The sequence below is a fragment of the Geotrypetes seraphini genome, chromosome 8 (assembly GCF_902459505.1).
Source record: "Geotrypetes seraphini chromosome 8, aGeoSer1.1, whole genome shotgun sequence".
Taxonomy (NCBI): Eukaryota; Metazoa; Chordata; class Amphibia; order Gymnophiona; family Dermophiidae; genus Geotrypetes; species Geotrypetes seraphini.
In genome coordinates this window covers 3,109,839-3,398,196 of record NC_047091.1, presented here as the reverse complement: position 1 = coordinate 3,398,196, position 288,358 = coordinate 3,109,839, and the positions used below count along the sequence as shown (strand labels likewise).

General features: G+C 42.9%; 2 protein-coding genes across 4 annotated transcripts; both read left to right on the top strand.

Annotated features, from left to right (window-relative positions):
* The first annotated feature begins 3,350 nt into the window (after positions 1-3,350).
* Positions 3,351-73,293, top strand: EXOC3L2 (exocyst complex component 3 like 2). The gene is made up of 12 exons (XM_033956093.1): positions 3,351-3,503; positions 12,094-12,797; positions 20,360-20,996; positions 24,093-24,207; positions 39,802-39,909; positions 45,619-45,719; positions 49,428-49,538; positions 49,647-49,782; positions 57,681-57,803; positions 58,344-58,499; positions 64,413-64,534; positions 72,105-73,293. The coding sequence occupies exons 2-12, from the start codon at positions 12,107-12,109 to the stop codon at positions 72,409-72,411; spliced, it is 2,607 nt and encodes an 868-aa protein (XP_033811984.1). The 5' UTR covers positions 3,351-3,503; positions 12,094-12,106; the 3' UTR covers positions 72,412-73,293.
* Positions 73,294-138,869: 65,576 nt separating this feature from the next.
* Positions 138,870-287,892, top strand: MARK4 (microtubule affinity regulating kinase 4). Of its 3 annotated transcripts, XM_033956551.1 has the most exons (19): positions 138,870-140,019; positions 167,763-167,824; positions 169,608-169,805; positions 174,884-174,937; positions 203,477-203,525; positions 209,439-209,504; positions 216,176-216,246; positions 220,547-220,603; positions 222,429-222,665; positions 229,684-229,803; positions 254,668-254,767; positions 259,229-259,338; positions 265,873-266,050; positions 267,728-267,942; positions 269,010-269,113; positions 272,989-273,255; positions 275,364-275,443; positions 277,648-277,692; positions 286,110-286,319. In XM_033956551.1, the coding sequence occupies exons 2-19, from the start codon at positions 167,768-167,770 to the stop codon at positions 286,172-286,174; spliced, it is 2,073 nt and encodes a 690-aa protein (XP_033812442.1). In that variant the 5' UTR covers positions 138,870-140,019; positions 167,763-167,767; the 3' UTR covers positions 286,175-286,319. The 3 variants fall into 3 exon arrangements, with proteins under 3 accessions (XP_033812442.1, XP_033812440.1, XP_033812441.1); XM_033956549.1 differs by lacking the exon at positions 275,364-275,443 and having other exon boundaries at positions 138,872-140,019; positions 286,110-287,892; XM_033956550.1 differs by lacking the exons at positions 167,763-167,824; positions 275,364-275,443 and having other exon boundaries at positions 138,873-140,019; positions 286,110-287,892.
* Positions 287,893-288,358: the final 466 nt, after the last annotated feature.

Here is a 288,358-nt window from a genome sequence, read left to right as displayed (position 1 = left end):
CTACAGAAAATTCAAAGATAGGGCCTGGATATGGCATTAATTCAGATAATGACTGCCACTATACGAATAAGTGCTTTTTAATATGTGGCCCAAAGGGTTTAAGGAATCTCTGAGGCTGCAAGAGGGACGTAAAGAAAGCTGAAAGTCTAAGCACTGCAGGGCTATGAAAAAAAAACTGGAGAGATTACAACATAGATCAGTGTTCTTCAACCTTTTTACATCCGTGGACTGACAGTAATAAAAGAATTATTTTGTGGACCAGCAAACTACTAGGACTAAAATTTAAAAACCCTGTTTACGCCCCATCTCCGCGAGCTCGGTCCCCGCAAACCATCTGATCCCATCTGCACAAGCCGCAATTATGATTTTACATTGAACATATTTTATTAAAGTATAAAAAGAAACGATATTCTGTACAATTGTCATTTTATAAATACAAATATACAGAGCACGGACCAACAAAACCCCTGTCTCCCCTCCCCGTCACATATATCCCCTCTACTATCAAGAAAACTGAACAAGCCGAGTTATTATAGAATGCTACATAGAAATATCATGCTAACAGAATACTGCAGTCCCCAGTTATGTCTCTAGCAGGATATATATTTCAAATCTGATATATTCTAATGACAAAATAGAAATAAAATTATTTTTTTCTACCTTTTGTTGTCTCTGGTTTCTGCTTTCATCTTCTTTTCACTCTTTTCCTTCCAGCATCTGCCCGTTCCATCCAATGTCTGCCCTCTCCCCCTTCCATATGTATCTGACTTCTTTCTATGCCCCTTTTCCCTGCCCATCCAGCCTGTTCCTCCTTTTTACATCATTCATTCCAGCTTCACTGCCTTCTTCATTTTTATCTCTCCTACACCAGATCTAGCATCTTTATCCCTCTCTCATTTCTCTGCTGACCCCCTTTCCAGCATCAATGTCTCTCTACTTTCTCATTCCTCTCTCTCCCCTTTCCCTCATCTGATCTCTCCATTCCACCCTGACCCCCTTCCCCTCCTGTAATCTCCCTGCCAGCTGTTTCCTTCCTTTTTTCTTTCTCCCTTCCCTCCTCCCTCTATCCAACATTAACTCTCTTCCCATCCCTTTCCCTCCTCCTCTTCCAGCAGCATCTCTCCTTCTTCTCCCTTCCCTCCTCCCTCTATCCAACATTAACTCCTCTTCCCATCCCTTTCCCTCCTCCCTTCCCAGCAGCATCTCTCCTTCTAACTCTCTCCAAGTCCAGAAACAGCTCTTCTCCCTTTATCCAGCAGCTTCCCTGCCTCCTATAATGGCTGTCTCCCCTTCCAGCAGCTCTCAGTACTTGCCTGCAGGAAGTTGCCGGTAAATCACTGCCCTGGCAAGTAGGAGAGCTGGTGGGAGGGGAGGAAGTCACTGTGAAGGCTCCCCAGGATCTTGCTTGCACACGCTGACCATCTCCCTCCACCTGCACCAGTATCTGCAGCTCTCTCCATTCTACTTGTAACTTCCCCGCGGCCCTCTTCAGCAACTTGGCAGGGGCGGCGATCAAGACAGGCTGCCGACGTCGGGACCTTCACTCTCTGAGTCCCGCCTATTTTGTTTCAACTTCCTGTTTCCGAACAGGCGAGACTCAGAGAGGGAAGGCCCCGACATCGGCAGCCTGTCTTAATCACCTGAGGCTGGGAGGAACATTAATGAGCAGGAACCGCAGTCGGCAGGAAATTTAACTGCCGACTTGATCTCGCCGGCCCTGCGCGGACCGGCAGAAATTTTCTGTGGACCGGCACTGATCCGCGGACCGGCGGTTGAAGAACTGTGACATAGATAGACAATGACAACACAGCAGATAAGAACTATAGATACATGCACCTATTATCTGATTTCCTATAGCGTGCATACTGTATTTAGCTGCAATAGTAAACCTAGTATTACATGTGTATATACATAGGACAATTAATTTGGTATAAACATGTCCATATAAGTAGAACTATTTGAATATTGGGCTCTTTTATTATTTGGGCCAAGTAATTTTGCTCTCTTTTGAGTGTCCAACTCAGTCCGACCCAGCTTTTTTTTTTTAAGTATCTAATTCAGAACCACATCTTGAGAGCCTTTATTCCTAACTGCTCAAAGTTCTCCCAAGTGAATCCAACTCCTTCAATGTTAATGTTTAGCTAAGGATAACAAATTGCTGTGTCAGCATTGGTCCCCCCCCCCACCCCCTCCCACTTCTAGAAGGGCTGTCAATGCAAACATTACCTATGCAGCATTCCCACTCTCAGCCAGACAGGAATGTAAGACCTGGTGGATCTTGAAAATACTTGACAATAGATCTAATAAATGTTGGAACTGTAATCTAGAAGCAGGGACTTTGGAGCATCTAATTTTTTATTGTCCTTGTTTTAATGCCTTTTGGAAGTCAATTTGGTCTCAAATTAATTCTTTATTAGAAAATCCAGTTGCCTTGTCCTATGATACAATTTTGTTTGGAACATCGATGAGAGCAAAGAGCCAAATTTCAGCAAATAATAATAAATTGCTAATTATTATGACAGGGGTTGCCATTCAGAATATAACTAGAAATTGGAAAGATCATACAAGACTTAACTATACATTTTGGTGGAATTCTATATGATATATATATAAGATGGAACGAGTTCTTGCTATACAAAAAGGAAATTATAATAAGTTTAAAAAAATTTGGGGACCATTGATTGTATATTCGAATGATTAGACACCTTTTAATAAAAAGAATAATATGATATGGGATTGGGAGGGTATAATATATGATTCAAATAAAGTGTTAATATATGTGGAATGGGTGGGGGGAGGGGGGATAATATAGGATTTATTGTATGAGTTATACAAGTGATTTGTATGAATATTGATTATTTATTGTATACTTGTTATGAGATATAAAAATGAATAAAGAATTGGAAAAAAAAAAAGAAAATACTTGACAAGAGCTGCCATGACATCAAGGAGACAGGAAACACATCCTAGCCCAGAAGCTCATACTGAGAATTTGTATCTTCCTTTAATTTAACCCCCCCTCCCCCCCCCCCCAATTCCTTTCTGATCATGTCGTTCCTTTTCTTAAGTTCGGGTCATAGATATGATGCAATGACAGCCACCAAATGCAAGCAGAAGGAAGAAAAGGAGTAGATTCAGGGAGGACTAATCTCACACTGCCCCGAGATGGAAATTGCAAAACAGGACTGGGGGGGAGGGGGGGATGCTGCTCCTTTCCCATCACAAGGAAATCCTTTATCTAAATTTCCCTGGGGTCGTGTACTCGCCTTAGTGTCCCCCCCCCCCCCCCTCCTCTTCCGTAGATGCATTTCCTTTCTCCAACTTAGGGGGGTTTCAGGACAAACAGTTAACCCTCCCCGTCCCACCTTTGGGCGGGGTTTCCCAGCAGGACCCGCCCCCTTTCCTTTCTAAAAGTGGGATGTAGGAGACGGAAGGCTAGTGCAAGGTGTGAGACACGGTGGAGCTGCGGCATGGATTAGCTTCCCTGCGCCTTCTCTCGGGAGGTGGGTAATGCGGACTGGGAGAGGGAGAGAGATCCGAATCCGGGAAGGGAGGAGGGGAAGAAAGGGGGGGGGGAGGAGGGGTGTACAGGCTACTTTCAGGTTGTCGCTGAAGTTTGTTGTTCATCCCTAAGAAAACTCTGTCTAGAGCAGGGATCTCAAAGTCCTTCCTTGAGGGCTGAATCCAGCCGGGTTTTCAGGATTTCCCCAATGAATATGCATTGAAAGCAGTGCATGCACATAGATCTCATGCATATTCATTGGGGAAATCCTGAAAACCCGGCTGGATTCAGCCCTCAAGGAGGGACTTTGAGACCCCTGAAGTAAGCAGACTCACAAATCTAGAAGTGCAGGAATAGTCTAATACTTAAGCTGTGGTCTGCGAACCAAGTAAGCCTAGGCTGCACCCTGTGACCTTGGGCAAGTCGCTTAACTCTTCCTTTGCACCTATTGTTTCTAAATCTAACTCGCCTTGAATTACTGAGAAAGGTATTAGCTAAATCCTAAAGGACACGTGTAGCTCATGTTTTTATCCCTTGATTTGATTAACACCTGAAACAAATGCAGATCCTTAGCTCGATAGTTGCCAGAGTTGAGGAATGGGATGTTTGCCCTTAATTAAGGTGGTGTTGAATGATGACCCTGAACCCAGGAGCTAGTCTCTGGAAAAGAAACGTTGCTTATGTAGTTTTTGCCCTATATTTGGATAGAATAACAATGTCTGTGTGAAAATGATAGAAAGAACATAAAATGGGCATTATGAAGTTGTACTGCAATCTATGGGCAACAAAACCCGCTATGGAGGGGGTCATGATAGAAAGTCTTTGCATCTCCAGGGCTGGTGTACTTTCTGTGGTTGTGGTAATGGGTCATAAGCACAGAAAGTTTGATAAGGATTCCTGGTTACAGGGTAATAAGCAAAACTTTGAGAGGAAAATCTCCTTTGGAACAAATGTTCAAACTTATTTCTCTACAGAAAGGGTGGTGAACACATGAAACTGCTTCCCAGTGAACTCGGAGGAGAGAAACATCAGTCATGTAATAGGTTTCAAGAAAGGATAAGTGGCCAGAGAATAACATAGAGGAGGAGGAGCAGCCAGAAAGTATCTCAGATACTATCAGAGTGGTGGTAATAGAGATGGTGCAGAGAAGGAAAACAGAGCTAAAATGATACCATAACACAGGCCAGATTGTATTACATGATGATTTTGTCCTTAAACTGTATTTTTATATTTTATTTTACAGTAGTAACCTTGGACAGGCTTTTCAGCTAGATAAAATATGAAATGAAATTGGAACAGTGCCCCAGAAATAATAGTTGGTAGCAGCAGGTTTTATGGCTGGTTCCTTCCAGAAAGGCAGAGGGACCTGATGACTGGGTAACAACAATCTGTCTAATTTTGGCACTTTTTCGGATATAAGACTTGTATGATAGTTGGAATCTGGTCGTACTCATCCACCCAGGGAGGAAGTAGCCAAAATAGCCAAACTTGGAATCAGCCTACGAGCAGTTCAGCTTCTGCAGCTCAGATCTGCGCTATATCCTTTGCAGTGCAGGCTGAAAGGGCTAATTGATCTTTTTCTGCCATCACTTTATTATTTTAGTGAGGTGAAACCTCAGAGTCTGGAGGGTTACATTATTGGGACTTATGGGGAGGTTTATCTGGCAGACACAAATGCATGGAAAACATCTTCCTGTTGTGATCAATTCTTCATGCCTGTCTCGGATCTCACCTCTACAGCTGAAGATCCTCCATTCCTGTCCCATACTTTAACCTTCATGTCCCCGCTGCAGTCTTTGCCCCCCCCCCCCCCAATTCTTTTACTTCCTGTTCCATTTTTGCCTCTCATGTTGCCTGAGAGGCTATTTGTGCACTCACCACTCTTGTGAAAAAGCATATCTCCGTGCTGTTCCTTTGCCTGACCCCTTTTAACCAACATCTCAATATCTGTTGACTTTGCTATCCTGGAGCTTCCTTTAAAAAAAATTTTTTCTGCGTTATCTATACCATTTTGGACATATTTGAAAGCCTGTTAGAACCCCTCCCTGCTTTTAGAGGGGGGCATGAATGGAACTAGGCACTAGCGTGTGTGGTGGAGGGTTGTGTCTTGAATGTTGCTGGTAGGTCAGTGGGATGCTGCTGGATGAGAAAAATCCAGATCTTTGAGGAGCCCCTCTCCCCTGCTCCCTATGTTCCAAATCCATCCAGAATCCAGTAACACTTCTGCTGTTGGGTATACAGAGCAAAGCACAGCCTTGCCATGCCATGCAAGGTCTAGGTTAGACTGTATTCACCTTCTGAAACAAAATCAATCTCAGATACAACCAGAATGACATTTGATGTTATCCTAACTACATGCGGCCCATCAGGTCCTATTTTGAGGCCCTCGGTCTGTTTATCATAATCACAAAAGTAAAATAAAACAGTGTCTTGATCATACGTCTCTTTAGCTATAAATGACAATATTATTAAGATTTAGCCAAAAGGAAAGATTTATAAACTATAAAGACCTCATGTAAAATTGTCATGAACTATTTTTTCTGAGGCCCTCCATGGACCTACAAATCCAAAATGTGGCCCTGCGAAGTCTACAGCTGGTCACCACCTGAGGTGGTGGTGGGGTGTTTTTTTTATGTTTAAAGCAGAAAAGTTGTTAGGAGATTGTTAGAACATAAGAGTTGCCTCCGCTGAGGCAGACCATAGGTCCATCTTGGCCAGCGGTCCGCTCCCGCAGCAGCCCATCAGGCCTATTGTCTGAACAGTGGTCCCCGACTAATTTTATAACTTACCTCTAATCCTGTCCCTATAATCTACCTCTACTCTTATCTGTACCCCTCAATCCCTTTGTCTTCCAAGTACCTATCCTGATTTCTGTCTCTTTACACCCAACCAGAGAACAGGGAGCGTCTGTAGAATTTTTTTTTTTCCTGTTATTTATTAGCCAGCAGCTGCTGTACGGGAAATTCACTCTTCTCTGAGGTGATTTGTTAAACTGAAACTAAGAATGGTTGAGAGCAAAGTGTTAAATCCGGGCTCCAGGGTTCACAGATCCAGTGATGGCGGAGGAGCCTCTGCCATGGAGCTCTGCAGGTGTTGGCTTAGGCATTTCCAGGTGGGATTTCTACCAGTTTTACTTTGTTATGTCATGTGACTCGCCTTCTTTTTTGAGGCAAACGACAGGTAAGGTTAATGGAGCTCTCTTCTTTTCCTGTGAGGTATGCTAGAACTTATTTCATCTTTCCTATATAACGTTTGCTTATGCCCACTGGGAAAACTGATTCAAAGCTCTTGAGACCGGATATTTGCCACATGTGGATGACCTTCAGTCGAATGACGCATTAGGAAAGATGTGGCTGGAGGTGATGTTGAACTGACCATTACACCTAAAAGCTGGAAATTTGGTGAAGTTTTGAACTTTAGGTGTTTTGGTTCCTTTGTTTATTCTGTATTTATGATGGGGACATGTTCTGAGAGGGCTAGATGCACTAAAGTCAGCGATGATCGCTAAACCTGTTTTCACAACTTTAGCGACAATTGCTGTTACCGATCTGATACACAAAATGACCCTCAATCGCCCATTTTCCGATCCAGCCATGCAAATTAGCAAAAACCCTATGCAAAATAGCCAACCAATTGATGCACTAACATCGCACGGCTATTCCAAATGGCGTATTAATAACTGTCCCATTTTAAAAAGAAAAAAAAGTCTCGCACCACCAAAGACGGCACTCCACGATGACAGATTGTGCTTGTAACACACACACAACATCTGTGCCATTTAAAAAAAAAAAAAAAAGCCCTAACAGCAGTGACAGGAGGCTACTTCCCCTGTCACTTCTGTTAGGGCACTGCACATGTATCAATCGCTCACTGAGTTATCAGTCGCGCTTTCGTGCAAATGATTTGCACCTCATGCAAATCATTTACGTGCAAACTTGCTAGCACATCAATCGCTGTTGGAGAATCGGCCAGCAGTGATCGAGTTGGTATGTTTAATGCATGTAGCCCTTAGAGCAATGGTCTCAAAACTTGCGGCCTGGGGGCCACATGCGGCCCGTCAGGTACTATTTTGAGGCCCTCGGTATGTTTATCATAATCACAAAAGTAAAATAAAACAGTTTCTTGATCATATGTCTCTTTAGGTATAAATAACAATATTATTATTAAGACTTAGCCAAAAGGAAAGATTTATAAACTATATAAAGAGTTTTACCTTATGCAAAATTGTCATTTCTTTAATAAGACATTAACTGTTTTTTTCTGAGGCCCTCCAAGTACCTACAAATCCCAAATGTGGCCCTGCAAAGGGTTTGAGTTTGAGTCCACTGCCTTAGAGCATTTTTTGTCTGCTGCCCCAGATTTCACAAGTACAGTGGCATACCTGGGGTATGTGTTGTAAACAACTCAGATGTAGCCTGTCGGTGAAACGCTGGCCTCCGTTGGTGTGCCGATCAGCCTCAAGATAAGTGGGACATTTTTCCTCTATTAGAAATTTTGTATATGTGAAGCATAGTTTTTGCTCAAAAGTTTGTAATGCTCACTTTTAAACGAAGGCTTTGCCTGTGAGGTTACCGTTCAACCACCTTTATATCCACCTTTGTGGTGGTGGGAGGGCCCTTTCTGAGGCTTTTTCCTTCTTTTTGAGCAAACTTAGAGCTTTACTGGCTTCTCATCACTTCTGCAAAACTTTACTACTATAACATCTTTTGACCACACTAGTCTCCAATTGAAAGAGTTGTTGTCACATACCTGGGGTATGTGACACCTGGGGGCCGATTAACACTCCCCTAAATAAATAAAAAACATTTGTAGTAATTTTATTTATTTAGTTTTATATCCTGTCCTCCCCAGGGAGTTCAGAACGGGTTATAGTTTAACATTCACAGTGTTACAATATAACATCACATAGGGTTTACAACCTCTTCAACCCCATGCAGGCACTGAGGTGTAAACAAAAAAGACTTTTCCTCTCTCTTTTAGGTCATAGCTCATGCTTGCTGTCTACCAACAGCTCTGGCAGGATACACATTTCAAATCTGACATATAGTAATCACAAAATAGAAAATAAAATTATTTTTTTTCTACTTTCTGTTGTCTGGTCATTTAAATCGTGTTGATTCCAGGCTCTAGTTTCTGTTTATCTTCTGTTAATTCGCTCGCCAGGGCCTCCTACCCATTTGACATTTTCTTCTTTCTCCATGCTCGCCATCCATCTTCCATCTCTGGACCTTTCTTTCCACTGTCATAACCAACATTTCTTTTCCACTGTCTACCATCTCTTATCGCTCTCTCTTTTCCCCTCCATGCCGTATCTCTCCCTTCCTCCCCTCCATGTGCAACACTCCACATGCACCATCTCTCTCTGCCCTCCACCCTATGTCCAACATTTTTCCTTCTCTTTTCTCCATGCATGTCTCCCTCCCCTCCACCATATGCAGGATTTTTCTCTCTCACTCCTTTCTACCTCTTTGTTGCACTCCCTTCTGCTCCTCCACCCCATGTCCAAGAATTCTCCCTCCTATCCCCTGTGTTGCAGTTTCCCATCCCTTCCATCCCCATGTACAGCATCTTTGCACCCAACTGACTCCCACCATGAGATTTTTTTGTGGTTTGTTTCACCAGGGCTTCTCTCTGCTCCATTGTCAGTGATGTCATCAGTGACGTGGCCGAGGGAAGACCCCGCTGGGCCACAAGAAGTCTGTTCAGAGCATTCTCTCATTGTTGGCAGCCTTAACTCGCTGCTCTGCTGGCATCGAGCCTTCCTTCTGCTATCGCAAAGATAGCACCTGGCAGAGAAGAAGGCTTGACACTGACATAGTAGTGGTGTTCCCGGACCATGAAGCTGACGCTGACTCCAGAAGCACCCCCTTATGGTCTGCACCAAGGGTGGACCGAACCCCCCCCCCCCTTGGTATGCCACTGGATAAGTACAGGCTTATTTTTATTAGTATAAACAAATTTTAGTTGTGTTGTTCATTTAATTTATTTCTTGACATACTGCCCTTCAAGCCCTCCATATTGTGTATCCAAGTTTTATTAAAATTTGTTGAAACGCCTATCATAAATTCTAAGCATTTTACAATGTTAAAAACAAGGGGGAGACTTACAAGGGCATATCGACAAGACAAATTAGGGACTAGACATGAAAACATTGGGTAAGGTAATTATTGTATTTCATCATTAAAGAAAAGCATAAATAGAGGGGAGGAGAAGGTCCTCTTTGTTAAAGAGAAGATCCTTTTTTTTATTTTTTTGAAAGAAAAAAAAATGTAAGAGTGGAGAGGAAGAGGTTATTACTCAAAAGCGTCTTTGAAAAGGAAACAATTTAGTCGCATTTTAATTTATTTACGGTTTTTTTTTGGCCCTCAGGGTATTTGGTAGGGAATTCCAGATTGTGGGTGTTGTAACCGAGAAGGATATGAAGAAGATGTTGGGAAGTTGATCTCAAGGCTCTGGGGGATCATAGGGGATGAGGGCTCTATCAATGAAAGCAGGTTCGTTGGATTGTAGGGTTTTGAATGCGAGGATAGCTATTTTGTAGGTTATTCTGTGGGGAATTGGAAGCCAATGGGCTTTTTTTCAGTAAAAGGGTAACATGGTCGTATTTCTTGGAATTAGTTATGACTTTTATGGCAATGTTTTGGATTAGTTGGAGGCGGCAAAGTCAAAACGGTAGAACAGGCATGGTCCCTTCTGAAAAATACTATCACGGAAGCACAAAGCCTCTACATTTCGCGGATGTCCAAAGAAAACAAATGGCAAAAGAGAGCCAGCGTGGCTTACTAAAGAGGTTAAGGAAGCCATAAAAGACAAAAAGGACTCCTTTAAAGCATGGAAACGCATGAAAACAACTGAAACTTGGAACAAACACTAGGATGATCAGAAGAAGTGTCACAGAGCGGTGAGGGATGCCAAAAAAGACTATGAGGAGAAAATAGTGCAGGAGGCCAAAAACTTCACGCCCTTCTTCAGTTATGTGAAAGGGAGAAAAACCTTCAAGATCATGAAGGGCATAGAAAGAGTAGACAGGGACAGATTTTTCAAATTATGGGGAACCACAAGTACAAGGGGGCACTCGGAGAAATTGAAAGGGGGAAGGTTTAGAACAAACGCCAGGAAGTTCTTTTTCACCCAGAGGGTGGTGGATACATGGAACGCGCTACCGGAGGATGTGATAAGCAGGAGCACGCTACAGGGCACAGGAAGCCTCTTGCTATGCTACGACCTATTCAGGAGTCTTTATTTTATTTTGAGTTCCATGGTGATTTTAGACAGCTGCATTTAGGCCTCTCTTGCAAATTGGCACCCCTCCTCCTCCTCTCCTTTCTGTGCGCACCCGCCTGCCCCTTGCCTTCCTCTGTACCTTTATTACTTTTCCGACCTGCATTGGCATTGGCACTCTCTCTGATATCACTTCTGGGACAAACCGATACTGCTCATGCCGGAGAAGTTTGAAAGGGAAGGGTACGGGCGCACAGCGGGAAGGCAGGGGATGGGTGTCACCGCCCCGGGCGCCATGCACCTTGCTACGCCACTGAGTGCTCATTTTAATACTAATGATCTCCTTGTATTGCATTTGCATAGGATTCTTGGTATCTGCTACTGCAATTGTTAAAAGCCACCAAGAACTCTTTTGTGCATCAGAGGCAGAGTTAATTTGCAAGCCAAACTGGCTACAACCAGTCTTACATGCACGGAAAACTTTTGAGCATCTTCTGATTCAGGCAGGGTATCCCTGAAATGGTATGTAGTTCTTCAGTATTAATGCTCAGTTTTGTACAGATTGTCAAAGAGAATTCAAGTGCTTTATCTGAAAAGCTAAGTACTGTGTAGCCCGGGTCTTGATAGTTTTTCTCTGAATCTAAGAGTCAACGTTTGAGACCTTTTTCATGTCCCCCACCCCATCTCCCAACTATCCAAAGTTTGAAGAGCAAGGAGAAAGGGGAAGAAAGCTTAGTAAATCATTTATTTACTCTTCAAAAAGTTCATATAGTGCACAAACTAAATAATTTACAGCTCAACATAAACTAAATGTTTCCTCTGTTTTTTTCATGAGACTAAAATCATGCCCAAGACACCTAGGCAATCATAAACATCCTTTTTCTTCAGCCCAAATCAGCTCACTGGATAAACAAAAACTGTTTGCCTTCAAGAAGGGGCAGAAAGTGCTAATTTAAAGTTTTTTACTACTAAAGCGCTACCAGACCTATATTCTTTGTACAGAGTCACAAAGAAGACAGTCCCTGCTCGAAAGAGCTTACAATATAAACAGACAAGACAGACAAACAGGATGTCATGGATACAGTTAAGGGGAACGGGTAATCTGCTGGCTGGGTTGGTGGGCAGTGGGAAGTAGAGTTATGGATTGAAGGCTATATCGAAAATGGCTTATCCTATGTGTCCATTTCCCATGAGGGAAGAGAGTGTATGAATGTGTCTCATTTTTAAGGTATTGTGTCCTGTGGGGGGGGGGGAGGGGTCTCCCTTCTAGGGAAGTGAGCCCTGTGTCATTGGTGGCTGGGAAGCAAGGAGAAGATAAGGGGAGCATTCAGTAGCTTTTGATTTCTGACGAAAATCTCTTCTGGTTTCAGGTTCTGTTAACCAATGAGAACGATGCCTGTTTTTAAGAGCCCCGATCCAATTAAGATGGCAAATGGGAACATGAGCCAAAACAGTGGGAAGTTAATCCTGGAAGAGATGAGCTTCAACACTAGTCCTTTTAAGAGTGACCTGGAGGAGTGCAAGATTCTCTCCCCAGGGGGTGGGAACCCCTTTGAAGAAGAGGAAGAACAGGAGATCAGTGACCTCAATGGAGATCTACTCAACAGCAGTTTCCAGGCTAATAGCACCAAGCGCCGGGGTACTCTGGAGAGACTTGTAGGTTTGTCTCCTTTCAAGATGGGCAAAGTTCAAAAAGGGGTAGCCAAGGACAAGCAGCAGAATGAAGAGAGAGGGCTTGAGAGGAAATCCTTCTTGGGCAATATGATGAATCCATTGAACAAGGGAGACCAATACTTAAAAGTTCCAGAGAAAAGAAAGCCACGTAGATCCTCTGAGGACTTCAGCATCCTGCAAATGTTTAATGGGAAGCGGAAGGAGAGTCTTACCAATCAGGACTTAAGCTCCCAAGAGTGGAATAATGGGGCTGACACCATGAAGCGCCTTCTGAAGCTTGGGCGTGGAACCAGACTTCGTCGGGAATCCTTGGTGGACAAGGTACTCTTGCCAGAGTCCACAGAGCCTATCACGGTGCCAGAGGAGGTGAAGATTGAAAAAGTCCAACAACCACTGTCAGGTTAGTCTGGCCAGCATTAGCCATTTACACCCAGATTCTCTAATCAGTGCCCATGTCGGCAGCCGCTGATCACGTCAATCATGCGACAGCTCCAGTTAGAGAATCGTACCTCAAGCGTCTACTTAGGCACAATTCATGCAAAGATGGGTGTCAAGAAATGTAATCCCAGAAAACCCGGGCCTACATTTCTGGCATCTATTTTTGCTGCAGTATATTGAAAATAGTCCATAGCTTGCCATTATCTAATCGTGGCAGGGGATTGCCTGATCATCTGAGCCAGCAGGATTTCCCAAAACTGGCTTTGGGGAGTCCTGCTGGTTCAGCTGATTGGAAATTCCCCTGCCACGATTAGCTGAACTCTGGCACAGGTGCCTAAAACCCCTCCCATGGAAGGGACCTTGGTGCTTGGCAAATCAGAGTCTTAGGCCCCTCCCAGTACATCCCAGGGTGCACTGGGAAGGGGAAGGCCTGCCATTTTGAATAGGTGGGCCTGCTGGTAGCAGGGAATAGGCATCCATCCTACTGGTTTTCCATCCAAAAGTAGAAGGGAGTGGGTGGGGTGTCCTTCTCAGCAGAAGGGGGATCTCTTTTGGAGAGGTGCTGGTGGGATCGGTGGGTGGGTAGGAGGGAGGGAGAGGTATCTGGGTTCTCCCTGCTGGTTCAGCTACTCGTGATAGGGAAATCCCTAATCAGCTGAGCCAGCAGGAGCCACTGTTTTGGGTAGTCCTGCCAGCTCATCTAATCGGAGATTCCCCTGCCATGATTAGCTAATGGTAAGCAGTGGACGATCTTCAGGATCCCCCAGCAAAAATAGGCACTGGAAATGTAGGCCTGGGTTTCCCGGGCCTACATTTCTGGTGCCTATCTTAGCATAGGTGTTTTAGGCCACCTAATGCTACTTCTGGTGTTGGCCATGCCTACTTTGGCATTCAGTGGCCTAAAGCGCCTATTTAGGCATCAATAGGCACTTCAACATTGCTGTTTCTAACAGCGTCCTTCAGTTAACTTAGGCACTGTTAGTATATACTATACATTTAGTATATTGGGAAGAAAAACATCTGTGTTAAAGGAAATTTTTCTATAACACCTTAAATATCCCTCTCGCAGACCTTGGCGGTGTTGCTGTGTGAAATACAAGTTTCACACACACAGATTATTAACACCAACTTTGTCATCGGTCTATTTTTTATGTATGTACTGTATCCTCTATAATAAAATCCTAAGCGCGCAGGCGCACTTAGGACGGCGTGTCCCTCTGTGCCAAATTCCATTTTTGAACACGGAGGCAGGAAACACACCGGCGACTCCCCCCTCCCATCCTCACTCACCACCAGAGAAACCTCCATAGTCGTCGGAACGGGGGAGGTATATATAAATAGACCGATGACGAAGTTGGTGCTAATAATCTGTGTGTGTGAAACTTGTATTACACACAGCAACACCGCCGTGGTCTGCGAGAGGGATATTTAAGGTCCTGACCTTAAATAAGGTTTCTATAAAGTCTAAAGCTTTTGACTATTTGTGATAAAGGAAAGCCACTTACTGTGTTTTCCCAATACACTCCTTTCTGATCCAATATAATTCAGTTCTCCAGGATACTCCAGCCCCTGCTATTCTGCTGCTGTGTTTATGTAATATGTTTTGGAGACTTGCTGAGTTTCCTGAGTTTTATAATTACCTCCTCTTCCCATTTCATCTCTAGCTCCCATCCTTTCAGGATTTGAAGGAATGGCTGGAGATGAATTTTAGCTACCATAGGTCATGCATGAGGATATTATTTGTGCACTAAGGATGATTTTCGCTTGCATCCTGTTGATGAATCTTTGAGCCTCTGGCAGCCACATGACACTCAGAGATGGCAGGAATAATAAAGTAGTGCTGCCCCTGTACACACTGTAGAAACATTTTAATTTATTACTTCCCTAAACTGAGGGAATATTTTTAAAAAATAGCTTGGGAGAGGGAGAGGCAAGGCTTCCCTACTTACAAATTTCCTTTTTTTATATGCTTGGGTGCTGAAGTGCAACAGCAGTAGATTATAATATGAATTGGCGACAGCACTGGACATTCTCTAACCTGTTGTCTGCTGGCTTCACCTATGGAAAGATTTTCTAAGCCTTCTGATGCGCTTTCTCATAAGAACATAAGCAGTGCCTCCACTGGGTCAGACCTGAGGTCCATCGTGCCCAGCAGTCCAACAGGTCCAGGACCTGTGCAGTAATTCTCTATTTATACCAGTGGTCTCAAACTCAAACCCTTAGTGGGGCCACATTTTGGATTTTTAGGTACTTGAAGGGCCGCAGAAAAAACAGTTAATGTCTTATTAAAGAAATGACAACTTTGCATGAGGTAAAACTCTTTATAGTTTATAAATCTTTCCTTTAACAGTTAAAGGAAAGATTTATAAACTATAAAGAGTTTTACTTTATGCAAAATTGTCATTAACTATTTTTTCTGCAGCCCTCACATTTAAAGTTTAATATCTTTCCTTTCTCAAAACTGACACATTTCAATCACTATATTGAAAATAAAATCATTTTCCCTATCTTTGTTGTCTGGTGACTTTATTTTTCTGTGCATTTAACTCTGTTTCCAGGGTCTTCTTGTCCTTTGACTGGTTTTCTCTCTGTCTTCACTTTCTGCCTTGCATCCATCTTTGGCATTAACTGCTTTCTTTTCAAAATCTACGTTTCCATGTCTTACCTTCCCTTCTTTCTCTCTCTTCTTTTGTCCCTATTTCCATGGTATGATATCTTTCTTTCCTTTCTCTCCTTCCTTCCTTTCCCCTGGTCTGGCATCTGTCTCCGTCCCTCCCCCAACTTTTTATTTCTTTCACCCTGCCCCCTTCTTTCTCTCTCTCTCCATGCCCCCTTTCTTTCTGTCTTTCTCTCTCCATGCCCCTTTCTGTCTGTATCCCGTCTCCCTTCTTTCTTTCTGTCTCCCTGTCCCCCCTTTCTTTCTTTACTTCTCCCTGCCCTCCCCCAAGCCACTACCATTGGGGAACAGGCCGCCACCGCCGCAATCGGGAAACAGGCCGCACTGAGGTCTTAACTCTCCCTGCTTATCTTCCCCAGCGCGGGGCTGACCAATTCTCGCCACCCAACGTCAATTCTAAAGTTGGGGAGGGACTTCCGGGCCAGCCAGGCAGCGATTCTATCCCTTTTTAAAGCAGGAAATTGTCCAATCCTTTCTTAAACCCCAGTACTGTACTCTGCCCTATTACTTCCTCTGGAAGCGCATTCCAGGTGTCCACCACACGATGGGTAAAGAAGAACTTCCTGGCATTTGTTTTGAATTTGTCTCCTTTCAACTTTTCCGAATTCCCTCTTGTTCTTTCATTTTTTGAAAGTTTGAAGAATCTGTCCCTCTCTCCTCTCTCTATGCCCTTCATGATCTTATAAGTCTCTATCATATCTCCTCTAAGTCTCCTCTTCTCCAGGGAAAAGAGACCCAGTTTCTCCAATCTTTCTCTCTCTCTGTCTCCCTTTCTCTCTCTCTATTTCTCTGTCTCCCTTTCTCTCTTTCTGTCCCTCTCTACTCTCTCTATGCCCTTCATGATCTTGTAAGTCTCTATCATATCCCCTCTAAGTCTCCTCTTCTCCAGGGAAAAGAGACCCAGTTTCTCCAATCTCTCAGGGTATGAAAGGTTTTCCATCCCTTTTATCAGACGTGTCGCTCTCCTCTGAACCCTCTTGAGTAACACCATATCCTTCTTAAGGTACAGTGACCAATATTGGACGCAGTACTCCAGATGCGGGCGCACCATCGCCCGATACAATGGCAGGATAACTTCTTTCGTTCTAGTTGTAATACCCTTCTTGATAATATCTAGGATTCTGTTCGCCTTCTTAGAGGCCGCTGTGCACTGTGCCGACGGCTTCATTGTCATGTCCACCAGTACCCCAAAGTTCTTTTCTAGGCTACTTTCACCCATTACCAGCCCTCCCATTGTATAGCTGTACATCGGGTTTCTGTTTCCTACATACAAGACTTTACATTTCTCTACATTAAACTTCATCTGCCATCTTTTCACCCACTCTCCCAGTTTGTTCAGGTCCCTTTGTAAATCACAGTCTTCTTTAGTCCTAACCCCACTAAATAGTTTTGTGTCGTCTGCGAATTTTATAACTTCGCACTTCATCCCTGTTTCTAGATCATTTATAAATACATTGAACAGCAGTGGTCTGAGTTCCGACCCCTGCGGAAGACCACTTGTGACCCTCCTCCAGTCAGAATAGTGGCCCTTCACTCCCACCCTTTGCCTCCTACCTGCCAACCAATTTCCGATCCATCTATGTACGTCTCCTTCCAGCCTGTGGTTCTTCAGTTTCTGTAGTAGGCGTTTATGGGGTACCTTGTCAAAAGGTTTTCGGAAATCTAAGTATACGATGTCTATGGGGTCCCCCTTGTCCATCCGTTTGTTAATTCCTTCGAAGAAGTGCTATAAGTTCGTTTGGCACGATCTTCCCATGCAGAAGCCATGTTGCCTTGTTTTCATCAGCATCAGCTCATCGATGCTGTCTTTTTATCAGCGCTTCCGCCAACTTCCCCGGAACCGAAGACAAACTTACCGGTCTGCAGTTCCCTGGGTCGCCTCTCGATCCTTTTTTGAAGATGGGCGTAACATTAGCTATCTTCCAATCCTCTGGGATCACGCCTGTTTTCAGGGATAGATTGCAAACCTGCTGTAGTAGTTCTGCTATTTCCTCCTTTAGTTGTTTCAGTACCCTAGGGTGGATTCCGTCCGGGCCTGGGGATTTGTCAGTTTTTAATCTATCTATCTGCTTGTCTTCAAGGCTTACCTCCAAAAGAAAAAAAAATTAAAAGAATGAAATCGAAAATATCTAACTAAGGGCTCCTTTTACAAAGGTGCGTTAGGGCCTTAACGCACGGAATAGCACGCTAGCCGCTACCAAGTTTCCAAGTTTATTAGAAAAATTTGATTAATCGCCTATCACATTTCCTAGGCGATGTACAATCTCATAAAAAATCAGTTAAGGTGACAAATATGACAAACAGTATAATTACAGACATCTTTGAATAAGAAGCTTTTCAGAAATCCTTTAAAAATTTTTCTAAATTTTTTTCTTCTCTTAAGTGGGTTGGCAGAGAATATAATAATAATAATAATAATAACTTTATTTTTCTATACCGCCATAGTCAGGTGACTTCTAGGCGGTTCACACTGTAAGAAGGCTGGACATTCAGCGAATAACAAGGTCACAATACAATACAATAAGTCAACATACAATACAAGACAAAACAATACAATACAGTACGATACAATACAATGAGTGTATTAAAGGTGCTGTGACAGAGAATTTGGTAGACCATCTTATATTGATGACTCTCTGTGAAGGAATGGGCAGTAAGTTTTGGTTTGTAGATCTGAGTGATCTGATGGTGTATGGGGGTATTAGAATTCTGTCAATGAATAACAGGGCTTTCGCGATTTGAGCTTTATAAGTTGATAGTGCTATTTTATAGGTTATCCTATGTGTAATTGGAAGCCAATGTGTTTTCTTCAGAAAGGGTGTAACATGATCGAATTTTCTAGATTTGGTGATAACTTTGATTGCTGTATTTTGAATTATTTGAAGACGTCTTAGCTCCTTTTGTAAGGCGCCCTTGTAAAGTGAATTACAATAGTCCAGCTTGGAACTATTGTAATTCACTTTACAAGGGAATGAATTAGTGTATTCAAGGAGGATGGTTCAAGGAAGTTCGCTAATGATCTAATCATGTGTAGTCTATGGAAACTAGCTTTTACCATGGCACTAATTTGTTCGTGGTAATTCAGTTTTTGATCGATTATAACTCTTAGGATTTTGACAGAAGTGACCATTTGAAGCAGGGTATCATCGATGCATAATGGAAAGGATATATGAATACCATCTTTCCATGGGAAAAGTATGAATTTGGTCTTTGGGATGTTGAGTGATAGCATGTTCTCTCTTTGTCAGTGACTGATTTTTCCTAACTTCTGATTTAATATTGTATATTTCATTGGTGTTTGATGGGTCTAGAGAATGAAGGAGCTAAATGTCATCAATGTAAGCATATGCCGTAAATTCAATGGATTGGCACAACGTAAGTAAGGGTGCAAGAAAAATGTTAAACGTAAGTAAGGGTGCAAGTAAGGGAGCTTCAGGCAATTCGGCTGGCTCTCCTCCACTTTGAGCGTCTTCTCCAGAATCAGGTTGTGCATGTCATCTCGGACAACGCCACAGCAGTGGCTTATGTCAATTGCTAGGGGGGTACCAGGAGCACCTCTTTGCACACTGAAGCTTTACAGGATTGATGTGGCAGCCAAGCAGGATGCTGCTTTTGGCTCCTCCATTTTGGCAATAGGCTCATAAGTCCCACCCTGACTACGGGACTGCTCTGTTATATCCCACTTGTCCGGGAATAGAGCAGGATTGTACAAGAATGAAAGATTTAGCTTTGTACCTTTTGCTAATCTTCTTTCTTGTAAATCTATTATTCCTGGAACCCGCCCTGGGAATTGCTGAGTTTCCAGATGCCTGCCTTAACAAGTACAGGTAAGCTGAACTTCTAGTTTCCTGACCAGCCTTTCTAAGAGTACTACCTGAATATGTTTTGCACTTTGCATTGGAAGGTCCCTAGTTGTAGTGCCCCCTTACATAGTAACATAGTAGATGACGGCAGATAAAGACCCGAATGATCCATCAGTCTGCCCAACCTGATTCAATCTAAAAATTTGTTTGTTTGTTTTTTCTTAGCTATTTCTGGGCAAGAATCCAAAGCTTTGCCCTATACTGTTCTTAGGTTCCAACTACTCAAGTCTCTGTCAAAGCTCTGTTAGTGCAGGCTGTGTCTCCTTATAGCACGGTTTTAGTTTTTCAGGTTTATGCTGTTTAATAACCTGTGTTAATTATTTATGATTATTATGATATTTCATGTTATGAGCAGATTAGACTGATTTGTCAGGGAGTTTTTCCATACTCCTCCCTTTTGTCTGTGTCCTCTACAAGTGACCCTCTGCCTTTCTACCAACTGAATCCCTGAGGTAAGAGGGGATGGTCTGAAAAAATTATGTAAATGAATTCCTACAAGTGGGGATGCATAACCCACTTGTTCAGGAATAGAGTGTGGATTTACAAGAAAGAAAATTAGCAAAGGTAAGAATTTAATCTTTCGTTTGTCCTGTTTGTTTTGAATAGTACTACTTGTATGTCTAATAACAATGTGGTAATTTTAATAATAAGGGATGGATAGATATAGGGTAGCTACTACACAAAAGATCTCTTGGGGGAAGGGTTGCTTTCAGTGCTTCTTTTTTTTTAAGGGTTCATGTGTTCACAGACTGATTTAAAAAGGCACCATGGCATTCCCAGGCTTGACGTTCTCTTTGCCTAGCTCTGCAACAGCTCTGAATGAATAGATAATAATTGTTGCCTAAATGCCAGAGTGCCCCTAGATAATGAAGCCTGCGTTTATTCACAGTTTTTTTTCTCACTTTTACACTCTTTATTGGTACATTTTGGTTGCCACTAATGTGTTACCTTGATGCTTTTCTCTTTTCTTCTGATATATTTTAGTTTTGGAAATCTTCAGTTTGATCCAAAATCGGCAGTTGGAAATAGCCGATGAGTACATCATTGACCTGGAGGCTGAGTGTGATTGGGGTAGCAATGAGGAGATGGATGGAAACAAGGACTGTAGCCGCAAGGCCAGGGATGTGGCCTTACTTTACGAAGCCCTCTTGAAAGAGCTGTGGGACCTAGTAGCAGAATCCCTGACTGTCAAAAGCATCTATGCACCATTGGAGAGCCTCATCCAAGTGATCTACCAAGAAGAGGCTGCAGATAGGAAGTGGTTGGAAGGCAGGGGTGATTCTGTCAAACCTGATGCTAGTGGTCGGCCCAGGGAGCTCAAGAAGAGGTGGGCAGAAGCAGTAAAGAAGTCAACTAATAAGAGGCTCTGCCAGTGCTTGGATGGCAAGAGTGGATCTATACCAATACAGACAGAGAAGCTAAAGAAGTGTGTGGTAGAGGACCTGTACACAGTAAAGAATCACTTGGTGTGTGTTTATCCCAAGGAGTTCCAGGTCTTCAGGGTATACATGAGGAGCTACCACGAAGCCATTGCCAGCTGGCTGGGTCAAGTCATCTTGGGGGAACTGGACATTGCAGACCTCTATTTTGTGCTGGACTGGAATTGTAATGCTTACAGGAGGTGAGGAATAAGCCAATACACTTTCTGTCTTTCTGGTAATTGTTTATTTATATCCAACAATGTACACAAACAGAAATACTCAAGAGCCAACAGAGAGGCCCAGATCATAAACAAACAGAATATCCAATAATGCTGTCTTTTCTAATACTAAGACTTTATAAAAACTTTCTCAGTGCACCTCACTTCTGCCCTGCAATATTCATGGTTAATCTAATACAGAGATCCACAGTGTACATTTCTTTCAGCAATTCCACTACACTCACAGTACTGCCATGCATCTTGCAAATGCCTCACATGAAACATCACCTCCCCTCCCCATGCACACACATATACAGTGGAACCTTGGTTTATGAGCATAATTCATTCCAGAAGCATGCTTGTAAACCAAATTGCTCATATATCAAAGCAAGTTTCCCCATAGGAAGTAAGGGAAACCGCTTTGATTGGTTCCACCTCCTCCCCCCCCCTCCACGAGGCTACCGGCGCTGCTCCATTCTCCCCCCCCCTTGAGGAATCCGACGCTGTTCCAAACCCCTCCCCGCGATCCAGCTTCCCCCCCCCCCTGCGAACCAGCATCCCTCCCCGCTCGCGTTGCCCCCCTCCTTCTTCTGGGCTGGGTTGAGATTGAGAGCGAGACCAGAAGGCTTTGAGCATGCGCAAATGCTCAAAGCCAGTCCAGCCCAGCCCAGGCCAGAAGAGGGAGGATCTTCGGGCACCGGCACTGGTGCCAAGTCGGGTAAAGGGTGTCATTGACTGCTCGGGGGGGGGGGGAAGTAGGATCGCGGTGGGGGGGGGGCAATGCAAGCGGGGGGGATGCCGGATCGCTGGGGGGGATGCCGGATCGCTGGGAGGGCGCTCGTACAGCGAGGCAAGCTCGGTTTACGAGGCACCAGGTTTGCGAATGTTTTGCTCGTCTTGCAAAACACTCGCAAACTGCTGCACTCGTAAACCGAGGTACCACTGTATATGCACTCACAGCTCTGTCCTGCATCTTATTTCAATCCTGCAGCATAATGTTTCCTGCCCTCTCTCCCCCCAGCTTTGTCCATGTACCTTGTTTGTCTTACAGCTTCCCCCCCTCCAAATACACATAAACTCCCAGCTCTGTCGGTGCCCTGCAGTACTGAGACCCCTCATACACAGCTCTGCTAATGGACTGCCGGGTCATCAAGACCACCAAGAGCTAAATCTGATTTTGCCCAGGATTTCCCAGACCTGACCCCACACCCAAATGAGTTTCCAGGATATCTATATGCTTGAGATAATATGCACATGTTGGTCCCTCAGTATATGCAAAAGGGTCACATAGATGTTGATTGTGGTTCTTCTTAAAACCCAATGGCTTATGGGGCCACTGAAGCAATTTTCAAATCATCATGTCTCAGTTTTTAATATGCCTCCCATTCACATACTGCCTAATGGTCAGCGCTATTTAACCAGCTGGGAGCCATTCCCGACTGGTTAAATCGGTGTCTCGCAAACTTTTTCGAGCTGGGGCACACTAAACGTAGTGTCCCTGGCTCGAGACACCTGGAAGTGCGCTGGTGTCGGCTTGATGATGTCACGCGCATGCGCGCACAAGTCCTTCAAACGGGCCTTGCTCCGAGAGAAGTGCCGGCAGAGAGAAGAGGTGTCGATGTCGGGAGATTGCGAGAGGCACATCCTGTAGACAGTCAGCTGGCTCCTCTTCCTCAGTGTATCGCGGCACACTAGAAATCTCAGGAGGCACACAAGTTTGCGATACACTGGGAGGATTCAACAAAGGGCGTTGAGGGCGTTAGCCATGTGCCAAAAGCTAAAGACACCTATTATATTTCTATGGGCATCTTTAGCACCCTTTGCTGGTTTAGGTGGGATTCAACAAACATAAGAATGGCCTTACTGGGTCAGACCAATGGTCCTTTCAAGCCCTGTAGCCTGTTCTCATGGTGGTCAATCCAGGTCACTAATATCTGGCCAAAACCCAAGGAGTAGCAATATTCCATGCTACCGATCCAGGGCAAAAAGTGGCTCCCTCCATGTCTTTCTCAATAACAGACTATGGACTTTTCCTCCAGGAACTTGTCCAAACCTTTCTTAAAACCAGCTACGCTATTCCCTCTTACCACAATCTCTGGCAATGCGTTCCAGAGCTTAACTATTCTCTGAGTGAAAATAATTTCCTCCTATTGGTTTTAAAAATATTTTCCTGTAACTTCATCGAGTGTCCCCTAGTCTTTGTAATTTTTGACGGAGTGGAAAAATTGATCCACTTGTACCTGTTCGACTCCACTCAGGATTTTGTAGACTGCAATCATATCTCCCCTCAGCCGTCTCTTTTCCAAGCTGAAGAGCCATAACCTCTTTAGTCTTTCCTCTTACAAGAGGAGTTCCATCACCATTATCATTTTGGTCACTCTTCTTTGAACCTTTTCTAGCGCCACTATATCTTTCTCCCACTGAATATCCCAGTCACCGGCTATGTTGCGCCAATATTCATTGGCTATCCAGCTAAGTCTAGCAACCAGATATACCTTTTTTTTTTAGGCAGGTCAGTCTTTTGCCACTATATCGTAGCTGGCCAGTCAATGAATATCAGCTTGGCTATGTCTATGGTGGCAGCACTTAACCTAGAAATTCAATGCTGTTGGCCAGAAATGACCTTGACATTGAATATCTGGGCTTGCTGCCGACTGCGGGAGGTAGCCAGGCTGGCTCCTGCGGTCTGAATATCAGTCTCGTAATGTTTATCTGGACAACCTGAAGTCTGGCCAGAAGTTACCTGGTTGCTTGTGTGGGAATTTGGAATGCTCTCCCTGAGGATGGTGTGACAGAGATTTCTGTTCTGGGATTCAAGCGCAAGTTGGATGCACACCTTCTTGCAAATCATATTGAGGGCTACGGCATATCTGGGTCTCCAATCAGGAGTACCTAAATGGACCGCCACGTGTGTGGATCACCAGACTGGATGGACCTCGGTCTGATCCGGTGAAGGCTTTTCTTATGTTCTTATGAATGTTGGGCCCCAGGTTAACAATTCTGATAATTCTGTTTGAGTTCCTAATTTTGTGGTCTTGCTGCTATTATTTTTTCTGATGACTGGTCTCTCTCTACCAGAGAAGTGCTAGAGCGAACAGAGATTGCATCCCTGGTCCATGCTGAGGAACTGGGCTCCCTGCTATCCACTGAGACACAATTATTCCTGGAGGAGGCATGCATCAGTGCTGTGGAGGTACTGCATAAATCATTGTACTGCACTTGGAGTGGGGGTGGGGGATTGCCATACTTCATCACACAACTCATCACACAAAAAGCTGCAGCCAGTAGTAATGAAAGCAAGAAAGCAGCTAGTGTGTACTTATAGGGTTTGTTCCTGCTTGGTAGCCAGGAGGAATTACCGCTCATTACCCACTGGTACCACTACCACTAAGCTCAGAACCAGTACCAACAACTTCCCTGATTAGGAGCCATGGGGAAGTGTGTTGAGAAGTTCTGTGGAACATGCATGTGTCTGTACAGTGCTGTGTACATTGAGGCATTTTCTGCAAATTATACATGTACATGCATCATGCACAGGCACTCCTGGAGCATATTTTTGGTGAAGCAGGGACAGGATTGTACTGTAAGCACATATTTTATAAAATATGCAAGTTCATGCATAGAGTACACATACACAATTTATACCACCTTCAAAGCAGGTGTACACCAGCAATTACATGCTACAGGGACTCATTTTGGGAATCTATTTAATAAAGGCACATTGGTGCTTATGTTAGCTTTAAAAAACTGATATTCTCCTGACTGCCACAGCCGGAACTTAACCTAAATATTCAATGTGTGGCCTAATCTGGACGCTGACTCGGCCGTCAGAAGTTATTGGGGTGTCAGCCTTTATTCAAATGGTGCTTAGATAGCAAACGGATAAAACTAGGTTATCAAAAAGACTGTCCTATCTTTATCCGCTTTATTATCCGGATAAAAGTTTGAGGCCCAGATGCGCAAAAGCTTGCTGTGCAAGTTACTTGCAAGGCAGCTCAAAAGGGCTCTCGGGGGGCTTTTACCAATCACAGTAGCAGCCACTGAGACCCCTATACAAATACATTACAAAGATCGCATTAGTATTTAAATGAGCACTTCTTGGATTGCTCAAAAGGGAACACCCATCTCTTACTGAGGAAACATTTATCCACAGGTCTGGAGTTGCCGGTAGCCGTTTCTGTTCATGTTGTGTCCCGTGAACACTCGCAACAACTGCACCCATATCCAGCCTTAAACAAAAAAAACAACAACCCAGAGCCACGATCAGCTGATCAAGCAGGACTCACCGGAGCTGCAATCGGCTGAGCCAGTTGGATTCACCAGAGCCACGATCAGCTGATCGTGGCTCCAGTGAGGAAAGGAAAGGTGGCAGCTGGCAAAGGACACTGGGGGGATGGGAACTACTGGGCCTGCTCAGAAGAGATGTGCCTAATGCTTAGCTCTTCTGAGCAGGCACCAGGCACAGTTCCTTCCCTCTTCTTACTGGGCTCAGCATAAATAGCATGCAATTTAAATTCTATTTGTGCTGAGCATGGCCTGCTAAAGAAAAATCGCTCCCAACTTCAAATTTTTTTACCAGGCTACCGAAGCATTGAGCCTGAATATGATCATTAATCTGATAAACTCTGGTTCCACCCTTACTCTACCCATTGATCACCCCAGCACACATCCTGCAGAATTCTCCCTTAATTTTCAGTGGCACTATGCAATTGTCACTAGGGCTAGATTCACTAAACTTTCCGATCCTGTAACGATGGTTGCAAAACCGGTTTTACTGGTTTTGTGATTGTTCCTGTTCCCCGGCCCGATTCACTAAACTGCTGTCCGATTAATCTCTGATCCGATCTACCCATGCAAATGAGTAAAACCCCCATGCAAAATAGCCAAGCGATTGATTCACTAACAATTGTATGGCTATTGTGCATTCGGTTTTACAATTGTAAAACCCGACTGCTGTAGACCTGTCGGTAATTTTGTTACCGACAGGTCTGCCTGGTTTTTGGGGGTTTTTTTTCCATTTTTTGTTAATGGCCTTATATTGTGCATGTATTACACATGCAAAATATCTGGCCAATAAAATTTTTTTTATAAAAAAGCCCCCCCCCCCAACAAAGCACTCCCTCCCTTCCCCCCATGTCAGTAACACAAATTTTATACACGAATACAGGATGTCCGGTGCAGTACTCAGACTTAGGAGTACTGGTAGACAAGTCAGTGAAACAGTCCGCACAATGTGCAGTGGCGGTGAAAAGGGCGAACAGAATGCTAGGAATGATTAAAAAAGGGATCACAAACAGATCAGAGAAGGTTATCATGCCGCTGTACCAGGCCGTGGTACGCCTCCACGTAGAATACTGCGTCCAACACTGGTCGCCGTACATGAAAAAGGACGTAGTACTGCTCGAAAGGGTCCAGAGAAGAGCGACAAAAATGGTTAAGGGACTGGAGGAGTTTGCAATACAGTGGGAGGCTAGAGAAACGGCCTCTTCTCCCTTGAAAAGAGGAGATTGAGAAGGGACATGATCAAAACATTCAAGATAATGAAGGGAATAGACTTAGTAGAGAAAGAGAAATTGTTCACCCTCTCCAAGGTAGAGAGAACGAAAGGGCACTCTCTAAAGTTAAAAGGGGATAGATTCTGTAAGGAAGTTCTTCTTCACCCAGAGAGTGGTAGAAATCTGGAACGTTCTTCCGGAGGCTGTTATAGGGGAAAACACCCTCCAGGGATTCAAGACAAGGTTAGACAAGTTGCTGCTGAACCAGAACATATGCAGGTAAGGCTAGATTCAAGTAGGGCACTGGTGTTTGACCTAAGGGCCGCCGCATGAGCGGACTGCTGGGCACGATGGACCACTGGTCTGACCCAGCAGCAGCAGTTCTTATGTTCTTATGAAAAAATTGCAGGAGGGATGCCCACTCCCTCCTGCCATTGGCACTCCCTCCACCACACTCCAAAATATGGCAGGAGGGATGCTGACTCCCTCCTGTCATCGAGCCAACTCCTTCCTTCCCCCCTGCCAAAACAAATGGTAGGATGGATGCCCACTCCCTACTGGCCACCGGACGCGGATGCCCCCTCTCCATACCTGTAAAAGTTAGGAGCAAGAGTGATATTAATTCTCACCTGCTCCGGAGGCCTCTAGCGATGCATGTGATGCATGGGGAGGGGCCTAAGGTCCTGATTGGCTCAGGTGCCTCGGGCTCCTCCCTTGGGTGGGGCCTGAGGTGCCTGAGCCAATCAGGGACTTCCTTAGGTAGTAGCCTAAGGAAGTCCATGATTGGATCAGGCGCCTCAGGCCCCTTCCAAGGGATGAGCCCGAGGCGCCTGAGCCAATCAGGGCTTTAGGCCCCTCCCCTTGCATCACATGGTGCACCGGGGCGGGGCCGAAGGCCTGCAGTTCATCGCAGGAGGGACTGAGCACCCCTCCTGCTCCCAACTTTTAAAGGGATGGGACGGATAGAGGACATCCGCGTCCGGTTGCAGGAGGGAGTGGGCATCTCTCCTGCTGTTTGTTTTGGTAGGGGGGATGGAAGGAGTCGGCCTGATGGCAGGAGGGAATTGGCATCCCTCCTTCCATATTTTGGAGCGTGGTGGGGGGAGCGCCGATAGCAGGAAGGAGTGGGCATCCCTCCTGCTATTTTATGTGTATATATATATATGTATATATATGTATGTATGTGTGTGTATATATATGTATGTATATATATATTGTTCTACGTTAATATATATATACGTTAATATATATATAGATAGATATTAACGTAGAACAATATACATATACATACACATATACATCTATATCTATAGATAGATATAGATATAGACATATATGTTTTAACGTAGAACAAATCTATTCCAGAGAAAGGAAAAACCAGAGGACATAATTTGAGGTTGAGGGGTGGTAGATTGAAGAGTAATGTTAGGAAATTCTTCTTTATGGAGAGGGTGGTTGATGCGTGGAATGCACTCCCGAGGGAGGTGGTAGAGAAGAAAATGGTGACGGAGTTCAAACAAGCATGGGACGAACACAGAGGATCTCTAATCAGAAAATAATGGGTATACATTGAAGGAACTAAGGCCAGTACTGGGCTGGCTTGCACAGCCTGTGTCCGTGTATGGACATTCAGTTGAGGACGGGCTGGGATGGTTAAGATGGGCTGGAGTGAGCGTTGATGGAGACTTCAGTAGATGGAACCTAAGCACACTACTGGGCAGGGCTCTGTGTTTCTGGCCCAGAAATATCTCAGAAAAAGGACCATTTAAACTAAATTAATTTATGGAGCATGTATAGTTGGGCAGACTGGATGGACCACTTGGGTTTTTATCAGCCGTCATTTACTATGTTACTATGTATGTTACTATATGAGTGTCACTGAATCAAACAAATATAAAAGTTAAATAACCCTTAATAGTTCAAACACTTCTAATTGCCTTATATTCAAAATACAAAAGTTTAGGCATGGCTGAACAGTGCTCAAAAGCCATGCCACTATCATACAGCTGATAAGTAATAGGGCTCACCCACCTTATGTATATTCCTTCTTTTAATATCTGAAATGCCGAAAAAGAAAATACGTCAAACAACATCATAATGCCAGAAAGTGTGCAGACTCTCAGACAACTTTTATACATTCCATACAAAGACAGAGGCGATAAGTGGAGTGCCACAAGGCTCCGTCCTGGGCCCGATGTTGTTCAACATCTATATAAGAGACTTGACAGAAGGGCTCCGAGGTAGAATAACATTATTCGCCGATGATGCCAAACTAAGCAATGTAGTGAGCAAAAGCACAACAGACAAAAATGCAATGGCAGACGATATGATGCATGACCTACTTCTACTGGAGCGCTGGTCTAGGTCCTGGCAACTCAGTTTCAATGCCAAAAAATGCAAAGTCATGCACCTGGGAAGCCAAAATCCATGCAAGATTTATACCCTAAATGGTGAGATCCTGACAAGAACTGAAGCAGAAAGAGACTTAGGGGTGATTGTCAGGGAAGACATGAAGTCTGCAAATCAAGTGGAGCAAGCTTCATCCAAAGCAAGGCAAATCATAGGTTGCATACGCAGGAGTTTCATCAGCCATAAACCTGAAGTCATTATGCCACTATATAGATCCATGGTGAGACCGCACCTGGAGTACTGTGTGCAATTCTGGAGGCCGCATTACCGCAAGGATGTGCTGAGACTGGAATCGGTCCAGAGAATGGCCACCAGGATGGTCTCGGGACTCAAGGAGCTCCCGTACGAGGAGCGGTTAGGGAAATTGCAGCTCTACTCACTTGAACGTAGAGAGAGGGGAGATATGATCGAGACATTCAAGTATCTCACGGGCCACATCGAGGTGGAAGAAGACATCTTCTTCAAGGGTCCCGCGGCAACAAGGGGGCATTTGTGGAAAATCAGGGGCGGGAAACTGCACAGTGACACTAGGAAGTTCTTCTTCACTAAAAGGGTGGTTGATCGCTGGAATAGTCTTCCACTTCAGGTTATTGAGGCCAGTAGTGTGCCAGATTTTAAGGCCAGATGGGATAGACATGTGGGATCTATCCGCAAAGATAGATAGGGAGGGTCACTGGAGTGGGCAGACTTGATGGGCCGTGGCCCTTATCTGCTGTGTATTTCTATGTTTCTATGATAAAAGCAAAAAATAATGCAGAATTAGAATGGAATGCTAAATTTAGGGGAGTGTCCATTTTGACCAAGAAACAATGTCAGTCCTTAAAGAAATTGAATAATTTAACAGATAGTTTAATTCACTCTGTTGACAAAGGAGGAGCTATAGTGGCATGGGGCAAACCTCAACATTTATTTTAGAGGATGTTAATAAATACCTTTCTGATACTCATTTTTTACATCAGCCTACTTATAATAATAATAATAATAATAACTTTATTTTTGTATACCGCCATACCCCGAAGAGTTCTAGGCGGTTCACATTAGTTAGACAGAGATTACAAGTGGTTACATATCAAATTGATCATAGAGTTGCAAACAGCAAGGAGAGAAGTAGAGGGGGTAGGGGAGTAGATCAGAAGGGGGGAGGAGGAGGATTGAAAAGGGGCATTAAGGGTCTTGGTCTCGGAATGGTGAGTTTTGAGTAATTTTCTAAAGTCGAGGTAGTTGTAGGCCTTGAGGACCATTTGGGCTAGCAATTCAAAATGTGGTCAATAAAGGATTCCATTATGGACACCTCACCAAGGCCAAGAGTAAAATTCCTCATGTTGAATCATCCCCAAACCCCTATCTTGTATTTGATTCCTAAGATTCATAAATTTCATTACGAGGGACTGTTTTAGAACCTTTGTCTAAATTTGTTGACAATTTTTTTTTGAAACCTTTTATGTGCCACGCTAGATCTTATATACAAGGCACAGCTCTTTTTTTTGTTAAAATTCCAAACTTTTCTACAAGTTTCTCAGGCTGATTAGCTTATTACCTTGTATTTAGAAGCATTATCTACAAATATACCTCAACAAGCTGTCTTTCGAATTGTTCATCAAACTTTTGATAGAGGTGCCTTTCAACACATTTCTACCGAATGTTTGATGGCTTTAGTGCATCTCACATTGTCCTTGCCATAGACTATATAAAGTGTTTTGATTTGTTTTTTTTCTTGGAACTGTTAAAACTTTAAGAAAGTTTAGCTGTCGGGTAAGAACGTGGGAGGGCCTGACTATCACAGAAGTTTAGGTGATGTTGTTCCCTTCCCTTGATGGGATGAGTGGATAAAGTTAAAGGCAGCACAAACACTTTTCATGCAGTAGTGCAATATGATTTTGTTTTGTTTTGGTTATTTTGCTGTGGGGAAAAATAAAAGCTTGCCTTTTATAGAACAGAAGCGAAGGCTCAAGGAATGGCCAGCGTAAGAGCCTACATGAAGAGGAAGCTGTAAAGAGTTTGCTTGAGGAACTGGGAAACAAAGGAAGCTAATGAGTTTAACTGGAAGTGAGTTAAACTTAAAAGCAGTATGAACTCTGGCACGTTTCAAGAGCTGACTTTTGGAAACAACTGATAAAATGAAACTCCAGTGCTTAAAGGAATTTTGTTCTTGTTTTGAAAGGGATTTTTTTTATATAACAAAATTACATTTTTTTTCCTCATTGACTGGGATGTAATAAAGTTTTGTTTTGGCCAGTAATTAGCCTGATGGACTCCCTATATTGGGGTGATTGGGGAGAGGGATAGAAGGTTCCCTTCATAAGCAGCAGTTAGCTGAGATCGTCTGGAACCAAACGTGGTGTTGCACTCCATGCTAGGCACCTGCCTAACCCAAGGGTTGAACGAACACACTCACACACATACTCTTTGTCTTTGTGTAGGAAGTATAAAGCTCTTTGGGGATAACAGGGTACAGATAGAGGTTTACCTTACAGGACATTGAGCGAATAGGGTATGGACATTTTAGGTTAGATTGGGAAAACTTTCAGGTCATGGACCTGGAGGGCCGCCGCGGGAGCGGACTGCCGGGCGCGATGGACTCCTGGTCTGACCCGGCAGAGGCAATGCTTATGTTCTTATGTTTGAAAGAGATGGTACACTTTGTGATGTCATGATGTTTGACGTCTTTTCTTTTTTGGTGATTCAGACATAAAAAGAAGGAACATCCACAAGGTAGGTAAGCCCTATAACTTATTATCCCAGGACAAGCAGGCAGCATATTCTCACGCATGGGTAAGGTGACCATATGTTCCGTTTTCAATGGGACCGTCCCGTTATTGGAGCAACCATCCCGTTGTCCTGACCCACCGCTTTGGGAAGCCGAAATGTCCCGTTTTCAGGGACAGCGTCCTGAAGCTGTGCACAGGGACAATGGACTGGCGATTGCTTCCCCTCCCTGCCGCGCTAAAGCCTCCCTCGAGTGCCGATTCAAACCCCCACCCCACTCCCGCCCGCCGCAGCCTCTGCTTCTTGACGTCCAGAAGCCTTCTTCCTGACGTCAATTCTGACGTCGGAAAAGAAGTTCCGGGTGATTGGCTGGTTTGTTGAGTTGATATGTGGAGCGCGTTTGGGGGTTCTGGCCCTGGTCTTCAGTTTTGGGTTTGATTTAGGAAGCGAGCTGCTATGCAGTTTAAGGGTGGTATTTTTTTGATGTGTGTAGTGGATTTGGTGGGGAAGCTTTGGATTATGGGGGGGGGGGGGGTTGATGGCGTTCTCTATTCGGCTGTGCACCGTGTGACGTGTCCCGAACGTGTTTTGGAGAAGGTGAACAGAAAAATTGAGTGGGAGGAGGATGGAAAGTAAAAATGAAAAGGTTAGTTACTAAGAGTATGAGCGCAGTTTTGGGTGTGTTTGGAGTGGATTTCAACTCCATTGTTTGTGTGTTTCAAAGGAATGCGGATTGTCCTGTGGGCCCTTGCGGGAGGCTGCCTTGTGGTGGGGCGGGTCCCGTTGGGCTCGTTGGGGGTTAGGCCAGGACAAGCAGGCAGGTATTCTCACATGTGGGTGACGTCATCCAACGGAGCCCGGATGCGGACGCCTCACAAGCAGACTTGCTTGAAGAAACTCAAAAGTTTCGAGTCGCCCGCACCACGCATGCGCGAGTGCCTTCCCGCCCAGCACAGGACGCGTCTCCTCAGTTCTCAGTTTTCTGCGGAGCCGAGAAGTCCGTCTTTGACTCTCTGCGTTCAACTTCGTTCACTTTTTGCATTCTCTCAACCGCGGTTGGTGTTTTTTCTTCACGAATCGCTGTTTTATTTTATTTTGTTTCTTTTCTTTTACTATAAAAAAAAAATTTTTGTCTTCTTCCGTTCGTTTTCCGGGACGGGCTGCTCAGCCGCAGCCCGCGAGCTTCGACTTTGCGGCAGCTATTTTTCTGCCTATGTCCCGGCCTGCTACAGGCTTTAAGAGATGTAGGAAGTGTCAGCGCGCGATCTCTCTCACGGACCCTCACAGATGCTGCCTCAAGTGCCTTGGGCCGAAACATCATCCTAGGTCGTGCCTGCCTTGCCAAACACTTCAGCCTCGTGCCTTCAAACGTCGTTGCATTCTGGTGGACAAGCTTTTCGAGATGGAGTCTCCGACTGATCCTTCGACTTCGAAGGCGTCTTCGGCCTCGACTTCCATCGAGCCTCCTTCGGCGCCTACTGCTTCCACCTCGAGCCTCATCAGACCTTCGTCGTTTGCAGCGGCTGTTGCTTCGACGTCATCTACTGTATCTTCCCCTGTTTCCTCAGAAAGCTCAGCAGTCGGTTCCACCGGTGGTGATTAAAGTGTCCAAGACTATTAAGTTGAAGCACACTCACACTACCTCGAAGGAACCTCCAGCCAAGGCAGGTGGTCCGGTTTCAGACGCGGGTCCATCCTTGCCGGCTTCTTTCCAGACCATATTAGAGAAGCAGTTTCTTCAGTACCTTACTATTATGGGACCTAAACTGCTTCCTCTTATCCAGCCTGGGCATTCTGAAGACTCCTGTGAGGTCGAGCTGCTTCCTATGTCCCAGTCTGAGCAGGATCTCTGCGAGTGTCTGGTCTGCCATCCAAGCACAAAAAGCAAGGAGCAGATTCTTTGCGAGTGCATTGACAAGAATCCTCACACTCTAAACAACGAGCAGAGTCTTTGAGAGTGCATCGAGGTTCCTCCACCAACCCTCTGGAGCTTCGATCGACAGCCTCTAGCCCTATTCATACATGGACATTGGCTGCTTTCGTCTCCGAGGCGAAATCTCCTCGATCCTCGAGATCTGGTTCCAGACACAGTTCTCACCACCGTTTGAGGCCTTCATCGAGGCATTCTTCCAGGCATCGTTCTTCGTAGGATAAACCATCTGCCTCGAAGCCTGTTTGAACAAATCTTCTGAGCAATATAAGATACCCACCAACCCTGAAATTTAAAAAAAAAAATTTGAAGGAGGCGAGAGTGAGGGGACAACCAGTTCCAAGAACAAATAGCAACACTCAATTAGATATTGAGAACATTACTATGCACATAAGCTGATAATGAAGGCCAAAAGGGCTCCCAGACTGTCTGAAGCTGAGGCCCTTTACAGAGTCCATATCATTAATGTCCATGTGTTCCATCTTTAGTTGGTGAAGCATCAATGTACACCATTCAGAAACAGTGGGGGGAGCAGAATCTAGCCAGTGGAGCAGTATCGGTTTCTTGGTAAGCGTTCCAGGAAATCTTAACGTGCACTCTAATATGAAGTGCCAACTACCTGGATGGAGAGTAGTCCAATTCCTCCACAGGATATCATGTTGGGTGGCCATGTGGTCATCCTTGCATTCCTTGGATGTGCAAGTAAATGGAATGTGGGTTTCAGGTCTTTGGTGGTAATCTTCTGGTCTCATGGGGTTCCGCCCTTGAGATTACTGCTTTGGTACTTCCAAAGAGTCTTGACCAATCTGGTGGGTCACCAAAGAAGATGAATTTTGACCTTATATGCTAATTTTCTTTCCTCTAGACAAGGGGTAGGCAATTCTGGTCCTCGAACCACAGGCAGGTCAGGTTTTCAGAATATCCACAATGAACATATATGAGATGGATTTGCATGCACTGCCTCCTTGAGATGCAAATCTATCTCATGCATATTTATTGTGGATATCTTCAAAACCTGACCTGCCTGTGGCTCTCGAAGACTGGAATTGTCTACCCCTGCTGTAGACTATCCAGACCGATTGAGCCTGCCCTGAGAAGAGGAGATTGGGAGATGTAGAAGAGTTTGGTGCTTTGCAGGCAGAGTTTGTGCTGTGTTCTCCCCAGGGCCTTTTAGCCGGGTGCTGCGCCCGGCTAATTTAGATGACCGCCCGGCTGTCATTTAATGCGAATCTCGCTGCTGCCATTGCCGCCGCTCAACATAGAAAAACAAACCAAAAAAACCCACCTCTCACCAGCTTGGAGAGCGAACTCATGCTTCGAGGCTCTAAGGTGTGCGTGCCGGCTTCCCTTCTCTTCCCTCCGAAACCGGAAGTTATGTCCCGGGGGTTGGGGGGAAGAAAAGGGAAGCCGGCACGCACACCTTAGGGCCCAAAAGCATGAGTTCGCTACGGGCTAAGGCAAGACACAGGCAGGAGACTGGTCAACGACGGAGGGAAGCTTACAACTTGCTTCGGGCCTTCCTTGCTGCCGGGTCCTTCCTACTTTCTGTTTCTGTGAAGGCAGGACCCGGCAGGACCTGAAGCAAGGAAGAGCAGCAAGTTGTAAGCTTCCCTCCGTTGCTGAAGATAGGTCAGCGATGGAGGGAAGCTTACAACTTGCCTAGCGACTCTGCCAGGTGTGTGAGCTGGGAGGGATAGAAAGAGAAATGCTGCTGCACCACTGAATGGGGGAGGGGGAAAGAGAAATGTTCTGCTGATGCATCCATTTTTGGGAGGGGGAAGAGTAGTGTTCTGCTGCAGCACCCATTTTTGGGGGGAGAGGGAAGAGAAATGTTCTGGCTGCTGCACCCAATATTTTTTTGGGGAAGGGGAAGAGAAGTGCTGCTGCTGCACCCAATTGGGGAGGGGGGAGGGGAAGAGAAGTGCTGCAGCAGCAGCACCCAATTGGGGGGAGAGAGAGGGGAGAAGGAAGACCAGGGAAGGGAGAGGAGAGGAAAGAGATGCCAAGACCATGGGAGGGAGGGAAAGGAAAGGAGCTAACAGACCATGGAGGGAGGGGGGGGAGGAAGAGATGCTGGGGCATATTGGGGGACGGGGAAAGGAGGCAGATGCCAGACCAGATGGAAGGAAGGAGAAGAGATGTCAGATAATGGAGTGGGAGGGGGAGATGAGAGGAGAGAGAGCCAGGGCATTGGAGGAAGGAAGGGAAACTAAAGGAGACAAAATGCCAGACCAGAGGGAAAGTAAGGAGAGGAGGTGCCAGAGAAGGAGGGATAGGGAGAGAGAGGAGGGAGATGCCAGGGCATGGGGAAGAGAAGGGAAGGAGATAGAGATGCCAGACCATGGGGTGGAGTGGTAAGGAAGGAAGGAAAGGAGAAGAGATAGATGCCAGAGCATAGGGGAGGGGGTGACGCTGAAATGAATCGTGCACAAAGGAGAGAAAGGGCACAGGATATACAGTTTATTAAAGGGACATAGAAAGAGGAAAGATGCCATATGGAACAGAGAGAGGGCGGACACTGGATGGAAAGGGCATAGACAGGGTGGATAGTGGATGCAAGGGGCAAAGAGAGGGTGGACAGTAGATGGAAGGGGTAGAGAGACAGAGAGGGCAGAAGCTGGGTGGAAGGGGCAAAGAGAAAGGACAGATGTTGCATGGAAGGGAGCGAGGACAAATGCTGAATAGAAAGAAGAGAGCGAAGAGAAGATGATTAAAGCAGAAACGACAAAAGGTAGAGAGAATTTTTTTGTTGCTTTATGTAGAATCAAGTAGTATTGTAACTGTATTGATTAAAGTTTATAAATAGGAAATGGAAATAAGGCAATTTTTTTGGGACTAAACTTCTTTCCTCAGGTCAGGACAGGATACCATAACAGCAGTATACTGTACTGCAGGGGTGCCCAAATGATCAATCGCAATTGACCAGTAGATCGCAAAGGCAATGTGAGTTGATTGCATTGCCTTTGCGATCTTTTTCTTCCTGCCTCCCCGAGCCAGGCCAGGCGCGTACAAGTGTCAGACTCGCAAGACTTAACCTCCGACATCAATTCTGATGTCGGAGAGGAAGTTCTGGGCCAGCCAATCGCTGCCTGGCTGGCCTGGAACTTCCTCTCCGACGTCAGAATTGACGTCGGAGGTGAAGTCTTGTGAGTCTGATGCTTGTACGTGCTTGGCCTGGCTCGGGGAAGCAGCAGGGAAAAATCATTGTGGTGGCTTGGGGGGTAGGGAAATAATCGGGAAGTGGAGAAATCGGCACGATGGCTTGGGGGGGCAGGGGGAGAGAGAGAAAGAAAGGCAGAAATAAAGAGGGGGCAGGGGGAGAGAGAAAGAAAGAGACAGAAAGAAAAGGGGAGGGGCAGAAAGAAAGAAATATTGGATTTACAGTGAGAAGAAGGAAGTGTAACCAGAAGGAAAAAGGTAGGAAAAATGATTTTATTTTCAATTTAGTTATCAAAATGTGTCCGTTTTGAGAATTTATATCTGCCGTCTATATTTTGTACTATGGCCCACTTTTACTAAACTGCGATAGTGGTTTTTAGTGCAGGGAGCCTATGAGTGTCGAGAGCAGTACGAGGACATTCACCACAGCTCCCTGCGCTAAAAACCGCTATCACAGTTTAGTAAAAGGGGAGAGGGGTATATTTGTCTATTTTTGTATAGTTGTTACTGAGGTAACATTGCATATTTTAAAGTCATCTGCCTTGACCTCTGAAAAAAAAACCCAACGAATTCAAATGATAATTAACATTTTCTCTGCGTACAGTGTACTTTGTGTTTTTAAAAATTTTATTGTTGGTAGATCATTTTGACTTGGCCATTTTAAAAAGTTGCTCGCAAGCTAAAAAAAAGTGTGGGCACCCCTGCTGTACTGTCTTGAAGAAAGATTTGGCCTCTCAAAGCTAATTGAAAAATCGATTAGTCAAAAAAATGATATTTTCTTATTTCTCATTATTTGTTTTATTTCTGTTTGTTAATTTGTAAAGTGGTGATGGTTATGTAGCTGGTTTTTTTTTTTTTTTCAAATTTACATCTACTGTCTTTATATTTTGCACAGTATTAGGGGACATGTGTCACTGTTTCTGTGGTGTTGCATTGTATGTAGAGTCTGGTTTCTTAGTTCAGTTTAACTTTTGTCTACATAGTTCTATTTTTAGTTTGTGATTATTCCATATTAGGCGAGAGTGTATCTGTCTGTGTGTATGACTGTGCAGGATCTGGTTTGTTTAGTTTTACATTGCGTGTATTGGTGTTCTAGTGCTCACTGCAGTGTTTAAGATGCTGCCTTTTCCTAGGTGCACCCTTGTTGTGTAACTCATGGATTATTAGTAAAAACATCTTTTTTTTATATAGAGGAGGGGGTTGTTAAAAAATGATCAGCACTGGCTGTCATATATACGCCACTGGATTTAATGACCCTATTCTAACTTTACTGTTGATGTAGGTGTTGTCCCACCCCCCCACCCCCACACACTATAAAGAATTAAATTAAAGTTGAATTAACATCAAGCAGCTTTCAAATGGCATTATAAGCAAATAAAAATAAAATATTTTTAATACATTGCTAATTATTACCTGCTTCTTTACCTAAACTGTTTTGCCCTAGCTCTCACTTTGCACTACACTTCCCCCTCCGTATCTACGGATTCGCTTATTCACGGTTTTAAACCAAAAAATGCATTTTCATTTTCAGGCTATTTTAAGCCCTGTAAGTACCCCCTTAAGCCTTACCTGGTGGTCTAGTGGGTTTTCGGAGCAGGAACGATCTTCCCACGCTCCTGCTCCGTACAGATCGTTCACAGGAAATGGCTTGAGAGACTACAGGAGCTCAAGGCAGCCATTACCTGTGAGCGATCTGCACAGGGCAGGAGCGTGGGAAGATCGCTCCTGCTTGAAAACCCACTAGACCACCAGGTAAGGATTAAGGGGGGGCTTTCAGGGCTTAAAATAGCTGGGGGAAGCGGGGGTTAGGGGCAGAACTGGTCCGAATATTATTCATGGTTTTTTAATATTCGCAGGCCGGCTCTGCCCCTAAACCTTGCGAATACGGAGGGGGAAGTGTACAGCAAAAAAAGTAGCAGATAAAGATCAATCACACAGGTCTCCTTCAAGGCTCAGTAACATCTCTCCATAAATTATGTGGAAGAGGTCTGGAAGTGGGGATCGCATCTATTTCATATCCTCAGTGAGACCTCAGGAAGGAACCTAGTGATCAAAACATTATTAGAGGTGCTGTAGAGACATTTCTTGTATGACTGGATGAGCTATATTTATCTTTTTTTTTTTTTTTTTTTTTTAAGTTGTTTAAATTCATGCAAAAATAAATGGCTAGATTGAACCTAATGACTTCATTAACGCATTTCCCTTTTTTTAAACCTCTATACCATTTGAAAGAGGGCAAATATCTAATTATTCCCTTCTAGAATTGGACACTTCTTAAATTTAGTAAAAATATTCTGGCACAAGTGTCAAACCTTAAAAAAAGGAAGTCATGTTGAGCATTGGAAAATAATAATAATTAACTAATAAAAATAGTACACATTTAGGGCTCTTTTTACTAAGCTGCGATAGCGGTTTTAGTGTGCGCTTAGCGTGTGCAGAATTGCCGTGCGCGCTAGACGCTAATGCCAGCATTGAGCTGGCGTTAGTTTTCCTGCATAGTGCGGGGGTTTGTGTGCGCTTAAAACGCTAGCGCACCTTAGTAAAAGAGGGGGGTTAATTTTCCCTACCACCAAATTTCCCCATCCTGCCCCACCCGGCTACTTTTTCATGGGGAGAACACTGTTGTGTTTTACTGCTCATTATGGAGCTTCTTTGATAGAATAAACTTTATTTAGTTTTCTATACCGTTCATCAATGGGAGCTCAGAATGGTGCACCTGAATTTATTCAGCTACTCAAGCATTTTTCTCTGTCTGTCTTGGCGGGCTCACAATCTATCTAATGTACCTGGGGCAATAGGAGGATTAAGTGACTTGCCCAGGGTTACAAGGAGCAGCGTGATTTGAACCCACAACTCCAGGGTGCTGAGGCTGTAGCTTTAACCACTGCACCACACACTTCTTCCTGTTAATATGTCCTTGCAGATTAGGATAAGAATTGATTTTGAACTTGATTGCTGTGGTTTTTATGCTGCAATATGGGGATTGTGACAAAAGGTACAGCCTCTGCTTGGTTATAGACATACTGAGTGACTGGGAACTGCGCAGGGGATTTGTTCATTTGTTTGATAAATTATCTGTATGTTTCAGGAGAAAATTAAAGCCGGGATGACTCGGGCACTGCAGGCAGAATGGGAGAAGTGGGCCCAGGAAACGAAAGCCGAAGACCAGTCTGTTCTGACCAGCAAAGTGATCTCTGTATGAGTTTTTCATGATCACTACTGTGTATGTCCTTTGTCAGCATGATTGTATACATATAAACCTCCACCTGATTGCTCACGTTCAGTGTGTGGTTCATGTATAATTAAAAACATATAACATAAATACAATTTTTAAGATTATACCTACTCGTTTTTTTCATGTTTGCATGTAGAGGGTAGATTTTACTTGCACATATTTTGTATATAGATGAAAAAAGCTTTTATCAAATTTCCTCTTTGCCTTTTTCTTGTACAATCTCTCTGGAGGCTGAACTGACGGGATCTTGCATCTCTGATAGTTTCAGCTGCAGGTCAACTAAAAGATCCCTTTCAGGTTTGGCATCGGCAACCAGAACTGGCTGATTAGAGCTCCTTCGTGGAAGCAGGGTCGCTTGGCGGTCCGCCAAGTGGTATCGTGGCTGGAAATTCTTGGATGGGTGCCTGGGGATCTGGGTCAACATGGGTTTGAACCGGGTGTTTCTTTCAGGATCCAGAAGACTGAATCTTAGGAGTGTGATTCGGGACATGTTAGCGGTCCCAGCACCAACGGCCTGGCAGTGCCTGCAGGTGTTGGGTTTCATGGTAGCGACCATAGATGTACTCCCGTGGGCAACAGCTTGCCTGCGTCCTCTTCAGTTTTCACTTCTGGAGCGGTGGAGTCCCCAGAGAGATGCGCTGGGGGTGCTGCTGCCTTGGTTGGTGGCGGCACACTGCAGTATGATGTGATGGTTGAACTCTGTCCACAGGGCTCCTTCTGAAGGTCTTGGATTGGGTGACACTGTCTACAGAAATACGTCTCTCTGGTTGGGGAGTGGTTTGCATGTCTGTCCCGGTCCAGGGTGCTGGACTCCAAGAGTGAGCCGATGGTCGATCAATCAGCTGGAGCTATGAGCGATCCGGTTAGCTCTGCTACGATTTCAAGAGAGTCTCCGCCTGAAGACGGTTCATGTGTTCTCAGACAATGCGATGGCTGTTGCCTATGTCAACCGTCAAGGGGGCACGAGGAGTCCCCGGCTGGAATTTGAGGCTCCGATGATCTTTACTTGGGCAGAGCATCATCTCTTGGCTTTATCCGCAGCTCATGTGGTCGGCGTCGGCAACTTTCAGGTAGACTTCCTCAGTCATCAGACTCTGGTCCAGGAAGAATGGTCTCTGTCAGGGCTGGCGTTCGAGGCCATAGTGCGCCGCAGGGGTCGTCCCCCTTTGATTTACTGACGTCATCAGTGACCAGGACGGCAGCCAGATGATTTAGCCACCGACGAGAGGTCGGCAGTGTTGGACTCGACGCTCTGGTTCATCCTTGGCCCACAAGGTGCGTTTTTTTGCGCCAGGTGTTCTCGCACAGAGATATGGTGCTCCTTGCAGCTCCGGACTGATCCAAAAGACCTTGGTAGGCGGACCCGGTGAGGTTGAGCTCTGGGTGCAGTCTGCATCTTTCTTGGCATCGGCAGTTGCTCACTCAGAGACCGTTTGCACTTCAAGATCCAGACCGCGTTGGTTTTGTGGCCTGGTGCTTGAACGGGCAGCCTAGACGGCCAGGGGTGGTTCCTCTGCGGTTATCACCATGGTCCTCAGAGCAAGTGGAAATTGACGGTATCGGCCTATGCGACAGCCTGGAGGTGTTTTCAGGCTTGGTGGGCTGGGCTTCAGATGGTCCCTTTGGTACTGTTAGTGGCTAATGTTCTGGACTTCCAGTAGGATGGCCTCAGGCAGAGTCTGGCGGTCTCTTCTCTGCGTGTTCAGCTTACGGGCCTCTCTTGTTTGGGTCCCTCTTCGTTCAGGGGTTCTCTGGCTTCTCTTCCGGATTTTATCCGGTTCTTGCGGGGGGCTGGGAAGCTGCGGCCTCCCTTGCGACTGCCTTGGCCGTCGTGGAACCTGAATTTGGTCCTATGCTCCCTGACTCGTCCGCCCTCTGAATCCCTGGATGAGATCTTTCTGAGAGATCTTACTATTATGACTGTCTTCCTGGTGGTGGTCCCATTGGCACGGCGATTGTCAGCACTTCAGGCTTTGTCGTGCAGAGATCCTTTTCTTCGCATCACGGAGTCTGTGGTGGGGTTTTTTGTTTTTGTTTTTTTGAGAACTGCCTTCATTGCTTCCAAAAGTGGTTTCCTCTTCCCATGTCAGAAAGTTTATTTACAAGCCTTTGTTCCTTCGGGTTCCTTGTCTCAGGACAGTGTTTTGCGGTATTTGTATGTACATACATACATATTCCCCTTTGTAAGGTTTAAGAGTTGGTGGGGGGTTCCCCGGGGGGTGCCTCTTCTGCTCTTAAGGCTGTGTCCATGTTCCAGGATTTTTCTGGGTTTTGAAGTTTATAATGTTTGCATTATGTGTTGATTCCAGTTGACCATTTTTGGCTGTAGTTTTTAGTATAATACGATATTGAGCAGAATTAACTGGTAGTGGGAGTTCCTGCGTCCTCTCTTTCTTTCTTTCCTGTTGTCATAGGTCTCCATGGCTTTTGTACTAACTGAGCAGGTCAGGAAGCTCCCAGGCAGGTAGCCCAAAGGGGAGGGATCTTTTAGTTGCCCTGCAGCTGAAGCTATCAGAGATGCAAGATCCCGTCAGTTCAGCCTCCAGAGAAGATCTACAAGAAGGAAGATTAGCAGAGATAAGAAACCTAATCTTTCATTACCAACGCCAGAATGCCTTACATTCCTGCCCCTCTTTATAGACATAATTTTGAACCTTTTAACAATTTCCGTTGTCTGCACTTATACAGTTGGTGCAGCCACCACCATCACTTGCAAATATGCTTTTGAATATCAGGCCCCTGGGTCTGTCTGAATGTTTTTTTTGTCTTGTCGTACAGTTTCTCATTCTGTGCTGCTGTTGTGTGAGGCAGTGTCTGGCTATAAATGTCTATAAAACAATCTGAGGTTTTTTGGTGTAGAAAGGTAGATGGTAAGGTTGTGTGCGGTAGTGTAAACTTCATTGTACTGTAAGTTGTTAACACCTATACTTTTAAAAAAAAAAAAATAATGAAACATTGTTATGAATACTTTTCCAAATAATCACAGTAAAGGGGAAACAAAAAGTGCAAAAAGCACCAAAGACGTACAACAAAAAATGCACAGTTGGCCTTGAGACCTGAACTATAGGACACTTTATTTATTTATTTATTTATTTTATTCCGTCATCCCCAGAGAGCTCAGGACGGGTTACAGGTTAAAATACATAATAAACAGTTAACAGGTTACAATTTCCCATAGCTAGAGAACAAGTTTTTTGTTTTTTTTCTGGTATAAGATTTTGTCCTAACGTGACACATATCGAGGATCTTATATCAATATACATTTCTTTGTAATCTATTGGTTGGGGGTGGGGGGTGTTAGGTGAACAGGTATGTTTGTATTGCTTTCCTAAAGTTGAGGAGTCCTTCAAGGGGTCTTATCCTCAAGGGGTAGTTGATTCCAGAGGGTCGGTATGAAGTAGGGATAGGAACGTCATTTAGTGGTTTGCAGTAGAAGAGCACGACCAAGAGGGGTTTTGAGGCGTGTTTCATCCTGGGAGTGGAGGGACCTGTTCAGCACGTACAGAGGAAGCTTGGCCATCACGTAGGACTTGAACGCTAACATCAAGACACAAAGTTTGGATACGGGCAGCCAGTGAGCCGATGATAGGGCCTGAGAGACCAAGTCGCGGGGATAGAGGTTCTTTAGAAATCTGATCACCGCGTTTTGTACATGCTGGAGACATCGTATGTTCTTCGCCATGCGGGAGAGGACTAAGGCATAGAGTAGCTGGGTAAAGTCAAACTCAGAAAAGTAGTTTCTTATTTTTCGGAGTTGTCACAAGTAGCAAAATGAGGACGAGTACTATCTAGTATTTCAGTGAATTCATTGAGGGAGACAGTTTCAAAGTGAGTTAGGTTCCCCAATGTAGTTTTAATTATCTTGTCTGAGTTGTGCAGGGACGATGTCTAGCTCGGTGGAGTCGAGGTGAGACAGTATATTATATACTTCGTCAGCAAAGTAATCTGAGAGCATTTCACTGTCGAGTTTCATGTAAACGCATTGGTTGTCTCCTTGTGATGTTGTGAGTATCTTTTTGTTCAATTGGGAGTCTTTAATAGTTGTTGGAGTAGAATATCTTTTTAGTCTCTAGAGTGGCTTTTTTATATTCTTCATGCAGTTCCTTCCATTTGGACCTATCACTGTTAAGCCTGAATTTGTACCATTTCCTTTCCACTTTCCTTAATTCTCTTTTCTCAGTTCTTAAGTCTTCAGTAAACCAGGGGGAGGAGTATTATTTGCGGATATAGCACTTGATTTTTGACTGGCGCTAGCCTTTCGTATAGTGTTTTTACCTCAGTGTGCCAGTCCATGGCAGCCTTGTCAACAAATTCAGATTTGGGTTTTAATGTTTCCACTAGGTTGGAAAGGCCTGTGGAGAGATCCTCTTAAGTTGGTGGCGTCATTGTTGTATATTTTCTTATGTTGGGTTTGCTTCTTGGTTGACTGTTGAGTAGTTGTGTAGGTGTTGTTGAATGTAATCAATGGTGATCAGACCAGGGTACTGTTTTGGCAGTGCAACCAAGAAATTCCAGTGGTGAGTTGAGTATCTTTTTGAAAAAAAGATTAAGTCTAGGATGTATCCCACAGAGTGAGTCAGTGAGAGGACCATTTGCTGAATGCCTAGGTCCGATAGTGAAGTGATAAACTCTGCAGGGGATCCAGTCACATTTGGGTAGCTTGTGAAGTTAGTCTCCAAGTATTATGACCCAGTTGTATGTGATGACAGTTTGCTAAGGACGGATAGCAGATCATCTAAGACAGCCATTAGAGAATGAGGTGCTCTGAATATCAAAGCGAAGGTTAGGTCTCTGTTGTGACCCACCGAGAAAGTGAGGAACTCTAGCGTATCTAATGTGACAGCGTCTATCAGTCTTGGGTTGAGGCAGGACTTAACAACACAACTTAACATGGCCCTTGTTTTGGCTGAAAGCCTGTGTTAGGGGTCAGATTGGAAATTTCTGTCCTATTTCTGGTGCGCAAGATCAACAAAGTCTCATGAAAGTGAAAAAATAATTTTAAGCTGTCTCAGAAATGCACACTTATTATGCTAAATCTTCCAGTCTCCCAATCATGTTTTAAACTTCTTAATCAGTGTTCAGTGACTAAGGTTTAAAGCACATTTGGTAGACTGGATGATTTAGCATTACAAGTGCTGAATAGTGGGATAGTGGGAAGCAACTATTTGTTTTGTTTTACTATCATGAGACTTTGTTGATTTTGCGCACTGGAAGTAGGGCAGAGATAACATTTCCAATTTGACCTCTGACGCAAGCTTTTAGCCGAATCACAGGCGCTATCAGGTTGGGTTAAGTGTCCTACATTCCAATTCTCAGTGTGTTTTTTTGTTGTTATGAACAGGGGTGAGGTGTGCAGAAAAGGTTGTTACATGTAGGAATATGATACACAAAATATGCACCTACCCTTGTATATGTATCTGTGTTGGAAAGCGGGATGGTATTTATATATAATCTGCTTCCCAGAGAACATAAATCTAAGTACACTTTGAAACTGGCCAACTTCCAGGTATACTACTTTTAGGTACTTTAAAGGAAAGTGCTTCAAAAAAATCAGTTACTTTATTTAGAAGGTAAATAAATTAAAAAGATCAAGTTGTGTATTGGATGGTCTTTAGAAAGCAATTTTTATCCTGTCCACCTAACTTTATTTTTGTATTTCTTTCTTTGTAGTTGTTGAAAGTTCATGTTGATCGAGCCCCTGGCATCACGCAAGATTTTGGTGCAAGGATTGGGCACTGCTGCCTCTGTGCTCTGGAGGACTTTGTACAGAGGTACAGTGGTCCCCCCCATGTACATCAGGGAGGGGAGGAAAGGAGTGCAACAGACTTCCAGCTCAGAGCTCTACAATATAGAGAACATTTTCCTGGGAGATTAAATTTTAAGAGGCCAAGTCCCTTTTTTTAAACACTCCCATTTATAAATCGAACTGGATTAGTGAGGCCCGAAACCCAGGACAGGTCTGGAGGCTCCTTTCTAGTTCCTTAAGAAAATATAGAAAAACATCAGGTTCCAGGCAAAAGGGTAAGATTGTTTCTTGAAGTGGCCTCAGCACCGGCTCCCACCATTTCAGGATACTAGTGTCCAACGTAGCCCCTTTCACTGCCTAAGAAGCCATTTTCCTTCCCCTTGTCCATCATTTCGTCTGCCCCTGCCGTGTGTTACTGCGCTTCTTTACTTGCACCACAGCTTTTTGTTGGAGGGTGGAGAGTGTGTGGCCATCCAACAGTCTGCGCATTGGAGTCTGTGAGTGCTCGAGCAGCCCTAATACTGAGCAAACTCCTTAACTGTGTCCACCGAGGGCTAATTTCACTGGGTTTATCATCACCAATCATTTTGCAGTTTGCGCTCCCTCAAGTACCTGAGGTCTGAGTTAAGCTCTGTTTTCTGCATGTACTTCTGACACACAGAGCAGATAAGAACATAAGAATTGCCACTGCTGGGCCATCGTTCCCGGTGGTTCATCGTTCCCAGCAGTCCGCTCACACGGCGGCCCTCTGGTCAAAGATCAGTGCCCTAACTGTGAGACTAGCCCTACCTGCGTACATTCTGGTTCAGCAGGAACTTGTCTAACTTTGTCTTGAATACCTGGAGGGTGTTCTCCCTTTTGACAGACTCCGGAAGAGCGTTCCAGTTTTCTACCACTCTCTGGGTGAAAAAGAACTTTCTTATGTTCGGATGGAATCTATCCCCTTTCAGTTTTAGAGAGTGCCCTCTCATTCTCCCTACCTTGGAGAGGGTGAAAAACTTGTTCTTATCTATCAAGTCTATTCCCTTCAGTACCTTAAATGTTTTGATCATATCCCCTCTCAATCTACTCTGTTCGAGGGAGAAGCCCAGTGTACTTGTGTGCCTAGGGACCCTTGCAGAATTAATCCTACCCTGCTTACCACCACTGTCCCAGAGTCAGACACATGCTCTTCCATTTGAAACCCTTCTACACAGGCCTTTCAAAACTGATGCAGAAATATGCATTAAACTTGTTAGTAGATAACTGGCAGCACCACTGCCGCAAATACTAATGAAACAATTCTTTATAATGAGTTGGAAAAACAAGGGCTTCCTTTTGAAGGAAGATAAGAGTAGCTGCTGTCCTCAGGGACAAATACTTTGATTATCAACTCAAAAACAGCTCTGTTCTCCCCCCTCCCCCACCAGCCATAATTCCCCACATCACTCCCAGGAGTCCTAAGGAAACCCAACAGCGGAGGTAAAAATAAACTAATAACCAGACATCAGCGAGTCCAGAGGAAGGCGGCGCTGGAATTTTGAGTCATTTAAATCGCGGCAGCCGTGTCTGGGAGCCCTAGCCAGGTTAAATTTAGACTGTTTTGTCTTATTTTTATGCAAGGAAAGAGAAGATGGAACATAACATTTCCTTGAAATATTTGGCTAAAGTAAAACGTAGCACTGAAAGAATATGATGGGGAGGAGGAAGGGGCGCTATAATGGTATCGCATGACGTGATTGCACATTTTCAGATGGCATTTTTCTTGCCCAGAAATAGCTAAGAAGAAAAAAAAAAAAAAAAAAATTTTAGTTGAATCAGGTTGGGCGGACTGGATGGACCATTCGGGTCTTTATCTGCCGTCATCTACTATGTTACTTAAAATGCAGAAACATCTACTATTTTAGAACACAAGCATACCAATTTAATAGAAAATCTTAAGTGGTTTTCCAGTCCTTAGAAGAAAAGATATGCCACATAGGGTCAGACAAGGCATGTGTTGCTCTCTAACTTCTACTATACAGATACAGCTCTCTGCATATTCTTCAGGTTTTTGTAATCTTAATCCTCTTATTTTTCTCTTCTTTTAAAAGGTCATTAATATTAATCTGGGTCTTCTTACATTCTTCATGTTAAAAACCATTTACTTTTAAACTGATTAATCATTCTTAACATTACCTCTTTCCTTGAATTATTTTAAATAATTAAAGCTTTTTCTATCGATTAATTTTTTTTTTTAATATTCTTTCTTAATCAACCCTATCCCTGTGTACAAACCTTAAATGTTCCTTTTTCTTTTTTTTTTATTTTATTTTATAAATTGTATTTCTCCCCTTTACCTACTTGTTCCAGTTTGTATTAATAGAACATAATAATTAGTCTGTATAATTTTGTCTTATTTGTGTTTGTCATCCCTGGCTTTTATTGTATATTATAATTATGTAATACGCATTGAAATATTGGATATTGCGTAAAATCAAAATCTATTAAACTTGAAACTACTGAAGCAAGGACTTCTCTAAGTTACTGGCCACTGTAAGAGTTTCCTGTTCAGCCAACCCCTAATTCCTTAATCTTGATGTCACCAGTCAGACTCTGAATCAATTGAATGGTTCTTTAATAACGAAGCAAACAACTTACAGTCAGATGATAGTTCAATGTAGTTCAAGCCTGGACATTCCTTCTCACACCACTAACATATCACGTCTATGCTAGGAGTGTCCACACTGTGGAGATGACACCGTTTTTCAGACTTAGAAGTAATCTAAGCTGTATTTGATTGTCCGAATTAAAGGGGTGAAACACCTGGTGCGAGAACACCATTCTCACTCTAGCATGTGCTCAGCAAATATGGCCACTTCTCTCCTCTCACTGAAGAAGAAGGTGGGCTCATGCTCTGTGGAAGCAGCCCAGACTACTGGAAAGCAAAGCCCTGTGGGAAGTTGAGTCCACAGAGCACCCATAGCTACTGCACATTCAAACAAACATCAACTGAGTAAATGCCCACATAACATGGGGGCATGACAGCATGTCTAGAACTCGGCATCACTAGGAAATATCCAGCAAATTCCAAAGAGTAGGTCCATTTCTTGTTTCTGACTCCCAGGGATAAAAGAAGGCTTTTCCAATTTGACCCAACTCATAGTTGTTCATAGATTTTTCTCCAGGAAATTTTTCAAATCTCTTTCCAAGCCCAATGTTAACTGTCTTAACCCCTTCATACAGCGATAAATTTCAATACTCAGTTGTGTCTTAGAACCTATCAACTCGGTTATGTCTTTTAGAACTTACCAAAAAGCAGTTGCAGAACAGAGTTTTCCTTAGTAATAGGCCCAGAGCAACAGTTGACTTTGTGGACTGTTTTGAAAAATATTTGATATATTTTCACTGGTTGGTGATCCATTTAAATTGCAGGAGGGGGCTTTGAAGGGACTTAGGGGGCAGAATTAAAATGTCTGTTTTTGTAATCGTACTAAATGATTCTCCAGCACAGCCTCAGTCAGCCATTCACTCTTCTTACTCAAGTGTAATTTGATAATAGGCCATATTTCTGAATCCCAGAGTGGGGAAAGTCGGGAGGACCTTAGTGACTGCAGCTAGTCTAAACCAGACCCTGGACTGCCAAATTCAGGAGATGTGTTCTTGGGGAAACTGTAGCCTAATCATTAGAAGAATATGCTTAGTGAGTGTGGATGGGGAGGAAGGATGTCTACCCCTTATAATCCCTTTTCTTGTCTGTCTTGTCTTTTCTTAGTTTTCAGAAGAAAGTAGAGATTTTCCACAAGAAACAAAGCGAGAACAGGCTTCCTACTGAAGTCTATATTGCCAAAACCATTGCCATAGGGAACTGTTACCCATCTTTCAGGTAAGGAAAACGCACCATAAATAAACAGGAAGCCCCTCTGGGCTTCTAGGTGACATGCCCAATTTCCAGTGTAACTGATCAATACCTAATTTCTCTGCATTGGTGTAGGGAATATGCAACTTGCTTGATGCAGCTCGACCAAGCAAAGAGTGAAGAGGTGGGACAAAGGGTGACGGCAGTTCTTGACCGGGTCATAAGCCTCTGCAACAAAGTCCTGACTGAGCTGATCTTTGATGACCTGAAGGTAAGTATGTTCTTTATAGTGTAGAGCAAGGGGGATCTTGATGAAAGGGGAAAAGCATGGGTGGCAAATACAGGCACTCCCCTCACATATTGGGAGCAGTGCTGGCATGACATAGTTTTTTCCCTCTACTCTAGACCTCGCAAGATTTTCTTAGGGTTTAAAGTGTAGTGAGCAGTTTATGCCTCTTAGTAGTGTCCCTATAGCAGCAGAGCCACTAGAAGCTGACAGGATTCTGTCCCCTCCTTTAAACTAGAGGGATGACGGGAATCCCGTGGAACCCACAGGTTCCCCCTTTGGGTCACGGGGATCCCGTGGGGGACTCCCCTTATGGTCGTGAGGATGTCACTCATGGTCTTGGGGATCCCGCAGGGTTGGGAGGCAGCCCAAGCCAAGTGGCTTGTCTTTTTTCATGCTCTCCTGCAACGTGCAGCGCTCCTAGCATATCACATGTAGCCGACCCAGAAGTCTTCCCCCCGACATCAGAGCTGACGTTGGAGGCAAGGCTTTGCGTCAGCCACGTGGAACGTGCAGGGCCCGCTGCCCTGCGATGAAGTGCAGCACTCAGGAGAGGTACAGTTTTGCGGGAGGGGGGCAGAAAAGGAGGGCGGGATTGTTTGTGGAGCTGTAATATATTATGCCATGAGCCTGATTTGTGTGATTATAAATGTGTGTAGCATTTTTGTTGGGTTTGTTCTTTAGTATTATTATTAAGTTTCATTTTCACCAAGAGGTAGGTGTCTTGTCTTGAGGGACTACTACGTAGGAATGAGGCACTGGGTTCTGACTCGACTGTCTCTGCCTGAGCTATCAGCAAACTTGTTTATCCTTTGGACTATAAGGTGTTCTGTAATAACCAACCTCTTGAATTAAGACAATGTGAAACCTCATTTACTACCAATTCTTTATTTCTTTTTTTTCTTATTTTAAAGTTTCCAGCTACCCACTAAAATGTCAGGAAAAATCTGTGATTGTTTTATCTAGAACTGTATTAGGTATTAATGAAACTGAGCAGGTACGGGTCAAATAGTACAGTAGACTCTGTTAAGCCAAAATAATGAGGACAAAGATATGAGGGTTTATTTTATAGTACTGTATATCAGAGTTTGGAAACTGTCTAACCCAATATATTCTGAGGGTGCCTGTTGAATTAGAGCAGCTTGTTAATGTGCAAGATATAGATATATATTTTTTTGTTGTTGTTACATTTAAATAGTTCAGCTTGGGAGGGGGGCAGAAAAGGAAGGTGCGAGCGGGCACGCATGTGTTGTAATTAGGAGGAAGTGAGTTGGGAGGGGCCTAAACACGAGACATTTAAATTGAATAAGGTTGGGCAGACTGGATGGACTATTCGGGTCTTTATCTGCCGTCATCTACTATGTTACTATGTTACACAGGAGTGGAGGGAGTGCATATTTGCTTTTTGGACACAGAAGGCATAAACTTGGGAGAGAGGACGGAGGAAGGGAGGGAAAGAGATGCCGAGGTGGGGGAGGGAATAGAAAGGGAGAATTGGGCATGAGTCTGTGAGTGAGAGGGAGAGATGGTGTACAAGAGGAATTATAATAATAATAATTTTATTCTTATATACCGCCAAAGCCATAGTATTTTGAGGAGGTTTACAATAAGAAGAGCTGGACAATCAGTGAAATAATTACAATGAAAGTCGTCGAATACATGTAGGTAATCGGAGAAAGGGAGAAAGTCAGAGTATTAGACACAAAGTAGGGTCATCGAGTACATGTAGGTAGAATACAGAGATAAGACTATACGAATGGAAGAAAGAGGTCATAGGGAGGGAGGTACAGATGATAGGGAAGAAAAAGATGAGAGGGAGAAATGTTGTGGTGGAGAGGGAACAGTGGGACAGATTGAAAGGGATGCAAGAGGGAGGAATGCTGGACATAGTGGTGAAAGGAATGGAGAGGGGTGATAGGAGAAGTGTTTGGCATTGGGCTAGTGGGCAGGAGTGAAAAATGAGAAATGGACCATGGTAGGTGGAACCAATAGACAGCAACAGAAGAATTTGCAGGAGACGGGAAAGTGGAAAAAAGAAACTGGGACCAACTTGATGGAAAATAAGTCTCCAGACAACAAAGGTAAAAAATGGACTAAAATATGTTAGCTTTGGGAAATGTATATAGCAGATGTCTTTGTATTGTGTTCAAAAGAAAAGGAAATGCATTTCTGGTTTTATTTCTACAGTGTTGAAGTACTTGATGACCCTTGCTGTGGCTGGTGGGGATCCCCAAGCACCACCAGCAGAGGACCTCCTCTAGAGACAGCCAGAACTCCCCTCCACCAAGTGCAGCAGTCACTGGCAGCATCCATGAGCCACTGAGGTGCCAGCATCTGTGACTCAGGGATGTTACTGCTGCCTGTCAAGCTTGGCAAAAGGGATCCCCGGCCATCTGCAGAGGAAGTCCTCAGCTGACAGCTTGGGGGTCCTCATCAGTTGAGCTATATTTTATATTTACATTAGAGGCTCTGGTAGAAACCCGTTTACAAAGTATGTATGTCTCTTTGCTTATTTGTAAATAGGTCTCTACCAGAGCCTTTAATTCAGTAGCATAATTAAACAACTATTTCTAAAGTTTATAGGGACGGGCGGGGACGGATTTGATTCCAGCAGGGATGGGTTTGACTCTTAGTTTGGACGGGCGGGGATGGGTTTGATTTCTGTCCCCGCGCAACTCTCTACTTTAAACCCCAATATTCTTGAGTTTGATGCTGTTCTCTTCAACAACACTAGAGGGAGCAGGACTGCACAGTTGCCTGTAGCACACAATTCCCAGCACACACAATGTCCCACAGGAACTATACCCTTAATCAATAGGCAGGGAGTAGTTGGAGAAGCTTCCGCACCTGGAGCTTGGGGACATGGCTGCAGGTTCTTAAGTGCGAAAGCTAAATTGCTAGAGAAGAGAGCAGGATAGTTGCAAGCACGTAGGCTGCAGCAGGACAAAGAACTCTTAGGACTGAGAGATCAGGCTGATAGTGAACAGCCTATGGCTGTGGAGCTTGAAGAGGCTGGTTTAGAGTCTACAGTTTTTAGAGAGCCTGCCAAGCCAGCCAATGGAAGTTAAACTCTCCTCACTGCCAGACCAACAGCAGCAGGACATGTATATTAAGGCAAGTGAAAAATTATTGACTTACCGGAAACCAAAGTTAAAGCTGGGTTTGGAAATGAAGAAAACTTTTGGTTTTGTTTTGTTTACCTGCTGGTAATCCATGTGTGGAAACTGAGTGTCATAAATAACTGTTTATGCTACCAAAGTAGTTTTGTCAGAATTTATTTGAAAGCTATTTTTGTTTCACTACAGACTTTTGGTTTTCCCCTTGAAGTGCATGTGGGGGAGATGCAGACCAAAGCACAGTGAGAGAATGACCAGGGGAGCTCTGTATTTTAATTCTGTGGTGGGAAAGTGGGTTCCTGTTCAGGAAAATTTCTAGCATACAAAGCACGTCTCTCCAGCCAGCAGTTAGAAACTCTGGTGTCAACTATGCCAACAAGCACACCAAGTTGAGCACATTTGTGAAAAGTTTTTATTTTTGCTGGTTGATGAACTGAGCTTTTTGTGCTGTGCCAGAGGTACTGTGAATCCAGGACTTCTGATAAACTATTTTGAGTTTTTGTTGCATGCTTTGCCTTTGTTGTGCAGAAGCCAGGCGGAGCGCTACAACAATTATTTAGGGCTTGGAAGAAGTCCACAGAGTCTATTAACTTTTGTTTGCTTTATAATAAACACTATGGAAGCCATTCTGATAAAGTGATTTTGGACATTAAGAACTGTGTTTTATTTTCTGCCTTTATTTTTGATGCATTCATTATTGGCTACTTGGAACGCTAGTTTCCTTTTTTGAGTTTGAATCAACCTATAATAAATTCTTGTACAATCCGACTTTATTCCGGGACCAGTTGGTTATGCATCTCTAACCGCCAGGCACTGTAGAATGCTTAAAATGATTGAAGCCATAACCCCTCCCCTCTGCTAGCATATCCTAGAGCATGCTCAGTAGAATCCAGTTTTTGCTTTCTACAAGCCAAGCCTGATTTCTTCTGCTCATGTTTCCTTTGGATAGTTTCAGTAATGTTTGCGGTATTTCCCTCATGGTTTGGCCATCATATTGTGGAGGTTCCCTGTGGGGACATCCTTGTGGCGGGAGATCGCAGACGGTTGGAGAATGTCTGCTTCTGAGAGGTTCCCTGCAAGGCAGTAAGCCCCCTGGACATCCTGCTGGACAGATCAGGGCTCGGGAGCCAGCTCACCCCAGGCTCTTCCACTAGTGGGTGCAGTGCAGGCTGAGCGGTTCTGTGAAGCGTGCCTCCACCAGGTGGTGGCGCAACATATCTGAGGGTGGCAGAGGTCACTGGCCCTGATGGTTGGATCAGTGGGACAGTCAGAAGACTTGAAATCCAGTTTTACAGCTTCCTGAGGCATTTGATCTCCCTAAGTGCCTATACAGCATTGCCTGCATTTCTCCCATATAGCACAAAATGTAACAGTGAATAAACTGTGTGACGGACTGTTATGGCGATTTTGGGGGGTCTTAAAAATGGGGTTTGGGGGATTTCCCTGCATGCCCTACCCTTCCCCACCTTTTAAAATCCTAAAATTGTCATTTTCTGGGGATTCATGTTCCTTTCCCAGGCGATTTTATTGCAAAATCGGCACCCAGTGGCCATCTTGGATTTTCCCGATTTGAATAAATCATTATTTTTTTATAGTTAGGAGCTTCGTTTTTGCTCCAAACTTCACAGATGACCTTCTCAGGTTGGGATGAGTTGATTTCATGCCTCATTTGCGGTGGATGGCTATTGGTTGCGCAGCCGCATTCCGGATGCGCTGCAGCCCACAAGGGGGCTAAATTTGCATGGAAGTGGTGCTATTTGCCTCAGGGGGTGACTCTCCTTGAGCCTATTGCCCTAATTTCCATGAAAAATGCATTTGGGGACTCTCGGGTGAGCATTGGCAGCATTTTGGCGTAATGAATGTGCGTTTCTGGAGAAAATCTTGTTAAGTCCGAGGCACACACATTGGCTTTTACTACAGGAGTCCTTCTTTCCCACGGGAATTGTACATAGGCTCTCTCAGGCTTATCTTGCACAGAAGTCCATGTCTGTGATCATCCCACCGGTGTCTAGGCTGCAGTGGGAAATGTCGCTGCTGCCCGGCCCGAATCTTTCGCTTGGTTCCCAGGCAGGAACTCTGGAGTGAAAAAGGGCAATGCCTGCGATGGCATCGGGTGCTCTCCCAATCTCCCTGCTGTCGCAGGGACGTTCGGCAGCAGTCGATGATGTGAAATGTTTGGCAGAGCTCTGCATTCAGGCTCCTTGTGGGTCTCGGGACCTAGGTGATGATCTCGCAGCACACAGGTTCCTATTGCAGAAGCACTGCAGGACTGGTCCCTGCTACAGGCTCAGCCGGTCCAACAGGAATGTTCTGTCAGGCATGATTAAGAAGCTGCTACCTGTCTCCTTCCCTTGATGCCCCGATGTGGGCTATATCCTGTCAGAGACTGGGGTAACCCAGAGGGTCCTCTCTTTGTGCTCGGACCATGACAAGGATTTGTCCCCTAGTGGGGCAGTTTTTACTAAGCGCTTTTCTTCTCTGAAGGTGGATTCAGCTGTGACTCAGATCACCATGTACACTTCTTTCCCTCATGATGGAGGTGTGGTTCTAAAGGATGTTCAGGACAGGCGTATGGATTTCATCCTTTCACGGCCCTTTTTGAATCGCCAGCATCGTCCTTCGTTGATAGGTATACCTATCCACAATTCATATTGCCTTGTCTCTATGGTCCTGCATGATTTGGAATTTCTCATCTCCGGGGTGGATTGTATGGCTGTTGCCTCATCTGGCATTCTGAAAGTTTGCTTTAAGTTGGGCGCTTATTTCAGTGTCTGCCCGGAAGATGCCGCAGATCAGGCAGCGGTATAGAGACTCCTTCTCTGAGGCCACCCTGCATACATTTCCCTTTTGGGGACAACATCGATTCGGCCAGGATCTTCTGGCAAGTGTACAAACCCACAAGCCGATGGCTTTGCCTGGGAACAGGACGTGCCCCCACCAGGGGTGTGGAGTGTTATGCTTTTTGTCTATTTGGATGCCCTCACCAGTATGCTGATCCTCCCTCAGGGCAGAGATGCCCTGCATTCCCCAGACCCCATTTCAGGAGGTCTGGTTGGCAGCAGTCCTCAAAGGGATGTCCAGCAGCCCCCCCCCCCCCACCAAAAGCCACAGTTTTGGCGTCTGGCCTTTGACTCTCTTCCACGCATTGGGAGGGCGGCTGTCTGCTTTCTTGGCGGAATGGGAGACTTTCACATCAGACCGCTAGGTCTTGGGCTCACTTTGGAATTTTCATGTCTTCTCTCTATATACTTTCTACGGTCCACAGATGTTGGATCTTGCTGCCCTTGAACCCATGCCAAAGGATGACTTGGAGTCAGGGAAGATACTCAATATGCTTCATCGTCCCAATGAAAGTCTCTGAAGTTGGAGAACAAGCGTGATTCTCAAGGTAGTCAATGCGACACTGAAGGCGCCCCGCTTACACATGGAGATGGTGCGTTCCGGTATTGATTTTCTAAAGGAGGGGGAGTTCTGACCTCCCTGGATTTCATGGAGATGTATCTGTTCATCTCCATTTTTCCAGCCCACAGGAAGTCTTTTTTTTATTTATTTATTTTTAATATTCTTTATTCATTTTTGAAATTTCAATTATGCACAACAAATGATGCATTTACATACATTATTATCATTACAGCACAATATACTTAATAAAAGAAAGATAAGACTTATTTTCTCAGTCTTCTACTATGCAGTGCTTGGTTATAGGCAACACCAAGGCACAGACCTCTTGCTTTTCCTCACATCAAGACATTACAAATACGCTTACGGATCATTGGGTAGTTCCGGAGGGACCACTTCAGGTGACCAAAGCTTTGTCAAAGCTCTTCCAATGGATGCCACATTTAACCAGCTTTTTGTTCCACCAAAGGTGAATTCACTGGTAACACAGGTTACCAAATGCTCTTGTATGTGCTTTGGCATTTGGCTTCTTGGCTTGATTGCAGTTATTTTAATATGATTCTGTTTAAAATTATTTCTGTATTGATTTATGTAATATGTTGTACCGCACCTTCAGAGTTTGTTACACATGTAATAAATGTTAAAATACGATGGGGTGCTGAAAAGTTCTTAACCAAGAAGGGAATGACATGGAGCCATGAAACTTACATGTTGTTCCACATATTCCCCCCTAAGTTCAACACACTTGCCAGATCTTATCTGAAGTTTCTGTTACCCTTCCGAAAAATACTCTGATGTCTGATCACTGAAATGCTGCTCTGCTGCTGCAGTCACCTCTGAATCAATTGAACATTGTCACCTTTTCAAACTGTTTTAAGGTTTTGAAATAGAAAATAGTCATATGGAGCAAGATCTGGTGAAGAGGGTAGATAGTTTATGCTCTGAAACCTCAACATCCATCGTTTTGCCAGCCTGGTGAGCAGTTGCATTGTCTTGCAAAAAGAGAACTCCATTCTGCAGCTTCCGTCTCCCTTTTTTCTTTCAGTGCCTCCTTTAATCAGCCCCTTGGAAGATAATTGGTAATTACAACACCTTTCTGATCCCAAAATACTTTGGCCATGACCTTTGCTGCTGCCTTTTGGGTCTTGAATTGCCTTGGAGATCCTGAGTGCCGCCATTGCACGGACTGGCATTTTTTCAAAATAAAATAAAACTCTTTTCAGCTACAGTGGCAAAATATTGCTTAGAATTTAGGAAGTTAGCTGAGAACTTTTCAACATCCCCTCATAAGTGGTATGTTCTACAGGTTCCCCTCACTTCAATGTGCATTTTAGTGTATAACTTTCTCTGGTCTCGTACTTTTTCCAGCCCTACTTCAGTAAGCTGATGAAGAGGAGGTGGCTGAATAGCTCAGAGGCTTTTGAGAACATCATGGCAATCCTAAGAGAATACTCTGAGAAGCTGTGTCGAATGTGCTTTCAGCCATACCAGGTATTGTACGATAGAGGGATTCAGGAAGAGAGGGGATAGGTACCAGCATGTTGGGCCTTCTCAGTCTCTCATTCTAAGATTTCTCCTTGTCTCCCTTCACTTTTTCATAGGAATAACAGATGGCAGGAGGAGGAGGACAGGTGCTTTTCAGGTTTTAAGCGAAATAAAAAAATATATATATTCTCTCCTCCTTTGCTATAGTTTACCTATTTTATTTATGAGTCAACTAGGTGATAAGCTCCATGGAGCATGGACACTTATGTACGAAGTGCCATACCTCTAGTAAATAAAACTATAGAAATAAAGAGTAATAGTAGATGATGTATTCAGCTCTCATCACTTCCTTCTTTGGATTTTTTGACTTTCTTTATTCAAGACATTCTTCTATCGACCCTTATCCTTTCTTTAGTTATTTTCTCTGTTGCTTTCTTCTCTTTCTTTTGTTCTTTCTTTCCGTCTTCAAGCCAATTCCAGCTTCTTTAAGCCAATTAAAGCATGCTTGTGGCCATTGCTGACACTCTGCTTCTTCCCTCGCCATAGGCCCTTGTGCAGGAGCTGCACCGGCAGGTATTGCTGGAGTATGTGCGGCCACTGCTGCAGGCAAAGATGGTGTGCAACTCTGCAAAGACCCGGAACAAGATGGCAGCCAAACTCAAGCATGAGGCACAGCAGCTGCAGGAGCTCTTCCAACAACTGGTGAGCATACAGACCACCACTAGACAGTCAAATTATCTTAATTGGAGATGTGGAAAATATTGCACTTTCTAGTACAATAGATGTATCGTTTTGGACAGTAGGGCATTCTCCCCATGCCTACAAGCCATTCAGAAGGAATTTACTCCAGGTTTTCAACTCCTCCTCCTTCTCCAGAGGACTCTGCTATGCCTTTCAGTTTTTCCTTGTGCAATCAAGCTGGAAGGTGTCTTTCTGATCAGCTCTATATAGGTCTTTATTATTTTCGGTGGTTTTTTTGGCAGTATTTGTGAATTTCGCTACACCAGATCTCACTAGTGTGGGGGTAAGCTCTGCCTGCATGGAGAAGAAGCAGACTTGGGTCTACAGCAGGCAGGTTAATCCCTTGGGGTCCTTGTTTGACCAGCTTGCAGAAAACTTTGTGGAGCTTGGAGTCCGTATCACCTACTGAATCGCAGAGGCTTGTGCACAGGTTGTTAGGTACCCACAGGGGGCTCAGCAGGGCTCTTCAGGGTGCCGGCTGAGATTTTGCCTCCCCCACCCCCTTTCACATGCACAGTTCTGTACGAGGTTGAGTATCAGTCCGACTAGCAGCCCAAAGATCTCAGTGTTTGGAGATGGGGCAGTGTTTCTTCTCCCAAATCCAGCTACTTGTTAGAGCTGAGGCAGGCTGCAGCACCTTCAGAGAACATTTATTTATTTTAAAACATTTATAATCCGCTTTTCTCCAAAGCGACTCACAACTTAACATACATAGTATTAAACACATGTCAGTGAGTAAGGCCATTACAGCCTATGGACAAAATCTGTGGTGATGGAGAGACTGAAAGAGCTGTTTTAAAGGTTTCTACTCTTCCTTTAGGGTCCCCCCATCTCTAAAATCCAGTTTTCCAGAGTTTAAGTTAAAGTATTTTTTAGTCATTTTTTGGCACCAAAATGCTGTGGCGGTGTCCATCTTGGATTTTCCGATTATTTTTTTGCCAAGTTCTCCATACCCTTCTAAACTCCTTGTTTTGCCTTAAAACTGGCAGGGATGGAGTCTTCAGGCTCTTGTACCCCTAATTCATGCCAAATTTGCGCTAGATGGACAACAGAAGAGCATTCTTGTGCCAAGTGCAGCACAGTGCATAAAGTGGGGCGGAAGCTTTGGGCTTAGCCTCCCCTTGAGTCTCTAGGGCTGAGAAGACACTGGGGGGTCTGGATGCCAGGAGAAAATCTCTTCCAGAGTCCTGGAACAGCAGCTTACCCAAGCATACGAGAGTGGAAGTTGTGGAGCTCAATAGTTCTTGTAAACCATGCCGAGCTCCACAACATCCGTGGAGATGATGCGGTATATAAACTTAAGGTTTAGTTTAGTTTACCTAAAGGGGACTCAGTACTATCTAGTAAAGCTTTTTCTCCTGAATTTATAAATTTGGAGAGTTTATTTTGATAGCCAAGATCCTCATAGGAGGTCTGACAGCAATCCAGGGGCTGCGCGGTGGGTGTGTGGGAGAATACTCCCAGGGTACATTCTTCCCAATTACAGAGGCTGGCCAGGATCTCGCGCACCTTTCTGACAGGGACTCTGATGACGAGAGGTCAGACTGTATGCCCTTGCTCTCACAGTCTTCCCTGCTGGGAGGTACAGGATCACAAATTGGTTTAGAGTATGCTAGAAATGGTGGTGACCCTTGACCAAGGGAAAGATCACCACAGTATACCTTTTCTTCAAGTCTGTGAGACTGTTAAAGCTTATTACTGACTCTCTGTCAGCAGGCACCATACGCTCAATGCTATATCCTGAATGGAGTAAGAACACAGCGTATTGCATTTCCCTGGCATCCTGATATGAATGTTTTAGTCACAGAGCACTGGCATGGTCCTAAGGGCACTTTAAAGGTAGCCAAAACAATGGCAAAGCTGTATCCTATGGCAAAGGAGTGTCAGCAGTTGTTCACTCAGCCTAAGGTGGCTTTCTAGGTGGCCCAGGTGACCAAGCCCTGTAAAGGAGATGTAATATTAAAGGACACGCAGGATCGCAGAGTGGATATGGTCCTGAAAAGGCAGTTCAAGGCATTGGCTTTAGGAATTAAAGCAGCTATGGTGGCCTCTTTTGTGGCATGTGCGTGTCGTACCAAGATGCATGGGATTACTCTGGCGAAGGGAGAACCTTTGCCTCAGTTTATGCTAGCAGGGGTGGATTATGTGACTGCTGCTCTCTACGACATAATTGGGGTCATGTACTGAGGAGGAGCCTCATTTCAGGAAAATGGGAAAACCAGAGGGCATAATTTTGAGGCTGAGGGGTGGACAACTCAAGAGCAATGTAAGGAAATTCTTCTTTACGGAGAGGGTAGTGGATGCCTCGAATGCGCTCCCAAGAGAGGTGGTGGAGAAGAAAATGGTGACTGAGTTCAAAAAAGCATGGGATGAACACACAGGATCTAGAATCAGAAAATAATAGTAAATATAATAAGGCCAGTACTAGTCAGACTTGCACGATCTGTGTCTCTATATGACCGTTTGATTGAGGATGGACTGGGAAGGGCTTTGATGGTGTAGATTGCCTGGAGTGAGCTTTGATGGAGACTTCAGTAGTTGGAACCTAAGCACAGTACTGGGCAGAGCTTTGGATTCTTGCCCAGAAATAGCTAAGAAGAAGAAATAAAATTTAAATTGAATCAGGTTGGGCAGACTGGATGGACAAATCGGGTCTTTATCTGCCATCATCTACTATGTTACTATGTAAGACAGAGATTTACAGAACCAAGATTAAACCAAGCTTCCAGATCTTGTCCTGCTCCATCATCCAAGAAAGCACAATGGCACCAGGACTGCAGCCTTTCCCCTAAGGATAAGAGGAAGGCTCTCAGAGTATGCAGCCTGGGCGCAGATCTTGTCAGACCATTGGGTCCTAGAGATCATTCAGGGAGGTTACAAGTTCGAGTTTGCCCATCCTTTAACAGACTGGATGACAAGAAAAGGCAAGCAAAGACTTAGCAACAAGGCAGAGACTGGTAGAACTTCAGGTTGTAGAGTCTGTGCCGCCCGAAGGCTCAGGCATATATTCCATATACTTTATAGTGCCCAAGAAAGGCTTAGAAGATTGAAGACCCATTCTGGATCTCGCCCAAGTCAACACGGCTTTGAAAGTTACACGTTTTTGCATGGAACATGGCAGGAAGGTACCCAACCCCTCCTGCCGGACTCCCCCAACGACCATCCCCCCAAACAAAATGCCCTAACTGCCCTCCCCGGAACCCACCCCCAACAGCCTCCCCAAAGATCGCCGGCAAAAGGGTGCCCAACCCCTCCTGCCGGATCCCCCACCCCGGAACCCCCCTGAAGCTTACCGCCAAGTTGGTGGATGGGTCTTCGCACCGTCCGGCCAGCAGGCCCGTCTCTGTCCAAATAAGGCGGGCCAACCCCTCCCCTACCCAACCCACAGGATCCTAGGGCCTGATTGGCCCAAGCGCCTAAAGCCCCTCCTATAGCGGGGGCCCCTCCAGGGTGGGGGGTTCATTGGGGGGTCTGGCAGGAGGGGTTGGACGCCCTCCTGCCGGCGATCTATGGGGGGGCATTGAGGGGTCGGGCAGGAAGGGTTGGGCACCCTCCTGCTGGCGATCTTAGGGGAGGCGTTGGGGGGGTCCGGGGAGGGCGGTTAGGGCATTTTGTTTGGGGGGGGTCATTGGGGGGTCTGGCAGGAGGGTTTAGGTAGTGACAACCATTGTTGGCAGGACTTATGAGTCAAAGTATAGTTCCAAGTAGTCACTAAAACCCAGGCCCTATACCTATGCCTGGCATAGTTAATCCCCTGATGCCACATACTTTCACAACTCCAGTGGTGGTCATTGCACCTCATGCAGTTGAAAAAATCCTCATTAATCAGTAATCTCCAACTTGGCCAAAAAGGCTTTTGCTTTAGTGATTTTTTTATTTTTTTTTTTAGAATTATCTTTATTAGCAATTGCAAAGGGCACATACAGCCAGTATGAAGATAATGCAGAAAATACAACAGCCAGAGAAAACAACAAGTGAAAACCAGAACAGCATGTGATTCATAGCACAGAAACCCTTTGGCTAGATGCCCATCACAATTAACAGTTTTAAATAGCAAAAACCCCCAAGCAAACGCACACAAACCCCATACACCTGGCTCCAAGTCTCAACAGTCATACCACAAACATCCCACATTCATACCCCCAAACAATCGAACACACAAGTGTAACCACACAATTGCAACCACCCAGGTGCAGCCCCTGCAGGGGGGCAAAAAGAGAAGAAGAAGAAGAGAACGTCATCCCCTCCAAGAAGAGTCAAAGCATGGGTTCCACGGTCTCCGTCTCCGAGCTGGGACATAAAGTTAAGGCCTGCTTCCATAGAGCTTGATAGCACCGGTGGGCAAGGTTCCCAGACTGAGTTCATAATGCTCAACCTCTGCAAAACGAGCAATCCACTGTGGGAAAGAGGCCCCGGATTCAGCCACCCAATGTTGCAACAAGAGCTTTTTTGCCACCAAGACAGCCATGTAAAGAACCCTGCGCTGGGGTAACGTAAGCCCTCCCTCAATCAAATCGCGTTGATCCCCCAAGAGCAGGAAACCATAGCTCCAGGGCACAACTCGCCACACAAGGTGCTTTAGTGATAATCAAATAACTGTGATGTGTCTTCATGAGAGACCCAAATTCAGTCCAGGTATAGCAGTGCAAATTTTATTTTTTTGGGCACATGTAGAACATAATAGCATAAGTTCTCTGCACTGTGCAGAACAGCCTTGAGTGTTTTCATATTGCAAAGATTTCATAGGGCCTACAATATTGCTGCCTTTTACATACAAAGTTTAAAAAACTTTTAAAATGACCACTAAAGGGCAAGATCTTTTCAGGCCTTTACGGCCTAACCCGTGAGCCCTCTCAACATGGAATGGTCCATAATGCATTCCCAACTGCATTTTTGTAGTATCCATGCTTCTAAGAAGCCTATTGGCTATCCTTCAAGAATTGTTTCTGTCAGCCCTACTAAATGGAAATTGTTCTTGTAGCTCTGTTCTCAAGATCATCAACCTTCAGAACCAAGGCCTAAAGCTGTTTTATCAGATTTAACTTGTTTAGTCACCAAGGGCTGCAGTTGATCCTCTAGGGTACTTTTTTGATACATGTAGTATCATCAATATCCAGCCACATACTATCGAGTCATTCATGGGCTGAATCAATCTTATCAAAGAATTGTTGGAGTTTTTTTTATCAATTGCTGCTTCAATAATGATCTTCGTTGCCCAAGCTGAACTTATTGAAGGGCTTGGAGGCCTCAGAAGGTTTCCCATGATCCCAATCTAGTCTAGTTTCACAGGTAAATGAAACAACCGACTACAAGGAAAATTCTTGGTCAGTGTATGTAGCTATAAAAAGTACAGTATTTACAGAGTGGGAAGAGAAGCAGAGCCATTCAGCATTTGCTCAGTTCCATGGTGTCACCAGAAGTCCCTTTTCATTTTTAATTATGCTTTTTTTTTTCTCTTCCCTTTTGCTTTATTTCAAGTACATGCTGATGTTCTCGTATACAACAATGGACTAATAGTGGTTTGCTATGTGGCAGCACTTGTGGACTTCTGGCAACCTACTCTATTTTATTTTTTCTTTATATTTATGTATGTAATAACACTTTTTTGGGATTGATTTGCTGGATTGTTACATGTAGTTGCTTGATATTTATGCTATATTTTCCTAGTTCTTGGTATTTTATGTTTGCATGATGTAATTGGGTACCCTTTCTTTGTGTTTGGTATGTTACAACTGAGCCAAGAGGATGAATCAGGTGATTTTTCTGTTGAGAACTGGGTGGGAAGATATTTGCTTCTGCTTTGATTTTATTAAGATGTCAATGTGTGATGCCCATTGTAGGGCTAATGCAAGTCTGTCCTTTCTCTGCCTGCAGAGATCTGATGCCTCATGGCTAAATAACGTTGTTCCATATATTGCTGAAATAATTGTGCAGGAAGATACCCCATCTGTACAGATGGAAGTCGGGGCGCTAGCGACAGAATTTCCTGATATACGGTAAGCAAATAAAGCAAAGAACAGAAGATAGAACATCCTCTGCATTCTATGGCTGATTCAAATACAACCTAAACATGTCGCATGAAATGCAATCTAAACATGCAGCTAGCATAGGTACTCACTATACAAGGCTAAGCCTCTCAGCTGCAATTCTTCAGCTTTCAACAGGCCACTTCAGGTGCCTGCATAACTGCCTGGGTTGAGCACCTTTCACCCTCCTTCCCAGTTCCAGCGTCTCTCTCCTTTAATTCCCATACACATACTGGTCTGGCTTTGCTACTGAGGGGGGGGGGGAGAGAGTAGAAGGGAGGGAAAGAGAAACTGAGACTGGAGGAGAGGAAAAGGGGGGAAGACACTGGATCCAAGAGGGAGATACAGTGGGCTGGTGGGAGGGTGGGGGTAAGATGCAGGGAAAAAAGAGAGGAGGGACAGGAAAACCGAAGAGAGATTGGTGAAGGAGGGAGCATAGATACGGGGATATGGAAGAGCAATGCCGGACAGAGAAGAAATAGGGACACACAAATGTTGGACACAGGCTGGGGGAGTGCTGATCACAGGGATATGCACTCAGGATGGAAATTGCAGGACAGGCCAAGATAGGGACAGATGCTGCAAATAGAGGAAGATAAGGTCACATGGAGGGAGGAATAGGGACAAGAATACAGAGGGGAAATGATGGACATTATAGATGGAGATGTAGAGAGAAGATACAGGTGGACGTGGAAAGAGAATAGAAATGGATGGGAGATCTGTAAAGCTAGGAAAATCAGAAGAGACATTGAGACCAAAGTGAATAGAAAAGTAAAATTTTCAAAAAACCGAGTTAGGATAAAGTATTTTATTTTGAATTTATTAATTGGAAATTGTCAGCTTTTAAAAATGCACGTCTCTAGTATTTTACATTATCCCAGGTCAAGCAGGCAGGTATTCTCACTAGTGGGTGACGTCATCCAACGGAGCCCCGATGCGGACATCTCATAAGCATACTTGCTTGTAGAAACTTTTAGAAGTTTCGAGTTGCCCACACCGCGCATGCGCGAGTGCCTTCCCACCCGAGGCACCGGGCGTGTCTCCTCAGTTCTTTCTCTTCCGCGGAGCTGAGAAGTTTGCCTTTGAAACTCTCTGCGCGAAGTTCCTTTTTTGTGCCTTCTGTGCCCGCGGGTTTGGATTTTTTGTTGTGCTCATTCCTGTTGGCTCACGTTACGTTTTGTTGTTTTAAAAAAAAAAAAAAAAAAAAATTTAGTTCGATTGTTCGACCGGGCAGGTCGCGTGGCTGTGGCCCCGCGGCTTCGACCTTGCGGCGGAGCTTTTTCGGCCTATGTCCCGGCCTGTTACCGGTTTTAAAAAGTGTGTCAAATGCCAGCGCGCGATTTCGTTGACGGACCCGCATCAACGCTGTCTTCAGTGTCTCGGGCCTCAACATCTTCCGAAATCGTGCCGGCCTTGCTCCACGCAACAGCTGAAAAATCACATCCCGGACCCCCAGACGATGAGCTCTCTCGATACGTAAGGGCCCTGCCTCACCCGGCAGATCCAATTCTTTGGCAAGCCACTTTTCCAAAAATCCGCACAGGTCCCGGTAAGACACTGAAGTTGGGAGGCCAATCAGGTGCAGATTATTGCTTCTGCTCTGATTTTCTAAATCGTCCACTTGTTCCTCCAATTGATGGCAGAGCTTGCTGAGCCTCTGATTTTCTGCCCGAAGCTGCCCTGTATCTGACTCCCACATATCAATGTGCTGTCCTATGGCCACAACATCTTTGCTAAGGTCCGTGACCTGCTCACCCACCTCCGATAACTTGTTCAAAACCGACTGAAGTTTGCAATCTAGCATCCCATCCAAAGCAGTTGAAATTTCGGCCATGATCTCAGCCATCCAAGCAATTCCTGCCGAGGGAGACGCAGGCTCTTTGCCATCCGCCATCTTGGAGTCACTGCCACGCTGCCACTCACGATCTTTCTTCAGCAATTTTGAGGCCATACCCACTCGCCAAGGCCGGATAGTACATCCACCACTTACTGTGTGTGCAGCGGAAGGTAATAGACCAAGTTTAGCTCTCATCGGTAAGCTGGGGAGGTCGGAAGGACTTGGGCAGATGAGGAGCAGAACAATCAGCGACCACTCAGCGCCACAGCGTCACGTGACCCCCCCCCCCCCCCCAAATATGTTTTTAAATATCAAATTGATTCCGGCACTGCCATGGCATCTTCCCTAATCTAGGTATTGTAACTTGATATCTGTCGGCTTTCTGTATGCAGGAAATCCTATTTATATAAAGGGTGTGGGGAAGTGATTATAAAATAGATTTATAAAGAGGGTGGAACACCACCTTCCTGCTCTCTTGCGCCTTGTATTTTGCCAGTAGTGTCAAGTTTTCAGTTCATATAAGGGGTGGAAATATTTCTTCAGGCATGCTTTGGTTTGCCACTCACTGTTTGCGTCAGTCAGGGAGGGCCAGTAGCTTCTTATCAGGACAACTTTATTTGTTTTCCTTTTGCCTTTTCCTGCTTATTGCATCCTGAAGTATTGTTTCCAGAAAGGACAGTGTACCTCTTAAGTGTGGCTGGCAGATACTTCCTGTGTTATCTGGGCTTTTCTGTGACTGAGCAGGGTTTTGGTAGAGTAACAGCTAAGGAAAAAAAATAACGTGCAGCCAGTCTTCAGCAGGAAGTAGAAGGATGGATGACTTCTTGTCTAAGGGTGCCTATATTGGAAGCAGACAGAAAACTGACACACTTATTTTAAGATACTAGTGATGAAAAGTCTGTAATGTTTAAGAGGTCAAAAAATAATTTTCTGCTGATCAGAACAGGGTCCAAGGTATATTTATCAGTACACCTCACTCCTGCCTTGCGCATCCTTTACTATTCCGTCCTATACTGACGACCCTCCACCACCAACACACAGTTCAGTCTATGCATTTGAGTCCTTGCTATAAGTTAGTTGAGAACCAAGTCGACAAATACTGTGAGGGAAATCTGGAACTCTACTCAGGAAACAAAGCTCTGAATATAATGTGTGAGCTGAAAATGTGTCGAGTATGAAATCTCAAGATCCAGACATGACACACTCGATTGTTCTTTATGGAGGTCCTGGCTGGGGAAAGATGGGGTTCTTCTGTGTAAATAGTGTGCAATAACCCAGGCTAAAGCCTTGGGGGGCTTGTGTAGATTTCAGAGAAGCCATAGCCTGTGCCTTTGTTCCTGATCCTACGCATCCTGCTAACATCCTGCAATCAATGCAAATCCAAGTCCCTCAAGGCGGAGAGGTACCTTCAAAGAAAGGAAATGCTTTTCCTCATTACTTCACTTGGCTTCAAGGCACTCTGGTCTCCTGCTTATAAACATAGAGCAAGGAGTTTGCACTTCTGACTGATCCATTAATGTGTCGCCTCTCTTAGTCACCTACTGAAATGGCAGCAAACTTGTGAGGCTCCTTTCAGGAAGCAAGCTGCACATAAATTGGAAAATTTACCGATGCTTCTATTTGGTGGGACCTAGACTTCTATAGGCAAAAATTATCTTTTTCATATACATTGATACTGCAAAGAGATATAGGATGGGAAGCTCAAACTGTGTTCTTGTTGAAATGAATTTTTAAGACCCCAAATGCTCTGTTTATTTCTGACCACAGAGTCAAATTTTATTCTAGTTTTGTAATGATCACATGATTTATATAGAGGGTAGTTCTATAAAGGGGCACCAAGAAGTGACACCGTTCTATAAAGGCAAGGCAAGTAGGTAACAGGGCAAAGGCACTCATTTACATTAAGTGGAATAGTGTAAGTAGAAATGCTTGCATCTGGATTGCTAAAAGATGTGTGCAAATTATAATAATCTATAATTTATGTATGCAACTGAACTCCACTAGACTCCACCCAAGCTATATGCAATTGCTTTAAAGTGCTATTTTATCAATAGCACATAGCTGGGATACAAGTATTTGTGCATGCAAGTGCATATATACACGTGTTAATGCCAGTATTTTTGTAATTTATGTACATTCTTGGTGTCTAAGTATTGGTACTCATTATAGAACTGCCCCTTTAGGGGGGCAATTCTATAACAGGCACTTGGCAGGCATATGTTAGGAACCTATTTCACCCAATCAGCATACATAAACCACTTTAGAAGGTGCAACAAAATGACATCTACATTTTCTGAGGATGAATCGCTAGTGGATAAATTAAACCCCACTTTCGTAATATTGTTGTTTCTACGTTGTCGCTTAGTTTTAGAATTACGATTCATCCAGGGATACACAAAACCTTTTATAAAGTCATTCTCATCCCTGCGGAACTTTTTAATTTTAAATTGTCTTTGTTCCATCTTGTATTTTTCCATAACCAACAAGTGTTCTTGATATGCTACTTTAAATGCTTCCTCCGATTCCTGTTGTTTCATCACGTCCAGTTTGTTGTTCAATTCTGAATGTTGTGCCTTAATTACAGGATCCAATGCATCGATGGTTAAAAGCATGAGATCAATTGAGCATCTTGTCAAAGTTTCATTCCAATTCCTAATATAATCTGCATTATCTTGAAATCTGAGTTCTTTATACAGCCTCAGGCCCCGTGGGACCCATCTGGTATGGCAATATTCTACCAGCGTTGCTGAATGGAGCTGGGTTCTAATAAGTCCTTTATGGCAATATTTGATCTCTTCCCATGTATTGCCTAAATCTGGATCTTCTGTCCCAAACAGTCGCTCGCTAGCCATTAATGAGGAAATGCGGTCCTCAGAGAGCCCTGATTTCGATGGCCACCCAAGATCTGCTATGACTCCCCTAAGTACCTGATTACACAAACTACCACCATTTTACCCAGCACTAAAGTCAGGCTTTCCAGTCTGTAATTTCCCGGATCTCCCCTAGAACCTTTTTTAAAATTTGGCGTAACATTGGCTACTCTCCAATCTCCCTATGCACTCGAGATTCTTCTAACTTTCACCGTCATCTTTTCAATCTGTTCGGCCACCTTAAGATCATCACATATTATCACACCCAAGTCCTGCTCCTCTTTCATGCACCAAAGTTGTTCACTCCCTAAACTGTACTATTCCCTCAAGTTTCTGCAACCCAAATGCATTTCTTAACATTAAATCTTAGCTGCCAAATTTCACAGCATTCCTCAAGCTTCACTAGGTCCTTCCTCATGGTATCCACACCATCAGGGGTATCTACTCTATTGCAGATCTTAGTATCATCCGGCAGGCTTTTCCTCAGTGGTGTGAAAGAGACCAAGTGGAACCACTGCAGGCTCCCATTCCAGTTATTCTTGCCTTTTCTGCAATTTGGTCTGGAAAAAGGACTTACAGTAGCTTCCCTCAAGGTGCAAGTGGTAGGCCTTTCATTCTTCCAGGTGCAAAGTGGTAAAGTTTAATTGACAACTCTTCCAGATGTCACCAGATTCCTAAGAGGTGAACTCCAGTTTAGACCTCCACTAAGGCATCCTTTCCCGTCAAGGAATCTTAACACCGTTCTAAAAGGCCTCACTAAAGCCTCATATGATCCACTCAAAGATGCATCCCCTTTGAACCTCACAGTCAAGGCAGTGCTCCTGGTGGCAATTGCCTCAGCAAGACATCTTGGAATTGCAAGCTCTCTCTTGTAGAGGGCCCTTTCTCAGGATCATGGAGGCAGGCGTAGCTCACTGCTGTTCCTTCCTTATCTCCAAAAGTTGCATCAGATTTTCATGCAACCAGGAGGTTTGTCTGCCTGCTTTTCAACCCACAGGCTCGGACAAGCAGGACAGGATATTGCAGAAACTTGATGTGCAGAGTTTTACTTCACTACTTAGAAAAGACCAATGACTTTTGTCTTTCTGACCATCTGTTTGTTATAATCAGCTAGTCCAGGAGTGGCAGACTGGCATCCAAGGCTTCTGTAGCCAGATGGATTCGCATAGCTATTTCGGTGGCATACGTCGCCTGTGGCAAGCAGCTAACAGTTTCTCTCAAGGCGCACTCAACTAGGAGTGTTGTATCTTCATGGGCTGTCTCGGACAGTCGCTCCCACAGAGATTTGTAGAGCAGTTACTTGGTTTACTCTTCATACCTTTACAAGGTTTTATAGAGTGGACATGGTGGCTCGAGAGGATACCAATTTTGGCGCTGTCCCATTGCTTTGGTATGTCACCTAATGTACGGGACTCCTGAGTAAAAGTAACAGAATGAAAAATTAGGTTCTTACCTGGATAATATTTTTTTTCTGTTAATCTTCTCAGGAGTTTGTACGTCCTTCCCTCAGTATATCCTGTTTCACCTGCTTTCTGCCTCATATATTTCTAGATTACAGGCCTGAAGGAGTTCTCCTGTCAACCAGATGACTAAGCATAAAGAAATACTGTACAAGTAAATTGCTCAGCCTCTGGCTCCTTTGATGTTGGTGCTTGTTGTACACAGCAGGTTGGTTCACTATTGCTACTACATTATAAATTCCTGTTGATAATTGTTCTTCTTTTTCTAAGTTTCAGAGCAGAACAGAATTGTATGATGTCTGTAGAGAAGTTCCCCGTACCTCTCCTTCTTTGTATTTTATTCCAGTGGAGGTTGATTGCGTTGGAACGAACTGAAGGGGGCATTACACTCCACTGGCAGCATGGGAGGTTCTGAAAATTGTGACGGACACACTTCTGCAAAATCCAGTTCACGGGAATGGATTGAATACCTAACGTATGGACTACTGAGAAGATTAACATAAAAAAAAATTATCAAGGTAAGAACCTAATCTTTCATTATGGCTTGTGGGGTCATAACATATCCAGAAAGGCCTTAGATTTCATTTACTTCCATTTTGCATGATGGGCAGGAAAGCAGAGATGTTTGTGAGAGTTCGGATAGGCTTTGTTACAGAGTGATTTGTGTGGTTCTTGGACCACATATTTTGGAGAGTGTGAGTCAGATAATTGTGGAAGTTGGGAGGAGCTGCTGAAGTGGTTGGTAGTCTTTGCAATGGAGCATTGAAGATAGATTTGCACGTCTGAATGTCCGTGCCCTGGATAGGAGCTAGGATAAGCAAAATATGGTGTAGATATTATTTTAATATCTTAAGGATGTATGCACAGGAAGTGGGCATCTTTTGTTCAAAGGATGGAGGAGGGATTTCTGGAGCAAGGTGTCATGGGGTGGACTAAGCAATAATGGTCTTTGTAGTGGCTGGGATGATCCTTTTAAGAAAGGGCAGTGGATACATGGAATGGCTTCATGGTAAAAAAAAGGGATAGTATTGGATTTCCAAAAACATGGAGGACTTCTCGGAGAGAGAGGGAATTATGAAATAGGCAGTTGGTATGGATAGAAGGACTGGATAGGCCATTTGGGTTTTTATCTGCTGGCAAGTTCTACACATCTAGGTTATTGTAGGATTCTTGTTTTATCTGACATTGATTTCTGTCTGTTACACATATTGTGATATATTTATTTAATCACAACATTCTCTATACAGTGTCCAATTCTAGGTTATCCAGTTCTAGTTTTACTTCATTGCATCTGTGGATTTTCAGTTCTATGTTTTTTTGAGGGGATCATGTTCACCTCCATCTGTGCTCTGATGGTTCTTTATCTTTCACAGGAAGGGTCACCTAGTGGCCATCTTGGATGTACGAGGCATGTGGAACCAGGCAGTGCGACAGGATATCCTGGCTATCATTGAGGATTTGGACAGTAGCAGCAGCCATGCACAATTATCCCGAGATAGGGCTTTCTTCTCAGAGATTGCAGTCACCACAGAGGCCCGCTGCGTCCATGTGAATCTCAATCGTGCTTCACGACTCAGCCTATCATGCCTCTCTAGGCTGCGATCAATGGGCTCAGGTTGCACTGGTATGAGGTCACAGCAGATAAATAGAGAGGAGGACCAGATGGAATCTAAGGTATAGCACTGAACTCCAGAAGGAATTATATAATCTTGGAGCAAATGATACATCCATTCAATCAGCCTCAGAGTCTGTGATAAGTTGGTCGATGCTCAAGCTTACCCCTAGTTCACTTCTTCATCTCTCTGGAGCCTACACTAGAGTTCCCTGATTCCTGCTCTGTGCCTCTGGATAAAGAAAATATGGTGTCTGTATCAGATACTAGTCTGGTACAGATAGATCTTAGTTTGAGGAAATCAGCTGATCCCTACTAGAACTTTGGCAGCAGTGAAAGAACTTCCAGGTCCTGCAGAGGCCTCAAACAAATCAGGAAAACCACACAAGATTTGAACACCTTTGAAAGAGCTGAGCCACTGTTTGCTTATTCTTCCACAAAATATGTAAGAGCTTATTGTATGATTCCATGTTCATGGGACTAAAATAGCAGACCAGGCAAGAATGGTCTGTAAACAATTCATTAGGTACCTACAACATGTGGAAGAATTAAAAACAAATGCCTGACAAGGCCATGTTTTGCCCTCCACTAGGGTTGTGTCAGGGGCAAATAAAATTGTTAGAACAAGTTAATAAAATCATAATAACTAATGAACAAACATACTGATCTCAAACAATCATAGGTACAGGCACCATAGAAATAATTGGCACAATACTCTTTAAATATAAATAAATAATTGTATAGAATTCAGCTATGTATAACATGCACATAAAAGGGTTAAAAATTAATTTAAAATAAGACTGTCCTGTATCTGGGTTTGTTTGGTGGGTTTTTTTCCAAAAAATTTCAGTGTACAACCGATGGAAGTATACATGAAGCATATATGAAGAAATGAAAGAAAAAATTAGAAATCTAATACATCTTTATTAGACCTTAATAATTTGAAAAAAGGGTGGGTGGGAGGGAGGACTACAAATAGCAGTACAAAAAGAATAAGAAAACAAAGAAAAGGCACATGACAGAATACCCAGATAATATAAAACTCTCAACATTCCATAATAACCTTGGTTGACAATTTCTTAGAATCCAAGAAGACTTAGGGCTCCTTTTACAAAGCTATGGTAGCGGCGGCTTCGACGCCCATAGGGATTTAATGGGCATCGGAGTATTTGCCCTGCAACAGCCGCTACCCTGGCTTTGTTAAAAAAAAAAAAAAAAAAAGGGGGGGGTAGTAATTGTTCTGGAAGAAAAAGATATACGTTATTTATTTCTAGAGTATTGGCTGTTGCATTTGAATGGATATCTTAATTGAAACTTGGTTCCTAAAGTCAGTCTCTTCTCGATTTGTGAAAAAGCTTCTAATCTTTCTTGTGTGATCCTTGCCACATCAGGGTAAATCCAAAGCTGCTGTCCATAAAAAAGGAACTGGGAATTTCTAAATTAAAATCATAAGATACTATTTAGATCTTGTTCATATATAAATGAGACTAACAAAGTAGCTCTTGAATCCTCTTTGTGGTAATACTTTCCAAAATATTAATCAATTTTTCCAGATGCAAGCACTGCTGAACATTCATGGGAGCACTCTCCTGAGATCTTATAGGCAAATAAATCTTATTTATAGGAGAAATATTTTCAGGCTGGAAACTGGAGAGTGTCTACTAAATATTTCTTAAATCATTTGCATAGAGTCATAGTTGCAGATTTTGGAAAATTTAAGATCCTCAGATTTAAATGCCTACTGAAATTTTCCAGCTGTTCTGTTTATTGATGAATTAAAGTTTTATCCTGGATTATTAATATACTGTACAAAACTCTAAAACTTAGAGAAATATATAGTATTAGAGTCTGCTTGTTTTAGGCAATGTTATCTACCTTCTCTACTAAAGCTTCTGTATGGGCAGATTTATCAACAGCCCTGTCGAACTTGGTTAACATTGTCCAGACTGATTCTAATATCACCACTGTATAGGGTCACAACATTATCTCTTCTTACTAGAACTGGCTGGGAGTTCCTGAATCAAACACAGATCTCTGTCTTTAATCGGGTCTGTTCCAAATACTCTCACCTCCGAAACAGATATTTCCATGACACAAAGAAGGTCTTAATTTCTGTCTTATCTATTATGTTTTTATGAACTGTGGTTTTTGAATATTAACTTTTTATCTATAGCTTTTATATATGCTACTGGATCATGTGATCTTTGGGCTATAAACATGATGGTTTGGTTTACCTACAACCATCATTGTTAATTAAGAAAAAGTGTGTCTAGTGCAGGGGTCTCAAAGTCCCTCCTTGAGGGCCGCAATCCAGTTGGGTTTTCAGGATTTCCCCAATGAATATGCATGAGATCTATGTGCATGCACTGCTTTCATTGGGGAAATCCTGAAAACCCGACTTGATTGCGGCCCTCAAGGAGGGACTTTGAGATCCCTGGTCTAGTAAGTCTGCTGATGGTATCTATTTTAAGAAACAATATTTTCTAGTGCAATTGGTGTGTCATTCTGGACAGCAGAGTATTCTCCCCATGCTCGTGAGCCATGCAGAAAGAATCCATTCCAGGTTTTCTTCTCCAGAGAGCTCTGCTGCCCCCCTCAGTTTTTCTTTCTGCAAACAAGCTGGAAGATGTCTTTCTGATCTACTCCTTCTTTATTCTTTTCAACTTTTTTCATTGGTTGGGTGTTTGTTTGTTTTTTGCGCCTGTCGATGCACCAGAGCTCCCCAGTGCGGGGACAACTTTGCCTGCATGGAAAAGAAGCAGACTTGGGTCTGTAGCCAGCAGGTTAATCCCTTGGGGACCTGATTGGTCAACCTGCAAAAACTATTGAGGCACTCTGAGTCCATATCCTAGTAGCTTAGCTCACCTACTGAATTGCAGGGGTTTGATCTCAGGCTGTTAGGCATCTGCAGGTGGCTCAGCTGCGATTTCGCCTCCCCCTAGAGCAGTGGTACCCAACCCTGTTCTAGAGGACCACCAGGCCAGTCAGGTTGTCAGGATATCCCTAATGAATATGCATGAGAGAGATCTGCATATAATGGAGATGGCAGGCATGCAAATCTGCTCCATGCATATTCATTAGGGCTCTCCTGAAAGCCTGACTACCCTGGTGGTCCTCCAGGACGGGATTGGGAACCAATCAAGGATCAAGACAGAGATTCACAGGACCTAAGTGAAGCCAAGCTTCCGATACTCATCCCTCTTCGACCTCCATGAAGGCACAGTGACGCCAGGTTAAATGTCTTCCCCCTGAGCATAGGAGGAAGGCTCTCAATGTATGCAGAGGTCTGGGAGCAGATCTCATCGGACCGTTGGGTGCTGGAGATCATTCGGGGAGGATAAAAGCTTGAGTTTGCCCATCTGCTAAAAGGCTGGTTTGTAGACTCCCCGGAGGGACACACAGAAAAGTCATGCAGAGTCTTAGCAGCAGTACAGAGACTTGTAGAAATTCAGACCACAGAACCAGTCCCACCAGAAGAATCGGGTTCCAGCAGATACTCCCTATACTTCATAGTCCTCAAGAAAGGCTCTGAGGACTGGAGAATATTCTGGATTATACATGTCAATGAGGTCCTGAAGGTTTCACGCTTTCGCATGGAAATCGTGCAGTCAGTCCTCACAGTGGTTGCTCCAGGGGAATTGCTAGCTTCGGCTAGACTTGTAAGCTATTTACTAAATACACTAAATCTAACTGCCATCTGGACAACTGCCCTTCTAATGTAATGAAGAATGCTTCTTTCACTTTGAAATCCAATCTTTTTAAATGGATTGCTTCTTTATTGAAAGAAGGGTTGTTTATGAAGGAAATAGGCCAAATCCTGGTTACTCCTATTGTAAAAAATCCTAAAGAGTCCATTACCTGTAATTCAAACTTTAGACCTATTGCCACTATCCCGCTTTTTACATAGCTTAGGGAAGGATTAGTGAATGTTGAATTAGTAAATTATCTAGATAAATTTAAAGTCCTCCATAGTTTTCAATCAGGTTTCCGTTCAGGATTTAGTACAGAAACTGTATTGGCCTCACTGATTGATTGTCACGCCCAAATGTCACACCCATCTTTAAGAAGGGATCAAGGGGTGACCTGGGAAACTACAGGCCGGTGAGCTTGACCTCGGTTCCGGGAAAGATGATGGAAGCACTGGTTAAGGACACAATCTGCGAACACATAGAAAACAATGGACAACTGAAGGCGAGCCAGCACGGCTTCTGCAAGGGAAGGTCGTGCCTCACGAACTTGCTGTACTTTTTTGAGGGAATAAACAGCCAGATGGATAAAGGGGAATCCATAGACATCATTTACCTTGACTTCCAAAAAGCCTTTGTCAAGGTACCTCACAAACGACTACTCAAGAAGCTGTGGAGCCACAGGGTGCAGGGGGATGTCCACCGATGGATCAAACACTGGCTGGCAGGCAGGAAACAGAGGGTTGGAGTAAAGGGCCATTACTCAGACTGGCAATAGGTCACGAGCGGAGTTCCACAGGGGTCGGTGCTGGGACCACTCCTATTCAATATATTTATTAACGACCTGGAGATGGGGACGAAATGTGAAGTTATTAAATTTGCTGATGACACCAAACTCTGCAGCAGAGTTAGAACCACGGAAGACTATGAAGACCTGCAAAGGGACCTAACGAGACTGGAAGAGTGGGCAAAAAAATGGCAAATGAGTTTTAACATAGAGAAATGCAAGGTCATGCATGTAGGGGAAAAGAACCTGATGTTCAGCTACAGAATGGGGGGATCATTGCTAGGGGTGAGCAACCTTGAAAGGGACCTGGGGGTGATGGTGGACACATCATTGAAAGCATCAGCACAGTGTGCGACAGCCTCAAAGAAAGCAAACAGAATGTTGGGTATCATTAAAAAGGGTATCACAACCAGGACGAAGGAAGTCATCATGCCGCTGTATCGTGCAATGGTGTGCCCACATCTGGAGTACTGTGTCCAGTACTGGTTGCTGTACTTCAAGAAGGACATGGCAGTACTTGAGGGGGTCCAGAGAAGAGCGACTAAACTGATAAAAGGTATGGAAAACTTTTTATACACTGACAGGTTGAAAATGCTGGGGCTGTTCTCCCTGGAAAAGCGTAGACCTAGAGGAGACATGATAGAAACCTTCAAAATCCTGACGGGAATAGAGAAGGTAGACAGGGACAGATTCTTCAGACTGTGGGGAACCACAAGTACAAGGGGTCACTCGGAGAAATTGAGAGGGGACAGGTTTAGAACAAATGCTAGGAAGTTCTTTTTTACCCAGAGGGTGGTTGACACATGGAACGCACTTCCGGAGGTTGTGATAGGCCAGAGCACATTACAGGGGTTCAAGGAAGGTTTAGATAGGTTTCTAAAAGATAAGGGGATTGAGGGGTACAGATAGAAGTAGAGGTAGATTATAGAAATGGTCAGGAACCACTTTACAGGTCATAGACCTGATGAGCCGCTGCGGGAGCGGACCGCTGGGCGCAATGGACCTCTGGTCTGACCCAGTGGAGGCAACTTCTTATGTTCTTACCTTCATGGCCTATTTAGGTTGGGGACCAGTGCATTGATTCTTCAGATGGATTTAAGTAGTGCTTTTGACTTAGTAGACCATGAGATTTTATTAAATTGCCTGGATTCAATTGGAATCTCAGGAAACGTGTGAAAATGGTTCCAAGGTTTTTGGATAAATAGATCTTATCAAGTATTTAGTGCTGGTAAATATTCATCTTTGTGGTGTAACCCATGTGATGTTCCACAAGGTTCGCCACTTTCGCCAACACTATTTAATATCTATCTAGTGTCATTGGGAAATCTATTTATATCAGGGGTGCCCTATACGTCGATCGCTCAGGCAACCCGAGTTTCCCTTCTCTTTTTCTCCTCCTGACCAGCATGTAATTAATCTGCCTCTTGAAGTACGCCGGCCAATCAGAGTGCTGGCAGGGCGGGGTTAGAAGGTTGGCGGGGGATGGAGCTTAACACCCTACTACAGGCGACAGAAGCAGTGTACCGCCTGTTGTGGTAAGAGCCGAGATTGGGAATAGTGCTGCCCGATTCACTTTGGGTGAATTGATACAGTTTAAACCCCCCCCCAAAAAAAAAATCAGCCTCCCGATTCAGTGACTGACCCTCCCCCCTCGCCCCCTAAAGCTGGATCAGCAGCGCTGCCTCTTGCTAGCCGGCCGCTGTCGCTCCTGCTTTAGAGGGCGAGGGGGGAGGGTCAGTCGGGAAGTGCTGTGATGTCCAGCTTTCTCCCTGTACTGAAGGCCTGTCCTCCCTTAAAGGTCTGCATCCCACCCCTGAAGGTCTGTCCCCCACTTGAAAGCCTGCATCCCCCCTGTTGGGCTGTCCCCCCCCTTGAAGGCCTGCATCCCTCCTGGAAGCCTGTCCTCCCCTTGAAGGCCTGTCTCCCCCCCCCTTGAAGGCCTGTCCCCCCCTTTGAAGGCCTGCATCCCCCCTGAAGGCCTGCTCACCCACCCTGGCCTCCCTGCACCGGTGTTTACCTTAATGAAGCAGCCTGCAGCAAGATCGCGATGCCAGCGATCTTAAGTTTGCACTGCTTCGGAGCTTCTTGTTTCCTGATGTCAGAGGAGGGGCAGGACCGCAGCAGAGGAAACAGCTCTGAAGCAGTGCAAAGATTGCTGGCATTGCAAACTTGCTGCAGGCTGCTTCGTTAAGGTAAACGCCGGTGCGGGGAGGCCAGGGGGGGAAGCAAGATGCCGGGGAGGCTAGAGGGGGAAGCGAGATGCGGGTGGGGGGAATCAGACTGCAGCACTAGCCGGCTGAGGCTTCCCCCTTGCCTTCTAAAGCAGGTGTGGCAGCGAACAGCCAGCAAGAGCAGCTGCTTTAGGGGGCGAGGAGGGAGGGTCAGCCGAATTGGGAAGCTGATTTTTTGTTTTGAATCGATTTACCTGAAGTGAATCAGTGAACCGATTCGAATCATGACTTGAGCAGCACTAGTTCTGAGGTCTTACCTTAAGAGGAGACACTTAGCAGCAGAGCATGTTAAAAAGTCATTGACAAAATTGAAAAAGAAATTGGAATGGAATGGTTTTGATCAAATGTTGTATAAAGTATATCAAAAAAGGTTGGTCATCTTGGATCATGGAACTACTGAAAAAGTAACAATATCTAGTGTCAGAATGCTGATTGCAAGGCTATTCCCAAGCAGACCACTTCATATAGTTGGATTTTCAGGATAAATTATCCTGAATTATCCAGTTCAGGATAATTTATCCAATTAGTTATGTTGGCTGGTGCTTGTGGAACTAGGAAATGATATAATGAGGTGGTTTTGCAGGTGTGAAATGTGCTATCCTTAACACAAGGTATCTCCTTCCCTTTGCAACATTTGGTTCAAAAATGGCTGACATTAATGCCATCGCTGTAGTGTGACCCATTTTCTTTCTTTCTTTTTAAAAAGGGTCCTAATGTGGGATGCCCATAAACAAGGCACTGGGACATCTGTCTGGTAGCATTACTAATAAAACAACCAGAGGGGGCTGTCTAGTGGTCAATGAAGTGGATGTCAAATGGTGGGACTCAGGCACATATTCCACCTTAAATTCCTTTTTATTTTATTATGAACTCTTCAGGAACAGACAAAAACTTACTGTACCTAAGAGTACACCATTACAATAGCCCTCAAGTTTGTAGGTGTCTTAGAAACATAGAAAAAAGCGGCAGAAAAGGGCTATAGCCCACCAAGTCTGACCATTCCAAGTATCCCCCCCCCTGAATTTACTCCCTTAAAGATCCCACGTGAGTATCCCATTTTTTCTTAAAATCCGTCACGCTGCTGGCCTTTATCACCTGGAGTGGGAGTCTGTTCCAATGATGCACCACTTATAGGAACAGTAGGTATTTTCTGTGTTTCAGTGGGGGAGGGGCCCACATACTGTATTTGTATAGAAATAAAGGGATTAAAATGGGAGTTAAACCTGGGTTTTGTTCAAAGTCCACTGTACTGATCACTGGCTACTTCTTATACTTGCAGCTGTATTCGCTTCATGTATTTTGGTCTTTCCTATTATAGAGCTACTTTCACTTCTTAGGAGGTGGAAGGAGGGTCAGTAACCACTGGGGGATTAAGGAGGGGTCATGTGTCTCTCCATGGACAGCAGGATGAGTCAACCATGCATTGGTGAAGTCATCCAATGAGCCCCTATGCTTGGATTTGCCCTCCTAGAGCTCAGAGTGAGGCTTTGGAAAAACCTCTCTGAGCATGCATGAGTGGCTTTATATAGGCCTGTGCTGGCCCTCTCTGTTCAGTTTAAGCCAGTGGTCTCAAACTCGCGGCCCGGGGGCCACACGCGGCCCGCCAGGTACTATTTTGAGGCCCTTGGCATGTTTATCATAATCACAAAAGTAAAATAAAACAGTTTCTTGATCTCTTGATTTCTTGGTCTCTTTAGCTATAAATGACAATATTGTTATTAAGACTTAGCCAAAAAGAAAGATTTATAAACTAAAAAGAGTTTTACCTCATGCAAAATTGTCATTTCTTTAATAAGACATTAACTATTTTTTTCTGAGGCCCTCCAAGTACCTACAAATCCAAAATGTGGCCCTGCAAAGGGTTTTGAGTTTGAGACCACTGGTTTAAGCTGTCCGCCCTTCCCAACAGTCAGATACTTCCTGCTCTCTAAAAAAAATAAAATGTCCAACCACGAAAAAGCAGAGCCTGCAAAGGCAAACCTTCAGAAGACAGCAAAACCAGGACTCAAGAAGAACCCAAGCTGCAACAAAAAAATGAACTTCAGCGACCCTCATGAAGCCTGCGTTTGTTGCCTTGATGAAGCCTACCTCATGGCCATCTGCCCCCAGTGCCTATAAATGTCCCCAAAACACACAAGAAGCGGCTACACTCCCTAAAGAGCACTCTCACCAAACAGTTGAACGTGCAACAAGAACTGTAAAACAGAAATCCTTCAATGGTGAGACTCCCAAACCAGCAGCCCCCCACATGGCACTGTCAGTCAAAGACCCCCCCCCCCTCCTGACAAGCCCAAACTAACCCAGCTTGCCTGGTCCTCCTAGGTCAGCAACGGATGCTGATGAAGTTTATCTTGCAGCTCCCCAGCTCCAACAGCACCCTTCCAGTTGCATCCCACAGACCGGGTCTTGGCACTAACTGCTGCAGCCGAGGGTCTACTACCTCCTCCTCTGCCCATCCCAGCAGAAAACCGTGCCGATACAGCACCAGCCTCAAGAGAATCCACAGCCACTGGGCTTGAATCAGCTGCTTGCTCCAATAACATTACCACTCCCCACTTAAAAGGCCAGCACCAAGAAAGCCTATTACTGCGAGATTCAGAGGCAGCACCTCTGGCTCTGCCTCCTTAAAATGCCATCACCCCCAAAATAAAACCCTGCACAAAAAAAGACCACTACAGACGACACACTCCAAAGGAATGGAAAGGCATAAGCACTACTGAACACCTTCCTCCCCACAAAAGCACAAGAAAAGAAGATTGCTTCACCACTGTTCCACGCACAGGGAGGAATAACAGCCCCTGCCACTTGCTAGCTACACCACACATCAATAGCTCCTATATCTTTTCAACCAGTTCATCACTCAACTGATCTTGATTCCAGCAGTACAGCTAAAAAAAACCAACAATCGGTACAGGTAACCATCGGTGTCCTCAGGACTACACATAGAGACAACTCCACCACAATCCCCATCTCTGAGGTGTCCTCCTCAGATCAGGACAGTGAACCTCACTACTCAGAGAACCACAACTCGTCCATAGAGGAACCCTCACTCCAGCACCCCCAGAGCCATATCATGCATGGGTGCAGGCTTCCCACCAGACAAAGCCCAACCAAACCCCTCTCCAAAGTTACACAAAGTTCCTCCAGAAAGTGGCCACCAGACTATCACTCACCCCTGTGCAGACCTCAGATAAATACAGCAAAACATCTGGCTGCTTAAGTACCTAAACAAAATTCTCACATGCCATGCCAGTCCACAAACTACTCTTGGTCTGCCGAAAAAAGATCTGATCAACTCCATTATCTGGATCTGCTGTCTCAAGTGCCAGGTCATCAACACACTGGGCTTTGACAAGCCACAACTCCCACACCAATCCATTATTGTGGAATCATCCCTCAAAAAGGCCAAGAGCTCCCATTCCCATGCTAATGACCCACTGGGAAAGAAGCTCAGGACCTTGGACACCACAGCCAAGAATGTCTACCATGGGTCCATTCTAAATGCCAGAACTGACTCCCACCTCTTCCACTTCATACTGTACAATGATGCTCTTTAAGGTAGCCGAGAAAACCCTAACCTCTATCCAAAAGGAAAAGCTGTTTCTCTATCGATATTTATATGGTTTGCTCTGCTTCTCACAGTCAGCTGACAGTTTTAACGCACAATTCAATGAATATTTGCAATGTTTTCATTAGTTTTCGTTACAGCTGCCCTGACCTTTCTTCATCAGTGACGCTTTCTCTCCCCTCAGAAAAATATTTAATCCATTTGTACATTGTCATTCTCTTCATGGCATTATCCCCATAAACTTGGACTAACATATCCCTGATTTCATTTCCACTCTTGCAAAGTTTAACAAGAAATGTAATGTTTGTTCATTGGAATGCCACTCAGCAAGACACTGCCACACATCAACATGAACACAGCTGTGAGACACTGATATACCACGGTTATGAAACATAAGAACATAAGCAATGCCTCTGCTGGGTCAGACCTGAGGTCCATCGTGCCCAGCAGTCCGCTCACACGGCAGCTCAACAGGTCCAGGACCTGTGCAGTAATCCTCTATCTATACCCCTCTATCCCCTTTTCCAACAGGAAATTGTCCAATCCTTTCTTGAACCCCAGTACCGTACTCTGCCCTATTACGCCCTCTGGAAGCGCATTCCAGGTGTCCACCACACGTTGGGTAAAGAAAAACTTCCTAGCATTCATTTTGAATCTGTCCCCTTTCAACTTTTCCGAATGCCCTCACCTTTAGTATCTGATGTTTGCTCTCAAGGAACCTGTCATCAGCCTCTTTTCCGGCCTAAACAAACCTAGATCCTTTATGCTGTCCCCCAGGTCATATGATCCCTGCTTATGATTTTCTTACTCTTGTAGGACCTTTGTGATTTCAGTATTGACATCCTTGCCTGAATTCCCAGTGTCTCTACTTTGACCTAATACTTCTGCTCTGATAACATATAACATAACATAAAATTTTATTTGTATACCGCTATACATCTGGAAGTTCGATGTGGTTTACAGTTATCTAAAGGCTGAACATAACCAACGCTTGATATAGTATAGGTGAAGAACAATTATAATGCTCTGATGGATGAGCAGGGTCAGCAGGATGAGAGGATAGACAGGTAAATGCTCAATCAAACATATTGTATAAATGGGTTTTCAAGTTGCATCTGAAGTGCATATAGAAGGGGGAAGCTAGAAGAATTGGCAGCAGCTCTCGGCTCAGATGGGCTGCCTAAAAGAATAGAGGTTTAGTAACAGAGGATTTCATCTGTAGATAGGCAAGTTATGACTCAACAAGTACATCTGGCTTTATAGATAGATAGATAGATAGATAGATAGATAGATAGATAGATAGATAGATAGATAGATATAGAATGGGACAGAATCTGCAAGAAAGTAGTAGAATATAGGAGTGCCTAAGACAATCAGTTGGAAGAACTAGTGACAGAAGGAATCCTCCTGAATATGAAACAGGAACTCAACCCTGCTTCTCTCTCTTAAATTGCATTCATTCAATTCACTTCTTTCTGTGAAAAAGCCTTAGCTCTTCATCCCAGACAATCTGGATTTAGAACACAATTTAGCATGAAAATCTTGCTAACTTCACTCATGAGTGAGATTTACTCTCACCTTGACAAACATATTGCTCTAGCAATCTCTCAACTTGAGTGCAGCTTTCAATTTGATGGACTATCATCACCTTCTCCAATATTTACAATCTTTAAGTTTATCAGGTACAATTTTTTCCTGATTCAAATTCTTTCTAGCTCAAAGAGTTTTTCAAGTTCATACGCCACACTCGCATTGTAAAAACACGAACATAAGAAGCGCCATCTCCGGAACAGACCCTAGGTCCATCAAGTCTGGCGATCCGCACATGCGGAGGCCCCGCCAGGTGTATCCTGGCATAGTTTTGGTCCCCATATCGCTCCAAGCTTCTCGTAAAGAGAAGTGCATCTAGCCTACCCCTACCCATGTCACTTCATGCCACTCATAAGGAGATGTACATCTAACTTACCCTTAAATCCTAGAATGGGATAGACGGTTCCAGTCTCTTGCCACTATTATTCAATGTTTTCTTAAATCCACTAGCCTCATTAATTCAAACTAAAGGAATTTCTGCTTATCTTATGCAGGTGATATTCTCTTGATTTTCCCAATGTATTCTTCTGCTCCCTCTATGTCATCATTGCCTGTCTAGATGCAGTCACCAATTGATTGTTTCAAAATAGATTGGTTTTAACTAAGGGCAAAAGTGTCGCCTGTTGGCTTACAGGTGCTCTTCCAAAACTTCCGAGTCTCTTATATTATTTGGAACAAGATTACCCTGGTTGACAACTTTCAGTATCTGGGGGTAATTTTAGACTCTTATCTCTGCAAAAGGTTTTGACCTGAACCAGATTCAGCTTCTTTATTTTTTGTCAATTGCAGTTAATCTGTCACTTCTTTGATCACAACACCCTCCACTTCTTAATCCTTTCATTTTTTGTCTCTAGATAGATTATTGTAACACCATTTTCACAGGTTTACCGGGTTGTACTGTAAACTAGCCACAAACACTCCAAGGTATGGCCATTAGATTCCATTACAAGGCAGGCTGATATGATAAAGTCTCCAACTTATTGGAATTACTCCACTGGCGCCCAGTCAAATAATCTATAAAACACTCCTTTTGACTTTCAAATCCTACCGTTTTGGAGAACAGTATCATCTATTTTCATTAACCATTCCATATTGCCCAGCCTGCCTTCTGTGTACCCTTAATAACTCTCAGCTTGTCCTCTTAGGACCCAGGCAGGCCCAACTTGAATCCACAAGGCATAGGGCCTTTTATTTTGTAGTCTTTTACCTGGAATTCACTCCCACTTTCCACTTGTAGCACATTCTTGCTCAAAGAATTTAAAGTAGCAATTAAGACATGGCTGTTTTCACAAACTTTCTGCCCTGAATAACAGAGTTGTTGTTCTGTTCGGTTTGTATGCTCCTGCAAAGATATTGTCTTTTTGTTTTTCTTCAAGTGTTCTACTGGTTGCAGGAGTGCTCTAAAGCGCAAGCTACACAATCTTCTCTTTCCTATATCAAATTGTAGTTCTTCCCCAATTTACCTATGAAATGCACATCTGTCTATCCCTATAATGTATGTCTCCCTCTTTAAAAAAAATTTTTTTTTGTTCATCGCTTTGTAATCTTTGAAAAAAGCGATTTAATCAAATACGAAATATACTTGACTTGAAACTTGAACCCTTCATGTAGATAAACCATGTCTTACCATAGACAACCCTATTACACCTCCAGATGTCAATACATTCAACCTTCCTCCTCCCCATGTCCAATCAACCAAAGACGCTCTCTTAAAGAAACCCAACAAAAATCCCAATCGCTTCATCTTTCAAAATCTCAACAATCCCTTTTACTGTCTCATAGAGAGCTTTGTTAATGTTCCTCTCTCTCCCCCAACAAATCTGCCAGTAAGAGGTCAAATCCACCATTTTTATCAATGCTGGATGCTGACTATATCAGACAGTTGGGTTCTTCAGATAGTCTCAAGGATATGCCCTCCATCTACTGAAGGCACCCATCCCACCCTCCAAGAGAGTCTTATTTCAACTCCCTCCAGAAATCTCTCCATCAAGAGCTCTCAGCTCAATGCAATACAACCAGTACCACTGAGACAAAGAGACAGAGGGTTCTATTCCAAATACTTCCTCAATCCCAAAAATACAGGAGATCTTTGACCCATCCTAGACCTCAAAAAATATTTAGTGAAAGAAAAGTTTCACATGCTTTCACTAGGAACACTGTTACTCTTACTAGAGAAAAATGATTGGCTTTTCTCTCTAAATTTGAAAGAAGCTTATACTCACATTCCATTTTACCAGCTCACAGGAAATATCTTCATTTCAGAGTGGAGTCTCAGCATTTCCAATACAGAGTACAGTACTTCCCTTTAGTCTAGTCTCTGCTCTGAGAATCTTCACCAAGTGTCTAGTCATGGTAGCTGTTATTTTACGCACCTATGGTTATCATGTTTTCCCATACTTTTATATTTAAATTATTTTTTATTAAATAAATACAGTGTACAATATATAAATGAATAACTACAATCATGTATAACATACAAGTTTAAATTCAAAATTAAACAATTCATAAATTAATGGTTTAAACTTTGTTTCAAATACAATTATAATAAAAGAAAGATTATTCAACTATTACCCTTTCCCCAACCCCCCCCCCCCACCCATTCCCCTTCTTAAGACTGCATATTAAATAAATAAATAAATTTATGATCTACACATTAAAACACAACTTCATGCAGTAGGTGTCAATGTATTTAAAAAAGGTTGCCAAATCATAAGAAATAATCTTCCCTGCTTCATCTCCCAATCAGAAATAGACATAGCTTCCATATATATAAGATGCAACATACAAGCTCTCCATTGACCATAAGTCAGACCCACAGGTTTTATCTATAAATAAAGAATAGTTTTTAAACCCATAAAAATAGCTCTTTTCAAAAAATCTTTATAACCTTTAGGTATTGGATGTTGAATATCAAAAATCCAAAATAGATTATAATTATTACAGTACCATGGTACTTGCCACATATTGCTGACTTTAGAAAAAACCTCTGCCCAAAACCTTCGAACCAAAGGACATTCCCAAAACATATGGGATAATGTCGCTTTTGGGTGATTACATTTCAAACAAGAGCCCATAGATATAATAGTTGCTTTAAAGGCTCTCCAAGGTGCTATATACAATCGACAAATAAATTTGTAACCCATTTCAAAAAATGAAATGTCAGGTAATAAACCATATAATAACTGCAAAAAATGCTTAATATGAGCATTTTGTAAATTGAATTGTAACTCAATATTCCAATCAGAAGCTACTTTATCTTAATCCATGGATTGAGAAGATTCTAACATTGAATGCCTAAAATATTTTAAAGGTACTATCATTTGAGCCTCTAACCAAAGTACCTCTGATAGAATCTCAAATATTGTAGAACATAAAAATTTAGAATTTAGTGAAGATGCATAAAATCATAATTGAAGATATGAAAAAGTATTCAAATGAGACCACCTATATTTAGCACTTAGCTGAAAACAAGTTGGCAGAGTACCATCATCTTTAAGAATCTGATACAAGTAAGTAAGAATCCCTCTCTTTTCTGCTCTAAAACCAGCTGATGACATACTAGGTTGAAATGATCCATTGTCCCTTATAGGTAGCAAGGGAGTGATTTGAAAATTAATTGACAATTTATTACAAATTTGACGCCAAGTAACTATTACATGGGCCAACAAAAAGTAATAAGGGTTCTTCAGGACAGCAGATTCCAATCTAGAAGAAACATAGAAACATAGAAATTGACGGCAGAAAAGGGCCATAGCCCATCGAGTCTGCCCATACCAATGACCCACTCCCTGATTCTTACTCCCCTATAGATCCCACATGAATATCCCATTTTCTCTTAAAATCTGACACGCTGTTGGCCTCAATCACCTGCTGAGGCAGCTCGTTCCAATGATCGACCACCCTTTCGGTGAAGAAGTACTTCCTAGCATCACCTTGAAATTTCCCTCCCCTGATTTTCAGCGAGTGTCCTCTGGTTACCGTGGGCCCTGTAAGACTGAAGATATCATCTTTCACCTCTATACGCCCCGTGATATATTTAAAGGTCTCAATCATGTCCCCCCTCTCTCTTCGCTCCTCCAGTGAGTACATCCGCAGTTTTTTTTAACCTTTCTTCATACGTGAGATCCCTGAGCCACAAGACCATCCTGGTAGCCATTCGTTGAACCGACTCAACTCTCAACACATCTTTCCGGTAGTGTGGTCTCCAGAATTGAACACAATGCAAAAGGTAACTAAGGGCTCCTTTTACTAAAGTGCGCTAGTGTTTTTAACGCACGCTGCAGATTAACATGCGCTAATCCTGCGCTACACGGCTAGAACTAACACCAGCTCAATGCTGGCATTAGTGTCTAGTGCACATGGCACTGTAGCGTGCGCTATTCTGCACATTAATGCCCTAACGCAGCTTAGTAAAAGGAGCCCTAAAATGAAAAGGCTTCCAAAAACAAATTTCCACTGGAGTCCAAGAAAAATAAGATGTAGTGAGAAACCAATCATGTATATGCCTTAAATGACAAGACTCCACAAATTGGCGTAAAGATAGTAAACCAAGGCCACCCTTATTTATTGATAGAGCTACCATATTCAAAGGAAGATGAGACCGACCCCCTTGCCAAATAAATCCACAAATAAATCTCAATCATGCACCTTCCTCTCAGAACATTACGATGGATTTTCTCCTTCCAATAGCTTTAAGCCACAGACTCAGTACAGATTCAAGTAACTCTGTAACTTCGCCAGTCGCTTCAATGGTGACTTACCCCATCCAACCTTTCCCAACATCCTCCACATCAAAAAATACTTACAATAGATGAATCACTTCTTTTCTGCGGAGCTCACCTCAATGGCCTTGGTACACAGGGAATTTGGTCTTCTCACGAGAAAACTCTACAAATCATGTACTGGTGATCCACAATGCTCTTTCCATTTTTCAAAACCATTTATAATAATAATTTAATAATAATAATTTATTTTTTTGTATACCGCTATACCAAAAGTTCAAAGCAGTTCACAACAGAAAAAAAGCATACAATCAATATATGTAAGATACATAATAAAACAACCAATAAGAGAATACATCTGTTAAAAAAACAAGGAGAAGCTAAAAACAGTAACACAACTAAGATGTAAACATGTCAAACAGGCGTGTCTTTAAAGATTTTCTAAAATCAAAATAAGAAGTGGCCTCAAGTATAAGTTTTCCAAGCCATGCATTCAGTTTGGCGGCCTGGAATGACAAAATTTTCTTGAAAAACTTCTTGTATTGACATGATTTATGAAATCACGTAGTCCTCATACACACTGAAAATCAAGTTGACATGTACTAAGTAAACAAACAAGGAGACACCGGTTCTCTACCTTTTTGTCAAGAAGCCATTCAAATCTGGACATGGGCAACAATTCACAATATTTTCCTCAAAGCAGTATATCTAGTGTGGAAACAAAACTTAGGAGATAAGTTGAACAGGTTTCTTCGACCTCACAAATGGTCACTCTATTCCACAGTTGTATGCCAGATTTTTCCAGATGTGGATCTCTTCACTTCCCCCATCAACCACAAGCTTTACTGCTCTAGGATATTCCATCCCAGCCATCTCGAATCATATGCCTTTCTCCTCAACTGGTGAGGACGCTTTCTCTATGCATTCCCTCCACTGCCATTAATCAGGAAAACTACCATCATTTTCATAGCACCATGCTGGCCACGTCAACCTTGGTTTCACCTACTCCTGCTACTCACAACAAGGAAATCCATCACCCTACAAATATTTTCAACCTTTCCTAATAAGAATGAAGGATCCCTCCTCCACCTCAACTTATGCTCACTAGCTTTCACAGCCTGGCATCTATCTTCCAAGATGTATATGCTGGCTCACTTTTGACTCCAGTCTTGAACATCCAGGAACCTTGTTGTTATCATTTTAAATGGACCCATTTTACTAACTGGTTTAATCTCTATTCATTGAATCCAAGCACCTATCCTCTTCCATCTGTTCTAGACTACCTCCTTCATCTTTCCAATTCTGGACTTCAAACTTCTTCAGTATGTATGCACCTCAATGCCATTAGTGTATTTCATATCCAGTTGGACAGAAACCCTATTTCTGTACATCCAGTAGTCTCCAGATTCATGAAAGGACTTTATCATACTAAGCCTCCACTCAAACCGCCATTGCTTCTTTGGGATTTGAATGTTGTCCTTTCCAGATAGATGAAACCTCCCTTTGAACCACTCGTCTCTGCTTCACTTAAACTTCTAACCTGGAAAGTAACCTTCATTGCTCTTACTTCTGCACGTTGAGTCAGTGAGTTGTAAGAACTAGTTTCAAATCCTCCCTATACAAGGATTTATCATGACAGTTATAGAGATATGAAAGAAACAGTACATTCCAGCCTGTATAACAACTCCAGACAGGCACACAGAAAGATATGAGCAGAGCAGAGAGGCAATCTAGGGGGTACTGAAATGAATGTCACTTTAAAAAGTCCCAGGTACAGATCTTACTTATATTGTATGATGAGCCCTCCAAACCCCACCCAAAAACCTACTATACCTACATAGTAGGCATAAGGACTATTGTGATGTATAGGTCGGAACAGTAAGTTTTGGGTGGATTTTGGAAGGCTTATCATCTGTACCTTGGACTTTTTAAAGTGATGTTCACTGCAGTACCACCTAGAGTTCCCCTCTGCTCTGCTCTACTCAGATGTCTGTGTGACCAGTTTGCTAAGAATGCTGGCAGCTTGTACATTCCAATAGCTTGTCCTTGTGCATTTTTTATTTGGATGTTTTTGTATTCGAAGATGACCAAAAGAGATAGACATACTAAGGGCCACAATGTCTAGATAGGTCATTTTTGGAAAAAAAAAGATAAGACATCTTGCAGTTTTGAAAATGGACATTTTCTCTGCTGGATTTCTGGACATCTTTCCTAGAACATCCAAGCTCAGACTTTGATGTCTTATTGAAAATGCCCTTCTTTTTTTTTTTTTAGTTCAAAAATTTTTATTGGTTTTAATGTACAAATACAGTGAAAAGCGAAATGATAACACGGCATGGTACAAGCAAGTTGCACTAGAATAAATGGATAGCCAGAGGATGATACATGTACAATACAACTGGCTGGCACACGCCTATCTATAGGGAGGAATATCAACATAAATAACAATAGAATATCTAGAGCACAGTGAGACACCAGACCAGAGGTCAAATAGTTACATCGAGAACTGAGCCAAAAGATGAAATAACTAGTTCTGTTGCAGACAATATTATTAGAACTTGATAACTGAATGCCATCACTCTATGGTGCAGAAGGAATTACCCGGGCTCCAAGTTTTAAGATATGAGCTCATGGACTTCTGTTTTACCACTATAACGCTTTCATATTTAGCTGTAAGGCACCTGTTCCACCAAGTGGTATAGTCAGTGGTATAGGTCTTTGCAGCAAAGGAGAATGTTTTTTAAAGCCAAAAATAACATGATATTGAGCAGTCTTGCATTATGGACAGACAAAGTGGGCAATAGTCCCTGATGGCCTAGTATGATAATGCGTAAATTTAATGGTTCTTGTAAGCTCAAGACAGAAGAGATGGTTTCCCAAAGTCTACTCCAATGCCCTTCTTTATCCTCCTGGCTGTCTCACAGCAGGAGTGGAGTTATAGAGAACTGTATTTAACCCTTATCATTCCCTGTGGTAGGAAATAGGGGTTAAGTAAACTGCAGCATTACTGCTAAACAGGAGTGAAGTACTGGAAAGATACTGTAAATATTTTTGCAACGTTATATGCCTTTATAAGTGATTTTAAATACTTTAGTAAAATCTTTGGTTCAGAACAACACATTCAGATTCAACTGAGTTATGGAGTGGAGTTGGATAAAAGTCTAAACTCTTTATTTGGTTTCCTGAATCGTTTTATTCCCAACCTTAGTCCCACTAATCAATAAATTTGTTTGTATACCCAGTTCCCACCACTCAAGGCGCACACACTAGGTAGCTACCTAGGTGATCACTAGAACCTTGGGCTAATCTCAAGTTTCAAGTTTATTAAAATTTTGATATAAACGCAATATCAAATATTTTCAATACATATAACAATAAAAAAATTTGGGGGGAGGACAAAATAAAAACAATTTAAATAGGCAAACATACAATCAATGTACACAATTAATAAATGTACATAAGGAAAAAGGAGTGAAGTACAATTATTAAAGAAAGTAAGAGAACATTTAAGGAAAAACAACATCAGGAGGGTAATTAAAAATGTTTTACAATAAAACAAGGTCTAAAAATGAAAGGGAAAAGTTGTGACCTATATATAGATCTGGTTAGATATAAATATTTGAACCTGAGATGATTGTTGATAAAAGAGTTATCCTGTTTATGACTCGAATGCATCTTTGTATAGGTGGCTTTTTAATGTGCTTTTAAATTTTTCTAAAGAAGTTTCACCATGCAGATAAATTGGTAATTTGTTCCATAGCTGGGGTGCTAGGATTGAAAAAGTTGTAGCTCTTCTGGTGCCTATTATTTTCAGAGACGGGATGGTCAGCAAATGCTGATCTATTGATCTGGCTGGAGAATATGGTATCAAATAACGATGTAAAAATATTGGTGTGTTGTTTTTTTGAGTTTTGAAGGTTAACAGTGCAATTTTATAGATCATTCTATGTGAAATTGGTAGCCAGTGTGCTTTTTGTAACAGGGGAGTGGCATGATCGTATTTTTTGGAGTTAGTAATAATTTTTATTGCAGTATTTTGTATAATTTGTAACCTTCTTATTTCTTTCTGAGATATGCCATGGTATAATGTATTGCAGTAATCCAGCCTGGAAATAACCAAGGAATGAATCAGAACATTAAGAGCTTTTGGTTCTAAGACTTTGGCTAAGGATCTGAGACGTAGTTTGTAAAAACAGTTTTTAACTATGGAGCTAATCTGATCATGGAAGGATAATTCATGGTCCAATAATACTCCCAGTATTTTTGTCGTTGTTACTTTTTGTAGTGGGAAATTATCCAAGAGTATTTGTGATAAAAATGTAAGATCCTTTTTCCATGGGAAAAACATTATTGAAGATTTAGATGGATTCAGGGCCAGCATGTTGTCTTTTAGCCACTGACTAATTTGTTTTAACTTATTGTTTATATTTGTTACCTCATTAGAGTCCGCAGTATTTAATGGATATAAAAGCTGGATGTCATCTGCATAGGCAAAAGTGGAGAATCCAATCGATTGACTTAAAGTGAGAAGTGGTGCTAAAAAGATATTGAATAGAAGAGGGGACAGAATTGAGTTTCAAGTTTCAAGTTTATTTATTCTTGATGAATCGCCTATTTAAATTACTAGGCGATGTACAATAATAATAACATATATTAATACAATGTTAATGTTGACACAAAAACAAATTTGTTGTTAGTTAAAATTTAACACATTTAACAAACTGAGTGTAAGCATAATTTTAAAATAATTTTGTGGGTAAGACATACAAGACATGTGTGGTTAAGAGGGGGAATAGTTACAATTTTTGATAGAAGAGAAGAAAAAACAAAAAAGGGAAGAACAAGAAGGGGGATTGAGCCTTGAGGGATACCATAAGAGTTTGTATAGCTATTTGATGATGAATTGTTGAAGATAACTTTATTTGACCTATCTTGAAAGTATATTTTAAACCAATTTAGAACTTGGTCAGAAATGCCAATGGAAGACAGTCTCTTAATAAGTAAATGATGGTCGATGGAGTCAAATGCTGCTGATAAATCAAGTGAAATAAAAAGTAGAGATTTGTGGTGATCTAAGTGATATTGAATGTTAGTTGCAAGACCTATCATAGAGTGTTCTGTTGAATGATTGGATCTGAAACCAGTCTGATTGGGATGAAGTGTATGAGTTTTTTTCAATACAGTTGATTACATGATTGAAAACAACTTTTTCTATTAGTTTAGTGATAAATGGTAAATTGGCGATAGGTCGGTAATTTTATTCAATTGAAATTGAATCTTTAGGATTTTTTATTATTGGACGGATAATTGCTTCTTTCCATTCTTTTGGTATAAATCCTGTGGTTAAACTATTTTCAATCATTATCTGAATGAAAGGACCAAAGAAGGAAAAGAAACGTTTTATAAAAAAGTGAGGAATTGAGTTAGAGCCTGCGCCTTTGACGTTGATACTTTGTAACAATTGTTTAAGGACCTCTAGGGTAGGTATTTGAAAATTGGTACATTTTGAAATAGATAAAGTTTGTGTTGATTCCGTGTCTATATCAGAATTGCTTTTTGAACCAATGCTATCTCTAATTTTATTAACTTTGTCTACAAAATAATTTGTTAGATTTTGTGCTGCTGGTTTATCTTCTAGTTCAGGGCTTTCAATTATTTTGGGGGCTGTAAGATTTTTTAAAATAGCAAAGAGGGCAGAAGAGTTTTTAGCACTTTAAATTTTTTTAGAATAATATGTTGTTTTTGCTAAGTTTATTTTAGTTTTATAAATAGCTGTTGTTCTTTATATTTATTTAAATTCTCTATAGATTTAGTTCGTCTCCATTTCCGTTCTAAAGCCCTAAGTTGTTTTTTAATTAGAGTGAGTTCTTCTGTAAACCAAGGGTTTCTTATTTTCTTTTGTGCATAATGGAGCTAAATTTTCCATTAGTTTTTCTGTTGCAATGGACCAAGCTTTGATTTGTTCATTTATTGGTAAAAGGTAAAAATCTTCTATTTTTAGGTCAAATGAAGCGATAAGGAAAGTTCAATTTTATTGTAATCTCGATAGGTGATTGTTTTTGGGCGATAGTTGTTCCTAATAGATTTAGAAAGAAAACTCAGGGTAATCAGAGAGTGGTCTGACCATGGAACAGAGGTAATTTTAAGATTTGAAAAAGCTTCTTTAAGAGATGCAGAAGTAAGAATCATATCTAATGTGTGACCAGTGGAATGAGTTGGTTCTTTGATTAAAGTGGTAAGATTTAGATTTGAGATTAATTCTAAAAATTCTTCTGTAAAAGGATTACATATGTCGTCTAAGTGCATGTTAAAATCACCAAGTAGTATGACATTATTTGATAATGAATTAAAATCAAATAATGGTGCTTATAATGAATCAAAGGTGTCACGTCTCATTGGTGGAGGAATATATAAAAGCAAAAAGTCAGTTGGTGGGGAAGTATTAATTTTAAAATGTTGAAATTCGATAAGTGCTCCTGCTGGAGATTGGTCTACTTTAAATAATAAGGAATGTTTAAAAATGACGGCTAATCCACCTCCCTTTTTTCCTATTCTATGATTATAAATGTAAGAAAATCCTGAGGGACACGTGAAAGAAAGATAAACCTCTTCTCCAGTAGAGAGCCAAGTCTCTACTATGCAAAGAATATCCAAATTGGATTGAAGTATTAAATCTTTAATTATGCGGCAGCAGTTCTAGGGATGGATTAAGGTAATCGGAAGTCAGCTGGGATTGAAGACCTGATAAGAGGGTCTTTTGCATGTGGTGCTTTCATCTGTTCAAGGCCAGCCTTGAATAGCTCACTCTGTGGTAATGTATTAAACCCTGTAAAAGCATTATAGCACAGGCAGCAGAATAGGGTGGTCCACTAGGGCACTGATCTGACCAATATTGTGTCCAACAAATCATTAGCAACTAGAGAGCTTAGGGCATGGCTGGAGATTGGTTTGTTGACTCTCCAACTGAAAAGATGTTCCACTGCCCCTAGAGACTTTGGATTTTAATATTTTCTGGATATGAAAGTCCCATTTGAACAGGATGTATGAAAATCAGGATGAAGTAGCCCTTCAAGGTGACAAATGTCTTATTGAATTCTGTCTTCCTTACAGGTTGTCACACAGCTTCATATCTCTGCCTGGGATAGATAGATATCTTGTCATGGGGGTGATCCTGGACAATCAGAGCTGGCAGCTTCCCACAGAATATTCTTTGTCTGGGTCTGGAGCATAACACATTGTCTCAGTGGATTTGTGATTCAAGTTGTCCTGTTGATGCTAGGACAGAAAGTGTGTTCTGGACAGGATGTGCTGTATTTGGAAAGAGCATATCTTCACTACAGGGTATAAGCAATGATTTGTCATCTCCTGCCTCAGGAAATAATAACAGGTCAAATTTAAAACATGAAGGGTTTTAACACGCAAGGAAGTCTGACTGACCTGCGGTAGGCACAGAATCAAGAAGCTTGTAACCTGGAGGCCGGGTGATAGACACACAGTCACCTCTAAGACTGGAAGGATCAGAGGATGGGCACAGGGATATAAAACTTGTCATCTCTAGGCCTAGGGAATTCAGGGGATGGGCACAGGGATACAGAACTTGTCATAGGACCACAACTCTTATAGAACCTGAAAGTTCAGGGGATGGGGATGAGGATACAGAGTTTGTCACTGAGAGGATGGGTGCAGATCAGAGGGCTCAGGGAATGGGTATAGTGATACAAAGCTTGTCACTTCTAGGCAGGTCTGTCCCAAGGATATCTGGTGCCTTAGGTGAACCTCTAACTGTGCTTCTCCCTCTAACAAACACCACCAAACACACACACACATCCCATGGTCTCCAGTATGTCTCTTTTACCCCTCCCCATGTCTTCATCATCTTTGTCTTCCATCCTTGATGTCTTTGTTTAGATGTACAAGCGGATAGAGCAACACTTCTTCCTCTTGCAGTAAAGGTGCAATAACTGGGGAAGCTGAGCAAAAAATAAGTCTGCACTCATTGAGCTTGGTGTTTATACCAATGTCATTTCCCTACAAAGGGTATCTCCTACTACTGTCAATCACAACCAGGATAGCCAGGAGCTGTGATAGTATTCTAACCTGGTAAAGTCTACTACTATTACTACTTATCATATTTATAGCGCTGCTAGATGTACACAGTACTGTACATTAAAACATTCAAGAGATTGTTCCTACCCAGTAGAGATTACAATCTAAATCAAACAGACAAACAGGACAAGTAGGTGGTTAGGGAGTTTCTCAGGCATGGGTGCTTTACAAGCGAGTGGGGTTTAGAAGTTAAAAGCAAGCACAAAAAGTGGGCTTGTAGCCTGGATTTGAATGCTGCCAGGGATGGAGCTTGATCTACCAACTCAGGCAGTCTGTTCCGGGTGCAGCAAGAGAGAAAAATTATAGTCTGGTGCTGACGGTAGAGGAGAAGGTGCTATGACTGGGGAAGCTGGAGCAAAGGGAAACTTGTCCGATGAATGAAGTTCCCGGGGAGGAGTATAGGGAGAGATAAGACAGGAAAGAAATTGAGGAGCTACAGAGTGAATGCAATTGTAAGTCAATAAGAGAAGTTTGAACTGTTTATGGAAATGGAGCCAAGGAAGTGACCTGAGAAAAGGCATGAAGTGAGCATAATGGTTCTGGGGGAATATCAGTTGTGCAGCAGAATAAGAACATAAGAATAGCCTTAATGTCCATCAAGCCCAGTAGCCTGCTCTCACGGTGGCCAATCCAGGTCACTAGTACCTGGCCAAAACCCAATATTCCATGCTACCAATATAGGGCAGGCAGTGGCTTCCCCCATGTCTTTCTCAATAACAGACTATGGACTTTTCCTCCAGGAACTTGTCCAAACATTTCTTAAAACCAGCTACGCTGTCCGCTCTTACCACATCCTCTAGAAGTGGAAAAAGGTGGTTATGTGGAAGACATGTGAAAAGCAAGTTGAAGTAGTCTAGGTGAGGTAATAAGGGTGTGGATAAGGGTTTTGGTAGTGTACTCAGCGAGGGTCAGATTTTGGTGATATTATAGAGCAGGGGTGCCCACACTTTTTTGGCTTGCGAGCTATTTTTAAAATGGCCAATTCAAAATGATCTACCCAAAATAAAATTTTTAAAAACACAAAGTGCACTGTACACAGAGAAAATGTTAATTATCATTTATACTGGGGTATAAATTCGCTCAATCGCCAAATTTCTTAGTTCTACTTCAATAAAAATACTTATTCACTCTTTAATAATATCAAAAATTGATTACTGCAATGCTCTATTTATTAATATCACGCAGAAAGAAAAAAGAAGACTGCAGTTAATACAGAATACGGCCATAAAATTAATTTATAACGCGAAAAAATACGACCATGTTTCCCCATTACTAAAAGATGCTCACTGGCTACCAATCAGCCATAGGATAACGTTTAAAATAATGCTTCTCATTTTTAAAACTTTAGCAACTAATGAACCACAATTTATTTCTAGATCATTAATCCCTTACAAAACCCAACGCTCACTTCGATCATCTGATCAAAATCTACTTTCCATACCCTCCTTGAAAATTATAGGGACTAGGAGAGCAGACATGTTCACAGTAATGGGACCACAATGGTGGAACGCGCTTCCTCAGTATATTAGAATTGAACACGACATCGTAAAATTTAAAAAAACTGTTAAAAACCTATTTATTCAATGACGCTTTTAGCACTTGAAATTTATTTGTTTTAGGGACTCTTCTTAAATTGTGCTTTGGATTTTAAACCCCTTACCTTTTGTTTTTACCTTTTTTTACCAAACCCAAGATTGTAACTTTTTAATTCCTTTCCTCCCATCTCAAGTATGTACTTTATGTAATTTTTGGTTAATATGTTAGTTTCTTTGTTTCTTTACCTGGATTATGTACATCGCCTAGCAATTTTAATAGGCGATCCATCAAATGTTTAATAAACTTGAAACTTGAACTTGTATTTTTTCAAAGAGGTCAAGGCAGATGACTTTAAAATATGCAATGTCACCGGAGTAACAACTATACAAAAATAGACAAATATACCCCCTCCCTTTTTACTAAAAAGCGATAGCGGTTTTTAGCGCTGAATGCCCCACGCTGCTCTCAATGCTCATAGGCTCCCTGCGCTAATATTCGCTACTGCGGTTTAATAAAAGGGAGCCATAGTGCAAAATATAGACAGCAGATATAAATTCTCAAAACGGACACATTTTGATCACTAAATTGAAAATAAAATCATTTTTCCTACCTTTATTGTCTGGTGATTTCATGAGTCTCTGGTTGCACTTTCTTCTTCTGACTGTGCATCCAATATTTCTTCCCTTCTTTCTGCCTTTCTGCCTCCTGCTTTGTCTCCTCCAGACCTCATTTCATTCCTCAACCAACATCTCTGTCCTTCCATGAGTCCAACTTTTTCTTCTTCTCTCCTTGCCTCCCCCCTGCCACCTGACACACTCCATTCCCTCCCCCAACTTTTTCTTCCTCTCTCCCTGCCCCTCCGCTTTCTTTATTTTTCTCTCTGTCTGTCTTTCTGTCTCCCTGCCCCTTTTCTTACTTTCTTTCTCTCTGTCTTTCTTTCTATCTCCCTGCCCCCTTTCTTACTTTCTTTCTGTTTTTCTTTCTGTCTCCATGCCCCCCTTTCTTTCTTTCTGTCTCCCTGTTCTGCCTTCCTGTCTCCCCAAGCCACCACCAGGGCTGTTATCTGGAAACAGGCCCCCAAGCCACCGCCAGCATCTCAGAACAGACCCCCAAGCCACTGCCCAGTGGCGTACCAAGGGGGGGAGCGGTCCGCCCCGGGTGCACGCCTTGGGGGGTGCACAGCCGGCCAGGTCCGGGTCCTCCTGCCCTACTGTGTAACTGGACTAGCACCTCTTTCCTTTCCCCCGGTCTGTGCCGCTGCAGTCTTACTGCCCCGCTGCTGCTGCTAATCGCCAACAAGAAGTCTTCTTTCCGACGTCAATTCTGATGTCAGAGAGGAAGTTCTGGGCCAGCCAATCACTGCCTGGCTGGCGCGGAATGTCCTCTCCTATGTCAGAATTGACGTCGGAAAGAAGACTTCTTGTTGGCAATTAGCAGCAGCAGCGGGGCAGTAAGACTGCAGCAGCACAGACCGGGGAAAGGAAGGAGAGAGGCTTTTTTTCCCGCAGCAGGGAGGGAAGAATGTAGGTAGGCAGGATATTACCCTTAAAGATGTATGGTTAGGTATTTCTAGAGTTGAAGGGTTTCTCAAGACAACGATGAAACAAATGGGGGACTTTTCTCAGTCAGTTTCTCATAAATTAGAAAATGTGGACTCCAATTTAAATTCTTTGGATAAACGATTAAATGTTATGGAAACTCAATGTAATACACTTCAAGCTGTCTCGGTATCGGCTGTTAAAGATTCCACAGTGATACATTCTAAAATAGAATCTATGGAGAATATGAATAGAGCGAAAAATCTCCGCTTAGTCAATTTCCCAGTAACTCATTTATTGTCATCTGAAATTTTATTAAGGAAGTTTTTTAAAGAAGTACTGGGATTGGCAAATGCGGAAAATTTTCCAATAAATAACTATTATTATATTCCTCAAAAAAAAAATAGAATCTGCCCAGGAGGTGGACCAGTTGGTCACGACAGAAGTAAATTTGACTGAATTTTTGGAAGATACTCAGGACGTGATCCAGAGTCGGTCCACCCTGGTGATAACATGTATGAGTGAGATAGATAAGATGTTAATAATGAAACTTTATTTTAAAAACAGGTTAATGAAATTTTGTGGAGATCTGGTTAGGATTTTTCCAGATGTCTCTAGAGCCACTCAGTTAAGAAGGAAAGAGTTTCTGAAGTTAAAGATTAGAGTTTTGGCTCTAGAGGCATCTTTCTACCTGAAATTTCCTTGTAAATGTTTGGTAAAGCTGCAGGATATTGAGTATGTTTTTTGGGACCCCATTCCATTATAACAATTTTTAGTTATGAGAGAACAAAAATGATTTGTTTCATTAGTTGAGAAAATAGAGGAGAAAAATTTGTATCTCAATTAAGTAAGGAATGGTTCAAGGTTCGTTGAGATGAACTGAGAACTATTGTCCTTTATCTTTTCTTGAAAATTTGTTTTGTTTAGAAATTGTAACAAGTTTCCCCATAATGTGGGCTTGAAAAGGAATTATGTATGTATGAATGATTATGTATTGATTGAGAGATTTCCTTTTGAATTATTGGATATTGTAAGTATTCAAAATTATAATAAAAAAAAAAGCACTGGTCCCAAGACAGACCCCTGCGGCACTCCACTGTTTACTTTCATGCAATGAAAAAAATGACCAGTTAATCCTACCCTCTGTTTTCTATCCAATAACCAATTCCTAATCCACAACTGAACTTTGCCACCTATCCCATGACTCTTTAATTTTCTCAGGAGCCTCTCACGAGGAGCTTTATCAAAAGCTTTCTGAATATCTAGTTACACTACATCAACCGGTTCACCTATATCCACATGTTTATTCACAAGCAATGGTTATAGAGATGCACTAGTGTTAACATAATATTTGTTGGAACCGGTGAAACAGAGAGTTACATATGAAGGAACACCTGCTTCAGTGTACAGTGAAGTGAAATTGTTTTCAACTTCATTGCCATTATTAAGAACAGTAGGAGCGGTCAAGAACTGATAACGATGGTCCCTTGTACAACCTCTGCTTAATATCACTATTAGAACACTTAGGTTGTGGGTCTGAGCATTTATCACTATAACTGATGCATTTTTAATTGTTTATGTGAGGAAGGTGACTATGAGATCAAGTACTCAGTGAATGTATCCTGTATTGGTTGAGCACTATTAACACCTTCAAACATGTGGATAAAGGTGAGTCGGTTGATGTAGTGAATCTAGATTTTCAGAAAGCTTTTGATACAAACTATATCGCCATGATAGGGTGAATCGAATTGGTGGAGGCCTATGTTAATGAGGGTCTTGAATCGAATGGACTGAAAATTCTACAGGAGCAGAATAGGATTCCCTATGGGTAGAAATTCCGGGATAGGAGTGTACCTGACCAGGATAAACAGACAAATGCTGAAATTACTGAGGCTACAAAATTGGGTAATATAATAATAATGGCTGATTTCAACTACTTTGACATTGAATGGGTAAATATAACATCAGGGCATGCTAGGAATTAACTGGTCTTCTAGGGTAAGATAGGACTCCAAAATAATGGCTAGAATCACAAATTGAAGTTTGGTTAGAAGAGCAGCAACATCTCCATGCATGCAAGGGAAGGGGAGAATCAAAAGGTCAGACTGGCTAGCCTGTCCCAGGTGAAATGGAATCACAATACAATTTACTCTAATCCAGTCACTTAACTTTCCAGAACCAAAACATACAAGTAAACCCTTTGAGAAGGGGTTTTATAGCTATTAATTCCCACTCCATACGCAGACAGCCCTGTATAAATAACCATAATAATAATATTATTGTATCAGAACATGAACAAAACTTACATCTCCTTTTATTCAGGAAACTCTCACTGTATCACAGAGAATGGTGTTTATTTAACAGCAGGAGGCTTGCTATTTCGAGTCATAAATTTGTCGCCAAGACAGAAAGGCACAAAGCAAAACAAAACAAAAATTGATCTCTTATTTTTCCTCCTCCTCAATCTGGTATGCCAGTGAAGGGAAGAAGGGCGTGGAAAAAAACAGATTTATAAAATAAATGTTACTGTAACAAAGTCAGAGGTGAAAAAGGAAGGAGAAGGCATAAAAATAACTTTATTCTCTCAGTCCTGCCAAGAAAATGGTGGGAGGGGAAGAGAGGTTTGGCCCATGCAAATACTCTTTGCACGTGTGGATGGACGGCTAGAAGGACAGAGACTTCCTCTGTATTGCTGCAGTGGATTTGTACTGGAGCACTTTCAGCCAATAGAATTAGCTAACTGGTTTACTTTGCAGGCATATATGTTCTTTTTGCTCAGCTTGTGAAAACAAAATTTATGAATCAGCTCTGTCTCAAGTTGTGTCATCTCACATAGGAACATAGCTCAACGGGACTTCAGTAACATAGGTCATTCTGTCTCACCAGTTAATCTTGTCCATACTGCCAGGATACATCCCAATTTCCTTCTATAGAAGCCTGACCACTTGTAGAATATAATTTCTTAATCAAGCACTCCGTTATCTGAGTATATGCCTACAAATTTAAAACAAGTCTCTATGATATTTGGAGTATGGAAATTCAATATGTCATCCCAGTGTCTCAGTGGTCCAGAATATGGAATCGTAGAGTGAAATGCACAGCCTCTGCTGCAATGAGGCAGACTCTGTACTTTTTGCTGTACAGAGTGATCTAGACTCCAGTGAGGTTACAAAAAGTAGATAAAAATTGCTCCAATAAATGCTAGCATTGTCAGCTTGAGCCAAGGACATTAGATCATTTGTTATTTCATTACCCGTTAATTAAGGCCTTTTGGAAATCCATATGGGGCAAAATTATTTCAGTCCTTGGTGTTCCTATCCATTATCAAATACTTGAGTGAAATGTAATGCATTTTAAGAGGTTATCTAATGAATGGGAATACTGCTTGTGGGCTCAGATGAATGTGGGGATGAGAGCTGAGCAGAGCTGAATCAGAATAACAGAAGTGGATATCTGCTCCCCACAGGTTCAAAAGAGAGAAGAAATGTTGATGGTAACAGCAATAATCAAATATAGTCGGGGCTGGATAAATTCCTCTTATATCCTCAATATTACTTGATTTTATAGGAAGCCTCAGCCCCACCACTCCACCGCTGTATTATCTTGTAACTTCGGGAAAAATTATGTGGTGCCTCATCTTTGGCTGTCTCTTCAAGTATTTATAAAGTGTCGTTGTACCAGTTTTGATCCCATATGAAATAAATACAGGGTAAATATCGTATCTGTATATATATATAAAGTGCTTAAATACTTAGCTCTATATCAGCCAAAAACCTGGGAGTCTGACCCGACATGTTTCGCTCACAAAGAGTTGTATCAAGGGTCTCCCTAAACAATAAACAAGTGTAAAGAGAAGAAAGTTGTAAACACAAATGTTTCTGTCCAACTAACCCCCCTATATGTAAACTCAACCTCTATTATCTCGTATCTCAGACTCACCGAGGTTGCTGCCGTCATCCGACTCCACTTATCTTCAGTTGTAAGAGAAAGATGGCGGCGGCCTTCTTCCCTGGATTTAAATACCTCCCACCAACTTAATGAACATACACGCCCCCTGGGTCCCATTCGCTCGAAAATCAGCCAATCATAGTCGTCCATTCGTTCTCACAGTTCAAGCCCTTAGGTTCTACTGTGTCAAGGGTAAAAATATAGCATTGTTCACATTCATTCAATTTTTTCTGATCTTTCCCACCATCCCGCCCAATGACCTTATCAATGACGCGCCAGCGTATCTCCTCCACTGTATGATTGTGCAGAAGCCAATGATCTACTAGGGGGGGCTAGAGCTACTTTATTAATAATACGTGATTTATGTTCCGTTAATCTAGTTCGTATCTTCCTACTAGTGCGACCTATATATATCAGGTCGCAGGGGCAGATTATCGCATAGATGACATTTAAGCACTTTATATATATATACAGATACGATATTTACCCTGTATTTATTTCATATGGGATCAAAAGTGGCACAACGACACTTTATTAAATGTATACTATTTTTATTAGTTAATTATTATTATTTTCCAATGCTCAATATGACTTCCTTTTTTAAGGTTTGACACTTGTGCCAGAATATTTTTACTAAATTTAAGAAGTATCCAATTCTACAAGTGAATAATTAGATATTCACCCTCTTTCAAATGGTATAGAGGTTTAAAAAAGGGAAATGCGTTAATGAAGTCATTAGGTTCAATCTAACCATTTATTTCTGCATGCATTTAAACAACTAAAAAAAAAAGATAAATATAGCTCATCCAGTCATACAAGAAATGGCTGTACAACACCTCTAATAATGTTTTGATCACTAGGTTCCTTCCTGAGGTCTCACTGAGGATATGAAATAGATGCTATCCCCACTTCCAGACCTCTTCCACATAATTTATGGCGAGGTGTTACTGAGCCTTGAAGGGCACCTGTGTGATTCATCTTTATTTGCTTCTTTTTTATTTTGCTATAGTGCAAAGTAAGAGCTAGGACAAAACAGTATAGGTAAAGATGCAGGTAATATTTTATTTTTATTTGCTTATAATGTCATTTGAAAGCTGCTTGATGATAATACAACTTTAATTGAATTCTTTATAATGTGTGTGTCTGTGTGTTGGGGGGGACAACACCTACGTCAACAGTAAAGTTAGAATAGGGTCATTAAATCCAGTGTGTACCTAGTATATATGACAGCCAGTGCTAATCATTTTTAACAACCCCCTCCTCTATATAAAAACAGATATTTTTAGTAATAATCCATGAGTCACACAATAAGGGTGCATCTAGGAAAAGGCAGCATCTTAAACACGGCAGTGAGCACTAGAACACCAACACACGCATTGTAAAACTAAACAAACCAGATCCTACACAGTCAATTGATCCTGTAGTTGATGCTAACAGAAAGCCATGTCCTTTTCATACACACAGAACACAGATTCACCCTCGCCCAATATGGAATAATCACAAACTAAAAATAGAACTATGTAGACAAAAGTTAAACTGAACCAAGAAACCAGACTCTGCATACAGTGCAACACCACAGAAACAGTGACACATGTCCCCTAATACTGTGCAAAATATAAAGACAGTAGATGTAAATTTGAAAAAAAACCTTCTACATAACAGTCACCACTTTACAAATTAACAAATAGAAATAAAATAATGAGAAATATGAAAATACCATTTTATTGGACTAATCCATTTTTCAATTAGCTTTCAGAGGCCAAATCTTTCTTCAAAACAGTACAGTATACAGCTGTTATGGTATCCTGTCCTGACCTGAGGAAAGGGGTTTAGTCCCCCCCCAAATTGCCTTATTTCCATTTCCTATTGATAAATTTTAATCAATACAGTTACAATACTACTTGATTCGACGTAAAGCAACAAAAATATTTTTTTTTCTACCTTTTGTCATTTCTGCTTTAGTCATCTTCTTTTCACTCTCTTCTTTCTATTCAGCATTTGTCCTCGCTCCCTTCCATGCAACATCTGTCCTCTCTCTTTGCCCCTTCCACCCAGCCTCTGCCCTCTCTCTACCCCTTCCATCTACTGTCCACCCTATCTCTGCCCCTTGCATCCACTGTCCACCCTTTCTGCCTTTTCCATCCAGTGTCTAACCTCTCTCTGTTCCATATGGTATCTTCCATCTTTCTATATCCCTTCAATAAACTCTATATCCTGTGCCCTTTCTCTCCTTTGTACATGATTTATTTCAGCTTCACCCCCTCTCCATTTTTTGTCTCCACCCCTCCCCTATGCTCTGGCATCTCTTTCTTCTCCTTTCCTTCCTTCCTTCCCACTCCACCCCATGGTCTGACATCTCTATCTCCTTCCCTTCTCTCCCCCCTCTCCAGTATCTGCCTCCTGTCTTTCCCCTTTGATCCAGGCCTCTCTCTTTCTCTCCGTCTTTCTTCTGTAAGGAGATCATGTTGATCTTGAACACTGAATAATTCTTCCACATTCTCCATATCACTGTACTGTAGTCTGGTCCAGCAGACTGCTTTGGCACTATTACATGGGTAATAGTAAATTCATTATGCATCAGCTTTCCACACAGATTGCCACAAGTCTCTATTTCTCGTGCTGTGTTTACATCTGCCAGCAGCAGAAACTTGTGAGACAGATCCCTTGGTAATACTACACTTCAGAGCCCTTTGACCATCTGGTTCTGTATGGCTGCAGGCTTTAAAGCTCTGTTTACTGGAGGAGACTGTCCAGCATACATAGCTGCATCACTCTTAAAGATCTGATCAGAGATTACATTAGACAAGGTGGTATTTTTAGGCATGGAAAAACAGGACATGTTCTCCTCAATCTGCTCAGATGTCTTCAAATGCCCTTAATGTTCATCTGATCTCGGGCTAAATCTTGCCTCCTGAGCTGATCTTCAAAGGAGAGCGGAGTGAGAGCCATATCGGGTGCGGGCCGCAGTGAGAACCGTTTTGGGCCGCATGTTGTGCAGGGCTGGACTAAGGCAAGTTGTAAGCTTCCTTCCATCGCTGACCTATCTTCCATAAGTCAGCAACGGAGGGAAGCTTACAACTTGCTGCTCTTGCTTGCTTCGGGCCTTCCTCGTTGCCAGGTCCTGCCTTCACGGAAACAGAAAGTAGGCAGGACCCGACAGCGAGGAAAGCCCGAAGAAAGCAAGAGCAAGTTGTAAGCTGACCTGTCTCCTATAGCGAACCCATGCTCCAGGACGTGTGCATGCCGACTTTCCTTCTCTTCCCCCCTCGGGACATGACTTCCGGTTTCAGAGGGAAGAGAAGGGAAGCGGCATGCACATGTTAGAGCCCCGGAGCATGGGTTCAAGTCGCTTGCTGGCGTTAAAAACTAAAAAAAAAAAAGTCAGGCTCCTGCGATTCAGGCTGTGCCGAGTCAGCCCGGTAAATCTCCAAGCTGGTGAGAAGGTTTTTTTAAAAAATGTTGAGCAGAAGGCGGCAGCAGCAGCAGGACTACGATTGAGATTACAGCCGGGCGGTCATCTAAATTAGCTGGGCGGAGCGCCCGGCTGAAAGGTCCTGGGGAGAACACTGTGGCATCATAGTTCTCTTTCTTGAAGTTAAACACTGTTGCATTGGTTTTCATCCCTTTGAGTAATCCCATTTCTACCTTAAACCGGATCATGTTGTGGTCACTGGTTCCTAGTGGTCCCACGACCTCCACACCCTTTGCGAGTCCCTTCAATCCATTGAGGATTAGATCCAGAATCGCTGACCCTCTCGTTGGTTCCCTGACAAGTTGTTCCATGAAGCAGTCCCGTACAGCCTCCAGGAACTCCGTTTCCTTAGTACATTTTGAGTTTCCAAGACTCCAGTCTATCCCTGGATAGTTGAAGTCCCCCAAAACTATGGTATTAGTATGCTTGCATTCCCGCCTCAACTCGGCTTCCATTTCTGTATCAGTTGCTTCTTTTTGCCCAGATGGACAGTAGTACAGCCCCATCTTTATCTCGGATCCATTTCTACCTGATATTTTAACCCATAGTGACTCCAGTTGGACATTTGTCGCTGCTATTGCATCCACTCCGGCCGAGTGAATGGTGTCCTTTATGTATAGTGCTATTCCTCCTCCTTTCTGATACATCCTGTCTCTTCGGTAGATCTTGTACCCTGGCAGTACTGTGTCCCATTTGTTCTCCTCGTTCCACCATGTTTCCGTGATCCCTATGATGTCCAGGCTTTTATTTTTGGCCATGACTTCCAATTCCCCCATTTTGTCTTTTAGGCTCCTTGCATTAATTTCATGCAGTTCAGGTCCTGGTGTTTTCTCTTCCTTGTTATGCTTCCTTCCTTTCCGCCCCCTTCCTGACTTGCCAACTCTTGATTTATGTCTCTTTTGTCTCCCCCTTGTTGTATGTTCCTATTGTCCTCCTCGTGTTCCCTCTCTTTGTCCAATTTCATTTTGACTTCCCCCATGTAGTAAGTTCCTCGTGTCCTCCTCTCCTTTGTCTTCCCCTTGTGTTATGTTTCTACTGTTCTCCTCTTGTTCCTTCCCAATGTCCAGTTCTACTTTGACTTCCCCTTGCAGTATGTTCCTTCTGACCTCTTCTTGCTTCTTCCGTTTCACTTGTTTATTCTGCTCCTGTTGTTTGCCATTTGCATCATCCCAGAGCTGTCATCTGTGAACACAGTGACCCCTGATGCTGGCATTCCTCAGACGCCGAAACACAGTGCTGTGTCGGGTCCACAGCTTCTGTTTGGTTCCTTTTCTGAAATAAACAAGTTGGTTTTACATCAGTAATCTTCAGTGGAGTGTTCATTGTCCGTTCCCACTTCATAAGCCAAAGAACCAGAAGCAATCAATTTAGAGACTACAGAAAATAGCTCCCTAGTTTTGTCTGAAACAGATTCAATTTTATAGCTAGAACAATCCTTTTTGGCAGCAATAGTCGCTTGTTGGTAGGATTCCAAGGCTATTCGATAAACCTCTTTGGAATCACAATCTAGATATTTTCGCCATTTTCTCTCTAAGTACATACTTTGGATTTTTGTATATGCAATACAATCAGTGATCCATGGTACATTCTTAGAACATATTCAATAACTTTAGTAGGAGCAATTAAGTCAAGAGTATGAGACAGAGAGGAAATTCCATAATTCCACAGCTTCCGGAGCATTAAAAAGTTCAAGAGGATTCAACTTTATATGGTTCATATACATTTTTAACTGTGCTCACTCTAGCTACTTTCTGAAAACAAGAAACATTCATTTTGTTTGTTTATTCATTTATTTTATTTCTAACACTCATTATCTGCTTAGCATCTAAGCAGTTTACAATAAAGTATGATCAAGCCTCCATTGGAGGCTCTGAGCACACACATGAACCAGGAGCATTGCACAGGCCCCCAGTTATCCAGCCTGCCCTGCGCACACATGACCTAGGAGTAGGGTTTCCATATGGCTCCAGAAAAAGGAGGTAACCCTAAGCAGAAGTGTCAGGAGTGCCCTCTGTCAACCCAGACTGTCTTGGGTACATGCAGAAATATCATGCAATCCATCACCAGCTCAGCACTCCCTCTCTCTTGGGAGGGGCCATTAACATATTCCATTTCTCTTGGGAGGTGGGTGGAGTCATTGTCACACACCTTCCCTCTCCCCCTCCCCAGCCCAGGATGTCATCCATTCAAAAGCCAGGCCTGCATTTGGAGAATTCAGGCCTCAATGCTGGAATTATAGGTGTTGCTGTAGTGCAGGAGTGAAATGCATAGGCAGAGCAGTAGGGGGGGTCTCAGTATTGGAATATTAGAGATTGTTAATTGCTTAACTCCCAAGCTGTTAAAGGAGCAGTAGAAAGCAGTAGGATCCAGCCAGAGGCCATAGAAATATACTGTGACAAATGCTAAATGAGAAATGGATTCCTGCCTGAAATCTTTCTCTCAAACAATAAGGAACTCAATTACCCCGACCCCTCTTGGAGACATTTCTGGTACAGCAACTGCTCTTAGACTGCCTGTTTTCCCAAGGAAGTGCAGGGTCTGTGAGAAGGGTCAGAGCTTCTCCATAGTGATAAATTAATTTAATTTTAATTGTGTTTCATGCTTAATCATTTCAGAAACTGGCCTCGTGTCCAGCCAGGAGGTCGTCAGTCTGATTAATGAGTCTCTGGATCATAAATATGGAGCACTTTCCTGTGGCAGGAACTTTGAGAAATTATTATTGTTTAAGGGCATTTAAATATATAATTTGCGTGTGTGCTTTGAGCAGATGAAGTGAAGATGAGGCCAGAGGTCACTTTCCATAGAAAGAGCTTCAAGGTTCATTTTGTTTTGGGAATAGAGAGTTGCTTAGGACAGAGATGGAGAAAAGCAAGGTGAGACAGCCTTCTCAGTCAGTGGAGGATCCTTTCAACTCCTAGGGTTTCCATGTCAGGTAAAGTACCCTATTCATGGTCAGTGAGAAAATACTCTGTTTCTTCCTTCCCACCATCTCATTGTCCACCATCTCTCTCCTGACTTCCCGGTCTCACCTACAAAGCAGCCTTCAGAGGATCGCCGGTCAGCTGTAGTGATCCTAGCAGGCTGCCGTAGCATCCACAGCACATTCCCTATGCCGCAGTCCTGCCCCCTCCTCTGACGTACGGGACTGCAACAGAGGGAATGTGCTGCGGATGCTACGGCAGCCTGCTAAGATCGCTACAGCTGACCAGCGATCCTCTGCAGGCTGCTTTGAAGGTGAAACCGGAAAGCCGGAGGATGCTAGAAAGAAGGAGAAAAACATTCAGGCATTCAGGAGGCAGGCCCTGGTATAGAAGTACACGGAGGGAGGGAAGGAGGGGTCCAAAGAGACGTGCATATGCCGGACTGAGGATGGGGGGAGGGGAAGAAATACTGGGTCTAAAAACAGAGGTGAGGGAGAGAGATGGTGGACAATGGGATGGAGGGAGGGAACGAACAGAAAAGGAGAGAAGTTGGACACAAGGGATGGTGTGGAAGGGGGATAGAGATACTGGATAGGAGGGTAATTGGGAAGAGAAAGGGAGAGACGGTGGACCCTGGGGTGGTGGGGAAGGTGGGAGAGATACTGGATGAAAGTTTCAAGTTTCAAGTTTCAAGTTTATTCAATCTTTTGATGGATCGCCTATAACAATTACTAAGCGATGTACATATAATAATAAAAAGAGATAAGAAACTTAACATAATAATTAATTACATGACATAAAATAAAAACATTTAAAACATACTTGAGGGGCATGGGAAAATTAAAAAGTTACAATTTCGGGTAATAAGAAAAAAAGGGAAAGTACAAAAGGTAGGGTAAAAAGATAGAACAAAATGGCTCAAGCAAACTTCGTTAGCTTCTATAAGAATAAAACCAGTTCGTAAATCGTTTAAAAGAATAAAAAAAAAAAGAAAAACTACTAAAGGTCGAAGGCATCATTAAATAGGTATGTTTTTAAAAGTTTTTTAAATGTTGAAATATTTAAAAAACTTTTAAAAACATACCTATTTAATGATGCCTTCGACCTTTAGTAGTTTTTCTTTTTTTTTTTATTCTTTTAAACGATTTACGAACTGGTTTTATTCTTATAGAAGCTAACGAAGTTTGCTTGAGCCATTTTGTTCTATCTTTTTACCCTACCTTTTGTACTTTCCCTTTTTTTCTTATTACCCGAAATTGTAACTTTTTAATTTTCCCATGCCCCTCAAGTATGTTTTAAATGTTTTTATTTTATGTCATGTAATTAATTATTATGTTAAGTTTCTTATCTCTTTTTATTATTATATGTACATCGCTTAGTAATTGTTATAGGCGATCCATCAAAAGATTGAATAAACTTGAAACTTGAAACTTGAAACTTTCATCCAGTATCTCTCCCACCTTCCCCACCACCCCAGGGTCCACCGTCTCTCCCTTTCTCTTCCCAATTACCCTCCTATCCAGTATCTCTATGAAAGGGTAGTTGAGACAAGGAGAGATGGTGGATCTGGGGATAGTGGGGTCCATCGCTGCATCTGCGGGGATGGAGACGAAAAAAAAAGGAAAAATGGAAGGGGAGGCCAGAGATGGAAGATGGATGGTTAGCACAGAGAAAAAATGCAAGTTTCAAACGCAAGTTGGATGCACACCTTCTTGCAAAACATATTGAGGGATATGGGAAATCCGGGTCTCCAACAAGGAGCGTGTACGGATCGCCGGACTAGATGGACCTTGGTCTGTTCCGGTGAAGGCGTTTCTTATGTTCTTATGTTCTTAAAATGGGCAGGAGACCCTGGCAAGCAAGTTATCAGAAGACAACCAGAGCCTGGGACCAACATGATTTGAATAATGACCAAGCAAAAGGTAGAAAAAAATAATTTTATTTTCTGTTTTGTGATTACAATATGTCAGATTTGAAATGTGTATCCTGCCAGAGCTGATGTTAGATCACGAATGTGAGCTAGGATGTAAAGAGAGAGGAAAAGTCTTTTAAAAAAAATATGTTTATATCACAGAGCTGGCATGGGGTTGGAGAGGTTATAACCCTATACTTCTACTAAGACTAAGGGGTCCTTTTATTAAGGTGCACATTTAGCGTGTGTTAATCTTTAGCGCGTGCTAAATTGGTTAGCGTACCTCAATTAAAAGACCCCTAAGAACATAAGAATTGCCACTGCTGGGTCAGACCACTGGTCTATCGTGTCCAGCAGTCCGTTCACGTGGAAGCCTTTAGGTCAAAGACCAGTGCTCTAAATGAGTCCAGCCTCACCTGCAAACGTTCCAGTTTAGCAGGAAATTGTCCAACTTTGTCTTGAATCCCTGGAAGGTGTTTTCCCCCTATAAAAGACTCTGGAAGAGCGTTCCAGTTTTCTACCACTCTCTGGGTGAAGAAGAACTTCCTTACGTTTATGTGGAAGGGAGTGACATGGTTGAATTTCTTGGCCTTAAATATGATTTTAACGGCAGTATTCTGGACTATCTGTAAATGTCTGCTCTCTTTTTTAGTAATTCCATTATATAAGGCATTACCATAGTCCAGGCAAGAGATGACCAGGGAATGAATAAGAATATTTGAAACAGAGTAGTCAAGGAAGTTAGCAAGAGAACGGATTATCCGGAGGCGGTGAAAACATTTACGAACTACTGTGCTTATATGGTCATCAAAAGTAATTCCTAAGAGCTTGATTGAATTGACTGACTGAACCGGGATAGACTTGAATTTGATTGGAGAGAGTAGAGAAGAACCGTTCTTAATTGGAAAAATCATTGCTTTGGTTTTATTAACGTTAAGTGATAACATATTAGAGTTGAACCAGTCACCTATTTTTTCCAGCTTTTGATTGATATTGGAGATGTCTTCAAGGTTATCCAAGTTGATAGGATGAATTAGTTGGATATCATCGACATAGGCATAGATGGTAAAGCCAATTGATTGTCCAAGGGTAATCAGAGGAGCCAGGAAAATATTAAAGAGGAGGGGAGAGAGGATTGATCCCTGAGGAATACCGAAGTCGTTTGAGTATGATTCAGATAAGGAACCGTTAAATGATACTTTTGAAGAATGATCTTTGAAATATGAAATAAACCAGTTTAGTATTTGGTCTGATATTCCTATTTCCTGTAATCGATGAATGAGTAAATGATGATCATTTGTATCGAAGGCTGAGGACAAGTCTAGAGAAATGAGAATGACTGAGTTATAACGGTCCAAGTGATAAGTGATATTAGTAAGAAGACCAATAAGGGAAAGTTTGGTAGAATGATGTTTTCTGAATCCAGTTTGATTTAGGTGCAAGGCATTGGTGTTTTCCACAAAATCGGAAATTTGGTTAAAGATCACCTTCTCAGTAATCTTAGCTAGGAAGGGGCAATTGGAGATTGGGCAATAATTTGAATTATCAGCGGCACTGACTTTAAAGTTTTTGATGGTCGAGTGAATAATGGCTTCTTTCCAAGATATAGTTGATATAGAACTTGTGATAAGACTAGCGGAAACTAAGCCTAATATGTATGGTCCATAAGTGGCGAAATATCATTTGAGAATAAATGGAGGGATGAAATCTGTATTGGTACCTTTTATATTCATCAAATTAATGATTCGCTGAATCTCAGATAGTGTGGGAATTCTGAAATGAGAACATTTTGAAAGAGATTAATAAAAAGGTTGAGAATCCAAGTTATAATAGGTAGAAGGAATTGGTTGAGGAGATGGTTGAAATGAGGCTCAGATTTTCTGAATTTTGTTTCAAGTTTCAAGTTTATTCATGTTTTTGATTAAACGCTTATCTAGAGGTACTAATGATAATGGTGAGGTCATCAGCATAGCTGTAGTGAGAGATATTAAAATTCCTGAGCTGGACCCCTAAAGATGAAAGGTAAACATTGAAGAGCAAGGGAGATAGCGGAGAGCCCCGCTATTTCATGGGGTGGATAATGTGTCTTCAATCTTAACTTGGTGGCTTCGGGACTTTAAGAAGCCTTTAAACCAGTCAAGCCTGTCTAGTACTGGCCTTAGTATTTCCATTTATACCAATCACATTCTAATTAGAGATCCTCTGTGTTCATCCCATGCTTTCTTGAATTCTGTCACCTTTTTCCTCTCTACCACCTCCCTCGGGAAAGTATTCCAGGCATCCACCACCCTCTACATGAAAAAGAATTTCCTACATCTACTACCCCACAACCTCAATTTATGCCCTCTAGTTTTACCAGTTTCCCTTCTCTGGAAAAGATTTGGTTCTATATTAATACCTATCAAGTATTTAAATATCTGTGTCATATCAACCCTGTCCCTTCTTGTACATCTTATGATACAACCCCCCCCCCCACTACCCCCACCACCACCAATTTTTTTGCCTTCCTTTGGACTACTTCAAGTCTTCTTATATCCCTAGCCAGATACAGGCTCCAAAACTAAATACAATACTCTAAGTGGAGCCTCACCAATGACCCTTACAGGGGCATCAACACCTCCTTTCTTCTGCTGGTTACAGGTAACCCTTCTTCAGATCAGAAATGATTTGAAAAAGAAGGGTTACCTTTGAAAGCTAATTTTAAAAAATCAAGTTAGTACAATAAAAATGGTATCACCTTTCCTTTATGTTTTGTTTTATGTCCATATATTACCTTTAAAAGTGGACTAACACAGTTACCACACCATTTTGCTCAAGCAATTCAGAAATACAAACAGTAAAAATGACTACTGCAGGGTGACCTCTAACCCTCACACAGTTTAGATGATTCCTACAGCAGCAAAACTACTTCTATTTGAGAGAGGAAAATACATGTTAAAGTACTGCTGCCAGGTCTAATTGAAGGTTGTTACCACCATTGTCCACCAGATGGTGGCAAAGAATAATACTTTTGTTGCTGGTCCTTGCCTATGTGAATTTCATTTTAGCCTGTTTACATCACATATAAAGAGCCGAGAGAGAGATTTTAGACTAGTTGGATTTCTGATAATCCAATAGTGATGGGATCCGCAATTGAATTCTTGCTTCAATTTGCTACATTTTTTTTTTTAAAAAGACATGAATAAACAAGTGGATCAAAGACAGCAAATTGATGCTTCGGTGTAGTAAGGGAAGGAGGTACCTGGGGCAGTGGCGCTTAGCATCACTGTGCCATTTGTCCCCCATACCCTTCCCTGCTGCAGCTGTCTCCCATATTCCTTCCCTGCAGTGTGTTCCCCCTCCACTCCCCCAGTGTACCTCAAATGATTGCTAGCAGCGAGCAGCATTTCTAACCTGCTTCTTGTGCCAGCCTCAGTTCTCCCTTTGATATCTAATCTACTCTTCTATTTCTGCGTCGTGCATACCTAAGCAGGCTCAAGGCGACTTACAAAGAGAAGTGAGAGGCAGGGAGAGAAGGGGAGGAGAAATGGGGGGAACATTTGAACAGGGGAAGATCTGAGATGTTCAAGTGTCAAAGAGGTAGGTTTTCAGGTTTGTTTTCCAGACTGTGGTGTAGTTGGGTTCCGTTCTGGTCGTATCAGTGAGATCTTTCCAGGTTTTCACTCCTAGGAAGGTAAGCATGGAGTGAAAATTTTGCTTGTATTGGAGATTCTTTGTTAAAGGAAGGTTTAGTAGTAGTCTGTTAAGGGTTCTGTGGGAGGTAGACCATGCTTTTGAGAAAAGCTGGATGAGTGGAGCTGCTGAGTTTCTGTGAATTATTTGGTATATGATGCATGAAGTTTTAAATTTTATTCATGATGGGATGGACAGGGCAGGATTAATTCATCGAGGGCCCCTAGGCACACAAGTACACTGGGCCCCCTGCCCCACCCCACCCCACCATGTGCCCAGGCGGAAACAGGAAGCTGTATCAGAGGGAAGCTTCGGACAAGCAGCACCACTTGCACAATTACAGTTCCCGTTGCCTTTCTTACCCGCATTGCTTGCTTGTCTTACTTTCCGTTGATGGGGGGGAGCGCATTCCGTTGATGGGGGGCCTGCATTTCCGATTGATGCTGGAGGGGCCCATCGCCGTTTGGAAAAAACAATGTTGATGCCCTCCTTCATCGGGCCCCCCTGACCATTACGGGCCCTAGGCACGTGCCTACTTGGCTTATTGGTTAATCCTGCCCTGGGGATGGATAACCAGTGTAGTTGCTTGATGAAGGCTGATATCGAGTCATATTTTTTTCAGGTTGAAAATTAGTCTTACAGCTGTGTTTTGTATGAGTTGCATTTTATGGATCAGTGCGGTGTTGATTTCCATGTAGGCAGAGTTACAGTAGTCCAGCTGTGGTAGGATCATCGACTGTACAATCAGAGCAAAATGATGCTGATGAAAGTATGGTCTGATGAGTCTTAGTTGCCTCATAGTGAAGAGGATATTAGAGATTTGAGCTTCCATGGTTAATGTGGAATCAAGAATGCAGCCTAGGATTTTGGAGGTTTTACGATAGCGAGAGTGTGGCCCGATTGGAGAGTGATGCTTGTCGGTGCTGTCTGTTGGGCTGTGTGGAAGTATAAGATTTTGGTTTGGTTTAATTTTAGCTTGTTGATTGTTGCCCAATTTTGAATTATTTCAATATTGATTAAGACTTTATTGGAAACATCTGATTGGTTGTTGGTTGTTGGTTGTGGGGATGAGAAGCAGAATGTCATCTGAGTAGGACATTATGCTTCATCATCAAATTTGATGTTTCCGAGGGAACTCATGAAAAAGTTAAACAGGATGGGGGAAAGTGGAGAGCCTTGAGGCACCCCAAGAAGGCCTACCAGGGATTGGAGATCTCTTCATTCTTTTTGACGATGTATTCTCTGTTTTGTAGGAAGTCAGAGAACCGTTTTAGCACTGTTCCAGTTATACCAATTTCTGACAGTTTTTTTAATAGAAGGTGATGAACCACGGAGTCAAAGGCAGCTGAAATGTCAAATTGCAGGAGTATTGCTTGACGTCCCGTACTGAGTAGTTGATTGGTTTTTGTGATTATAGTGAGGATGAGAAGTTCAGTGCTGTGTTGTTGACGGAATCCGAATTGGGTCGGGTTGAGACATGAATGTAACTCCTGATGAAATAACAAGCCATGGAATAGGAGACATTGTCCAGTTGTGAACTGGTTAAAGATAAAACACTAAGAGTAGTGTTAAAAATCAAATTCTTTTAAAGGAGGAAGATGACTAGTGGAGTACCAAAGGGCTCTGTATTGAGACGGTGTTTTTAGCATATTTATAAATGTGACTGACTTGTCCCAGAGGAACCCAGACAACCTGTAGCCATTAATGTTTTCAGGCCAGACTTCGTAGTTCCATGGACAAAGGACTAGATTCACTAACCTCATGGATCCGATCTGATCCGTTAACGTTCCAATCCGTGAGGTTCCCGGCCGCCCAATTCACGAGACGTCCTCATGCAAATGGGGGTGATCAGAGTCACACTCCCAACCGACCGCACGGATCACTGAAGAGCGATCCTGACGCATGCGCAGACCATCTTCTTTGCCTGTATATGGTCTGCGCATGCTTACAGAGCTTGAAACTTTTTTTTTTTACTTTTTTACTTTGCGAGCCCATGGTTAAAACCGCGGGCTCGCACTGCGGGGAAGGGCAGGAGAGTCAGGGCAGAGAGCAGGGTGGTGAGTCGGGGCAGAGACCAGGGTGGCATGAAGAGAGTCGGGGCAGAGAGCAGGGCAGTCGGAAAGGACGTGAGCGACTAGTCCTCAGCAGTCGTTTATTTTTTTGATCAGCCAGCCCAGTCGGTGTTCCTGAAATTTTTTCATAAATCGCTGCCTTCCTACATTTGCATGCCATTTCCCCTCACTTGCATACGTGGATCGGATCGGGAGTAAGCTTAGTGAATCAGGTCGGGGTCACAAAGTGGTTAGGACATGATCAGTATCCTTAGTGAATCTAGTCCTTAGATCTTTAATATATTGGTAAAACAAAGAAATAACTAAACTCACAGTTCAGTTGTTCTCAAGGGATTTCTTCTATTGAATCTACTTTCGACCAGCACCAAGCCAAGAGTGTGTATCACAGATTCTCTGCGCAGAATAACACTGTGCTCGAGATTTAGGGCTAGATTCACTAAGCAAACCGATCGTGTACTGATCGGTTTGCGACCTGAGTTCCCTCCGACCCGTTTCACTAACCTTTGTCCCAATCATCCTCCGATCCACGCCTGCAAATGAGGGGGAATGGCATTAAAATGTGGGCAGGCAGCGATTCACTAACCAAAAACTGCAACACCGATCAGCAAACAAGCGACTGCATCTCCTGCTCTCTGCTCCGACTTTCCTGCTGTCTGCCCTGACTTTTCAGCTCTCTTCTCCTGCTCTCTGTCTCGAGCGCTGCCCTACTTCTGCCGTGACTCTCCTGCGCTCTCTGCTCCCGACTCCCCTGCTCTCTCTGTCCTCAGCGCTGCTCTGCTTCTGCCGCGACTCTCCTGTGCTCTCTGCCCCCAACTCTCCTCTCTCTGCCCCCAGCGCTGGCTGCCCTGGCCTTCCCTTGCAGTGCGAGTCCGTGGTTTTAACCCGCAGGTTAAAACCACAGGCTCGCTGGGCTCACAAGTTATAAAAGAGTAAAAAAATAAAATAAAAGGTTCCTGCTCTTTAAGCATCTACAGATGGTCTGCGCATGCGTCGGGATCACTATAGAGCGATCCGGGCGCTTGGTTGGGGGCGTGATTCCGATCGCCCTCATGTGCATAAGGACGATTTGTGACACAGATCCGATATGATCTGAATCTTAGTGAGTCTAGGCCAAAGTTGACTAAGCTGTAATTAGTCTGGCAAATGTAAAGATGTAATCTAGATGAGTAACAAAGCCTTTTCTATGTCCATGTGCTAGCTATGTTGGAGACTGCTTTCTGCCCACAAGAAAAACAAGCAGAAGGGAGGGGCCTCAGCCCACCGGGGATACAACAAGGCATCTGGGAGTTGGAGTTAAATAAACACTTTCACTGTTTCATAGCCTTCATACAAGAATCTGCTAACATGAATATGGAGGCAGAACAATAAATAATATATTACATAAGAACATAAGCAGTGCCTCTGCCGGGTCAGACCACAGGTCCATCCTGCCCAGCAGTCCGCTCCCGCGGACTTATTATTATTATTATTATTATGTTCTTGTATACCGCCATACCCAAAGAGTTCTAGGCGGTTCACATCAATTAAATTAGGATCCGATCTGAACACGGATTTACAACATTTTGTCGGGATTACAAGCAACGAGGAAGGAAATGTTGGAGTTTTAGCAGAAATTTATCAGAGTTGGAATGGAAGGAAAGAGGGAGGGAGAAGAGAAACCAAAGGAAGGGAGGGGGAGAGAAAGGAGGGAACAATAGATAAAGTGATTAAATTTGTAGATGGATTGTAAGAAATTGCAGAAGGAGCTTGTGAGACTGGAAGACTGGGCATAAGAACATAAGAGTCGCCATACTTGTAGAGACTGATGGTCCATCAAGCCCAGTATCCTGTTCCAACAATGACCAGTCCAGGTTACAAGTATCAGGCAAGATCCCAAAGAGTAGAACAGATTTTATGCTCCTTATCCTAGGAATAAGCAGTGGATTTATGTATATAGTTGGTCATTTTACTATTTTTACATTGAACTTAAAAAAATTGTAAGTTCTATGTAAAAATGTACCTGTTGTACGTTGCCTTGGATGAATCTCTTCATAAAGACACTTAATAAGTCCCAATAAGTAAATAAACCAGCCAAGCAATTTAGGCCTCCTTTTATCAAGCCATGTTAGGTTTTTTCATCGGAGCTTTTACCACAGCAGCTGGCAATAAAAAACCTTAACAGTGGTGACAATTTTGATAAAGATTTTTTGATCTTCACATACTTTCAACTTTGAATCTGCATATTCAGTTTAAAAATATGGAGAGAGAAGAGGTCAGATGATGGAAGTGGGGAGAAGGGAGAGCAAATGCTGAATGGAAGTGGAGAAAGAGAACACATACTGGATGGAAGGAGGGATAAAGAAAAAGGACATATGCTGGATGGGGGAAGAAGATAGAGTTAGTGAGATAGTGGAGGGGTGAAGGAAAGGGGTGGCATGCTGTGGGTAGACATAGTGAAAAGAGGGAAACTGAAGACTGCATAGTAAGAAAGAATTTAATTTAAACGGAGGCAGAAAATAAAGAAGGAAGACCAGAGAAGGAAAGGGAAGGAAAGAGAGAGGAGAGAGAGAGATGCCAGAGAACGGGGAAGGAGACAGAGATATCAGATCTGAGCGGAGGAAATGAGAAGAGAGAGAGATGCTAAAAACCACAGGGGGGAGGGAAAGAGAGATGAAAGGAGAAAGATACCAGACCATGAGGGAACAGAGGGAAGATGATGGATGCCAGACCAAAGGAAGGGGGGGTCTAGAGGAGAGATGGAAGGGGGAGGCATACAGTTTCTGGAAGGGGCATAGAAGGAGAGGAGATGCCATATAGGGAGGGGCAGAGAGATGGCAGACAGTGGATGGAAGGAAGACAGTAACAAGAAGATGAAGAAAGCAGAAACCAGAGAAGACAAAGGTAGAACAAAAATTTTCTATTTATTTATTGCTTTAGGAGACATATGTCACTGTTTCTGTGGTGTTTCATTTTATGCAGAATCCAGCTTCTTGCTGATTCAAATTAACATAAGAACATAAGTATTGCCTCTGCCGGGTCAGACCAGGGATCCATCGTGCCCAGCAGCCCGCTCCCGCGGCAGTCCTCCAGGTCCTTGACCTGTAAATTCCCACCACCTGGATTTTTTATGCCCTAATCCTGAAGTACCCTGTATAGTACTCCTCTATCTATACCCTGTAATCCCTTTCTCCTTCAAGAAGTCATCCAAGCCCTTTTTGAAACCCATTATTGTACTCTGTCCTATCACCTCTCCTGGAAGCGCATTCCAGGTGTCCACCACCCTCTGAGTGAAGAAGTACTTCCTAGCATTCATCTTGAATCTGTCTCCTCTCAGTTTTTCTGAATGCCCTCTTGTTTTTGATGTCCCCGCTAGCCTGAAGAATCTGTCCCTCTCCGCCTTCTCTATACCTTTCATGATTTTATAGGTCTCTATCATGTCCCCTCTAAGATTCCGCTTTTCCAGGGTAAAGAGCCCCAGCTTCTCCAGCCTTTCGGTATATGCAAGATTTTCCATGCCCTTAATCATTTTTGTAGCTCTTCTCTGGACCCTCTCGAGCATCACCATATCCTTCTTAAGGTGCGGCGACCAGTATTGGACACAGTACTCCAGATGTGGGCGCACCATTGCTCTAAAAAGTGGCAGGATAACTTCCTTCGTTCTGGTAGTGATACCTTTTTTGATAATGCCCAACATTCTGTTCGCCTTTTTTGAGGCTGCTGCACATTGTGCCGCTGGCTTCATCGTTGTATCCACCAATACCCCTATGTCTTTTTCAAGTTTGCCTTCCCCCAATACCTTCCCTCCCATCGTATAGCTGTACATCGGGTTCTGTATGTTCGAAAGACATAGTTTTCTGTTAGAATTGATCTGTACTGATCTGGCTTGTTTAGTTTTACAATGGGTGTTTTGATGTACTGCTCACTGCAATATGTAAGATGCTGCCTTTTCCTAGGTACTCATGTGTGACGTGTGGCTTGTTACTAAAAATCATGTTTTTCGTACAGATGGGGGGGTGCCAAAAATGATGGGCCCTGGGTGTCACATATGCTAGGTACGCCACTGGTCCCCTAGTCTTTGTAATTTTTGACGGAGTGAAAAATCGACCCACTTGTACCCGTTCTACTCCACTCAGGATTTTGTAGATTTCAATCATATCTCCCTCAGCTGTCTCTTTTCCAAGCTGACGAGCTCTAACCGTTTTAGTCTTTCCTCAAATGAGAGGAGTTCAATCCTCTTTACCATCTTGGTCACTCTTCTTTTAACCTTTTCTAGTGCCACTATATCTTTCTTGAGGTAAGGAGACCAGGATTGAATGCAATACTCCAGATGAGGTTGCACCATGGAGCAATACAGAGGCATTATAACATTCTTAGAGCCCACCAGGAGAGACAGGAAAATGCCTGAGTACCTGAATAAATTCATGTAAACTATTTCTAGCTACCATGGGAGAACAGTATAGAAAATTGAATAAAAAATAAATAATATTTCAACAAGTTTGGCAGACAAGTATATCAAGCCTCCATGCTAGCAAATAGCACACTCTCTGATGTAACATTTAATTATGGGGGGGCCTCCAAATGGCAGGTAAAATTTAATGTGGACAAATGCAAAGTGATGCACATTGGGAAGAATAATCCAAATCACCTTGGGGGTTAGCGATCAAGAAAAGGATCTGGGTGTCATCGTAGACAATACACTGAAACCTTCTGCCCACTGTGCGGCGGTGGCCAAGAAGGCATACAGGATGCTAGGAATTATTAGAAAAGGGATGGTTAACAAGACTAAGAATGTTATAATGCCTCTATATTGCTCAATGGTGCGACCTCACCTTGAGTATTGTGTTCAGTTCTGGTCTCCTTATCTAAAAAAAATGATATAATGGCACTAGAAAAGGTTCAAAGAGCAACCAAGATGATAAAGAGATATGACTGAAGTCTTCAAAATCCTGAGTTGTGTAGAATGAGTACAAGTGGATCAATTTTTACTACATCGAGATTTACAAAGACTAGGGTGACACTCGATGAAGTTACAGGGAAATACTTTTAAAACCAATAGGAGGAAATATTTTTTCACTCAGAGAATAGTTAAGCTCTGGAACGCATTGCCAGAGGATGTGGTAAGAGCGGATAATGTAGCTGGTTTTAAAAAAGGTTTGGACAAATTCCTGGAGGGAACGTCCATAGTCTACTGTTGAGACAGACATGGAATGGTAGCATGGAATGCTGCTACTATTTGGGGTTTTTCCAGGTACTTGTGACTTGGATTGGCCTCCACAAAGACGGGATACTGGGCTAGATTGACCATTGGTCTGACCCAGTAAAACTATTCTTTTGTTCTTAGAATTAGCAGAGAAGGATACCCAAAATAATAAAGGGGATGGAATAACTTTCATATGAGGAGAGGCTAAAGAGGATATGGCTCCACCAGCTTGGAGAAGTGACGGCTGAAGGGAGATATGAAAGAGGTCTGCAAAATCCTGCATGGAGTAAAATGGTAAATACGAATCGATATTTCCCTCTTTCAAAAAGTACAAATTCCAGAGATCATGCCATGAAATTACAAAGTTGTACCTTAAAAACAAAAGCATTTAAAATGTTGGGTGTAAAAAAAGGGTTTGGACAAATTCCTTAAAGAAAAGCCAATAATCCATTATTAAGGTAGACTTGCTCATCTCTGGGATGTACTGTAAGTTCAAACCAGAACCTATCAAAAAGTCTCCCTCCTGATCTAATAGTTTAGCAGCCAAATGCACAACACACTAGAATGGTGAACATTTTTACCACTTTTTAAAACTTATACAAAATAAATATTTGTGGGAGAGATGATCGTTTCCTTCCATCATTTGAAACCAGAGTTGATATCTGCTATCATAATCCTTCACTGCAGATCATGGGGTGGGGTGGGGGCATTCTTCTCTCCCTTTGAATTAACAACCTTTATATGGGGTATGGATTTATCTGCCTGGGACAGTACTGTTATGACTGGCCTCAGCAGAACATCCAGGCTCTTTCTAATCTAGAGCTAGGCAATCATGGGTCTTAAATACAGCCACTAGATGTCACCATTGTTATGATTTCTTCCCCTTTTTAGGGTGTGAACACTAGCTTCACAGAACCAGGAATAAGGCCTGGGGAGAAATCCCTCTCCCTTTTGAAATGATTCTTCTCTTAATCTCTCCACCCCAACCCCATATGTATAGTCCTGTCTTCCAGACTTTTCCCCCTTCAATGCAGAAGAAACCTCTGTTTTGGTATAGTGGAATGTGACTGTATATAGGAATGTCTTAATGTAAAGACTTTTTCCTAATGGTTATAGATATAAAATTTGGGGACCAGACAAAAATGGTTTCACTGGAAGTTCATACCACTCAATTCTAGAATATGCCAGACGTGCTAAAGAACAGTACTGCAGAGGAATGGCTAGAGCTTCTGCCTCTGTACCCTGTGGTTTTGGTTTCTACACCAGTGATGCTCCATGTGACCTGGTTTTAAAACTTGCTGTACACTGCCTTGGGTAATTCTCTATTCATAAAGGAAATTAATAAATCGCAATAAATAAATGATAAAATTGACTCAAAAACTACTCCAAGCTACAAAAACAAGGAGAAAAAAAGGACCTCAGTTAAAACAACTGCAGCTACTCTGCATTCTATGGGCTAAGAACTGTAATCATAGGGTTAAAAAAGTTTTTTTGCAACAAACAAATGTGTTTAGCAGTTAGATTACTATAGTACCAACAATTTCTCATACATGTTCACTGTCTAAACTTTAAAGTTTTTCAACATGTAAAAGTGGTAGGGTAGCCATGTTAGTTCACTTTTAGAAGTAATAAATAGATATAAACTAGGGTTGCCAGATTTTGTTCTGATAAAACCCAGACATGTGCCCCCCCCCCCCCCATTTCATCCCAGCCCTGCCCTGTTCTGCCCAAGTCATGCCCCAGCCCTGCCCCCCAAACCTCTTCTCCTCTTTCCTCCAGCTTGTAGGGCCTCCGAGCATGCAAAGATGTGATATAATGACATCACACCCATGAGTTCTTGGAGGGCCTCCAGATGCGGCCCCAAGCTTGAAAACCTGGATGAACTGCTACTTTTCAAGAATCTGTCCGGTCACCTAGACAGTTCTCTGAAAAGAGAAGGACTGGGTAAATCCGGAAAAGAAGATGGTACCTTTTTATTGGACTAACTTAATACATTTTGTGATGAGCTTTTGAAGATAACCATCTATGATCTAGTAAGTACATGCCTTCATAATCACTATAATCCCATCAAGTATTTTTGCCCAGCTACCGTTCCATTTCACTCCTACTGTAACCTTTTTATTTCTGCCCTACTATTCATACCTCTCAGCATTTGCCATATTTACTCTCCCAGTTCCCTGAACCTAGGGGGCACAGGTTGAGGGTCTACTCTACTAACAGAGGCTGCAATTCCTTTACAAACAACTGAACCGTAAGTTACTTTTCTTCTTTTGAGTTCTACATTAAAGAAGATTTGCTTAAGAACTGAGGGGAAGATTCTCAAAACTTTAACGTGGTTGCTAAACCAGTTCCAGCTGCTATAGCGTTCATGTGTTTTAGCGGCAGATTATCAAAACTGCTTACTGTGGTCTTTCCGAGCTTCCTAGCAGTGTCCGAATCTGCCATGCAAATGTATTACAATGAGGTCATTAATATTTAAATGAGCACTCCAAGTGATTCTCTATTATCGTCAGGTGATTCCCTAACCTCACTGTCCTACATTTGTGAGCAAAATTTTCCCCCCCATCTACCATAAATGTGCTATAAAAGTTGCCGGGTGGCAGTAGTGATTCAAGGAGTTAACCTGCCGCAGGTCCTGGCGTCTTTTCTCTACTCTGTCTGTCCCCCCCCCCCCAAGGCCTGCACCTCCCCCTGAAGGCCTGCACTCCACCCCTGAAGGCCTGCACCCCCTCCCCCCCGAAGGCCTGTCCCCTCTGAAGGCCTGTATCTCAACCCTGAAGACCTGCCTATCCAACCAGAAGGCCTATACCACCCCCCCCCAGGAAGGCCTGCGTCTTCCCCCTGGCCTCCCGCGCACCATTTACCTAATATCAGCAGCCTGCAGAGAAGATCGCGGTGCTAGCGATCTTTGCAAGCTGCCATAGGGCTCTGGAGCTGTTTCGTCTGCCGCAATCCTGCCTCTGACCTTAGAGGAAGGGCGGGGCTGCAGCAGAGGAAACAGCTCCAAAGACCTATGGCAGCTTGCAAAGATCGCTAGCACTGCAATCTTCTCTGTGAGTCTGCAGGCTACTGATATTAGGTAAATGGTGCGTGGGAGGCCAGGGGAGAAGCCGGACACCAGTGAGAGGCCAGATGGGAAGCCGGACACTAGTGGGAGGCCAGAGGGGAAGCCGGACACCAGCGGGAGGCCAGGGGGGAAGACGGACACTTATGGGAGGCCAGGGGGGAAGCTGGACACCAGCGGGAGGCCAGGAGGGAAGACGGACACCAGCACTTCCCGACTGACCCTCCCCCCTCGCCCTCTAAAGCAGGTGTGGCAGCGGCCGGCCAGCAAGAGGCAGTGCTGCCGCTCCTGCTTTAGGGGGAGAGGGGGGAGGGTTAGTTACCGAATCGGGAGGCTGATTTTTTTTGTTTTAAATCGATTCAAATCGATTCACCCGAAGTGAATCAGTGAACCGATTTGAATTGTGAATCGAGCAGCACTAGTATCAGTAGGTACTTCAGCCTGTCTCCACAGTAAAAGAATATATTTCCTAGCCAACAGGGAAGCTTTTTGTAACAACTGAGAATGCCCCCTAGACAACCCCAAAGAAGAAAATTGTGAAAAAGCAAAACATCCACCTGCAGAGAAAGACAGACAAAGGACCAAAAGGTTTGCACTCGGTCACAAGACCAGAACATATGGAACAAACCAGCTGGCTTAGACTGACACTTATAAGGGGAAATGTAGAGCCGTAATAAAAACTTATAATGTTGTTCTTGCAAAACAATAGAACGAGTCAATCATGGGAGACGTTTCATTAGAAGACGCAAACCATCACCAATTATCTATTCTGAAGTGGCAAGATCTTGATTCCACACAACCGTCACAGCATCATAGTCCCAGGGCACACTAAAACTGCCCAAACTAAGGCCAGGATTCACTAACCTGCCAGATCAGGCCCAACCAATTCAGAAAACAAAAATATGCAGATGGGAGCGATTGGAGGAATGCCCCATCTGCCTGCACGCAGACTGCGCAGACCCGTCCCAGCCGCAACTTTTTTTTTAAACTTTAAACTTCTGCAGCCTGTGGGTCTAACCCGCTTCGGGTTAAACCCACGGGCTTGTACAGGCAGTGGGGCAGATGTGTTCAGGGCAGTGCTGTTGCTGGGGCAGTGGCAGCAGTAGCCTGTTCCCTCCTTCCCTTCAGTGTGAACCCGTGGGATTAAAGCGGGACTGCACAGCGGCGTGCAGCCCCGCTTTAAACCCGCAGGCTCACACTCAAGGGAAGGTGGCAAAGCCAAGGGGAGCAGAGAGGACATGTCAGGCAGGCATTTGGGGCAGGTAAACCCAGGGGTGCAGGACCGCGAGAGCCAAGGCAGGCAGATCGAAACAGGCAGATCAGGGCTGCAGGAGGCATTCGGGGCTGCAGGGCAGAGAGTAGGGCAATAGAACAGGAGAGTCAGAAGGACGTTTTCAACTGCTCCCCAGCAGTTGCTTCTTCTGTTGATCGGCTAGCCCTGTCAGATGTTAAATTTTGTGTAGTGAATTGGGTCGCTGTCCAATTTGCATGCGTTTCTCCTCACTTGCATGCTCAGATTCAAAGCGGATCACAGGAGAGGTAAATGAATCAGGCTGGAGGGAAATTTGCTCATGAAGGGGTCGCAAACTAATCGGCTTGCTTAGTGAATCTAGCCCTAACTTGGTGAAAAGAAAAGCTGGTCCTGGATTGTCTAGATTGAGTCAGTTTCCAGACCATATCTACCTTATCTTCATTTAAGGTGTTGGAGTCCAGGGAGTGAAGATAATGAGAAACTTGGCCATAAGACAACCAATCTCTGGCCAGCAAAGCACCTCGAGCTTGAAGATCCTGAAAAGAAAGAGGAAGTCCATGCTCATTCATCACATCCCGCATATAACATATGCCCTGATCAGCCCAACGGAGCAAATAAAACTTGGATAAGTATGGATCCAAATCACGATTCCCCCATTGGAGTGGTAAAATGGTGGATGTAAAAGGCAAATGCATACATTTATACAACCATTGCCAACACTGTCTCATAGATTTCAACAGAGGATGGGAGCGAGTAGGGAAGATCCGATGATGTCTTTTTGCATGAAGATGAACAAGTGCAATGGTGCCATCAGCTGTTGTTCCAAAGTCACTGGCGTGTAATACTGAGTATTCTTCATCCAGCCAACCAAGTGTCGAAGGAGCCAAGCTATATTATATCTTCTCAAATCCGGCAAAGCCAGGCCACCTCGCTCCACTGGCAAGGAGAGCTGTGCAAGAGTGATTCGGGGTTTCTTATTGTTCCAAAGAAATTTGCACAAGACTTTATGATAGAGATCGAGATCTTTATTGGTCACCTCCATAGGAAAAGTATGCATTACATAAATCCATTCGGGAAACAAAACCATTTTAAACAATGCAATTTTACCCCTCAAAGTCAAAAGAAATTTGGTCCAAAATGCCAATAAGTCCTGTGACTTTCCCAGGAATACAGTGAAATTTTCCGCATAAGCTGTCCTCAGATCACTAATAATATAAATCCTCAAATACTTAAGTCTGTGTGACACTTTCCTCAGAGGAAATGGGGAAAACCAATCCTCATAATCATACTCACAAATAGGCAAGACCTCAGATTTTTCTAAATAATATTTTTAAAATGTTTAAACTTAAAAAGCTGTGTCATTGAAAGAGAATCGAATTGAAAAAATTTTCCCTGAATCGGACAGAGGATAGACCTGTGGTGAAGGGAAATAGGTGAAATATAAGTGGGAATAGGAGGCTGGGGAAGGGGCAAGATGGGAAATGGGAGAGAGAAGGAGATGGGAAGTTGATAGGTAGGTGAAAAGTAGAAAGGAGTAGGCTGAAATCTGAGTGGAAGGGCAAAAAAAACCCCAAAACAAAAAACCGGAAAGAATTAAAAAGGAAAAATCAGTATGTCAGAAACAGATATTGTATATTGAGGAAACAAGGCAGGAGGAGAGAGGAGAATTAAAAAAAAAAAAAAGACAACAACCACTGGAAACAGAAGAAAGACAGGAAAGCAGACAAGTAACTGGAACCATAGGCGTCAGAACGGGGGAGGCCACAGGGGCCATGGCCTCCCCAAAATTTGGCAATTGGAAGTATGGCTCTCCTGCTGCTGTAATTTAAAATATTTGGGCAGCCGGCAGTGCAACGAAGCCAGACTCCCACCAGCCTGCCCTGGAAGTGTTCTTTCTGCAGCACTTTGCAGCGTCCTGCCTACGTGGGAAGAGAAAGTGCTGCAGAAAGAACACTTCTGGGGCAGGCCAACGGAGGGAGGCTGGCGTTATTGCACTGCCAGCTGCTCAAAGTTTTTAAATTACAGCAGTGGGGAGGTGGTAGATGGGGGAGTCGGGAACTGGGGAGAAGTCATACCACAGGATCCAGCTGAGGTTGGGAAGGAGGGAAGGACAGATGCTGCACTGGCTGTGGGGGGATGGGGTTGGGAAAGCAAGAAGGACAAATATTGCACAGACTGGGAGGGGTTTGCGAAGGTAGGGAAGGACAGGTGCTGCATGGGCTGGGAGTTAGGAAGGGAGGGAAAGAGATGCTGCCAGTGGGTGAGGGAAGAGAATAAGAGAATTGCTGGACATAGGTGTTTGGAGTGGGAGGGAAAGAGAGATGGTATACATGGGGAAAGGAAGAAAGCAGGAGAATTGTTGGACATGATAGTGGTGGAGAGGAGGGAAGGAGAAATGTTACACTGGGAGGGAGGATGTCAGAAGGGAGAAATGTCAGATTCCAGAGAAGGGTGATGGAAGGAGGGAAGAGAGAGATGCCAGACTAGGGATACCAGACGTCTGGATTTCCCTGGACATGTCCTCCTTTTCAGGACATGTCAAGGAGTCTGGATGGCTTTTCAAATCTCGGCACTTTGTCTGGATTTTGAAAAGCTTCTGCCCTCAGGACAGCATCTGCGAGTGCACAGATGCAATGCAGCGCTGTCACGTGCACACACATAATGTCATCGCATCCATGCATGCGCGTGATGTCATCGCGTCACATCCATTCAAGCTCCGATGCTGTCCCAATGCATGAACAGGTTAAGGGGGGCAGGGCTGGGGGCAGGACAGGGCAGGGCGTGTGCAGACAGAACTGGGCAGGCCTGGGGGCATGGCCATGGGTCTGGATTTTCCTTTGGGAAAACCTGGTAACCCTATGCCAGACCATGGAATGGAAGGGAAGGAGGGGAGAGAGATATGGCAGACTGCAGAAAGGTAGAGAGATGCCAGACCATAGAAAGGAGAGGAGAGAAAGAAAGAGATTTCAGACCATAGGAAGAGGGAGGGAAGGAGAGAGAGAGATGTCAGACCATGGGAGAGGAAAGGAGAAAGATGCCTGGAGGGGGAAGGGGAAAGACAGAGATGTCTGACCATGGGAGAGGGAGAGAGAGGGCTGAGATGGTGCACAGAGATGTAGAGGAAGGGGATACAGAGGGAGGAGATGGTGCATAGCAATAAATATGGCAGGGAAGAGATAAGAAGAAATGCTTCTTATTGATAGATGGGAATAGGGGAGAAGAAAGAGGGAGGAGATGGTACAGGAAGACATGAAAAAGTAGATAGATTTTGAAAAGAAAGCAGAAAAATGGAAGAAATTTGAATGTTAAAAGTTAATGCTAAAGATGGATGTAGGGCAGAAAGTGAAGAAGGAGAGAAAAACAGCAAATAGATAAGAAGGTCCTGGATACACAGTTAAGAGCACAGATAGAAGGAAGTATAGCCAGAGATCGAGAAAAGATAGTTAGAAAAGTAAAATCACCAGACATATAAGGTAGGGGAAATAATAATAATAACTTTATTCTTGTATACCGCCATACCCAGGGAGTTCTAGGCGGTTCACAGCAATTTATCAAAGTTATAAACATCTCAGAGATTACAAATAGTGCACGAACAATAAAGAACAATTGACATAGAATGATGTCGTTGAGGTTAGCTGGAGAAGGGAAGTAAAGGTTGAGGTGAGTGGGAAGGGATATTACAGTAAGAAGGAGAGAGAGGGGATTTCAGTGCATTGTAGAGGGGGGAGAGTAGTGGGGGACAGGGTATCAGGGGTTGTGTCCATGGAAAAGGTGAGTTTTGAGTAGCTTTCTGAAGTCGAGGTAGGTGGGGGCCTCGAGCACCATTTGGGCTAGCCATGGGTTCAGTTTAGCCGCTTGAAAAGCGAAGGTTTTGTCGAAGAACCTTTTGAGGTGACATAGTTTTAGTGAGGGGAAGGCGAACAGATGAATTCTGCGGGAGTTCTTAGTGTTGCAATTCAGGTAGAAGTGTGGGTTGAGGATTTTATTTTCAATTTGGTGATTGAAATAGGTCAGTTTAGAGAATTTACATCTGCTGTCTATATTTTGCACTGTTCAGGAAGAAATGCATTTGTTTCTATTTTTCTGGTCTTGTACTACATGCAGTCTTGTATCTTAGGGTTTTGTTTGTATATATTAGTGCTTTTAGTTTGTAGTCCTGCATTTGCATAGGGGTTATCTGTGTTCTGCATGGTTGCCAGATTTTTGGGAACGAAAATACAGACCCAAGGACCCACCCCCAGGCCCGCCCCATTCTGCCTGAGTCTGCCTGCCCCCTCAGTCTGGTTGCTTATTAGGAGGGCATGTGTCCATGCGCCGGTATGATGCGATTACATCATATGCATGTGCATGATGACACTGCATTACATCAGCACCTGTGCCGATGCCGTCCTGACGTTGCTGCTACCTGGAAAGCTTTTCAAAACCCAGACAAAGTGTTGTTTTTTTGAAAAGCCATCCAGACTCCTGGACATGTCCTCGAAAAGGAGTTCTGGTAGGAATGAATGTTGAGAAGCATATAGTATGCTTTGTGTAGTTTAATTATGTGTATATTGTGGGCCCCCCAAACAAAAAAGTGTTCCGCTGCCTATGACTAGAACCACCATAATAGAACATGAAACCATCCAGAAAACAAAGGTAGAATAAAGTGTTTTATTTGGAATGTATTAACTGAAATACGTTGGTTTTGGGAAATATTAATTGCAGATGTCTTTGTTCTGTATTCAGTACAAAATATGGAGCCCCTTTTCAGGTTTTGTATTTCACAGTGGGCCTGGTAGTGGAGAGCTTTGTGTTGCTCAGATAACAGGAAAATCAGGATTTTTTTTGCACGTTGACTTCCGTGGAGAAATGTTCTAGTTCTGATCTGCCCGTTGTGGGGAGGTAGAATATCAGCTCCCATAGAAAGAATATTTTTATGGTGTGCTAAACTGAGCTTTTCTTTTGCTTTTTTTTCTCCTTATTGTTTGAGTATCATATATCTCCTTTGTGTTTTTGCAGAAAAGTAGGTTAAAGTACATGGCTCTGAGTTTGTCTGGCAGGATCTAATGTTTTGTTTTAAACATGGGTGACCAGGGCTTAAAAGGAGTGGTGGGTGAGGCTCTGCTGTCATTAACTGTGTTACTGACGTTATTACCCTCTATGAAGCTGCTGCCATAGGCAACTGGCCAGTCTTGCCTAGTAGTTGGGGCAGTCCTTGCTCCATTCCCATTTTGAATGCTTGGGGTGGAGGGGGGGGGGGGATCACCAGCTCATCCCTCGCCTCAAGCAACAGGTTGCCTTGAGCCGCCCCCGAGAAGGACCTCTGTTGACTGACAATAATATATATGAAAGTGGAGTAGATACTGCACAGTTCATGGAAGAAAGTGTTTATAAACAACAGGAAAAACTGAAAATGGACAAAGCCATGGGGCCAGATGAGATATATCTGAGAATGTTGAAGGATCTCAAAAAGATTCTGGTAGGTTATCTTAAAGATTTGTGTAATAGATCCATGGGGACAGGAGAGGTTCCACAGGATTCTCTCCATAAAAATGGTGACAGAGAAGAAGTGGGAAACTATAGGCCGGAACGCCTAGGTTTACCAGATTTCGTAATGAAAAAAAGAGGACATGTGGCTCCGCTCTGTTCTAGAGAATGACATGGTGACAAAATTCATCACCGTTCCCGTCCCCGCGGATAACCACGGGAAACCATCTTCATGTCATTCTTTAAGGAAAGAGGGAAGAATCAGAGTATGAATGGCCACAACCACTGACCCTCAAGCTTTGCTCTGAAGAATGCTGGTGTAGAAGGACTGAGGTTGAAATAGACACTAGAAAATGACATGGGATTATTTCCTGCGGTTATCCGCGGGGACGGGAACGGTGATGAATTTTGTCACCGTGTCATTCTCTACTCTGTTCCACCCCAGTCCTACCCCATTCTACCCCCAGCCCTGTTCCCACATAAACCTCATCTGTTCTTCCTCCAGTCCAGGCCAGATGTAATACAATGATATTATGCACTTGCGTATGGCATCATCATATTGTATCCGCGCTTGCTTGGAGGCCCTCCAAACATAGCCCTGAGCTCAGGGTCTTCCAAAACCCAGACAAACTGCTGGGTTTTGGAAATCCGTACAGACACCTGGACAGTCCTCTAAAAAGGACATGTCTGGATTTTCCCGGACATCTAGTAATCCTAAGCAAGCCTCACTTTGGTGGTAGGAAAAATTATGCAAGGGAATGAATTTGATTTATCACCTTTCTGTGATTATAATCAAAGTGATTTAGATATTATACATGGGTACTTATTTTGTACCTGGGCCATAGATGCCAGCTCAGTGAGTGTCTGAGCATCCCCGATATTTTCGGGACCCCACGAGACTGCAGACGCACTACTAGAGTGGTCTTCATTGCAAGGCCAGCAGAGACCTTTTGAGCAGCTTGCACAACTGTCTGGAGTTCCATACCCTCCTCTCCTCCCCCCCCCCCCCCAGGATCTATTGCTGTAGTTGCTTTTCACTCTTCGGACCGCTGGCAGGTGAGTGAAGCAAACATGCTGCCTTCGGCGGCCTAGAAGCTTTTCCTCTATTACTGCTTAGGCATGAAGCAGTAGCAGAAGGAAAGCTTCAGGGCCGTTAAAGGCAGCAAGTTTAATTTACTCATACTGCCAGCAGCCCAAAGAGTGCAAGAGTAGCTGCTTTACAAGATCCTGTGAAGGGGAGGAACCCTGGGAGATTGCGGGGAAGGGTGGGAGGGGGGACATTAGAGAAATGCTGGACTGTGGGAATGGAGAGGAAAGAAAAAGAAAGATGCCAGACCTCCAGGGGAGGAAAGTGAAGGGGAGAACAGAGATGCCAGACCATGGTAGGGAGGAGGAGGGAAGGAGAAAAGAGAAGATATCAGACTGCATGAAGGAAGAAAGGGAACAAGAGAAATGATGGACTACTGTAGGTAGAGGGAAGGAGAGAGAAATACCAGATCATGGAAGGGAAGGAGGAGAGAGAGGTAGGTGAGAAGGACAGAAAGATGGAAGATCACAAAGGGGGAAGAGGGAAAGGAAGAAAGGGGAGAGATACCAGCCTGTGGGAAGGAGAGGAGAAAGATTTCAGACCACCAGAGGGGAAAGAGAGGGGGAGATGCTGTACAGGGATGGCGAGGAAAGGGAGATAGAGGAAGGAGATGGTGTACAGGAATTGGAAGGGTGGGGAAGGGAAGAGAGATGCAAGAAATTCTGTTTAAAAAAGATGGGAATTGGGGGAAAGAAGGAGGGAGGAGATTTTTAAAAAAAATTTATTTAATATTTATATAACACTTAAAGCCTAAATGGTTTACTTTCAGGTACTCAAGCATTTTCCCTATCTGACCTGGTGGGCTCACAATCTATCTAATTGTATACATAATTGGAGGGGAGGAGAGAGGAAGGGCAGAGACAGGGAAGAGATGGTGCACGTGTGGATAAAGTGGCTGCTTTCAGGACTTTCGTCCTATGCTGCTTTTGAACCAGTTGTTTCTATCTTTTTATGCTTTATCCACATTTGTTCATTTTCTTGGGCTCCTGAAGAAGGCATCTTAGTCGAAACATGGACCATGTTGGGTCCACCCCCCCCCCCCCCAACCATACATATGTGGATTTCGCTTTATGTATTTGTGCAACATTTGATTGACTCAATAAATGATTGTATCAGGAACATCTTTTCCATTGTTCTTTTTTTGAAGCATTATTGGTTCCATGGCCCAAATTAGGAGCATATTTGCCGGCTCTCCCTCACTCCTTTTGGACCCAAAATGGCCCTCGTTTAAAAATTAGCAAAGACCACTGTACTACTACTAGTACTATAGTAGCATACCAAGGTGGGGGGGGGGGGGGGGTTCAGCTCATCATGTCCAAAGTCCAGTCTCTCCACTCTGCAAGCTTCAGGCCGCCAGCAGCTGTAATGAGTTGAATCACTGTCTTCGGCAGCCCCAGAAGCTTTTGCTCTGCTGCGGAGACAGGAAGTTGAAGCAGAGGGAAAGCTTCCGGGTCTGTCAGAAGCAGCTTGTTCAGCTTATTAATGCTGCTGGCAGCCCGAATCGTACAAGCGGCAGAGAGAGAGGTATGAGAAATGTCGCACCTGGTTGTAGGGAAAGATAAAGGAAAAAGTAACCAAATTGGAAGTGAGGAAGGAAGAAAGAAAGAAGGACCACCAGGGAAGGGAGAGTAAGAGAGATGTCAGACCGTGGGGAAGGGAAGCAGAGAAGAGGAGAGAAATGGAAAGAAAGAAGACAGAGATGCCAGACCATGGAGTAGGATGGGGTGGGGTGAGGAAAGAAGGAAAGGAGAGGAGAGGCATGCCAGAGTATGGGAGAAGGGACAGAGGAGTGAAGCTGGACAGAGGGGTGAAGCTGGAATTAATCATGTAAAAAGGAGAGAGGGGGCACAAGCTGGATGGAAGGGAGAGAGGATAGACAGTTTATGGGAAGGTTAACGAAAGAGGGCAGTGAAAGAGGGCAGATACCATATGAAAGGAAGAAAGTAAAGAGAAAATGATGAAAGCAGAAACCAGAGACAACAAAGGTAGAAAAAGTAAAAATTTTATTTTTCATTTTTTTATTGCTTTAAAATATAGCAGTATTGTAGCTGTGCTGATAAACATTTATAAATAGAAAATGGAAATAAGATGATCCTTCTGTTGGACTAGTTTTAATATATATTTTTTTTACTAACTTTCAGAGACCAAAACCCCCTTCCAAAGATCAAAACAGGATACCATAACTCATAGGCAGCAGAATGCTTTTTTGTTTGGGGCAGTCAAAAACTCCACCCTAGACCATGCCTACGTTCCACCCCAGACCCCACTCCATAATAATACTACTAATTGTAATGCCATTTCTTCCATTCATCCTTCATAGACACACACAATATAATCTTATTAACAATACATAATGATAACCACATAAGTAAACTACACGAAGCACACTATATGCAGAGAAAATTTTAATGAACTATCATTTATGACAGAGGTCCGTGAAGACACCGTACAGGACCCCAATCCTCCTAGGCAAATGTACAGGAAATATAGTTAGTAGGCTTTAAGACAAAGTAGCAATATAGGATAAGGCCAGGAACCACCCGGATTAGAAAATATAATTCGACTTTCCAAAAGTTTGACACAATGTAAATCACCCTGGAAATTCCTAGACTCATATGTTCAATCTATTTCATAGACACTCCTCTCTTCTTCATCTTCTTTTTCTTTACCTTCATCTTTTTCCTCATTTTATTCTTTTTCTTTCTTCTTTCAATTTCTCTTTCCTCTTATCTTTTCTTTTATTATCTTTTCATGAACAGTCCTAGTACTTTAGATCTTTTAAAACGATTCAATTCTACATTGCACAATACAACTGAATATTTGTTATACTAAATGTTTTGTTTTATTTTTTGATACCCTGTACTTGAACTGTTTCTTATATTTTTTCAAAAAACTCAATAAAAAATATTGAACTGAAAAAAAAAAGAAAATATACCCTGGCTAAATCACGCAAAGTCAGGGAGGGTCCTTAGAAGAACCAAGATGTACATTAATGAAATCCTGTGCTTCTGTGGCTACCGAGAAAGAGTGCCACGTGCCATCGTGCTGAATTTTCAATAAGGCTGGGTACACAAATAAGAACCGAGGTTTAAGTTCCACTAGCCGCGTGCAAAGCGGGTAAAAAGCTTTACGTCGTTCAGTGAGCGCCAGGGAATAGTCTTGACTGAGACGAATAACAGAGTCCCTCAGTTTCAGTGAATCTTTCTGGAGCCGGTACTGGCGCAGAATTTCCAGCTTCTGCCTATAGTTTAAGAATTTAGCAATCACCACTCGTGGTCTGGCATCACGGGCAGGCCGCACACCTATACGATGGGCCCTTTCCAAACAGAGGGAGCCCGGAGCCACTGCATCCGGGAATTTCATCTCAAGCCAGCCTTCCAGTTCCGTAAGCAGGCGTGCATCCGGAATAGTCTCAGGAACTCCTAAAAAGCGTAAATTGCTGCGGCGTGACCGATTTTCAAGGTCATCAAGCTTAGTAGCCTGTTGCTGTACCGTCTCTTGCAGGGCCGCAATATCCATTTCGTGGGAGTTGACCGTGTCCTCCGCATTAGAAACCCGCTGTTCTAGTTCCGTAGTGTGGGTAGCGGTCTCAGTCAGAAGATATTCAGTCGGGACATTTGGGAAGTTAAAGTACAACACAAAAGAAATAGAAAGAAATGCATTTTTTCCTGAACAGCTCAAAATATATAACAGAGGAGGGGCGGGACCACAGCAGAGGAAACAGCGCCGAAGCAGCAAAGATCGCTGTAGCGTATATAAGAAATAAATTACATTACATTACATTACATTACATTGCGATCTTGCTGCAGGCTGCTTTTCTAGATAAATGGTGTGGGGAGGGTGGGGGGGAATCCAGACACCAGATGGGAGACCCGAATGTCGGGGGAGGAGGACCGGACCGGGAGCACCCCCTCAGGGCTTGCACCCGGGGCAGACACCCCCCCTTGGTACGCCACTGTATGCAAATAGATCTCATGCATATTCATTGGGGAAATCCTGAAAACCTGACTGGATTCGTCCCTAAAGGAGGGACTTTGGGGACCCCTGCTTTAGGGGGTGAAGAACTTATGTGCACGACAGAAGAGCGGGACTTGGGTGTGATTTTATGTGATGATCTTAAGGTGGCCAAACAGGTTGAAAAGGTGACGGCAAAAACTAGAAGGATGCTAGATAAGCACTCTATTGAGGGATCTCAAAGTCCCTTCTTGAGGGCCGCAATCCAGTCGGGTTTTCAGGATTTCCCCAATGAATATGCATTGAAAGCAGTGCATGCATATAGATCTCATGCATATTCATTGAGGAAATCTTGAAAACCCGACTGGATTGCGGCCCTCAAGGAGGGACTTTGAGGCCCTGCATGTAACATTGGAACCTTATCGTTCTCAGCTGGATGGACTGCTTTGGTCTTTAGCCATCATTCCTGACTTTCCTTCCTACTCTTTCTAATTATGAAACCATTGTGCAAAGCCAGTTTCCTTGCACTTACCTTCTAGCCCTTCGGGCGCTGTTCAGATACACGGTGTTATGGCTTTACGTGCATAAGAGCTCCATGCAAATAAAGGACGCCCTTTACCCACCCTGTACCTTTAAGAGAACCGGGTGGGTGGAGGTGGGAGAGGCGATCTACAGCCCGGCCTTGAATCAGTCTGACGTCCCTTCCTTCCCCTTTCTCCGTCTCTCCTCTCCTGCCAGGGGCTGCAGTTTCATCTGTTGTCTACCACAGCCTGGGAAGGGGGTAGTAGAGGCAGATTTTTTTTTTTTTTTTTTTTTTTAATTAATTGACTGCAAATCTTCCGTTTCGCCCCTCCCTCCAGCTCCGGTACAGAAATTGAAATCAAAGCTCCAGGAATGGATTGGAATTAAAGAGAGAGCCAGACGCTGCAAAAGAAAGACCCTACGGATTTGCTTCTCTGTAATCCCCCTCCTCTCTATTTCCTTCTCCCCTGGAGGATAGCGCACAGGGAGGGGGAGAGGGAAGGAGGGAGGGGGGGAGAGCAATCTTCCCCACTCCTTCAGGCAATGAGATCGAGCTAAGTAAGAACCCTGTAGGTCGGTGGAAAAGGCAGATATACCCCGCTCCTTCCCCCCGAAGAATCAGCCGAGGTGGGAAGATGGGGAGAAAAAAATGCTGAGAACAACCCCCCCCCCTAGCCTTGCATAGATCTTGAGAACATCTTGCTGTCCTCCGAGTGGGCCACCCCCCACCCAGACTGGAAGACTCCTGCTACAGTCATCTTCTGAAAATTTTGTTTTTAATATTGTAATTAATTTTCACGCTTCCATATCTTTATTCGTGGTGGAAGTGGGGGCACAGAGGAACTATGGGATTCTGAAGACTGTATTTATACAAACGCTCCCCCCCCCCCTTCGCCGGAGGAGCACGAATCTAGCTACCAAGATCCCTGGATCTGTCATCAATTCTGGGCCACATTCCTCATCAGTTGCACCCTTTGCGCCCTCTTTCCATCCTAGCCTTATATCATTCCTTCCTTTCCTACTGTTTCTAATTTGTCTGGTTAAAGCTTTTGCCATTGTTTTCCTTTTACCTCGCCCTCATGGGATTATCCCGAGAAATAAATGGCAGCAATCGATCAAGAATATATATAGAAGGAGAATAGAAAATCAAAGCAACGAGGGAGCTATTGCAAATGAGGATTCTCCAGTTCCTTTTTGGACATCTGGATCGTTATTGCTAAGACTTACTCGTGTGTGTGTACATATAGAGAAATAATTTTTATTTATTATTCTTTTTTTTCCTGGGGAGATTTACAAGAATTTTAATAAGATATATAAATAGTCCATCTCAGGGAAATAAATATGTCCTCAAGAACCAGTGCCACAGCTGGGAATGACAGGAACTTGGACAGTGTGAGTATTAAACGCCTTGATTTTTGTTTCCTCCTGGAATGTTTTGGTGAATTGTCAAACAACATAGAATTTAAATGGTGTCTCATGTTTTTCCAAAGGGTGCTCCTCCTGCGGAGATGGAGAAATGGGGGGGGGGGAGGTTACAAGGGCAGGGATTGTTTTTGAGGCAAGGGCAGCGGCCGATGCTGTGTTAGCTCTTTGGACCATTGCTTCCGGAGCCTGGGGATAATGGGATTCTGCACCTAGGTGCCGGGATTTGGGGGGCAGCAGAGTTAATACAGGTGGGAGCATGTTTGTCTGTCCTCGGTGCTACACAAAAGAATGCGGGCTAGGATGTGTCATATGCAGCGCAATTTGTAGGCATAGCACTGGAGGAGCTTTTGTGTGGACATCAATGAGATCCGGACCGACAGGTTCACTAGGCCGGCAAGCTCCGGAGATACTTACGGGCAAGGGCAAAGTCACCCGTCAGTAAGGGATCTTGCAGCCTTTTCACAATCAGTATTTTGCTTTGATATGTTTATTATGTAGCCAAATAAATAGCACTGTCAGCATACTCATCTCAAGAAGAGATTATATTGCATGGACAGTATTCAAAGTACTGTATGACATGTTGCCTTTAATACAGTACCCTAGATGCAGTGAAATGTGGGTATTATTTAGCATTCATAGTATGTATGCTGCACTGTACGGGGTGCTATGCTTAGGGCATCTGATTATCCCTTAAATACATTAAAACCCTATAAAACCAGCTACAAATTCAAAATTGGGATATATCGGTTTTAAATAAATAAGCAGCCATTTCTCTAGAATTAGGTGCTATTCCTAACGTGAACTGCAGCAATGGTAGAAGCATTTGCACTGAGGAGGAGCTTGTGCTTCCCTTCCCACACCCTGCCAATTGGATGGGTGCCCTGAGTGGGCCTGGTAGCGGAGCGCGGGGCCTGGTAGTGGAGAAAGAGATGTTTCCTAACTTGGTGTCAGATGTTGCAAAGAAATGCCATTTGTGAGTAAAGGACTTAGGATTGGCCATTGCTTGACTAAAAGTGGTCTGGTGATGGAGAGTGCCCAATTGTGGAGCTTGTTTTATGCAAAGAGCACAGAGTACTGAAGTTGTGGGTTGCTATACTTAGGGTTACCATATTTGTGAAGTTATAAATGAGGATGCATGACCCTGCCTCGGCCCCTGCTTTCCACCGGTCTTGTTCCTGCTGCGCCCCACCCTCCCACTTTTCACCTATTTCCTTAGTCCCCCTTCCCATTCTCTGTACTCTTTAAGTGTTTCTCTCTCTTCCTCCCCCTCCAACTCCCCTCCCCCCATGCTTCTCTCTTCCTCCCTCCAACCCCCCCACGGGTGCTTCTCTCTCCCTCCCTCCAACCCCCCTCCCCCATAGGTACTTCTCTCTCCTTCCAAACCACCCATGGGTGCTTCTTTCTCTCTGCCCCTCCTCCAGTCCCCTCCACACAGGTGGGGTTTTTTTTTTTCTATCCCCCCTCTCTCTCCAATCCCCCCTCCTGCAGGTGATTCTCTCTCTCTCCCCCCAACCCCTCCTCTCCCAGCAGGACCTGGTGGTGCATACTCTCTTTCCAGCTCTGGCCCACCCTGGCATTGGGTATGGCTCTCCTGTCCCCTACCTTCCTCCTCCACCCAAATTTAATTTTCAGACTGGCCAGCAGCTTCAGCGAGGTGAGCCTGCTGCCATCAGTCTGCTCTGGAAACCTTCTCTCTGCAGCAACTTCTGTTACCATGCTGCAAAGAGAAGGCTTCTGGGGCAGGCTGATGGTAACAATCTCACCATACTGACAGCCGGCCCAGAGATCAAATTTTGGAGGAGGAGGTAGGTGGGGGACAAGAGAGAGCCATACCCCGGACAGTTTAGAAAGCTGTCTAAAAAGAGGACATATCTGGGTAAATCCCATAACCAACACTGGGCAGATTAGATAGGCCATAGTAGTCTTTATCTACCATCATCCACTATGTTACAGGAGCATTCTCTGGAGTTGGAAAGGTGTTGCATATACATATATAGAGGACATGCACACATATAAGCCTATAAGCAGATGTACATTTGAATGAGAACCAGGGGCAGTGGTTTTGTTTGGAGGGGCCAAATGTAGAAACAGAGAAAATGATGGTAGATAAAGAGCATATGGCACATCCATTCTGCCCATTTATATCATCTGCTAACTCCCCTCTAAGACAGGGGTCTCAAAGTCCCTCCTTGAGGGCCACAATCCACTCAGGTTTTCATGATTTTCCCAATGAATATGCATGAGATCTATGTGCATGCACTGCTTTCAATGCATATTCATTGGGGAAATCCTGAAAACCCGACTGGATTGCGGCCCTCGAGGAGGGACTTTGAGATCCATGCTCTAAGAGATCCCATCCCACATGCCTATCCCATGTTTTCTTGAATTCAAACAAGTCCTCCTCCACCACCTCCACAGGGAGTTCGTTCCACACATCTACCACCCTTTCTGTAAAGAAGTATTTCCCTAGATAACTTTTGTGTCAATTTCATCTTATGCCTTCTCATTCCAGAGCTTCCTTTCATTGCAAGAGACCCGCCTCCTGTTTATTTATGCTGTAGAGATGTTTAAATATCTCATTCATCCCCTTTCTCTTATCTTTCTTCCAAACAAACCAATCTGTGGTTCTGCCCTCCAGGCTATGTGGTTGCTGATGCAGTGTTGGTAAAATATTCACTGGGGCTATCACCCCAGTGACACATTTCATTTTGTTGCTACCTGACATCAGTGAATAAGCCTATCTTATAAAGGTACATAGGTGACCTATTATAGAATTACTCCCTATAAGTAGAATATCTGATAACAGGTGTTCATAAATGCACTTTTTAATTTGAAATAAGTGAAAATGTAAACTGATCATTGGAACAATGCAAAAATATAGAAGCACTGTCAATGTCTACAGTATCGTACAAAAAGATTTGTTCTTAATTAGCTAATATCTTTTCTAGTAGATAGGTGTGTCATTAAGGACAGACGGATAAATCCCCATACTCATGAGCCGTGTAGAAGGAATCCACTCCAGCGTTTGAATCCCTCCTTCACTAGAGGGCACCGCTACCCCTTCAGTTTGTATCAAAGCAGGCAATAACACAACATAGAAACACATACGAAGGAGGGGTATGGGGAAACCCCCAGAACTACAACTCTGTTCTGCTCTAGCAAAACTGTTAGAACCCTCTTCTTTGAACATCCTAATTCACTCACTTGCATGTATAGATTATTGTAACGCGCTCCTCAAAGGCATTGCAAATAAGGAAATAAGAAGACTTCAAATAATACAAAAAACCGCAGTAAAGATCATATTTAATGCAAAAAAATATGATCACATCACTCCCCTTTTGCATAAGGCTCATTGGCTTCCAATGGAACATAGGATCTCTTATAAAATTCTATTACTCACTTTTAAAACCAGAGCAAATAACCAACAAGAATTTATTAACAATTTACTTATTCCATACAACCAAACTAGGACTCTAAGATCTACAGCCCATAACCTTTTAACTATCCCCTCGTTGAAGTATATTAAAACAATGAGGACTACAATTTTTTCCATTAGCGCTCCTTCACTTTGGAACAGTATTCCAAACTACCTACACGAAATAACATGTCTTGCCAATTTTAAATCAAAGCCAAACCAATTTTTTTTTTTTTGACGCTTTTGACACGTAAACTGCCCTTTTTAGGGCGAACCAGTTCCTGGAAAGGTCTTTTACCTTTATTTTTCCTTCCTTTTGACTTTTCCAGAATTGTTCTTTTTCTTTCTATCAATTGTAGTTCCAACCCTCTTTCCCTTCTTTTTGGTTTGTCCATGTTCCTAAAAATTGTGCATTCCCCAGTTCTGTAACTTACATTGATACATAGTTTTAATATATTCTGTACACCGCCTTGAAGATATGATAAGGCGGTATAAGAAAATTTAAATAAACTTGAAACTATTAAATATTGCCATTAAACAATCAAAACGGAAACATTTATGGAGCTCAAGTATAACCCCAATGTGTTATACCAATAGTTCATTCTTTATACTTCTAAGGACTGACTGACATCCAAATTTAAGTTTGAACTCAAACTTTGTGATTGAGATAGTAGGTAGGCACAGGTGATAACTGATAGGGTGTGGCTCCAGAATGAAACACCTATCTTCTAAAAAAGATATTAGCAAGATAACAACCTAATCTCTTTTTTTAGTGTAATAGGTGTGTCATTCTGGACAGACGGGACATACTAAAGTATTCCCAGAAAGTTATGTCGGGACAACTGCAGGCCCATAACACTGAGGACCCAAAGGCAGAGTCCTCCCTTGATTCTACATCTGCTCTGTAAAACTTGGGAAAAGTATGTAGAGTAGACCAACATACTTGGAAAAAGTATGTAGAGTGGCCCTACAAATCTCCTCTGGGGAGACTGCCTGAGCTTCCGCTTATGAAGAAGCCACACTTCTAGTTGAATGCACCTTTATGGAGACTGGTGACTGTTTACCACAGGCAATATATGCTGATGGACTGGCCTACTGATCCATCTAGATATTGTGAACTTAGAAGCTGGAACGCCGTGTGTAGCCTTATTAGTGAGCACAAAAAGATGATCAGATCGCCAAAGCTCGTTGGAGACCTCACGATATTGTAGAAGCACAGCTTTTTCAGAATCCACTCTTCTTCTTTGAACCTGTGGGCTGGAACGCCAGCAATCCAACTTCTTTGTTGACCTGAGAAGCCGAAACAACCTTCGGCAAAAAGAATTGAATGGAGTGCTAAGAAACTTCAGCTTCTATGAACTTGAGGAAATGATCTCTGCAGGAAAGAGCCTATAGCTCCAAGACTCCTGTTGTTGAGGTAAGAGCCATAAGAAAAACTGACTTGAGTATCAGAACCTTCAATGACACTTCCTTCAGCAGCTTGTATGTAGCATGATTGAGGCCTTGTAAAACCACAATAAGGTTCCCTAAAGGAAACATGTGCTTTACTGTGGCAGCGCTCCCTTTAGGAATCTGGCTGTGTCTGGATGCCCTAAGCTCTCAAACCCTGTACAAGAGAGTACCGCCACTTGGACTCTTGAGGGATGCCACTATAAGCCCCTTGTCAAGGTCTGCCTGGAGGAAGGATAACACCCAGGAGATCAGAGCAGAGAAAGGCTCCACCTTCTCTGTAATGTAGCAGTGCTGGAAGGTTTCCCATGCCTTAGCATAAGCAGAGACTTTTTGGATCATAGGCTTTTTGGCTCTGAGCAGGGTATTAGTGACCACTTTTGAGTATCACTTGTGCATTAATGCCGCTGTCCCCACCGTGTTGACCTGGGGTGTCGGCAAGCCCTCTAGCTCCATATGCGATGTTACTTCCCGTCCCTGTGGATCCTCCACTATTCTCCAATCTCGTGGCTACAGAGAAGGTGCAGGTCCCGCGGGATTGAGCTTCACTTTGCTTCTGAATGCCGAAATCTCCCTCTGATTCGGCACAGCTGGTTTGCCCCGTGGTGAAGATGTCAGGGATCCGGTAATCAGTTCCTGACTCGTCAAAGCAGACCCTGGTTGCTGGGCTGAAGCACCCACTCTGCCTTGTCTTTTTAGCATCTTCGTAAGTTGAATTAGACCCAAAATCGGGTAGGAAAATCATATCGGCAGGAGAGAGTGATATCGGCGTCCTCACTACCCCGCGGCCATTTTGTCTCCCCCCCAACTTTTTTGTTTTTATTGTAACCTTCCCTTCCCCTTGTACCCATTTTTATTTGTATGTTGGTTGTATTTTTGTTTTTGTTTATTGCCTCCCTTGTTATGCCATTTTAATTTTTGTTTTTAATATATTATTATTGTAAACTGCTTAGACTAACTGTGGTTGTATTTGTGGTATATCAAATAAATTGAAACTTGAGGACTCCATCCAGCCAGTTGTGAGGCAAAACAAAGTGAATTGAAGGTTCTGGAGAACTTTGAAAAAAAAATATTTGGGAAATTCATGATGGCTGCTGCGGCAGCATTTTGGCTCAAAAATGCTTTAACTAAAATTTAAAAAAATTTTAGGATTTTGGAGATGGGGGAAATCTAAGGGAAGGGGCAGAAACCTGAAAAAAAAAAGGTTTTAAAGAGCCTCCCAGTTTTTCTCCATTGGCTTAGCAGCCTTCCTCTCTGTGACCCACACTAGAAATGTCCTGCAGCCTGCTTCAACTCCAAAGGTAGCTGGGAGTGGGAGAAGAAATCACTGCCTCAAACGGAATGTTCCTCCAATGCATAATCTTCGGGCTGCCAGTCGAACCGGAGTCTAACTGAGCCTTAACCCCCCAAGGACCCATGCACACGAAAGGGGAAGGCGAAACGTAGCTGGCACCCTATGGGAGCCCACTGAGCCCCCTATAGATGCCTGACAGCCTGTGCTTTAAGCCCCTGCAACGCAGTAGGCGAGCAATGCTACCAGGGGAATGGAGCCCGAGCTCCAAAAGTTTTCTGCAGGTTGGCCAACAGTTACCACAGAGAGATTGGCCTGTCAGCTGCAGACCTCAGCCTGCTTCTTCTCAATGCAGGCAGAGCTGAACCCTCTAAAATTGGAGCTCTAAGCACTGAAAGCCATCTAAAATTGGCAGAAAAGACTGAAAAAAAAAATACACAGAGCAGATCAAAAACATTTGCGTCGGAAGGAAAAACTGAAGGTGGCAGGAGAGCCCTTTAATGAAGGAGGAGGGATTCAAAAGCTGGAGTAGATTCCTTCTGCATAGTTCACAAGCATGGGAATATTATCCGATCATCCAGAATCTAAACTAAACTAAAACTTAGTTTTATAAACTGGGTCATCAGCCAATTTGGAGCTCGACACAGTTAACATTAAGAAAAGGAAAAATACAAAAGAACTAAATGAGAAAAGAACTAAAACAGGAGAAGTAGAAGTAGTTAATTTCCAAAGTGCTTGGTGAACAGAATTGTCTTCAAGGCCTTCCTGAATGACGATAAGGAGCCTAAGCTTCTTAACGAGAGCGGCAAGTTATTCCAGAGCTCTGTCAATTTGAAGGAGAAAGATTTATTTTTACCCTAAGAGAAGGAAAGGAGAGTTTTAATTTCTGAGAACTTCTGGCCAGGTGAGATCTACACACATTCCAGTCTAAAGGGACAAGAGTAGTAAAGAGGCCAAATAAAATCTTAAATGCAAGACAGATGCATTTAAATTGAATTATCAAGTGAACTGGGAGCCAGTGTAGTTCTCTGAGCAATGGGGACTCATGGTCAAACTTACTCTTGCCAAAAATGAGTCTGGCAGCGGTATTCTGTATCAGCTGGAGTCTCTGCAGACTAGCTTTGGATAAGCCCATGTACATTGAGTTGCAGTAGTCCAGCCGTGCTAGAATGATTGATTGAACCAAGACAGAGAAATGCTGTTGATGAAAAAGCACTCAAACTTTCCACAAAACACTGAGACTAAAAAAACATTTTTTTACAACAGAATTAACTTGATCCTTAAATGTGAGTGAAGAACCAACGAGAACGCCTAATACTGAAGAGGAGACTCTCCCGAGTTCAAGTTCACAACAAAAGGAAAGGAGTCAAATTTTGGGCCCAACCAAAGGAGTTTTGTCTTAGCAGCATTTAACTTCATCTGAACTATCAGTTCCTAGGACTGTAGTTTAGCAAAACAATGGTTAATATTAGATGTCAAGTTAACTAAATCAGGGTCAACCTCGGGTAGTATAAGGAAATCATCAGTGTTCGTCAATAATGTTTTTCGGACATTCAGATCATAGTATTTCAATGAGCTCATATAAATGTTAAATAAGATTGGCGACAGTGGGGAGCACAGGGGAACACCACAGCGGGCCCACTAAGAATTTGAAGTAGATCCCTTCTTATTAACTGAATAAGAATGGAACTATAAGAATTTAGAAAACCATCTCAGGACATTCTAGTCGAGACCAATTTCTGAAAGGAAGAAATAAATACAAGACATCAAAGGCTGCAGATAATCGAGCTGAAGCAGAATAGCATAAGAACATAAGAATTGCCGCTGCTGGATCATACCATGGTCCATCGTGCTCAGCAGTCCGCTCATGTCAAAGACCAGTGCCCTAACCGAGACCAGCCCTACCTGCGTTCGTTCTGATTCAGCAGGAACATGTCCAATCTTGTCTTGAATCCCTGAAGGGTGTTTTCCCTATAACAGATTCCGGAAGAGCATTCCAGTTCTCTAGCACTCTCTGGGTGAAGAAGAACTTCCTTACGTTTGTACGGAATCTATCCCCTTTTAACTTTAGAGAGTGCCCTCTCGTTCTCTCTACCTTGGAGAGGGTGAACAACCTGTCTTTATCTACTAAGTCTATTTATTCCCTTCATTATCTGAATGTTTTGATCATGTCCCCTCTCAGTCTCCTCTTTTCAAGGGAGAATAGGCCAGCTTCTCTAATCTTTCACTGTACGGCAACTCCTTCAACCTCTTAACCATTTTAGTCGCTCTTCTCTGGACCCTTTCGAGTAGTACCGTGTCCTTCTTCATGTACGGCGACCAGTGCTGGACGCAGTATTCCAGGTGAAGGCATACCATGGCCCAGTACAGCGGAATGATAACCTTCTCCGATCTGTTCATAATCCCCTTCTTAATCATTGCTATCATTCTGTTCACCCTTTTCGCCGCCGCCGCCACTTATTGCGCAGACGGCTTCATCGACTTGTTGACCAGTACTCCCAAGTCTCTTTCCTGGGGGGGTCTCTCCAAGTACCGCCCCGAACATCTTGTATTTGTGTTTGGGATTTTTGATACTGACATGCATTACCTTACACTTTTCCTCATTGAACCTCATTTGCCATGTTGCTGCCCATTTCTCGAGCTTGGTTATGTCATGTTGCAGATCTTCACAATCCCCCTGCGTCTTCACTACTCTGAATAACTTCGTATCATCTGCAAATTTAATCACCTCACTTGTCGTACCCATTTCCAGATCGTTTATGAATATGTTGAAGAGCACGGGTCCAAGCATCGAGCCCTGTGGCACCCCACTGGTGACGTTCTTCCAGTCCGAGTATTGTCCATTTACCCCCACTCTCTGTTTCCTATTCGCTAGCCAGTTTTTAATCCACGTGAGTATTTCACCCTCTATTCCATGGCTCTCAATTTCTTACATTATTGTAATTGTTCAATCATAGAGAGCAGAGAGACCAAAAGTGTTTCCGTACTGAAATTTGGGTGGAATCCATGCTGAAAAGGCTGAAGGATAGAGAATTTCTCCAAATAATTTGAAAATTGGGTGGCAACGATTGATTCCAAAAGTTTGGTTAAGAGGGATTTATTAGCAATCGGTCTGTAATGAGGGGAGACATTTGGATCAAGGCCTGATTTTTTTTCAGAATGACACACCTATTGCACTAGAAGTATTATTTTATAGTGCTATGTAAAGTATTTCATCTTATTTGAACTGACATTGTACACAGGACTGATGCAGACTTTTGTTGTGGTGGATCTGGATAACTGTCTCAGGTCCTACATCACTTCATTAGTCCTATCCCCAGCTGCTGATGTTACTTCCTCAGAGTGGCTGCAATGGTATATGCTAGGATAAGGTAGAGACATTTATACTGGGCCAGCACTAAATTGACAAATGCTCCAGATGCCACCATTCTCCAGTGGTAGAATCTGCGGAGGACCCTTTCACTCTTTAGTCTGAAAGAGTTCCACTTTTGTTGACTTGTCCTGGGTCCCATTCCCCCAAAGAGCTATTTCTAACATTGACAGTATTCCCAATTCTGTACAAGATATTATTATATAGCACTGATGGAGCATACTGTGCTGTCTGAGTTGGTGTTTTACGGCAGTAAGAGTACATATAGTGCTGTATATATAGTATGACTTTCTATATATATGCATTTCCATAAATAGAATATATATGGTGATGTCAAGGCTCCTGAAATGCTGCAGGAAGGGAAAGATCAGAGCTGAGCCAGGTTGGGGAGGCAGAAATGATTCCATGTTATATTTATAACTTTTCTCCCATCCTTCAACCAATTATCTTTTCCTGTGCTGATTAAGTAGAGAGTGGGGGTTCCTTGGCCTGCGGCCACCTCCTCTGGTATCCAATATCTGACTGCAGCTTTGAGCCATTTGGGACACTTGAGTAGCCTCACAGTTCTAAGCAACAGCTGGGACCTAGGTGGCAGGAAGGAGCACATAGCTTGAGGCATTACCACTCTCTTTCTCCCGTGCTGGTAATCAGTGAAGCGTGGACAAGGAACATGAGGAGATGTTTAAAAAAAAGATTGCTTGGGAATGGGCTAAATTGTTGAAAAGAGAGGATGGGACTTAGATGGAGTATGTGTGAAAGGGAAGCTGGGGGATCAAGATGTAAAAAGGATAGGATGGGTAGGTACCTGGAAAGAACAGAAAGAGCACTGTGGGTGGACAAAGGATGGAAGAGAAGAAGAGATGGTTGTTGCAAGGGCAGAGCAACTGCCCCAGAGTGCAGGCTGTCATTTTGAGTCAGGCTATGAGTTTGTAAGAAAGCTAATCGAAAAAAGGTAGGGGCACCATTTGTCTGATGTCTGCATTGATGTAAGGAACTGGAGCCAAGGAGGAACTCCTTCCACTCCTCTCCAAGGATCCCCACACAAGGTCTCAAAATTTCTCTCCTTTTTCCTTATTCTCACCTGTCTTTTTCTTTTTTTCTGCCTGATTCTTCCTCCTCTAATTTCTGTCCCTGAGATTTCCCTTTTGTCTCCTCCCCCCACATCACATGCTGATATTTCCCACACATATAATCCCAAAAAGAACAAAATACCTTATTGAAACACAAAACAAAGGTTGAAAAACTATTTTATTTTTATTGCAGAAAATCACATTTAATATGTAAAAAGGCATAAGTTCCAAAACTTAGGCCCCGATGCTCAAAGTTTACCATGCTTACAGTATTTGATTTAGACTTATTGTAGCCAGTCTAGCATGTATGTTATTCAGTGTCTAATGCACAGTGAGAGATTGGAGAAACTGGGCCTCTTCTCCCTTGAAAAGAGGAGACTGAGACGGGACATGATAGAAACATTCAAAATACTGAAGGGAATAGACTTAGCAGATAAAGACAGATTGTTCACCCTTTCCAAGATAGGGAGAATGAGAGGGAACTCTAAAGTTGAAAGGGGGATAGATTCCATACAAACGTAAGGAAGTTCTTCTTCACCCAGAGAGTGGTAGAAAACTGGAACGCTCTTCTGGAGTCTGTTATTGGGGAAAACACCCTCCAAGGATTCAAGACAAAATTGGATAAGTTCCTGCTAAACTGGAACATACACAGGTGAGGCTGGACTCATTTAGAGCATTGGTCTTTGACCTGGGGGCTGCCGGGTGAGCGGCTTGCTGGCACGATGGACCACTGGTCTGACCCAACAGCGACAATTCTTATGTTCTTACTGCTTTTACTATTCATGGTAGCAGCTACCGATAATCCTATGCAAATATATTACAATGAGCTCATTGATATTAAAATGAGCATTCCATGCAATGCAGTAATGCATATGCAATGCACTGAATGGAGCGCCTATCTTTAATATTCAAAATGTTTTCGGCAGGTCTGGAGCTGTTATTGCATGAGGGCGACTTCTCAGTGGAGCAGTCTGCTTCCATTTTTTAATAGTATCTGCATGTATGTGGGAAATGTGCCATGTGCATTATTATATGTGTGTGTCCCACTGGTCGATATTGTGTATCTGGATTTTAAAAAGGTATTTGACAAAGTACCTCATGAAAGATTTCTGAGGAAATTAGAAAGTCATGGGATAGGAGATAAAATCTTATTATAGATTAAGAACTAGTTGAAAAATAGAAAATAGTAGGGTTAAATGATCAATATTCTCAACGGAGAAGGGTAAATAATAGGGTTCACAAACTCATGCAAAAATATACCCACACAGCTGAATTTCAGTTATTCATCCATCCAAAAGAGCTATGAAAATATATTAGTGAAAACAGACATTGCAAGTGTATGGTTTCTGTGATTAGTATACCGGAGGAAACCCTCGTCCAATTGGAAAGGGCAAATAACTTCATAGGCATAAAAACCTCCAGTGATCAGTAGAAACTCTTAACAGGCATCTTGTAGATAGACTTTTTAGTACTTTTTCGATTTATGAATCACAAACACTGAGATAAATTAAATGAAAAACTTATCCTCAAGCGTGTAGAGGCAGCATGGCTAGCATCCCTACTGACGATGGCCAAGCGTTTCTCCTCGTGGCTGCTTCAGGGAATAAGGGAAAAAAGTTTGCAGGAAAAAAGTAATAATTAGCGCTGCTGAAATACGTAGAATGTAGTACTTTAATCTAACCACTACAGTCCACTGAACTTGTAATTGACACGTGAATTGCTCTTAAAGATGGCTGCTGAGCGTATGATAGTTATTTAAAGACCAACCTATCATGTGACATCACACGGGGTCGGGCAAAAGCTCAAACTAACAGATCCTTGAAAAACAGTAGCTGATCAGAAAAATGAGGCAGTTTATTCATAAATCCTAGAACCATTCAATTTTTGCATTCATGCCACGAGGCCCCTAAGATTCCAGTTTATGTATCCATTCTTGTTCACAGCGTAATAGGGCCGTCCTTCTATCTCCCCCCTCGACACAAGTGGGTACACGGCCAATTACAGTATATTTAAGCTGGTCGGGTAAGTGTTTTGCAGTTACCCAATGACTTACAATTGGTTCATATGTAGAGTACTTCTGTGGTGTTCGCCCATTCTCATCCTGAAATGCTGGAATGTTTGCCCCACAAATAATTTAGGGCAAGGGCAAATTGTTGGCATAAATACTACAAAATCAGAAGCACAGTCCGTATTATAGTTTAACTCCAGTTTACTAATCATAGAAACCATACACTTTCAGTGTCTGTTTTCACTTAAATAGTGTGGTTCCCCAGGGGTCTGTGCTGGGACTGCTGGTTTTTAACATATTTATCAATGATCTAGAGAGAAGAATAACTAGTGAGATAATTAAATTTGTTCAAAGTTGTTAAATCGCAAGAGAATTGTGGAAAAATTGCAAGAAGACCTTGTGAGACTGGGCATCAAAACGGCAGATGATGTTTAATGCAAAGCGATGCATGTGGTAAAGAGGATCCTGGACTGTAGCTATGTGATGCAAAGTTCCATGTTAGGAGTCACTGCCCAAGAAAAGAATTTAGGTATCATCGTTGAGGATACGTTGAAGCCTTCAGCTCAGTGGATGGCGGCAGCTAAGAGAGCAAATAGAATGTTAGAAATAAGGAATGGAAAATGAAGATGAAAATGTTATCATGGCTTTGTATCTCTATGGTGCGGTTGCACCTCGAATATTGTGCGCAGTTCTGGTCGCCGCATCTCAGAAAAGATGTAGCGGAATTAGAAAAGGTACAGAGAAAGGTGACAAAAATGATTTAAAATGGATGGGACGACTTCCCTATGGAGAAAGGCTAAAGCAGCTAGGGCTCTTCAGCCTGGCAAAGAGATGGCTCAGGGGATATATGATAGAGGTCTATAAAATACAAGTAGATATGAATCGCTGGACTAGGAGGCGTGCGATGAAACTACTAAGTAGTATATTTAAAACAAGCTGAAGAAAATATTTCTCCACTCAACAGGTCATTAAACTCTGGAATTTGTTGCCGGAGAATGCAGTGAAATTGGTTAGCTTAGCAGGATTTTAGAAAGGTGTGGATAATTTCCTAAAAGAGAAGTCCATAAGCCATTATTAAGATGGCTTGGGGAAATCTACTTCTTATTCCTAGGATAAGCAGCATAAAGTCTTTTTCTCCTTGGGAACTTGCCAGGTACATGTGACCTGGGTTGGTGTGCTTGATGGACCTTCGGTCTGTCCCAATGTGACAATTCAGATGTTCTTATGCAACAGTTGTATTAAAACATGGTTGAACAACAACAACAAAATACTGGACTTTTAAAGTGTATTTGCAACACATTACTGCACAAGCACCTAATGGCAATTTTGCAATGCGTGCCTATGAACGGTTTCTGCCTTTTTTTCCCCCCCCCCCCCCCCGGGCATGCTCAGAATATTGACATTTACCATGAGACTGTTCTGCGCATATACTAGACACTTCCCTACTGAGCCGATGCAGGATTTCCTTGCATCTCAATTACTTGCAATTTCCTATCAGCACACATTGTTGTTTCAAAATCAGTGAATTCAACTGCAGCTATAAATGTATGCCGTATTTAACGGTGACTTATGAGCATTTGGCCCTACGTTGCAGAATTTCCTAACTCTTTGTCGTAGGGTCTACAGGAAACTGAAAGCTGCGAGGAATGTCTGTAGAGGATGATGCAATAATGAGAGAGGCTTATCTGTGAGATTAAGAAATCACTAAGACTGAGCTTTTTTTGAACAGTGTGTTTACAGGAAAGAGCCCATCCTGATAAAAGGGGACACCAGTCTTTTAACAGTATTACTTTTTGCACCATCAGGGACAGAATTGAGGGTCTGCAGAAAATTGCTGAATAATGCCAGGCAGAGCAATCGTGTTACCCCCTTCTCTCTGGAGTTTTGTTGCTGTCTCACAAGCCTTAGCTCAACATTTCAACCAAAGGTCTTGGCTTAATAGAAAAACTACAGCTCTGATAGCACTGCACTCCTCAGAAAACCTGTAGAAACGAGGAGACATGACAAGGATCTGAGTATGTAGAGAATGACACGGTGACAAAATTCATCACCGCCCCCGTCCCCGCGGATAACCACGGGAAACCATCGTCATGTCATTCTTTAAGGAGAGAGGGAAGAATCAGAGTATGAATGGCCACAACCACTGACCCACAAGCTTTGCTTTGAAGAATGCTGGTGTAGAAGGACTGAGGTTGAAACAGACACTACAGAATGACAGTCTCTGGTATCCAGATATTGTGATGTCATAATGCCTCATTCCACCAGTGCCTAAGAGCCAATCACATCAGTGATGTCACAATGGCTTCATTATCCTTGGCTCCCATAAGAATCAGAGTATGAATGGCCACAACCACTGACCCGCAAGCTTTGCTTTGAAGAATGCTGGTGTAGAAGGACTGAGGCTGAAACAGACACTACAGAATGACAGTCTCTGGTATCCAGAGCAGATGTTGTGATGTCATAATGCCTCATTCCACCAGTGATGTCACAATGGCTTCATTATCCTTGGCTCCCATAAGAATCAGAGTATGAATGGCCACAACCACTGACCCTCAAGCTTTGCTTTGAAGAATGCTGGTGTAGAAGGACTGAGGCTGAAACAGACACTACAGAATGACAGTCTCTGGTATCCAGAGCAGATGTTGTGATGTCATAATGCCTCATTCCACCAGTGATGTCACAATGGCTTCATTATCCTTGGCTCACATAAGAATCAGAGTATGAATGGCCACAACCACTGACCCGCAAGCTTTGCTTTGAAGAAGGACTGAGGTTGAAATAGACACTAGAAAATGACATGGGATTATTTCCCGCGGGTATCTGCGGGGACAGGAACGGTGAAGAATTTTGTCACCATGTCATTCTCTAATGTGTAACTCCTGAGCTCCCCACCAGATTGCCCCATTCCAGAACATATAGGCTTTCTTCACGCACACAGACTGGCATACCAAAACAGGCACAGCACAGGCAGCAACAGTGTATAAATGCCCCATCTCTTAGCCAGATATGGCAATCTCTGTATCCCTGAGCCCATTTTCTGAGCTCTTCAGCCCCATGGCCTGTCTGCTGTATGGGTTTATATTAAATCTTAATCAACCTAAAGCAGTTTCTAACATTGCTAAACATTTTCTTTTTTATTTTGAACAAATTTCTGTTTATTCTCCCTTCTCTTCATTCAGTTATTAATGCATAATTTTGAAAATAGTTTTTTTAACTACCAACTTTAGTAACAAGGGTTATTCTGTTGCTAATTCAGTATTTGCAGAATTGCAAAAAACGGAGAACCTTTTCAGAAGTCTGTGATTATACAAAAAAATCCACTATACTGTTTCCCTCAACATACAGATAGATGCATAGCTTAATTTTGGGGGAAATGGCCTCAAAAGCAGCTCTACCAGTTCTTTTCTGCTTCTGCCCCTAGGCAAACTATTGCTTCCTTGGTTCATTTTTCTTTCTATCTACAAATTAAGCTTTAGGTCCTCATGAGCTTTTACATTTAGAAATTGTTCCATCTCTTTTTGCTTTGAATTGAATGGGTATCAGACACAAGAGCAGAATCTTGGTATGTATATACAATGGAATGAGATGGGTCACAGAGGCCATTTTGGTATTTGGATAACTATCTAGTTAATTCAGCACTGTAACAAGCCTTTCTGAAATTAACTAGACAGCTTTCTGAGTATTGTCTCTGAATCTTGGTGAAACCCAGATACTGTAACTCCTATCAAGTTGCTGGCTATCTGGGATTTCAGTGTCAGTACCTGGATAGGGGTTGTTCCTGAATAACCGGGTCTACCATATATCATCTATAATAAAATCCTAAGCGCGCATGCGCACTTAGGACGGCATGGTCTCTGAAAGCATGCTCTCTAGCTCCACTTGCAGTTACTATCAAAGCACTGAGAGCCACCTTACAAATGTGAAGTAGAGACACCCATGACAATGAAGTCTATAATTAACATGAGAACATTAACTGTAAACATCAAATGACCCCTGCATAAAACAGTAATATACAGTGCTCCCCGCAAATTCACAGTCCGCGATTCATGGTCCTGATCATTCGCTGTATTTTCTGACCGCAAATGACCAGGCAGGAGAGGGCAGCCAGAGAGGCAGGAGAGTGAAGGAAACCACTCGCGGTACGCTCCAACTGCCTCTTCCTGTACTCAAGTAGGGCCTCACCAATCAGGAGCTGCGTGTCAAAGCAGCTCCTGATTGGTGAGGCCCTACTTTAGTACAGGAAGAGGCGGTCAGAGTATACCGCGAGTGATTTCCTTCACTCGCCGGCACTCTGGCTGCCCTCTCCTGTCTCCCCTGCTAAAAATCGTATTTACGGTTTTTCCAACATTCGCGGGGGTTCCTGGAATGGAACCAAGGCGTATATCGGGGGAGTAATGTATATACAGATTCTTTCCAGCCCAAGGGCTGACTGTCATCCAAGAATCAACTTGGAGAAGCATAAACGGCCTATAGGCAGGCACAGGAAGGACAGGGCGGGAGTCTAGAATGTCTCGCCTATCTACTGGAAAAGAGCTTAACAGGGTGAGTACAGAATCTCCGTTTCCAGTGCAATATGTGAGACATTCTAGACAAGTGGGGCATAAGAAAGCAGTCCCTAAAGGCTGGGGCAGGCTAACTGCGCCAGCCTGTAAATCCGAGGACCCAAAGGCAGAGTCCTGTCTTGGAACATGCATGTAAAGCCAAAATTACCTTCGGCAGGAAAAAAAAAGACTCAGAAGAATGGCCCTCTACAAAAAAGAGCTTGAAGTTCTGAGACACATCTTGCTGATGTAATAGCGACCAGAAAAACAGACTTGAGAGTCAAGGCCAAGAAGGAAGCATCCCGAATAGGCTTAAAGAAAGCTTCGGTAAAGCTGAAGGGAGCGGTGGTGGAATTAGCGGTCAATTGCAAAGAGCCCTTTTCAGAAATCTTGGGCTCTGAAAAAAGAGAGCCCAGCCACTTGGATTCGAAGGGATGCCTCAGTGAAGCCTTTATCTAGACCAGCTGGAAGAAAGTGAGAACCACTGAAAATGGAGCGGGATACTGCTCCATTTGTTGCTGGTTACACCAATGCTGGAAAGTCTTCCATGCCTTAGCGCAGGCAGAACATAATAGTCGACTTTAGAGACTTGAGAAGCATGACAATAACTATCTCCAAATAGCCTTTGTGCGCTAAAGCTGTGCACTCAAGAACCATGCTGGAAGAGCAAGGTGACCTGGGGCCCAAATAAGCAGGTCCAGAGGGGCGCAGAACCGAAGGCCATGACCCCTGTGAAGATACAGCAGATCTGCGTACCACAACTTGCAAGGCCAGTCTGGAGTCACCAGAACAATATGACCAATATGACCGCCAAACGACTCGGCTTATCATGGGCCAGGGAGGAAAGACAGGAGAATCCTCTGAGGCCAAGGCTGCATGAGAGCATCGAGACCTTCAACAGAAGAATCAAAGTGTCGTCTTGTTCTGTTTCATGGCCAGGAAGATGAAGCGGGGCCGACCCCAGTGCCACACAATGGCTTGGAACGCCACTGAGGACAACTCCCATTTGCCCGTATCCAAAGTCTGTCTACTGAGGGAGCTGACTTGCACATTGTTGACTCTTGCCACATGTGCTGCAGAAAGCTCCTGCAGATAACATACCGCCCACAGAAAGAGAAGGCGGACATTCTGAGCCAGAGAGGTTCTCTTGGTCCCTCCTTGGAAATGGCTAATGCCGTTGCATTGTCGAAGAAGCCAATGACCACCTGCCCCTCCAGAAACTTCTGGAATTGCACCAGAGCCAGCTGAATGGCCCTCGGCTCCAGTCGGACAGTCGACCATTTTCTCTGAGAGAGTGTTCAATCCTGTTTAATGTGATGATTGCAGTGGAATTCCTAGCCCCAAAAGCTGGCATCTGTTGTCACTACGACTCGGGAGGCAATCTTCAGCAGTATGTCCCTGCAGAGCGATTGGGAAAAGCCACTAAGCCATGCTGGCTCGAGCCTCTAGAGTCCAGGAAAGACTGTAACTCATCCTTGTGCAGATCCCAACGAGAGAAGAATGCATGCTGGAGAAGACACCTGTGCGCTGTTGCCTAAGGAACCCCATCCAATGTGGCTGTCATGGACCCTGGGACCTGAAGACAGTCCCATGCTGAAGGAGCTGGCGTCTTCAGAAAGGAAGAAACTTTGAGAACACAACTACTGTCTGCTTGCCTCTAGAAGATAGACGCAGTCCACTGCCGTGTCGATCAAAACACCCAAATATTCCAGAGACTGCGTGGACGTCAGACTGCGCTTTCTAGAGCTGACAATCCAACCAAGGTCTTCCTGAATGGGGATCACCGGATCCACTGTATGTTGACCCTCGGCCAATGAGGGAGCTCTTATCAGACAGGCGTCAAGTAAGGGTATACTGGCAGACCCATGTTCATCCAACAACCAGCATCACCTCAGTGAAGGGACGGGGAGTCGTCGCTAGTCTGAAGGGTAGAGCTGAGAACTGGTAATGAGTTTGGGGGTTTTTTCCCCCCCAAAACATGAATCCGCAAGCATGTGTGGTGAGCTGGAAACATCAGGATGCATAAGTAAGCTTCTTTGAGATCCAGAGAGGCGAGAAATTCTCCTGGCGCCACTGCTTTAGTGACAGATTGTGGGAGAGATGGTGGGGAAGGAGGGAGAGATGCTTGTTGAAAGAGTAGTTGAGAAAAGCTATTGGCTTGTGCAGAACATTGTTTCTTCATGTTCAAGTTATTAGTGTGGTGCTGCCCAGCAATAATTTGCAGTGAATTTTCCTAACATGGGTTGCCAGCTTCCTATACCTTCCAGCAATAGCATGAAGCATACTTCTAAATTGAAATGATTCATGGCACAATGTGAAATGCTAAGACCAATCAACAGCTGTCTTTTTGTTACTTTGTGAAAATAACCTTCATACTAAATTATACTTAAGTAAGTAATTGTAGAGGAGATTTATTTTCTAATTATGACACACCCATTGGTCTGAAAGTTATGAATATATTTGAGTTATGTCTTAGAATCGTTTGAAGCATGGGGATCATTTTGTAGTCATGGCCCCATGTCCTTTCCTAGCTGTTGTTACATAACCACGAACTGTGTGAAATTGTTCTTGAATTTTTGGTTCTACTAGTTCTTCTGCATAAAGAGAAAGTGACTTGGCCGCATCCTACATGGGTTAAAACTTTCACTGCCAGTGCCGATAATTTGTGTATGAGTGTGAGGGAGCTATACCTGTGTGGGTTGGGGTGGATTTTTGTATGTACTGTATATATAAGGGAAGGTTGCATTTCTGTTGTACAGTTGTAAATTGCTTTGATTCATGATATGAAAGGCGGTATAGCAAATGTCAATAAACTAAACGTGTGTGTTGGGGGAGGGGAGTTATTTATGAGAAGAATTCTTGCAGTCTTATATTCGAGTCAACCATTTTTCCTCCTTTTGGGGGGGGAATGGGGGGTCTCGACTTATATTTGGATCGACTTATATTCAAGTATATATGGTAACCATCTCCAGCATGCTACCAGATGCATATATCACTGCACTGAGTCACAAAGAGACAGTCCCTGCTTGAATGAAACAGGATGCTAGGGTAGGGGTTACAGTTAGCAGGGATAGTTAAACTGCTGGCTAGGGTGGGGAGCAGAGGGCAGTGGCGAGTATGGTTATAAGTTGAAGGCTATCTTGAAAAAGTGGGTTTTTAGCTTACTTTTGAACAAGGGAAGGGACGTGATGCATGGACTCAGATAGTCTATTCCAGGCATATGGGGCAGCGAGATGAAAGAAATGAAGTCTCTGGAATTGACAGTGGAGGAAGGTACAGATAAAAGCAACTTATCTGAGGAACGGAGTTCGAGGAGGTGTATGAGGAGAGACAAGAGAGGAGAGAATACTGAGGGGCTACAGAATAAACACACTTGTAGGTTAGTAACAAGAGTTTGAACTGTATGTGAAGGTGGATAGGGAGCCAGTGAAGTGATTTGAGGAGATGGGTAATGTGACTAGAAGATAAATCGTGTAGCAGAATTTTGCAAGGGGAAGAGGCGGTTCATTGGGAGACCTGTTAGAAGTAAATTCCAGTAGTCTAAGGGTGATATTACAAGGGAAGGGGCAAATTTTGGTGATGCTGTAGAGATAGAAACGACAGGCTTTTAGCAATTTGTTGGATGTGCATAGAAAATAAGAGGTCAGAGTCGAAGACAACTCCAAGGTTACAAGCAGAGGATTATACTCACAAACCAGGTTTTACTGTATACCATATCTAATAATAATAATAATAATAATAATAATAACTTTATTCTTATATACCGCCAACAATCTTGCGACTTCTAGGCGGTTTACAGCAAAGAATATTGCAATGTACATCTGATAGTAACAGCATTAATGGTAATAACAACAGTTATGTATTGCAGGGTCGTGAAGTACCTTGCGGTTTGCACAGGGTTGGAAGTTAGTGATTGGGGTTAACAGTTTACAAGAATAGATTTGGGGAGTGATTACGAGGGGGGTTATTGTCCTTGTTCGTTGCCTAGGTATTTTGTGAACAGGTATGTTTTCAGGTGTTTCCTGAATTCTGCATAGTTGTTTGTGTGTGTAATTAGTTTATCTAAGTCTTTGCCCCATAAGGCTGCTTGATAGGATAGAAGTTGTTGATGGTATCTCTTATATTTGCATCCTTTGGCTGGTGGGGAGACGAATTTCAGGTGTAATCTTCTCTCATGTCTGTTGGTTGGGTATGAGAAGAGGTCTGTTATGTATTTAGGGGCTAGACCTGATAGTACTTTGAAGCATAGACATCCCAGCTTGAACTTCGTGCGTGCCTCCATTGGTAGCCAGTGCAGGAGTCGGTAGGAAGGGGTTATATGATCGGACTTCTTCAGTCCGAAAATCAGCCTGACTGCTGCATTTTGTATCAGTTGTAGTCTCTGCATTTGCTTCTGGGAAATTGCCAGGTGGGTGATGTTACAATAATCAAGGTGGCTTAATATTAGGGATTGTACCAGTATTCTGAATACTGAAGCGTCGAAGTAGGCTCTTATGGACCTAAGTTTCCAGAGAGTGAAGAACCCTTTTTTGACTAGGGAGTCCACATGGTCTTTCATAGTTAGACCTTGGCACTCCCTCTATCCAATTCTCTGTCACCCAGTCAAAGAAATTGATCAAATTTGTCTGACAAGACCTACCTTTAGTGAATCCATGTTGCTTCCAGTCCTGTAATCCACCATTCTCTGTTTTAAAAGCGTTTCCATTAATTTGCTTACCAAAGAAGTCAGACTTGCTGGCCTGTAATTCCTTACTTCCACTTTTGTGTTAAGGGACCACATTTGCCCTTCTCCAGTCCTTCAGTACCACTCCTGACTCTAGAGAAGCAGAGCCAGCAGAACTTTCATACGTTCCTTCAGCATACTTGGATGTACACCATCTGGCCCCATTGCTTTGTCTACCTTTAATTTAGCTAGCTCCTCATGAACACAATCCTCTGAAAATCAATCAAGGTCTACCACTCCTCCATCCCTATTCACGTTTGTCTTTTGTGGTCCTGCTCCCGGCGCTTCAGCCGTGAACACAGAACAGAAATATTTGTTAAGCAATTTAGCGTTTTCTTTATCAGCTTCTACATATTTCTCCCATTCACTTTTGAGTCTCAGAATGCCACTTTTGCACTGATATTTCTAAAAAATGATAAATGATAACTGGATGGTGCCGGCTGCATTCCCACATTAACCAGTAGCACATTGGGAGTCAGAGGGGACATTCAACAGCAACTGACCAGATGGCTGGTGGGTGTGAGGATCGCCTGGTCACTTGTCTGTCTGGTGTGAAGATGGCGGACCTCACACGTCATATAGATAGGCTTTTAGATAGTAGTGGGGAGGATCCAGCTGTCTTGGTACACGATGGTACCAATGACATAGGAAAATGTGGGAGGGAAGCTCTGGAAGCCAAATTAGGCTCTTAGGTAGAAAGCTGAAATCTAGATCCTCCAGGGTAGCATTTTCAGAAATGCTCTCTGTTCCACACTCAGGATCCAAGAGGCAAGCAGAGCTCCGAAGTCTCAATGCGTGGTTGAGATGATGGTGCAGGGATGAGAGATTTAGATCTGTTAGGAACTTGGCAACCTTCTGGGAATGGGGGAGTTTGTTCCGAAAGGATGGACTCTACTTTAACCGGGATGGAACCAGGCTGCCAGTCAATGAGCAATGTCAAAAGCCTTCCTAAAGTGCAGGCAGATACTATCCACTGCTTCTGTCTAATCCATTCTGTGTGCCACCTCATTAAAGAGCTCAAGCGAGTTTAGCTCTCTTTCAGTCTGACTTGGGGACTCAAATAAGTGTGTGTACTACTGTGTGGCAGGATTCTGTTTTGATTCCTAGGTCAGAACTTTGCCTGGGGATACTGTGACAGTGCTGTTTACAGCCCCCCCACCCCCCAGGAATGGGGAGCACTGTGGTCATTGCATGGGAGTAATAACGAGATAATTAGAGTTAGGGTCAATGGTTGTAAAGTTCTACAGGGAAGTAGGCTATATGGCTCCTGGCTCAGCATTATCACTGCAGTGAGTTTTTAAAAATAAAATAAAAATAAATTGTTTATTTATGCATTTTAAGAAACAAAACAAGCATCATATGATACAACTTGAGTACAGATTAAGAATATCAAGGAAATCTAAAGGCAGATGCTACCATCTAAGAAAGCTAATCATTATGTAGTTCACAATTTATAGAGGCCAAAGAAGCAGAAAAAGAAATCCTTTATGTAAACTGAATTAAAAAAGGAGCAGTCCAGCAGCCAGTATATGCTAACCTATAGAGGTGTCTCTGAACTTATAATGACTCCAACCCCTTCTCTAGCCACATTACATTCTAACAGTTGTTTTGCTTCAGGGAAAATAATTTTTTCCACCACAACATTTTGCAGGAAATTTCAAAGCATAAGTGGCACCCAAGAGCTGGAATTCTTGGGCGAGGTGCCAAAAAGTCCTTCCTCCTTTTCTGTGACACTTGTGAAATACCAGGAAACAAACATATTTTTGAACAAAAAACTGCTCATTAATACTGTATGTCTGAAATACATATGCAGAATAAAATATCATGTTCTAGAGCAAATGTTACTATGAGAGTTTTTCTCAGTTATGAATCTAAGGAATCCTCTAGGAAAGTAGATAAATTCACCTCCCCTGGAGTAACTTTCTCAATTCTAGTCAGAGTAGAACCACCAGCTCTCACTATTGGAGGCATGATCTCAACTGGAATTTGTAATACCTTCCGAAAATATTTCTGTACCATTTCCACTGCTGACAAAATAGGGGATCTGGGGAAGTTCAAAAATCCTAAATTGTTTTTTTTCTTTGATAGTTTTCCAGATATTTCATTTTCTTATGCACAGCTATTCTTTCTTTGATAATATCAAACTCCAGTTGTTTCATTTGTAAGAGCTGCTCTTCAAATTTCCCTAGATGTTCATCATAAACTTTTTAAAGTCTCACTTTATGATTACTACCAAAATTGTTACTCCAAAGTGTAGTTGCTTTCCTGAGGTTAGAATCTAGGACCATAATAGCCTGCCACAGGGTGTCCATATTAATAATAATAATAATAACAGCTTATATATCGCAATACCGTGAAGTTCTATGCGATTTACAAAGATTAAGCAAAGGTACAAATTGATTGACTTAAAGAGGGGAGGAAGAAAGAGGGTTAATAGGACAGGAAATCCATTTTTGAGGAGAGAGTGATCAATCGAACAAGTTAATCGCTATAGAGGGGAGAGAGAAGAGAGGATCAGTTGTCTAGATACTTTAGGAACAGGTGTGTTTTCAGACGTTTCCTAAATTCCTCATAAGTAGTGGGTGAAAGCAATTGTTCTAGGTCTTTACCCCATGATGCTGCTTGGTGCGAGAGAAGATGTTCATGGTGGTTTTTCAGTTTACAACCTCTCACTGGGGGGGAAACGAAGTTGGAATGTGAGCTTCTCTTGTGTCTGTTGGCTGAGAAGACGAAAAGGTCAGTTATATATTTAGGGGCAAGTCCGTGTAGTGCTTTGAAGCAGAAGCAGGCAAATTTAAACTTTACACGGGCCTCCATTGGCAGCCAATGCAGCCGCCAGTAGTAGGGTGTCACGTGGTCAAACTTCCTCAGCCCAAAGATCAATTTGACCGCTGCATTTTGCATCAATTGTAAACGCTGCATGTTCTTTTGGGAAATTGCTAAATAGGCGATGTTACAGTAGTCAAGTAGACTCAGTACGAGGGATTGGACTAGGGTTCTGAATGCCGCTGTATCGAAATAAGCTTTAATGGATCGGAGTTTCCAGAGAGTGAAAAATCCCTTTCTGATCAAGGAGTCCACCTGGTCTCTCATGGTTAGGCACTGATCCAAAGTTACACCTAGTATCTTTATGGTAGGTTGGATAGGGTAATTAAGATTATTGATACATAGTGGTGATTTGGTGTCAAGCGGATGTGGCGAAGCCAGTTTAATAACCTCCCCAAACTTCAAGATATTACCTCAAGAAACTGACTCATTTTCAGCGCAGGGAGAAGATTGCCTCATTTTTACCCCTGTGTAGCTGGGCACTGCAAACTTCACTAGGGACAGCAAACCTTCAGCTGTTCCCGCACTCATATTGCTTCTGGGTTAGTGGGAAGCCAGCTTCAAATCCGGGCTTAATCTACATTGAGATCAGCTTTTCCTCCGAAGCTGGTATTATTGTTGTTGCAGATCAGGTCATAATGCCTGATGTGGTGGTCTGCACAAGATGTCTCAGGGTCACTGGCACTTGAGGGTATGCCCGCGGAGCTCCCTTTTGCTTTCTCATCACAGTAGCAAATGAGGTAAGCTATTACGTTTAGCAGACTAACTTCAGGGAGAGAGATCCAAATGTGCATCTGCTCCCAACGCCATCTTAGCCCCTCTACTGAGATATTTTTGGGGAAGGAGAAGAGCAGATGAATGTTTAATATAGGAGGAAAATCCTTAGGTGGTATGAATGAAGGTTCTGCTGCTTGTTAATGTTGGTGCTACCCTGCTTGTTGACATAGTTTTCTCTGACAATACCACAGTAGTGGCCTTACTGCTTTGCCCTCCAGCAAAGACTGCAGTTGATGCAGTGCCAAACGGCTTGTAGTTCCAGCCTATTGATAAACCATTTCCACCGAGACGGAATCCATTGTCCTTGAACTGGGTGACCATTACATTGAGCCCCCCAACTGGACAAGCTGGCATCTGTCGTTAGGATGACCCAAGTATCGATATGGAGCAGGATTCCCTAAACTAGAGACTATGGGTGGAGCCACCAACTCATACTGATTCTGGCTGTCAATTGAACACAATACTCCAAGTGGGGCCTTACCAATGACCTGTACAGGGGCATCAACACCTTCTTCCTTCTACTGACTACGCCTCTCTTTATACAGCCCAGAATCCTTCTGGCAGCAGCCACTGCCTTGTCACACTGTTTTTTCGCCTTTAGATCTTCGGACACTATCACCCCAAGGTCCCTCTCCCCATCCGTGCATATCAGCTTCTCTCCTCCCAGCATATACGGTTCCTTCCTATTATTAATCCCCAAATGCATTACTCTGCATTTCTTTGCATTGAATTTTAGTTGCCAGGTATTAGACCATTCCTCTAACTTTTGCAGATCCTTTTTCATATTTTCCACTCCCTCTTCGGTGTCTACTCTATTACAAATCTTGGTATTATCTGCAAAAAGGCACACTTTTCCTTCTAACCCTTCAGCAATGTCACTTACATACATATTGAACAGGATTGGCCCCAGCACCGAACCCTGAGGGACTCCACTAGTCACCTTTCCTTCCTTCGAGCGACTTCCATTAACCACCACCCTCTGGCGTCTGTCCGACAGCCAGTTTCTAACCCAGTTCACCACTTTGGGTCCTAACTTCAGCCTCCTATGAGGAACTGTATCAAAGGCCCCTCCTTAAGCCTTACCTGGTGGTCTAGCGGGTTTTCGGGGCAGGAGCGATCTTCCCACGCTCCTGCCCCATACGGATCGCTCACAGGAAATGGCTCGAGAGACTACAGGGAAGTGGCTTAAAATAGCCTGAAAAATGAAAATGAATTTTTTGATTTAAAATCGCGAATAAGCGAATCTGTAGATACGGAATTCGCAAATACGGAGGGGGAAGTATATACAATTTGCCATAGTTATCCTTACAGTGCAAGGTTTTATCCTCATTTGACATACTGATAATTTAGAGGTTAGATTTGCCATAGTTTAACAATACAAGTTTTCCTTATGTGACGCATACTGTTTATGGTACCAATATACATTTCTTTGTAGTCCATCGATGAAGGGCAGGGGTTTAGGTGAAGAGGTAGGTTTTTATTGCTTTTCTAAAGCTGAGGAGTCCTTCAAAGGATCTGATCTGTGGGGGCAGTTGATTTCAGTGGCTTGGTATTATGTATATTTAGTCTATACTCCCATAGATCCACCAGAAAGAGTCCCCCCACCCTCCACCACAACGCCAACCCCTCCTCATCACTTCCCCTGCAGAAAGAAAGAATAACCAGAGATTGAAAGGCCCAATCCTATAGAACAGGAGTTTGTAATGCAGCCTTATTTTACCCATGTTTTGTACTGCATATTGTTTGCTGAAATTGTTATAACTTTACTATGGACTATGAATTTGTTCTTGTTCTGTGGTAGGGATTTCAATATAAATTGGATGGCAAGAGCTGTATTCTGTTAATGTTTCCTTTTCTTTCCTGTTTGTTATTGTTATAAATAAAAATTGTTCAAAACTAGAATACTGTCATGTATAAGTGAAACTGCTACTTTTAGGCCTATTATTGACATGGCATAAATGGGCACACCTAAATATAGGTTCATAAATGCCAATGATAATATTCTATAATGGAATCTGGTGCCCAAATGCTGTTAAAGAATTCACAGACAGTATGTTATACTTTCACACTTAAATTGTGGCACACGTCTCGTAGAATTGTCCCCACAAAGTCTAGACACAAAGAGTTGAACCTGCCTTAGAGCAGGCATTTGAAAACTCCCAGGAGTAGTTCTAGGAGCCTGTTCTATGAGAGCACTTATGTTGCCTTTATGAAATAGGCCTTTTTGGAATTTTTTTCAGGGGTCATGCTAGAAAATTTACTGCTGACAATCATCTTAATACTGTACTTGGATTGTCCCAAAGTAAGTTGTTGTTTTTTTTTTTTCTCTGGAGCTTGTAAAATGTATAGCTGTCATGGAGTAATACATAGGCCAGTGTCCCGCAAACTTTGCAGCTGGAAGGCACACTAAACCCAGCTGGAAGGCACCTGGAAGTGCGCGGACATCAATGTGATGATGTCACACGCATGCGTGACATCATCACGTCGATGTACACACATGCACGGAGGCCCATCTGGCTGCGACTCTGAACCTGTCACTTCGGTGGGGGATGTGCGAGGAGAGGAGGAGAGACGCTGGCGAGAAGAGTCGTTAGCACTGGCTGACTGCCTGCAGGACGTGCCTCTTGCCATGAGACACACATCCTATAAGCAGTCCTTCTCCTCCTTACCGGCGTCTTGTTGGGGCACACAGTTTGTGATACAATGATATTGACAACACAGACCCTTTGATGTTGACAGAGCGTGTGTCTATAAAACACAAACTGTGGATACAGATGTTCTGGAGATAATTTATTAAACACTGACATATAAAACCATAAAAATTCAATTAAAAAAGTACAATGATAAAAAATACTGTGATAAAAATCCAACCGGACCCTACACGGTGTGTGTTTCGGTGAACACGCCTTCCTCAGGGGTCCAATGGTTTGCAAGCTCACATATAAAGAATTGGACTGAATTAAAAAAAAAAAAAGAAAAAAAAAAAAAATTGGACTGAAAAGAGTCTATTGTCTTTAAACATGTGAGCAAAGAACACTGCAGACAAGCTGAAGGAGCAAAAAAATGCCCATCTGCAGTAACCATTATCTCTCTCCTTATTGGCTAAGGCTCTTAACATTTGCATCTTCTCTTCCTATAGGCTAAGGCTCTTTACACCTGCACTGTGAAGTCATAGGGCTTTATGGTTATAGAAAGATTGTAATATGATGGCAGATAAAGGCCAAATGGCTCATCTAGTCTGCCCAACAAAGGAAAACGAGGAGACCCCATGATCCACCGATGAAAACAAAAACTGTGGATACAGATGTTCTGGAGATAATTTATTAAACACTGACACATAAAACCATGAAAATTCAATTAAAAAAGTACAATGATAAAAAATACTGTGATAAAAATCCAACTGGACCCTACACGGTGCGTGTTTCGGTGAACACGCCTTCCTCAGGGGTCCAATGGTTTGCAACCTCACATATAAAGAATTGGACTGAAAACAGTCTATTGTCTTTAAACATGTGAGCAAAGAACACCGCAGACAAGCTGAAGGAGCAAAAAAATGCATTTTTATGGTTTTATATGTTAATGTTTAATAAATTATCTCCAGAACATCTTTATCCACAGTTTTTGTTTTTGTTTTCATCGGTGGATTGTTTTCACTATGGATCATTGGGTCTCCCCAACACAACAGGACCAACTTTACAAACAGTTGCTTATTAGCTGTTGAATTGGTGGTTTCTCAGAAAGCTAGATTGACTGAAGATTTGAGTGCCTTGGTAAATTGTTCTATAAAACCCAAGGCATTGAATGGCCTGGATGAATCTGTTGTAGTAACATAGTAACATAGTGGATGATTTGCAGAAAAAGACTAGCATGGCTGATGACCCGGTCAACGCAATAAAGACTTTGTAGGCCTGCATTCACCATGAATCTACACAGCTGAACCTTATGTGACTTTCCTGCCCCAGTGCAGTATCTGCTGTGTTCATGACAGTACTGCACTGGATAGGGAGAGTTCAGAGAGCCCCTGTGTTGCTGTTTTGATGTCATTGTCTGTTCTACTGACCACCATTTCTCCTTCTCCTGCCCAGCACTCCACCCTGGGAGGCAGCCGGTCAGAGAAAGGCTCAACATGGACAAGTCGCTCCCTGGGTGCTCGATGTCGGAATTCCATTGCCTCCTGCACGGATGAGCAGCCTCACATTGGCAATTATCGGCTGCTGAAAACCATTGGCAAGGGCAACTTTGCCAAGGTCAAGCTGGCCCGGCACATCCTGACTGGGAGAGAGGTGAGGTTGAACCCTTAAAAACTAATGTGAGAATGCTCCACGTTTCATTAACCCATCACTCTACCCCTATTTGTATCTCTTTAACCCATCTATTCATCCCACCCATCCACATCTCAATTGACCCTTTATCTTCTCCATCCACACAGGGTTGGCTTTTTGGGTGTGCAACTTGTATGATTCCACTAAGTACCATAACAAGAAGATACCTGCCTTTTCTACTGTCTGTGAGCAGTAATACACTACCACCAAAATCCTCTCCTGTATCATCCCCAGGCATGATCTTTCATGGGTGCTTATCCTCCGTCAGATAAAACCAACCCATCAAAATCTGCCCTTCCATTGTGACTGCCTCATTCCTCATCTGCCAGGCTTTCTATGGAGTTTGGCCTCTATGAGGCCCCATAGTTTTGTGGAACCTGCTGGGCTTGTATGGATCAGATCTCAGAGGGAGCTGGTAGAAGAAAATACAGGCAGTCACAGATATAAAGGGTAGAACCGGGGATGGGAGGAACTTATGAGAATTTTACTCTGTATGACTCACAGCACTAACATTGCACCTGCAGCAAAGCCCATGGATACTAAAATACATGCAGTGCCAGCCAGTTCTAAATTTTCAAAAGGATACACTGTGGGGTACATGGGCCTCCGAGTATTATGGAATGGTTAAAGATTGCCCCAAAAGTAACTTGTGATAAAGAGTATTGGGCAAAGGATGTGAACCCTTATTTATGACCCATTGCCCTAACCTCTTGGCCATACTTTTTAAAATGGGTTTACATGTAGCATGAATATCTTCATTTTATTATTTGTGAGGCAAGTAAGTAAAAGTAAAGAGGAAAAGAAGGCCGCTTTGGTTCTCAAAAGTAGTAGCTGAGAAGGTAAGGAATAAGAGGTTAGCTTTCATAAGCTACAAAAGATCACAGAAAGAGGAAGACAGGCAAAAATATCTGGAAAAGTTAAGAGTGGCTGGTCGTGTAGTCAGGACAGCAAAGAGGCAAATGAAAAAAATAGCTGAAACAGTAAAACGGTGAGACAAGATATTTTTTAGATATATTAGTGATAGGAAGAAGTGCAAAAGTGGATTTGTGAGACTCAAAGGTGAAGGGGAGAAATATGTAGAAGCTGATAAAGAAAAGACTGAATTGCTTAACAAATATTTCCGTTCTGTGTTCACGGCTGAAGAGCCGGGAGCGGGACCACATAAGACAAACATGAATAGGGATGGAGGAGTGGTAGACCCTGATCGATTTTCAGAGGGCTGTGCTCGTGAGGAGCTACTAAATTAATGGTAGACAAAGCAATAGGGCCAGCTGGTGTACATCCAAGGGAAGTTCTGGTGGCTCCACTGACTGACTTTTCAATGAGTCTCTAGAGTCGGGAGTGATACTGGAGGACTGGAGAAGGGCAGATATGGTCCCGCTCCACAAAAGTGGAAGTAAGGAAGAAGGGATTTACAGGCCGGTAAGTCTGACTTCTGTTGTAAGCAAATTAATGGAAACGCTTTTAAAATTGTGAATAGTGATGTTTCTGGAATCCTGTGGATTACAGGATCGGAGGCAACATGGGTTCACTAGAGGTAGGTCTTGTCAGACAAATCTTTTCAATTTCTTTGACTGGGTGACCAGAGAACTGGATAGAGGGAGTGCACTAGATGTGGTGTATTTAGATTTTAGCAAAGCCTTTGACAGTGTTCCACACAGACGACTAATAAATAAACTGAGTGCCCTCGGGATGGGACCCAAAGTGACTGGGTCAAGAACTGGTTGAGTGGAAGGCGACAGAGGGTAATGATCAGTGGAGATCGTTCTGAGGAAAGAGATGTTACCAGTGGCATGCCTCAAGATTCAGTTCTTAGGCCTGTTCTTTTTAACATATTATATAGCAGTAGCAATATTCCATGCTACTGATCCAGGGCAAGCAGAGGCTTCCCCCATGTCTTAATAACAGACTTGAGTATGATTTGTATGTGATGCAAACGGAACCTGAAGCTGAGGGTGGCCAGCCAGCGTTTCGCTGAAGCTGCGTCAGGGCATAAAGGCTTCAAAAGCATTACACACTTCTCTTTCAGCACTCGCCAATGAGCACGGAGGGAGAGTATGTGTCCTACTCTCCCCATTTTATTATTTTTAATTCAATGTAATTGTGTCCCCATTTCAGGTAATTTGATGCTTGGAGTGAATTTAAAGCTCTGCCAACCTGCATAGTTTTCTCTGGAACTCAGGGCTGTCCCTGAGGTGGTTTCACCTTCTGTTAATCAGGGGTTGAGCGTAAGCTGTTAGGCACCCTTAGGAGGCTTGGCAGTGTCTTGCAGGGTGCTGGCCTCTGCCCATTCCGGTGCGCATCCGTTAGTCCGCAAGGGTGGAAGTGTAGTCAGACATTGGAGTCTGACTAGCAGGCCAAAGATCAGCTTTGTAGCAGCATTCCCAGCATTGTGGCAGTGAATATTCTCATCCAGCTACTGTGAGAAAGCTGAAAGCAGGATTCCAGCACTGCTCCTGTTAGATCACAGTGAATACACAGGCTGATTCTTTGAGAGAGACATCGGGGGAGTTTTGAGTGTTTCTGAATGTTCCCCTATGTTCCCCCTCCTAAAAAATCATAAAATTTCCATTTTGTGTGTTTGGGAAATGTGAAAAATATTGCGATTTTGGTGTGAATTTTGTGATGGTGGCCATCTTGGATTTTTAGTGATTTTATTTTCTAAAACACCCTGCTTCTTCAAAACTGCAACTTTTGACTGGAAACTTGCTAGGATGGAGTCCCTGGGCTCTCTTCATGTGGATTCATGCCAGGAATGCACAACTTTAGCATTCTTAGAGCATTTTTGTGCCACATACTGGGGGGGGGGGGGCAAAATTCAGCTTAGCCTTTCCCCTGCTGAAGCATGTGACCAAACGCTCAGCTAGCCCGGCAGGGCAGCCTTTATGGTTTTCGGGGCTCAGCACTACTGATAATTCTGTCCACCAGACTGTGGATCCTATGCAGCCTCAGAAAATCTCAGTTTAGCTACCATAAGGTGAACCCTCCCACCACCACAATGGTGGTCCAAGGTGGTTGGGCGATCACCTCACTGGCAAAAAAACCTCCATTTACTCTCCCCAATAAAAACTTTAAGCAGGGCTGTTTGTGCAAAGATGATAGAAGAAACTTTCAACTTATCTTCAGTTGATCGGTACACTGACGGTGGCCAACGTTTCACAAGTCTGCTGCCTCAGGGTGTAAAACGATCCGATCAAACTTTAAATGGGATGCCGAACCGTGTCTCCTGATCAAAAAAAGCAGGAGACGCGGTTCGGCGTCCTATTTAAAGTTTGATCGGATCATTTTACACCCTGAGGCAGCAGACTTGTGAAATGTTGGCCACCGTCAGTGTACCGGTCAACTGAAGATAAGTTGAAAGTTTCTTCTATCATCTTTGCACAAACAGCCCTGCTTAAAGTTTTTATTGGGGAGAGTAAATGGAGGTTTTTTTGCCAGTGAGGTGATCGCCCAACCACCTTGGACCACCATTGTGGTGGTGGGAGGGTTCCAGTCTGAGGCTTTTCCTCCATTTTTTTGATACTCCTTTTATTTAAACTGTTCACTTATATGACACTTCTTGTACCTTTCTGTTGAAAGTGTACATTTGAGCTTTATTGAATTTTCACACATCCGAGTTGATCTTGTACCTAGTATATATGACAGCCAGTACTGATCACTTTTTAACAACCCCTCCTCAATATAAAAAAGTTATTTTTAGTAATAATCCATGAGGCATACAATAAGGATGCACCTAGGAAAAGGCAGCATCATAACACTGCAGTGAGCACTAGAACACCAACAAACACATTGTAAAACTAAACAAGCCAGATCCTGCACAGTCAATTGATCCTGTACAGTCGATGGTAACCATGTCCTTTTCATCCACACTTGCCCAATATGGAATAATCACAAACTAAAACTAAAAATATGTAGACCAAAAAACTGAACTGCCATACAATGCAACACCACAGAAACAGTGACACATGTCCCACTGTCAAGAGCAAAGAGCTACTATTGACTTTTGAAAGAGTCAAGAGTTTTTTTCAAGATGATAAACAGTGTAGAGAGAAGCATAGAAGACAGTTGGTGTGAGAAGGGGAAGGGAAAAGTTTTGGAGTAGAGAGTGGCAGCTTGTCTCTGTCTGGTTAATAGAGTTGTAGGAGCTGACAGAGAATTTCTCTAAGCATCTAGCTACTTCTATACATTAGCTCTGAGGATTAGTGTCCCTGAACCCTGAATATACTGGTGAAGAGGGAATTTCAGTTTGTTCTATTTACTCTCCTTTTACTTGATAGTGTCCTTCTGGCCTGCCTCCTGTACATATAACCAGCCACGGTAATATAGGAGGCCAAGGGTTACACATAGGGTTACCAAATATTCCGATTTACCCGGATGTGTCCGAGTGTCTGTAAGGGTTTTTGAAACCTGGCAGTTTGTCCATGTTTTGAAAAGCGTTGAGCTTGGGGCCCCGTCTGGAGGGCCTCTCTGCGCCTGCACGGATGTGACGTGATGATTTCACAAGCATTCGCCCATGCTTGTGATGTCATCGTGTTGCATCCATGCATGCGCAGAGACCCTCCAGGCGTCACCTTGAAGAGATGAGGTTTGTGTGGAGCTGGAGTTGGGGGTAGAATAGGATAGGACTGTGAGTAGAATAGGGTGGGGCCATGTGTCCTCTTTTTTTTTTTTTTTGCAGAAAAAAATCTGGTAACCCTAGCTACACATATGTGCTTGAGTAACATAAAATACTCTTATGTGGTTAAGTGCAACATTTATACACCAACATTTACACCTGCCATTGTCTAGGTGTAAGTGCTTGATCCTAAGTGTTGGCTCTCAGATGCCATTATAGAATAGTGCTTAGTGCCCAGCATTTTGACCACATTCTGGTGCCTATTTTTTGGCAACCTATACTGAATTGACCCTTTTAGGTACACTCCAAGGTTATGTAATCCAGATATATTCTCATTTATCAGTTTCTCCTAACTCTTTGTGCTCTTGATTATTTTAAGGTTTCTGGGCCTAATGACCCAAATCTCTTTCTTCTCTGGTTTCAGGTGGCAATAAAAATTATAGATAAGACACAACTGAACCCAACCAGTCTACAAAAGGTAAGAGAATATGCTTCGAAGCCTATGGATATTTCAACAAACGTATTTTACAAAAGACTGTTGAAACTACTACTACTACTACTATCCATTCAATTCTTTGGCCAGTCCTCGCCAAGCTTCAATGTTTTCCACAGCTTCTTTCAGTTGCTTGATGTTCATTTCCGTGTCATTCTTGATGATGATATCCAGCCAACGGGCCTTTGGTCTCCCCTGCTTCCTTTTATCACTGACCATTCTGAGTAACACCTCCTTTTCTAGTAAATTTGTCCTCATCACATGTCCAAAATAGGTCAGTTCTATCTGGTAATCTTGCCTTCCAGGGCCAACTCTGGGTTGAATATAATGTAAAGTATTTGCAGAAGTATATTGCAAGCAGTGATTTCACAAACCTACATATTTTAAAGAAAAGTGTCATTACTTGGAGCTTCACATATATAAACACCAGCAACTTCACATACAATTACTGTCTTTAAACATCCTGCCTCCCCCTCCCAAATATTCAGACAATCTACCGCAGGCTGAAGTGAACCTGGAAATTCAGTGCTGGCACCATACCTGGTGACCGCCATTGAATTTATGGTCTATTGGACGGCTGAGACATAACTGACTGGGCTAATATTTAGCACCTAGCTGGCTAAGTTTTAATGGCCAAAGATAGACCATCCTTTTAGGTGGCTCTATCTGGCTGGTGAACTTAGCTGGTGAGCTGCTGAATATTGGCAGTGATATGGCCAGTCATAGGTCAATCCGCTAAGCGTGAGATAGCCAGCTATGTGCTATTTAGCCGTCCGGGAGCCATTCCCAGATAGCTAAATAGTGCTGAATATTGGGCCCTTGTGTAGATGCTGCAAATTAAACCTAAATACTGGATTTCACAAAACTACACATATAAAAAGAACGTGAGGGGGAAAGTTATCAATGTGGGATACCATTAAGACAGGTTACTAGTCATTGCATAAAATGGGATCTATGCTAAAACAGCAGGAGTTAGTGGTAAAATAACCTGTTTTTTTGGTAGCCCACGTTGATAACTTGCCCCCAAGTAAAGTAACTTTTCTTGGTTGATTGTTTTTTTTAGTTGGTATTAGAGGTAAGCTCAATTGCAATCAAATCACTAGTGGAATCCCAAGGTCCAAACAAGAAGATAGCTAATACTAATCACCTGCCTTAGAACTGCTATGAATGTAGATCAAGTTTCAAGTTCAGAGAGGGTTCAGAGGAGAGCGACACATTTGATAAAAGGGATGGAAAACCTCTCATACGCTGAGAGATTGGAGAAACTGGGTCTCTTTTCCCTGGAGAAGAGGAGACTTAGAGGGGATATGATAGAGACTTATAAGATCATGAAGGGCATAGAGAGAGTAGAGAGGGACCGATTCTTCAAACTTTCAAAAAATAAAAGAACAAGAGGACACTCGGAAAAGTTGAAAGGGGACAGATTTAAAACAAATGCTAGGAAGTTCTTCTTTACCCAACGAGTTGTGGACACCTGGAATGCGCTTCCAGAGGGCGTAATAGGGCAGAGTACGGTTGTGGGGTTTAAGAAAGGATTGGACAATTTCCTGCTGGAAAAGGGGATGGAGGGGTACAGATAGAGGATTACTGCACAGGTCCTAGATAGAAACATAGAAAAAGACGGCAGATAAGGGCCGCGGCCCATCTAGTCTGCCCACCCTAATAACCCTCCCCTATTTAACTCTGTGCAGAGATCCCACGTGACGATCCCATTTCTTCTTAAAATCAGGCACGCTGCTTGCCTCGATCACCTGAAGTGGAAGTCTATTCCAGCGATCAACCACTCTTTCGGTGAAAAAGTATTTCCTGGTGTCTCCGTGCAATTTCCCCCCCCCCCCTGATTTTCCATGGATGTCCTCTTGTCGCCGTCGGACCTTTGAAGAAGAAGATATCTTCTTCTACCTCGATACGGCCCGTGAGGTATTTGAACTTCTCGATCATGTCCCCCCTCTCTCTGCGTTCCTCGAGTGAGTATAACCGTAATTTGTCCAGCCGTTCCTCGTACGGGAGATCCTTGAGTCCCGAGACCATCCGGGTGGCCATTCGCTGGACTGACTCAAGCCTCAGTACATCCTTGTGATAATGAGGCCTCCAGAATTGCACGCAATATTCCAGATGGGGCCTCACCATAGATCTATATAACGGCATAATGACTTCAGGCTTACTGCTGACGAAACTCCTACGTAAGTTTGTCAGTAATGGCTTGAAATACAGTCTTCTGCTTCTGGATTTTAACAGTCCCTTATAACCCAGTCCTCTTCACCAGAGCAGTTAGTTTATATATTTTAGGCTTGCAATGTTCATTCAGAAAGAAAACCAACCTCCCAGCAAACTGGGTATCATAGCATGCAGGAATATTACATTGCTTCACTTTAGCATAACCTTTCCTTAAATAAAATGTTTCTTTATAAGCAGAACTTGCACTCTGAAATACAGGCACTGTCAGGGAAAAACTTAGAACAGCTCAGCATGTAGAGAAGTTTAATTCAGAGCCAACATTCTGGTTAAGTGCAGAGATTCTAAGTATGTTTCCTTCTGAAACATTGCTGTAGCAACTACACACAGCTGTGAGAGAGAGATGTGATTGCCTAGCCTGGCTGCTAGCAGGGAAAACATACAAATGTTTGTTTGAATCAAAATCAATGCTTTAAGGCAAAATTCAAAGTCCAGAATTCTAGGAGAGAAAAACTAAACTTTCCTCAAAGAAAAAAAACACAGCTTATCTTGTAGCTCAGAGTTTGCAGGCAGAAAACAAAACACATACGTTTCACTGCACTTCCATGTCCACAGGAAACGTTTCAGATCCTACCAGACTCTCTTGGATGTCCATTGCTTCTCCTTGGTCCTGCTTACAAATTCCAGAGGGAGCAAACATCTCCTCTGCCATATGTCAATCTGTTTCCCCAGCCTCCTCTGGCTGGTCAGAGATAATCTCACTCTTTTCCTGGCTCTATTCAGTTCCAGCTGCAGTCCCTGCTTGCCTTTCTTCTCTTGCTATTCTGGACTGCCTTGCTTTAAGCTGTGGAGAAACACACACCCTGAGCCTGGATGGGGGAAGGGCTCTCCACACACTAGCTTGGTTTGTCTACATATAGGTTTCTTTCCAGCCCTGGCTCTTAAAGGGGCAGGCTGCTGGATAGGTAGTAATTTCCTGGCAGTGTCAGGGACAGGTTTAAACTGGGTAAAGGTTCCTGCCTGTCCTTTTCCTTCTGTCAACCCCTGGTAGTGCATTTAAAATTAATTTTTGTTACAGGTTTTTGAGTTTCCCAGTTAAAAATTTCACCAGCCAGCGTGTTGTACAAGAAAAATATATTTATTTTTACTAGTTGTTAAAATTTCAAAATAACAAACACACACAAAAAATTATTATCATACAAAACAAATTCTATTAAAATAAGATTTCATTTCTCTAACAGAAACTCATTTTTACATATTAGATGAGAATACTAATAGATTTCAAACATTACATTAGGGATTTCTATGATGCCATTACCTTGAGGTTTAAGGCGGATTACAAATGGATTCTCCAGAGATTAGAAGTATTTAGGGAGTAGTTTGTACATTTCTTTGAGTTGTTAAGGATTACATCTGAGTTGTCATGATATTGGAAGTTCATATGTAGTAATTGCAGGTGATGCTTGGGACATTTCTGATGGTGTTAGTTCGGTTTTAAGTGTTTTATGAATAGAAGGGTTTTTATTTCTTTTTTGAAGGTTTTGTAGTCTGTGGTCATGGTCAATAGGTTGTAGAGTTGTGGGTTGAGTTTTGCAGCTCGACTGGCTAGGAGGTTGTCGTACAGTTTTTTTGTTTTGACGTTTTTGGTTGGAGGGTGTGTGAACGGTGCGTGGGTTCTCCTATGTCTGGTTGAGGTAGATTGAACTAGTCGATTGTTCCAATAGGCTGGGCTGTCTCCGTTTATTGCTTTTAAATAGTAGGCAGTAAAATTTGAAGTGTATTCTCGCTGTATTGGGAGCCAATATGAGTTATGGTATGCCTCTTATGTGGTCGAATTTCTTCAGTGAGTAGATCAGTTTTAGGGCTGTGTTCTGTATTGTTTGTAGTTGTTTTATCATGGTTGCTGTGCAGGGGAGAAATGATTTTCTCTCATTTTCTTCAAACACAGATTATTTTTAAATGATTTTTAAATTATTAGGATAGCTCTAAGTCTAATGAATGTTGGTACTATCATCTCGAAGCAGGGACTTTAGATCATTTATTATTCTATTGTCCATTCATTATGAATTTTTGGAAATCAATTTGGGTCCAAATTAACTGTTTATTAGATAACCCTGTGGCATTATCATATGATACTGTGCTGTTTGGTATGGCAATGAGAGCAAATAATAACAAATTATTACTTATAATGACTGGGGTTGCCATTCAACAAATTACATATAATTGGAAAAATTGGAATAGATTAAATTATAATTTTTGGTGGAACTCCTTGTGTCATATTTATAAAATGGAGAGACGTATTGCAATACAACAGGGTTGTTTCAGGAAATTTCAAGATATTTGGGAGCCATTAACAAAGTATTGTAATGATTAGAAAAATCTTGTTTCCCTTAAATTTACAAGTTCAATTATGGGGTGGGAGGGAGGGTATTTTTATTGTTACATGTCGTATAAGTATTGATTATATGATAGATAAGGGTGGGGAGGGGGGAGATAAGAGAATATTATATGTATCATTGTTGATTATTAAGTGATATATTTATGGTTATTTGTATGGATATGTTATCACACTTATTATAAGTTTAAAAATGAATAAAGATTAAAAAAAAAAAGAATCTGTGACCTGGGTCATTGTGCACACTTAAAAAAAAAATTATTTCAGTCACTTAGCTTTCTCCTATTCTCAGAGCTTTCATGAAAGTTGGGCGCCTTTGTCTTTACTTTCTGGTCACCACGGTCAGGAATCTCCAGCGTTGATCTCAGCAGTGCACTTAGTAGCCTATCTATACCAAATTAATAAAACAAATCTACTTTCCTAACAATATGCAATTCAGAGTATTCTAGCATTTTTTTAAAATGTCTATGTGAGGGTTGCTTCAACATAACTGAATAAATAGCTAGCTCAAGAAATAAAATTTAACAAAAACAGTCCCTGACTTTCCCACCCAGAAGCCCAAATCATAGCTTCCTCCCAACTGACTCTCTTCATCAACTGTAACATTTAGAATGTTTATAGGGCGACCAGCAAATACAATGTAAGTGCATGGCTGCATAGTATAACTTTATCACCCCTTTACACTTCCTTTTCCTGCCATTCTTCATCTGATGCAATCTCTCTGTCTAAGGTAGTCAGCTAATTCTGCAGTCTGAGTTTCAACTTGATCAGCTCTCCTGCATAGGGGTTTAATGAATTTCCTCCCCATCTTTGGGACAAAACCAGAAATGGACTTGGGTTTGTCACAAGATTCAGGACAATTCATCTCATCTGCCCTTACTAAGGTAGAACAATGGACTACGCACTTTAAATTAAAACTAAAGGTCCCTTTTACGAAGGTGCGCTAAGCGTTTTAGTGCACACACCGGATTAGCGTGCGCTATAATGTGTGCTAGCCGAAAATCTACCACCTACTCAAAAGGAGGCAGTAGCGGCCGCCGCCGGCAGTGTTCCCTCTAAGCTGAGCAGGTGTCCTCCAGCTGCATTGCTACCACTAGGGGGTGGAATATTTTCAGTCGCTAAGGACAGGTATGTTCCCTGGAGTCCTGCAGAACTTGCCTGTCCCTCACAATTGAAAAATGTGACAGTAAAACAGCACCCTCTATTGGTGAGACTGTGGGTGGAGGACTCCTGCTCAGCTTAGAGGGTGTATGTGGCAATTTAGCACGCACTATTCCATGCGTTAAGGCCCTAGTGCGGCTTTGTAAAAGGAGCCCTAATTTTTTTTTGGCAAGTCCTAACAACAAGATCACGAATACCTCTCTGAGAATAAATGGGTCAGACCACCCAGTTAATTTTACCATCAACATCCTGGGTGTCATCTTGAACCGAAGCTTGGCGTTTGACGATCACACTAACTCTCAGGTTAAAAAAATGTTTTTTCACTTTATGGCAACTGTGTACCATTAAACACTATTTGGATTTTTTCTCTTTTCGACTGCTGGTTCAATCTTTGATCTTAAGTATTTTAGACTATTGCAATTTTATATACTTGGGATCCTTTTAAGAAAACTATCAACCAACTGAGAATCTTTCAGAATGTTGCAGTCCGTCTCATCTACGGTCTCAAGAAATCGGATCATGTAAGCCCATATTACAAAAAACTACACTGGCTGTCCGTGGAAGCAAGGGTTATTTTTAAGTTTACTTGCCTTTGCTTCAAAACCATAACAGGTTCATTCCCAATCTATCTGTCTCATCATTTTGAATTTCCAGGTACAACTTGTACATGTAGGCCTGGATTCTATAAACTGCGTCCCGATTGTAGGCAGCTGTATGCATCCTACAGCTGTCTAATCAGCCAATTGGGACACACTTTAAAAAAAAAAAAATGCTCCCCAGGCAGGCCGCCTATATTGAAGGTGCCTCTGGGAGCCTAGGGAGGCCCACAAGCCTGCCTAAGTTCGCCTAAGGCTAGGCAAAGGATCTCCCTGCCATGATAAGTTTAGCGACCATGGCAGGGACCAGTACCCCCGCTCCCCCGAATGATCGCAGAGGTAGGAGAGAGCCCAACCCCTCCTGCCCGAAGATGAGCCCACCCCCTGATGTTCGCCATCAGGAGAGTTCCAAACCCCTCCTGACGGAAGGCCCCCTACCCCCAGACCCCCCTTGCTAACACCCACCTCGGACCCCCCCTTCACTAAACCCCCCTGGACCGCCATTGAAATGAGGCAGGCCCTTCCCCTCCCCTGCCCATCCCATACTATCCTAACACCTGATTGGCCCAGGCGCCTAAGGCCCCTCCTGTGGGCCAATTTATGCAGCTTTGCTGCATTTTTGATCCATTTGTTATTGTTTGGATAATAACTGATCTCTAGAGCTGTTAGTCACTGGCTTTTAACTTTGTTAGTTCTACTCAATTTGTAGCATTTTTAATCATTGTAAACCGCATAGAACTTCATGGTCCTGCGGTATATAAACTGTTATTATTATTATATACGTGTTTATTGGCAATGTATATGGGATACCATCTGTACTTTACTAGAATTTAAGGAATCACTTACATTAGATGTTATAGTGCTGGGCTATTTAGGACTTCAGCAGCCAATATCTGAATAACATTCTAAATTGCTAAGAATTTTACTTAATTTGGCCATCAAAATCATTTTGCAACACTGGAAGGATGCTTCAAGGGTGGAATATATAACCTAGTGGAATAATGTTTGTCTAACTGCCAAATATGAACATGTTGCTGCAGAAAGATTAAATGGGTTAAATAAATTTAATAAAATATGGGAGCCATTAAAATCTTACAGTCGCGCGCCTGTTAAACCATGATGATTCAGCAGAACAAGGTGTACATCCATACTGTCCTTTTACTTGTATCTATGATAGCATTATTGATTAATTGTTAATTGTCATTATATTACTATATTGTTTTGCTTTTTTTTCTTTGGTCTTCTCTACTTTTTCTTTTCTCATACATTTGACTCATTATCTTATACTGTTGTATTCATTTATGTAAGATCTATTTAAATGTCAATAAAAATTATTGAACTAAAAAAAAAGTTACTAAGGAATAGATCACAGGTGTCAAAGTCGGTCCTCGAGGGCCAGAATCCAGTCGGGTTTTCAGGATTTCCCCAATGAATCTGCATGAGATCTATTTGCATGCACTGCTTTCAATGCATATTCATTGGGGAAATCCTGAAAACCCAACTGGATTCCGGCCCTCGAGGAGGGACTTTGACACCCCTGGAATAGATAAACAGAAGAAGGGGAGGGGTTCCCATCTTTAAAAAAGGATCGAGAGGTGACCCGGAGAATTACAGACCGGTAAGTCTGACTTCCGTTCCGGGGAAGATGGTGGAAGCACTGATAAAAGACTGCATCGACGAGCATAAAGAAAGAAATAAACTGATGAAAACAAGCCAGCAATGGAAGATCATGTCTAACGAACTTATTGCACTTCTTCGAAGGAATAAACAAGCAAATGGACAAAGGGGCCCCCTTAGACATCATATACTTGGATTTCCAAAAAGCCTTCGACAAGTTACCCCATGAATGCCTACTTAGAAAACTAAAGAATCATGGGGTGGTAGGGGATGTACATAGATGGATCAAAAATTGGTTGGCGGTAGGAAGCAAGGGGTAGGAGTAAAGGGCCACTACACGGACTGGAGAAGGGTCATGAGTGGTGTTCCACAGGGGTCGGTACTCGGACCACTGTTGTTCAATGTATTCATAAATGACCTAGAAACAGGGCTGAAGTGCGAAGTTATAAAATTCGCTGTTGACACAAAACTTTTTAGTGGGGTTAGGAATAAAGAGGACTGTGAAGATTTACAAAGGGACCTGAACAAACTGGGAGAGTGGGCAAATAAATGGCAGATGAAGTTTAATGTAGAGAAATGTAAAGCCTTGCATGTAGGAAACTGAAACCCGATGTACAGCTATACGATGGGAGGGCTAGTAATGGGTGAAAGTAGCCTAGAGAAGGACTTAGGGGTACTGGTGGACAAAACAATGAAGCCGTCGGCACAGTGCGCAGCGGCCTCTAAGAAGGCAAACAGAATGCTACGTATTATCAAGAAAGGTATTACAACCAGAACAAAGAGCGTTATCCTGCCGTTGTATCGGGCGATGGTGTGCGGAAGAAAATTGCTGAAAATTTGCAGATCTGATTCAGGTGTTGCAGAGCTGCAAGTGCTTGCTGCTAACAGCTCCATGCTTCCGCTGGAAGTCCCCCCTTGCTTGTTGTTGTTTTTTTTCAGTTTGCCCACCCTTCAATAGAACTGAAAAAAATTCCAGTTGTGGGCAAAAGAAAAGAAAAGACATTTCATTCATTAATGCTAGCCCCCCAAAAGTGTGCTAACCTTTTATTCAACCTTGAACTATGCATTAAATCCCCATTATTAGAAACCATGTGTTAAGCTTTCTGGGGTTAATAACTAATGTTCCATCTCTGACTCTATTCAAATCCAGGCTTTAAAGCCCACCATTCTGAGGCTGCTTTTCATTCTTAACTCCTTATTCACCAGTTCAGTATTTATTATTTTTGGTTTACTATGTGTTAATCATTTTAATAAATGTAACCCCATAATCCCTTATTGGACCTGTTTGTCTGTCTTGAATATATTATAAGCTGCCATTGTATCGAGCGATGGTGCGTCCACATCTGGAATACTGCGTTCAGTATTGGTCGCCGCACCTCAAGAAGGACATGGCGGTACTTGAGAGAGTCCAAAGGAGAGCAACGAAAATGGTAAAAGGGCTGGAACACTGCCCATATGCTGAGAGGTTGGATAGGCTGGGGCTCTTCTCTCTGGAGAAGAGGAGGCTCAGGGGAGATATGATAGAGACCTTCAAGATCATGAGGGGCATAGAGAGGGTGGATAGGGACAGATTTTTAAGACTGAAAGGGACAGCGAATACGAGGGGGCATTCGGAGAAACTGAAGGGAGATAGGTTCAAAACAAATGCAAGGAAGTTTTTTTTCACCCAAAGGGTCGTGGACACTTGGAATGCGCTACCGGAGGAAGTGATCAGGCAGAGTACGGTACAGGGATTCAAACAGGGATTGGACGGATTCCTGAGGGATAAAGGGATCGTGGGATACTGAGAGAGGAGCTGGGATGTAACACAAGCTAACCAGGTAATAAGTATAGAAACCCAACCAGGTCGTGCATGTGCAAGACCAGAAGGTTAGGACTTCGATAGGAAGACAGGACTTAAATGAGAAACCAAGGTGGCAAGGGAGCCTCTTCTGGTGATACAGACAGGTCGTGACCAGTTTGGGCCGCCGCGGGAGTGGACTGCCGGGCAGGATGGACCTATGGTCTGACCCGGCGGAGGCACTGCTTATGTTCTTATGTTCTCCGTTGAGTAGAAATTCTCTTGTGCATATGCATACTAGTGCTATGTATATCTAGTAGCGCTACAGAAATGATAAGTAGTAGTACTAATGCCTTCATTACCATTACATTTAAATGAACAGTGAACTGATGTCTACACAGTCCTTTGCGCACAGTTTTCTCTTTTACAAAACTCATTTCGGTGTAGGGCTACCGTAGCAGTGCAGAATCCGCACCAAGCTTTGTGTAAATATCAGCATCTCAGTTTGTTACCTACAGGGTTAAATGTTTTCCTGGCTCTCACAAAGATGGTTGTTGGGAGCTGAAAAAGAGAGGGGGGGGGGGAGTCTCCTCTCCATCTCATTCATACAGAGAGGGTGCCACTCAGAAGAGCATACATTAGCACAGAATGGGCTTCAGATTCCTACCCCCTCCCTTCTGAGTCTGTGGCCTGGCGTAGGTGCAGAGAGAGAAGATCTTTTCTTTAGTCCTATATCCTAGTTCATTTTTTTACCACCTCTCCTCCCCTAGACTCTACCAACACCTACTGTACGCCATGAATGTCTCCGAGATCATCCAAGGTCAGCCTTCCAGGTCTTGATTGAAATCTTATCCTTTCCTGCAGCTCCATTGTCTGAGGTTCCTCTGTTTCCAAGAGCAAAAGACCCCCCCCCCTTTCAGATCCACTTTTAAACAGCACTGCAGTGTCTGCTCTTCCTCACTCTGCTAAAGTGGGTGTAGATATTCACGGACTGCTATAGGGTTCCCAGGGAGAAATCTGTCATAGAATTAACATTTAAATGCTTACTAAAAATAATTCGGCAGGCAAAAGATGCACAAATATGGAAGCCTGCGCCCTGCAATGACATTTTAATATGTCAGAGAGGTGCAAAGTCATAAGAATTGCTATACTGGGGCAGACCAAAGGCCCATCAATCGCAGTATCCCGTTTCCTACACTGGCCAACACAGGTCCCAAGTACCTAGCTGGATCCCAAGAAGTAAAATAGATCTTTTGCTGCCTATTCTAGGAATAAAACAGTGGATTTCCCAAAAACATCTCAATAATGGCCTTCTCTTTTAGGAAATCCAAGGCTTTTTAAAACCCCACTAAGCTAACTGATTTCACCACATTCTCTGGTAACGAATTCCATAGTTTAATTGCACGTTGGGTGGTAGATTCAGGGGCAATGTTAGGAAATTCTACTTTACGGAGAGGGTGGTGGATGCCTGGAATGCGCTCCCAAGAGAGGTGGTGGAGAGTAAAACTGTGACTGAGTTCAAAGAAGCGTGGGATGAACACAGAAGATTTAGAATCAGAAAATAATATTAAAAATTGAACTAAGGCCAGCTCTGGGCAGACTTGCACAGTCTGTGTCTGTATATGGCCATTTGGTGGAGGATGGGCTGGGGAGGGCTTCAATGGCTGGGAGGGTGTAGATGGGCTGGAGTAAGTCTTAACAGAGATTTCGGCAGTTGGAACCCAAGAAATAGCTAAGAAGAAAAAATTAAAAAATTTAAATTGAATCAGGTTGGGCAGACTGGATGGACCATTCGGGTCTTTATCTACTATGTTACTATGTTACTCTTGCGATTTAACAACTTTGAACAACTTCATGTCATTATTCCCATCTCTAGATCAATGATAAATATGTTAAAAAGCATCAGTCTCAGCACAGACTCCTAGAGAACTCCACTATTTACCCTTCTCCATTGAGAATATTGACCATTTAAACCTACTCTCTGTTTTCTGTCTTTCAACCTGTTCTTAATCCATAATAGGACATTACCTCCTATCCCATGACTTTCTAATTTCCTCAGAAGTCTTTCATTAGGTACTTTGTTGAATGCCTTTTAACAATCCAAATGCACAATATCAATTGGTTCACTTTTATCCACATGCTCATTCACCCCTTCAAAGAAATGCAGTAGATTGGTGAATCAATATTTCCCTTAACTAAACCCATGTTGGCTTTCTCTCATGAATCCATGCTTATGTACTGTCATTTTATTCTTTATAATAGACTCTACCATTTTGCCCAGTCTCACCAATTTGTAATTTTCTGGATCACCTTCTGAACTCTTTTTAAAAATCGACGTCACGGCCACCCTCCAGTTTGTCACCTCTAGGTCTAGAGGGTTCAGGAGTTGGATACCAGGATTTCAAACCTAGGACCTCTAAGACTGAAGGGCTCAGGAGATGGGCACAGGAGTAGAAAGCCTTTCACTTCAAATACCAGAGGGCTCAGAGGATACAGGACCTGAGTGAGAAAACAGTAAGGCAGACAGTCCACTAGATCCAGTGTGGAAGACAGGAAAAAAAGGTAATGGCAGAATAGAAATCCCGAATGTAATGTAATGTAATGTAATGTAATGTAATAAGAAGAAACAGTCTTTATTAACTAAACTCCCAGGATTCAAACAACAATGCCCAATATGGCCACATTTCACCAAAATCTGCTGCATTAGGGGCAAAATTACCAGCTGGTATAAAACAATCTTCACCACAGCTGGAAAGAAATGATTCCGAGTCTGTTTGAACCATTTCTTTCTAGTTGTGGTGAAGGTTGAAGTTTTATACCAGCTGGTTATTCTGACTCAGGTCTATTTCTGTACAGTGCTGCGTGTGTCTGATAGTGCTATAGAAATAATAAATTGTTGTTGTATTTGAATCATTTCTTTCAAGTTAAGGTGAAAGTTGAGGTTTTACACTAGCTTGCACCTGACACAGCTGATTTTGGCAAAATGTGGCCATGTTGAATCCTGGAGTGTATTAAATAAGGACGGTTTCTTCATAAGGGATACAGAACCTGTTATTTCTAGGACTGAAAGGCTCAAGGAATTGTCACAGGGATACAGAGCTTGTCACCTATAGGATCACAGGACTCGGTGGTAGGCACAGAGATTCAGAGCCCATAACTTCTAGGACTTGAGGTCGCATGTAATCAGCACAGAGAGACAGAGCTCAGGGGACTCAGGGCTCAGCTCTAGGACTCCAGAGCTGTCAGGGGTTGTCACAGGGGTATAGATCCTGGTACCTTTAGATTTGGAGGGTTCATGGGATGGGCGCAGGGATACAGAGCCAGAGGTTGGATACAGGAATTCAGAGCCCATCGCTTCTAGGTCCAGAGGGCTCAGGCAATGGGTGCATGAATTCAGAGCCGGTCACCTCTAGAATTGGAGGGCTCAAGGGATGGATGCAGGGATACAGAGCCTGGTATATGAGTACAGGGATATAGATCCTGTTACCTCTAGGACCAGAGGACTTGAAGGTTGAGCACAGGAGGTCAGAGCGTATCACTTCCGGGTCTAAAAGGCTCAAAGATACAAGAATTTGTTCAGCATTTACTAGTACATTCCTGACTGCAGGGAGCTGCTGCCAAAGTGAAGTGTGTGACCCTCTGGCATGCCTAGCATATGGAAAAGATAAGGGTATTGACCTGCAGTGGTTCTCTGCTATAGGTGCCATTTCATTGTTTCTTTTTCAACAAGCGGTATGCGTATCCAAAGGTCCATCAAGCCCAGTAGCCCATTCTCATGGTGGCCAATCTTGGTCACTAGTACTTGGCCAAAACCCAAGGAATAGCAGTATTCCATGCTACCAATCCAGGGCAAGCAGATGTTTCTCCCATGTCTTAATAACAGCCTATGGACGTTACCACTAGGAATTTGTCCAAACCTTTCTTAAAACCAGCTATGCTATCCGCTTTTACCACAACCTCTGGCAGTGCGTTCCAGATCTTAATTATTCTCTGAGTGAAAAAATATTGCCCCCTTAGGGGTACGCGGGCCGCTTGGTGGTACACGGCCTGGCCACCGCAGAGGATATTCCCTGCCCACCTGTCAAAGCCACAACCACCGCTAGGTATCCCTCCATGCAGCCCACCCCACTCCACCTGCTGAAGCTGAAGTCACTGCCAGAGATCCTTGTCTGCCCATCCATTGAAACCAATCCCTCCTTGCTTCCCGCCTCACCCACTGCCAGGGTTCCCTGCTCCTCCCTTCCTTCCGAAACTGACACACAGGGCTTCCCTCCTACGTCAGAGGAAAGCCTTCCGGGGTGGTGCATGTGTGTTCCCAGTTACCTCCTCACACATTCTGCTTGTTGGGGGAATGTGCAGCAGGCAGTGGTTTACATGCTGCACGTAGGTGACCTGGAAACCTCTCCGACGTCAGGGCTGATGTCGGAGATAAGGCTTGCAGGTCAGCCATGTGCAGCATGTAAATCACTGGCTGCTGCGCATTCCCTGGCCCCGAACAAGCCACTGAAGGCAGAAGGAGCAATGCAGTTGGAACAAGTAAGAGGACAAAGGGAGAAAGAAGTGGGGAGAGGGAGAAGGAGTGCATTGGGACAATGGCTGGAAGGCAGGGAGGGGGAGGGGCACAAACTCATCACAGAAGGAAGGGGGGGCATGAACATGAAACACAGAAGGGAAGGAGGAAGGGGGCACTAACTTGGGACAGGAGGGAGGGAGGGAGGAAAAGGAAGAAAGAGGAAAATTGGGCATAGAGCGAAAGAGGAGAGAGGTAGAGATGCATGGGGAAAGATGAGAGGAGAAATATTTGATATGGTGGTGGAGAGGGACATATTGAAGGTGATGACAGGGGGAGGAGTGTTGGACATAGTGATGGAGGGAAAGATGTGGCATAAGATCATAAGAATAGCCTTACTGGGTCAGACCCATGGTCCATCAAGCCCAGTAGCAGACGGGTGATAGAAGGATAAATGTGCATGGGGCTGATGGGCAGTGGTGAAAAATGCTTCACATTATCTGGGGGATGAGAGAGGGAGAAATGTTGGATGTGAAAATAGAGGGGGGAGGGGGAGATGTCTGGATCTCTCAAGACAGATAGAGAGAGAGAGAGAGATTTGTTGTCAATAGAGGTGGAGGAGAGAGGAAGAAAAGTTGGACTCATTGGAGGGACAGAGAGAGAGATGTTGGTTGGGGAAGAGAATGAGGACTGGAGGAGAGGGTGCGTGCAGGAGGCAGAAAGTGTCGGACTCATGGTGAGAGTGAGGGATGGATGGGGAGGACAGAAAGGAGGGAAGGACAAATGTCACACTCGGGAAGTGGGAGAGGGCTGAGAGTAAAAGGTTGAACTCATGGAGGGAGAGAGAGAGAGATGTTAGTGGGGGAGGGAATGAGGACAGAAGAAGAGGAAGTGTCCAGGAGGCAGAGAGAAAGATGTTAGACTGGTGGAAAGGAGGGAGAAATGTTGGATGTGGCAATAAAGGGAGTGGGAGAGATGCACCCTGGATCTCTCTCTCTTTCCCCATTCCCTTTGCAGCAAGGGAGGGAATGAGAGAAGGACAGTTAGAGAGAGAGGGAGACATGTTGCCAATGCGGTTAGAGGAGAGAGGAAGAAAAGTTGAACTCATGGAAGGACAGAGAGAGATGTTGGTTGGGGAAGGGAATGAGATCCGTAGGAGAGGAAGCATACAGGAGGCAGAAAGAAAGAAATATTGGCTGCACAGTCAGAAGGAAGTGCAACCAGAGAATCTCATGAAATCACCAGACAATAAAGGTAGGAAAAATGATTTTTTTTTTTCAATGTAGTGATCAAAATGTGTCCGTTTTGAGAATTTATATCTGCTGTCTATATTTTGCACTATATTTGTCTATTTTTCTATAGTTGTTACTGAGGTGACATTGCATATTTTAAACTTATCTGCCTTGATCTTAACTAGGGCTTATTTTTGGGGTAGGGCTTATATTAGGAGCACCTTTAATCATGCTAGGGAATTTTGGGGGGATAGGTCTTATTTTCGGGGAAACACAGTATTAGATTCCTAATATGTGTCGAGTTAAGATAAAACCTTGTACTAGAAAAAACTTGTACTGCAACTATGGCAAATTGTAACCTGTTAATTGTATATTATGTATGTTAGCCTGTAACTCGTTCTGAGTTCTTTGAGGAGGACAGGATAGAAAACAAAATAAATAAATTAAATTAAATAATTATATACAGAATATGGCCCTAAAATATTCAATGAGCCTTTACTCTGTCTGATTTGCTATTCTTTCTTTATATCCATGCTCCTCCTCCCCCCCAACTCCATATCTAATCTGTCTTCGATCACAACCTTTTCTCTCTCTATCTCCTTGTTTTTCCCTCCCTCCTGTCCTGCAACAAATATGACCTCAGCATTTTTTCCTGCTCTGCTCTCGTTTTCTCTTCCTTTCCTTTTCTCCTTTTTATTTATGCTAGCCCTGCCTGCTCCTCTGCTTTTCTGCCAGTTCTTCTCTCTTAAGTTGCTTTATTTTGTTCCTGAAAATTTGCTTTGATTGTCTCTTGTGTTGTACTTCTGTTTTCCTTGTCATTAGGTTCCTCCTTGCTGTCTCCTCAGGCATTCCTTTAGGAGGTGGGAGGATGGGAGGGGACTGCTGGCTTTCCTCTTTTGGCTGGGTGTTAGTAGGTCTCGGTTATTCCCAAACTGGGTAGTTCCCTCCAGGCCTCTGCGTTCTCAGAGACTCGCTTTGTTCTGCCTTGGTTACAGAGTCTCACAGAGACTCCATTGTTTCCCCGTGGATGTTCCATGAACTTGATGCACTGTGTCTAATTCACAAAATCTTATTGCAGACACAGAGCCATAATAAATCAAAGATTGTGCTTATTGGAGGGGAGGGGGATCACCAAGGGTGTTTCTGAATGTGTCTTCTTATTTGCTGTTCCATTTCAAGGGGGAGGGAAGACAGATGCGTACAGGCACAAAAAAATACAAAGGGGGATAGGTATGGAAGAAATCCAAAAATGGGATTTGTGAAGAGAATAAAATTGAGACACCCCATTTTGGGAAATGAGATGATCCATTGCTGTCTTTAATAGGAGGGGTGTGGTGTTGGTGGGGGGGGGGGGGCAGAATCACAGGACTTCTTTTTATTTCTCTCATCCCGATAGTTGTTACTCTCTCCCTTTTCCTTTCTGCCCCCAAATAAAATATTCATGATATTCTGTCTGCCTTTCCTCTTCAGGAATCCCATTCTTTCTCCTTGCCTCTTTGTCCCTAGCTGGAAAGAGGATCAGTAGTTTCATACTGTGTCAGCCTTGTCACCTCTCTGAAGCCAGTCTCAGTCTTAACCACTTGGATCCCTGGGTGGTGGAAGAATCTCATAGTACTAAGCTCCTCTCCTCCTACAGGCCAGAGGACAATCAGGAAAGAGGAAAATGACTAGGGATCCATCTGTGAAAGGCAGTGGTCTCCAACTCAAACCCTTTGCAGGGCCACATTTTGGATTTGTAGGTACTTGGAGGGCCTCAGAAAAAAATAGTTAATGTCTTATTAAAGAAATGATAATTTTGCATGAAGTAAAACTCTTTATAGTTTATAAATCTTTCCTTTTAGCTATGTCTTAATAATAATATTGTAGTTTATAGCTAAAGCAACATATGATCAAGAAACTGTTTTATTTTACTTTTGTGATTATGATTAACATACCAAGGGCCTCAAAATAGTAACTGGCGGGCCACGAGTTTGAGACCACTGGTGAAAGGGGAAAGGGAGTTGAATGTCTGAGAATACTGGGGATTGGAGGGAGGATGAAAGAGAGGGGGACCAAATTTTCATAGGGAAGGGGCAGAAGATGACAGTGATCTATATGAAGGTAATAAAGAGGAAGCAAGACTAGGATGGAGGGAGAAAGGACTACTCTTGGGTGAGAGAAGATTGGGATACTAATGGGGATCAAAAGAAGGGAACTGAACTAGAAATAAAGGGGGTGGAGAGAGACAGAAAAAGAAATGTAATATGGGAATGAAAGGGGGTAGAGAGAAGTCATGATGGATAGATAAGGAAAAAAGATACAGGATGAAAGGAGAAGAGAAATGGATATTATTACAAAAACAATAACAACAACAGTCAGATTGTGAGTCCACCAGGACAGATAGGGAGAAATCTATTTTATTTATTAATTTCTATCCCACTTAAATCCTAAGCAGGGAACAAAAGATACATACAACAGACTACAAATTTATCAAAAATCAGCAATAAGATCATATCATAAGATTCATCATCTGATGTCAATACTTATCAATTTAAAACAGTCAAGAGAAGGCTCTCACAAACAGGCGTCTTGAGTACCTAAATGTAAGCGACTTGGGTTATAAGTGGTTTATAAAGCCTAAACTAAATAAATAGTGACTTTTATATACCATCTGTACCAGGAGCTCATGAATGGTTTAAAGAAATAAAATATTACAAATAGAATAACTAAAAATAAACAGTAGTGCAAAATAAAATAGAAGAAAACGTGTAAAACTTAGGTTTGGTTTTTCAAATAACCAAGCCTTCAATAACTTTCGAAATCTAAGATAATTTGCCTCACACCTAATTCCACAGAGGAGGTGTAGCCAAATTAAAAAGATTGTCTTAAGAACATAAGAATAGCCTTAGTAGATCAGACCAGTGGTTCATCTAGCCCAGTATTCCATCTTCACGGAGGCCAATCCAAGTCACAAGTACGTGGCAAAAACCCAAATAGTATCAGCATTCCATTCCACCGACCCGTGGCAAGCAGTGGCTTCTCCCATGTCTGTTTCAACAGCAGTTTATGGACTTTTCCTCCGGGAACTTGTCCAAACTTAGCTACATTAACCTCTCTTACCATATCCTCTGGCAATGCATTCCAGAGCTTAACTATTCTCTGAGTGAAAAAATATTTCCTCCTATTGGTTTTAACTTCATCGAGTGCCTCCTAGTCTTTCTTATTTGAACCTTTTCTAGTGTTGCTATATCTTTTTTGAGATAAGGAGACCAGAACTGAACGCAGTTCTCAAGGTGAGATCACACCATTGAGCGATACAGAGGCATAATAACATTCTTGGTCTTGTTTACTATCCCTTTTCTAATAATTCCTAGCATTGTGTTTGCTTTCTTGGCCATCGCTGCAGAAGGTTTCAGCATATTGTCCACAATGACACCCAGGTCTTTTTCTTGAGCACTGACCCCCATGGTGGACCCCAGCATCCGGTAACTATGATTTGGATTTTTCTTCCCAATGTGAATTTGTTGGGTAGAAATTACACATGGACGAATTGATATTAAATCTGAAATATAAGATGGACAATCTCCATATAAATTTTAAAAAATATATTTTATTTATAGCTTTATAGTTTTATATACCACCAAAAAAGTGACTAAAGGAAAATTAACAAAATATTAGAAGGAAAAAATCTAATCAAAATTAGCTCAATTGTATTTGTCCGAAAATAACAGGAAATTCAGAGATCCAAGAATAAATTAGTTTAAAAAGGAAAAATAAGTAAACAAAAAAACATGTTATCCAGACACAAGTTATGCAGCCAGTCTTTTACAGCATTGGGGATTAATTTTGAACAATAACATCTTTTGCCTTTAGAAAATCAATCATTTCTGGTCAAAAAATTGATATATTTTACTCTCAAATTAAACATATACAGGGAAATCGTAACAAAAAGAAAGCGCCCATGGTTAACACCCTGGGTTTCAACCTTTAAAATTCCTGGCACCACTTTTGAGATGCCCTAGACCAGTGGTTCCCAAACCTGTCCTGGAGGACCATCAGCCAGTCAAGTTTTCAAGATAGCCCTAATGAATATGCATGGGACAAATTTGCATGCTTGTTACCTCCATTATATGCAAATCTCTCTCATGCATATTCAAGCCCTCAAATGACTGCAGTGGCCCCAAAAGCATTGTCATGGGAGAATCACTCTGTACCCCCCTGACGCTGATGCCACTTGCAGAAGCTGTGATGACCATCTTCTAGAGCACTGGGAAACAGAATATTGAGTAGCCCCTCATCCACCAGGAGCTGCCTGTTGAAGCCTCCAAACAACTGCAGCTGCCCAAAAAGCTTCAGGAGCAGAGAGATTGGGACCGGCGTGAGAAAATCTCATAGCGGCGCGGCCGGGGCAAAGATAAGGGCAGGAAGACACGGACCTGGCTGGCTGTGTACCCCCCCAAGTATGCATCCAGGGCAGATCTCCCCCCCCCTTGGTACGCCACTGATCCAAATATCTATGCCTACATTTGAGCGTGATCCAGAGAAACGTGTGCAACCTAACTGATTAGAAAGCTAACTGGGATGACTAGGGTTAAATCTCCTTCCTCGTTGTGAGTAGCCACATGGAATGTGTCCGGGATGAATTCTCCTATTAAACAAACCAAATTGCTCTCTTACCTACATCGTCAGGAAGCAGATATTGCTTGCTTACAAGAAACCAAATTGACTGATGCAGAACATCTGAAATTTAAAACTGGTTGGGTGGGTGAGATCTTTTATTATGCTACAAATTGTAAAAAAAGACGGAGTGGCAATTTTGATTAGTAAAAGATTGACATGTCAAACTAAACTATTAGCAATAGCTGCTTATGGCCGCTATGTACTTATACAGGTGATCCTAAGTACATCCTGTTTCTTTAATGGGTCGTATTGCACTTTATAACATGAAGGTGCTACCTCAATCTAATATAATAAAATGCTAGGTCGCGCATTTGCACTCAAAAGTCGTGTTCCCTGATCCATCGCAGAAACACGAGTGCGCATGCGCGCCAGACAAGCTTCCCTGCTCTCCACCTCACAATCTCACCTTTACACGCTGACGATCGCCTCCACAAGCCTGCTCCCAGCCAGCCGACGATCGCCTCCACAAGCCGGGACTGGGGTACAAAGAGCGCCTCCTCCCCCCTCCCCCCGGGATGAACCGAAAAACTGACCCCGCTGCCCGGGACCCGAGTCCTTTGCCACCCCACCCTTCCCTTCCCGCGGACCCGACTACCAACCTTGCGATTCCAGCGTGTGCAGCAGTCTTCACACGTTGCTTCGGGCCCTTCTACTGCCCTGATTTGCTCTGCCGCGTCTCTAATGATGTCATCAGGGACATGCCAGAGTAAATCAGGGCAGTAGAAGGACCCGAAGCAGCGTGTGAAGACTGCTGCACAAGCTGCTGAAATCACCAGCTTTGTAGTCGGGACCGCGGGAAGGGAAAGGGGGTAGAGGAAACGCTAATGCTGCTACACAGGGTACCCATTAATGTAACGGCCTTGCTTTCGAGAGGGGGTAGGGAGTCAGAAGGGGGCCACAACAGATAAATACAGGTAGGCAGGAGGGCCAGGGAGAAAGACAGAGAGACATACAGAAAGAAAGACAGGGGGCCAGGGAGACAGATAGAATAAACACAAACAGACAGCAGAGAAAGAGAGAAAGAAACCTCCCCCTCCCCAGACAAACACTAGCCAAGGATAGAGACAGAGAAAGAATGAGAGACAGGGGGCCAGAGAGACAGACAGAAAGAAAGACAGACAGACATCTATTCTAGCACCCGTTAATTTAACGGGCTTAAAGACTAGTGGTTATATATTTATCAAATGTTACCTTTATTATTTCTCGTAAAATAGAGCTTCAATTAGATAAATTGGTTCGTGGATTTCTTTGGGTGGGAGGTCGTTCTCGTATTCCTCTTTGTATGGTAGTTTTATCTGTTGATAAGGGCATGTTGTCATTAAGACGATTTGTAGTAGAAACATGCCATATGAGTCATTTATATACGATTGGTTTTTGTCTGTTTCTTTTTTCTCATGGACTCCAGTGGATCTACAATTTTGGAAACCCTATCATTTTAGTTATCTTCTTCATGCACCTCGAATAAGGGCTGCTGTCTTGGGGAATCCTTATTATTTTTTTCTTGCTCCATTAAGATCTACTTGGAGACAAGTTTGCAATCAGATAGGTCTAGATTTTCATTCCACTCCTCTATTGCCTATTTGTGGTAATGGTTTTTTCTCCCTGGTATGACAGCAGATAGATTTCAGATGGAAGGAAAAGAAACATTTAAAAAAATCTTTATCAGATACTTAATGAAGATGGTACTTTACCAATCCTCTTTAAGTTACATACTATCTATAATTGGAATAATTTGGATGTTTATTCTTATATGCAACTTAAATATTATGTGAACTCTTTGATAACATCAACATTGCTTCTAAAAATATATGAACTTTTATCAGAAAACTATTGATTAGAAGCTCAATTAATAGTACCATTAAGACACTTCAAACACTCTCTTTTAGAATTTTCTTCATCTTTAGACTATGATAAGATTGCACAGGCATGGAATGTGGAAATGCAGATCAAATTACAAGGTTCAAATATACATACATTTTTAAAATTGTTATATAAATTATTACCTGATATTTCATATTTTGAAATGGGATATCAATTTATTTGTCGTGTGTATGTATATATAGTGTATATATAGTACCTTGGCGTGCTTTCGTGCAACACTTGTATGTGAAGGTTCTTGTCCCAAGTGTGGTTATTATAAAGCCACTTTATCCAATATGTTTTGGATTTGTCCTTGGGTAAACCAATTTTAGAATATAGTTTTTTCTAGAGTTAGTAGTATGTGGAATACCAAATGGCATTGTAATAGTTATAGTTTATTTTGGTTATTTGATATACAACATCCTATTCCAAGTAGATTTAAAAGTTTTTTTAAAACGAACTATACTTTCAGGTTTGAAGATTATCCTTTCACTTTGGATAAAATCAATCCAATGGCACTCTAATATGTTACATCTTTTAATAATGGCAAATGTGTTGCCTGTTACATAATAGTGCAGTACATTATTGTACTAGATAACCTGTAAAATTGTTTAGTATATATCTTGAAAGTATATATATATAGTATATATAGTATATATATCATAATACACTAAAGTAGCCATTAGGCCTACCTGTGCTAAATACATGTTCACACAACATCTAATGTCTATTTTCACAGAACATAACTTGGACCTGTATTCATTTTGACTTCCCTTTGTTTAAGTTATGCTGGCTCCTTTTTGTGATTGAAGCCTTGGATTAACAGGGAATTATGACCTTTTTGACCACCACACTATGGGGTGATGGATTTAGGGTTTATCTGCTCTGTCAGAATGGGTTTACTTACCTGCAGTGGCAAACTGCTTCTAGAATTTTTTTTTTTTTTTTTTTTACTTTTTAGAAAAATTGTCAATGTTTTTGTGCAGGGAATTGAAAAGGGTTTTGGGTATGAGATAAAGCGTTTCATGGACAGGATGGCAGTGTATGTGTACAAAACAGAAGTAGTTTCAGTGAATTTATGCGTGTAAGGCAGGGGTGTCAAACTCAATCACATTAAGGGGATGAAATCCAAAACACAGGCTAAGTCGTAGGCCAGACCCTACCCAATCTCCGCCCCAGACCCCACCCCCATAATAATACTAATTATAACACCATTTTTTCCATTCATTTTTCATATATACACACACAATATAATCTTATTAACACATAATGGTAATGGTTAACCACAAAATTAAACTACAGAAAACACATTCCTACCAGAACACAGATAACCCTTATGCAAATACGGGACCAAAAACTAAAAGTACTAATATATTTTTAAAAAAACACCCTAAGATTCAAGATTCTGCATGTAGTACAACCCCCAGAGAAAAAGAAACAAATGTATTTCTTCCTGAGCAGTGCAAAAGATACACAGCAGATTAAAATGCTCAAAATTGACACAATTCAAACACTAACTTGAAAATAAAATAATTCCTCCTACCTTTGTTGTCTCCCTCCCTACATGCTGTGCCTCCCTCCGGCGGGTGTCTAACCTTCTGGCCGTTTTATGTGGCCCGTGGTCCAATGCCCCCCCCCCACCCCGGTGTCATCTTGTAGCCGGCTCCCTCCTCCTGCACCTGAACTGGAAGCCTTCTCTCTGATGTCACAATGTCAGAGGGAATGCTTCTGGATGAGGTGTGGGATGCACGAGGAGCCGCTGTACATGGCTCCGGGCATACTACGACTGTGAGGAGGAGGGAGCTAGCCACAAGGTAACACTGGGGACATCGGACCGCAGACCGCATAAAACGACCAGGCGGGCCAGATTTGGCCCGCGAGCCTTGAGTTTGACACCTGTGGTTTAAGGAATGAAATAATGATGGGGGGAAGGGAATGGTAGGGGAGGCCAGAATGATTACAGCTGCTTCCCTGTCAGGAAGCTACTGTTTGCTTCTTTACGTACAAGTAACCTTCCTCACATATACCTTCTTTAGATCACCTCTCATTTGTATAACCCATGCCACAGTGTCTCCTTGTGGTTGTTCTCAGAGCAGTTGTTTAAAGGAATACCATGCACCCATCCAAGATTCATCCTGTGAGCAGCTCTTGGGCTCTGAGCATCCTTGCAGTGCCACTCCCAGACAAAGGAGCAGAAGCCAAAGCCTGCGGTGGAAGCCAGGTCTTCATCCACTTGACACACATTAATAGCATTAGGTAATTCTTTCCAAAGCAACAGTGAGACTTAGCAAAATTAGTTTCTGAGACTCAGGCTATCTGGCAGAGCACAAGACATAGCACTAAGGGCTCCTTTTACTAAGGTACACTAGTGGTTTTAATGCGCGCTAAACTCTAACGCCTCCATAGAGCTTGCGTTAGTATTTTTTGTTTAGTGCCGGGTTTGCGTGCGCTAAAAACGCTATTGCACCTTAGTAAAAGGAGCCCTAAGTCTGAGTAACTCTTCTAAAGAAGGAAGACCAAAAGATGAGGTAAACAGAAAAAATAATTATACTGAGCGGATTGTGTAATCTGGGGGGGAGGGGACATGCTCTGTGTCCACTTTTTTGGTGCTTTATAATACTTTCTCCCACACCTCTGCCTCAGCTGCCTATCACATAGAAACATAAGCTAACCACAGTCACAAAGACCTAATTAGTCTCCGGAGACTTGCTGTGCTCCTATGGTTTTTATCATGTCAGGAGTGGTCCAGGGTAAATCTATATTCCCTTCCTACTACCCTTCCCTGCTTGGCACACAGAGAGCCACAAGAGAGACAGATGCCCGTTAGTTTTCTGTGACTGCTCTGTTGCCGTGGTAACTGGATTTCTTCAGCACTCCTGACAGCAACAGGAAAGGGATGATATTTCCATACCTGGATTTTATGTACAAAGATGGCTTATAAAATGAGCATAATAACATGAAAGATGAAGGTGATTTAGAGCACAGTTCTTCAACTGCCGGTCCGCAAAAAAATCTTGGCGGTCCGCAAAGGATACAGGACCCCGTCGCAGCAAAAGGTGCCAGCGTCAGCTGACGTGCAACTTCCTGTTGCCGTCGCTATGCCGGCACTCCTGCCTGCCACCACGACTTCTCCGCACCCCCAGAAAAGCAGCGGCAGGTCTGTGTGCTTTTAACTTCGGCACACAGCTACCCCTAGGCAGTATTTTAGCGCGGTTTCATGAGGCAGCCTCGGGGCCTTTGGTAGGCCGGCCCACATCGCATCATCGAAGCGGGCCGGCCTACCAAAGGCCCTGAGGCTGCCTCATGAAACCGCGCTAAAATACTGCTTAGGGGCAGCTGTGTGCCGAAGTTAAAAGCACACAGAGCTGCCGCTAGCCTACATCGAGGAAACATTTGCTGGAGAGGGAAGGAGGGAAGGGAGTAGAGGTGCTCCTAGACAAGGAAGGGGAAGGAGCTACTGCTGGCAGGGGAGAAGGGAAAGGGAAGGGATGAGAATTACTGTTGGATAAGGGGAGGAGGAAAGGGAGAAGGGGTACTCCTGGACAAGGGAGGGGAAGGGGCTACTGCTGACAGGGGAGAAGGGGAAGGGAAAGGGAAGAGAGTTACTGTTGGATAAGGGGAGGAAGAAAGGGAGAAGGTACTGCTGGAACATTGGAAGGAAACAGCTGACAGGGAGATTAGAGGAGGGGAAGGAGTCAGGATGGAATGGAGAGATCAGATGAGGGAAAGGGGAGAGACAGAGGAATGACAAGGTAGAGAGAGATTGATGCTGGGAAGGAGGGTTAGATGAAAAATAAGGAAAGAGGGACAAAGATGCTAGATCTGGTGTAGGAGAGACGGGCATAGAAAGAACGCAGATACCATATGGGAGGGAGAGGGGTAGGGGTAGGGGTAGAGGGCAGACAGTGGATGGAAGAGGCAGATGCTGGATTGAAGAGATAGAGGGCAGACGCTGGATGGAAGAGAGTGAAAAGACGATGAAAGCAGAAACCAGAGACGACAAAAGGTAGAAAAAAATAATTTTATTTCTATCTTGTGATTAGAATATATCAGATTTAAAATATGTATCCTGCTAGAGCTGATGTTAGACATAACTGGGGAGTGCAAAGCCCAGGCAGTGCGTCTTTAGCTTCCAGCTGGCTTAGGGCTCTCTCTGGCCAGGAGGCAGTTGCCCTAGTTCCACTTCCCTAACACCATTTCTGTCATGTGTGACTGTGGTATTCTGTTACATGATATTTGTGTAGCATTCTGTAATAATTTGGCTTATTCAGTTTTCTTGATAGTAGAGGGGATATATGTGAAGGGGAGGGGAGACAGGGGTTTTGTTGATCTTTGCCCTGTATTATTTGTATTTATAAAATGACAATTGTACAGAATATTGTTTCTTTTTATACTTTAATAAAATATGTTCAGTATAAAATCATAACTATTTGAGGCTTGTGTGGATGGGATCAGATGGTTAACGGGACCGAGCTCGCAAGGACAGGGCGGCAATGGGGTTTTAAAAAATTTCAGTCTTATTAGTTTGCCGGTCCACGAAATAATTATTTTATTTCCACCGGTCCATAGGTGTAAAAAGGTTGAAAAACACTGGTTTAGAGGCTCATTTTCAAAACACATACACTTAGAAAATTACATGTAACTTTGTAAGTCTATGTGCTTTGAAAACAAGCACCTAAATGTCTGGGCCCATTTAGTCTTTGCCCATTTCCCTTCCTGCAGTACCTTTGACCTCTACCTGACCTCGACCTGTACCTTTTGCACTGCCATTCTCCACACCTTCATTGATGCACTATGCCTCTCCTAGGCTTTATCTCTTGCTGTCCTGCCCCTACTACCCCAAAGAAATCTGTTTCCATCCCAGACTTTGAACCCCCTCACTCTTTAGCTGCTAAGAATCCTCTGTGCCCATTTTGAGCTTTACCCCCTTGCACCCCCGATGCTAAGGATCCTCTGAACTGTTCTGCCTTTCTCTTCAAACTTCAGCCCAAACTCGCCTATCATGCCCTCTATTTCTGTCGTGTTAAATATTTTTGGGTCTGTCATTTCAGTTTTCTTTTTTCTTCATTACTGTGGGCTGTTGCAAAGAATTTGGTCCCTGATGCTATTTCACTAAGCATTCTACTCATCTGAATTGTTTTGAACTTTGGTCATGTATAGAAGAATTTCCTAATATTGCCTTGTTAATTTCCCAAGAAGAAAAAGAGACTTGTACAAAAAAGCCATAGCACCAATCCAAAGATATGAGAAGGGGCAGCCAAACCAACCAACCAGTGGCTGAACAGTCCTATAAAATTAATTTAAAAAAACAACCTTGGGTAAAACAAGGTGTTTGTGTTGACCTACCATACAGATATGTTGTTAAAGAAAGTCTGTCATGTTTTAGTAGTAGACTGCCTGCCTCAGAGGTATATTAGGTCCTTACACGTTTTATTTTTCTTTCATGTTTGTTCCAGTTTCTCTTTTCTGCTGCCTGTCTGCTAATTCTTCTTCAAGCAGCTGCTGTCCATTTGTCTTTTCTCCTCTCTCCTATGTATTCCCTTACTACACCTGCCTCTGACATACTTAGCATTCCTTTTTAGCTCTTTTCTGCCTCTTTCTTACCCTTCTCCTCTTTACTTCTTAGTCTCCTATCAAATTTCCATCTTCTTTCATCCATTAGCTCTCTCATTCCCCATTTCACTCCTTCTTCAACCCTCCATTCCCTTTCATCTTTAATTTACTCTCCATTACCACATTTCTACCCTCTGTAATCACTGTCCTCTATTTCCTTGCCACCCCTTTCCTCCCCATCATGTCCTCTCTAAAAGGGTTCCACCATTCCCAGTGCCTTCCTTCCTCCACCCTTCTAGCTCAGCATCTGCTCCCTCTTCCTCCCCTTTCTGCCCTCCCTGTCTCTTCTCTCTTCCCTCTTGCTTTCTCTCATTGTCCGGCATTTATCCATCGCTCCCTTCTGCTTCAGGATCCAACATCTCCCTCTTTCTCCCCTCTCCACCTGCTTTGTCTCTCTCCCTCCCTCTCTTATGCCCCAATGTCCAAACTCACTCACTCTCTCTCTTGTTCCCTAGTTTCAACATGTCTCTTCCTCCCCATCTCTGCCAGATTAACAATGAGGGCCAAAGAGGTCTCTGGGGGCCACCATTGAAGAACACTATCCTAAAGCTTTTTGGGATTTGTAGTGCCCGATTCTGCTCATTGAAATCAGTTCTTCAAGTACCATAATGCATCAGGATGGGGTGGTCAGAAATTCAAATGTGCCCAAAATCTCCAACCTCAAACTGGGTAACTTGGCATCTCTACTGATTCTCCATACTGAAATTAGTCACGTAGTTCCCATAATGCATCTAGTTAGTGATGTCAGAAAACTAGGCTTGGCCTAAAATCTGGGTAACTTGGCATCCCTGTATTATGCTCTCTGTGGTATCCTATGAAACCTTTATGTTGTAGGTCTGCGAATGTAGTTGTGCAGAGAACAATATCTGTTTTTTTTTTAAAAAGTGTTATGTTCAGGTGTATGAATTTGTTTTTCTTTTTTTCAGCTCTTTCGAGAAGTGAGGATTATGAAGGGACTGAACCATCCCAATATTGGTAAGAGAATTTGTTGATACTACAGTTCTGAAATGAGAAGTTCCCTGCCCACCACACACACTTAAGCAGCTGTGGGGGACTGGGGAATGGTGGATAAGGTTGTCAGCTGGATCCAAATTTGTCTGATAGGGTTGACCCACTCCTGGGTTTAACCCATTGCATGTAGGGACTTGTAGTCTTGCTATTCTTAGGAAATGCGACAGGTAAATCAGAACTACTTCAAATCCTTGTATGTAATGGGTTAAACCCAGGACTGAATCAACCCTGTCAGGCAAATCTGGATCCGTTTGGCATCACTAATGATGCTGAGAGCTGACTCTTTGCAGTGGTGTCAGATTAACCCGAGTTCCATTCCATGTACTGTGGGATCTGTAGCCCCTGCATATTCCATTGGAAATCAGCACTGCAGGTACCAAAATTCAGTGGAATAGCATCCAAAAAGCTCTTCAATAGGGTTTTCCAATGGGTTATGTATAATCTCAAGAGGGGTGAGCCTGTCCCAGGTCTGGCCCCTTTGCCTCTGGATTATAGTTTTTAAGAAGCTGAAACTACAAATCTGTAGATGCATGGATTATTGAAATCAGAACACCTATAGCCCTACTATATGAAACTACATTGACTTCCTAGGTATCACTGTCTTTGAGATCTAAGAGGGAATTCCCCTGCCTACCTAATAGAGTTAGCCACCATACTCCAGGGTGCCTCCAACAGATATTCCACCAGAAATCTTTTCCACTTTATACTGTAGCATGCTGGGAATTTTAAGTCTACCAATTAGTATAATTAGTATAATGCTGGAACCAATTACCGCAGTGTCTCTCAAAACTTTTGTAGCTCTGGCACACTAAACGGAGCAAATGTTTTTTGCGGCACTTTATAAATGAAATTATAAAATTGCAAAATCAACAAAAAATTAAATTTGAGAGTTATTTTTTTAAAGTTCTTTAAGCTATGTATGGGTAATTACAACAATGGTGAAAATAAAGTAGATGAATAGAATTGCTTATCAATGCAATGGATGTGCTTGTTTTTTAGTGCAAATTAACTCAAAATACGATTCAATAGTCAACAAACACACATTTAATTATTCACCATCTGCAGTCATTCTCTTTTTAGATTTAATTTCTGTCAGAGCTGAAAATCCAAGTTCACCAAGATAAGAAGATCCAAGCGGTAACAAAGCCTTGATTGCATTGTTGCTCAAGTTAGGATAACTATTATTGAAAATGTTAATAAAAAATTTAATGTGAAAAAAAAACACCCTAAAATTACTTGCCATTAGTTTTCAAGGAGCAATCATGACAAAGAATGATGTTATATCCTTCCACACACAGATGCTCTTAACACTGAGACTATTGCGTATGTGATGTACATGTCATCTATTCTAGTATATACTTATGAAGGAAATTTTTTTAAATAAAGTAAAATTCTGGAATCTCTCGTGCCACACCCAGAATCTCTTCGGGCACACCACTGTGCGGTGGCACACAGTTTGAGAGATGCTGAACTGCTGCTTACATTGCGATCTTGTGACCACTGTCTCAGATTCAGAAAACTTTTATATTCAAATGATTTTTATTATTTCAACCAGAACATACAACTAGAAGTTGCATACAAATCCAAAGAATAACAGTGCAAGTTCACCCCCTCCTCCCATCCCTCCCTTCCCTCCCCACCCCAAAGTCCAATGCCACTACCATGACTGAGAGTGTAAGATAGTCCTTCAAGAGTCTACTGCGAGCATAGAGTGTGAGGTCCTGCCAGAAGCATTCCCAGGTCTGACAGAATTTGCGGCCCGGTCCACGATCTAAATCTCCCACTAGTCTCTGCTCCAGCGTCGCATGAACAATCATCAACGCTCTCCATTGAGCGTAGGAAGGGGGATCTCGGGACAGCCAGTTAGTAAGAATTGCTTTCTTCCCCATCAAAAGCACTCTAGTGACAAAAGCTGACATTCCTTTGGGTTTGGGCGCGGCTATATTATAATGTCCAAATAAAGCTGTCGGTTGTGGGAGCCAACGCCTCCGCCAAAGCTGCGTAATATAGTGCCCTAAATGTCGCCAGAACTGTTGAATTTTGGGGCAAGTCCAAAGCATATGCCCCAATGAAGTGTGAGCTTGAGCACCTTTCGGATTCAGAAAACTTTTAAAAGTATTTCTCTACCAAGTTTAGACAAGCCTGTAACCAAAAGAACTATTTCCACATGGCTGGTGGCCTGTATTTCTTGCTGCAGCTCGAGGGTCGTGTAACAGCATACAAAGTCCGAGCTATGGCAGCATCAGTAGCTTTCTTACATTTCACTCCCATTGATTAAATTTGCAAAGCAGCTACTTGGTCCTTAATTCACACATTCACATCTCACTACTGTCTAGAATCTATTCCAGATGAGATGGTCGTTTCGACCAAGAAGTATTACAGAATTTATTTTCTTCTTAATGACCAACTCTCCCTCCATCCTATTATATTCAGCTTGGGAGTCCCACATGTGAGAATATGTTGCCTGCTTGTCCTAGGATAAAACACAGTTACTTACCGTAACAGGTGTTATCTGGGGACAGCAGGCAGATATTCTCACATCCCTCCCAACTCCCCTGGTTGGCTTCTTAGCTTGCTTACACAACTGAGAAACCGCGAGCCTACGTCAGGTAGGAAGGCACTCGCGCATGCGCAGTCTGGGCAGTCACAAAGTTTCTTAAAACTTAAAGTGACAGTTCACTTTTAACATTGTCTGTACTGGGCTCTGTGGATGACGTCACTCATGAGAATATTTGCCTGCTGTCCCCGGATAACATCTGTTACGGTCAGTAACTGTGCTATATGGCAATACAATACAATAAACCAATTTCTAGACCGCATAACCAAGTAGTTCAATGCGGTTCACAAAAGAGTAATAAAAATACAAAGGAATAAGCAAAGAAAAAATCTAGTTACCTATAAACGTATTAAAAAGATAAGTTTTTAGCTGCTTTCTAAACTGAAGATATGAATGAGAGATGGAAAACAGGTGCCTGAAATCACTATTGTACATAACAGCTTGAAAAGAGAGTAGACATCCATGAAATTTTTTGTATTTATAGTCATTAGCTGGTGGAAAGACAAAGAAAGCGTAAATTTTTCTGGGGTTCTTCTGAAATGAAAAGACAAATAGATTTATCGGATACTGTGGTGCTTGACCAGTTGCCTAATTTGAAAGTAACGCAGGAAGCCAATGCCAATCTTGGTACAAAGGAGCAACATGATCGTATTTCTTTTGGTTATATATAAGTTGAATTGCGGTATTCTGAATAATACGCAATCCTGAAATGTTTTTCTTAAGGCCCACAAGGTAGACGATATTACAATAGTCGAGCTGACTCAAGACCAGAGCGTGCGCAATTTCCATAACATGAAGAACCCCTTTCGGACCACAGCATCGACTTGATGCTTCATAGTTAAGTTGTGGTCTAAAGTAACACCCAGTATTTTGGTAGTAGAGTAGATCATATATTTTATGGAATTTACAGTTATGAAAGAATCATAAGATGACTGGCGTTGGCTTAACTAAACAATTTTACTCCAAATTTGGACAATCTTGGTCCAAGAGAAGAAAAGAGCAGATCGGATACAGGCCCTCGTTCAAAATGATTTATTCTCTTGTGAGTTTGACTTCGTTTTAGACCTCAAAAGAGAATAAAGAATTTTGAAGAGTGTTCTATTCTCGATACTCTTCTCCCAGGGGAGCTCAGAATAGTGTACATGAATTTATTCATATACTCAAGCATTTTTCCATCTGTCCCAGTGGGCTCACAGTCTTTCTAATGTACCTGTGCCTATATCTCATAGAATCTGCTGTTTTGCAATGGCTGCAGCTGATCATTGCTGTCCCCAGAAGTTTCTGCTCTAGTTGATTACCTCGTCGTGCCTAGTAGTTGAACCAGCCCTGGATCTGAGTAAGAACTTTTCAGTTTAGAAGTTTTAATTACTCTTCAGAGACAGTGATTATACTGTATTATGATAAACATAGTATGCAGAATATTAAAATATTGTACACAAAATTTGGGATTGTTTTGCATAGAATTTTTTTTTTTTTTTGCACAAGAATTCCCCCAGGAGTAATACTAATAGAATAACTCACTGAGATCATACATAAGGATGACAAAGACAGGCTCTTATTAAATGCAGAATGTGACCACACATTACAAAATGTATAGACAAAAAATGAAATTCAAATCCCAAGAAGCCAGACTTTTCATGCAGTGCCACACCAGAAAAATAATTTTATACCATGCAAAGATATATGATACACATGCCTTTTTGTACCTTTGCAGTCTTGACATTTTATTATTAGAAAATCTGTTTTATTAAGTTTTCAATAAAAAGTTATACAAACCAGTAAGTTATTTTGCCCCCGACATAGCTGATTTTGGCAAAATGTGGCCATGTCGAATCCTGGAGTGCATTTAATAAAGACTTCTTATAGGTGTGCTGGACACTGGGGGCGTGTGCTGGACAAGATGGCTGCGAGTACCTGGCGTTGAGCAATTCATGAAAGCTCAGTGCTGTTAGTTTTTTTTACCTGGATGAGCTGTTATGGGGATATATTTGATACTTGCTCCTACAGTATGTCGCAGGTTGACGCTGATAATCTCAAATCTTGCTCCCAGCACTGTCTTAGTAAGTAAAAATTTCTAGGAGGTCCAGTGAGGCATATGGCTTTATGAATACCTGAAATGGAGACTTTGTCAGGAGAGAGATTTAAAAAAATCCCACATTTGTGTTCCTAATTGATAACTAAAGGTTGACAAAATGCATAGCAATCTCCCTACCTAGTTGTAACACTTTGAGAAAAGTCCTGATGATATCAACTTTCCTTTGTTATCTAGCATATGCTCCAAAAGAAAAATCCCTACCTCCTCCCAGTGTGTAAATAACTTGTTCTCCATCCCTGATAGGAATTCCAGGTTTCCATGTATTGTGCATTGTGGACATTTAATACAGGGATCTCAAAGTCCCTCCTCGAGGGCCGCAATCCAGTCAGGTTTTCAGGATTTCCCCAATGAATAGCCATTGAAAGCAGTGCATGCACATAGATCTCATGCATATTCATTGGGGAAATCCTGAAAACCTAACTGGATTGTGGCCCTCGAGGAGGGACTTTCAGACCCCTGTTCTAATATGTTCAGCTGGATTGGTCTGATTTCTTTTTTTTTCACCACTTTTCTCATCAGCCTTCTGTCTCTCTGCCCAATCCCCAAATACCAGCTCTCTTAATTCTTTACCCGGACCCAATGTTCCTGCTTCCCACTCAGTTCTCCAGGCTTCAGGCCTCTCTTGTGGTACCCACCGTCCCAGGTCCTACTCCCTTTACAAATTCCCTTTCTATGCCTCAGTCAACTCCCTCAGAGCTTATCCCTGAACCACCCTACCTCCTCACAGGGATCTTTTACTTTTCCCTTCTCTTCACCTCCTGTATCCCTGCTCTCCCATTCAATTCTCAGCCAATACCTGTTCAACCTCTACTCTGTTGCTTCCCTCATCTCTAAATTACCACTTAGTTCTTCTCACCAACAGACCCTGAGTTCCTCCTTTTTCTATCTCAGACAATCCTTCTTCCTCCTCCTATCACATCTCCCAGTTCTCTGTTCCCCCTATAGGCACCTTGTAGGTCATCCTTTCTGTCCCTCCCTCCCCCTCCTTTCTCATTGATTGGAATTGAAGGGCAGAGCTTGGTTAGTCTGCTTCCCACCCCTTCCTACACCAACCAAATATGCATTCACTGCTGCTGAGCTAAGAAGAAATATAGAATGTATGGAATGGGAGGTAATTGGAGTGACAAAATGGGCTTGGTGATGTGGCAGCCATTCAATGAAAAGCCTCAGAAAAAAATATTCTGAGAAGATTTTCTTCTAATTGTCTACTTACTTTGTTTTCCAGTGAAATTATTTGAAGTGATCGAGACAGAGAAAACCCTGTATTTAGTGATGGAGTATGCAAGTGGTGGTAAGTGAAACCTGTCTTGGTCCTCAGTATATGTTTCGCTTCTCTTTTTGTATGCTTTTTCTGATAGTCTGCTGTTTCAGAACCAACTCTATGAGTTTAGGAAGATGCCTGAGATAGTAAGATGGATCTTTAATCCCTTAGGATAGGGGGGAGACTTTGAAATGGATCAGTAATCTTTGATTACTAATAGGGAGATGCCTGAGATCCTGATGGATTATTAATCACTAAAGCTAGGGAGGCACTTGAGACTCTGAAATGGATTAATAATCCCTGAGTTTGAGGCCATCAAATGTATAATTAATTTCTGAGATTAGAAGGAGTCTAAAATCTTGAGATGGATTTTTAATCCCTGGGATCAGTAAGGTACTTGAGATCCTGATATGTATTATTAATCCTTTGTTTTAGATAGGATCTTGAGGCTGCAAAATGGATTATTACAGGATTGCCACATCCCAAGCCAGAAACGTGCCCCATGCGATATGTCCCCACATGCGGGAAAGGGTCATATTAGACTTAGTGCTTACAAACAGGGAAAGTGTTTCTGATGCTACAGTGGGTGATCATCTGGCATCCAGTGATCACTGCATGGTACGGTTTAATTTTAAAATGGGTATAGAGAGGGCTCATTCAAAAGCAAAGGTTCTAGATTTTTTTTAAAATCTTTGTTCAGATGGGGGATTATGTCAAGGGATTGTTGTTTGGATGGGAACATCTGGAAGGAGTAAAAATGCAGTGGGGAAAACTGAAAGGAGTAATTGTAAGAGCGACAAACCTTTTTTGTGAGTCAAGTAAGTAAAAGTAAGAGGAAAAGAAGGCTGCTTTGGTTCTAAAAAGTAGTAACTTGAAGGTAAGGAATAAGAGGTTAGCTTTCATAAACTACAAAAGATCACAGAAAGAGGAAGACAGGCAAAAATATCTGGAAAAGTTAAGAGAGGCTTGTTGTGTAGTCAGGAAAGTAAAGATGCAAATGAAAGAAAAAAAAAAAAAAAGCTCAAACACGGAGAGACAAGATTTTTAGATATGTTAGTGATAGGAAGAAGTGCAAAAGTGGCATTGTGAGACTCAAAGGTAAAAGGGAGAAATAATAATAATAATAACAGTTTATATACCGCAATACCGTGAGGTTCTATGCGGTTTACAAAAGATTACAAGAGGTACAAAATGAGTTACCTGAAGAGAGAAGAGAGTGAGAAATAGGTCAAGAAAATCGTTGTTGAGAGTGGTGTGCGGGTCAGTTGTCTAGGTACTTCAGGAATAGGTATGTTTTTAGGCGCTTCCTGAATTAGAAGCTGATAAAGAAAAGGCTGAATTGCTTAACAAATATTCTGTGTTCACGGCTGAAGCACCAGGAACGGGACCACAGAAGAAAACATGAATAGGGATGGAGGAGTGGTAGACCTTGATTGATTTTCAGAGGGTTGTGTTCGTGAGGAGCTAGCTAAAATAAAAGTAGACAAAGCGATGGGGCCAGATGGTGTACATCCATGGGTGCTGAAGGAACTTAGAGAAGTTCTGGTGGCTCCGCTGACTGACCTTTTCAATGAGTCTCTAGAGTCGAAAGTGGTACTGGAGGACTGGAGAAGGGCAGATGTGGTCCCTTTCCACAAAAGTGGAAGTAAGGAAGAATTAGGGAATTACAGGCCGGTAAGTCTAACTTCTGTGGTAAGCAGATTAATGGAAACACTTTTAAAACAGAGAATGGTGAAGTTTATGGAATCCTGTGGATTACAGGACTGGAGGCAACATGGATTCACTAGAGGTAGATCTTGTTAAACAAATCTGATAAATTTTTTTGACTGGGTGACCAGAGATTTGGATAGATGCAGTGTGCTAGATGTAGTGTATTTAGATTTTAGCAAAGCCTTTGATAGTGTTCCACACAGACGTCCAGTAAATAAACTGAGTGCCCTCGGAATGGGTCCCAAAGTGACGAGCTGGGTCAAGAACTGGTTGAGTGGAAGGCGACAGAGGTTACTGATCAGTGGAAATCACTCTGAGGACCTTTCCACTCCTTCGTGCCTAGAAAATACTAAGGCCCATATGCTCAAAACTCATCGTGCCTACCAATGCATATAATGGCTCTCTGCAGTCTTTTCTTTACTTTCTAGCAGCCTCTGACTCTGCTATGCAAATGTTGTATAAAAAGGTCATTAATATTAAAACGAGCACTCCAAGCGATGCCACTGGTTTTTAATGCTCTGAAATCACCGACAAGTCTGGAGGTTCAGAGGAGAGCGACACATCTGATAAAAGGGATGGAAAACCTTTCATACGCTGAGAGATTGGAGAAACTGGGTCTCTTTTCCCTGGAGAAGAGGAGACAGAGGGGATATGATAGAGACTTACAAGATCATGAAGGGCATAGAGAGAGTTGGGAGGGACAGAAAGAGAGAGAGAAATGGAGACAGAGAGAAAGGGAGACAGAGAGAGATAGAGAAAAACTGGAGAAACTGGGACTCTTTTCCCTGGAGAAGAGGAGACTTAGAGGGGATATGATAGAGACTTACAAGATCATGAAGGGCATAGAGAGAGTGGAGAGGGACAGAAAGAGAGAGAGAAATGGAGACAGAGAGAAAGGGAGACAGAGAGAGATAGAGAAAAACTGGAGAAACTGGGACTCTTTTCCCTGGAGAAGAGGAGACTTAGAGGGGATATGATAGAGACTTACAAGATCATGAAGGGCATAGAGAGAGTGGAGAGGGACAGATTCTTCAAACTTTCGAAAAATAAAAGAACAAGAGGCCATTCGGAAAAGTTGAAAGGGGACAGATTCAAAACGAATGCTAGGAAGTTTTTATTTACCCAACATGTGGTGGACACCTGGAATGTGCTTCCAGAGGGCATAATAGGGCAGAGTACGGTACTGGGGTTCAAGAAAAGATTGGACAATTTCCTGTTGGAAAAGGGGATAGAGGGGATTACTGCACAGGTCCTGGACCTGTTGGGCCGCCACGTGAGCGGACTGCTGGGCATGATGGACCTCAGGTCTGACCCAGCGGAAGCATTGCTTATGTTCTTATGTTCTTAATATGTTGCAGTAGTCTATTAGTCCAAGGATAAGAGATTATACCAAAGTTGGAATTGTTTCCTGTCGAAGAATTTTCGGATTTGTCTTAGGTTTCTCATGGTTACGAATGATGCGTTTATTACTTTGTTGATTTGTGGTAGCATGGTACAGCCTCTGTCAATCAGTACTCTTATAAGTTTTAGTGTGGGTTGAATGGGATATGAGATCGAGTTTATTACTAGATTTGTTAAGGTTGGAGTTTTGTTGTTTTCTAGGAGGATGAAGTTTGTTTTGTCAGAGTTAAGTTTTAGTTTGTGCTCTGTCATCCATGTTGCTACTGTTTCGAGTGTTCTATGTATTGTGCCTGTCATGGTGGGTTCTGGGTGGTCGAAGGGGAGGAGAATAGTGATGTCATCTGCATAGCTGTATGAGGTTATTCCATGTTTGTCTAGATAGGAGCTGAGGGAGGCTATGTATATATTGAATAGTATGGGAGATAGAGGTGATCCCTGGGGAACTCCGCAGGGGTTGAACCATGGTTCTGATTTTTCTTGTTTTGTTTTAACTCTGTAGGTTTTGGATTGTAGGAAGCCTTTAAACCATGAGAGTACCTTGCCTGAGGTTCCTATGGAGTCTAGTGTTTGTAGGAGGATGTCATGGTCTACCAGGTCGAAGGCTGCAGAGAGGTCTAGTTGTATGAGCAGGATTTTCTTGTCTGTACAGAGGTGTTGCCTGGCAGTGTCCATTAGTGTTCCTAGTAGGGTCTCAGTGCTATAGTTGGCTCTGAAGCCAGACTGTGTGGGGTGGAGTAAGTTGTGGTTTTCTAGGTATGAGGTTAAGGTTTTGGCAATGGGGCCTTCCATCAGCTTGAAGTACAGTCAAGCTGAATGGAAGAAATTGCATTAAATTAATACTATTATTATGGGGGTGGAATCAGGGGTGGAGTTTGGGAGTGTCTGGGTGGGGGTACTTGGTTAGTATTTGTTAGGCTTAGGGGGTACTTGGCTTGAAAAGATTGAGAAACACTGTCCTAGGGCACATGGCTTCCACGATACATGTTACTCCATTTGCCCTTCTTCCTCGCAGGGATCCCCAAAGGTCTCTTGCTTCTCAATGGTCTCAGGCCACAGATCCGCTTTTCCACTAACTCAGAGTCACCTCACTCCTTCATCAATGGTCCCATCCAACCTCTCCAGGGGTCTGCTTTTTCATGTGTCCTCATATCAGAAGATCTGAATGACAGATGCGTCCATATCTCAGTGGGAATTTCACCTAGACGGCCTTTACACTCAAGGGACTTGGACTGTTCAAGAACAATCATTTCATATAAATCTTCTAGAACTAGGAGTGATCTGCAGAACACTGAACACATTTCAGGATCATCTCAATCAAGTAGTCCTGGTGTGCACAGACAATCAAGTCGCTATGTACTATATCAACAAGCAAGGGGGCACGGGTTCTCATTTCCTTTTCCAAGAAGCGACTCTAATCTGGAACTGGGCCATTCTTCGAAACATCTTCCTCAAGGCAGTATATCTGGTAGGCAAGCAGAATGTGGTGGCAAACAAGTTAAGTAAATACCTTCAACTTTAAGAGTGGTCCTTGAACATGAAGACAGTCTAACAAATCTTCTCAGTATGGGGAACCCTTCAGATAGATCTGTTTGCTTCTCACAAGAATTACAAATTTCACAGTTTTGTTCCAGATTACACTCGCCACATCATCTAGAATCCGATGCCTTCCTGATAGATTGGACAGACAGGTTAAAGCAATAGCAGCCTCAGTTGCTTTTCCGCTCCACTCCTATTGCAGACATCTGTAAGGCTGCCACCTAGTCTTCCATACACACTTTCATGTCCCATTACTGGCTGGAGTCTCATTCCAGACTATACAGCTGGTTTGGCCAAGCAGTTCTTCAAAATGTAGTTTCTACACAAGTGCCAACTTCCCTCCATCTCTTTTACAGTAGTTAGGGAGTTCCATCTGTGAGAATATGGTGCCTGCTTGGCCTGGGATAAAACACAGTTACAAGTGTTATCCAGGGACAGCAGGCAGATATTCTCACAACCCTCCCTCCTCCCTTAGTTGACTTCTTAGCTTTTTTACTAAACTGATGGTCATGTGAGCCAATGTCGGCCAGAAACATAAGAATTTGCTGCTGCTGGGTTAGACCAGTGGTCCATCGTGCCCAGCAATCCGCTCCCACGGTGGCCCCCAGGTCAAAGACCAGTGCCCTGAGACCAACCCTACCTGCTTACGTTCCGGTTTAACAGGAACCCGTCCAACTTTGACTTAAATCCCTGGAGGGTGTTTTCCCCTATAACAGCCTCCAGAAGAGCGTTCCAGTTTTCCACCACTCCCTGGGTGAAGAAGAACTTCCTTATGTTTGTACGAAATCTATCCCCTTTTAATTTTAGAGAGTGCTCTTTCGTTCTCCCTACCTTGGAAAGGGTGAATAACCTTTCTTTATCTACTAAATCTATTCCCTTCATTATCTTGAATGTTTTGATCATGTCCCCTCTCAGTCTCCTCTTTTCAAGAGAGAAGAGGCCCAGTTTTTCTAATCTCTCATTGTACGGCAACTCCTCCAGCCCCTTTACCATTTTAGTCGCTCTTCTCTGGACCCTTTTGAGTAGTACCGTGTCCTTCTTCATGTACGGCGACCAGTGCTAGACGCAGTACTCCAGGTGAGGACACACCATGGCCCGGTACAGCGGCATGACAACCCTCTACGATCTGTTCGTGATCCCCTTCTTAATCATTCCCAGCATTCTGTTTGCCCTTTTTGCTGCCGCCGCCGCCGCACATTGCACAGTTGGCTTCATCGTCTTATCGACCAGTACTCCCAAGTCTTTTTCCTGGGGGTTTTCTCCAAGTACCGCCCCATACATCCTGTATTCATGTATAAGATATTTGTTACCGACATGCATCACCTTACACTTATCCACGTTGAACCTCATCTGCCATGTCGCGGTCCATTTCTCGAGCGTATTTATGTCACGTTGCAGATGTTCGCAATTCTCCTGCGTCTTCACTACTCTGAATAACTTTGTATTGTCTGCAAATTTAATCACCTCACTCGTCGTACCAATTTCCAGATCGTTTATAAATATGTTGAAGAGCACTCACACATGCTCAGTACGGGCCTTCTCGAGACTTTTCAAGAGTTAAATTGATATTACACTTTTAGACCATCCAGACCAGGCTCCGTGGATGTCATCACCTTTCTGTGAAAATATCTGCCTGCTGCCCCTGGATAACACCTGATACAGGTAAGTAACTATGCTGTCTCCGAGATTAAGGAGGATTTTGAGATCTTAAAATGGATTATTAAATCCCTCATTAGGAAGGATTTTGAGACTCTGAGATGAATTAATACCTGAAGTTAAGAATTTGTCTGATCCCTCTTTTGTTTAAGGGATCCTTTGTGTGGTCTCCAAAAGGGTTGCACATCATCATTTTTTATTTAAGTCTCTTATCTTGTTTCAGTATATGGTATGGCAGCATTTGAAAAATCTAGGTTTTTTTCTAGGATCATTGAAGTGGTGGAGTCTGTGCTACATCAAAGAGCAGTTGTTGTAAGCATTCTAATAGGACTTTACCCCACCCTCTGAAGCTGAGGTAAATGTGCTCCATTCAGTTTATCCCTCCTTCTTTTCTATAGGGGAAGTATTTGACTACCTCGTGTCCCATGGGCGAATGAAGGAGAAGGAAGCCCGAGCAAAGTTTCGGCAGGTGAGTAAGAACTGTTTGCCTGTTGATCAGCTGCCCAAAGTATACAATATAAACAATCAGTGGTGGTGTTTGGAGAGGTAGTATGGGTACAATTTTCATACTCCTCATGTAGCTGCAAAGTCCATAGGGTTTTTTTTATCCATGTATCAAAGGATGCATATAATGTATATACTCATGTTGAGAAATTTGTGCTCTAAAATACCTTCGTAAAAAACAGGGTCACTCCCTGTACTGCTAAGAAAATGAATCGCTTTCTCCTAACTCTATTGGTGGCATGATCTGGAACCTCTTTCTCTATTTCCCTCCCTCCACCAGCCTGGCATCTCAACCCTCTCCTCACCCCACCCGTATACCTTCAAATATCTCTTCCATAGAGCTGCAGCAGTGCTCCACCTACGATCTGCTCCAGAGCACTCCCTTTGGCCTGTCTCACCCATGCAGAAGCAGGAACTTGAATCAGAGGGAACACTCTGAAGCAGACCACAGATGGCCTAAGTGTACCCCTTGCACTGCCATGGCTCTATTGAAGGGAGGTTTGATGGGGTACTGTGGGAGGGAATACCAATGAAAAAAGAAGCCAGAGAAAGAAAGTTGCTGCAGGGGGAGGAATAATCTAGAGGTACTATATGTTCTGGCCTTATGTGCATGGAGGTTACAAAGAGTGGAACATGCTGTATATAGAGGACAGTGAAAAAAACAGACATAGCTGTATGTGTGAGAGCAATAGAGAGAAAGTTAATGTGTGTTGGTGGGGGTTGTCAGGAAGATATACTAGGTTTATATGAGGGGGCACACTAGCTATATGTGCTGAAAAAATCAGGACTGCTGCTTGTGTTTGGAGAATGGGAGGGTTGCTGCTTCCTGGGTCAATGTACGTGTTTGTGCGTGTGTATGTGGGAGAGGAGGGGAGGGTTTCAGCAAAAAAGGAACAATATTTCCAGTGCAATAGATGTGTCATTATAAACAAGTGGGTTATCTCCTCATGGCCGTGAGCTATATTGTATATGGAAGGAATCCACTCCAGATTTTCTCTGTGATCTTCCTACTTCACTAGGAGATCTACTGCCACCTGCAATGTTTCCCTTGTGCATGCATAGACAAGAAGCAGACTGAGGTCTGCAGCTAACAGGCCGATCTGTGGTGGTACCTGTTAGCCAGCCTGCACAAGTATTTTTGGAGCTCAGAGCCATCCCTGCATTTATTTCTCACTTACTGAATTTCAGGGGTTCGCGCACAGGCTTTTAGGCATCCATAGGAGGCTCAGTGGTGTCTCAGGGTACCAGCTGCATATTTTCTCCTACCCCCTTCTGATAGCACATCCGTTAGTCCGCAGAGGTGGGGGTACTGTCAAACACTGTGTCTGACTGGCAGCCCAAAGATCAGCATTGAAGTGGCACTTCCAGCATGAGGCAGCGATTCTTCTTCTTTCCAGCTACTATAAAGAGCTGAAGCAGGCTGCAGCACATTGTCAGTACAGGTCACTGGGTGGGAGGGGAGGGACTGGTTCACCTAGTAGTCCTTTCTGTACTCACCAGGGAGGGGCCTAAGGCCCAGTGTCGTTGTGAAGAGAGGAGGAGCAGGAGGTGTTTACAGTACCTCCTTCTCCCAACCTTAAGGTACGGGGCACAGGGGCCTGGAGGGGGAGGGAGGCCTCCGATGGCAGGAGGGAGTGGGCATCCCTCCTGTCTTTTTCTTTGGGGGGAGGGGAGAGGTCTTTCCTGGCTGGAGGGAGTGGGCATCCCTCCTGCCATTTGTTTTAGGGTGGGTCGCTGCGATTGTCGGAGGTCATTGGGGGAGGGCCGCAGTGGGGGATTTTTTTTTCTTTTTTTTTATGTGGCTGCCAGAAAAATATGCTCTGTTTTGAGAATCTTCCCCTTAGTTCTACTATTACTCCTAAGTCTTCTTCCCTGCAACCTCAATTTATGCCCTCTAGATTTACCATTTTCCCGTCTCTGGAAAATATTTGATTCTATATTAATACCTCTCGAATATTAAAATGTCTGTATCATATCTCCCCTGTCCCTCCTCTCCTTCAGAGTATACATATTTAGGTCTTCCAGTCTCTTCTCATACTTCTTTAGGTTCAAACCCCTTATCATTTTCTTCGCCTTCCTCTGGACCACTTTAAGTCTTTTTATAGCCTTCGCCAGATTCGGCCTCCAAAACTCAACACAATACTTCAAATGTGGCCTCACCAATGAACTTTATGGAGGCATAAACACCTCCCTTCTTCTGCTGGTTACTCTCTTTCTGTACAGCCTAGCATTCTTCTGGCTAGCCACTGCCATATCACACTGTTTAGAATAGATGCCTTTAGATCCTCAGACACAATCACCCCAAGGTTCCTCTTGCCCTCTGTGATTATCAGCCTCTCACATAGCACATATAGTTCGGATTTCTACCCCCAAATGCATCACTCTGCACTTCTTTGCATTGAATTTTAGGTGCCAGACTTAAGACTATTCTTCTAACTTTTGCAGATCCTTTTTCATGTTTTCTACTCCCTCCGGAGCATCTACTCTGTTACAAATCTTGACATCATCTGCAAAAAGGCTAACCTTACCTTCTAACCTTTCAGCAATATCGCTCACAAACATATTGAACAGAATTAGTCTCAGCACCAATCCTTGAGGCACTCCACTACATTACATTACATTACATTAATGACTTCTATTCCGCCTTTACCTTGCAGTTCTAAGCGGATTACATCAAAACGATAGCTGGACGTTTTCAGGAAGAGGAATACAATTCAGTCCCACTGTTACTCCCTTCTTACCTTTACGATTGAATTCCAATTTTCTACCGGGGGTGGATGGGGCTAGCTTTGTCAGATGGGAAGCAGGGGGGATTCACTACTTGTTTCACCTGGTGGATGACACTGGGACAATTAAGTCCTTTGCCCAACTGTTTGCAGAATATGCCATTCCTCATACTGACGGCTTTGCCTATCTGCAAATTCGTCATTATATTGCTTCCTTATCCCTCGACCATCTTACGGCTGCTTGTCAGGAGCTGTTGTCCACTGCATTTACCTTTGGTTCCCAATTGGCTGTTTCTCTGAAATTCCACCACAGGCATCTTAAGGATGAGTCCCCCCTGCTTGATTCTGTCCATTTGAGGGAGGCCTGGGTGCGTGATCTTAATGTAGAATTACCTGAGGATGTAATTTTAAAGTTAAACGATTACCTGCATTAAGCAAATACACGACCTTTTGGGAGCAGCATTATAAGCTGGTCCTTCGCTTCTTCATGTCTCCTAAGCGAGCGCACCTGGCAGGGATTCGAGCTCTGCTGCCTGTCTTCGATGTAATGCCCCTGAAGCTGGATTGGGGCACATGTTCTGGACTTGTCCCTCCATACAATCTTTTTGGGATGCCATTTTTCTCTTTGTGGACAATACTTGGAACATTACTACACACCATTCTCCTCTCCTTTTGTTTGGAGCCTCTTTGCACTATCATCCCTGTCTTCCTAGGGCAGGAGCTTTCCTCCGATGGACTGTTCTACCTTCGCTGAAGTGCATCTTGCTCAAGTGGATGGACGTGGAGGCTCCTGACTATTCTTTATGGCGCTGCCAAATGATTATCCTTCTGATGTGGGAGCGCAGGGGAGTGCAAGATTTCTTCTCATTGCACCTGGGAACCCTTCTGGAATACCATGACTCCAGTGGCCCGTAGCTGTTTATTGAACTGTTAACTTGTCTTTGTTTTGTGTATTGGTTTGATTCTACTCCTTGCTTTTTGGTGAAGGAGGACTGGGGGGGATCATAGGGGTTTATGATGAAACTGTGAGCTGGTATTGCTGTATTGCTGTGATGATTTGTATGTTGTTTCTCTTGGGCTCAAAAAAATATATTTGACAATAAGTGGTTTCACAGGGCAGGAGCCTCTCTTGCCTGGTTAAATTGCTTTGAATATTGGCCCTTGTATTTTTTTGGAAATCCCTGACTAAAGACTAGCCACTGTCAGGGACCTTTGGTCTGATGCAGTACTTACATTTTTATGTTTTTAACTTTCTAACTGTGAGGGTGGTCAAGTGTAGACCAGAGACGTGATGGGTTCTTCATAAATTAAAGATTTTAAGAGCAGGTCTGGTACACCTTAGGTACAGGGCTCTTTTAACTTTATTTTTCTTTGATGTTGTGAGAAACAGTGGCATACAGAAAAAGCTATCGTGACATGTTGATTGGTGTGTGACAAGTGGGATAGACTGGCGTAGCATAGGAATGTTTGCCCTCTGATCCCTAATGCCACCCAGTTTCCTCTTGAGTTCACACTGATTTCCTGCTCTTTTATTATCAGATTGTGTCTGCTGTTCACTACTGCCACCAAAAGAACATCGTGCACAGGGATCTGAAGGTGAGATGTCTCTCCACTCTCTGCTCCAGTGCACCACCCTCTTGTGCCTCTTGAGGTAGACAAGCCTCCTCTAACTCTTCCTCCTACCCACTCTCTCTTGTGTGTCACAATCTGGTATTCCTGTTCAGTGAAACTTACAGTCCTCAACTCAGCCAATGGAGACTTAACATTTTTTGTTCTGTGAATGTTCCCAAATCTAACTGATGTTACCTCACTGTCCTTGTTGTACACCGTCTTCAACTGAATAGGTATGACAGGATATAAATAAAGCTATTATTATTATTAATTCATTTGGACTTCTAAACCATGGGCACAGTTTGGCATTTGAAAGTGTGACATTTAATTTGTACTTTCAGCTCCTGAAATATACAATTACCGTATTTTTCGCTCCATAAGACGCACTTTCCCCCACCCCCAAAATTGGTGGAAATAAGGGTGTGTTTTATGGAGCGAATACCCAAACTACCACCCCCACCCCCCGGTTACCTTATTTTAATTCTTGTGCCCTCCCTCGCTGGACGCAGCTGCCTCTCGCACGCAAGGCTGACACGGCTGCCTCCTTTTCCCTTCTCTAGCGGCAGAGCAGTCCCGTGCTGCTTCCGTTCTCGCGGAAGACCAGACAGGCAGCCTTGTGCGCCACTCTGCCATTAGAGAAGGGAAGAGGAGGCAGCCACATCAGCCGACCAGGCAGGCAGCCTTGCGCACCGCTCTGCCGCTAGAGAGGCAGCTGGCGACAGCGAGTCCTGCTTCCCACATGAGCAGCAGCTTCCCCGCAGGCTGGGTACGAGCAGTAGCCATCGGAACTGGAAGCTGCTGAAAGTCCCAGCATGGCGGTGCGGCCCCGACAAGAGAGTGAGCGGCTATGGCAGCAGCGGCTTGTTCCGGCCTCCTGCTTTCCTCCCTCCCTTCCCCCATGGCAGGCTGGACAGCACTTCCGGGCCTCAGCCGCCTCCACTGCTGCTCCTCTGACTCCCTTCGCGTTTGCCTCAGTCCCCACGGCAGGCGAGACATGGAGGAATGGGCCCGTCAAGCTGCGCCAGAGGAACTAAAATAAGGTAAGGGGAAGAGTTCAGAGGGGGCACGGGGGCCCTGCCTGCCCTTCCTCGGAGGGTGGGGTACCCTGCATGCCTGCCTGCCTGCCTCGGGGTGGGGATGAGGAGTACAGGAGGAAGGAAATGAAGCTTGACATGGGGAGGGAAAGAGACAAAGCAAAGAAATGCTGAAGGAGGAGGGAGCATAGGGACAGGGACATGGAACAAAGATACAGAGATGTGATACTTAATGGAAGGGGAGGAAATGGTACACATGGATAGTGAAGAAGAGAAGAAAGATTGTGCACTTTGGGGGGCCCTGCCTGCTTGCTTGCCTCGGGGTGGGGGGCCCTGCCTGTCACTAGCCTACTAGGCCTGCCTGCCCTGTGCCATGTCCCTGCCTACCACTAGACCACCAGAAGGGGACAGGGTACAGAGCCTGGCAGGGAGAATTTGGTTCAGAATGGGTTTTTTTTCTTGTTTTCCTCCTCTAAATCTAGGGTGCATCTTATGGAGCGAAAAATACGGTAAATGTACAGATTCCTGGGAGCATTTAAAAATCCAAAAACTTCATTTCACCTCTGGGGAAACAGTATTAAAATTATTCCTGAATCTTACCAAGTATGGAGTTTGAAAGTTGTGTGTTTTTTTGCCTATTTTATGCATGTTTGCTCTTGTGACCTGCCCTAGACAATTTGTTGTGTGTTTTTTTTTTTAAATAAGTCGGATATAACCTTTGACATAAATAAGAGTCTCTACTGTTTCCCTCCATCCCCTTCCCCACCCTTCCAAAGGCAGAAAATTTGCTCCTGGATGCTGATACCAATATCAAGATTGCTGACTTCGGTTTTAGTAATGAGTTCACCCTGGGATCCAAGTTGGATACATTCTGTGGGAGCCCCCCCTATGCTGCCCCTGAGCTCTTCCAGGGCAAGAAGTATGATGGGCCTGAGGTGGACATATGGAGTCTAGGTGTCATTCTCTATACCCTAGTCAGCGGTTCCCTGCCCTTTGATGGCCAGAACCTGAAGGTGAGTTCAACTGGAGCATTAGGAGTTTCTAGTATTTGGTACATAATCTGGACCGGCCCAAAGTCTCCCTGTTGGAACCAGGTAACTTTACATGTTATTTATGTAGAGATGTATGTTGTGAAACACCGTATGGCAAAGTCTGTGCTCCAGAGAGCTTATGCTTTTCATGTGGAGTATGATTGTCTCTTACATCAAATGAAGACTTTTGTCTGGCTTGGTATATATGTTTTATAACCTATTACTGTACAGACTGGGGTGCAATTACACTGCAAAATATAAAATAAAATCCCCTTCACTTCTCACCCCTAAAATTCTCCACTCGGTCACATCCTATTTGCCCCCGGCCTCCATAACCCCCCTCCCCCTCATTAAACCCTTAAGTTCTGTTCCTAATCAATGAGAAAAAAAACTTATGTGAACAACTAGGTCTTAAGTTGTTTTCTGAAATTCAAGTACTTATAAACATTTTTCAGATTCTCAGGCAATCTGTTCCGTAGTCTTTACATCATCCCTGAAAAAAACCCCGATAAACTTGTCCAGACCATTTAAACTCCTTAGCTGCAGACAATGCCAAATACCCTGACCCATTAGCCTATAGCTGTCAATCATGAGTGTACTGTCTCAAATACAGTAAGTACTCAAATAACAAGGCCCTATTCCCCAAATTACTTTCAAATCTGGACAATACACTTTAAAACGAATGTGAATCTCCATCAGTTCAATGCATAAAGCAAAAGTTGTGACCATATCTCAAAGCTTTCTTTGGGTTACCATATGTATGGCCACATTCTGATTCTACACCCTTAAGCAAACTCTATCATCTGCACCACTGAAAAAAAAAAAAAAAATCATGAGATTTCAGATAAGATTGCAACTGCTTCTGCCAAGCTGCCCATACTACCTAATCTACGTAAGAATCACTATAAGAAAAGAAGAAAGCAATAGCAATAACATTTTATCTTCTGAAACAACTGTAGTATTTTGAGATAGGCAACAAATTGGGCAAAATCCTGTGTGAAAGGTCTCCTTTATGCATTCAGATGGAGACAATTCTGAACCAACACACATGTTTACAATGTGGCGAGCAGGATGAGAATGAGGTCTTGGGAAGAAGATAGGTAGAACGATGGACTGCTTGAGATGAAATTTAGAGACATTCAGGAGGAATTTCAGATGTGTTCAGAGAACAACCTTATTGTGGTAGAATCTTGTATAGTGTGGTTCTGATACTAGAGCCTGAAGTTCGCTGACCATGCATGTAGACATAAGGGCTTTGAAGATCACTTTCTGTGTAAGAAATTTGAGTGAAAAAGTGGAAATAGGCTCAGAAGGAGTCTTCATCAATCTGGAGAGAACTACATTGAGCTTCCAGGCAATGACAAGAGGTTTGAGCAGAAGCTTGGTATGGTAAAGGCCTTTCATGAATCTGGTTGTTTTCTGATAACTCGCTTGCCAGGGTCTCCTTCTTTCTCGGTGCTAACCATCCATCTTCCATTCTGTCCTCCCCTTCTGTTTCCCTTCCTTCCCCCGAAAGTCTGGCATCTTCCCTTTTTTCATCTCCATCCACACAGCAGCTGCAGCGATGGACCCCACCATCCCTAGATCCACCATCTCTCTTTTTCTCAACTACCCTTTCATCCAGCATCTCTCTCCCTCCTTCCCCAGTGTAACATTTCTCTTTCCCTCCTTTCTGCCTCCCCATCCATCTCGCTTTCTCCATGAGTCCAATACTTTCTGCCTCTTGCACGCTTTCTCTCTCTGTCTTTGCCTCTTCCCTCAAGTGGCAACCCTCCTTCCTACCCCCAGCCCAACATGCTCTCTCCCCATGCACTGTCTCACCGTCTCCTCCAGTGTGTAGCACCTTTCCTTTCCCTCCCTTTCTGCCAGGTCCAGCAGCACCTCTTCTCCCTTCCTTTTACCTCTCCCTGTGCAGCAGTACCCTTTCTCCCACCTTCTTTGCAGGTCCTCTGGCTTCCCCCCGGGCCTCCCGCTCTTACCGCAGCCTATAGAGAGGATCGCCGGTGGTCTATGCGATCCTTGCAGTCTACCACCGTCCTCAGAAGCACGTTCCTTTAGACGTGATCCTGCCCCTGACGTCAGAGGAGGGGCAGGAGCCCGTCAGAGGGATCGTGCTTCTGAGGATAGTGGTAGCCTGCAGAGATCGCATAGAGCACGGCGATCCTCTCTGCAGGCTGCGGTAAGAGCGGGAGGCCAGGGGGGAAGCCGGAGGATGCAGCAAAGAGCGCCAAAGCACGGAACAAGGTAAAACCAGGATTTCTGCAGTTCTTCCCGACTGACCCTCGCCCTCAAAAGCAGAAGCGGCAGGCCAGCAAGTGGCGGCGCTGCCACTCCTGCTTTACGAAGGCAGGGAGATGAGGGTCAGTCACCGAATTGGCCAGGCCGATTTTTTTTTTTAAATTCGAATCGAATTCACCCGCAGTGAATCGGTGAATTGATTTGAATCGGAAATCGGGCAGCACTAGTAGACGCTAATTTCATAGGCTGATATTCATCTTCATTTTCAGACTTGCCAGATGATGATTATGAAAATTCAGATGTTTACGGGTAACTACTTTGGTCTGCCTTGCTTTTGACATGAATATCTTTTCTTCGTGCTGCCTCTTTCTGCATTCTTTTGCAGTTGTTTGAAGGTCAGCTCTACTCATATAGAAAGAAAATACGTTCTGTCTTTGCTTCTGTAGGAATTCTCAATCTTCATTTTTAAGTTCAGTCATAACATCTTTTTTTTTTAATTCAAATAAATTAGTTCACTTTTAAAGATTTTTTCATTTTGTCTGTCACCTTCTTATTGATGAGTTCTGAGTTTCTTTAGGGACAAATATTCTTCTTGTAGTTTCTTCAGCTTCCTTACACAAGAGTCTATGTGTTGTATCGGTATCCTGGCTCGATCCATACCACCATTGCTGACTCACACGCCAACTTATAGCTTTCCGGTAAAGATTTTCCTTTGTCATAGTGATGAAAATTGGCCAGTCAAAGAACTTCCAGTCCACGTGAAAGTCTAGCAGTTGACAGCTGCTAGTTGGACAGACACCAACTGATGACTCCAGCCCACAGATCCTCAGGGTTTCAAAAGGGGAAGATGAAAACACAGCTAGCTCCCTGAAACCCAACGGAATTCACACAGGGGCCCCACAGCCTGCACTCAAGCCTCTAATAAATCAGAAGGCAAGCTGGTTCCTAGGGGAATGGATTCCGAGCCTCGAGGAAGCACAAAGCAGGCTGGCTCATCAGGACCTAGGGGTCCCTTGCAAGCTGCAGTCCATCCTTGTGAAGTCTGCGTCCTCTCCCAGGCACAGAAGCCCCAAATATGGGGTCCTCCTGGCACCGAAGCCTCACAAAAAGGAAGAAAAATACCCCAAAATAATAACAACCGAACAGAGTAAATCATAACGCACTATACTCCACTGGTGAAGGAGGAGGAAATGAAAGATGTGATTGACATCCTTCTGCAACAGTTCACAAGCACAGATTGATCAGCTAACATACAGACTCCTGTGTTTATGTAATAGAACTAAAAAAATTAACATTTTGTACATCTGTCTGATTATTTTATTTTTCCAGTTAAGTTGGTTGTAGTCTCTTTACCACTTCTTCTGATCTCATCCATTTTCTATTTCATCACTCCTCCATCTCTTTCTCTCACAACAAGCCTTCTCCTTCAGCTTTTTCTCCATTTCTCCTATCTGCTTTTTAAATCTACTTTCAGGTATCTTTTATTTCTCCTTTTTTGCACTCTAGCTCTGTATCCTCCACTTCATATCCTTATTTCTCCAGTTCTCCCATTTCTACCTCTCTCATTCCCATTTTTCAGCAACCTTCTTCCATTTCCCAGGCCCAGTATCAACTTTAGCTGCCTTCTCTCAATCCTTAGGCATCAATTAGTAGCTCCTTTCTCCCAGTGCCATCCCCAGGATTCGCCTTCTTCCTCACTCTTCTTCTCTCCACCCTCGCACCCTTATAGCCCAACATCCTTCACCTTTGTCCAGCATTCTTCCTTCTCCTTTCCCTTTTCTCCCTAATGGTTCAGCATGTCTCCTCCCTTCCCTCTCCAGTGTTCCAGCATTTCTCCTACCCCCTTGCTCTCTAATGGTCCAGAATTTCCCTCTCCTCCCCCCACCCATCCAATATTTCTCCTCTCCAAAAGGGTCAGCATTTGTCCTTCTCCCTCTCCCCCAAATAGTCCTGCATCTCTGCTTCCTATTCCTTTCCCAACTGCAAATTAGCATTGTCCTTAGCCTCTCAAGTTACTCCCAGGTTGTACTTTTTAAAAAGGTTCATTTATGTTTGGAGCAGCAGCCAGCAGCAAGTAGCTATGCATATGTAGTATTCATGCCCTGTTCACAGTCTTCTCTCTGGTTCCTGCCTATGCAGAAATAGAAAGCTGCATCAGAGTGAAGGCTGTGAAGAGAGTGCGAGCAGCACGTATACATCAGTGCTAGTTTCTGCTTGAAGCATTAAAAAAAAACAAAAAACAACTTTAAAAGGTGCACCTGGGTTGCTGGGAGGTGTCAAGAAGGAATGATGCTCGCTAGGAGGAGAGAAGAGAGAAGTCTGCCAGACTCTGTGGAGGGAGAGGGAGGCATTCTATCCAGCAACATTTGGGGGGCAATGTACTTCTACCTGTGGTTGTTTGGGGTGGTGCTGAGCTAGCACAGCTGCTCTTAAACTGGCATTGCCTTGAAATTGGGGGTCCATGGGTAGAAAGGAAATATTGCTCTTAGGAAGAGTAGGAGATAGTAGATGCTGGAGATGGGCAGATTGGTTATCGTCCATCATGTTTCTATGTTTCTATTACATATGTTGTCTAAAGAATACATTTATCAGTTAAGGTTTAAAAAAAAACAACCAACCAACCCCCAGGAGATTTACAAAGTAATAGTAAAATTCCATATGATGTGCAGAAAGATCAATAAAAAGAATAGTTCTGAAGTTCTGGTTCTGATCCAGATACAATCCCTTCCCCCTTCCCCCCATATACTGCTGGCTTTGGTCAGCACGTTTTTACATATTGATCGCCCCCAGCTAAATTATCCAGTGATATTCATTGCCGGGCCTTGTGCTGGTACCAGCACTGAATATCCTTAGATAATTTGGGGCAGCCTGGCCAAAATTCAGCCAGGGCCACATAAGAGTTATAAATACGCGGCTCCAACTGAATATCAGGCTGGCCGTATAACCCTGTTTTTGTTTTTTTTTAAACCCCACCCCCTCGGAGCCGCTAATCCCCCTCTCAACCCTCCACCAGCAATACCCCCTCCCTCCAGCCAGTGTCCAAACTCCCTCCCCCCGACAGGCCTCCCAGCTGCCATGTGTAGTTAGGCAGGCCCCCCTAAACAAAGTGCTGTGAGAGGACCTCTAGATATTTAGGTAGGCCCAGGGGGATAGAGAGGCCTGTCGGGGGGGAGCTTTGACAGCCAGAAGGGGGAGGGGGCATTGTTGGGGGAGGGGTTGGAGGAGGGATCGAGGGGGAGGGCTCCAGGGAGGCTTTTTTTTTTTTTTTTTTTTTTTAAATTAAAGAAAAACAGCTTTATGCAGGTCCTTACCCAGTATTCAGCCAAGGCCCACATAAATCTTTTCAGCTGTCCTAAATCCACCCACTTAACTTACGTGGGCCTTGACCAGGGCCGGATTTTCCTATAGGCTAACTAGGCTTCAGCCTAGGGCCTCAAGATCAAGAAGGGCCTACATTCAAATTGTTAGCAAAATTAAAATTTCACTATTCTAAAAACAGTGAACACTAAAACACTGAACCGAAAATAAGGAGAAATTCTATGCTTCGGGATCGGAATCGGCTCCGGCCGCAACAGGGCGCCGACTCGGCTTCTCTCTTTCTTTTTCTCGCCCTGGGAGGAGGATCGGGGAGGGAAAGACGTCAGTCCGGAAACAGCTGGGCAAAGCCCAGCCCTGCGGGGAGAGAGGCAAAACGTGGATCCGTCAGGACAGGGCGGCCCAGACTGGCATCGGGGGTGGGGGTGGGGTGGGATTCAGTGGAAGGGGGATGGGAGGCAGGCAGACTGGCATCGGAGGGGGGATGGGAGGGTTTAATGGAAGGCAAGCAGGCAGGATGGCATAGGGGGGTGTTCAATGGAAGGGGGATGGGAGGCAGACGGGCATCGGAGGGGGGGGTGAGGTGAGGAAGGACGCACTGGGGGCACTATGGACATAGGAAGGGGCAATGTTGTGTTATGTTTGATTAGTTATTGTTACAAGTACTATATATGGTGCTGAGAATAAATGTCCAAATAAGCGTTCTCAACTTTTTTTTATTTGTTATCCGTGTCACATTTTTTATAAAGGTTAGTACCAATAACAACATGTTTCATTTAACATATTGATATATATCACAGTAATGATGTATTTTTTTTATCTCTCATGTAATTTACAAACTTAAAAATGGGAGGTGAAAGGGCCTCATAAGTGGAATAGCCTAGGGCCTCTTTTCATCTAAATCCGGCCCTGGCCTTGACCGAATATTGTCAGAGTTTGCATAAGCTCCAGGCCCTTCCCAGAACTTCCCCCTTAGCCCACCCATGACTGGCCCACTATTTTGGGCTGGTCAGAGCCAATGTTCAGCAGCACTGCTTGGCTTACTGCTGCTGAATATCGTATTTAGCCACCAGTCGGTGATGTAAACAGGTCAGAGCCTCTCTGGCCTGTTTAAATTCCTCTGATTCTCAGGATCAAAGTATTTTGCTACTATAGCTGCTCTTTCTCCTCTTTCCCTCAGAATATACAGAGCTTTTCCTTCTGATTCTTTTGTGGGGAATCTTTGATTTTCTCTGTTAGTTTTGGGAAGCATGTCTCTGTTTTTGTATTTTGCAGTTGGCAGTGGAAAATGCATTTCTGTTTCTATTTCTCCCTGTCTTGCCTTCTCTGTCTCCTCTTCTCATATCATTTCTCTGGGTATAGAGATAGTCAGTAAGATATCTGTTAGGTCCTGGACCTCTTCACAGCTGATCAATACTGACTTGCTTTTCTCCTTTGGTCTTCCCAGGAATTACGGGAACGAGTTTTGCGGGGGAAGTACAGGGTTCCCTTCTATATGTCCACAGACTGTGAGAACATTCTACGTAGGTTCCTGGTCCTAAATCCCACCAAGCGCTGCACTTTGGAGGTAAGTTCATGGACCCCCACCTTGTTACTCTTAAAAGGATAGGGATGAAAGAGGATAAGCTTCTGCGGCCCTTCCCAGAAGATGAAGAAAAAGTGGATTCCCCAACTGCTGCTGCCTTTTGAGAAAACAGATGGAGGGGGATAGGGATCCTGAATTTCTGCTGGAGGATTTTGGATAGCAACGGAGGAGGGAAGAGAGAGTCACTGACCTGAGACACTCTTGCTTGTGAAGAAGATAAAGGATCCCCCTTCACCTGTTGAATAGAACCTTCCTTTTAAAGGTGCTGTGAATAGCAGGCCTTTCAGTATGCCAGCACATGCCTGTCCTCAAAGCCTGCTGCATCCCGCCCATTCTTATGTGCTATAACTGGCATGCTGAAAGGCCTTTCAGTGACACTGACTTTTTAAAGGGCTTCCCTGCTGCTAACTTTGTAGGCTCTGTCAGCCTACCCCTGTCCCCCAAGCCTGTTACCATAGGTGGATGCTAGTCTGCCTAGTGATAGGGCCAGTCATAAAAGAACAAGATCTAATAAATTAACTATTTATTTATATTTATGTATTGCCTTTTAAAAAGAAGTTCACCCAAAGCAGTGTACAGCAAGAAAAATCTGGACATAAGCAACAGACAATTTCAGCAGAAAAAATGTTCAACTAACAGTACACATTATGACACAATATGCAACTTACAATGTCAACATAATACACAATAACACATTTTAATAGACAGCATGGGATGTAAGCAAAGGTGGAACATATGTAATGGCATTTTAGAAAGGACATCTAACTCCCATAGCAACTTAACAAAATAATCACCAATATTAAGATGCAAGCAGCAATTCTGCAAAAGATGGGGGCTATCCAAGCTTTTGCACTGAGTTTCATATGTTCAATTATCTCCCTTATGGTAATGTGTGTGCTCAGTGCAAAGAGCTCCTAGTACCCAGGAACTCCTAGTACCAGGGAACAGATACGATCTCTTGAGGCTAGAGTAGCAGACTTGGAGGAGCTGAGGGAGACAGAGGTACATAGAAGAGAGCTACAGGGACGTTATAGAAAAGTCCGACCTCCAGTCTGGCAGCCTCTGTGCTGACTCGGAAGATGGAGGTCTTCTTAAAGGAGAGCATCAGCCTGGTGAAGTAGGAGGATGCAATGTCCTCTCGCACTGAGGATGTGTCTCCAGGGGCTTCTGCCCAGGAGGGAAGGGTTAGGATGGCTATTATAGTGGGAGACTTGATCATTATGCACGGTAGATAGCTGGGTGGCTGGTGGACGTGAGGATCATTTGGTCACTTACCTACCTGGTGCAAAGGTGGCGGACTTCATGCATCACCTAGATAAGATTTTAGACAGTGCTGGGGAGGAACCTGCTGTCTTGGAATACATGGGTACCAATGATATAAGGAAATGCAGTAGGGAGGTTCTAGAAGCCAAATTTAGACTCTTAGGTAGGAAGTTAAAATCCAGAACCTCCAGGGTAGCATTTTCAGAAGTGCTCCCTGTTCCATACGCAGGACCCAAGAGTCTCAATGCGTGGATGAGGTGATTGTGCAAGGAGGAGGATTTAGGATTTGTTAGGAACTGGGGAAGGGGGAGCCTATTCCGCAAAGATGGGCTCCACCTTAACCAGGGTGGTACCAGGCTGCTGGCATCAACATTTAAAAAGGAGATAGAGCAGCTTTTAAACTAGAAACTGGGGAAAGGCCGACAGTCACTGAAAAGAGCATGGTTCAGAACAAGGTATCTTTACAAGATATCATCATAAAAGGGAAGACGGAGCATCCTGATAGTGAGATTACAATACAGGCCACAGAAGACCAGGTTTCCTTAAATACAGAGCAGGCTAATTTTAAAAGATTGCAAATTATCCTTGCCAACTGCTGAGCAAATTGTAAATAGATATGACAAACATTGTTTGAAATATCTGTATGCAAATGCCAGAAGCATAAAAACAAGATGGGAGAGTTGGAATATATTGCTCTAAATGAAAAGATAGATATAATAGGAATATCTGAGACCTGGTGGAAGGAAGATAACTAATGGGACACTGTCATACCGGATACAAGCTAGTGATAGGGTGGATTGAATCAGTGGGGCGTAGAGTTACATGTTAAGGAGGGCCTTGAATTGAATGGACTGAAAATTCTACAGGAGCAGAAATACACCTTGGAATCCCTATGAGTAGAAATTCCATGTATAAGGAGGAAAAGGATAGTGATAGGAGTGTACTACTGTCCGCCTGACCAGGATAAACGGACAGATACTGAAATGTTATCAGAAATTAGGGGGGCTAACAAACTGGGTAACACAATAATACTGGGTGATTTCAACTACCCCAATATTGACTGGGCAAATGTAACATCAGGGCATGCTAGGGAGATAAAATTCCTTGAACAAATCAAGGTCTGTTTTATGGAGCAGCTGGTTCAGGAGCCAACAAGAGGTAATTCTAGATCTAGTTCTTTTTTTTAATATAAATTCTTTATTCATTTTTATACTTATATCACAAAGTTATACCATTTTAACTTAAGTACATCACTTGAAATTCTACATTCTTCAAATTAAATAGAATTATCCCTTCCCCCCCATCTCTTCAGTATCTCATAACACATATACCATATAATAAATCCCCCCTTCCCCCACCCCATTCTTTCATTTGTACAAAACAGGGAAATAACACCTATTCATTGCAATAATTTGTTAATGGCCCCCACACATCTTGAAATTTATTAAAATTCCCTTTCTGAATAGCTAATGTTCTTTCCATTTTATAAATATGACAAACTGAATTCCATCAAAAACTGTAGTTTAATCTATTCCAATTTTTCCAATTACAAGTTATTTGTTGTATGGCGACTCCTGTTAAAATAAGTAAGAGTTTATTATTTTTGGAAGATATTTGGCTCTTAACCCTCATAGACATATCAAATAATACTGTATCATACGATAATGCCACATGATTTTCTAACAAACTATTAATTTGGCCCCAAATTGATTTCCAGAAAGCCATAATAAATGGACAATAGAACAATAAATGATCTAAAGTCCCTGCTTCAAGATGACAATGCCAACTTCTATCCGACTTAGAGCAATCTAATTATTTAAACGAACAGGGGTCCAGAATGCTCTATGCAACAGGAAAAACCATGCTTGTCTCATAGATGCAGACATCGTACATCTCATCCTCATGGTCTTCGGGACATTTGGAACATTGAGATTAAGCATCAAATCAATGGCCACGAATTTGGTCTTGGAGGATGAGATGTACGATTTCTAGATCTAGTTCTTAGTGGAGCACATGAATTGGAGCAGGAAGTAATGGTGCTGGGGCCATTTGTGATCATAACATGATCAGATTTGATGTAATCCCTGGAATAAATTTGCACAGGAAATCCAATACAAGTACACTTAACTTTAAAAGAGGAGAATATGATAACATGGGGAAATGGGTAAAAAAAAGAAACTTAGAGGTGCAGCTGCAAAGGTCAAAAATATATATCAGTCATGCATGTTATTCAAACATAGAAACATGATGGCAGATAAAGGCCAGACTGCCCATATGTGGTAACCATTATCTCTTCCTCTCTCTAAGAGATCCCACATGCCTACCCCAGGCTTTCTTGAATTCAGACACAGACACCTCTTCCGGGAGAATGTTCCATGTATCTACCACCCTTTCTCTAAAAAAGTATTTCCTTAGATTACTCCTGAGCCTATCACCTCTTAATTTTTACATATATGCAGATGACGTTTCCATTTTAATCCCAGTGAACAGCATAACAAACGAGACCTCAGAATACATTTCTCATATTATGACCGAAATAGAACACTGGACAATCAACCTCAAGCTGAAACTAAACACAGAAAAAACTAAAGTCTTCCTTGCAAGCCCAACAGACAAAATTACCAAAACAACATTAAATATAAAAGATCACGACTACCCGATTACTAAAACAATAAAAATATTGGGAGTCACATTAGATACACATTTGACAATGGTTGAATACACAAATTTTGTGGTAAAAAAGTGTTTCCTGACTAATATTATGGAAATTAAAGACCATCAAAAATTACTTTGACCCATTATCATTTAGATTACTAGTGCAATCACTAGTACTTTCTACACTGGATTATTGCAATATCATTTATATGGGTATACCCCAAAAAACAGTGAGGAAACTCAGAATTGTCCAGAACACAGCGGTCCGCTTGATATTTGGATTGAAAAAGAGTGACCACGTCAGCCCCGACTGCTGCACTGGCTGCCAGTCGAGGCACGAATACTATTCAAGTTCTCTTGCATATGCTTCAAGCTAGTTTGGGGATTAACTCCTACATACTTGCTATCTCACTTCATATTATACAGTCCCATAAGACAAACCAGAAACAGCAATCTATTTGCATAGCCAAGCATTACCGGTTGTAAATACAAAACCTTTCTGGATAGAACTTTTATGTACCAAGCAAACAAACAACAACACTGGCTAGACAACTACATTAATGGAGCTAGACTGACCTACGTCGCTTTCAGAAAAGTCATAAAAACTGCCTTATTCGACAGACATATCACCTAAACATTAACTACTCCAAACACCACTTCCAATTCTTTTTTTTCCTAATATGCTCCCTCTGAAAATTCATAACAAATTGTATTCTGTAATTCGCTACTTTTTCTAAAAGGGCCCCTCTGAAATTCTAAACAAACTGTATATTGTAATTCGCTATTTTTTAAGAGTGAAACCATGAAGTCAAAAGGTGGCCTTCTTTAACCAGGAGTACCAATTGGCTCCAGGTCGGCTGGGGATTCAGATTTAGTACTGGTTTTGCCCCTTTTGCATCTGTGGATATGTACTTTCACGTTCTCTGAAGTGGGAATAGCAAAACTAGAGATGTGCTTGTGGCAAAAACCAGGATTGACTCATCTTGTCCCCAGTGACCTCTAGCTTACCTTATGAAAGAAGAGCTTGGAAGGGAGCTGGAGATCAGGTTTTGATCCCTTCTCCTCCTCTTCCTGTTCTTTCCATTTACTGTTTTCTTCCAAGCATGTAAGAAACCTCTAATTAAAATAATTTTAACAATCAAAACCTGCTGCTATATCTTTGTTGCCAATGACTATAATTAGAGTTAATTGGCTCATGCTGATAATTACACGCTGCCAATGCCACTTCAGGCCCAAGAATGCCAGTTGTAACCTGCTGTGTTCTATAGGAGGAGGAGAGGAAAATAAGAGGGAGTGCTCCAAAAATCCTGGTGTCCCAGCATTTATAATATCCTCTATAACTGATGATATTTCATGAGGGCCTTTTGTACAGAATGTGAATTGCATCCTACACCATGTGATATGATTTAATTAAAACATCTGGGGTTGCTCCTTAGCTCTGTAGTTTGTGATACAGTGGGATCTAATCTAATCCTTAGGTTTGTATACCGCCTCATCTCCACGTTCATAGAGCTCGACGCGGTTTACAGTAGGAGAAATAGGAAGGAACTACAACAGAGGGTTAGAGGTAGAAGTGGGAAGAAAATTTACAGGACTTGGGATGGCAAGATATAAGAGTTTCCTTGATTCCTAAGTTGGAGGGAGGCTTACATTTTTTGAGAAAAGCCAGGTTTTCAGATGTTTGCGGAAAACTTGGAGAGAGCTCAAGTTCCGAAGAGGGGAGGTAAGGTTGTTCCAGAGCTCAGTGATTTTGAAGTGAAGGCAGGTCCCTAGCTTTCCTGTGTGGGAAATGCCTTTTAGCGAGGGGAAGGATAGTTTTAATTTGTGGGAGGATCTGGTGGTATTAGGGTTTGAGGGATTCCAAGAAAGAGGGATAAAGGGAGGGAGGATACCATATAGGATTTTGAAAGTTAAACAGGCGCATTTATAGTGGACCCTGGCGATTATCGGAAGCCAGTGGAGCTTGGCCAGGAGCGGGGAGACATGGTCAAATTTACTTTTAGCGAAGATGAGCTTGGCCGCGGCATTCTGAATCCGTTGGAGTCTGTGGAGGTTTTTCTTAGTTAGGCTTAAGTAGATAGTCCAGTCTGGATGAAAAGGATAGAAATGCCAAGTGGTGGACTTTATTCCGTGCCATGTGAGACAGTAAGCTAGGAGGAGTAAGATATACAGGGGTAATTTTCAAACTGTATGCATTGTGATAAAGACCATGGTTTTCTTTTTATCTGCAGGTTTTGCACTAAAGCAAAACTATATGTGTACTCTCACTTTGAAACATTCCACAGGTACAAAGTAGAAACATGGAAACAGAGACCATAACAGCAAATAAAGACCATACAGCCAATCCAGTCTGCCCTTACACAGAAGTGTTAAGCTCTATGTTCCCCTTCTCTCCCTCAGAAATGGTGTCTCTTTATCTCATGTTTTCTTGAATTCTAATATTGTTCTTGTCTCTACCACCACAACTGTCAAGCTGTTCCATTCATCCATTGTCCTTTCTGTTAAAGAAATATTTCCTTAGATTACTTACCGTACTTTGCCACCTTCTCTACTGAAAATATCCCACTTCTGTGCATTTATATTTTGAAAGTACTTAAATGTGTCCAACTTATTTACACAATCTTGTTATATTGCCAATTGAGTGCAGCTATCAAGGTGATTTACAATAAAAACAATCGGGAAAATTTAAAAAAGAGGGCATAGGATTAAAACAAAATTGGAAGGAAAAAAGGGAGGATATTAATGGTGAAAATAGGAAAGCAGGTAAATAAGATTTCTACAGGCTGAAAAATAAAGGACTGAATTAACTAAAAACAAGATTAAAAAGCCAAGTTCTGAACATCTTTTGATTTGAGGCTCAACTTGGAGACCTAAAAGTAATGAGATCCATAAAAATGGATCTAAATAACTGAATGCTGACTCCCTAGTTGTATCCTAATGAATTTGAGATAGGGATGGAAGAGTAAGTAAAGCAGACTGAGCAAAGTGAAGAGAACAATTAGGGATCAATTGGTTAGCACAGTGGTAGTCAATTCCGGTCCTCGAGAGCCGGAGCCAGGTCAGGTTTTCAGGATATCTACAATGAATATGTATGAGATGGATTTGCATGCACTGCCTCCTTGATATGCAAATCTATCTCATGCATATTTATTGTGGATATCCTGAAAACCTGACCTGGTTCCGGCTCTCGAGGACCAGACTTGCCTACCCCTGGGTTAGCAACATGGCAGACTAAAAGTGTGTACAAACTTTTGTGTACCAAGAGAAGTACCATACTTTTAATGTGGGCTGAAACTAGCAGCCAATGCTATACCTTTAAAAAGGGAGAAACACAATGGACATTATCTAATAGCTTAACAACCATAGACTGAATTATTTGGAAGAGGTTTAATTAAATGTTGTGGAAGCCTATTACATAATTACAGTAATCAATTCTTGAAATTGCTAATGTCAAAAAAGAAGGGATTGCATTATAGGAACAGGAAGAAATTATTTAAAAGGATAAATGTGGTCTAAGGTGAAAAAAAGGATGTTCTATCAACAGGATCATTAAAAGCATTAAAGATCATTTCAAGTCAAAGATTACTCCAAGAACACATGCATCATTCTTAAAGGGCAAGAAGAGTCCCTTACTGATAGGATTTAAAGATATGAGAGAGTGAAGCTCTTGGAAGGGTTAAAAAAATAACTGATTCTCATGCAACCAATTTCTGATAGCTTCAATACATGCATTCAAACTGGTGGTATCAGAAAAGGCAGGAAAAGTAAATAAAATTTGTATATCATCTGCATAGCAATATGGGTTACCGGTAAGCCCATAGATTTAGGAAGTAAAAGAAGAACTAAGAAAATATTAAAAGAATGGGTGCTAGTATAGAACCTTGAAGTGCCCCATACAAGGTGGACAATGGATCAGAATAGTTAGTTACTTCAGAAATGTGATGGATGCGATATGAGAAATAAGAAGCAAATCAAGAAAGAACCATATCAGAAATACCAAGAGTGTTCAAATGATGCAATTGAAGGTCATGATCAACCAAGTTAAAAGATGATGAAAAGGTCAAGTAGTTATAGTTTATAGCTGTGAAGGGACATTTTCAGTAGGATGTCTAACTCTGAGTCTGGATGTCTTAGGAAAAACATCCAGAGATGCAGGAGAGAAAACGGCCATTCTCAAAACAGCAAGACGTATATTTTTTTTCTTTCGAGAATGGCTATCTGAATGTTTTGGTCCTTAGTACGTCTATCTTTTTTGCCTATTCCATAATATAAAGACGTCCACATGAAAAATGCACAAAGGCGAGCTTTTCGTACATCCAAGCAGACCTTGTCTAAAAGGCTCATCATCAGCTGATTGCGGCAGGGGAATCCCGATCAGCCAAGCAAGTTCCTGGAGTCCTGCCAGCTCAGCTGATTGGGGAATTCCCTGCCAGGATCACCTGAACTAGCAGGAGAATGGATTCCTCCCTCCCTCCCTCCCTCCCTCCCTCACACCCATTGATCCCCTGACACCTCACACCTCAATGGGCATCCCCTGCCCTTCAGCCAATCAGTGCCTTAGACTGCTCCCACAGCATCCCAAGATGCATTGGGAAGAGAAGGCCCGTCATACTGAAGAGACTGCTCAATCAGCAGGAGGGAGTGGGCTTCCCTCCTGATCTTCCATTGAAAGATATGGGGGGTGATGGGTGATGTCAGGTGATGCAATCAGCTGAGTAGCTGTGGCAGGAAACCAACCACTCCCCCCTGCAAGTCAGCTGGCAGGAGGTATGCCCACTCTTTCCCACCACCACCCCTGAACCCCCCGACACTGTTCGTGGCAGGAGTGCTGCTCACTCCCTTCCGCTGCCACTCCAGAACCATCCCTGATACTGTCCACAGCAGGAGGGTGCTCACTACCTCCTGCAGACATCCTGAATCCCCTGACACTGTCCACGGCAGGAGGGATGCCCACTCTCTTCCTCCACCACCCCCGAACCCCCCGACACTGTCCGTGGCAGGAGTGCTGCTCACTCCCTTCCGCTGCCACTCTAGAACCATCCTTGATACTGTCCACAGCAGGAGGGTGCTCACTACCTCATGCAGACATCCTGAATCCCCTGACACTGTCCGCGGCAGGAGGGATGCCCACGCCTCCTTCTGCTAATCCCGTTAATCCCCCAACACTCCACAACACCCACCCGATACTCCCCAACACCTCCAGACACTCCCTCATACCCCAACATCCCCCTGACCTCCTGAACCCCCCATACCTTTAGGAGATGGCCAGAAAGAGGGATGCCCACTCCCTCCTGCCTGCAGGTCTGCTTCTTCCAAAATTTATTTGTTTATTTATTTAAAAAATTTCTATACCGTCTAAAACCTAAATGGTTTACATATTACTTACAGAAATTTATAATACAAAAACACATAAAGAAAAAAGAAACAAGTCCTCAGTGAATCAGCAATAGGAAAGATCAATGCCAAAAAAGGCCTATACAAACAGTTATACACAGGTTCTCAAAAATCAACAGTCAGGAGAAGTCAATATCTAAAAAAAGATATTTACAAAGAATTGTGTTTTAAGTAGTTTCCTAAATGTGCCTTTTTCACATTTCTGTATTTGCCTCAGAAGTGAGTTCCACAGTTTCACCCCTGCACAACAAAAGGTCATTACACTGGTTTCTACATATTTTAGATTAACATTTGCCTTTAATAGGGCTGAATTCTCAGAACGCAATGTTCTTTTCGGTAGATAGTTTTAATCATCTTACTCTTAAATAATTCAGGTATAATACCATACAGGAATTGATGACAGATCTTCATTGCTTTGTACTGAACTCTGAATGCAACTGGCAGCCAGTGTGATTGTTGGAAATAGGGTGTGATGTGAGCATATTTCGATGTTCCTGTTATTAGTCTGGCCGCTGCATTTTGTAGAACCTGCAGTGCCCTGCACCTCGTCTTGGTTATTCCAAGGTTCAGTAATCAAGCTTCAACAATACCATCACCTGTAAACAGTATGAAAATCAAAAGGTGACAATACGGTTTCACTCGATTCAATAAATGTATCTGTACAAAACATGCTTGTACTGTCTTAACAATTTGACAGTTCATTGTAAGATCTGAATAAAGACTTACATCTAAGATAATCATTGACTCTCTCACTGGAAGTACTTCATCTATTACCCTTAATTCCTTTGGCCACTTATCCTGATCAGATTTCCTCATAAACATTACTTCTATCTTATCCACATTCAATCTTAAACCCTGCCTTCCCCATCCCAGTGTATCCTGGGATGCAATGGGAGTGGCCAAAGACTCTGATTGGCTCAGATGCCTAAGACTCCTCCCATGGGAGGAGCCTTAGGTATCTGGTCAATCAGAGTCTTAGGCCACTCCCATTGTATCCCAGGGTGCACTGGACCAACTGGCCTAAGACTCCAGTTGGTCCAGGTGCCCTGTTGCAGAGTTTTTAATCAAACACAACATGAAGAAATTACCACCAGGTTGCGTAAATTTCAAGCAGTCAGACTTCCTGAGAAATTCTTGTCATCACCATGGAGACTGAAACTCATTCTAACTCATAGTAAGCTTAATTGCTTGTTAATAAAGACTGCAGACACTGCAAGACACTGCACCTTTTATGAACTGAAATACTCTAAACAGTAGTCCAAAAGAGAGGCAAAAGAAATAGAAATCAATCATAATATTGACTAATATTATATATATATATACTTTGCAACCACCTGAGGTTTTAGGCAGGATATGTCTGTTAAATAAATATTAGAAAAGGAAAAATGATGTTTGGATTCACTTTCAACAGAAATATAATTTTTATTAAGTGGCAGCATGTTTTTGAACAACTTTCAGAGACAGTAGAAAACTCATACTAGGGGAATGATGCCAATTCTATTTATAAAGATTGGATTGATTGTAAACGTTAATTTTATGGGGTCAATATTAGTTAGTCATTTATTAACTAGCAATTATTAATTACTTAATTTATTAATAGTGGGTTTTACTTGCAGGTGATTCGTTAATTTTACATGAGATAGTTTGTACTCATTTGTTGACTTGGCTAAGGCTCTCTCTTATATTATTGGTATGCACCAAACAGGGTTCGTTGCTCATAGACATTCTTCAAATATGGCTTTCAACATGTTAACTTTAACAAAAGCCATGGATGATCTGGCCTTCTCTGTATCTTTGGATGCAGAGTAGGTCTTTGATCGGGTAGAATGGACCTTTATGTATCAAGCAAAGAATTGGTTTGGTGTTGGATCTGGATTTATTCAAATGATTCAAACCTTGTATAGCTCCTCTTCTGCCAGATTATATATAAATACTTTTTCAGACTGTTTTCAACTAGAGAGAGGAGTTAGGCAAGGATGTCCATTATCTCCTTTGCTATTTGATATTGTACTGGAACCCTTGTTATTGGCTATTCAACAAGCAGAGGAGATTCAAGGTATTCCTTATGCAGGTCGGGAATACAAAGTCTCTGCATATGCAGATGACATTTTACTTCATTTGAGAAATCCTGAATCTACCATTCCACATTTACCAAATTTGATTGACCAATTTGGTAAATTTTCAGGCTATAAAATAAATTGAAGTCGGAAGTTCTTCTGCTAAATGTACATTGCCCAAAGGGTCTATTTAATTCATTCCCCTTTATGTGGAAAGAAGAGGGGATAAAATACTTAGGAATCTGGATTTATAAAACACTGGAAGAGAGGATGAAAGTAAATGAGAAATCTCTATTGCTGAAGGTTACAGAAATGTGTGAGCAATGGAACCCGCTACATCTGTCTTGGTAGGGGAGAATCCAAACAGTTAAGATGATGATTTTGCTACCAAATGGGTATGTTGCCAATTTATTTTCAGGGGTCCTTTTACAAGAAATTGAATAGTATTCTTACCAAATTTATTTGGCTGGGTAAAACTGCCAGAATTGCTTTAGTATCTCTACAAAAAACAATTGTGGAGGGTGGGGTAAATTCCCCAAACTTCTAAAGGTATCATCAGGCCTATATTCTGCGTCAGGGTATGTATTGGATCTTGCCCGAGCTCATGGAACATCTTCCAGATTGGCTACATTTGGAATGGAAAATTATGTCCCCGATGTGACTGTCTCATATACTGGATATTAGGTTACCTAGTTATGTTAAGGACAATAATATTATTTTGGATACTTGGAAGACCTTGAGATGTATTAATAAGTTAACTGAAATTCCTATAGAGAAATCCTTATGGCTGAACTCCAAGATTCAAATTGGCGGGTCTAAACTTGCCTAGAAAGAGTGGATGCAGACAGGTATAAGAACATTAGATGTTATATTAAATGGTAAATTGCTTGACTTTTCAGGATTGCAACAATCTTTTGGCATTTCAAAATCTCAATTTTATAAATGGTTTCAGCTGAAGCAGGCCATTCAGAAAGGGTTCCCTGATTGGCGAAATTTTAAAAATCTCTACAGATCCTCTATTTCCAGACAGATTTCCTAGGGCAGGGGTGTCCAATGTCGGTCCTCGAGGGCCGCAATCCAGTCGGGTTTTTAGGATTTCCCCAATGAATGTGCATGAGATCTATGTGCTTGCACTGCTTTCAATGCATATTCAGTGGGGAAATCCTGAAAACCCGACTGGATTGCGGCCCTCGAGGACCGACATTGGACACCCCTGTCCTAGGGCATCAGGCCGCCAGGTGGTATAAATTAATATCTGAACTTCTGAATAAGAAACCCAATGACGTTCTTAGAGACATTTGGAGCATTGAGATTAAGCAGTATATTTCTGCATCTCGATGGCCACGTATTTGGTCTTGGAGGTTGAGATGTACAGCGTCAGCATCTATGAGACAAACATGTTTGTTTTTTTTGTTACACCGTTCTTTTTGGACCTCGGTTATGATGAATAAGTTGGATAGTTCTAAGTCTAATGGATGCTGGCACTGTCATCTAGATATAGGAACACTGGATCATTTACTGTTTTATTGTCCTATGATACTGAATTTTTGGAAGTCAATTTGGGGACATATTAATAATATTTTGGAGTCTGCGATCCCTCTGAAGTATGAAGTAGTGGTTTGCAGAACTGTGCTGCATGTTCTGCCCCCATTGGATAGATATAAAGCCCGACTCTTCTTAATTATGATGGGAACAGCTAAGCAGTTGATCACGCATATCTGGAAAAATTGGAACCGTCTTAATTTCACTTTCTGGTGGGCAAATCTATGTTTAGTGTATAAATATGAAAAAATGAATGCGGATTTGTCAGGGAACACAAAAATATTCAAATTAGTGTGGAGTCCATTGACGTCTTTTGCAAAATTGTAGTTTTTTTTGGTTGTTGATATAGTACTTGCACAGGATGGGAGGGTGGGTATATCTTTATATGATTCCTTGTTCTTTTCATTGAGGGTTGGGTAGGGAGGGGGGTATTTCTGGGTATTGATAAACTGATTATGAATGTTTATAAGTGCTTAATTGTTATGGATATGGCATGCATTTGTGAAAAAAAAAAAGAAAATGGGACACCAGTATGGTAGATGAAAGCTTACTGAATAACAATGTGGCTTTAAAACATATAAATGTTTGTTTGCTTGCTTATTTATTTATTTAAATATTTCTAACTCGCATATCTCACAATTCTAAGTGGGTAACAACTTTACATACATAATGAAATAGAAATAGACCATATAAAATATACAAACATACAACCAAGCACATAAAACAAACAGAACAGCATACCAGCATCATCTTAAAACCAAAACTAAACCCACTCACCCCATAATGGTAAAAACATACAACCTCACAGAAACCTCGATAAAAAATCATCATAAACCTGTTCCCCAAAACCTTGCCTCACTTGACAAAACAACATTCAAATAAGGCTGTTTTCAAACCTTTTCAAAACTGCAGCAAAGTAGCCACTTGTCTTAGTTCCAACGGGAGAACATTCCAGCATACTCCAGGGACCGTCTCCTTAAAACCATTCAAACCACAGTCCACACAATTGTAATCCCTAGTACAATTGGCCACTGGTGAGGAAACGCTATATAATTTTGTTGATAAAGCTGCAATGCAGAACGTAAAACAGACAGACAATTGGTGTTGTGGGTGTTGTGGGTTCTTTGATATACCTTGAGCATGTCCCTGTGCATTTGCTTGTTTTCCTGTTGAGCTCAATAAAATATATTTGAACATAAAATTAAACAACTCCATAGTTCAAGTGGTTACAACAGTTAAAATCCTAGGAGTTGTAATAGACCAAAAGCTAAGCTACCATGACCAGCTCATCACAGTAGTCAAGAATTGCTGTATTGAAATTACGAATTATCAGATCCATTTCAAAAGTATTGAACCTGCCGCCCTCAATATCCTAATTCACTCATTAATCATATCAAAAGCGGAAATCCATGCAGGACGTACTTCTTGAACGGAGAAACTTTAACTAGGACTTCAGCAGAACGAGATTTAGGAGTAATCATCAGTGCAGACATGAAAACTGCCAATCAAGTGGAGAAGGCTTCATCTAAGGCAAGGCAGATATTGGGTTGTATCAATAGAAGTTTCGTCAGCCGAAAGCCTGAAGTCATAATGCCGTTGTACAGGGCCATGGTGAGACCTCATCTGGAGTACTGTGTGCAATTCTGGAGGCCACATTACAGTAAAGATGTGCGCAGAATTGAATCGGTTCAACGGACGGCCACCAGGATGATCTTGGGGCTCAAGAGTCTCTCGTACGAAGAGAGACTGAACAAATTGCAGCTCTACACTCTTGAGGAACGTAGGGAGAGGGGAGACATGATCGAAACATTTAAGTACCTCACGTGACGTGTCGAAGTGGAAGATGATATTTTCTTTCTCAAGGGACCCTCGGCCACAAGAGGGCACCCGCTCAAACTCAGGGGCGGAAAATTTCATGGCGACACCAGAAAGTATTTCTTCACAGAGAGAGTGGTTGATCATTGGAACAAGCTTCCAGTGCAGGTGACCAAGGCAGACAGCGTGTCAGACTTTAAGAATAAATGGGATATCCATGTGGGATCCCTACGAGGGTCAAGATAAGGAAATTGGGTCACTAGGGCATAGACAGGGGGTGGGTAAGCAGAGTGGGCAGACTTGATGGGCTGTAGCCCTTTTCTGTCGTCATCTTCTATGTTTCTACTGTAATTCTCTTTATAAAGGCGTACCCCAAAAAGAAATATGGCGTTTACAAATAGTTCAAAATACAGCAATAAAAATTATTACTAATTCAAAAAAATATGACCACATTACACCTCTCCTAAAAAACGCTCACTGGCTACCAGTTCCTCGTAGAATTTCCTACAAATTAGCCCTTCTAACATTTAAAACCAGACAGACAAAATTTCTGGCATTCTTAGACAAGCTCCTCATTCCTCACGCTACTTCAAGAAATCTTAAGATCTACAAATCAGCAACTCCTTACAATTCCCTCCTTAAAGGTCATAAATACAAGGAAAACTGAAATCTTTTCAGTAACAACCCCCCAGCAATGGAATCATTTACCTATCCACCTTAGAGAAGAAACTGTATTAGATAGATTTAAAAGTTCTCTCAAAAGCTTCCTTTTTACTGACGTTTTGGGTTATAGCTAAACACCAAACCAACAAACATATATTCCTCTACATAATCACATTATTTGTGACTTTCAGAAATAAGCCATTTCTGGCTACCCGCAACCCCATCCCTCAATGTTTTTCCCTTACTCTTCTTTTTTTTTTTTTTTTTAAATGAAATTGTAGTTTACCCTTTTACCCTAACTTCTTGTTAGTAATGTTCAATGTCCATTTATTATAGGTCTCTATTTACCCACTTTATAAGTGTACATTGGTTTGAAATTTTTATATAAGCGTTTTATCAAATTTTAAATAAAACTTGGAAACAAATTCAGAATACTTTACAGAACATCAGAAGCTGGATTTAAATAACCTTTCAGCAATACTAGAAGACTCTATTTCAGAAACTACTCGGAGATCTACTTTGATAATTTTGTTTCTCTTTGAACAGGACTTAAATAATTTGATGAAATTTATTTTTATAATTAAAAGATGCCTTTCTATAGACATAGGGTGTGGGTATAACTAGTTGTAACTAAAACAACAAAGAAGCGTAGGAAGGTGTTTCGTTCTTATAGACAAGAAGTTCTGAATTTGGGTGCATTTTTTTAGGTTCTCTTATCCTTGTAAATGCTTTATTAAATTTGGTGGTTTGAAATATATATTTTATGAATAAGACTAGTTGAAGGCCTTCATAGACTTAAAGAAGATTATTAAGGTTTAAAATTGAATGGATAGAATTTGATTTAGTTGTATTGTGTTAAGGCCTTTTTTTCCCCCTAAATTAATAGAACTACCGACCCCCAGGGCAGTCCAAAGAAATTGATGGAGAAATAACGCACGAGATTAAACACAACAGCAAGGGAGGCAACACAGTTATCATGGGTGACTTCAACTATTCGGTGATAGACTGGAATCTAGGCATCTCCGGCTGTGCTAGGGAGTCCAAGCTCCTGGATGCTGTAGGCGATTGCTTCCTGGAACAACTTGTCAAGGAAAATACAAGAGGAAATACAATTCTGGACTTAATTCTAAATGGACTGCGAGGAGCAGCACAAGGTGTAGAAGTAGAAGGGACGCTGGGAAACAGCGATCACAACATGATCCGTTTCGACCTGGACGCAGGGGCGAAACATCAGTCCAGAACGACTGTCACGGCACTGAACTTCCGAAAAGGGAATTACGAAGAGATGAGACTCATGGTGAGGAAGAAGATTAAGAAGAAGATAAGCACTGTAAAAACACTAGTGCAAGCTTGGTCCCTTTTTAAGGGCACAGTCATTGAGGCACAAAATCTATATATACCGCGTTTCAAAAAGGGATCCAAGAGGAAAAAGAACAAGGAGCCAGCGTGACTCTCTGTAGAGGTGAAGGAAGCGATCAGAGACAAGAAAACTTCGTTTAAGGAATGGAAAAGGTCAAGAACGGACGAAAACTGGAATAAGCACAAACACCATCAATGCAGGTGCCATAAGACGGTAAAAGGGACCAAAAGAGACTACAAGGAAAAAATAGCCAAGGAGTCAAACTTCAAGCCGTTCTTTTGATATATTAAGGGGAAATGACCCGCGAAGAAAGCAGTGGGACCATTGGATGACCATGGAATAAAGGGAGTGCCAAAGGAGGACCAAGCAATCGCCGACAAATTGAACACATTTTTTGCGTCTGTATTTACCAAACAGGATATACACAGCATACCGGAACCCATCAGGCTATATGCTGGAAACGAAGACGGGAAACTGACAGGGTTGACGGTCAGTCTAGAAGAGGTTTGCAGGCAGATCGATAGGCTTAAGAGCGATAAATCCCCGGGACCAGATGGCATCCATCCGAGGGTCATCAAGGAACTGAAAGGGACTATAGCTAAACTGCTTCAACTAATAGCCAATCTGTCAATCAAATCGGGAAAGATTCTGGAAGACTGGAATGTGGCGAATGTTACGCCAGTCTTCAAAAAAGGTTCAAGGGGAGATACGAGAAAGATGGTAAAGGCGCTGATAAAGAACCACATCATTAATCTCCGTGATGGACACGATCTGATGACGACCAGCCAGCACGGTTTCAGCAAAGGCAATTCTTGTTTGACGAACTTGCTGCACTTCTTCGAGGGAGCAAACAGGCAGATAGACAAGGGTGACCCAGTCGACATTGTAAATATGGATTTTCAGAAGACGTTCGACAAGGTTCCACATGAATGACTCCCCTATGACTCACTAAGATCTTTGAGATCCATAACCCAATCTAACCTTAATATCCCTTCATTGAAGATGATTGGTACACGTCGTACTACCATTTTTTCAGTAACAGCCCCAACAATCTGGAATTCTCTTCCGTTGTATTTAAAAATAGAAAATAATCTAACATCATTCAAAAGCAAATTAAAATGCTTTCTATTTAAAGATGCTTTTAACTGAAGTTTTACTCTATCTTAAATTTAATTTTAACTGACGTCTTAATTTTAATCTTTCTTTTTACTTTTTTTTTTTTTTTTTTTTAATTAATCTCCCTACCCTTTTGTTTTTTCCATTAATGTCTCTTCCATTTACTATAACTATTGTATTTCTCCCCTCTTTACCTTGTGTGTCTTTTGTTCGTCCGCCCACAATAACTTTGAGTGTATTATAGTTCATCTGCAGTATGTTTTAATTGTAATATTGTTTGTCAAAAGGAAAAATTTTTTTTATTATGTACAACGCTTTGTAGAATCGATAAGGCGTTTAATCAAATAAATAAATAAACAATAAACAATAAACAATGACTACTTAGAAAAATTGCGAACCATGGAATTGAGGGTGAAATACTTACGTGGATTAAAAACTGGTTTGAGCATAGGAAACAGAGAGTGGGGATAAATGGACAATACTCAGACTGGAAGAGCGTCACCAGTGGGGTGCCACAGGACTCGGTGCTTGGACCCATGCTCTTCAACATCTTTATAAACAATCTGGACATTGGTAAGATGAGTGAGGTGATTAAATTTGCGGACGATATGAAGTTATTCAGAGTAGTGAAGGTACAGGGGGATTGCGAAGATCTGCAATGTGACATAATCAAGCTTGAGAAATGAGCATCGACATGGCAAATGTGGTTCAACGTGGATAAGTGTAAAGTGATGCATGTCGGTAACAAAAATCTCATGCATGAATATAGGATGTCGGGGGCGGTACTTGGAGAGACCTCCCAGTAAAGAGACTTGGGAGTTCAGATTGACAAGTTGATGAAGCCTTCCACGCAATGCGCAGTGACGGCGAAAAGGGCGAACAGAATGCTAGGAATGATTAAGAAGGGGATCACGAACGGATCAGAGAAGGTTATCATGCCGCTGTACCGGGCCATGGTGCGCCCTCAACTGGTGTACTGCGTCTAGCACTGGTCGCCATACATGAAGAAGGACACCGTACTACTCAAAAGGGTCCAAAGAAGAGCGACTAAAATGGTTAAGGGTCTGGAGGAGTTGCCGTACAGTGAGAGACTGGAGAAACTGGGCCTCTTCTCCCTTGAAAAGAGGAGACTGAGAGGGGACATGATCGAAACATTCAAAATACTGAAGAGAATAGACTTAGCAGATAAAGACAGATTGTTCACCCTCTCCAAGGTAGGGAGAACGAGAGGGTACTCTCTAAAGTTGAAAGGGGATAGATTCCGTACAAACGTAAGGAAGTTCTTCTTCACCCAGAGAGTGGTAGAAAATTGGAACGCTCTTCCAGAGTCTGTTATAGGGGAAAACACCCTCCAGGGATTCAAGATGAAGTTGGACAAGTTCCTGCTAAACTGGAACATACACAGGTGAGACTGGACTCATTTAGAGCACTGATCTTTGACCTGGAGGCCACCGCGTGAGCAGACTGCCAGGCACTATAGACCACTGGTCTGACCCAGCAGCGGCAATTCTTATGTTCCTTCTGATTTGGGCGTTCGCCCCCTTTATTCGTGGTTTAAGAAAGATATATCTTATAATGTTTAGTTGTAAATTTCCTTAATACTTATCTGAGTTTCTATAGCAAGCAGACACTTGTATAAATTTAAATTTGAAAATTCAATAAAAATAAAATAAAATAAAATGATAATAAAATAGTATAAAAATAAGACTGATCCCTAAAAAACAAATAGTGTACGTAAAAAATTATTAAATATCTTTCTAATGTAATTTCAATTCTAGTCTAATGACAAAGGTCAAAATACAAAGGTAACTAAAACAAATATTATGAGCTAAAAATTGTGTATAAAAATATACACACAAAAATGCACATAAATTATGTTGATTAACTGGTCTTAGCCTAAATTGCTTCTATGATAAATACACCTGTGAGGTATGCTCAAAAGTGCACTTTAAAATGTTTCCACTAGATGTCAGTATAATGCTAGTATCAAAAAGACATACCACTGTGAGATCAGATACAACAAAATTTTGGATTATATACTGTATAAAGAAACAAATGTCCTCTGTACTTTACAGTAGAAGATTGGTGAAAACGTCACATACCATGTCAAAAATACAAAAAGGTGGAATCTAAATGTTCATTTTGTGGTCACAAAGTGTTATAAATGTAAAAATTAAGAACATAAGAATTGCCGCTGCTGGGTCAGACCAGTGGTCCATCATGCCCAGCAGTCCGCTCACGTGGCAGCCCTCTGGTCAAAGACCAGCACCCTAACCGAGACCTGCCCTACCTGACTACATTCCGGTTCAGCAGGAACTTGTCTAACTTTGTCTTGAATCCCTGGAGGGTGTTTTCCCCTATAACAGACTCCGGAAGAGTGTTCCAGTTTTCTACCACTCTCTGGGTGAAGAAGAACTTCCTTACTTTTGTACGGAATCAACTTTATAGAGTGCCCTCTCGTTCTCTCTACCTTGGAGAGGGTGAACAACCTGTCCTTATCTACTAAGTCTATCTCCTTCAGTACCTTGAATGTTTCGATCATGTCCCCTCTCATTCTCCTCTGTTCGAGGGAGAAGAGGCCCAGTTTTTCTAATCTTTCACTGTACGGCAGCTCCTCCAACCCCTTAACCATCTTGGCCGCTCTTCTCTGGACCCTTTCGAGTAGTACCGTGTCCTTCTTCATGTATGGCGACCAGTGCTGGACGCAGTACTCCAGGTGAGGGCACACCATGCCCCGGTACAGTGGCATGATAACCTTCTCTGATCTGTTCGTGATCCCCCTTCTTTTTCATTCCTAGCATTTTGTTTGCCCTTTTTGCCGCCACCGCACATTGCGTGGACGGCTTCATCGACTTGTCGATCAGAACTCCCAAGTCCCTTTCCTGGGAAGTCTCTCCAAGTACCGCCCCAGACATCCTGTATTCGTGCATGAGATTTTTGTTACCGACATGAGGGCCAGCATATAAAAGTGTAAACAATCCAAGAACCATCCAGAGAAGTCCATGTGAGACAATGTAGGAAAAAGAAAATACCACTCCACCTGATCAAAGGCCTTATCTGCATCTAGACTTGCTATTATTACTATTGCTGTTACCTGCCAATCACCAATGCAGCCAAAACTTTACAGACATGTAGGACAGACTGGCAGCCTCACACAAAACCAACCTGTTCTATAAGCAGAGGTAGATGAGACACCAATCTATTTGCCAACACCCATGAAAAGATGTCGAGATCCACGTTAAGTAAGGGGGTTCGGGGGAGGCCGTGGGGCAGGGGGGCTTGGGCTCCCTCCTGCCCCGAATGTAATCGGGGGTTTGGGGGGGGACCGTGGGGCAAGAGGGCTTGGACTCCCTCTTGCCCCGATGTCGTGGGAGGGGGGTGGATTCTGTAACCGGTGTTGTTTTTGACAGACACTGGTTACAGAATCCAGCTTTTAGGCGAAGGACTGGCTCCTCCTTCGCCTAAAAGCTCTTGTTTTGGACGTTTGGAGCTTAGGCTTTTTTTGGGGGTTGATTATAGAGTATAAGTGTAGACATAGTGGTGGTCTGGGCGTTTAAACAGCTGAACGTAGAGGCAGGCCATTATCAAAAAAAACCTCCTTTTGGACGTTTTTTTTTATTATAACATTTTCCCTGCTTCTGCTTTCAACGTTTAAGTCCTTAGGCCAAAAGGGGACTTAGACGTTTTTTTTGATTATGCCCCTCCCCATCTTTTACCTCATTAATGCTCGATATACTCCCCACATTTCCCTGGAATGCCCTCCCAAGGGAAGTGGTGGAGCGTAAAATGGTAATGAAATTCAAAAAAAGTGCGAGATAAAAATAAGAGAATCTCTAATGAGAAAACAAAGGCTGTAAATTAAAGAACTAAGGCCAGTATTGGACAGACCTACATAATCTGAGTTCCATATATCGTGATTCGGTGTAGAATGGGCTGAGGAGGGCATAAATGTGAACTCCACTAATGTGGAATATGAGGATGTTACTGGCCAGACTTTACGGTAGATATCCTGCAAACAATAGGCTGGAGTGAGCTTGGACGGCAACTTCAGCATTTGGAACCTGGGACAATACCAGACTTTACAGTCTACGGCCCAGAAATATCAAAGAAGATACAAGTTAATCTAATCCTATATTTTTTTTTAATTATAATTTTCAAAATTATCATTTACACAAAGTACAGGAATGGAATTTTTAACAAAACAAAATTTGAGATAGCAATTTTACAACATCATTATTTTCCATCAAGCCCACTTATAAGGGAGATTATCATCATACCTAAAGGAAAATTTACAATCAGTAATTAAGAAATTCAATAATAGTAATAAATCTTAATCCAATAATTTTACAAATAAATTTTAAATTCCTTAATTCTCACTATTATCTTTCAATTAACTCCAAAAAAAGAAAGTAGTTATCAGCCTTCAACTTTATGAGTTTCTTGAACTATCAAAAATGTAATCCTTATCCTGATATTTTATTAGACATTTACATGGGAATTTTAAATAGAAGGATGCTTCTAGTGCCAAGACTCGTGATTTTAATGACAGAAACACCTTTCTTTTAAACTGGGTTGCCTTGGCAACATCCGAGAATACTAAAACATTGTCTCCACAGAACTTCTTTTTTTAATTTTGAAAATAAGTTTTTTAAATCAGTATTTTGTCAGACTCATTGGAACATTTTACAAGCAAAGTTGCTCTAGTCAAAATAGGATCTTGTGAGTCTTCCAAAAAACCAGTGAGGTCGAATTCTGTGGGGGCAATTTCTTCTAGGTAATGAATGTGTGTTAGCTAAACCAAGGATTTCCTTTAAAAATTTCCTCAATAGTATTTCTGGTAGTAATAAATGAGTCCTTGGAAAATTAACTAAATGCAGTTTTTTTTTACTCTCAGTAAGTTTTCAAACATTTCAAACTTTGAATGAACTACGTGGGAATCCTTTACAACCGATGTAGTAAATGATTGTAAAGATAATATTTGAGATTCAGTTATCATGTATTTTTTAATGGGTATACTGTAACTTATGAGACAATACAGAATATTCAGCTGCACTTAATCAAATAGTGTTACACTGATATACTGCTACTGAATATCCCCTCTAACCGTCTTTGCAAAACCAGCTAGTGGGTGATCTGGGAACAGAGATATGGCGGAATGGAAACTTGGCCAGTTAGCAGTAATTTTCTATCACAAAATGGCTAAGTAATTTCATAAAGTTAGGACAGCAAAACAACTGTCCTAACTTTGTGCCGTGAATTAACCGGGCACCAGTTTAAATATCAGTCAGAGCCTGGTTAACTTCTGGGTCAGCAGCCATACTCACATCATCCATGCCACAGGCTGAATATCAAGCCCCTAGTTACATTGTACTGAAATTTTTAACCACATGTAAACCGCTTAGGTTTTATGCGATATAAATTTTCAAGACAGATAATTTAAGAAGGAAAACACTTTTAATCCTGAAAATTGCTTTGAAAATTGAGCTCCTCAATGAGATATAGCGAGATAGTAAGCTTTCTACAATCTAGTAAGTTGCAAGATCTGAGGCACCATGGTTTTACTATAGGCAGATCTTGTCAAAACAATCTAAATTTTTTTTTCTTAAATTGGGAGAATAGAGAACCAGAATTAGAGAATACACTGGATGTGATCTAATTGAATTTTAAAATAGCCTTTGATATTGTCCTCATAGAAGGTTCATGAATAAACTGATTGGCCTGGAGGTACGACTCAAGTTGGTGCACAGGGTTAGAAGTTGGTTGACTGAGAGAAGATAGAGGGTGGCGATAAATTGGAATTCACTTGGAGGAAAAAAGATGAGGAGTGGAGTGGAGTGCCTCAAGATTGGTCCTGAACAATATCTTTGTAAGTGATATTGCCAAGGGGTTAGAAGGAAAAGTTTGTCTAGTTACAGATGCCATGAAAATCTGCAATAGAAAAGGCATGCCTGAAGAAACAGACAGCATAAGAAGTGATTTTCAAAAATTGGAAGACTGGTCATATACTTAGCAATTAAGCTTTAATATGAAGAAATACAAAGTGATGATGATGCATTTTGGACACAGAAATCTCAAAGAGCTATATGTGATAGAAGATTTCAGCGTCCAAAATGCATGAACCAGAAGAGAGACCTTGGAATAACAGTGTCCATAGGAGTTAGCTCTGTGGGTGCTGAGCACCACCAATATACTAGAGAGAAAGTTCCTTCATTGAATCCAGGGAGAAGTAATTTATATTGTGTTTGGCACACTCAATCATTTTGAAATGTTGCTGCCTTTGATAATGTTTGAGGATCTGAAGGTGGCCAAATCTAAGGATGCTAGGCACATAGAGAAGCATAATCAGCAGAAAGGAGGGATTGATAATGCTGCTGTACAGGTTATTGGCAAAGCTTCACCTGAAAAGCTGTATTCAGTTTTCGAGGCCATATCTAAATAAGGATATAAAAAGGCTATAGAAAGTCCAGAGAAAAGCGACCACATTGGTGCTGGATTTGTACCAAAACATAAATGAGGTAGCTGCAAACTCAATCTCAGGAAATGTTTTATCATGGAAAGGATAATGGATGCCTTTCCAAAGGAGGTATTGGAGACAAAAACAATAGTGGAATAAAAAAAATCTACAGGTAGAATCCAAGTGTGAAGTGCATCAGCTCAAAACAGCAATGAAATGAATTTTTGCCTCTCTAAACATAATTGGGGTGTAAGGGAGACTGGTAACTTGTATGTAACTACTGTATAGACTGGTTTCTCCATTTTAGGCTTTATTATCTATTGTGTTGGTCCATTTTAGACTATCTATTGTGGTACTATAGAAAAGATAGGAATGTCTGGAGATGGTCTTTCTTCCTAAGCCCTTATGACATGGTGATATAGAAGAAATAAAATTGCCTCGCCAATGATAGAGTGACATGGAGGGAATACCTTTGATGAGTGACTCGTTGCAGACTTTCATAATCTCTTGTTCTGTTTTCTTCAAAGCAAATCATGAAAGACAAATGGATAAACATTGGTTATGAGGGAGACGACCTGAAGCCATACAGAGAGCCAGAGGAAGACTTTGGAGACACTAAACGTATTGGTACGTGATACAATCCCTCCCAGTTCCTTTACAAGATAGGGTAGAAAAGAGACTGCTATTGAAGCTGGAGGACTAGGGTGACTGATTATGTCACAGTGAGGAAACTGTGGGATAAATATGGTGGGAGTTAAGGACATTTCAAAAAACCCCAGTGAATGACTTTGGATTTGATAGATGTTTCCATAAGACAACCTATACAATTTTGACCATAGTTAACGAATTGTAATGTGTCTTTTACATGGGACACTTTGCTACCCTTTGGAACATATCTGGTCCAGTTTAATTTAGGACAAGTTACACTAAGAGGCTTCAGGTAGAAAAATGTACTGGGGAAGTGATTATCATAAGCAATTATACAACAGTACGTAACAGCTTCTCCAGCTTGTAACTACACTGCTGTCCCTTCTGCCTTCTCCAGCTTTGCAATTCCTTTCAACCCAATAAGCCCGCATAAATTAAAAAAAAAAAAACAAAAAACCCTATAAGCCCGTAGAAGTAAAATAAAATAAATAAATAAATAAAAAATAAAAAAAAAATAAAACATTTTTTGAAATAATTTAATAAATAAATAAATCTAGTGCAACAATATGGCCTGGCCAATCCCTCACCAATGTGCTATACTGCTCATACTTTACCTCATCACCATCAGGATCTGCACAGCTGACCCAATATACTCCACTCACATCCCAGTCCTCTACTTCTCATACCGCACGGTAAAATCCAAATCTCATACACCCACACTCCACTCCCCACACGATTACCCAAACACAAGTCCACCCCCCAATCCCCCACCACCCCACAGACCAACCAAACCTCGCTTAAAAAATCAAAGATCACTGAAAAAACTAACTTACTCCCACTATTGTCCAATCGACCCCACCAACTTCCAGAACCTGCAAGGTTTCTACCTTAACATAAGATCGATGAGAAATAAATCCATCCTTATTAAAGACTGGCTCACCGAAACCAATCCTGACATCGTTCTACTCACCGAAACCTGGCTGCATTCAGACACAGATATCATTATCAAAGACTGTCTTCCTCCAGGCTTCAAGATCTTGTCCCTAGCCAGAACCTGGGGAAGAGGAGGTGGACTCGCAATAATCTTCAAAGACCACCTAAATTGCACCACACTCAACACCAAATCCTCCCCCAACCTTGAAATACTAGCCTCCCTAACCTCAAAATCCTTAGCCTCCCCCCTAACAATCACGCTGTGTTACATCCCTCCCAAAAAATGGACCCTAGCCAAGGACGACTTCGCCGAATTTCTACTTTCCAACTCTTTAGCAAGTCCATACAGCCTCCTATGTGGAGACATCAACATCCACCTAGAGCAAACAGACCTTCCAGACATATCCGACTTTTGGTTACTAATCTCGCAACTAGGCTACTTCAAGCCCCCGCCCATCACAACCCACCAAAGAGGCCATCAATTAGACCTAGTAACATTCTCCGCCAAAAACCCATCCACCCCAAAATTTTACTGGAAACATGATATCTGGACAGACTCCCTATGGTCCGACCACAAACTATGCCACTTCTCCATCCAATGCCAACAAAAAGCCAATAGAAACAGAATATCAAAAAACACCAAAACTCACACCACTAGAGGTAAAATCGACCCGGCTGAATTCTGGCCCCTCTACGAATCTCTCTCAAAACAAAATGAAGAAACGGACCAAATCATGACCTCTTGGATCAAAGACAGTACAATTATCTTAGACAAAATTGCCCCCTTAAAATCACCCAGAATTAGATCTCCAATCCAGGACGGTTGGTTTGATTCGGAATTACTACAGGCAAAAAGAGACCTAAGAAGGTCAGAAAGACAATGGATTAAATCTGGTGCCCAAGAACACAGGGCTAAATGGAGACTTAAACTAAAAAACTACAAAAACCTCACCAAGGACAAACGAAAAAACTTCTATGCCCACAAAATTGGAAATGTTACAAACAACAGCAGCAACCTTTTCAAACTGGTCAACGACCTCTACAACCTTGAAACTCTCACCGACACCTGCGTTAACGAATCCACCCTAACCGCTAACACCCTTGCAGACTTCTTTAACACAAAGATTCAAAAATTAAGATCATCAATATCCGCCCCAGCCAGCCCCCACGGGGACTTCCCTATCCTTCCAAACTCAGACAGGCCCAAACTAGACCCAGGATCCAGAACAGACCTAAGCTGGAATCAATTCTCAAATATTGACTGGCCAACCTTCAACACATATTTTAACAAATATTCAAATTCCTTCTGCAGACTGGATACCTGCCCCCCCAACATTATGAAAACTGCGCCAATACATTTTAAAGCCAATATGTTAGCATGGGTAAACCTATTACTAATCACTGGCAGTTTCCCAGCAGAACAAGGCCACATCTCAATAACTCCCATCATAAAAAACAAGAAAGAACCATCAAGCACCCCATCCAACTACAGACCTATCGCAAGTATCCCGCTCTTCACCAAAATAGCAGAAGGGGTGGTAAACGCCGAACTTACCACATACCTAGAAAAATTTGACATCCTTAATGACAACCAATCAGGCTTTCGCTCCAATCACAGCACCGAAACAATCATAGCCTCCCTCCTAGACCACATACATACACTCTTCAGTCTGGGATCCAGTGCCCTGATTTTACAACTGGACCTGAGCAGTGCTTTCGATCTAGTCGACCACGACATTCTCCTAGACTGCCTTGCCTACATTGGCATCTCCGGCCAGGCCCTTAACTGGTTCAACGGGTTCCTACGGAACAGATCTTACAGAGTATTTAAAAATGATTCTCTCTCCTACTCCTGGGAAAACTCCTGCGGTGTGCCACAGGGCTCCCCCTTGTCCCTCACCCTGTTCAACATCTACCTCACCTCCCTAGGAAACCTCCTGCAAAGCCTCAAGCTAAAATTCTTTATCTACGCAGACGACATTACCATAGTCATCCCTCTAACCAGTTTCACTCAAGAACTCTTTAACTCCCTCACAAGCATACTTAATCAGATAGAACTCTGGATGCTATCCTACAGACTAAAACTAAACCCAGACAAAACAAAATTCTTCCTAGCAACCCCCAAAGACAAAATCAAGGACACTACAATCCAAGTAAAAGGATCCACATTCCCCCTCGAACAAACCTTAAAAGTACTGGGTGTAACACTGGACAAACATCTAACCCTCGAGAAACACACTGATATCACTGTCAGGAAAAGTATCTCGATACTTTGGAAACTCCGCACCATAAAAAAATACTTCGATGACTCTTCATTCCGCCTCTTAGTACAATCCTCCATCCTCAGCATACTGGACTACTGCAACATCATCTACTTGAGCTCCACAAAGAAAACCCTCAGGAGATTAAGAATGATCCAGAACACCGCTGTCCGCCTCATATTTAACCTGAAAAAATGGGACCATATCACCCCTTTCTACCACAAACTCCACTGGCTCTCACTAGAATCCAGAATCACATTCAAATTCGCCTGTTTTTGCTACAAAACAATATTTGGTTTATCCACAAGCTATATCACCCCTCACTTCACCCTTAACCACAACTATAAGAACTCCCGAAAAATTCAACTCTTCTCCTTCCCCTCCCTAAAACTATGCCACTCAAAAAAATTCCTCGACAAAACCTACGCCTTTCAAGCCGCCAAACTAAACCCTTGGCTAGCCCAAATGGTCCTCAAGGCCTACAACTACCTCGACTTTAGAAAATTACTCAAAACTCACCTATTCCAAGACCAAGACCCTTAATGCCCCTTCAACCCTCCCCCAGCTCTGATCTACTCCCCTCCCCCATCTCCTCCTCTCCCCCCAACTTCTCTCCTTGCTGTTCGCAACTCCATGATTCAATTCGATTTGTAACTACTCTCGCTTTGCTGTCTGCAACTCTATGTTCAATTTGATATGTAACCACTTGTAATCTCTGTCTAACTAATGTGAACCGCCTAGAACTCTTCGGGGTATGGCGGTATACAAAAATAAAGCTATTATTATTATTATTATTATCAGAGGCCAAAACTGGAAAGCAATATACCTGTCCTGCTCTAGTACATGCTTTCTCACTCTTTCTCCCATATGGTCTCTCATCATTCCCATCTTTCCATGCACTCTTTTCTCCTCCCCCCTTTCTCTATGCTGTCTCTCATCCTTTCCCTCCACCTGCCCTCTCCCTCTTTCAGTGCTTTCATTTTATCCCTTCAATACTATCTTACATTCTCCCTTCCCCACATCCTGTTACTGTCTTTAGTCCACCATTCTTTTGCCCACTTACACTCATCATGCTTTACAGCAGATCCAGCGGAGACCTGCAACAAGTCTGGAAGGGGGTGCTGACCTGAATATAAGTCGAGACCCCCATTTTTTGGCCCCCAAATCTCAGCTTATATTCGAGTATATACGGTAATTTCTGTTTGTTATTCTTGTTCTTACACATTCCTTTCCCCCCTCCCCGCAGATGTGATGGTGGGAATGGGGTACACTCGGGATGAGATCCAAGAGGCCCTGAGCACCCAGAAATACAATGAAGTGACTGCAACATACCTCCTGCTTGGCAGGAAGAATGAGGTGAGGAACAATGGACTAAAGGAGTTAGATGGTCTTGGGATCCCCATACCACTTCCTTCATTTTATTCTTGTCAGCCTTGTTCAAAATATATGTCCTTAGGTGGATAGGGTGAAAAGGATTAGCCACCTGACAGACATCTATATACCTACACTTCCAATTTCTGTAAGAAAAACTGGAACATAAAAAATAGTAATGATAAAACTCAATTTCGAAGCAAGTGAACATCTCAAAATGGGCAAAAAAAATCCTAAAACTTACAAATTTCGATTTTTGAAAGGCAGAATATTTGGAAGTCCTATGCTGTGGCTCGTCTAAACAGCAAGGGGTGTGTTTTGGGCATGTTTAGAGAGGGACTATAGCGGTCCAAATTTACGGCGACCAACAGTGCTGGATGGCTCTAAAGATGTAGAGCTCTGATAAATGTACCTGTTATTTATTTATGGCATTTGATATACCATCTCTAACAAAATGGTTTACAGTTTCAGGTCCAGCATAATAAACATGCAATCTATACAAAATAAAATAATTAAAACAGAGTATTTTCCAGAGACTGGGAGGATGGAAGTGCAATTAGAAGACCTATCAATTTAAAATGCTAAGTTAAAATAATGTCTTTAAATCCTTCTTAATTTTTTTCAATTAGTCTCCCAAGTGGAGATGAGCTGGAAGGGAGTTCCTTAAAGCAGGAGTTAAGTAAAAAGAAGGCAAACCCTCTTGGGGAGTCAAATCCTTCCCTGATAGAAACATGATGGCAGATAAAGGCCAAATGACCCATCCACAGTAACCATTATCTCTTCCTCTCTCTAATAGAAACATAAAAATATGTTTTAAGTACAACATCTTATATAAAGTAATTTAATTACTTGTTATGAAGGGGTGGGAAGGGAGGGGGATAAAATTTTATGATTGGTATTATTGAATATTAAGTGATACTCTCAATGTGCAAATGTGTTTATGTATTATCAAACTTATTGTACATATAAAAATGAATAAAGATTTACAAAAAAAAAATATATATATATGATGACAGATAAAAGAAACATGTTGGTAGAATGACCAAGTAGGTTTGATTCTTAGACCTTAATGACCTCAAAGGACAATTGGGAGTGAGCAAGTTTCACAAATATTGTGGTTGTCCTGAGTAAAAAACCTTAACAATTTAAACTGCATCTGAAATTTACACCAATGCATTTCTTTCAGTAGTAAATAAATGCTGCCAAAGAGCTTAGCACCAGTAATAACCATAAGAGCTAAATACGAGATAGATTGAAGTCTTTTGACATGCATTGTGGCAGAGTTGGCGTAATCTAATTTGCTCTTTATTAGAGTTCACATATGTTTCTGCAAAGATCTAAAAGATCTGATCAGATGTTATGAGTTATCGATTTAAGGTGTAGGGAAGGGGGAATTTTATTATTACATGTTTTATATGATGATGGAATATGAGGGTGGGTGGGATGGGAAAGGGATATGTTTTTATGTAATATATCAATGATTGTTTGTAAGTGAGGTAGTAAATGTTAATCTGAATGAATATTTTTAACACTTAATGTAATTTTGAAAATGAATAAAGAATATTAAAAACAACTCATAGATAGGTAACCAAGGTGACACCTAATATTTTTAAAGTGGGAATTAGCAATGTAACCTGTCCAACAATATGGGGTGAAGTAGAAGGTTTTGTACTAGAGTTACTTATCCACGGTATACAGACAGTTAATCCCATGACACTTCAATCCTTGTCACTTAATCAGGAAAATCTTTCTTAATTTAAGGAGAGTGTTAGAGTGTCGCATGATGATGTGTCAAAAGTGTCTGGGACTAGGCTGCCGGCGCCAGTCAGTCAACATGACCTGGATGTTGCTTTTGTTAATTTAAGGAGAGTGTTAGTGTCGCATGATGGTGTGTCAGAAGTGTCTGGGACCAGGCCATCGGCGCCAATCAGTCAACATAGCCCGGATGTTGGCGGGGAACACGTATAAAAAGGGACGCTAGAAGGATTAGTTTAGTCTTGTTGTCCACCACAGTATGTGCGTTGGGTGTCACGTTTTACATAGAGTGTTCATTTGTTGCTTCTATTACAAATATCAGTTGCATTATAATGTCTGCAGTGTTTGGGAAAAGCACAAAAGGTCATAGTGTTACTGTTCGATGGCCCTGAGTATTGGCAGCACCAAGAAAATGTTACCTGTACTGTATCTTGATGGGTAAAATGTCATTGCAAAGCATGGGTGACTACAATGGAAGACAGAATTTTGAAAGTGCTGAATCCGCAACACACACTTGAGGGAAACATAGTGACGTCTCAAACAAAAACTGCTATTGCAGAAATGAAAGATAAGATAGTGGAAATTGGTTCAATACCAAGTTCAGCACGAGCTACAGTAGGACAAACACTCAGTGATACAGTTTTAATGGCACTTCCGAAATGATCAGCCATTAATAGAAGTCTTCTTAGACATCGAAAGAAGTTGGTGGTTGCCACATACATAAGAACGTAAGAAGAACATAAGCAATGCCTCTGCTGGGTCAGACTTGAGGTCCATCGTGCCCAGCAGTCCACTCACATGGCGACCCAACAGGTCCAGGACCTGTGCAGTAATCTTCTATCTATACCCCTCTATCTCCTTTTCCACAGGAAATTGTCCAATCCTTTCTTGAACCCCAGTACCGTACTCTGCCCTATCACGCCCTCTGGAAGCACATTGGCTAAGGCACTTAAAATTTGCATCTCCTCTTCCTATAGGCTAAGGCTCTTTGCACCTGCATTGTGAGGTCATAGAGCTTTATGGTTATAGAAACCTAGAAACATGATGGCAGATAAAGGCCAAATGGTCCATCCAGTGCATCCACTATCTCCTCCTCTCCCATAAGAACATAAGCAATGCCTCTGCTGGGTCAGACTTGAGGTCCATCGTGCCCAGCAGTCCGCTCACACGGCGGCCCAACAGGTCCAGGACCTGTGCAGTAATCCTCTATCTCTACCCCTCTATCCCCTTTTCCAGCAGGAAATTGTCCAATCCTTTCTTGAACCCCAGTACCGTTCTCTGCCCTATTACGCTCTCTGGAAGCGCATTCCGGGTGTCCACCACACGTTAAAGAAGAACTTCCTAGCATTCGGTGGAATTGATTTGCCAGAAATTCCTAAAGACCACAATTTTGATATGCCAGTGATGTTTGCTGATATCATATTAATCGACTCAGGATATGGCAATAATCGAATCATCATTCTAGATTGCAATGTGATGTTATGCTTTGGCTCATGCTGATGTGTGGCTGGCAGATGGCACTTTTTCAGTAATACGTACAATATTCTTTCAGCTGTATTCAATACATTTTCATTATACTGAAGGACTTAATCGGGTTGCTTTATATGTTCTCATAAAGAACAAAAGCGCCGAGTCATATCACAAGATGCTGGAGGCGGTTAAAGGTTTGATCCCAGGTGTTTTCCCGAAGAAGATTTTGGTGGACTTTGAAAAGGCATCTATGGTGGCATTCCAGGAAGTTTATCCTGGAGCAACGTTGACCCAGATGTTATTTTCAAGTTTCCAGTTTAATAAAATTTGATGGTTCGCCTATTAAATCTAAGCGAATTACATAGTAAAAAGGATAGTAGTATAAAACAGTAAAACAAGTTATTTTACATTAACAATTTTCAAAGGGCTATGACAGATTGACAATACAGACGAACTAAGAAACATTAGGAGAGGACATTAGGGAATAAAAGTTACAAATTGTTGTTTCCTCAAGGGAAGAAAGGGGTATGATATGGGTAGGACCAAACGATTAGGTTGGGGAAAATGTGTGAGGACGTATTAATTGTTTAGATGTACGCAGAAAAGTTATTCTAAAGGTTAAATGAGGATTTGAAGAGATATGTTTTTAGATTAATTTTAAATAAGTTAAGATCTTTGATGTTTCTGATATATAGGGGGAGGGTATTCCAGATAAGCGTTCTGAGGAAAGTGAATGAAATTGGCATGAAAGCAGAGTATCAAAATAATGACAACATTCATGAAAGTGTCCGTTGCTTGTCTGCCTTAGCTTTTGTTCCTGTCACCAAACTTACCGAGGCATTGAGATTCTAGCGCACAGCCATATGGATGAACTTGTAAGTTTCTTTGAGCACACGTTTATCAGAGGGCGTCGATTGTGTGGCATAAATGCCTGCAATGTCCAGACCAGAACTATGGAATCAGAACAAGGCAGCTGCAGATGGAGTTGCACAAACAGCAGTGGAAGGTTGGCATCACGGATTGCAGACTCTCTTTCACTGGCATCACCCTACCACCTGGACTTTTCTGGAAGGAATCAAGCAAGATATGAGCTGTCAGAAGGCACTTCTGCTTCAAGGAGCAAGTGGATTAATACATCCATCAACTACAATTTATGCAGGATAGTTCTACTTTACTACAGCCCTTCTCCTCCTGCTCCTACTATGCCTCTTTTAGTGGCCCAACAATGTCCTGAATGTGTAAAGCAGAGCCCTACAGAGGGCCTTACCCTACCCACTCCTGTAGAAGTACCTCAAGAAGGACATGGCGGTACTTGAGAGAGTCCAAAGGAGAGCAACGAAACTGGTAAAAGGGCTGGAACACTGCTCATACGCCGAGAGGCTGGATAGGCTGGGGCTCTTCTCTCTGGAAAAAAGGAGGCTCAGGGGAGATATGATAGAGACCTTCAAGATCATGAGGGTGGATAGGGACAGATTCTTCAGACTGAAGGGGACAACAAGTACGAGGGGGCATTCGGAGAAACTGAAGGGAGATAGGTTCAAAACGAATGCAAGGAAGTTTTTTTCACCCAAAGGGTCGTGGACACTTGGAATGCGCTACCGGAGGAAGTGATCAGGCAGAGTACGGTACAAGGATTGGACGGATTCCTGAGGGATAAAGGGATCGTGGGATACTGAGGGAGGAGCTGGGATGTAACACAAGTATAGAAAGCTAACCAGGTAATAAATAAGTATAGAAACCCAACCAGGTCGTGCATGTGCAAGACCGGAGGGTTAGGACTACGATGGGAAGATAGGACTTCAATGAGAAACCAAGGTGGCAAGGGAGCCCCTTCTGGTGATTCAGACAGGTCGTGACCTGTTTGGGCCACCGCGGGAGCGGACTGCCGGGCAGGATGGACCTATGGTCTGACCCGGCGGAGGCACTGCTTATGTTCTTAAGATTTGAATTGGGATCCCTGCACTCCTTTCTGTTCTTTCCCAACACAGGGTACAGTATCTCTTCTTGATTAGGCAGATCAGGAGCATGTTATCCTTTCCAATACTGACCAACGTGTTCAGCCCCTACAAGCAACCAGCTCCAACAGAGAACTTCATTTTCAAAGAAACACTTAAATTAGGCCTGCACTTCACTAACGTGTTCAGGGCTTAATCGATAGACATAAAGAACGTGGAGGCAAGATAGGGGCAAGAGGGAAAGGAAAGAGGGGCTGGATTAGGAAGCTCTACTCCAGACTTATCATTTCCTTTTCTTTTCTCTGTAGGCTGTGTTGAATTCTGTATTATAACTGTTCTCCTCTTTCCATGTTTATGGCTTACACTTCTGTTGACTTTTATATGTTATGGTTCAACATGACTACCATGTTGCTTTCCTTTTTCTACACTCCTCCTGTGTTCTTATTTGTATGTCATGACAACCCTGAGCTTGGGAAGCTCTATATGTGCGACTGAATGGTCCACACTATTCGTGGAGAAAGCAGCATTGCATACATGTAACAGATGTTCTTGGAGGACAGTGGAATCCTTTGGCCACACAGTCCCTCCCTTCATTTCCCAGGGTTGAAACACAATTTTTACCGACAGGCAATTAGATACTAGGGTTCTATTTCTGACCATGGACAGGAACACCAATGCAGCCACATAAATTTCTAGACGTTTCGTAGGTGGGGAATTTTTACCAGATCGGTACCATCATCTATAATGTTACTACTTGTGTGACAGAATGATCCTACTGTCCATGGAGAACCCCTTTACAGGTATGCAGTTCTACTTTCTGGCTCGAAAGGCCAAAAGAAGTGGTAGACTGAATTGCAAGCTATTGCCCACAGAAGCTGAGCCCTGGGTGTGTTTATCAACCTAAAAAATTGATCAGCTTATGCCCTACTTGGCATAGTTTCACAACATGCTTACTTTTATCCATGGAGAAAATGGGTGTCCCAGTGGCAAAAGAGAGTTATGGGAATTGAAATACCTGCAGAAATTAGAATTTTCAAATCTCACCCCATACTTTCCTTGCACAATAGCAGATGCAAGGTCTTTGGATCATTATGTACTTGTAATCCTTGCGGGTCATATTTTCAAAGGGAAACTCTTATGGGAATTTTCTGTTTGAAAATGAACTTGTAAACTGTTAGGATTCTGAAAATTGCAAAGTTTTTTTTCTAAAAATGATTGTTTTTCTGTTTTGTTGTCCTTCCTTTGCAGAAATTGATGATAAAACTTAATAAAGAAAGCAAACTTTCATTGCAGTGCTTGTTGCAATCACGCATGATCTCTGAGATGTGTTCCCTTGCAGGGGGAAAGTGGAGAGTCACGGACAGGCAGCAGCTTGTCCTTGGCGCGGGTGCGGGCACCCAGCGAGGTCTCCAATGGCACCAGTAAATCCTCATCATCCTCGTCTTCATCTACTTCGCATAGCAAGACTCAGCGTGGCTCTTCTACCTACCACCGGCAACGAAGGCACAGTGACTTCTGTGAGTGACATTGTGTTGCAATCTGATAAAGGTTCATCAGCCAGCTCTTTCTTAGCTCTGCATAAATTTATAGTTTCAAGAAAATAGAGGAGGAGCTTTAGTGTGCAATATATTAATCTAAAGATGAAACAATATGGAGAACACTAGTGTAAAAATAATAGTAAAATGATCAAAAATACGAGGAAAAAGACCTCAAGACTATCGTATTTATGCCTTTGTGTCAATTCAACACATAATAGGGCATATAGTCTTATCATAGATCAAAAAACCTCGTTTAGAACTATATACTTTATTTATATGTTTTTTACTGTTTTCATTGATTTTTTTGTGTGTGTGTTTGACTTTTAACTTATCCACACAATGCAGTCAAAAATATATAACAAATCACTTATCTATGCCCTAATATGTGTTGTATTGACACAAAGGCATAAATACGATAGTCTTGAGGTCTTTTTCCTTGTATTTTTGATCATTTTACTATCATTTTTACATTAGTGTTCTCTACATAATTTTATAAATTTATAGTTTGACACAAAAAAATTTTTCAACCCATAAATATACTCATAATGCAACAAGAAACAACCCTGTTTCCTAATTTTTGTAAATTTTGAGAGTTTTTGGTGTGTAGCTTCAGGGCAACCATGTACAACTATGCCCCACACATACATGCAGCCACATAAGCTAGGCCAATATTATTGATGGAAGTTCTGGAAACAGTTAGACTTTGGGGTAAAGTACAAGTAGACATCACATTTTTCTCACTTGACTTTTGGGATGCCCTTACAGCACCATGTGAACCTGTTGAGCGGTCACTCAGGCACTTCCAGTCACTCGGGCTCCTCTGGAACCTTGGTCCCCACGGAATGAAAATGAGGTTGCTTTGCTTGGCCTGCTGGGAAGAGCTTATACCCAGAAAGTCTTAGTATATAGCTTCTTAGCGCTGGCCTCTGGGTTGAGAGCACTTCTACCCCATCACAGAACCTCAAACAACATAACCTAATTTCAACAAGTGTGGTGCAAAAACAAAACATAAGCACATAAACTTACTCTCTACACTAATTATAATGACAATATTTTCATACAAACCTTTTGGAATGAGTTTTGTCAAATAATAAGAGAAATATAACTTCAAACGTGACTTGAAAATTCTTGCCGATTTGCAAATGGCCAAAAACTTTCAATTAGTAAACTGCACCTTTCGGCTTATGCCAACAGCTCATACTGGTTATATAATAATAGATATATATTTGCTAGATGGCAGGCCTTTGTATTGGTTTGTTGCTTTCAGTTAATTGTGTCCAATACTCACAGAAAATGCCCCAAAGCAACAGTGTGCCATCAGAGCAGAGAGATTAAAGAATGTGCTCTGGTTTTAAAATTTGCAACAAAAATGGCTAACAGGACCTTTTAAACTGTGATTTCCTTGAGCACATTAACCAAAATCCTAGCAAGGCTCAGATATCATGTCACAACATGCCACATTATGAACCATAAGACGAGTATTTTCTTAGCCAGTCCCAATTAGGCATTTGGAAACTGATGGTAGATGTGAATATGGAGGTCAAAAGCCAAAGGCCATGTGTTAGACGCATCATACAAATCCCCTGCCCTAATAATAGTGATTCACTTCTTCTTGTACTCTTGTTTATAGTATATTGCTTTCTTGGTTTTTCTCAGGTGGCCCTTCTCCAGTCCCCATGCACCCAAAACGGAGCCCTACCAGCACAGGAGATGGGGAGCTGAAGGAGGAGCGAATGCCATCACGTAAGACCAGCTGTAGCGTGGTGGGCAGTACGCGGGGCATCCCACCATCCAGCCCTATGGTCAGTAGTGCCAACAACCCAAATAAATCTGAGATTCCAGATCGCAGGAAGGAGATCTCCATTAACACGGTGAGGACTGAATCTGGGATCTATACAGGCTGCCCTCAAGGACCAGAAATGATTGGGTGCGCATCAGAGTCTATGAGGGGCTAGAACTGGGAGGCTGTACACTGGGAGAACAGAGCTGAGAAGCTGTAAAGCAAGGGCCCTTAGAGACTGTAAGAGGCATTCACCAAAGACTGAAGCCAAGAGTTTATAATGCAATATAACCACAACCAATGTAATGAAAATATGCCATCCAGAGCAGGGGTTGATGATGTGTATGATTGCTGATCTTGCTCTCAAGCAGTGGTTCCCAGTTCAGTCCTCAAGTCACATCTAGTTAGTCAGTTTTTCATGATAAGCACAGTGAATATGCATGCAATAGAAACATGATGGAAGATAAAGGCCAATTGGCCCATCCAGTCTGCCTATCCACAGCAACCATTATCTCTTCCTTTAAGAGATCCCACATGCCTATCCCAGGCTTTCTTGAATTCAGACACAATCTGTCTCCACCACATCTTCTGGGAGACTGTTCCATGCATCTACCACCCTTTCTGTAAAAAAAAAGTATTTCCTTAGATTATTCCTGAGCTTATCACTTCTTAAGTTCAACCTATGCCCTCTCTTTCCAGAACTTGACTCATTCACATTTACATCACATAGGTATTTAAAAGTCTCTATCATACCTCCCATCTCCCGCCTTTCCTCCAAAGTAGATTTACAACAATGGACAAAGTGCTTGTGAATTTAGCTTATGTATTTCCTGTGTGGATATCCTGAAAACCTGACTGGTTGAGTGTGTCCCAAGGACTGAATTGAGAACCCCTTACTCTCGAGCCTTGTCTTTGCTTCTGCACTCTCACACTGAAACCTCCCCCCCCCCCCCCAACACACTTGTTAGCCTCCCAGAGGATATCTTTCATTTCTTATATCCCACCAAATCCAAACCCAAAGGCTACCCAGAAAATTGGTTCCATAGACTGGCCTTCAGTTGGATCTCCAACCTGTGGCAGTGTGTGGATGAAAGGAAATCTCCAGACCTGAAGGAGTGTTCCATGCCTCTACCTCATACTTTACCTCCTGTTTTCCAGAATAATATACCATCCAGCGTCATGACACGGAGAAACACATATGTATGTACAGAACGCCCGGGAAGTGACAGGCATTCACTTCTACAGAATGGCAAGGAAAACAGGTACTGAGGTGCTCATCCTCTTGCCCATATGCCCTGCAGTGATTAAGCCAAGCCCCATTCCATAGGTCATAACCCCTCCTTCCATATGAATACCTATCCTCTCCAAGCCTGTCATATAATCCCTGAGGGTCATGTTGGGGGCAGGAGCAATTTCTGCTTGCTTCTGCCAATCCAAATGTTGCTAGCTAGCCCCAGGCAACCCTTAACTCTGTGCAAGAGACATTTTTGAGCGGAAGGAAGACTCTCCAGCATCCCGAGAGCATTGGTAGGGCATTGGTTAAGATGTGAAATTCATTGCCAGAGGATGTGGTAACAGCAGTTAGCATAGTTGGGTTTAAGAAAGGTTTGGACAAGTTCCTGGAGGAAAAGTCCATAGACTGCTATTGGGGGAAGTCACTGCTTGCTCGGGGATCAGTAGTATGGAATGTTGCTAACCGCTCTACTAACCAAAAGCTCATAGGACTCCCCTCCCTGAAAGTTATCGGAACTCGACGACATTATATGTTTTCGGTGATGGCTCCGCAACTTTGGAACACTTTGCCCCAATATATAAGAGAGGAAAATGATCTTAGCTGTTTTAAAAATAACTTTAAAAGTTTCCTTTTTAAAGACGCTTTTAATCTTTAAATTATGCTCAAATCTTAAATTAGTTACCCTCCAGGTTTATACTACTCCCTCCCTAATGTTTTTTCCATCTATGGTTCTTTTTTCTACTTTAAAGCATTGAATTCTAGTTCTATCCCGCCATTCCTTATGTATCAATTAGTCTGTAAGTTTGTGGGTCTAATTTTTAAATTTTAAACGATATGTCTAAATATATGTTTATCTTTTTTCTATTGTAACTCGCTTAGTAAATTTGAACAAGCGATTCATCAAATTAAAATAAACTTGAAACTTGCTACTATTTGGGTTTCTGCCAGGTACTTGTACTCTGAATTGGCCACTGTGAAAACAGGGATGGACCATTAGTCTAGTCCAGTATGGTTATTCTTATTTCTTATTAGCCTGCCAGTGTTCTCAAAAGGGAAGTTAAAATTTCCAAAGTAGGGTTTTGACATGCAAGTGTGCTGCTTTACCAGTGCCTTTGCATGCCATGCAGCTGATTCTGTGGCTGCACTTCGTCTGATTTAGGGTCTGTGAGAAAAAAATTGGGGGCATTATTTCCATTCCCACTTTGTTGAAAAAGCTTGATTAGCGCTGGGAAAAAAAGCCAACAGTGTTGGAGGTGTTCCAGGGACATGGCTGCTTAAGTCCCGATGTTCAGAGTTTTAAGCTGTCAGCCTTAGCAGGCAAATAAGCCATGGTTGGTTAAGTCTGAATATCATCTTAACCAGCTATGTGCTAGCCAGCGTGGAAAAACCTGGATATTCAGTGCCGGTTGATAAAAACTGCCCAGCATTGAATATCTGGTTTGAACGCCAGTGGCGGGCAGTCAAATATTGGACCCATTGTGTCTGCAATAGCACTTTTTACCATGCAGTGAATGCTATTTACATTATCACAGCTTTGTACAATAGGGTTCTTATCTGTCTATTCACTTTTCTTTGTGAATCTACCTGTACTTAAGTCTGTTCCTCTAAGTGTGGGTGTCTGTGCATTTTTCTGAATTATGAGGCAATTTTTAAACTAAGCCTTATGACTTGTAGGCCTGCGGGTATAACCTTCCCATGGACCTAGAAAAATATTTTCAAAGGGAAACCCCTTGTGGGGTGTGACCTGCATCATATACATTTGCGCCTACTTTGAAGTAAGTGAAAAGGTACCTGCAGAAAATCCATGTGGACGTTCCCTCTACAGGGGAGATATGATTCAGACGTTCAAATACTTGAAGGGTATTAACGTAGAACAAAATCTTTTCCAGAGAAAGGAAAATGGTAAAACCAGAGGTTGAGGGGTGGTAGATTCAGGGGCAATGTTAGGAAATTCTACTTTACGGAGAGGGTAGTGGATGCCTGGAATGCGCTCCTGAGAGAGGTGGTGGAGAGTAAAACTGTGACTGAGTTCAAAGAAGCGTGGGATGAACACAGAAGATTTAGAATCAGAAAATAATATTAAATATTGAACTAGGCCAGTTACTGGGCAGACTTGCACAGTCTGTGTCTGTGTATGGCCGTTTGGTGGAGGATGGGCAGGGGAGGGCTTCAATGGCTGGGAGGGTGTAGATGGGCTGGAGTAAGTCTTAACAGAGATTTCGGCAGTTGGAACCCAAGCACAGTACCGGGAAAAGCTTTGGATTCTCGCCCAGAAAGAGCTAAGAAGAAAAAAAATATATATATAAATTTAAATTGAATCAGGTTGGGCAGACTGGATGGACCATTCGGGTCTTTATCTGCCGTCATCTACTATGTTACTATATTACTATGTTTCTTTCTTTATTTATTCAATTTTCTATACCGTTCTCCCAGGAGAGCTCAGAACGGTTTACATGAGGTTATTCAGGTACTCAACCATTTTTCCCTGTCTGTCCTGGCAGGCTCACGATCTTATCTAATGTACCTGGGGCAACCACTCCTTTTCTTACTTGTGCTCTAAAGGGCATGGAGACATTATCCATAGAGGAAGCTGGGCAATTTTTAACAGGGTAGTGTGGGAAAGAGAGAGATCTATTCTCAGCTACAGCTGTTATCTGATGCAAGGATCCAAAGTGCAAGCGGGAATTCCAAAACCACAATTCCTAATCTGTGAATTGACACGTTGTCATTCTCGTATGCTTTTCTGGGCTTTGAGGATGTGGCTGCTTCTGTTTTTCAGCCCATTATTCATTCATAAGGCTCATTGTACCATCAGCACCCTGAATTCATCAGTCTAAAAGGTAGCATGTTACATTACATTACATTAGTGATTTCTATTCCGCTTGTGCCTTGCGGTTCTAAGCGGATTCCAAGTTAGAAGACTGGAACATTTCCAGGAGTATTACAGTACATAGAGTCAAGAATGTATCATGTTACAATTGTTAGTCTGGAATATTTCCAGGAGAATAGAAAAACAAAGAGTAGATTTATAATAGGTTATTGTGATGAATAGAAATTATACAGTTGTGGGTTGTACAATGTTGAGGTGTTGCTGTGGTGGTGTTGGTGATGTTCATGAGAGTATTTTCTAGTGATGGGAAGTGTTTTTTGAAGAGATGAGTTTTGATTTCTTTTCGGAATATTTTAATGTCTGTTGATTTGATCAGTAGATCGGAGATGGTAGGGTCAATTTTTGCTGCCTTGTAGCTTGGGGTAGTTCCATCATGGATTAGCCATATGAGTTCTAGAAGTAAAACCAATTTGTTCTTATGTAATCATTTCCGTTTGCCCTCTGCTTGTGTGTCTGTGATACATGTTCCTCTGTAGTTTGTTTGTGTAGTTGTGTGTGTGTCAGTTCACATCTTGCAGACTTGGAATGGACTCGGCCAGCTCTCCCACTCTCACAGAGACATCCTTTGTCTTTTTTCTGTCTCAGTTTCAGGTTTATTTAAAATTTGATAGTATCGCCTATAAAACTTCTAGGCGATGTACATAATAATAATAAAAACATAATCATAAAAAAATGTACCTAATGATAATGAAAACATAATCATAAAAAAGTACCTAATGATAATGAAAACATAATCATTATGTTACAGCTTAAAATTTAAACCAACTTAGACAAGGACTAACTTAATACAGAAGGAAAAAAGGGGACGAACTACATTAGTTATAGGGAAGTACAAATTGGGATTACAGGGAAAATAAGCATGGTGAAAGTCTGTTACTGTAGAGAAGACATCAAAACTAACGGCTTTCCTGGGCCAAGCTTGGAGACTTCAGAGCTGAGCAGTGCTGTTTGCAGGGAGCAAAAGGGCTTTGAAACTTGTGTCTTGACTATCCCTTTTTGTGCTTTCCCAACAGTTCCATATCGAGCCGGGTGCCCCCTGCATCCCCTTCCACCCACAGCATTGCCACATCTTCCTCCTCCTCAGACCGGACCCGCCTGTCCCGGGGAACTAACATTCGTAGCACCTTCCATGGTGGACAAGTGCGGGACCGGCGGGGCACTGTCCAAAATGGGCCCCCCACCTCCCCCACGCTCTCTCATGAGGCCACACCACTGCCCCAGAGTAGAAGCCGGGCCACCTCCAACCTCTTCACCAAGCTGACGTCTAAGCTGACCCGAAGGTAAGATGGAGGCTGAGATCACACATTCCATGAGGTGGGGACAAGGGAAGAATTCAGTTGTATGGTCTGAAACTAACACTGCCCTTCAGCTTGTGGTGTCACTTTCTGGTCGTAATGAAATATATATTTAGAAGAGAACGGTGCATATGTGCTTGCTTAAGAAAGGGGTAGGGCACTTAAGGGTATTGTGGTTGCTTGGGAGGTTCATCTTTCCACAGAACTCATCTTCAGCACCTAGGGATGCCCATCTCTTAGGACAGTGCTTCTCAACCCAGTACTTGGAGTTTTCAGGATATTCACATTGAATATGCGTGAGAACAATTTGCATACCAAGACAGTACATGCAAATCTGTCTCATGCATATATATTGTGGGTGTCCTGAAAACCCGACTAGTTGGGTATGCCCCAAGGACTGGGTTGAGAAACACTGTCTTAGGAGAACTTACTTGTTGCACACGGGATCCCCATCTCACAGGAAAGCTCAGCTTCAGCATCATGGGATGCCCATTCCTCAGTGGCATGTGGGATCCCATCTCTCAGGAGATCTCAGCTTCAGCACTATGGGATGCCTGTCCCTCAGGAGAGCTCTTCTGTGACACAGGGGATGCCTTTCTCCAGAGATCCTACCTATTTGCAGTTGCTTATTTTGCACAATCCTTTGGGGACATTACCTATTGAAGCTCCATCTTTCTGCAGAAGTCACCTATTGCAACCCATCCCTTTAACTTTGTGAGATGCTTGTACCCTTTGTCAGTATCTTACTCATGCATCACTCATTATTGCAGCTATGTAAGCAGTACTACTTAGGTTGCAGCTGGTTGCTCCTTCACACTGGCGAGTCCACCTATTTAGTGCTTACTGTTGTGGTCTGGGTGGCTTCCAGTCCCTGTAGGGGCTTCTCTCTAATTTCATTCCCATAACCAGCACCTTCTCTGCAACCTTCAGCAAGTCGCTTAACCTCTTCTTGCTTTAAACCAGAATATCTCAAGATGAGGATCAGTGAACACAGACAAATGATAGGAAGGGCCACAGGAATCACTTATTGCTCACACATTTGTAACAATTTTTATCTGCCCTTGCTACAAATTAATTTTACTTTGATGCTCTCCTCTTGCCCTGTATAGACAGATCAATGTGTACTATAAATATCAGAAACAAACAGCCCAAGGGTTCCTCCACTTCACTCTGGCAGTGTCCTTGCTGTACGTACACATGTCCATTCTAAGCACAGGAAAAGGCAGCATTGGCTTGCAAGTTGCAGTGACCACATCCTTAATCAAATCTAATGACTGGTACCTGCTCAGTTTCTTTCAAGAAATTTTAGGACTTTCTCAGCAGGCAATGAAGGCCTAACATGAGAATTCTGCAGAGGTGATGTACATGAGCCCCAGGAGACCATAGAGGCAACTTCAGTGTCTCCCTCAGAAAAGGGAATCCTGTATGGACTCGAAAGCTCTTGTAGAACATTTCCTTTGAATAATAGGATAAAGGGGATGGGACTTGATAGAACGCTTTTTCTGTCTGGTTACAATGAAAGCAGTTTACTTATTTTGTACCTGGGGCCATGAAGTGGAGCTGCAGTGGGAATCAAACTCACAACTCCAGGGTGCTAAAGCAGCTGCTCTAACCACTAGACCACTCCTTCATTCAGGAGCCAGGACCAGTATGGTTACTTCAGCGCTGCACCTTGGGCTGTGTATGGCAAACATTCTAGCCTGCTACATCGTAGACAAGGAGCATCTAGGAGTGAGAAATGTGGAATTGTCAAGATAATAATCTTAATAAATTTGCTACTGGGGAGAGGAGTACCATTGTCCGAGCCTTTGAGCACAGGGAGCAGGAGATGCCCCTATTAAGACTGTAGAAGTTTTGGAAGGCACGGGGGTGTACAGATTGAAGAATTTGTTGTTTCAGTTACCAGGGGGAGAGGGGAGCCTACTAGAGGATCTTTCTGAATGACATGCTTGTCCCGGTTCTTGTATTCTCATCTCCTGCCCCAAGGCTCCCCAGTGAGTTGGGTTTTTTGCCTGTTTTCCTCCTGACCTCTGGAGGTTTCTGTCCTCCTCCTCTCTCCGCCCTACCTCACTCTCACTTTTCTCTGTTTTCAGGGTCACTCTTGACCCGTCTAAGCGGCAGAACTCTAACAGGTGTGTCTCTGGCGCTTCTTTGCCTCAAGGACCCAAAATCAGTAAGTCTCCTCTCATTCTCTCCAAGTTCTTCTCTTTCTTTCTTTCCTCCTTTTTCCTTTTCCTCTATCCTTTTCATTCAGCTTTCCTCTACCCTTTCTTGTTTTTGTGTTGTTCCCCTCTGTTTTACATGCTCCTGCCTCATTGTCTTGTTTTCCCATCTTTCTCACTGTCTCTTCTGGGATCTCTTTCAGTTTCTTCCATTTTTAAAATCTTTCTCTCCTTCTCTCTTTGTAGTGCACTGTCTTGTCTTTGGTTGATATTCCCGTAATTCCTTCTCAAATGTAGCAGCAACTTGCCTGCCTGGGGGAGCATGAGATGCAGGGAGTAACATCAGATAGAGGCAAATCTGGCCTTAGCATGGGGTTAGCAGCTTTCTACAAAGAGGGAAGGAGAACATTCGCAAGTCACCTTGGCCAACCAGATGGCTATTCCATTCAAGAGATCCAGGACTGATTCTTGTGTCCTGCATCTGGTCCTGGAGCGAGTCAGAACTTTCATTAACAACTTCTGACATTTTTAACCTCCCTTCCATCTAGCTTAAGCAGGTGCTTCCCAATCAGTGAAACAGAAAAAAGAGTCACCATTGCCTAATACTCACATCCAGACCAGCACATGGGCTCTGCTCTCAGCATTTAGACACAACATGAAAGACTAGCAGTGACTTTTAAATGTGCAGTAACTCTTTTTTCAAAACATATTTGTAATTACTTACGCTGCTTCTTCCTAGCTAAGCCTTGAATTGTGGGCATTAACAGGCACTGATAGCTGAGCCTGGCTTTGTGCAGGACACACATTGCACATAATATCACATCCACTTCCACCTCCTGAATGGCTTTCAGTGCTTCCCCAGTTCTTATTTTGGTCATGCTTGTCTCCTCTCTTCACACACTGCCTGCTTCATGAAGCTCAGTGCGCTATACAACATTGTTGTTAGTGTAGAGGCACTATAACTTGAAAAGGCCTCAATAACCATGCTTGGCCAGGGAGTCACAGGCTGCAGTTCTCTCCAGAACCTGGATACACATGCACTCTTAACTCCAGCCATTAGTTGCCACCAATGTATAGTACCCAAGTCTACTTCTTCCCCCTAGGGATTGTGAGTGTTGCCTTCGCAGCATCAACCTGGCAAATCTCAAGAGCAAACTGCAGATCTTACTATATGAGGGCACACAGCCCTTCCACTGAGACGCTATATCATGAGAAGGGAGAGAGACTTAAGAGTATGTTTGGTAATTATCTATCGAGTAGTTGAGGTACAGAGGATCCTGTCTGAGGAGAGGTGGATGGACCTAGAGACATCCCTTCCGACCCTTAAATTTGATGGATCCATGACAGCCTTTCCTGGGATGAAACTCTAAAGTCTCTAGTAGTGTACTTTGCATGTCTGCTGTTATTCCAGCTCACATCTACTCCATAAAATGCCAGATCCTGATGGCACTACTGGTAATGTCAAAACTGACTGCCAGTAATGCTGTTAACAGAGCTCTGAGGAAATACCAAGGGTCTCACAGCATCTTCCACTATTCTTCTCCTCTTCAATAACTGAAGCTGCATCCAGCTGCTTCTGATGCTCCAAGTCAAGTGTCAACTGCAGCCCCATCTGGACTGGGGTCTGAGAGGCAGCAGGAAATGCCCCAGCTGATTGCTCACCACTAAATATAGTTTTTACAATCACATTAAAGGTAGGGAACCAACAGCTTGACTAGGTCACTATTTGGCATGGAAGACTTCCAGATTTGAATTTCTTGTCCAAGGGAGCTAACAGCCTAGTTCATACAATGATCCCTTATGGGGGAGGGGGAGCCTGAAGGGACTTAGGAAGGATGGCTAGGGATGAAAAGTAGTTGGGCAGAAATATACTTTGGCGTAGTCCCGGCATGGGTCAGCCATTTGAGTGCTGATGCACGTTGCATCCAGCTGGCAGGTGAAGGCATGGACAGGAGTTAGCCTTCCCAAATGTGGCAGAATGGAGACCCTGTAGGAAACTTCAGATCTGGGTGTGGGAAGGTTTATGTTGCAGTAACTTTATAATGTCTGATACCATCAGCTCCTGAAACCCTCCTCCTTTCAGTCCTAAGCTGTGCAATTTTGTTTGATAGGCTATGCCAGGCTCTCAGCACCTCTCCCTTAGTCACAAAAGAACCCTGCATTAAAACTGCTGCTGATGGTCAAAATGCTTCTTTCATTCCCCCCTTTGCTGCAGGGTCGCAGACGAACCTGAGAGAATCGGGAGATCTCCGATCACAAGGTACCAGCACCATCTCTACTCTACTCTTGTTATAGAATGTTTGTATTTAGACATAGTTCCATCTTGCCTAGCTGACATGAACTCAAAGAGGTTTTTTAGTCTGGATTTCTTTTGGGAGAGTCTTGCACTACTGCTCAGCCCAGTAAGTCCCTGATCCATTCAGCCTGTAACATTTCAAGCTCAGCCCAAGTTGCTTCTACTACTATTAATTGCTACCAGATGTACGCGGCGCTGTACATAGTCACAAAGGAGACAGGCCCTGCTTGAATGACAGATAAACAGGATGCCAGAGTAGGGGTTACAGTTAGCAGGGAATGTTTAAACGGCTGGCTACTGGGATAAGCAGAGGGAGAGAGTTATGCATGGAAGGCAATCTCAAAAGGGTGGGATATCAGTCTATTTTTGAACAAGGAAAAGGGGGTGATGCAAGGATTCAGGTTGTCTATTCAAAGCATACGAGGCAGCAAAGTGAACGGAACAAAGTCTGGAATTGGCAGTGGAGGAGAAGGGTTCAGATAAAAGTAACTTATCTGAGGAACATAGTTCTCGGGGAGGAGTATAAAGAGAGACAAAGAAGAGAGAATGAACACACTTGTACGTTAGTAACAGGAGTTTGAACCGAATGTGAAGGCGGATAGGGAGCCAGTTGAAGTGATTTGAGGAGAGGGGTAATGTGAGTGTAGCGAGGTTGGCAGGAGATGAGTCATACATCAGAATTTTGCAGAGATCGCAGTGGAGCGAAGCGGTTCAGTGGGAGATCTGTTTTAATTAAATTGCAGCAGTTTAAGCATGAGGTTACAAGGATGTGGACTAGAGAGTTGCACGGGGACAGATATCCCACCCGTCCCTATAAACTTCAGAAATAGTTATTTCATTTAATTATGCTACTGAATTAAAAGCTCTGGTAGAGACCCATTTACAAATAAGCAAAGAGACTTTATTAATTTGGAAATATTAATTGGTAATAATACATACTTTGTAAACGGGTTTCTACCAGAGCCTCTAATGTAAATATAAATACTCAGCTGATGAGAACCTCCAAGCTGTCAGCTGAGGACTTCCTTTGCAGTTGGCCGGGGGTCCCTTCTGCCAAGCTTGGCAGGCAGCAGTAGCGTCCCTGAGTCACAGATGCTGGCACCTCAGTGGCTCATGGATGCTGCCAGTGACTGCTGTGCTTGGTGGAGGGGTGTTCTGGTCGTCTCTAGAGGAGGTCCTCTGCTGGCGGTGCTTGGGGATCCCCACCAGTCACAGCAAGGGTCAGCAAGTACTTCAACACTGTAGAAATAAAACCAGAAATGCATTTCCTTTTCTTTTGAATACAATACAAAGACATCTACTATATACATTTCCCAAAGCTAACATATTTTAGTCAATAAATTCCGTTTTTTACCTTTTATTGTCTGGAGACTTACTTTTCCATAAAGTTGGTCCCAGTTTCTTTTTTCCGCTTTCTCATCTTCTGTAAATTCTTCTGTTGCTGTCCATTGGTTCCTCCTACCATGGTCCAGCATTTATCCCTTTCTCATCTTTCGCCCCTGTCCACAGTCTCATGCCCAACATTTCTTCTTCTATCACCCCTCTCCAGCATCATGCCACATCTCTCCCTCCATTCCCTTCACCACTATGTCCAACATTCCTCCCTCTTGCATCTATTTCAATCTGTCCGTTCAACCACAATATTTCTCCCTCTCATCTGTACCTCACTCCCTCCCTATGACCAAAAATTCTCCTTTCTTCCATTCCCCGTGTACACAACCATCTCTTTCCCTCCCTTCCTCTCTCCCAAGTCCATGCCTTCTGTGTCCAAAAATGCATTCCCTCCCCCAATTCAGCATTTCTTTCCTTCCCTTCCTCTCTCCCAAGTTCATGCCTTCTGTGTCCAAAAACGCACTCCCTCACCCACCTCTTCCCCTCCCTTCCTCCATCCTCTTTCCCAAGTTCATGCCTTGTGTCCAAAAACGCACTCCCTCCCCCACCTCAGCATCTCTTTCCCTACCTTCCTCCATCCTCTTTCCCAAGTTCATGCCTTGTGTCCAAAAACGCACTCCCTCCCCCACCTCAGCATGTCTTTCCCTCCCTTCCTCCATCCTCTTTCCCAAGTTCATGCCTTGTGTCCAAAACGCACTCCCTCCCCCACCTCTTTCCCTCCCTTCCTCCATCCTCTCTCCCAAGTTCATGCCTTGTGCCAATAACGCACTCCCTCCCTCCTTTTGTGTTCTGCCTCCCAGCCCTCATCTGCAAGCAAAATGGAGCTCGAGCCGCGAGGCTCGTCTTCTTTTCCCTACCTGCCCTGCCGCAGCACACAGCCGACCGGAAGTCTTCCCGTTGATGTTGGAGGGAGGGCTTTGTTTAAGCTCTCCCTCTGACGTCAGCGCTGACATCGTGGAAGACTTCCGATCGGCTGTGTGCTGCGGCAGGGCAAGTAGGGAAAAGAAGACGAGCCTCGTGGCTCGATTGCATCGGAACCCCGCAGGATCCCCGCGACCCTAGGAGGCATCCCCATAGGATCCCCGCAAACCTAGTGGGCGTCCCCACGGGATCCCCACAACCCTAGGGGGCGTCCTCACGGGATCCCTGTTCCTGTGCAGCTCTCTAATGTGAACAAGGGTCCCTCTGTAATTCCCCCACCTGAGCACTGTGTATATATTCACCTTCTTGTACAGTTTGTCTATCTTGACTAGATTGTAAACTCTTTTGAGCAGGAACTCTCTCTTCATTGTTTTGATGTACAGTGCTGTGTATGTCTAGTAGTGCTATAAAAATTATAAGTAATAATAATACAACAACAATGTAGTGCTACCAGACACACGCAGCACTGTACATTAAACACGCGAGAGACATTATCCTAGGGCAAGCAGACAGCATATTCTCACATGTAGGTGACATCATCCACGGAGCCCAGTATGAACAGTGAAAAGTGCACTGTCACGTTAAGTTTTGCGAAGATTTGAGACTGCCTGCACTGTGCATGCGCGAGTGCCTTCCCACCCGATGTCTGTTCCTCGGTTCCGTAAATAAGCTAAGAAGCCAACCAGAGGAGATGGAAGGGATGTGAGAATATCTGCCTGCTGTCTCCGGATAACACCTGTTATGATAACAAGCAGGCAGCATATTCTCACATGTGGGACTCCCTAGCTTACTGAAATGGGATGGAGGGAGAGTTGACCATTAGGAAGAAAATAAATTCTGTAATGCTGCTTGGCTGAAACGACCATCTCGTCTAGAATAGGATTCTAGACAGTAGTGAGATGTGAATGTATGAATTGAGGACCAAGTAGCTGCTTTGCAGATTTCATCAATGGGAGTGGAACATTGGAAAGCTACTGATGCTGCCAGAGCTCGGATGTCCCTGGAGCTGTAACCCACCCTGAACATAGCAAAAGGAGATGCAGGCCACTAACCATGAACAAATACAGTGGAACCTCGGTTTGCAAGTAACCCGGTTTGCAAGACGAGCAAAACACTTGGCAAACTTTTGCCTCGCAAACAGAGCATGTTCCGATACACGAGCACCTCCCCCCGCTCTAACCGGCATCGCACCCCCCCCCTCCCCGCGAGAACCGCATCACACCCCCGTGCTGGAAGCGGCATCCGCCCGCCTTCCCTCCCAAACATGCTCCTTACCCCATCTGCTGCTTGTGCGAGTGAAAGAAAGCTCCCTCCTCTTGCCTGGGCTGGGCTTTGAGCATCTGCGCATGCTCAAGGCCTTCTGACTCTTGTTCTCTCGGGGGGGTGCGATGCTGGTTAGAGCAGAGGGAAGGGGGTGATGGAGCAGCGCCGTTAGCCTCGGGGGGGGAGGTAGAATGAATCAAAACGAGTTTCCATTCATTTCTATGGGGAAACTTGCTTTGATAGACGAGTAAGTTGGTTTACGAGCATGCTTCTAGAACGAATTATGCTCATAAACCAAGGTTCCACTGTAGTTTGGTTACAGGCAGTCCCAATCTGTTAGGCTCAAAGGAGACAAACAGTTGCGATGAAGATCTTTGTAGCTTAGTTCTTTGAATGTAGTAAGCCAAGGCACGCTTACAGTCCAACGTGTGAAAAGCTGTTTTTCCAGGATGAGAATGAGGCTTTGGGAAGAATACTGGAAGCACAATGGATTGATTCAAATGAAATCCTGTGACTACTTTGGGAATAAATTTTGGATGAGTTCTGAGGACCACTTTGTCATGATGAAATACTGTAAAAGGTGGGTTGCAAACCAATGCTTGAAGCTCACTCACTCGATGAGTGGACGTGATGGAGATGAGGAGGATCACTTTCCAAGTGAGAAACGTAAGATGAGCAGATGCCAGTGGTTCAAATGGTGATTTCATCAGCCTGGCAAGGACTACATTAAGATTCCAAATAACTGGACGGGGCTTGAGTGGAGGTTTGGAGTTGAAAAGTCATTTCATAAACCGGGATACAAGAAGATGAGTGGCCAGAGGTTAATTATTGAAAGGAGCATGGAAAGCACTAATAGCACTGAGGTGAGCCCTGACCGAAGTAGTCTTAAGTCCTGAGTTGGATAAATGGAGAAGGCAATCTAACACTGAAGGAATAGAAGAGCATGAAGCCTCCAAGTCATGGAGGTTATACCACGACATGAAGCGTGTCCACTTTTGTTGGTAGCATTGCTGAATAGAAAGCTTTCTGGGATCAGCTATGGCGGCTTGTACTGAGTAAGAAAGGTTAAATTCTGTTGAAATTAGACCAAGAGGTACTGGGCTCTGTGGATGACATCACCCATACATAAGAATATCTGCCTGCTGTCTCCGGATAACATCTGTTTCGGTAAGTAACTGTGCTGTCCCTGCCCAATAGAGATTACAATCTAATTATGACAAACACTGAACAAAAAGTCGAATCTATATTTAGAAGGGGATTGATGAGGTGGATAGGGTGGGGGATTATAAAGGGAAAGACCAGCAGAAAATGGGTTCTTTACAAGTTGGTTAGGTTGGGACCTAAACACAGCTTCAAAAAAGTAGGCTTTCAGCCTGGATTTGAATAGTAGCAGTGTTCTCAGAGAGGAAGGGGTGAATTTTGGTGATGTTGTAGAGACAGAAGCGACAAGCTTTAGGATGTTCATAGAAAATGAGAGATCGGAGTTGAAGACGGTTACAAGCAGAGGAGGTATGAATGATAATATTATTATTTACAGAGATGGAGAAAGAGGGGGCAGAGTGGAGGATTTAGGAGGAAAGAAGAGTAGCTCAGTCTTGGACATGTGTAGTTTCAGCTGGCAGCTGGTCATCCAGGCAGCAATGTCAGACAAACAGGTAGAGACTTATCTTGGATTTTTGGTGAAATCTCGGGAGTAGAGAGGTGGATATGGAAATCATCAGCATGTAGGTGATACTGGAAGTCATAGGAGAAAATCAGGACATTGAGTGAAGAGGTGTAAAGGGAGAGGAGAAGAAGTCTTAAGACAGAACCCTGGGGTATACCAACACTAAAGGTGCGATGGGAGAGGTAGGAGACAAACCAAGAGAGGACAGATTTGTGGAATCCAAGCAAGGACAGTGTATCAAAAAGTAGGGAGTGATTAACAGTATCAAAAGCGGCAGATAGGCCAAGAAGGATGAGGATTGAGTAAATAATAATAATAATAATAATTTTATTCTTATATACCGCCAAAGCCATAGTAGTTCGAGGCGGTTTACAATAAGAGGAGCTGGACAATCAGCGAAGATAGGTACAAAGTACTTGAAGGCGCTTGGATCTTGCCCGAAGCAGGTCACTACAGACTTTGGTAAGGGCAGTCTCTGTGGAGTGTAGGGAGCAAAGGCCAGATTGTAGAGGACCAAGAGTCAGTTGAGATGCTATTTCCTTATTACAATCTTCTCTGGGTAATCAGATACAAACTTTAACTTTGCATTGTACTGGAATTCTAATGGAAACATCGAAGATAGAGTGGAAAAATTGGATTGCAATTTTCAAGAACAAGCAGTTAAAATTGAGACTTTACAAAACCAAGGCCAACATTTGAAGAGAGATAGTGGAAATGTTAACTTTAAATTGGAGGTATTGGAGAATGTTACTAGACAACAAAACCTCAGATTAATTAATTTTCCTAAAGTATGTTCTTTTACAGCTCTTGATATGTTTAAGAGATATTTGTCAGAGGTTTTAAAAGTACCAGAAACCTCCTACCCACCAATTTCTAAAGTTTTTTACCTTCCTTTTGGAAAGAAGAAAACCGTGGAAGATCAACATGGTATTTCAATGGACAGTTTGGATTTAACAAATTTTTTGGAAAGATCAGATGTGGTAGTGGTAGCTTCAACTACATTGTTTGTTCAGCTGGCATTGGACTCAGATAGAAATTGATTGTTCAAAATGTTTTTTAAACATCAGGATAAATTATTTATGAATCAAAAATTTAGAATGTTTTCCTATGTGTCAAGAATTACTCAGTAAAAGAGGAAGCAAGTTTTACTTTTGGACTCCAGGTGTTAAAATTAAGGGCTACATTTGTGCTCAGATATCCTTGTAAATGTATGATCAACCTTCAGGGTGCTAAATGTGGGTTTTTTTTAAGCTTCACAGTTAACTAAATTTATTTTAGGTAAAGTGGTTTCTTCCTGTAGTAACCCACTTGAACTGCAGACACAATCTTTGCAAGTGGATAACTAGTCCCGAAAGCAGGATCAGCCAACTTTTTTTCCTTTAAAAATAATGTGATGTAATCTCCATTGATAGTTTTTGCCGCCTCGTCATATAATTGGAGACTATCTAACAGTGCAAGATAAATTATTTATTTCCTCATTATTTTTTAAATTTATGTCTTTTACTTTAGTTATTGTACTGTTAATATTCAGTAATTTTTTGGATCATGGAAAAATTGAAATTTTAATAAAGAAATATTGAAAAAAAGAGTCAGTTGAGATGAAGGGAAGTCAAGGCAGTGACGGAGGACACCATGCTCGAGTAGCTTGGATAGGAATGGAAAAAGGGAGACAGGGTGATAATTGGAGGGGCAGGTGGGGTCCAGCAAGGGTTTTTGAAAAGTGGCTTAACCACTGCATGTTTGAAGACCTCGGGATATGACAGATAGCAAGGATAGCAGTATGTGAGCTGGAGTCAAGTAGAGGGGTTGGAATGGGGTCAGAGGGGCATATAGTGGCTCAGGACAGAAGTTATGCGGTTTCTTCCCCTGTGAATTCAGAGAAGGAAGAAAAGTCAGGAGTTAAAGGAGGGTCGAGAGGGTGGGACTGGGTAAGAGGAGGTGAGTCTAGAGCAAGGGTCTCAAAGTCTCTCCTTGAGGGCCGCAATCCAGTCAGGTTTTCAGAATTTCCCCAAAGACTATGCATGAGATCTATGTGCATGCACTGCTTTCAATGCCATATTCATTGGGGAAATCCTGAAAACCCGACTGGATTGCGGCCCTCGAGGAGGGACTTTGAGATCCCTGGTCTAGAGGGAGAGGATGTGCGGGTTACCTCCTGAGTTGTTTGGGTGAAGGAAGATGGGATGGTGGGAGCTGGAATATCAGCACTTCAGACTTAGCCCAGCAAGTTTCAGTTCCACATTTATTTGATATAAAGCCCATTAGAAAACGATCTAAGCAGCTTACATAAAATCTAATTTAATATTAAATTTAATGTACCAACTCCGAGCTGGCAGCAACTCAGACTCAGCCCAGCAAGTCACGGTCACTCCTAGGCTCAGCCAGTTACTTGGTGACCACAACCCTCAGGTTCAGTCTAGCAAGTCACTAATCCTTCTAGCCCAAAGTGCCTCCATCTCAGACTCAGCCAATTGACAGCCTTCTAGCCTGCGGCACCTCAGGCTCAACTGCCTTGATGGTCCTGCAAAGGGCAGTATATTCCGGAAAGTACCTTAATAAATATAAACCCAGTAGATTGGTGAAACTCAGGCTCAGCCTAGCAGGTCACTAACACTCCTAAGCTGCAGCATCTCAGGTTTTAATTTGCTTCACTGTTCCTGACATTTGCAAGAAAGTAGATTTCAGTTTCACATTCAGGGGGCTTTACAAACTGTCCACATTGGGCATATTTCAGAAAGCTAATTGCATGCTTAAGTCCACTTTATGCTTGAGCACAGTTTAAGCCCTGCCTTTGGTGTTTAGAAAGTTTTGGAACTGTTTTTGAATTAAGTAGTTTGGAATGAGGCTGTGGTGATCATTATACAGTAGTAGCTGGTACTGAATGAGGAAAGGAAATGGCTGGATGCTGAGCCAATGGTTCCACATCAAAATCCATTCCTCGTTGTACCCTATTGCATCATGTCTTTATAGTTCTGAACTTTTTACAGAAGGAGAAACTATATCTTTGAGCATGCAAATGGAATAAAATAAGAACTTAATCAGTTTGGTCTGTATGGCTTCCATCTAGTTAACAACCCTAATATATGCTAACATGGTTGTGTTCTGATTGGCAGCTTTCTCATTTCTGTCTGTCATCTAGTGGCAATCTACCTTGGAATCAAAAAGAAGCAGAGCCACGGCTGCTCCGATTTAGCTGGAATGTGAAGATCACCAGCACCCAGGACCCTGCGGACATGATGGTGGCCATCCGGCAGGCTGTGGATGCTGTTCGATGTCGCTGCCGCCAGGCTGAGCCCTTCCTGCTCTCCTGCACAGCCGGAAGGGGAGCCAGCGAACACTTCTCCCAGTTCGAGGTGGAGGTCTGCCGGTTGCAGAGGCCAGGCGTCAACGGGGTGCTGTTCAGGCGGGTTGCAGGGACTGCTCTGGCTTTCCGGAATATGGTGGCAAAAGTTTCCAGTGAGCTACAACTTTGAGAAAGGGAGCAGTGCATCCTGTGATTGCTTTTGCTGGGATTGTATCTGACTGTATCAAATCCTGTTACTTACTCTTTGGGACCTAATAATGTTGATCCTTATTACATGCAATGTTTTCTTGTGTTGTCTCAAATTATTTTTTATTTTGTTTTCACAAGAAGAAATGCTGCTGATGAAATTTTTTTTTTTTGGGGGGGGGGGGGTGTGGGAGAAGTAGAGAATTTTTTTCCTTATTTTGTTTTTTTATTACAGCACAAAGAGACTGATCAGAAAAAGGAAAATCTTTCAGAGATAAATATAACCATGTTAAGAGCCAACATGCCCTGTACCCTAAGAGAAAAGATGTATTATTTTTGGACTCTAGTGATTTGCACATATTTTTCTGTTATCCTTTAAATTTCTGGCCTGTTTTGTGGTGATGTCACTGTATATTTGCTGGCAGAATTTGATGCCGCATTTTGATGTCATCTTTAAGGGACTAGGAAATAGGGAAAACAATCATTTTGGTTCGTCATTTCCATCTTTCCCTGTCCCTGGTTGCTCTTTTTTTCTAGGATTTTTTTTTTTTTTAATGTCAGTTTTAAAGAGTTACTTAAATAAGCTTTGATTTATTCCAAATGAAAGATTTGAAAAGACAATTGCAATGCATTATTTCACACCTTTGTTTCATAACCTTTTTTTTCCTTTATGTTCATTTTCTTTCTTTGGGGGTCCTTTTACTAAGCTGTGGTAATTAGTGCATTAGAGCAACCTTACTTGGGTTTTTCCCATGCCTTAAGGCCATTTTTACTACAGCTAGAACATGGCCTTTTTTTTAATTTTTCCTAATAATGGCCATGCATTAATGTTGCATTTGGAAATGCAGCCATTGAAGAGTTATCATATGAGCACATACTGACACCTATTTTATAGGTGGTAAGGGCTCACATGATAATCCTGTGCTAACTAGATATCACATGACAATGTAAATGTGTTAACTGACTAAAACAGGAACACCTACTCTATAACCTCACCCTCCAACAACAAAAAAAATATTTTTTGCACAACGTCAGTGTGCGCTGATTTAAACTGCAGGATGCATGAGTACATCCTACAGTGAGCCATTTTAAACTGCAGTAAGTGTGCTCTAGCACTTACCACAGCTTAGTAAAAGGACACATTTGTTTTAAAACATATTTCCTCTACTTCTTCTCTCCAGTGGTGCAGGATGATGACATCAGAGCTGGTCCTGAGCATCTACCCCTTGGCTGCACTGCATTGCTTGGTTAGTCTGCTTCAGGGCATCGGCTAATGTCACTGGCCTGCTTCCTAATGCAATGAGCATTGGATCAATCTTATGACATTAAGGGAACTTTTTTTTACGTTTTGGGTTTACTTGAAATTTAGGCAAAAATCAGATACTTGACCCCTGTACTTATATCTAATGTATTTATTAAACCTTAAAATGTACTGTTTTGATAACTTTTATTTTCCAAAATGGATCTTAAAGACATTGGAAAATAGTATGCTACATTTTGTTGGAGTCTACAACTGCATTTTCTACCTCGACACCTTGAGCTCCTTTTTTCACTTTGTAGGTAAAGGGAATGTATCATGTTTTGAGTTTCTGGAAAAATCTCTTGCATGAAATGTCCCTGACCCATGTGGCCCAGTTTGTGAGCTAGAATTGTGCTCTCAAATGTGGTACCATGTTTCCCCAAAAATAAGACACTGTCTTATATTAATTTGGGGCCCACAAAATGCACTAGGTCTTATTTTCGGGGTAGGTCTTTTTTTTTTTTCATGTACATTGATCATCTCTCCCTTCCTCTCTTCCACCCCAATTCTTCCTCTCCCCCACATGTGCAGCATCTATCCTACCCTCCCTCCCATCCCCCCATGCAGCAGAACCTTTGCACAGCATCTTTCTATCCTT

What these genes read in the sequence shown, in the direction of transcription:
- EXOC3L2 (XM_033956093.1), top strand. Translation starts at nt 12,107, where the DNA reads ATGAGAACGATGCCTGTTTTTAAGAGCCCCGATCCAATTAAGATGGCA. An exon ending in AATTGTAATGCTTACAGGAG is followed by an intron (nt 20,997 to 24,092) that starts GTGAGGAATAAG and finishes TCTCTCTACCAG; the next exon opens with AGAAGTGCTAGAGCGAACAG. An exon ending in CTGGAGGACTTTGTACAGAG is followed by an intron (nt 45,720 to 49,427) that starts GTACAGTGGTCC and finishes GTCTTTTCTTAG; the next exon opens with TTTTCAGAAGAAAGTAGAGA.
- MARK4 (XM_033956549.1), top strand. Translation starts at nt 167,768, where the DNA reads ATGCTAGAAAATTTACTGCTGACAATCATCTTAATACTGTACTTGGAT. An exon ending in GATGGAGTATGCAAGTGGTG is followed by an intron (nt 209,505 to 216,175) that starts GTAAGTGAAACC and finishes TCTTTTCTATAG; the next exon opens with GGGAAGTATTTGACTACCTC. An exon ending in CCCGAGCAAAGTTTCGGCAG is followed by an intron (nt 216,247 to 220,546) that starts GTGAGTAAGAAC and finishes TTTTATTATCAG; the next exon opens with ATTGTGTCTGCTGTTCACTA.